Source organism: Columba livia, chromosome 22, assembly GCF_036013475.1.
Source record: "Columba livia isolate bColLiv1 breed racing homer chromosome 22, bColLiv1.pat.W.v2, whole genome shotgun sequence".
In the NCBI taxonomy this organism is placed as follows: Eukaryota; Metazoa; Chordata; class Aves; order Columbiformes; family Columbidae; genus Columba; species Columba livia.
The window spans coordinates 2,763,085-3,006,508 of record NC_088623.1 but is presented as its reverse complement, the minus strand read 5'-3'; the positions used below and the strand labels follow the sequence as shown (position 1 = coordinate 3,006,508).

The 243,424-nt window shown below is 51.8% G+C and overlaps 9 protein-coding genes and 1 non-coding gene across 46 annotated transcripts; 8 read left to right on the top strand and 2 right to left on the bottom strand.

The window, feature by feature from the left end:
• Positions 1 to 6,512: 6,512 nt before the first annotated feature.
• Positions 6,513 to 37,222, top strand: SLC45A3 (solute carrier family 45 member 3). Of its 9 annotated transcripts, XM_021291465.2 has the most exons (8): positions 6,513 to 6,766; positions 8,268 to 8,772; positions 9,850 to 9,958; positions 11,733 to 11,834; positions 28,902 to 29,328; positions 29,757 to 30,590; positions 32,048 to 32,313; positions 33,594 to 37,222. In XM_021291465.2, exons 5-8 carry the CDS (start codon positions 29,181 to 29,183, stop codon positions 34,047 to 34,049), a joined length of 1,704 nt encoding a protein of 567 aa, XP_021147140.1. In that variant the 5' UTR covers positions 6,513 to 6,766; positions 8,268 to 8,772; positions 9,850 to 9,958; positions 11,733 to 11,834; positions 28,902 to 29,180; the 3' UTR covers positions 34,050 to 37,222. The 9 variants fall into 9 exon arrangements, with proteins under 9 accessions (XP_021147140.1, XP_021147141.1, XP_005505350.1 ...); XM_021291466.2 differs by lacking the exons at positions 6,513 to 6,766; positions 8,268 to 8,772; positions 9,850 to 9,958 and adding exons at positions 11,288 to 11,416; positions 16,587 to 16,828; XM_005505293.3 differs by lacking the exons at positions 6,513 to 6,766; positions 8,268 to 8,772; positions 9,850 to 9,958 and adding an exon at positions 11,288 to 11,416.
• Positions 37,223 to 37,927: 705 nt separating this feature from the next.
• Positions 37,928 to 48,746, top strand: LOC102087641 (Krueppel-like factor 15). Of its 2 annotated transcripts, XR_010467579.1 has the most exons (4): positions 37,928 to 39,196; positions 41,651 to 42,643; positions 45,148 to 45,557; positions 47,184 to 48,746. XR_010467579.1 is itself a non-coding variant. In XM_065038632.1 (3 exons), the coding sequence occupies exons 2-3, from the start codon at positions 41,727 to 41,729 to the stop codon at positions 45,323 to 45,325; spliced, it is 1,095 nt and encodes a 364-aa protein (XP_064894704.1). In that variant the 5' UTR covers positions 37,928 to 39,196; positions 41,651 to 41,726; the 3' UTR covers positions 45,326 to 48,746. The 2 variants fall into 2 exon arrangements, 1 of the variants encoding a protein (XP_064894704.1); XM_065038632.1 differs by having other exon boundaries at positions 45,148 to 48,746.
• A 5,127-nt stretch (positions 48,747 to 53,873) lies between these two features.
• On the top strand, positions 53,874 to 76,413 carry ELK4 (ETS transcription factor ELK4). 5 transcript variants are annotated; one of them, XM_065038629.1, is made up of 5 exons: positions 53,874 to 54,136; positions 63,021 to 63,236; positions 64,269 to 65,186; positions 66,289 to 66,405; positions 67,703 to 76,413. In XM_065038629.1, the coding sequence occupies exons 2-5, from the start codon at positions 63,030 to 63,032 to the stop codon at positions 67,799 to 67,801; spliced, it is 1,341 nt and encodes a 446-aa protein (XP_064894701.1). In that variant the 5' UTR covers positions 53,874 to 54,136; positions 63,021 to 63,029; the 3' UTR covers positions 67,802 to 76,413. The 5 variants fall into 5 exon arrangements, 2 of the variants coding, with proteins under 2 accessions (XP_064894701.1, XP_064894702.1); XM_065038630.1 differs by lacking the exon at positions 53,874 to 54,136 and adding an exon at positions 62,083 to 62,356; XR_010467578.1 differs by lacking the exon at positions 53,874 to 54,136 and having other exon boundaries at positions 67,703 to 74,255; positions 74,388 to 76,413.
• Positions 76,414 to 77,672: 1,259 nt separating this feature from the next.
• MFSD4A (major facilitator superfamily domain containing 4A) lies at positions 77,673 to 96,292 on the bottom strand. 3 transcript variants are annotated; one of them, XR_010467575.1, is made up of 11 exons: positions 95,812 to 96,292; positions 90,217 to 90,415; positions 89,845 to 90,084; positions 85,832 to 86,000; positions 84,182 to 84,297; positions 83,005 to 83,178; positions 81,624 to 81,771; positions 80,182 to 80,252; positions 79,928 to 80,048; positions 78,564 to 78,752; positions 77,673 to 77,882 (listed from the first exon to the last, which is right to left on the bottom strand). XR_010467575.1 is itself a non-coding variant. In XM_021291421.2 (10 exons), exons 1-10 carry the CDS (start codon positions 96,039 to 96,041, stop codon positions 78,688 to 78,690), a joined length of 1,533 nt encoding a protein of 510 aa, XP_021147096.2. In that variant the 5' UTR covers positions 96,042 to 96,292; the 3' UTR covers positions 77,673 to 78,687. The 3 variants fall into 3 exon arrangements, 2 of the variants coding, with proteins under 2 accessions (XP_021147096.2, XP_064894700.1); XM_021291421.2 differs by having other exon boundaries at positions 77,673 to 78,752; XM_065038628.1 differs by lacking the exon at positions 95,812 to 96,292 and adding an exon at positions 95,482 to 95,774 and having other exon boundaries at positions 77,673 to 78,752.
• A 4,167-nt stretch (positions 96,293 to 100,459) lies between these two features.
• CDK18 (cyclin dependent kinase 18) lies at positions 100,460 to 139,089 on the bottom strand. 2 transcript variants are annotated; one of them, XM_065038624.1, is made up of 16 exons: positions 138,675 to 139,089; positions 118,411 to 118,565; positions 112,089 to 112,234; positions 111,618 to 111,743; positions 109,057 to 109,113; positions 108,719 to 108,833; positions 108,263 to 108,357; positions 108,109 to 108,171; positions 107,597 to 107,720; positions 107,398 to 107,518; positions 107,001 to 107,098; positions 106,364 to 106,469; positions 106,118 to 106,160; positions 105,553 to 105,643; positions 104,700 to 104,777; positions 100,460 to 104,379 (listed from the first exon to the last, which is right to left on the bottom strand). In XM_065038624.1, the coding sequence occupies exons 2-16, from the start codon at positions 118,532 to 118,534 to the stop codon at positions 104,345 to 104,347; spliced, it is 1,422 nt and encodes a 473-aa protein (XP_064894696.1). In that variant the 5' UTR covers positions 118,535 to 118,565; positions 138,675 to 139,089; the 3' UTR covers positions 100,460 to 104,344. The 2 variants fall into 2 exon arrangements, with proteins under 2 accessions (XP_064894696.1, XP_064894695.1); XM_065038623.1 differs by having other exon boundaries at positions 111,618 to 111,782; positions 138,675 to 138,902.
• A 14,206-nt stretch (positions 139,090 to 153,295) lies between these two features.
• Positions 153,296 to 188,099, top strand: BLACAT1 (BLACAT1 overlapping LEMD1 locus). 4 transcript variants are annotated; one of them, XR_010467520.1, is made up of 3 exons: positions 153,296 to 153,433; positions 181,315 to 181,497; positions 181,775 to 188,099. XR_010467520.1 is itself a non-coding variant. In XM_021291433.2 (3 exons), the coding sequence occupies exon 2, from the start codon at positions 181,345 to 181,347 to the stop codon at positions 181,444 to 181,446; it is 102 nt and encodes a 33-aa protein (XP_021147108.2). In that variant the 5' UTR covers positions 170,848 to 171,011; positions 181,315 to 181,344; the 3' UTR covers positions 181,447 to 181,497; positions 181,775 to 188,099. The 4 variants fall into 4 exon arrangements, 2 of the variants coding, with proteins under 2 accessions (XP_021147108.2, XP_021147107.2); XR_010467519.1 differs by lacking the exon at positions 153,296 to 153,433 and adding an exon at positions 163,925 to 164,324; XM_021291433.2 differs by lacking the exon at positions 153,296 to 153,433 and adding an exon at positions 170,848 to 171,011.
• A 909-nt stretch (positions 188,100 to 189,008) lies between these two features.
• Positions 189,009 to 206,255, top strand: LOC110360797 (uncharacterized). Of its 16 annotated transcripts, XM_065038365.1 has the most exons (11): positions 189,060 to 189,264; positions 189,952 to 190,066; positions 194,487 to 194,653; positions 195,508 to 195,581; positions 195,911 to 195,998; positions 196,666 to 196,778; positions 198,102 to 198,187; positions 199,681 to 202,399; positions 204,746 to 204,819; positions 205,481 to 205,566; positions 205,671 to 206,255. In XM_065038365.1, the coding sequence occupies exons 8-11, from the start codon at positions 202,285 to 202,287 to the stop codon at positions 206,089 to 206,091; spliced, it is 696 nt and encodes a 231-aa protein (XP_064894437.1). In that variant the 5' UTR covers positions 189,060 to 189,264; positions 189,952 to 190,066; positions 194,487 to 194,653; positions 195,508 to 195,581; positions 195,911 to 195,998; positions 196,666 to 196,778; positions 198,102 to 198,187; positions 199,681 to 202,284; the 3' UTR covers positions 206,092 to 206,255. The 16 variants fall into 16 exon arrangements, with proteins under 16 accessions (XP_064894432.1, XP_064894446.1, XP_064894439.1 ...); XM_065038360.1 differs by lacking the exons at positions 198,102 to 198,187; positions 199,681 to 202,399; positions 204,746 to 204,819 and having other exon boundaries at positions 189,009 to 189,081; positions 195,911 to 195,995; positions 196,663 to 196,778; XM_065038374.1 differs by lacking the exons at positions 204,746 to 204,819; positions 205,481 to 205,566; positions 205,671 to 206,255 and having other exon boundaries at positions 189,016 to 189,081; positions 199,681 to 201,805.
• TRNAW-CCA (transfer RNA tryptophan (anticodon CCA)) lies at positions 189,248 to 189,319 on the top strand. The gene has a single exon. It is a non-coding gene; the product is annotated as a tRNA-Trp (tRNA).
• A 4,108-nt stretch (positions 206,256 to 210,363) lies between the features above and the next one.
• On the top strand, positions 210,364 to 221,836 carry KLHDC8A (kelch domain containing 8A). Of its 3 annotated transcripts, XM_065038357.1 has the most exons (10): positions 210,397 to 210,745; positions 211,476 to 211,737; positions 212,832 to 212,984; positions 214,272 to 214,411; positions 215,580 to 215,646; positions 215,792 to 216,208; positions 217,911 to 218,075; positions 219,472 to 219,687; positions 220,061 to 220,162; positions 220,820 to 221,836. In XM_065038357.1, exons 6-10 carry the CDS (start codon positions 215,833 to 215,835, stop codon positions 221,011 to 221,013), a joined length of 1,053 nt encoding a protein of 350 aa, XP_064894429.1. In that variant the 5' UTR covers positions 210,397 to 210,745; positions 211,476 to 211,737; positions 212,832 to 212,984; positions 214,272 to 214,411; positions 215,580 to 215,646; positions 215,792 to 215,832; the 3' UTR covers positions 221,014 to 221,836. The 3 variants fall into 3 exon arrangements, with proteins under 3 accessions (XP_064894427.1, XP_064894429.1, XP_064894428.1); XM_065038355.1 differs by lacking the exon at positions 214,272 to 214,411 and having other exon boundaries at positions 210,364 to 210,745; XM_065038356.1 differs by lacking the exons at positions 210,397 to 210,745; positions 214,272 to 214,411 and adding an exon at positions 210,811 to 211,296.
• A 10,653-nt stretch (positions 221,837 to 232,489) lies between these two features.
• Positions 232,490 to 242,699, top strand: NUAK2 (NUAK family kinase 2). Its single transcript, XM_065038339.1, has 7 exons — positions 232,490 to 232,732; positions 236,585 to 236,705; positions 238,098 to 238,249; positions 239,026 to 239,091; positions 240,114 to 240,233; positions 240,534 to 240,666; positions 240,747 to 242,699. Exons 1-7 carry the CDS (start codon positions 232,538 to 232,540, stop codon positions 241,877 to 241,879), a joined length of 1,920 nt encoding a protein of 639 aa, XP_064894411.1. The 5' UTR covers positions 232,490 to 232,537; the 3' UTR covers positions 241,880 to 242,699.
• The last annotated feature ends 725 nt before the right edge of the window (positions 242,700 to 243,424 follow it).

Sequence of the window (243,424 nt, the reverse complement as noted above, 5' to 3'; positions counted from 1 at the left end):
TTCACTGGTATTTGGGCTCTGTGTACCACGCAATATGAGAAATCGAGTCTTGAAAGATCTCGCTAGTAACGGAAACCGAGCTCTGGAAGGTGCGTGTTCACCGTGTGTTGATGGAAAAGCACTAAACGTCTGTAACGTACGATGTGTTAGACCTGAATTCGATCTGGGAGCGCTTGCTTCTTGGTTCATAACCACATCCTGGGCTACCACAGGCTCCAGCTTCAGAGCTTTATGTCGACCAGGAAATGGTTTTGTGTGCTTGGGGCTTTTTTTTTTCCCCTCTTTCCATAGATACAGGTCAAGTTCAAGTGTTGTTATCCCACTGTGGTCAGGAATGCTTTTGAAAGTCAATGCTGAATTGGAGTCTCCAGGTCAAATTCAGCCCTTGGCCTTGAAGCGCGGTTGCAGTTTGGTCTCCTGCATGTTTTTTGATGGACAACAGATGAAAACAATCTTGCATAAAGACGTTTCCCGCTCTGTCTCCTCAATAATAATTCATTTACCCTTCAAAGTGATAAGTTTTGGTTTATATTCAAGCGCTACGGAGACATGGTGGGACAGCACACATAGCTGGAATGTGGTCATGGATGGCTATGTCTTTGTCAGGAAAGACAGGCCAGCCAGCTGTGCTGGTGGAGTTGCTCTTTATGTGAGAGAGCAACTACAATGTATTGAGTATTGTCCAGGCACGGATGAGGAGCGAGTTGAGAGTCTATGGGTGAAAGTTAAGGGGCAGGCTGGCAAGGGTCATACTATTGTGGGTGTCTATTCTAGGCCACCAGATCAGGGTGAGGAAGTTGATGAGGCCTCTGCAGACAGCTGAGAGCAGCCTCACAGTCACAGGCCCTGGTTGTGGTGGGGATTTGAACTTCCCTGATGTTTGCCGAAAGGACGACTTGGCCGGCAGCCACAGTCCAGGAGGTTCCTCCAGTGCCTCGACGAGAACTTTGTGATGCAAAGGGTGGAGGAGCCGACTAGGAGAGGTGCACTGCTGGACCTCATCCTCACTGACAAGGAGGGGCTGATTGAAGCGGTAAAGGTTGAGGGCTGCCTTGGACACCTTCCTGTGTAACCTCATCTGGGTGTTCCTGCTCCATGGGGGGATTGCACTGGATGAGCTTTCCAGGTCCCTTCTAGCCCCTGACATTCTGGGATTCTGTCATTCTGTTTGCTTTATATTCACTTGCAAATCCTGTAGCTTGAAAAGAGGCTGGTGTTTTATGTGAATAATCTCTTGTCTCTCATATTGAATAACGTTTGTGTTTCTAGTAGATAAGATAACAGCTCCAGCAGCAATAAATTTCCTGTTGTCACACAATCTCTTTTCCTTGAGCATTTCTAGCGAAGCAGGAGGTTTTGGTTGGCGTTATCAATTAGTGGCTTTCCTTAATGGTGGGGCCTGTTAGCTTTGTTCATCACAAGCATTTTCAGACATTTTTGATGAATTGGTTTATATCTGAGAGCTTCTGTCCTCTTGTGAGATGAAGTGAGTACTGACTTCTTTTTTTAAATAGCTCTTTTTTTCCAGCTAAATGATCTTCTGAATGTCTTGTCAAGAGGATATTCCTGTGGTCTCTCCTGAAGCATGTGCTGCGCTTCCACTTCATTTCCTGAGAAGTGAATGAAGAGAAGGAATAGTTGGAACGTAATCCTATTAATTATATACAGCCACCACTTTTTTTCCCCCTAAACTACCTTTTTTTGTTTTAAATTATACTTCACTCCTAACTATGACCCATTTGAAACAGTTCTTTCTGTTCCCCAAACCAGGTCAGTACATCAGTTTTAAACTAACAGGTGATGCTTCTCACACAGGTCTCACATTTGGAAGGGACTCAGGTTCTTTCAGTCTCATTCACATTAAACTGGTTTTGCACCATGATACCACTAAAGTGACTTTTAAACCTTTTCCCCGTTTCCTCCTTTTGTTGAGCAAGGGTAAAAGAAAATATACGTGGGTGTAAACCCTTGTTCTCACTCTTGCGTCTCCTCCTCGCGCCACTAAGGGCTCTGCATTTTCCCAAGGTGGTTGAATGCAAACATATATAATGTTAATAGAGTTTTTATATGAGTGCTAAATATTGCTATCTGGGCTCAGATCTAAGGTGAGCTTGTTGGATATTTGTTTCTTTTCAGGAATATGGCTTCAATCTGCTTTAAATCCCTGGACCCTCCTTCCCCTGGCCAGGTTTGTGCTGGGTGCAGGTGAGGACAGGAGCTGTGGCACCGCATTAATTAAACAGAAATTACCAAGGCTTTAAATGCTGGAAGGCATTGCTGACACCAAAACAAAGACTAGGTTTGTGTTTAAAGCTTGGTTATATCTGGCAGCATTGGCAGAATAGCTGTTGGTGTAACATACTTCAAAAAAGTAGTTCCTTTTCCTCACTGATATTGCAACATTTCTTAATTACTTGGATCTCCAGGCTTTTCTCTGACACAAGGATGTGTGGGAAATGCCATCTCGAGACACATGTTGTATCTGCTCTACGAGGATGCACAGCAGCTTAAATGTTAGTGGAGGCAGTTTGTCCTGGTGTGCAATGAGCCTCGATACTGAATTTGGGTTCAACCTGCTGCTAGTTACAGCACATTCCAACCCGCCTGGACACCTTCCTGTGTAACCTCATCTGGGTGTTCCTGCTCCATGGGGGGATTGCACTGCATGAGCTTTCCAGGGCCCTTCAACCCCTGACACTCTGGGATTCTGTGATATCTGAAGTTATTATGACCAATAATCAAAAAAAAAAAGGGGGGGGAGGAAGCCATTTGAATGGAATTCCTTATTTCCTCCTGCATGTAACGGAGGAGTCGATGTTGGACGCCTGCAGCTTTACCCTTTTCCTCCAGCTGGTGAGAAAGAAGCTGTGCTCTTCCTTTGTATCTGAGGGTCATGCGGTGGAAAAGTTGAGAAATGCTGTATAAAAGTCAGGAAAAGGAGAAGGAACCTCTTGTCCTCGCGGGGCTGACTCTGCCGTCCACATCATGTGTACCTCTCCGTGTACGTCTTGGCCCTGTGCACGGGGAGGTTCAAGATGTTCCTTCTGCATTTTACTGAGAGGTGACCAAGCAGCTGGTGACTTTGGAGCTGTCGGGAAGGTAGCGAGTAGTCCTGGGTTCATTTATTCTGGTGGCAAGGCTGGCTGATCTTTTCCATCTCTTATGTTTAGGCTTCTACAAGAGAAAAATTCCCCTATTAAAGATCACGGCCAAGTGGCAGCTCGCTTCATTCCAGAACAGCCTTCTTGGCTCCGTAATAAAAAAGGAATAAGGGGGTTGTAGTCGATAGTGCTCTGGAGTTGATCTCATTCTGACAGTGCTCATTACATCAAATCTGAGCGCTCACTCTACCATATGGAAAAAGGGGGGACTGTGTCTGGGACCCACCGCTGGGGAAGGTCTCCAGTGCTGTTTGTGTCTTGACCCCAGGCAATCCTCCCATTCTGCCTTCGTTAACCAAGTGATTTGCTGAATGCCAGCGACCCCTTAGCGAGTCTCCCGAGGCGCTGGGGCTGAGGGTGACACACAATTGTCAATAAGAATATCTGGGGGGGTTCATCATGGAACAATTTTTAACATGCAGGTCAACGTCATCCCTAGGATTTAAGACGGCGAGGCTGATTCGGAGGTGAATTAATCACAGAATTATCAATGCACATGCTGGTTTTTTTTCATTTTATTTGGGAATAGGAGCAAAGGAGCTTGGCTGGTTCTAGAATACCTTCTTCCTGACTCCTGGCACTGCAAATAGCAATAAAAATTCTAGAGAAGTGTGACACAAAAAGAAAAATAGCTTTTAGAGACACTAAAGGAGAGAAGGGCAAGACCTGTGAAGATGCAGACACCTGGGATGATGGTAAGCAAATGAGATAGCCCTGTTTGCCTGGCTCTGTCATTGCGAGATTTGGATGGAAAACACTCCTATTATTCTTCGACTGATCCTTTTTTTAATTAATGAAGTAGAATTAAGGTTCTCCCAGTCCTACAGGATGACTTTAATGTTTCTTTGTAGGTGTATGGCCTTGTTCTTCACCATCTCTAGTGTTTCAGTTCTCCTAAGGCAGGATTCAAGATGCAGCTTATCTAACAGCTGCTTCCAACCAGTGCTTTGGAAAGGAGCGTAACTTGGGTGTCTTTCTTCTGCAGTCACTTCCTTCCACACAGTACAAGTATTTCAGAATAAACACGCGGGGAAATATTTGCACCACATGCTATAAACAGGGCGCATGTTGTTTACCTGAAGCAAGTATCTGCCCGTCAGTTGTCAAACTATCCTCACTTACATAGAATCAGAAGACACGGACTGGAGGAGTTGGGATTCAGGGAACTGGAACTTTTTATATCCCTTGCCAAACAAGTACAGTACCATTAAAGAAACGCAATGGTCCCTAGCTGGACACAAGGCTTTTCATCTAGTTGTCCTTGTTCAAGAGGGGGCGTGGATTAGTAAGTGGCTCTTTGGTGAAGGTCCGCAGCCTCTCGCATACCAGGGTTTCATCTGTCGCCCCCTCCTGTCACAGGGTCGTTGGCCAGCGCTCATTGCTGCGGGAGTTGGACTGGAGGGCTCTGGGTGCATCATCTGCAAGTGGCTGAGCAAACGTGGCACAGGGAATGGTTTGGAAATAGTTTCCTTGGTGCCCAAACCAGAAAGAAATCCACTGCTTTGCCTCCAGCTTAGCGGGACTAAGCGGGGGCAAGGCAAAGAGTAGCTTAAGTTGCATGTACCAAATACGCGTGGTGAGAAGGAGCTCGATCCATAAGCAGCTTTCTCTAACTGGATTTGAATCAAAATAGGCTATTGCACAAGGAAGACACCTCAGATCTTCTCCTGTGAGCTGGAAACCATCAGCTGGCGCAGGAGTTACGTGCTTTGGCAGGAGTTGCCTGCTTTGCCCCATGGCAACGCAACTCTGGGCTGCAGCAGAACACAATTCACCCCCTTGGGGTAAGAGTGGGAAGGAAGTGGGCAGGATGCGAGTAATTACCTAATAGTCTGATGAGGAAAGCTTGAGCCACGTCAGAGGCCAGTGGGGCCCTTCCCTGCGGGGCAGCCGGAGGTTCTGGCCAGGACGTTTTTCCTGCCTCATTGGTAGGACTGAGCGGGGATGAATTTGGGGAGAGGTGGGTGGTACCAGAGATGCGCTGCAGGTTGGAGAAGAAGCTGGTGCAAAGCGATCCTTCTCTTTACTGGTTTTCCTGTGCGACGTGGAGGGTTGAAGAGCTGTGAACAGAAGCCAGGGCTGCGCAATGCTGAAGATTGAAGTTCACAGGAGCTGCAGGTTCAGAGAGCCTGTGGCTGCGACACCGAGCTGCGCTTCCTTTTTACACCGAGAAAACTCACGCTTACCTGCACAGCAAAGTAAAAATAAATGCAAAGCAAGAGGATTCAGCAGAGCCGTTGTTCAGCTCCTCTCGAACTTCCCTTTGGCAAAGCTGTTTGGATTTCATGCTGTTGCAGTTGGCTGTTTTCTCCTTGTGTGTTTGTAGCAAGGACGTCCCTTCCCTGCCAGGTCCCGCCGTGTCCCCCACGACCACAGCAGACGGTTCAGAAGGTGACGGAGCACGTGGAAGGGAGGTTGGCTGCAAGAGGCAGAGGTTAAGAATGCGGCCCAGGGAACAGCGGGGGGAACGCGAAAATGTTTGTCCTGCGCTCTGTAAATATAGCAGATATGCCCGGATTTCAAACCCGGTTTAGCAACACAGTGTCATGGACAGCTTCTTTCCTTCTGCGTCGCCTGCAGGGACGGGGACGTTGGCGCTAAGCGGTAAACGGTGGGAGCTGTTCCAGGATCAATACTGATTTGGAGGAGGGAGCGCGTTTGCTTGGCTGCAAATCCAGTAAGCGGTGCACAGTGACCCCATCTCCCTACCAAACAAGAAAACCCCTCTAACCAAATGCAGCCCTTCCAATATGAGACAGGTTTTGCAGAGTCTCAAAAACCATGAGATTGTAAGTCTTGAGACTCCAAATTAAAAATTGCCTTCTGGTTTTGGCAGTTCATGGCCAATCGTGTTTCCAGGCTTTTCTCTACAACCGCAAGACGTGGAAATGGATCTTTTTAAAAAGAGAAAAATACCAACAAATACAACACCTCACTGAATCCATGACTCCAAGTACTTTGAGATTTAATATTGTGAAGCTTAGGGCAAAACTGGGGGAGCTAAAAATTGTGCCAAGCCGATAGAGTGTTGATACCGTGTCCTGCCTGCAGCCCTACATAGAGAAAGTCCCCTGCTTGCACTGTTAGTTGGGGGGGACGGCAGTTTTTGCATGACCTGGTAGCCCCGCTACATCCCTGGATGTTTTCCAGCCCATGTGTTGGAGGAGCCGCCGCTCCTGGCTGCGCAAAGTTGCTCTCGTTGTGGTTCGAGATGATACCCACCCACCCACCCACGGTGTCTCGGGAGGGAGCTGAAATGCTCATTTTTGGCAGCCCGTGTTCTGAAAGTTTTAGCCTGGTGGCTTCTCCTGAAATGCTTGAGACAGAAGTACATTTCCTGTTTAGAAAGAGAACGAAGATAAGCCCTAAAGTGCAGCCGCCTGCTCTGGCTACCTCAAGTATAAACAGGCTGCACGGCCGGGCGCTGCTTTTGTTTGTTCTAGTGGCTTTTTCTCTTTAAAGGTGCATTAGACACAATTATACAGAGTCCATCTTGTGGCACGAGAGGTCTGGGGCTGTCGGCTTGTCAGGAAAGATCCTTCTAAAATCCCCGAGCGTCCAGCATGAATTCCCACCTTTGTTCTCAAGCCCTAAGCGCCACCAAGGTATGTTTCTACTTTGCATTTCTCTAACGCTTTTCCACCTCGAGATCTGAGCGTGGGTTGATTTTTCTGGGCTTACAGAGAGCGAAAGGTTTGCATCGTGAGTCAGCAGACAGTCTGCAGTCAAGTTCAGGACTCGCATTTTCTGTAATTAAGCACTAAATAGGCTTAAAGCTTCCACTGGCCAATCCGAGCATCCGCGGAATCCCTCTGTGCACCACGGTTAAGGTCTGGAGAGGCAACGGGGGTTGTGTCTGTGTAGCTGTGCTCGGAGTGAAGCTGAGATGCTTTCTTGCCCTCTGACTCCTTGGTTTATTTGCCACATGTGATGGTGCCGAACCCCTGTAAAGTTCTAGCAGATACCACTTGACTGGGTACGCGAGACTTAGATAAGACCAGGGCGCATCTGTGCTATGATCTAATCAGGCATGAGCAGCTGAGATGGCAGTTGACTCTGTATTTCCCTCTTTTGATAAATTAATCTAGTTTGCAGATTCCCATGACGGCTCAATCCTGCAATATTCTGAACCTTCTAGTCCTACTTCCACAAAATTATTAGTTCCATTTATAAGCCCAGGACTGGATCTGCTGAAACCAATAGTATAAACAATATGAGGCTCTTCTTGCCGTGTTTAGGCACCCAAGTCTAAATTTTCAGAGTTGCTGATCCCACAGAAGATCCCACTGGGTCATCGCCAAAGTGCTTCTGAGATCGAGATGTGGGATCCTCAGGAGCTGCGAGCGTGGAGCGGGAAAACGTGTAACATGCCCCGAAATCCTCGGCTGGACGGTGGTTGAGTCACAGGACCACGAAACTCAAATCTGTGCTCGCTCACAGCTTTGTGAGCGCTGTCCCTGATGTGCTGCCGCCTCACTCTCTCTTATGTGTGTCTCTGGCTGCTTATCCCTCTGAAAGAGAGAAAAATGCGTCCAGTTTTTGTTTTCTAAAGATTTCTAAATAAGGATCTAGAGGAACGCATTGCGAGTGAATTAAATCAGGACGGAGCGCCGATGTTCTTCAGAACTTGATGGTGCATCCTGATGAGAAATGAGATTGTGTTAAATAAATTAGGTGTGTGAACTTGCAAGTGGGACCCAGCAAGGGAAAAAAAGTTACAAAAATGGCTTGCAACAACTTTAAAAATAGGAAGTATAGTATCAAAATGAAGCACGAGTTTTAACCGTGAGGTTTTGTTGTCAAATACTGTAGCTTTGTTTAAGACAAGTTGTATACATGTCCCCTACTTGTGGGGGAATTACAAATTTCATTATCTGGGGAGGAAAAAAGGGAAGAAGGGATTATAGCCTTAATTCATATCGAAAGTACCGTTGCTTATCATAAAAATATGTCCATGAAGAATCAAACAGTAGCAGAAAAAGGTGGAATGTGACTTATTGTGACTTGTGTTTCATCGTTGTTGTTTGGGGGTGGTGGTGGTGGTGTTTTCCCTGCTCTGTTTCAGTCTTATCTCTTTCTTTTACTGTTTTCACTTTACTTTTCCAGATGTGAATCAGGAGTACGGCTGAAACCAGATGAGCCATTGCAGGACCCCCATGTCTTTCAAGGTATCAGAGCATCAGAATTCTATGATTCTTCTTGATCCGTGCAGGACCAGCACCTCGCTGTCAGCTCGGAAAAAAGCACCAACTTGTCCCAGAGAATTTAAGCGTCATGAGCAGGAAGCATTAAACAAAAGCAGCGGCGTTGTGGAGAGGAAGGAGCAAAAGTTGTGCAAAGAAGAACCACGTAGAAGAGCTCAGGCTTCCTCTGTTCTCATACACGATGGAGCGGTTGAGCACAGAGCGAGTCCCATCCAGCAGAAGTCAGGTGAGGTGAAGACCTGCTTTAAACTAAGCATGAAAACACCTTGGGAGGAACTAGAGCCGTGTTTACCTGCAGCCAGAACTCACAAATGCTTTCCGGAGCTGGAATTTGAGAAGGTTATCGCAATAAAGATACGTCGCGCCAACCGGAGGCTCTACCAACAAGTTGCCAAGTGTTTGTCAAAGTGCGTAAATACTGTTATCGCCGCTTTATTGAAGGGGAAATGAGTTGGGAGATGGGAAGGCTGAAATATTTGAGTAGCACCCAACTTTTACAGTGCCTCAATTGAAGGGAAATTTTTCAGGCCTGCTGGAATTTAACGAACGAGTATTTGGTGTGGCAGGGTATCGATTGTCTTAATCCGCTCTGTTGTGACTCAGAATCTCATCTTCATTAAGCCGCAGTTAAACCCATTTTCTGTCTGGCAAATCTAGAAGATGCGATATGTCTGTGATCTCAGCGATGCCCCAGAAGGATCCACCACCTGCAATTTAGGGCAACAAAGATGCTGAAGGGAGTGGAGCATCTCCTGTGTGAGGAAAGGCTGAGGGAGCTGGGGCTCTGGAGCTGGACAAGAGGAGACTGAGGGGGGACTCATTCATGGGGATCAATATGGAAAGGGGGAGTGTCAGGAGGATGGAGCCAGGCTCTTCTGGTGACAACCAGTGACAGGACAAGGGGCAATGGGTGCAAACTGGAACACAGGAGGTTCCACTTAAATCTGAGAAGAAACTTGTTCCTGGTGAGGGTGGCAGAGCCTGGCCCAGGCTGCCCAGGGGGGTTGTGGAGTCTCCTTCTGTGCAGACATTCCAACCCGCCTGGACACCTTCCTGTGTAACCTCATCTGGGTGTTCCTGCTCCATGGGGGGATTGCACTGCATGAGCTTTCCAGGGCCCTTCCAACCCCTGACATTCTGGGATCCTGTGATTCTGTGAATTTCTTTTTGAAAAGCGGCTGCTTATACCTGGACCCAGATCGCACGGTGGGTCAGGGAACAGACGATGGGAAGCTGGAGTTGACGCTGCTGGTCTGAGCCCACAATGCTGAGCATCTGGGAATCCACCTTCCGAGAGCCGTACGCTCCAGTGCAAAAAAACCATAAAAATTTTAAAGCAGCGCTAATAGTGATTTAATTGCTTGTGAACTTCCCCGACTAGAAAACAGAGGCCGTTCTCCCCACCCAAACTCGGACTCTGGCGCTTCGCCAGGTTAAGTCATAGCACTTCAATATCTTTTTTTTCTTGCTTTCTTTTTTTTCAGCTGCATCTGGAGTGCCAAAAAACCTTTTGCAGGAAACAGCAGTGTCGTTTCTCCTTGTCAGCCGCCTCAGCGAGTGAGTTCTCAGCGGTTCGAGTGACAACAAATGCAGGTGCTTCTCTGCTTTTTCCATGTGGGGCGAGTCCTCTCAGCCAACTTTGGGAGGGAACAGCTGCTGACAGTGAAAACAAGGCTGTCCTGCTGATCCCAGCTGAAACAGGACATGGGAATGGGATTTCTGACCTTGACAGGTACTAAATTGCTCAAAGGAGGGACCCTGTGGAGGTTAAAAGTAACTAAATCTTCATAACGCTTCCGCAACTAGTGAATGCGTTGCAAAACAGAGGCCAAATCGTTAAATAGTACAAAGTAGCCCAAATCTTTTGGCGACCTATCAGCTGACGAACTGGCCCAAGTATTTGCAAACATTAATTTAAGAACAGCTGCATTCCTCTCTCGTTCTTCCTGTCCTCTGCTCGTGAGTATTCACACACAAGGCAATGCTACTTGTTGATGGTGATGTTTAAGGCAGGCTCTTCTTGCCAAGGGTTCTGGTCTTGAGGTATATGAATAAGAGCATTTATTTTTCCTCAACTCATGGTTCTGTTTAGTTATTGTTAGACAAGCTAGATATCGATATAATGTCTGGATCTCTCTGTACAATAAGTGTATATATTCTGCCTCGCTCTCCCACACACGCCATGTGATTTTTAAGCAGTCATCTACCATGAATAATGTCCAGGGGCCAGGTCACAAGCTTCCCAGAGCGTGGAATGCTATTTGCATACAATCCGAGCAATTACGAGTCATGAATAGATTAGGAAAGCCAAACAAAAAATAATGATAATAATAATTAAAAAAAAATAAAAAAGAGAGGAAAAAAATAGAGAGAAAAAAAGAGAGAGAAGAGGGAAAAAAAGAGGGAGAGAAAGAAGAGGGAAAAAAGAGGGAGAGAGAGAAGAGGGAAAAAAGAGGGAGAGAAAGAAGAGGGAAAAAAGAGGGAGAGAAAGAAGAGGGAAAAAAGAGGGAGAGAAAGAAGAGGGAAAAAAGAGGGAGAGAGAAAGAGGAAAAAAGAGGGAGAGAGAAAGAGGAAAAAAGAGGGAGAGAGAAAGAGGAAAAAAGAGGGAGAGAGAAAGAGGGAGGAAAAAAGAGGGAGAGAGAAAGAGGAAAAAAGAGGGAGAGAGAAAGAGGGAGGAAAAAAGAGGGAGAGAGAAAGAGGGAGGAAAAAAGAGGGAGAGAGAAAAGAGAGAGAGAAAAAGAGAGGAGGGGGAAAAAGATGTGTGGGGGGGAAGAAAAAGGCTTTTTAAAAATACGATTGTGTTGAATGCGGGAGCGATGGCAGCGGCACCGGAGGGAGCGGGGGCTCCGGGCGCCCGGCGGGAGCGGGGCCGCTGTGCCCGGCGGGGGCGGCCCGGGCCGGGGACCCCCCGGCACAGCCCCCCCCCGGCACAGCCCCCCCGCTGGGCCGCGGCAGCGCATGCTCCCTGCCGGCCAACCTGCCCTTTTAAACGGCGGCGGAGGCGCGGGCGCTGCAGCGGGGCCGGGCTGAGCCCCGGCCGGGGCCGCCGAGGTACGGGACGGAGAACCGGGCGGGGTTGCGGTCCCGGGGAGCGGGAGCGGCCCCGGGGGGGTCAAAGGGTGGGAGCAGCGCTGCCCCGGCGCGTCCCGAGCGGGGCCGCTTCGCTGCGGCTTCATCTTCGGTCCCGCTGATGCTCGTCGGCATCAAAACACACACACAAAAACCTCCTTGCGCATCAGGAAGCCGCAGGTAGAGCTGCCGAGCAGCGCGATGCACCTTTTCAGGCCTCCCAGAGCCGTGTGGATGCGGGATAAATATTAACGCATGGATGTGGCATGAGCTTTTTCTATACTTCTCATTGTTACAGAAACATCTGCCGCGACCGAGGTAGTTTTAAAGATCACTGAAGAGTTTGGGAAGCGCGATGTGACCATGGACTTCCAGAAATCCTGCGGACTTGTGGGGACAGGTCAGTGAATCCGTGGAATCAAAGGAACCAGGCACTTGACAAAGGGAAGTTTTTGTTGCGCCTAATTGTAGGCTCTGCTTTAAATTTGCTGCCAGGTTAACTTGCCTCTCTCCTTCAGCTGTAGTGGGAGCTTGAGGAGGTTGTCTTCTTAAAAGTGGTACCTAAATGTTGTAATTCCAAAGATTACTGACTTCAGCGTGACTAGAGTCTTTGGTGGTAAAATGCCTTAGTTATTTATGGTAAACATAAACTGAAAGACTAATCTGTCTTCCCGCGGATGACAGCTTTAGGAGGAAGAGAAAAGCATTGGAATAAACGAATACTTTTAGGCTGGGGATGGCCAGACTTGGCAAGATGCCTGGTCTTCATGTTTATGTTTAAAATGAAAATAAGAATTGGACAAGAAACGTACCAGGAACAGCTTTCCTAGTCTTGATCTAGATCTGTCAGACTCCCGAGCAGTACAGAGAAAGCAGCCAGGCTCAAACCATATCCATTCCAGCACTATTCTACTGCTAGAAGTGGGTTCAAAAGCCTCGCATTTGTATGTGTAACGTGAGAATAACTAGGAAATTATAGAAATAGAACATGAGTAAGAACTTCAAAAGCATCCAAATGACCTGGGCACTGGAGTCATGCAGGCACTCCTGAAAAACATGTACCAGCCTTTAAACATTTTTCTATTATTCACCCTACATGCAATCTTTGTTTTTTGAACTTGTGATGCTACCTGGACTTTCTTGCATCATCTGTAGCTCCTGCCCTTGCGCTTGGTGGAGCCGGGAATGCCGGATTCCCAGCCCTGCGCTTGGATTCCAGGCAGCGCCTTGAACCTCTGGAACTGATTATGGCAAAACATTGTGGAAGCCAAGAGCGCTCGGCTTACGGGATTTGAAAGGAGGATTAGAAATTTGATAACAAGAATCTCCAGAATTAATAGCAAATTAAATGAGAGCTTTACAGGGGATATAAATCCCTGTATTTCAGGGCATAAACCAATCTTAGGATTTAGTAGGAAACTTCTCCTTGTAGGGAGATTTTTCTTGCGCTGGTGGGTCTGTTCCCCTACAACTTGTTACAAATGTGGCTTGTGCAGTGTCTTCTATGAGGGTGTCTTGTCTTCTCAAAGAGGTTCCAATTAAAGTACCTGAACACCGAGGTGTTTCCCAACGTGGAGCCATCGCTAGAAGGCTCAAACCACATGGCTGGAGGTAAAGGGAACATTCTTTGTGAACAAAACAGTAGTCTTACAGACTCTGAGATTATCATCACTGTAATGTGATAGAGTACTAGTAGATACTGCAATGTACTCTGGACAAACTGCCCTGGCGGCATCTTTTGAGTGCACACAGTCATTTTTTGTTGGCAGAAGTGCTGCAGCCGTAGGGTGAGAAGCTAGACTGGTTGCCGAGTTAGAAAACGTAGCCTTTGGTCTGCTTGATCTTTGCCAGAACCCCTAGAAAATAGGGATGTCTAGAGTAAACCCTTGCTAACCTTTTCCCCAAGGTGTTTATTTTGCTGGAGCACTCACGTGGCAGTTTTTGGGGGGGTGGAGGGGTGGTGTTTTTCTTCCCCCCGCCCCCCAAATGACATGTCTCTGCATGGCTGGACTCTGATGGCTCTGTGGGTGCACGCTCTTCAAAATAAACTAACCTTAGCCGCCCGGTTTTGTAATGAAACTGCTGGTAGAAGCTTTGTTCAGAGAGTGGACCGAAAAAGCTGGTCCTAAAAGCATCATATCCGTTGTATGATGAAGTGACATGGCAAAAAGTGCTCTTCAGATGTAACTGTGTGAGTTTCCTCGTGTGTCTTTTTCAAAGCCTCTTTGGAAATATTAACCTGTCTGCAGAGGGGCTGCATCGCTCTGAAAATGTTACCCCAGAGCCTTTAGTGTTTGATCCACAAGAAGCTCTGAGGGTTTGCAAATTACTTCTTGAGGAATGCACAAAATCAAAGGATAACTCTGTAAAAGCCGTCTTTCTACGTGGTATTTCTAATCTACTAGATGATGTGAGTCTCGATCTCTGGCTTCCATAGTTTTACACTGATAAAACCCAGCATAAATAGTTATTCCTGTGGCAGTTTCCCAACTGTTCCCTCCCCAAGGAGGTGATGTGGCAGGGAACTCAGGACGCTGCTGGGTCTGTGTGTTCTCCCCTGGCCATTACTGGTGGTTGGTTTGATTCCAGATGCCTATTAGTCTGTCATGGCTGGTTCCAGGCTGGACTAGTGCTAAGACCTTGCTTAAATGACGAGAAAAAACGCATAACAGACATTACAAAGTGATTTGCTGATGGTCTGTCTTTTTCTCAATGGCTACGTATTCTCAAGCAGTTTAAGCTTAATTCATATACAGCAATGGACATAATGCACTCCTCGGTCTCTTTAAAGGTTTATCCCACTTTTGTCTCTGTGCGATTGTAAAGCTTTTCAGACCAGCTCTAAACAGTGTGAGTAACATCTGTATGTGTTGATCCTGCGCCTTTCACTGTATTGGAGGGGTTCATCCAAGGAGTGTCTTGTTTTGGTAGCTGTCTGTTGGGGGTTTTCTTTAATGTGTGTGTTGCTATCTCCTTATCTTGGCTAAGGCAACATCAAAGCAAAACTCCTGACCCGTTGAGTGAAAGTTGTGCAGGTTTGTGATGGATTCAAGGCTACGAGAAGCAACAAGACCAGAGGGATGGGAGGAGAGGAGCTGCAGGCAGTGGTGGGGATGAGCAGCAGATGGTATGGAGAGGGATACACAGAAACTAAAAAGAGTTGTATCCGCCGAATCTTTTCCGTTCACTCCTGCTGTTGCAAATAATTCCATCATATGATCGTGCCCTGTGGCTTCTGCAGAGGGTGGGGGGCAGGCAGCGTAAGACAGCGACTTAAGTAAAACTAACCCTGGAGAGCCAACCTTGTGATCCCTGTGCAGTTAAACTCATGATTGTTGTGCTGTGAGGGGAACAAGGGTGTCATGAGGAGCTTGTGAGCAGCTGTCAACCGCTTTCAATGTTGATTTGACTTCTGAATGTGGAATATCAGATGTCAAAAGTGTCCTTGTAGAAACAAGAACCGTAGGGGATCCTTGCTTTTAAGAAATGTGGAAAACATTATTCTCTGCAAGGTAGTGAAGTAACATACGTGCTCATAGAAGACTCCCTGTGAGATGGATCTGCATAACGCAAAGGAAATCTTGCACTCGCCACAAACAAAAGGATAAGGAAGGCAGCAAACCAAAGAATTGTTTTTGCAGTTCTGTGCCCCGATGCTTGTATTGTTCGGTCAAACCACATTTACCTCTCACACTGACAATATGTTGAATCCAAGCATCCCTTGAAACCTGTTCTGTTTCTTGTGCTGCTGTTGCTCTTTGCTGCTTTAAGAACCTGAGTCCGATTTTGTATTACAGAGCTGCCGAAGTTGCTAATATGTCCACCAACTAAGCTATTGAGTTGTTTGCTCAAAAAACATATCTAAGTGGAACTATAAAGTCGCCATTTTATTATGATTATTTGTCTGCATGCTGTTCCTTGGAGGTCCTCAAATTTGTGCCTTTCCTCCTTGTTTTCATATCCTAAAATGTCAGTTCCTCTTGCAGTTCGAAAATATTTGTTTAACATTTTGCCAGCCTGCCTAAGAGGAGAAGCAGACCCCCATGAATATTGTCTGGCAAAATAACGAAGTGTAATGGAGGAATGTGATCCGAATGGCTTCTTTGTCTCCGTGCTGGAGGGTGGCTGGAACACACACAGCAATAAGCAGGTGCTTGATTTGCAGCTCTGAACAGTTTTTCTTTCTCCGTGTTACTGTGCATGTAATAAAAGCAACTGCTGCTAATCCAGATGTTGAGGCCTTGGCCCCATCTTAAATGCAGGGAAACCTTGTTTGAGTAACGCATGACTTGCAGGTGAATTCTCGTAACCGCCAGGTTTTGAATACTCAGGTGTAAGGATGGCCTCTGGCAAAATAGTGAGGTTTATTTGAAACGAGAAACTTAAACCAATGACGGGCATTGGCTTTGGTTTGCGAGGTCTAAGGTTTTTCTCTTCAATCAAGGGAGGAGATTTTTTCCCACCTTCACTTTGGTGGAAGCTGAAGTTCTCCACGGTGCTTTGCCTCCAGGAGCTGAGGCTTCCAGAAGAATGCAGATATAATGAGTGCAGTGACTCAAATCGTGCGAGTTGTCAGCACTCAAAAAACGTTAATGTTCTTGCAGAGCAGGCTAGGGCCAGCTTCAGGAACCATGTGTACATAGTTGTGGATAACATCTACATCTTGCTTTAGATTTATGGGTTCAGGGTTTCAGTGAAATGGTGCGTGCGATAAAATCCACGGATCACGCTTTCTTTACCAAACATTAGGAATGATTCATGCTGGGATCCGACCTGCTACATCAAAGAAACTGAGCTGGTGGTCAGACCTCAAATCCAACGCTGTTCTGCCGTCTCCTCCCAGTTGCCTACTTCTAATTGAGAAGCAATGGCTCTGCAGTTGGGTTTGGAGTGGATGTGAGTGCACTCGCTCGGTTCTCTGTCCTCTCTGCACAGAGACCACGAGTGTGTGAGTTCCCAGCCGGTGATTTGATGCTTTTCCATCAGCGATGCTCTGTTTGGAAGTGCTGGGCTGTGCTCTGCCTCTGCAGAAGCATCTGCCGCTGATCCAGGATGTTACGCTGCTCTTTTTTTCTCCTCTGCCCAGGCTTGTAAAGCCACTTCTGTTGTGATCTGTTCAGAGAGGGTTACACAAAGCGTTTCTGTTATCTAGAAGACCTGAGCTGTCGCTGAGCGTCCTCTGCCCATGCGATGTGTTGGCTGTCGCTGTGCCACCTCGCTCTGGATTCTGGAAAAGAAGTTCTCTGTGCGAACAGAATGAAGGATTGTTCTGGTCACGGAAAGAGCTTCCGTGTAGGTCTGTGACGAGAGGCAGTTCATAAATACAAAGAGACGGAGCACAAAGGATCCACGAGGTGACAGTGGCTTTCCGAGGCAGCGGTCTGTGCGTACCAGGTACGGGCTCTGTGTGACAAGGGAGGGCTTTGTGCGGGCGCTGTTGCTGTTGGACTCCAGAGGTGCGTTTGGGAATGTTTATGACAAACGACTCCTGTGTGCGAGGGGCGGTGGGAGCAGCTGGAGCGACGCGGGAACAAAAGGCTGCTGTGCAACGGCCAAGGCCGACCGAGCAATTAATGGGCCTGGAAGGGTGGCTTTTCATGAGAATTGACTAAAGCTAGGTTTAGGAGAGGGGCAGAATGTAGTCTGGAGGGGGGTCCGAGCATGCATATAAAAAGGAGAGCACAGGAATTACACTGCAGGGAGGGGAGGGAGGAAGGACGCTTCCCAGCTATTAAATCTCTTAGCCCACGGATATTGTTTCAGGGGAAATTCTTGCAACCTCAGTGCTTGAGATCCATCCATCCCGACTGGACACATCACTGGAGAATGCGCTGGCGGGAGCAGCCCCGGGGAAGATGATTCAACAGGGCCCCTTTCATCTCTGATTCCTGCCAACACAGCCGACGTTTGTGCTGCCCCCAGATACTCCCATTCATCACTGTCTGTAGCCAATGTTGATAGCAGCGCATCAGCCTTTTGGGCAGGAGTGGGGGACGCTGGCTCTCCCTTCTGCTAGCAGAAGGCTGTATGAGGCTGCTTAGCACACGCTGATGCTCAGAATGGCCGGGACGGTGCTGCTGATCAGCCCTTTGCTGTGCCTGCCCGAGGTGCCCGGGCCCTTTGCACATTGCGGCAATATCAGAGGTCTTTCTGCTTCATTTGTAGCTCACTGAACTTTACTCCGGTAAATATGTGCAGAGGGAACCCGGTGCAGGGAGAAAATCCTCCCTCTGCTCAGAGGCTGAGACACACTAACTGTCATTTATCCCCCGCAGATGTTTGCAGCAAGCGGTAAATAACTTAAGCACTCGAACCGCTTTCCTGCCCGTCCTCCTTAATGTATGTGGTGTGTTCTCTGTGTCAGAGCAAGAAACAAACCGTGTGCAACAAAAAGCCCGAGCTCAGAGCGCTCTGCAAAATCCAGGGAACTTTGAACTTGAACTCCATGCTTAATTACCAAAAAGCTAATAATTTAGAGCTAATGTCCTTTCCAGGGCTTGAAATAGAAATTAGGTTCCTGTTTGTAAGGAGAGAGGGGCTGGGGAGTGAGGGGGGTGGTGAAGTGCCTCGCTCCATTCACCTCTGATTGGAATGGCGATTTTGAACTTTGGCTTTTTGAAAGTGGAAAGCTCCCCTTGCAGGCACTCGGTGCTGCTGGGTCTTCTCTGTAAACGGCTACGGCTTCACAGTAAATCCCTGCGTGTTCAGAGGCCGTAACACATTCAGCCGATAATGAGAACGGGGAAAGGAAAAGGCTAAAGTTTCCCATAAATGTCTTCCAGTGAAACTTATCTGTCTTAGAAAATAAAATCTGATTGCTGCTTATCTTTGCAATTACCCAGGCAATTTCAGGCAGAAGTGAAATCATAGAATCTCATGTTTTTCAATCCCCAGCCTCATGACTGGTCTGTCATGATAAGGGAAAGACTCTCCCGCTGCAGCAGTGATCTGAGAGCCCTCGGTAGCGCCGAGAAGTCGATGTGCTGCAGGCAGAACTTGGGGCTTCTGCAGTTTCCACTGCCGCAGGCACATAAAACTACTGTTCTTAAAGATCTTAGGACTCTGATACATGGTCTTTGACCTTAAAGCACCCCAGAGAAATCCTGTTATTCCCTGCACACGTGCCCATCACCTGTCCCTTTGGCAGAGGGTGCTGGCCCGTGGCTCTTGTGACAGAAGGTGCTTCACTGACAGTCTGGTATATCAGCACAGACCCAGCCCCGTGGCCGCTGAAGCCAGACGGGTGGACTGGGAACACTGGGGGGCTGGAGGGCCAGCAAGGGGGTGGAAACGATCCCTGTGTTGGAGGGACGGGCAGCAGGGACAGCGGCATCTTCCCGCAGCTCCCAGTCTAAGGTATTTACAGAGTTTTGCTTTATTCCCTCGTGCGGGGCTGCCCATTCCACCTCCGTTCTTGCAGCGGCTCCAATACGAGCGGTCGTGCCATTGGAGCCGGGGGTAAAACCCAACCCTCGCCTCTCGTGTGCTCGGCTCTGCTGTGACTGATGGGGGTTCTGCGCTCACAGCTGTCTTGAGGCTATTCCTCGCGCTGCAAAGGCTCTTTGTCTCATTCAAAGCCATGACCTCATTTTAGAGACAGAAAACAGAGAGGGAGGAACCCACCAACCTGCCAGCGGAGGTCAAAGGGCTCGCTGAGAGATGTGTTAGCATCAAACTTCTCCGGCAGGGACACAAATAACTGGAATTGCAGACCAGAAAATTACCATGAAAAAATGGACTAACTACCATGTGATTACAAAAGAGCCCATTAGTTCTGTGTGTGTCTAGGATTCAAAGTATTGCCTTTGAGGAAGAGCACGAGGTCACGCTCCCAAAACTTGAAGCAGAAGGGTCTGTCTGAGTCTGTGCGGGTTGCTCCTCTAGGGCTGCCACACGGGGGGTTTTCACAGAACCCCAGAATGTCCGGGATTGGAAGGGCCCTGGAAAGCTCATCCAGTGCAATCCCCCCATGGAGCAGGAACACCCAGATGAGGTTACACAGGAAGGTGTCCAGGCGGGTTGGAATGTCTGCACAGAAGGAGACTCCACAACCCCCCTGGGCAGCCTGGGCCAGGCTCTGCCACCCTCACCAGGAACAAGTTTCTTCTCATATTCAAGTGGAACCTCCTGTGTTCCAGTTTGCACCCATTGCCCCTTGTCCTATCATTGGATTTCACCAAGAAGAGCCTGGCTCCATCCATCTCTGATTCTGTGTGATGCCTTGGAGCCACGGTGGCCAGAGGAGCTGAGTTACAGCATTGGCTTGCTTGGGACTCAGACATCCCGTTACGCAGCATTTGTTCTTTGCTTGGAAACAAGAAGTTCCAATTTCACTTCCCATTTTCCTGGTCCCGTGAACAGGCATTGCAAAGGGGACCCAATAAAGCAGCAAGGGTTTCTGCCTAACAGATGGGAAAATTATTCTCCTACTCAGCACTAGTGATTAAAACTCAGAAGTTGTGTATCTCTGTTGTCCGTACTAAGGTGACCTGTGTTTTCTGTACGTGAGAACAGCCTTCCACCAGAACTAATTTGCTCTTCTCTTTACCCGTTCCAGTTTGTTTGGGTAAGGGCTTTACTGTTCATTTTCTCTGTTTCACTCCCAGTGATAATTTCTTCCTAAGAAGGATTACAGTGACGCAAACCTGTGAAATCCCACATGGACAGAGGACTTTATGTCTTCATAATTGTGGTCTCTTCTCCCAAGTAACAAGCGACAAGATGAGAGGAAATGGCATCAAGTTGCGCCAGGGGAGGTTGAGGTTAGATCTTGGGAACAATTTCTTCCCCAAAGGGCTGTGGGGCATTGGAACAGGCTGCCCAGGGCAGTGCTGGAGTCACCATCCCTGAAGGGGTTTAAAAGGCATTTAAATGAGGTTCTCAGGGACATGTGTTAGTGTCAGAGTTGGGTTGTGGTTGGACTCAATGATCCTGAGTGTCTCTTCCAACTGAAATGATTCTATGATTCTATATCTCAAAATAAGGTGGTGATGACCAGCACAAAAGTTCACGCGCAATTGTTTTATTTAGGCAGCTGCAGTGGAAGAAGGTCCAGATCCAACATCCGGTGGTCATTTGCAGTTGTGGTGAGTGTGGTTGGGCTTTGCTGGTTCACCGGTGAAGGTGCCGTGAGCCTTAGAGGAGCCCATTGTCCACACTGGGTTTTCTGTAGGGATTTTGGACTGTTGGCTGTAGGGCTCTGGGCAGGTAGCGTGGGGTGACAGTGACAGCCTGGGGTCGGGGTCCCCGCAGGAGGGGTTGGGTTTTCCGCGGCTGGACACAGACTCTGCCTGTGCAAACCTCACCTCTCATGTGGACGTGTCCATGGGGACGTGTCCGTGGGTCCGTCCGGACACAGCAAACGCCTCACAGAGCCCCTGCAGCCCGGCGTGACGGGAACGGCTCCTCTGTCCCAGAGTGGGGGGGCAAGCCACCTGTTGGAGTGTCACCCGTGGGGCGGCCGCTGCCCTTTTTAACAGCATCCATCTCCTTTCTCCTCGCTTCCCGGTATTCCCTTTACAACCAGCCCATTGTGCTGTGAGCTGCGGCAGCTGGGTGGAGTGTTTCAGGCTCAAGTGTAATTTCAGTGCCTTTAAAAGCCTTTGGAGGGCTTTTTTTTTTCCCCTGAAGAGGACAGCAACGCCAACAAGGGATAATTTGATGGATTACTCTGCGGGGCCGAGGGGCTCTCCTTAATCCCCTTTGTGGGGCTGTTTGACGAGACGCGTAGCAGAAGCCCCCAGCCCCGGGCAGAGAAAAGGCAGCTCAGCAGGGTGGGTTTTACACACTGACATATAAAGACGGGCCCTGGTCATGTGGTGCCGGATATAATCTGTGCCCGTTACCACGCTGCAGAGCAGGGGGGCACCTGGAGGGGGCTTATTTTTTCACTATCCAGTTCAATTTACATTTTTATTCTTCTGCTAAATATAATAAGAAGAGAGGGTGGAGGAGGGGCTGACTCAGACCGAACGCCAGGGTGATGGGCACAGTGTTTGAACACCAAAAATGAGCTCTGAGCAAAAAGCAGAACCAGATCTTCTCTCGTTTCCCCTCCCACTCCAAAACGGGGGCTCCTCTCATGAAGAAAGGCGAGAGCTTTGGTCACGCCAGAGCAAAACAAAGCCGTAGCTCTGATGCAGAGCCAGCCAACCTTGTCTGGAGGTTTGGAGTTGTTTATAACAGACTTGACGCCAACTCAGGAAAGGGTGAGAGAAGCTCTTGAACGTGAAGGCTGAAAATGCTGCTGCTTTGGTTGCGTCGCGGGTGTTAAAGAGTATGTGAGGCTTCTCTGAAGTTTGCTGATCAGGTGCCAGTCCTGGGCAGGTAAAACGCTGTGAGATATTGTGTGGCAGGCGCAAGCGGAGCCGTTGCGGATCCCTCTGCAGCCGAGCTCCCCTACGGGACGTTTTTTGGGCCACTTGGTCCTTCATCGCATTGCAGCTGAACTTGGCCCTTGGGTGCAGTCGTCTCACGGTGTCCCTGATGGAAGCGGGGCTGAGCTGCAGACCAGCAAGGCAACATTTCAGCCCTTCAGCCTCGACCCTGCGTGTCTGCAGAGAGCGCAGCTCCCCTCCGCACCCTTCGCTCCCCCTGCCGCGGGCTGCAGCGGGTCCCCCTTGTTCCCATCCGAGATTTCCACCCGCTGCTGCTCTTTCCCTAAGCTGATATAATAGGAACCCCTGAGCTCAAAGGAAACGTAGAGTTAATTCAGAGAGACTAAATCAATCGCCCGTTCTCCCGTCCCTGCTCAATGACCGCTCCCCTCTCCCCACGCCATGAATGGGGTCAAGGAGATTTGGGAGGGGAGAGGGTCAGGAGAGGTCAGGTGAGTTTTCCATTTCATCCCGCGCAAGCCTGCCAGAGCTATTCTCCATGGGGTATTTCCCATTCAGCCGCGGTGAATGGACACTGATAGCTGTGAAAGGATCTGGCACCGTATGAACAGCCCTTCCCTAAGCGCTCGCTCTTGTGCTCTCTCCCACCCTTTCTTCCCAAGGGCTTCCAGGGAGCGGGGAATTAATAACGTTCATAAAGAGGTTGGAAGTGTAACGCTGCGGTTGTGAATGGAAACCCGATGGCTGGCGATACCCTTCTCGCTCCCGTCTCTCTGCTGCTCATCGGGGAGAGGTTTCTGCACCCAACCTGCTGCAGGAGGGGTGATGTGGCATCATCTCCTGCTTCTCCAAAATGCGAGGGCTTTTCCTTTGCTAAGGCTTTTGCGTGGTGATTTTTTCCCATATAAGACAGACTCAGGTTATTACAGAGCCCTGACAAGTCACAAGTAGCTGATGAATCTAATTCTCTGTTTGATTATTATTGTGGCTGTTTGTCAAACTGTGGGGTGGGCGCACGACCACCATAAATCAGAGAGGCTGCGACCGCTTTTAATAACATCTCTTGTCCCTTCTGCGCCCATGTGAGAGACTGGAAGGGTTATGGAGTGGCAGGATATGGCTTCTTCTGAGGTCTACATCAGTTTTTCTCAGCCACATAACTACACGCAAATGTTATTTTTAAAATGTCTGTCCCACTGTTTAGGTGCAATTACTTGTAAGATCTTAAGTTGGAAAGATTAGAGGGGTCTGGGAGGAGAAGAGGCTTCTCCCAGTCTTTGCTTGTACGTGTCCATCAGCACGTAGTCCACTTTCTTCAGGTGTCTCGGGGTTCGTTTGTTCCACAAGCGAAAGGTGCGGGTCAAAGTCCGTTAGCGAGGGCGCGCGGAGCAGCGTCCGCACCGGCCAAGAGGGGGGAAGCGGGAAGTGAACTTTTCTGCTGGCAACGGTGTAAATGAGTCCGTACATCTGGTGTTGCCGATAAATTCGGTCCTGTTTTGTGTCTGCGCTTTGCTCGAGTTCAGATGGTGGTTTCCTCCTTGCCGCGTCGAGCACAGGAAGACGTTTGTCAAAAGCTTTTCTGCGGCGTGTGAGCAGGGAACGAGCTCTGAGTAGGTGAAATGGGTGAATCCGACCTGCTGGCCCAGTGCCTTGGGAGGAGTGGACTCTCGGAAGCCACTTTCCCTGGCTCCAACCCTGCTCCTTCTCACTCCTGTCAGCGCTGCGGGGTGGGTTGGTGTCCCTGGGCTGCAATCGTTTCTGCTTTGCTTGCCGTTGCTGAAAAGGCTCCTGTGTGCAGCTGGGTGGCACAGAGCCCTCTCCTCTCCTCTCCTCTCCTCTCCTCTCCTCTCCTCTCCTCTCCTCTCCTCTCCTCTCCTCTCCTCTCCTCTCCTCTCCTCTCCTCTCCTCTCCTCTCCTCTCCTCTCCTCTCCCTCTCCTCTCCCTCTCCTCTCCCTCTCCTCTCCCTCTCCTCTCCCTCTCCTCTCCTCTCCCTCTCCTCTCCCTCTCCTCTCCCTCTCCTCTCCCTCTCCTCTCCCTCTCCTCTCCCTCTCCTCTCCCTCTCCCCTCCCTCTCCTCTCCCCTCCCTCTCCTCTCCTCTCCTCTCCTCTCCTCTCCTCTCCTCTCCTCTCCTCTCCTCTCCTCTCCTCTCCTCTCCTCTCCTCTCCTCTCCTCTCCTCTCCTCTCCTCTCCTCTCCTCTCCTCTCCTCTCCTCTCCTCTCCTCTCCTCTCCTCTCCTCTCCTCTCCTCTCCTCTCCCTCTCCTCTCCCTCTCCTCTCCCTCTCCTCTCCCTCTCCTCTCCCTCTCCCCTCCCCTCCCCTCCCCTCCCCTCCCCTCCCCTCCCCTCCCCTCCCCTCCCCTCCCCTCCCCTCCCCTCCCCTCCCCTCCCCTCCCCTCCCCTCCCCTCCCCTCCCCTCCCCTCCCCTCCCCTCCCTCTCCTCTCCCTCTCCTCTCCCTCTCCTCTCCTCTCCTCTCCTCTCCTCTCCTCTCCTCTCCTCTCCTCTCCTCTCCTCTCCTCTCCTCTCCTCTCCTCTCCTCTCCTCTCCTCTCCTCTCCTCTCCTCTCCTCTCCTCTCCTCTCCTCTCCTCTCCTCTCCTCTGTCCAGCATTGTGCCACTTTCCTCCTGCCCCCGGACCCTCTCCTCTCCCTCTCCTCTCCCTCTCCTCTCCTCTCCTCTCCTCTCCTCTCCTCTCCTCTCCTCTCCTCTCCTCTCCTCTCCTCTCCTCTCCTCTCCCTCTCCTCTCCCTCTCCTCTCCCTCTCCTCTCCCTCTCCTCTCCCTCTCCTCTCCCTCTCCTCTCCCTCTCCTCTCCCTCTCCTCTCCTCTCCTCTCCGTGTCCTTTGTCCGGCATTGTGCCACTTTCCTCCTGCCCCCGGACCCGCCCTCCTACCTGCCTGCCAGGTGAACCAGCCTCTCGGCATTGATCTGTTGTTTCTCTGCAGAGAAAGGGAAGGAAAAGTTTAGGTTGGAAGCTTAAAAGCGAAACCCAAACATGGAGTTTAAAGTTGTTTTATTTCTCCTTGGGGAGGGAGAGGGAGAGCAGAGGAAGAGCCTGAGCGCTCAGCAGCAGATGATGCCCCCATGGCACGACAGCTCGGGAAGCAACTGTGAAAAAGCCCCACATGTGGCTTCCTTCTGCTTCTGTGTGCAGGAAACCTTACACAGAAGGGCTGGTGAGCCCTTTTGGGGGCATGGCTGCTGTCCTTGTCAAGGTGCTTGGCATTGTGCCCCTCTTGTAGAAATTTGGGGAAACTGAGGCCAGAGGCGCCTGTTGTCACGCAGCTTTTCAGACCAACCACCCCTGTGTCTGGCTGTGACAGGTCTCCCCATCACAAGATATCAAATCCCCCTGGGCTGGACAGGCTGTTGCAGGTTCGCTTGGGTTGTGATGTGTAAGCGCTGCTGTTAGACCAGGATCTCCCAGCTCGGGTTTGCCTGACACCTTCCACATCACAGAGCTCCAGATCCACACCAGTCTGCCGGATCAATTGTCCTGGTAGACATTAGCAGTTTAAGTGAAGTGTTTGGTCTCACTGCTGGGACTGTTGTTTAGAGCCAGACTGTTACCTGCAAAACTGCAGGGAACATCTCATCATCTTTACAAGGAAAATAAGAATCCCATGTACTAAATCTCTCTGTGGCAGTTGTTTGTGAGGTGCCAGCACGCCATCAAGGGAAGGTGACAAATGTTAACACCAGGGCAGGGCTTTGAGCAAAGTCCAAAGCTGGAGTTTCCTTCTGGGCTGGTTTGGGGTGACACGGTGCTGTGTGATCAGCGGGTTCGCAGGGCTGGTGCCTGCAGCCGGTGTTTGCTCAGCGCCCCGCGTGAGGGGCCCAGGCGTGGTTCTGCCACTAATAACACACCGGTGTGACGGGTTATCGGGAGGCAGGGAGGGCCCTGAAACCAAACCCGCCCGTGTACCTGCTGCTGGTTCCACCTCTGCTCGCCTGCAAAGTACCGGAGTCGCTTTTCCTGGACGCTGGGGATCGTATTGGAGCCAGGCTGGCTTTGAGGAGCCAGGCTGGCTTTGTGAAGCCAGGCTGGCTCTGGGGAGCTAGGCTGGCTTCGAGGAGCTAGGCTTGCTCTGGGGAGCTAGGCTGGCTTCGGGGAGCTAGGCTGGCTTCAGGGAGCTAGGCTGGCTTCGAGGAGCTAGGCTGGCTTCGAGGAGCTAGGCTGGCTTCGGGGAGCTAGGCTGGCTTCAAGGAGCTAGGCTGGCTTCGGGGAGCTAGGCTGACTTCGAGGAGCTAGGCTGGCTTCGAGGAGCTAGGCTGGTTTTGAGGAGCTAGGCTGGCTTTGGGGAGCTAGGCTGGCTTCAGGGAGCTAGGCTGGTTTTGAGGAGCTAGGCTGGTTTTGATGAGCTAGGCTGGCTCTGGGGAGCTAGGCTGGCTTTGGGGAGCTAGGCTGGCTTCGAGGAGTTAGGCTGGCTTTGGGGAGCGCAGCTCAGAGCCGCCGGGATCACCTGTCACTGTTCAGCGTGGAAAGGTGAGTCCTGGCTTCTGGTTTCCTTTCCTGCAAACCTCCCGAATCCTCCTTCTCCATCCCTCTGTCCTTACAGATCCACGGTTCAGATGATTTTCCTAGTCTGCGCTGGCGTTTCTTTCCAGCTCAGCCAAACCATCTCTCTGTGTTCTGTGAACAAAATTTAAAAAGTAGTTGATGGGTGTTGGGACAAAGCGCAATTTAAACAGAAAAAGGTTCATAGTCTCTTGAAGCCGTAACTGCAGCTTGGTTGCTGTTGACAACTTGTCATCTCTGGCTGTACAGGAATACTGCTTCTGGGTACACTGGGATTTATTTGTTTTGTTCTGGGGGTGTGGATGGGGAAGAGCCAGTTCTTTTCCTACCCACTGGTCAGAAATTCAGCCTTTCTGCCTAAAAACTGAAATTCTTAAGTAGTCAGGGAGAGGGACAGATTCCTGCTTCCTCTCCAGTGCTGGAGATGTCGCTGCAAGAAAAAGGAAGAAAACCTTTATTTTTGTCTGTGTGTGACATCTTTTAATTAATGTTTGGGGTTTACCTTGGGATAAGTCCCCTTCTGTAACCCCCCCAGACCCTGGACCACAGCGGACATTACAGGTCTAGCTCGGAGTGATGGGGGCTCACTGAATTTGGCCTCGTGTGTCTGCTTCCTCCAGCTGCCAGCACCCCGGCTTGTGCTGCAGCTTCAATTCCTGTCCCGAGGCTGTGAGCCAGCTGGGCACCCCTAGAAACGAACACGGCCGAGACATCCTGTGTCTAGCCCACATCTGAGAAAGGTGGTGGCTGCCCCCAGTCGCATCCTCTGCAGGCGGAGTGGATCTGAAGTGACGCTGAGCGTATCTGGAGCCGCCGAGGGTTCCTTTGAAGCCGCATCTAGTGATTAAAGGAAAACTGTTGCCGTTCCCCCTCTGCCGTTAGCTTGCTGTTTGACCTTGGGCAAGTCATCTCAGTGTTGGTGGGTTTAAAAGGAGATGTCTTTTGTGACAGTGGAGGTCTAAGTGAGGGTGGAGGGGGAAGGTGAGGGATCCCGGAGGGAAAATAATCAGGACTTACGGTGTGTAATTGGCATTGTGTCAGCTCCTCAGCGCAGGAGCGGTGCCGCTCCTCTGCAGCACACAGGCGGAGAACGATGCTTTTGTCTGTGTAAAAACCTCATTGCCACACTTCCAGCTTCTCCCGGTCATCTCCATGTGGGTTACTTGGCTGATAGCAAGAGGAGAAGAAAGACAAAAGGGAGAATGCAGAAACTGCCCCAGCTATACCTGCCTGCCAACCCTTGTGTGGCGATGGATGTCAAACACCCGTGCTCCGTGGAGCCAGGGAGCGCGGATTTGCACTGTGCTTGGTGATAACGTGGAGTCTTCTCTCTGGATTTTTAGCTCAGTTCTTCTGCTGGCCTCACTCTTTGCATTGAGTAAGGGCAGCTCTGGCATGGAGGGGGTGTACAGGCAGGGACGTGGTTGTTGCTTCCCCGCAGCCAGGGAGGGAGCCAGTGGAGATAAACTCCCCCGCCTGCATGTCTCGCATTCTGTTCAGCCTCCTTCATCCCAAGGACCCAAAACCCCTGGGGGCTGCGGTGGGATGGGAGGCAGAAGTTTCTGTGAAATCGGGCCAGAAATGGGTCACGAGCTGAAGCATATTCAGGCCAGTGGGACCCGTTTTGCCTTGTCCACACAGAGAAACTCGACGGCGGCTCGTTTAGGTTGAGAAATCAGAGCGCGTGAATCCCGAGAATTAGGCAGCAATTTGTTTGGCTCCTGAATCGGTGTCTGTGAAGGTGTTTAATGTCCTGCTAACCCATTCTGCTGTTTCCAGCGTCACTACAGACCATCTTCCTGAGATGCTTTTAGCAAAACTGCAGTTTGACAGGCTGGATGCTGGTAACCGTGCAGGATTTCTTTCATTTGTAGACTGACGTAGTTGCAGGCTCATAACAGGTTACTAAGAGGCATCTGCTTACTCTTGCCTTAACTGCTTAGCCCCTGTCCTGATCTGCTGGCCTCTCCCCTCTGAAGAAGGCTGGAGAGAGGGAGCATGTTACAGGGCAAATAAATGACTCAGGCTAATGAGTAAGGTAATTGCCGTTCACTGTTAGATGAGGCTAAAGTGGGTCAGGTTTGTTTGTGAAACTCCATGGAGGCACCATCTGTTCTCTGTGTCCCATCTCAGGGGCTGGAGACAAGGTTTGGGTGAAACTGCTTCCCCGGGAGCCTGCAGGGTCGTTAGGCAGCTGTGTGGGTCTCTGGGGATGTCCCTGTGTGACCGCAGGCGAGTGCCCGCAGCCCTGATCCTCCACGGGAACGCTTAATTGATTTCACTGGGAGAGGAGACCCTAAACCCTTTGTCTCTCTGCTACAGCTGCCCATCTATAAGATGCGGCTGCACAGGATGCTGAGAGGTCTTTAGACCTCCCTTGGCCCGAAGGCAGGATGGGATTTTCCCAAACAATGTCTGACAGGTGCCTGTCTCACCGGTCACAAGCCCTCAGAGAGAAACCCAGCGCAAATGTAGTTCATACCTTTTAACCCTGCCTCTCTCTCCAATGTCCTCTCTTCATCCTCCCTGTCAGCAGTGACATGTCTGTGTGGTACCTGGTTTTAGCCCTTTTCCCTGCCCTGGATCCCACTGTGTCTAACAAACGTCTCTTCCCTCAGCCCACAGCATGTGAGCAGAAGGGGAAGCCTGTGGTGGGATCCCTGCCTACCCACGCTTGGACTCGACATCGCCAGGGACACATCTTGCAGTAAGAGGAAGAGGAAAATACAGCTCATTCGCCATTGCTAAAAATGGGAGGCAGCATCTGTCCGGCAGACCGGGAAGGGAAGCTCCAGCCCTCGCCTGCGGGGCGTCCCGGGGAGGGACATGGCCGGGGGGACGCAGCCCGTGGTCAGTGAGTGTGTCGGGGCAGCGTGGCCCACCCAGCCCGGCTCAACATGCTCTTCCACAACCGCAAGACCCAGCTCCTGCTGGTCAACTCGCTGACGTTCGGCCTGGAGGTTTGCCTGGCTGCTGGCATCACCTATGTGCCGCCGCTGCTGCTGGAAGTGGGGGTGGAGGAGAAGTTCATGACCATGGTTTTGGGTAGGTGTTTTTTTTTCCTGTCTTTGAGGTGCTTGTTTCCCCTTTGAGTCTGGAGGGCATGGAGGCTTGTTGCTGCGGGATGGTTGCAGGGCTACTGTTGTATGCGTTATATGTGTTTGGAGAAGGGGGCTGTGACCCAGCAAAGTGTCCTGAGTTTTTGAAATGTCCCAGGCTTTTTTCACAATTCATAGATTCATTTTGTTTGGAAGAGACACTCAGGATCATCAAATCCAACCATAACCTAACTCCAGCACTAACCCATGTCCCTGAGAAGCTCGTCTAAATGCCTTTTGAACTCCTCCAGGGATGGTGACTCCAGCACTGCCCTGGGCAGCCTGTTCCAAGGCCTGACAACCTGACAGCCCTGCTCATACACACCAGTGCCCTCCAGATCTGTCCCCCTAACACCACCTGCTTCTCTTTTGCAGGGATAGGACCTGTCCTTGGCTTGGTGTTTGTCCCGCTGATTGGATCCGCCAGCGACCACTGGCAAAGCAGCTACGGCCGAAGGCGACCTTTCATCTGGATGCTGTGCCTGGGCGTCCTGCTGAGCCTCTTCGTTATCCCCCACGCCAGCAGCCTGGCCAGCCTGTTTGCCCTCAACCCTCGCCCACTGGAGATCGCCTTCCTCATCCTGGGCATCGGCTTGCTGGATTTCTGCGGCCAGGTCTGCTTCACCCCACTGGAGGCCCTGCTCTCCGACCTCTTCCAGGAGCCAGACAACTGCCGCCAAGCCTTCTCCATGTACGCCTTCATGATCAGCTTGGGGGGCTGCATCGGCTACCTCCTTCCAGCCATCGACTGGGGCGGCAGCTTTCTGGCCCCGTACTTGGGAGGGCAGGAGACATGTCTCTTCAGCCTCCTTGCTGTCATCTTCCTCGGCTGTGTGCTGGCCACGCTCTTCGTGACGGAGGATGCGGCCACCCAGGCAGATGTCCTGGATGGTCCAGTGCTGAAGGATGCTCCCCCCAAGCCCTCACCTCCTGCCTGCTGCTCTTGCCAGCTCTCCAGGAGCTCGTGTCTCCTGCACGCCAGGCACGTCTTGCAGGCACTGAGAAACCTCTGCACGCTGGTGCCGCGGCTTCATGGCCTCTACTGCCGCATTCCCAAGGTCATCCGGCGCCTGTTCGTGGCCGAGCTCTGCAGCTGGATGGCACTCATGACTTTCATGCTGTTCTATACAGACTTTGTTGGGGAAGGGCTGTACCACGGCGTCCCCAGAGCCAAGCCGGGCACGGATGCCAGACGCCACTATGATGAAGGTGAGAAGTGAACCAGCTGCTCTGAGGCTGCAGCACCTGTTCCTTAGGACAGGAGCATTTAGTGGGAGCTGAGAATGAGCTCAGCTCTGCTAGTAACGCAAAAAAAAGTTACAGGAAACCGTAGACTTTGTTCAGATGGGTCAGGAAAAATTGTCCCACGGCCCCAGAGCATTGCCCAGTGGACCAAATAGCAAAACGCCTCTTTCTTCTCCGGCTCTCAGGCACTGAACCAGATCTGGCAGCGCAGCCCTGGGGCTGGATTGTTAAATGGCAGAACAGTCTGGCAGGTTGCAGGCTGGACAGGACGGATCCAGCTCTGTCTGCGAGCTGTGGCTGCCGCTGCCCATGTCCTTTCACTGCTCTTCCCTCCTTTTGAAGCGAGGGGTGACAGTGCTCCCCGTTGCTTGGAAAGCCAGGACGTGCTCAGTGGCAGCCAGGTGGTATTTACCGCATCTCCCTTTCGTGCTGCTGTGAGATTCCCATCTCACACCTGGATCTGGGGAGCCCTTGAGCAGCCTCCCCATCCTCACCCCTGTCTCCGGCGCTTTCTGACCGCGCTCTCTGCTGCGGCTGCCACATCCACATCATGCGATACTGCTCAATGCAGCACGGGACCTGCTTCCTCTTGTCCCCTGCTGTCCTGTTTGGGCTGCTGTGTTGTTCCAGAGTCTTGACTTTCTGCCCAGCCCTTCTTTTCCTCTCCCTGATCTAAGTCTTTTATTCCTGGCCCTCCTCCTCCAGCTGGTGCATCTTGCCTTCCGAATTTTCCACTCACTGCCTCCGTGAGCTCTGCAGCACACTGCCTCTTTGTGCTGAGTGTCTGTTTAACTTAGAGGCAGCTTAATTATTATTTAACATTTGCACTGTATAGCTTCCAGCAGGTCAGGACTTCATTGTGTTAGCTGTCATAGAAACATGTGTTGAGTAATGATCCTTGTTTCAAAGAGTGAGTGGTTTTAATTCCCTGAAATCTGATAGATCTTTGCAAAGGGTAAGGTCCGGATTGCTACCGGATACTGCAGTCATTTAGTGAGTGTTGTGTACTTTACCTTGGCTTAAGCGTAATTCCTTCTTCCGTTTGTTCCGTTGCTGGTTTGGACATCAGATAACCACAGATCCTGGTTCATAAGCAGGTGACAGATCCTGGGTTAAGAGTAGGAAAGTGCGAAAAACAACTTCCAAAGGCAAGAAAGGCGTTTGAATTCCCATCTCCCATTGCCCTGCTGTTTACACTGGGGTGCCCAGAAATACTTGCTGCAGGTGCAGGGTGGGAGCTGCAGTCTGGGTGCTGCAACCCTGGGATGTCTTAGGTGATGCAGACGTGCGGTTGTTTGCGGCTGCGTCACATTCTGCACGGACGGCACAGAGCTGGGCAGCAAAGGGGAGGGAGGGAGACAGACCTCGAGATGCCCAGCTGTGTGAAATCAGTGCCTGTCACCACCTCTGCTTACCCGCAGGTGTCCGCATGGGGAGCTTGGGCCTGTTCCTGCAATGCGTCACATCCATCTTCTTTTCGACAATCATGGACCGGCTGGTGAAGCAGTTTGGGACGCGGACGGTCTACCTGGCCAGCGTGGTGTTCTTCCCCGCGGCCGCCTTCGTCATGTGCCTTTCCCACAGCGTCATCGTTGTCACCGTCTCGGCCGCTCTGACGGGCTTCACCTTCTCCGCGCTCCAGATCCTGCCATACACGCTGGCGTCACTGTATCACCACGAGAAACAGGTAGGGCAACGTGCCTGGGAGCTGTGAGGACAGCTTGGCCACCCTCTTCTGCCACTTGTAGCTGGTACCATCAGTTCAGCCCGCGGGAGAGAAACACGTGTCTGTGCGCAAAGGTTTTCCACGTGTGCCTCTTGTCTCCAAGATGTGTCTTCTTATCTGAAATAGAGGCGATAAAAGGGTTTAGCGTCTCTTTCCTTCCACATCTGCTGCTCACAACAAGCATTACGCAAATTTTTAAAATGGGGAGTGGGTAAGATGGGGGAAATCGGCTGGCATCGGTGTGTCAGAGGGACGTGCTACATTCCTCTGTGTTCTGCATATTTGTAGGGAAACTGGTGCAGGTTAGTTACACCTGCGCACATTCGGCAACCAAGTCACATCTGCAGCACTGCCAACCTGAGGTGCTAAAAAACCTCTACAATTTTCAGCTCTTAGAGGTCCTGCTTTCCAATTTTAGCATGTAGATCAGTAAAATGAAAACTGAGGTTCTACGTATTCCCCCAGCTCCAAGAAAAATAAACATTGTGAAACTTCTGACACCAACACAAGAGCTAGTAATCCTGTCCCGCAGATGTTTTCCTTGTGGAGAAGTCCTAAGAGGTTCCTGAGTCGCACACTGGATTAATAGGAGTTTCTCTTGTGCTGCAAATGCAAAATTAATTTGTGGTTTGAGAGCAGCTCTTTCATCCCAATGGCAGGCGCTTCACTGTGCAGTGAAATAAGTAGGAGTTTCTACCACAGGCATCCAGATGTTCACATTGAACAAATACTTCTGACCGGCCCATCCCAATTTGCACCAGGCACCCTGTCAAAATCGGGGGACGAGGGAGTGTTCTGCTTTGCACATCTTCAGTTTGGCTGCGATTTCCCATGGACAGAATAGCAACAGAACGAAAACCAAACTCCCCAGGCTGGGAACGTGAAGGCCACATGCACAACTGTTTGCAAAAGGCTTGATGGGGAAACACTGCAATGAGGTGTGGGGTATAGCTGGGTTTGGTGTCTCCAACTCAAAAGTTCCTCTGTCTTTTACCAGTTACTTCACAGCAGGGAGGCCCCACCACAAGTAGTCCCTAAAATGCCTCTTGCAGAAAATTCTCCATCTTCCCCATTTCTGTTCTCTTTTCCTTCCTGTTGAAATCGCTCATCATTTTCATTTGCCTTCCCTCACTCCTGCTTCCTCTTCCCACTCTCTTTTTTCACTTCAACCACTCCTCCTGAAGCAAATCTTTCCCCCCTCTACTACCTCATTCCTCATGTGCCCTCCCTCTCTCCCCCAGGTATTTTTGCATAAATATAAGAGCAAAGAGGAGGAAGACACAGCCCGAATGGACAAGAAATCAGCCTTCTCTAAAGGCCTCCTCTCCAGCCAGAAGCTGCCTTACCAGAACGGCCACACTGGGAGCCTCTTCTCTTCCTCCTCATCCTCCTCCTCGCCTCCAGCCGCCGGCTCGGCTCTGTGCGTCAGCTCGTCCTGCGACGTCTCGTTGATGATGATGGTGGGAGAACCGGACTCGGTGGCTCCAGGCCGAGGGATCTGCCTGGACCTGGCAATTTTGGACAGTGCTTTCCTCCTCTCTCAGGTTGTCCCCTCCCTTTTCATGGGCTCCATCGTCCAGTTTACGCAGTCGGTGACTGCCTACATGGTGTCCGCTGCCGGCTTTGGCCTGGTCGCCATTTACTTTGCAACCAAAGTCGTCTTCGATAAGAGTGACATGGCCAAGTATTCAGTGTGATGGAGAAGGCACAAGGGCGGCGCGCGGGTGCCCGCACGTGGCAAAACGAGATGCGTGTGCATCTGCAGGGCCGCTTGTGGGGAGCCCCGTGTGGCTTCTGCTCCCCCTGTGCTGTTGCTGGAGCCCTGGGGGGTATTTCTGGGGCCGAGGGGGGCAAGAGAGGTGCGGCAGGGCTAATCTCAGGTGTAAATATGAGGCATCGGGGTGTCACACTTCGGGCCATCAGTGCTTTCCAAAGGTGCCTTTGTCGAAAGAAAGTGCTGCACAGCCAGCACCAAAGGGTTTATACAGGGGAGAGAAGGGAAATGGACTTTTCCTTGAATAACGGGTGATGTTTCTGTATAATTCTACCTAAACTGAGCAGGAGATGCAGTGGTTTGGGGGGGAGGAAAAAATCCTTGGCTCTCCTGTTTTCCAGTTATATCTGTACCCTCTTCCCCTGCTGCTTGTAGATTAACTCAGCTTCTTGAGCAATACTTCTGCAAATAGGACACGGGAGGAGATTTCCCTGGAAAAAAAAGGTGGGTGGGTAAAGTTTGGCCATGGAGCAAAGGGGACGCGTGTGTGTGTGGACAAACACGTCCGTCCGTCCTTCCATCCCACCTCTGTTCCGACTGGGAGAAGCCATTCAGGAGAAAAGTTACTACGTCTTGTTTTGGAAAAACAAGTAATGTTCCATTAGGACCAGTTCCAAAAGGTGACTTATCTTTTACCTATGTACTAAGTTGCATCAGATGGAAAGGACTTCTTAACTCTTTTTTTCTAATGATTGTTTCTAGCTTTCCTCATGCAGTTCTCAGTAACTCCGACCTCTCGCTCCTCAGAGCTGCCGCCTGCTCCCTCCCCTGACACATCCAGACCCTTCTGCCTCTTCCACACCTGGCCCTTAAAAGATGCTGCAATATCCCCAAATCTATTCTCAGAGGGTTTCCAGTCCTGTGATAATGACGTAGAACAGGGTTTGCTGATCCAGATGGCTTATTTACCATGTTATACTTACTTGGGATTTTTAAATATATATTTTATTTCCAGGCAGGAGTCAAGATTCTTACCGAGATGCAGAATAGACACGTTACCCGCTAGAGAAACGCAAAGCGCCCCTTGCAGCCGTAGCCCTGGGTTGTGCAGGTGTTTAGCTCCCAGATGTGGCTCATTTTGCAGCGGCAGGAGAGCGGCTGCAGCTGCGTGTCCTTCTGGCCAGTCCCAGCCGAGTGGAACCATTCCGCTGGTGGCAGATTTCCACCCCTCACACAACACACCGAGTAGGAGTCAAGGTCCTGGCCCACAGTCGGCACTTCAGACTTTGAAACAGTCCAAATTCTGCCTACGACAGGTAGGGGAAAGCGCGAGTTGGGGGTTTGGAGGCGAGGCTGTGAGCACGCAGAAGTTGTTCATCAGTCTTTAACTTTGGCTGGTCCAAACAAAGAGTAATTTTCTGCGGAGGTGTGTGGGCAGCGGGATGCGCTGCTGAGGTTCTGCTGAAGGGCAAAACGTTGCTATTTTTGCAAGGTCTTGTCACACTATTCCTTGGCACAGGAGCAAGGTTCCTCCCCACTGTCTGCAGACGGCTCCGCAGAGGCCTTCTCCTCAGCTTTTTCAACATTTCTTTCCCGTAAAGGGTGACTGTTTTTGTTTGCTTTCTTCTCAAATTATATGCCAGCCAGCCTCCCTTTCCCACAACAAGGTTTGTGTGCTGAAACGCAGCTGGTTTGGGGATGGATTTGGCAGCTGTTTAACCACCTACGGAAACAGTTTTTCATCTGTACTTCCTACCCTGGTCTGTCCACTCCAGGCTGCAGCAGGAAGATGTTATTGCCAAAGGTGAGGTGTTTTGTGGACAAAGGTTCCCAGTGATCAGTAACCTCTAATCAATCAGGTCCCTACTTGAGTGCTGATGTATCCTTTATATTTTTTCTGATGTAAAATGTTGGGAACCTTCACACCTGGAGGCTGCTACAATGCTAAATGCTTTTGATAACAGAGCAATTTATTTGAGTGCCTAAAAGGTAGTTCCACCCCGAGCTTCAGGTGCATGGGTTTGATGATAAGGGTCTCGGGTTTGATGATGAAAGTCTTGAACACTTCATTACGGACATCTGGCGGGCAGATGGGTACGGGAAGGAGGGTTTGCCAAGACCCATTTCTGCCTTCACTTCTTGTCCACCGTGGGAGCTGGAGCCCAAATGGATTTGGGCTGTTTGCACGAGGAGAGGAAGAAACTGCCACGTGCGCTCAGGTCCTTGTCGGGGGACACAGGGAACACTTTTCTGTGTGTGCGTTCAGCAGGGAGGGAAGACAAGGCAGCGATTGGGATGGATTGATGGAGGGTGAGGAGAGATCCGGGCGAGGGAGCAGGGGGGTCGGGGAAACGGAGTTTTGCAGCAACGTGAGGGTTCGGGCTGGCTCTGCCCTCGCTGTGGCCGTGCCCTGTCCTTAGAGCACTTCCCAGCCCTCCCGCTTCCAACCAGCCATGTCTCAAGGGCCGGCTGCCAAGGCTGAGCTCAGGGCCTGAGCTGGGCTGTCAGCAGCCGCCGTCCCCAAACCCGTTCGCTGTCACCGCGGTGGCCCGTGTCCTCCATTATTACCAAAAGCCTTTGTTCCCAGTTCAGGCTGTCGCTGGGGCTGGCGGGAGAGGCGTTTTCCAGAGCATCAGTTGAGAAAGTGCCATTGTGAGATTGTCCTTCCTGGCTGAGCCGGTGGGAGCAGCCTCTGGGTGTTGGGACCACACACAGACAGCAAGGGACACGGGCACATCCTGGTGAAGGTTTTGACACGTGTGTGATCACAGAAAGCTCTCTAGGACCTGATTATCCTGTACAACATACAAGCCCTTCAGAGGCGGTTTTACGATGAGTTTTTCTGTTCCAGGTAGAAAGTGCGCTGCTGCTTTCTGCAGGCGGGGGAATCGTGCTGTGCCTCGCCTTCCCTTTTGTGAGATGGGGGTGTTGAGAGCCAAGGTCGGGAGAAGGGAGAATGTCTTTAACGTGAGACTGTTGCGCATCTCCAGGCGAGGGAAGGATGGGTGGGTGCTGGTTTTTGGGATCGTGTGCTGTCTGCGAGATGTTCATGTTTTATTTATTCAGCAGAGCAATTATTTTGTATACAATGTAAGAGGAAGGCTATTATAAATTTTTATGAAAAAGGAGGAAATTAAAAGAGGTGTTTAAATGGGACGGCTCTGTGTGCGTGTGGCATGTGCGTGTGGCGTGTGCGTGTGTGCTTGTGTGCGTGCGTGTGTGTCGCTAAATGAACCGCCAGGGGGCGCCCCAAGCGCTGCGGTGAGGGGCGGGGGCGGGGCCTGGCCGTGAAGCCCCGCCCCCGTGTTTGAAGCTCCGCCCTCGTGAAGCTCCGCCCTCTCGTGGTGAAACTCCGCCCCCCGCAGTGGGACCCGCACATCCCCCGGGGCAGGGGCTGGGTCGGTTCTGGGTCGGTTCCTCGGCTCTTTCCGCAGCGGAGGGGCGGGCATGGGGGGCAACACCACCTGAGCCACCCGCTGTCACCTGTGACTCGCTGTCACCTGCTCCCTGCGGGTCTCTGGCGCGAACATCCCGCTGTGCAGACCCCGCGGAAGAATCGCTCCCTGTTGTCACTCTGTGACCTGCTGTGAATCAAAGCCGCTGGTGTTTGAACCCCGCAGTGTCACAGCAGCCATACGGGAGGATTTTGAAGCTCTACGACTTTCCCAGTCTCTGCAAGGGATTTAATTATTATCAGCACTTAACGATAAAGAGTCTGAAGTTGAGGCACAGGGTGACACCCAGAGGCACAGCAGCGAGTCGGGGGAATAGCTGTGGGTGCCCTTTCCAAAGGAACATGCATCTTTCTTATTGTTTGTTTGTTTGTTTGTTTAATTAAAGCAAAGCCTTTGCTGTGGGAGTTTTCATTCAGGCTCAGAATCTCATGCTGCTTACAAAGCAGAGAAGCTCTGCACTCACTCAGGCTGGAAAGCGGCTGTTTGCACTGGGAACAGCAGCGGTGCCACAGAACCCCAGAGTGTCAGGGGTTGGAGGGCCTGGAAAGCTCATCCAGTGCAATCCCCCCATGGAGCAGGAACACCCAGATGAGGTTACACAGGAAGGTGTCCAGGCGGGTTGGAATGTCTGCACAGAAGGAGACTCCACAACCCCCCTGGGCAGCCTGGGCCAGGCTCTGCCACCCTCACCAGGAACAAGTTTCTTCTCAGATTTAAGTGGAACCTCCTGTGTTCCAGTTTGCACCCATTGCCCCTTGTCCTGTCACTGGTTGTCACTGAGAAGAGCCTGGCTCCATCCTCCTGACACTCCCCCTTTAGATATCTGTAAACATGAATGAGTCCCCCCTCAGTGTCCTCTTGTCCAGCTCCAGAGCCCCAGCTCCCTCAGCCTTTCCTCACACGGGAGATGCTCCACTCCCTCCAGCATCTTGGTGGCTGCGCTGGACTCTCTCCAGCAGTTCCCTGTCCTGCTGGAACTGAGGGGCCACAACTGGACACAATATTCCAGGTGTGGTCTCCCCAGGGCAGAGCAGAGGGGCAGGAGAACCTCTCTGACCTACTGACCACCCCCTTCTAACCCACCCCAGGTACCATTGGCTTCCTGGCCACAAGGGCCCAGTGCTGGCTCATGGTCACCCTGCTGTCCCCAGGACCCCCAGGTCCCTTTCCCCTACACTGCTCTCCAACAGGTTGTTCCCGTGGACACGCTCAGGACGCCCCAAGCTCCCTGTGAGGACAGAAGAGACGGATGCAGCTCCTTAACACAGCACCAGAATCCAAACACAATGACCCTGCTGAAACTCTTCCTCCTGTGCCAAAAACCTGTGACGCCAGCACATCCCTCACTGCTGCTACCTGCTAGGACTTGACTTCATTTTTTTTCCTCCCCCTGGGATATTGGAGAAATCTGGACTATTTCCAGTGTAAATTAACAGGGAGAGGAAACACCGGCAAACCGCGGCAGGGTCCCACGCGTCTCCTCCAGGACTCGCTCCAGCAGCCGCGGGTCTACCCGAATCCAGGCCTGGGGAGGGGAGCTGGGGCCGCCCCGCCAGCCCAGCCCGGTGCTCCGTCCGCCAATGGGACCGGCGGCCGCAGCCGAGCCCCCGGGGGGCGGGCCGGGCCGGGAGCCGCCCCCGCGCTCGGAGCCACGGGCGGGATGGAGCGCGAACGGGTAAGGGGGTGCGGGACGGGGGACAAGGTCGGTCTGGGGTGGGGGGGTTGTTTTTCCACCCCACCCTCCAGGATGAAGCGAGTGACTGGGCCAGGATCGGGCCCCTCGGCCCCGGGGTGTCCAGCTCTGCTCTCCCCGGGGGGTGTGGGGCTGCGGTTGTGCCAGGTTTTGTTCACACTCGCTTGTCCTTGGCCGGGTGGAAGCGTGGGGCATCCTTATCACTGGGGGATCTGCTACACGTCGCTGCGTCCCACTTATTTAGCGTGTTGTATTTGTCCAACGACAAATACAAGTCCGTGTTTGGCGCGGACGCTGTGAATGTGATTGCCGGCTCTGAAGAGGTTACAGGTGTTTGTTTGTCGCGAGAGGAGAGTCATAGCCCTGGGCTGGCTTCCCGGCTCCTGCTCGTTGGCTGACCTTGGGCAAACTGCTTTTCCTCTGTGTGCCCAAAGTGCACATCTGCTGGTTTCATACGGCAGTGGAGCGCTCTTGGGGACATGAAAAACTTTAGGAATAGAAAGTGAAGCTTGAACACGACGTTGACCTTGTCCTGCGTTGTGCTTTGCTGAAGGCCAAAGTCAGGTCTCTGTTTCCTTGCAGTAGCTGATCTGGGATGACAGCACCGTTGACGTGCACTTTGCAAAAATGCCTTGGATTGACAAGGCACTGACGTCTGAATGGGTACCGACAAAGTCTGTTAGTAACGGAGCGTGCCGCCAGGTCACACGTTTCCCCTCAGCAGCGCTCTGTGAGGTAGGATGTCTCTATTGCCCCCAGCTGGATGGGAAGCTGAGAAGCAGAGTGTTCCAACAACTACCCCAAGGCTGCACGGGACACCCTGCTCAGAGCTCCTTAGTCCCAGCTTAACCACTGGACCTTCCTGCCCTCTGGTTGTGCTTTTCTGTGTGTTGTTCAACAGAACTGTTGGCAAGGTATGTGCTAAGTGATGCTCCTGAGCTAAGGAGTTTATAGTTTAATTCAGTTGTCCTGGGGGCAAACTGAAGGGCTGGAGACTTCCTGAGCTGCTTGCCAAGGAGACCTTGTTGGAAAATCAGGTTTTAAGACTTTCTGGAAGAGTGTTTGGTAGCCAGAGGGGAAAGGCTTTTGTAGCCTCTGAAGCTTGTAGGAAAAGGAGACAAGAGTCAGAGCAGCAGAGATCAGAGAGAGATCATGAAATCGGTGTGGAGAAAGGAGTGGAACTGGGTGCTGCCTTGAAGGTGATGGTTCAGAGCATTAACTTACGATGTGATGAAAACCTGAAGGTTGAGATTGGCCCAAACACCTTTCATACCTCCCGTGTGAGCAGCGATGGCCTCTGCTCATCGCGGTTTGTTGAAGTAGAGTTGCGCTGGGGACACACGATGGGCAGCACCACGAACGGCCCCAAGCAACGTGGTTACCAGGGTTTGAAGGACATGGGGAGTATTTCTTCTCAAGGAGCTGAGCCTTTCTTTTAAACCCAAACTGCTTCTCAAAAATTCCCTTTCCAGCTCTCGGCACCCTGAGGAGCACTGATAACAAGGACTGGCTTGACTGGTTTGCAGCTCTGCAGAAATCTCATGGACTCACTCACTCTGGAAGAGGTTCACGAAGGACTTTGGCAGAGGTTTTCTTTCTCTTGGAAACCCGCTTTTTGCGTTAAATGTGAAAAGCTCCTGCCTTCTGGGGCAGTTTAGGTGCTGCGGGAGCAGGACGCAGCCTCCACGCCGCTCTCCGCGGGGACAGGGACGACGTGACTCCAACCTGGAGACACCGTGACCCTTCTCACCCGCTTTGAAACGCGGCGTTCGTGTCCTCAAGGGCCCCGTGAGCTGACCCCAGTCTGTCTGCGATGCTTTCAGGAGGTCTGACTGAGCTCAGCCTGCCTGAACTCGCCTTAAACTTGCTGGTTGAGGCACCGAGAGCTGGTGTAACCGCAGCAGCGTGGTTGCTGGGTGAACACTCACGGCTGCGGTGCTTGCACAGAGCCCCAGGCGGTTTGGCAGCAGCGGTTGCCTTGTTATCTCTTCCAAAACAACTTGCTTTTAATCCAGCTGTGATGGGTCTGTGTCAGGTTGTGGCTGTACCAACATTTGCAGCGTGGAGAAACCAGTCCCCTCTCTTGGACCTGAATTAGCTCCTCGTTGTAAGCCACAAGGCATCCTCTGCATCGAGCAGGGCATCCCTGCCCCCTGGCTTGGGCAGAAGAGGGATGAAGTGTCTCATTGTGTATTTTAAACTCCCCAGAGATCTTTGCTTCTGGGGGTGTATCTCCTTGTTGGCACAGGAAAACGGTCAGCATGTGTTTTTTGAGCAACAGCCTCCTTAAAAACAAAGGCCGCTGACTAGTTTTGATGTTTTCTTTCTAAGGCACAGTCCATTTTATTCAAAGGTTGACGTTTTGTTGGTCAGTTGGGGTTTTTGTGGGGTTGTCGGTTTGTTTTTGGAAATAACCTTGCTGGCGTTCCCTTGCAGATGAACAGAGACTTCCCCAGCTCTTCCAGAGGCTTCTGATCCAGCTGAACCAAGAGCAGAAGACGCGAGCCAACAAATGGTCTCTGTGCATCGCCAGGAGCTGCTGCCCCCCTTGCCCAGCTCTTCCCTCCTGGAGAACTTTGCCAATGCTCTGCAGCACAACGTGCCACCGTCCCCTCTGGCGGGACACGGCAGCGAGAGGGTGTCCGGCCACCCCGAGGGCTCCGGCCACCTCCATGCGGGTGACACCAGCCGCTCTGATGGCCCCTCGCTCCCCGTGTCCCGCGCAAAGGGGGAAGATGCGAAACCCCAAGCGTGCGAGGCTCAGCTCAAGCTGCCCGACTTCTGCGGCCGCCTCTCGCAGGACTTCATCCCCACCCTGGAGGAGATCGAGGAGTTCCTCAGGGAGAAGGCCGAGTTCCTCAAAGACGAAGCGAGTGAGCTCTGCCCGGATGGAGGGAAGGTCGAGATCAAATCTGAGCTCAGCTTAGGTAGCTCTGAGGGATGGCTTATCTCCGGCGTGACTCAAGAAGATGAAGTCTCAAACGCTGCCCAGCTTGGAGGAACAGCTGATGGTGGTGACCAGGCAGTAGCTGCGGGGAGGGTTCCTGTTGTCCTCCAGATCCAGCCCCTCCAGATGGACTCTGCTCTAACACACAGAGCCGCGGGTGGTGTTCAGCTGCTCCTCAGCTTGCAGGGCCAAAACCTGTCCCTCCTCCCTCAGATCCAACCCTCTGCGACCACCAGGGACCAAAAATACGTCAAGATCGCCCCCTTGCCCATCGCCACGAGGCCGGGGCCGCCGGGGGATGTACAAGAGGAGGAGGTGACCCCCAGGTTTCAGAAAGCCCCCGCTTCCCTCGTGCGCTCCCATCGGTGCTCGCACCCGGGCTGCGGCAAGGTGTACACCAAGAGCTCCCACCTCAAGGCTCATTTTCGGCGGCACACGGGGGAGAAACCCTACACGTGCGCTTGGCCCGACTGCGGCTGGCGGTAAGTGGGGTGTCCCGGCGCTCGCCGGGGCGCAGGAGAGCCCTCAGCTGCTGAAAATCCAGGGAAAAACCAGAAGTTTTCTTTCCTGAGTCAATTCTATGTGAGAGCTGGAAGGAGATGGGAAGGAGGAAAGTTTGTTGAGCGCTTTGGGTAGTTTTCACTAAAAATGCTGGAAACCTCCAGCTGGGGACACGTACCTGACAATCTCCCAAACACCCCAAATCCCCCTTGTACTGGATGTCTAAATACCCTCCATCAGTGCAGCTTTTCCAGGCGATCTTGTAACTCTGCAAGCTTTCTCCACCTAGTTCCAGACAATTTCCGCCACTGGGCTACCAAAATAGCTTTTCCCATTAATATTTGTCCCAGAAATTAGGAGTCTCGCTGCTTCCTCAGCAGCCAACGCGCAGTTCTGTGCTTATTTAGCAGTGCTTTGCTTTCTCTTGCTATTTGCCTGCCCTGCATCCCTCCAACACCCGTAAGCCTGTCGCGTTATCTCCACATTGCATTTACTTCTGTTTGCTCTGTGCATGATGGTGGTTGGCATTGTCTTTCATCTACATTCCTTAAATTAACCCCGCTTCTTAATCTTGCTGCACGTCTCCGGCTATTTCCCTGGCGCTGTGTTTTCTCCCCGGTACCGCACACCTGTCCTGGGGGGCAGGATGCTCGGCGCAGCCTTTGTAAGGAGGGTTAATAGTCCTCAGGTGTTGCGTAGCACTTCTCATCAGCAGATCTCACCGCGTTATCACAAAGAAAACTGGTGCTGGCAGCACTGAGCTTTCCTGGTGCCTTACGCAACGCTTTGGCAGACACTCGCTGCCTTGTTTCCCTGGATGGTGTGTTACGGCTTCTGTGTCGGGGTGGGGAAGCTCTGGGAGGTATGAGACTAGATCTGCATTTTGGGACTCCCTCTTGCCAAGCTGCTCTCCCATTGCCATCCGCAATTGTCCCTCAATGCCACCTGTAACCGCAGTTCACAGGCATCGGCTCCTTTTCCAGTGCTGCTATAGCATCCTACGCCTGATGCTCAGAGCCTGGGGATTGAGGAAGGGGACAATGGGAACCACACAAGCATCACGTTTTCCGCTGGGAAAGGAGGATGGCGGTGATGCCACACTGAGTGACAGCGTCCTGTAGGATGTCCCCATGTTGCTCGGCTTCACTTGCCACCCTGCCCACTGGTTACACCATGGAGTGACGTACTCAGCTGGCGCTGAGGTTCTCCAGGCCATTCTCCTTTCTCTAGATGTGGCCCTAACTCGAAGTATATACGTCGTTTCTCTTGGCCCCGCTTTCTATGAGAAGCTGAGACCTTGGGACTCGCTTCTCACAATAAAGCCAGAAGAGAAGTCGGTGGTTTGCACAGGAGAGCTGAGGATGGCCTTGGGACACATTTTGTTTTCACAGAGCCTTTTGTGAGCAGCCACAGTATTTACTGCACCAGGTGTGAGCTTGGAATCCTGTGGCTGGGGTTACATCTGAAGCTCAAGTTTTCTGCTTGTTTGCGTAGGCTTGTTTCAGCCAGATGGAAAAACCCTTCTGTCCTAATACTCCTGCCGTCTGTGCTGGCTCCTTAGAGGAGTAAACCCTGTCCAGTCCTCCTCTCCAGCACTGCCCTGACACTCAAACATGCTGAGGTCACAACAGCTCCAAAACCTCATTGAGACCCTTGGGGTGGCACTTGTGAAACTGCTGCAGCCCTGAGCTCTGCAGGTGCCGCCAGGTCTGGATCTGCGGGTGCCAGGTGGAAGAAAGGGCGCAGGAGAATGGAGATGTGCGTGTGGTTAAAGGGGCTTTCCAGGCTGCTCAGCTGACCAGGTGTGGGAATTACACGGATGAGCAGTCTGAGCGCTGGGCACATCCCCAGAGCAGCAATCGACTTGCTTTGGCATGGGAACCTCTGCTTTTGCACTCTGGGCTGGGTACGTTTGCTTTGCCTCCCTTGCGCTTGGTGTTTAAACCAGCTCACGGGCAGCTTCTCTCTCCCCAGCTCCCCATCTGAGAGCAAAAACTCTACACCATTCTCAGAAACAAGGGGATGCTCAGAGTTTGCAGGGAGAACGCATGCTCTCCCACTCAAAACAAGGCTTCTCTCAAAGCGATGCTCTTCTTGGGGTTATAGTAAAGCCCTTACAGTGTCCTTTAGTGGCTGGGTTGATGCCCCAAAAAGCAATTCCTCTCAGCATCTGGCCTTAGGGTTGGCAGCTCCCAAGAGCTTTCAGCAAGTCTAAAACAAATGAGGGAAGCAGGTAGACACTGTCCTTTAAGAGCAGTGGAAAGAAATTAAGATCTCAGTAGGTGGATTCTTTTTCTCTAAATCACCCCATGGAGGGGTTTGTTTCCCTCCGTTCCTCCTGCATTTCACTGGGAGGTTGGATGGAGCAGAAGTGACCTGTCTGTGGTCACCCCAAGAGCCAGCCCTCCCATGCGCCGCGGTCCTCGCGTTCCCCGTCCTGTCCAGCGGCCAAGGCTGGATCCACCATCCTTCCCTTCTCCCGCAGGTTTTCCCGGTCGGACGAGCTCTCCCGTCACAAGCGTTCCCACTCGGGTGTCAAGCCGTACCAGTGTGCCGCCTGCCAGAAGAAGTTTGCCCGCAGCGACCACTTAGCCAAACACGTGAAGATCCACCAGGGCCAGCCCTACGGCCAGCGGGCGCCGCAGGGCGGCAGCAGAAGTTAAGTCTTGCTGCTCGTCCTTGCAAGGCTGAGTCCAGGAGGCCCCAAAGCCAAGCAAACAGGATGCAGAACCCACTGTAATAATGAAGCAGGATAAATGACTTTATTTAACAAATTATAGAAGATCCACCGTTACGCTGCTATTCAAGGATGACCTATATTCAGGGCCTGTTTCTGGTACTATTGTCCCTCTCTTAAATATATTAATATGTGACGGAAAGCTGAGTTAATTCAGGGTGAGTGTGTGTGTAGGGAAGTGGGGCTGGGACAGCTTGACAAGGTCACTTTGCAGGTGTCACCTGCCCGCTGCGGTGTGACAGGTGAGAACTGGCCCACAGCCCTTCATCCCGCATGGGACACCCCCAGGGCTGCTGCAGCATCCCAAGGCTCTTTCTGAGAAAGCCAGAGAGGATTTATTTCAGTTGGGCTTGCTCAGAAACCCACATCCATGAGCCTGTCTGCCAGGGTGGCATGTCCAGGCAGGCAGAACATGGTGCTCAGGGGGTGTCTGTGTTGTGCAGCAGCTGGGGGAGCTGAAGCCAGACGTTGGGTTTGGTTTATCTGGCAGGGTTGAGATGGTGGTTGTGTTGTCGTAGAATCATAGAATGTCCTGAGCTGGATGGACCCACCAGGATCTTGGAGTCCAACTGCTGTCCCTGCACAGGACACCCCACAGGTCACACTGTGTGTCTGAGGACGTTGTCCAGTCTCTTCTTGAACACTGTCAGGTTGGGGCCGTGACACCTCCCTGGGGAGCCTGTTCAGTGTCCAGCACCTCTGGGTGAAGAACCTTTTCCTCATGTCCCACTGACCCTCCCTGGCACATCTTCTGCCATTCCCTGGGGTCTGTCATTGGTCACCGGGCAACACATGGTGCGTATTGAAGTGGGATCAAGAGAACTGTCAGCAGCACCAGCGAAGTCCTATTTTAACGTGATGGGCTATGGAGCGACGCCGATGCGTACGGACCCAGGGAAGAGCCGCAGCTCCGGTCGGGGGCAGCAGCGCAGCTCCCAGGTTGCTGACGTCCTTGTTGTGTTTGACTTCTGGTTAATTAAAGGCCAACTCCTTGCTACTGTGCCAACTTCCCGAGCTTTTGCAAACATCTGGGAGGGAATTAGGTGCTTGTGCAAACAAAGAATAAGCGTCAGGAGTTTGAGCTAGGCAGTATGCCCTTTCTACGTGGCTTTGCCAGCATGTCTCGAGCCGATATTTAGTGCCTGCGAGCTCTTTGCAAGGCGGGTGTGCTCGTGCCGTCCTTCCAGAGAACTTCACACGCTTGTCTCAAGCTGCCCTTGAGCTGGCTTTAGTGGGCTGTGTTGGGCTGTACCCAAAAAGAGGACAGGGAAATGAGCTGATCTCCTTTCCCTGCCCTGGGGAGACCGTGTTTGCACGGCAAAGAGGTCGTTCTCTGGTCCCCACAGCCCTTTTCGAGGGTTGACGCTGGGGAAGGCAAAAGCCAGACTGGTGGGGATGGATATGGTGTCCTGAGCTGAGGGTTGGTACAGAAGCATCCCTGGATAAGACACCAAACTTCTGTGCGAGAACCACCAGCTTGTAAAGCGATCCGTCCTAGTGTTGTGCGGCTGAAGATGTTTGCTGGTGGCTCCTTCCTCAACGCGGTGCCCGGAGCTTTTACAGCTTTGTTGAGAAGCCACCGCAGTGGGACTTCAGGGAAAGAAGCAGCAAGGGAGCTGAAAATCCTTGATTTAATCTTAGTTTAGAATATTTGGGGATGCTTAACTGCCCCTGAAGGAGGTGCTGCTGTTGTGGAGATGGATGGAGTGGGGCACATTCCACCCCTGAGGTTCTCTGGTGCACTGAGATGATGAACTTGTTTCTCCTACTGTTTGTTTTTCCAGCACTGCCGGACCATGGCCCAGCCCAGGACCTGGTGCTGCGGGTCACTATCCAAGCAGCAAAGAGAAGGCTCCACTCCCCCAACGCCTTTGGCCCCTATAAACCACAGTAGTTTCTGTAAAGTGGAAACTTCAGCGTGCAAAACCGGTGTTTCCACTGAAGAGAAACGTTCCTAAAGCTGGCTTGGGGTTTGGATTCTTTAGTGCAGCCGAAGGAAGGCTCGCTGGCTGGACTCCAGCCCGGGGACTGACGTGGGTCCAGCAAGTGGCTCTGCCGTTTGCTCCCCAAACGCTGGCGTGCCGGGGGCGCGTGTTTCTCAGAGAACACCTGCATCGCTCACTTTTCCTAATCCCCAGGCAGGAGAGCAGGGTTTAGGACAGAAATAGCTGGAGCCACGTAGCTTGACGTGATCCAAGCTTTCCCCAAAGGTCTGTTTCTGGATCCCGGCTTAAACTCCTTCATCCTTAGCTCAGAAGTGGGGAGGTGGCGATGTGACCGAGGGACAGGAGCATCCTGCAGCCGTGTTTCTTTCCTGCGTGTGCAAGACCTGCGACTCTCACGTTGACTGTTTGGAGAGGGCTCTCCCATGGAGGAAGGACGACAGCTTTTGCTGTGATTAGCTGGAAACCCGGACCTGCCTCAGGGAGGGAATGCACCGCGAGCACTCCCACCTCTGCCCTGACCAGATGCCAGCAAGAATCATAGAATCATTTCAGCTGGAAGAGCCCCTCAGGATCATTGAGTCCAACCATAACCCAACCCAACTCCAGCACCAACCCATGTCCCTGAGAACCTCGTCTAAATGCCTTTTAAACCCCTCCAGGGATGGTGACTCCAGCACTGCCCTGGGCAGCCTGTTCCAATGCCCCACAGCCCTTTGGGGAAGAAATTGTTCCCCACATCCAACCTCAACCTCCCCTGGCGCAACTTGAGGCCGTTTCCTCTTGTCCTATCGCTTGCTACTTGGGAGAAGAGACCAACCCCTTCAATGCTCCAACCTCCTTCCAGGCACTTGTAGACAAAAACACAGCCTGAGTTTGTGTGATGCTGAGCCTTTAATGATGAGCCAGAAGAGACAGGTATGCAAGAGACTATTTTGCGTCGCCCTTTGTTTTAGCGGATTTTTGCCTGGCTAGGAATTCACTTCGTGCCCTGTTTGCTTGAGGGCTCTCTTTGGAGGCCGCACGCCAACGTGACTCATGCCCGTCTCATGCTTTTATCCATCCCCCTTTGCTCTTCTCCCTCGCTCCAGCCTCTTTCACAGCGCTCCCTGTTCGTTTCGGACCTGCCCCATCCTGCCTCTCTCCGCCGAAGGCGACTTGGGGAGGTTGCGTGTTTCCAAACTGCGGAGCGAGAAGAGCCTGCGCCTCATCGTTAGTCCCAGGACCTTCTCTGCTCCCCGGCAGCTCATCCCCGCCGGTCCTGGTGGATCCTCCGTGGCATTCGGGGCTGGGAGCGCTGGCAGCGGCGACTCGCAGCGCACCCGGTTTGTTTTGCTGTTCCTTTTAAACAAACTGCAAAGGGAGGGGAGAGGTTTGTATAAAATAAAATACCCTAGATAAGTATCTCTTGTGCAATCCTTATTACAGTCTCACCTGCTTCCCTCTGGGGACTTTGGTTGAATAGTCTAAAAGGTTTACTGAAGGCTTTGTAATTACTTATCCTTTGCTCCAGTGAGGATGTTACTCCACAGCAATGTTCATTGGGGAAGTACAGATGAGACCTATGGCATTGGGAGGGATGAGGAAGGACCCTCCTGTCTTCCCACAGACAAAAACAGCTGCCAAGAGGTGACACAAACAGCCTTCGTGTCACCGAAGCTGCTGGGTTGTGACCCCGGCTCTGTCTCAGGTGGTGTTAAGCGAACGGGGACGTGTGTCCGCCCAGCTCCCTGGTGCTGGAGCGATGGGAGGCACCGGTTGCGCAGTGAAAAGGCTGTCGGGTTGCTAAGCAGTGCTTTTTAAGAAATCAAGCGCAAGCAGACAGGAGTTGTAGCGGGACAGGACGTGGGAGAGCACCGAGAGAAATCCAGGCGGCGGTTCTAAATCTGCAGCCGTGGCTCTGCATGCACCATCTCCAGCAGCAAAGTGATGGCGCTGATGTCCCCAGGCTGCACGTCCCCTGCAGCTGGTGCTGGTGGCTCGTCCTCCGAGACAAGTGCAAATCCACAGCTGGAAATTTATCTCTAAGATGGATCATAGCATTAGTTGGTTGGGTTTTTTTTTGTCCCAATAATATCAGAACGGAGGTTTTATTAATGATTCTCCCTTTCAAGAGCCGAGTTTTATTTGAGGCAAACGCAATTCTTGGTGTAGTTTCTATTTCTCCCCGGGGGTTACACAGCAGAAGTTGGTTTGGGGCAGGGAGCAAACCAGAGCCTTGAGTTTTCTCAGAAGAGCAGGGAAGGACTTTGGTGGGCACGAGATGCACAGGCTGGAAAACAGGCAAACAAAGAGGGTCGGCTGAGTTTTCCTCCCCTGCCTGGCCAGTTCGCCACCAGATGGGCCAAATCCTCCCAAAAGGTGGGAGCTGGTGGTGGGAAACAGGCAGAGAGGGTTTGCAGCTCTATCAGCACAGCATTAACCCACCAGTGGCCCGGCAGCACTTTTTGGGCTTGAAGCTGGAAGGAATAGGGATGGGAGCCCCTTGTCAATTTGTATTTGTCCTGGGACGTTGTTCAAGCTCTTCCAGAGCCATGGCTGAGCACAAAATGCAATGTTTTCTTGCAAAGAAGTGAAGTTTATCATGGCCTAGTGCTGCAGCTGATGCAATAGCTCACACCTGATGCAGGCCCTGGGAACAGTTGGGTTAAGAGCACAGTGAAGCTTAATGAACAAAAGAGCTAAATTAAAACAGCTGGCCATGCCGGATGACTTGCTGCTTTATAATCAGCTTTCTACAGAGGCACAAGCCTGTTTGCAGGGAGGCTGGAGCAGGGGGGAACATCTCTGGGTAGGAATAAGGCTAATGAGCAACTGGATTTTGTTCATCGCTTGCTCTGTGGGGCTCAGTGGTCTAAAGTGGGTGCTTGTTTTTTAGCATGGACTTTGAACAGGTTGTTTGCAGGGATGCACCTTTCCTAGGAGCCGCTCTCCACAGCCCATGCAGGTAAAACACTTTGCTTTCTGCTGTTTTAACTGAGCTGGGGGAAGGTTTCCAGCTGATGTGGTCAGTTCCCTGGCTGGAGGGGACGGGGTGATGGTATCTGCTCAGCCGTGCCGTTCCTTGCTGTTTGATCCGGGAGTTGGGCAGTGGTACAGGAATGGCTTATCCTTCCCTGGAAAATCCACCCAGATAAAGCCTTTTTTGGCTTAGAAAGTACATGGTGGGAGGGGAAGAAATCAGATATGCGATTCGACATCCATGGCTCTGTGTTTGCTTTTGGAAACGTTGGCTTTTCTCTGCGAATTACACCGATTTTTCCCCAACTGCAGTTTCACAGCTCCTAGCTGAAAGAGCTGAGCGTGCTGCAGTCTGATTCTCACCTCTGCTATTTCAGACCTTGGCTTGTTTGCACAAACAGGCTTGGAAATTAAATTTTAGATGTCATTGAAATGGCCACGATGGGTCCTGAGTTTGTCCCATTGTCCCCAGCCGTGACAGTGCCATTGGGTCGGGCCAGGGGAGGTTTTTTGGAGTCGCATCCAGGAATTTTATGCAGGATGTGGCAACTTCACAAAGGGTAATTGTGCTTTTAGTAGGAGAAGAGCTGTGGAGATAACACAGTGGAAACTAGTTCGGCAGCGTTGTGCGATAACCAGAAATCCTCTGATGCGCAGCTTTAGGGCTTAACTTTCATAAGCACCTGAAACCATCTCCGAGCCTATGTGAGTCAATGGAGAAAAAAAACCCCAGCCTTTCTCCTGCTGGATCTGATTCCTTGCTGTGCCGTGAAGTTTTTGTGTAACTGGGTAATTCTGCTTCTTCCTGGAATGAAACATTGAGCATGTCTTTAACTGATGTGTAACTTGGGCATGGTAGATCCTGCTTAGCAGAGTATTGAACTCGGGAGCATTTTCTCCAGCTGATGAGCCTTGGACTGGTCCTGGTCAAATATCTCCTGGGGGAGAGGAGATGGAGGCTTGTGGGCTGGATCAGCCGCCCCATGTCAGCTGTAGGATGCTGGATGTCCTCTCCCCCTCTTCTCTGCCATCAGATTGCTGGGTCCTTGAGATGCGGCTGTTGTGTTTGTGGACTCAGAAATAACAAGGGTTTGAAGCCAACACAGATCTGGGGCTTTTGGAGAGAATCAACAGACACAGAAGCAGAGGCAGAGCTGCTTTCTGTGAAGGAAACACAGAGAACTGGGTTCAAAAAGGCTTTTTATTGGGTCTGAGATATATGAGATTGGTGGTGGCTTGGGTGTGAAGGGCACAGGAGGGTGAGAACTGAGTTCTCCATCTTCAAGGTGCTCCTTTCAGCTTTGTCTGGTATTTGTGGGCTTGGTAAATACCCCGTGCTCATCCTGCGGTGTCTCCGGGAGCCCTGTGGAGTGACAACTTCCCGCATTGGTGAGTGTCACCGCATCTTGGGACACCGGGGGTGGCGTCTCAGTGAGGGGCTCACCTGGGTCCCAAAGGCTGGGCTGTGAGCAGCGGGTGAAGATGCCCTGATGGCAGATTTTCTGCAATGAAACGTGTTGGGTTGATAACTATCACCATCTAGTTCTTGTAGGCGAACAGGCACTCATGCCCACTTACCCCCAAGGACCTTGAGAGTTGGGGTATGAGGTGCTAATGTTGGTAACTGAAGCCTTAGTGATCATTCAGCTTCCTTAGAGCACCTGTGGAGAGAGTTTGTCCTTTTTCCTCCCCTTTTTCTTGTTCTGCCCGCCTTGTCTCTCATGCCTTTTTGTCTTTTTAATTGAAAGTGGAGGTGGGGAAAAATGGAAACCATTTCTTAGTTTTATTGTGGAATGTGGTGGTTAACTTCTGTAAATAACTAAATAATGGTCAGCGTGGTTAAAAACTTCCCTCCTCCCCATGAGAGAAAGCACAATTTGGGGAAAAAACCTTCTACTTTTCCTCTGTAGTTAAAAGACCTCTTGATTCCCTAAACTCTTCACTTTCTCTGCTTTTATCTCCCTTCTAATCCCGTGACTGTGCAGTAAGTGCTGATAAAGGGTTATTTTTAAAGGTATTGTGAAATACAGTGTCATGTTCCCTTCTCTTGCTCCTGAGTTTACAAACCTCCTTTCACTTCATTTGGTCGTCATTTGACCCCAGGAAATGGGACCAGCTGAAGGAGATGACCTGGTCATGGGGTGGGATTTACCTTTGTAGAACCAGCATTAATTGCAGCTGGAGCAGCTCAGGCTTAACCAGGCTCTGAGCCACGACTTGTGTGTTTGGGGGATGATGGTACATCCCAAACAAAAATGAACTAATACCCGGCTGTGTGGCGCTTTGGCTTGTAGCTGTGTGGAGCAGGACTCGTGTTTGCAAGAAGGCAACTGGGGGAACGGGTGCAGAAGACTCCGTTCTAACGCCGCCAACCTTTTCCCGGCGTGTCTGGGAGGCAGAAAGCTGCGTGTTTTGGCATGTGTGGTGTCGGGCGCTGAAGTGCTGCTGAGTGTTTATTTCTGCCAATGGGTGGGAGCCTGACGGCGAGGCAGCCAGAGGGGTTTGCTCATGGGAGGGATGGGGGAGAGCGCTGCCTTCTCAGCACTTCACCTTCTGCTCCTGTGGAAAACAACTGCTCTCAAACTGGTGTGGAAAGTGCCTTTCTTAGTAGATACCTCCAGACTGCGGGTGCCTGTCTGTTGGCCAAGGCAGTGCACCTTGGGGATAACAAGTCTCTGGCCATAGAAGAGCAGTTTGCTGGGGTTTTAAGTGTAGCTTTAAGGAGCTTCAGGGTGATTGGGGCTCCTGCTGTGTGTGCAGTGAACTTGGGGTCATGATGGCATTGCCCCTTTCAGAGAATCCCAGAACATCAGGGGTTGAAGGGCCCTGGAAAGCTCATCCAGTGCAATCCCCCCATGGAGCAGGAACACCCAGATGAGGTTACACAGCAAGGTGTCCAGGCGGGTTGGAATGTCTGCACAGAAGGAGACTCCACAACCCCCTGGGCAGCCTGGGCCAGGCTCTGACACCCTCACCAGGAACAAGTTTCTTCTCAGATTTAAGTGGAACCTCCTGTGTTCCAGTTTGCACCCATTGCCCCTTGTCCTGTCACTGGTTGTCACCGGTGTGCAGGGATGGGGTGAACCCTAGGGAAGATCCAGGAGCCCAGAACAACCACATCCATGTGCCCGCTGCAGGTAACACAGCTGGGGGGGTTTGTGGGGCTGGTGCCCCCTGTTCCCCGGGGAGAACACAATTGCAGCGTCGTGTCTTTCTCCTGGCAAGTGACATTTTCATGTGCAGGTTTATCAGAATAGGAAAAAGCTGTGAGCTCTCCCTGGTGTGCTCTGCGGTGGCGGGGGGGGGGGGGGGGCCGTGCACACACCCCTGCAACCCCCGCTCCCCTTCCCCGGGGAGTCCCGTGTTACTCGTGACGCGCCGCGCAAACGGCTCCGGTGCCGCTGCCGGCCGGGCCGCGGGCACATGGCTGCGGGCGGGCGCTAGGGCCCCGCGGACTACACTCCCCAGCGGGCTTTGCGAGCCGTGGGCGGGCAGCGCCCTCCCATTGGTCGCTGCCGCCCCCGCTCCGGGCGGGGATTCGTCGCCGTGCGTGAGCGCCCCGCGCCCCTGCGTGGCCGTGGGCGGAAGTGTGGGGTACGGCGGCCGCGGAGGCTCCGCGGCGGAGGCGCTGGCGCTCCCCATCCCCCCGCCCGCCGCCGCCTCCGCGCCGCTGCCCTTCGCTGCTCGCCCGGCTCCTCCCGCCCGGGATGGGGGCCCGGCGCCCGGCCCGCCGGGGGGGCGCCCGGCCATGAAGGGCGGCGGGGGAGCCGCTCCCAGCACCTGCCCGCCGCGACGGGACCGCGACGCCTGGGGACCGGCGGGGCTCCTCCTCGGTGAGCGGGGGGGTTGGCTCCGGGAGCGAACGGGCTCCTTGCTGCGCGGGGGTGGGAGCGGACGGCCCCGTGCGGGGGCTGGGAGGCCCGCGGCGGGGGAGCCGGTGTCGGCGGGGCCGCGGCCGGGGGGCATCTCCGGAAAGCGGCCGCGCTTGGCGGAGGGGCCGGGATGGGGCGGCGGGGACCGGTGGGTCCGTGCGCTGTGGCAGGAGCCGGGAAACGAAGGCGACGGTTCTGAAGGGCGGCAGCGCGGCCGGGACGGGGGTCTGGGGGGTCCCGCTGCCCCCGCTGGAGCCGCTTGTCCCGGGGCGGGGGAGGGAGCGGCCCCGGGACCCCCCGGCCCGTGTCCGGACCCGTTTCCGTCGCGCTGTTCCCGTTCCGTCCCCGCTGACTTTCCTCCCTCTGCTGTTGTGAGATTAGAGCCGGAGACTGGGATCAAGTGCTTGTTTGTTTTTAGTGTTTTTTTTTGCTTTTTTCCTCTTTTTTTTTATTTTAATTCCCGACTACTGCTATTTTTTAATTATTTTTTTTTTTTAAATCCTTGTGTACTCTGTGTGAAATGGGTGGATTCCTACCCACATCAATAAGTGAGCCCATGGAGAAAGTATGCAAATACATGCTGTTACGCTTTTATTATTTTGCATGCATATATACACACACACACACGTATATACGTGTTCCTGCTTCCACACACCTTAATTTCACAGAAAGTAACTTCTAATAATCCCCGTTGTGCTGCTGGCTTAGGAGTCTGGCTTTGGTGGTGCTGGTTTTAAGCGGCAGCTCCTGGGAAACAGAGGAATCGCTTTGTAGGCGAGCGCTCTGCTCGCCGGGTGCGGGATTTAGTCACGAGCGTTTCTTTATCTTCATCATATCGGGAACAAACCCTATCCCTGCACCCGGCACCGCCTGCCTGACAAAGCTGCGTGTTCGTGAGTTATTTTGTCGGCCTGTTTATTTTTAGGGTCTTAGCGCCTGTTTGTGGAGAATAGTTGTTCCATCGTCATAGCAACCAGGCTGAGTGTATTATAAACATTATTAAAGGAAACCTTTTCCATCCGAAATGAGACTTCCTTTTCGTAACGAAGTCAGGATCAACGTAAAACGTTTAACCTCTTGATTGGGGTTCACGCCGTAGCGCGGTGCGGAGATCTGCCCCCTGGCTCTTGGACAAGGATGCTTTTGCTTTCAGCATTTTGCCTTTTGGAGCTAATTTAGTCTGTTGTCGGTAAACATTCCCCTCAACCCATTGTGGTGGCACATAGGGAGGAAGCAAGCGTGATATACTTAGAGAGGAGCTTCCATGGAAATCTGTATTTTCACTGGGAAACAATCACATCAGTGCCAGAAACCAACCAAGGAACTGATCGAAGGCATTTCATATTTAAAGTTTACCGTTCTATCTGTTTGTCCTAAACATTCCCGTGTTTTTTTGGTCTCTTATCCTACTGAAAGGAGAGGTAGAAAAGGGGAGACTCTTCATCCAAGTGCGGTAAAGCAGGGAAATGGTGTTTGCTGCCCCAAAAACGGGGATGTCGGTTGTCGTTGGCCGGGGATGGAGGATCAGAGTGATAACAGGAGCTGGAGGAGAACACGGACAGTGCTTTCAAGTGCCATTGTTGGCAGTGTTCAAACAAGTTAAAACATTTTTAAGTCTTGGGGTCGCTAGTCAAACCCATATTAGATAATGAAGCGGGCGCTGCTGTCACCATATCAAGATTTAAACCAAACAAAAAGCTTATCAGCTTTGGCCAACTCGAGTCTTCAGCCATAAGTGCGATGGGAATCCTGATGCCGCTGTTCTCCCTCGTGACTTGTTTTCTGTTGCCTCTTTGCTAGTGGAAAGGTTTTCTTGGGCATCTGAAAGGTGGAGAACACTAGAAAACACTTAGAAAAGGAAATACCCATTTCTCAGAGTTAAGCAGCTGAAGCAAATCATCCTGAACCCCCAAATATTTGCTAACGCCTTGATTTCATGGGAAGTATCTTAAGTTTTGAGGCGGGAACCCATCATTTATTGCAACGTTTGACGGTTGGTATTTAATTAAAGCAAACTTGGAGTGGGATTAGGCAACAAAAACTCCGGAGCGGCTCTTATCGTGAGGACATCCGCCGGTGTTTCCTTCCAGGAGCTTCCTGCCCCGAGAACCTCGGCTTCTCGTTCACAACAAACCCGTTTTCCGGGCTGGTTTGCGAACAACAGCGCAGGGAATGTCGGAGCCAAGGGGAAGAGAAGAATCTCAGAATCACAGAATCACAGAATAGACTGGGTTGGAAAAGCCCTCAGAGATCATCCAGTCCAACCCTTGGTCCAACTCCAGTCCGTTTACTAGATCATGGCACTAAGTGCCATGTCCAATCTCAGTTTAAAAACCTCCAGGGCCGGTGAGTCCAGCACCTCCCTGGGCAGCCATTCCAATGCCTGATCACTCTCTCTGCAGAGAATTGCTTTCTAATATCCAGCCTAAATTTCCCCTGGTAGAGTTTAAGCCCATGCCCCCTTGTCCTATTGCTGACTGCCTGGGAGAAGAGACCAATCCCCACCTGGCTAGAACTGCCCTTCAGGTAGTTCTAGAGAGTGCTGAGCTCAGCTCTAAGCCTCCTCTTCTCCAGACTAAACAAGCCCAGCTCCCTCAGCCTCTCCCCATAGGGCTTGTGTTCAAGTCCCTTCACCAGTCGTGTTGCTGTTGGAGTCTAGGGTGATTTGTCCTTATTCTTGCCCAATTTTAGTATTTATTAGAGAAGGTATAAGTGGATTACTACTTGGAATATTGCGGATGTGGAAGTCTGCATCTCTAGTTTAATTTCTTGTAAACAGTAACTTTATAAATCTAATAGGCTTTGAACTGGTAATTCACCTGTCTTTGGGAAGTAAGTGAACAAAGCAAGTGACAGGAGTAGCTAAAGTACTTTACAATGCTCTAAATACCCTTATACTCTTCCCACCACATCCGAGTGTGTCAATATTTGGATATTAACACCCTGAAGAGGCTGGTTTTGTTTGATTTTTGGATGTGTTGGGCGTCTGGCTCTTTCTAAAATGCATCAAAATTGGTAAAATCCTAAAAGTACCAGTTCAGGTGAATCATTGTCCCAGGGGCTTGAAAATATGTTATGAACGGTTTATTAGTAGTGGGGTGTTTGAAGTGCTGTGCTGAGGAAATTGTTGCTTGGTTGTGTGTTGATAACCACTTAATTAGATGCTCAATTAGTGGTGTTAAAGCTCCTATCTCTTTATTAAAATAAAAGGAATAAGGCAGCCATTTATTTATTTGAACAAAGACACTGAACAACCTGATTTAACTTGCAAGTGAACCCTGTTTTGAACGAGGAGTTGGGCCCGTGACCTCCAAAAATCTCCTTCAACCCAAGTTATTCTGTTGTTTATTTTCCTGGAATGACCGTCGGGGCCTTGTGTCTGCAGGGATATTGCACAACGTAGCCGGAGTTATTGTCTCCGAATTCCTGCTGTTCACACACCGTGGCCATCCTAAACCATGGCAATAGTTTTGCACAGTCAGGTCTGAACAGCCCCGCTCAGCTCGTGTGCACAGCGAGTCCGGCTTTCCTGGGATTGTCTAAAGCCTTCATTTACTCTTAAAGACTTAATTTCCTCGTTAAAGACTTGATGTGCTCGCCTGCTGGATGTCTGGCTTGCTCCATTGACTGTGAGATCCCCAAGACAGTCACCAAGTTATTGTTGCTGCCTTTTTTGTTTCTTTGTTTTCCTCTTTTTAACAGAAGTGTTTGTGATACGAGCAGCAGTTTGTGTGTCACCCTGTGTGTTCACCTCCCTTCTGTGCTGCTTCCGAAGTCGTCTTTTGAGGTGTTACTTCTGTGTAAATACCTGCACAGCTGTAACGGTGCCGGTGACTTTGTCCTCGCTGTGTATCATCTGTGTGACATCCTTCCTTTCCTCTGCCTCATCCTGTGTGGGTTCTGTAGACCTGCCGGCTTTATTCGGTCCATCTGGAGAAGTCATCAGGCTGCAGATGCTTCTAAGAGGCTGTTGGAACAAATGCAGGCGAAAGATGACTCGCGCTGTTTTCGGCATCGACTCCAAGCGCAGAAAATCTGCCGGAAGAGCTTGAAGTGTGCCCAGGTGGCCAAAGAGGCCACCAGCATCCTGGCTTGTGTCAGGAATAGTGTGGCCAGCAGGGCTAGAGAAGTGACTGTGCCACTGGTGAGGCCGCACCTCAAATCCTGTGTTCAGTTTTGGGCCCCTCATTGTAAGAAGGACATTGAGGTGCTGGAGCGAGTTGAGAGAAGGGAACGGAGCTGGTGAGGGGCTGGAGCACAAGTGTGATGGGAGCGGCTGAGGGACCTGGGGGGTTCAGCTGGAGAACAGGAGCTGAGGGGAGACCTTCTGATCTCTGAACTGCCTGAAAGGAGCTTGGAGCCAGGGGGGTCGGGCTCTGCTCCCCAGGAACAAGCGCCAGGAGCAGAGGAAACGGCCTCAAGTTGCGCCAGGGGAGGTTGAGGTTGGATGTGGGGAACAATTTCTTCCCCAAAGGGCTGTGGGTCATTGGAACAGGCTGCCCAGGGCAGTGCTGGAGTCACCAGCCCTGGAGGGGTTTAAAAGGCGTTTAGACGAGGTTTTCAGGGACATGGGTTAGTGATGGAGTTGGGTTATGGTTGGACTCGATCCTGAGGGTCTCTTCCAACCAAAAGGATTTTATGGCTCTTTGAAGACCGGGGATTAGGAACATCACAACGTATCCCTGCCCTCTGAGCACCAAGGGACGAACGCCTGAGGTTGTTTCGGCCACAGGGGAGGTTCCATGTGCCACTTCCCAAACAGTTCCTCCGCCTGCTGTGCCACCCGCCACCGCGCACCCGCATCGCGGGAGATGTGAAAGCTCGGCGCTCTGCCATCAGATGGATCGTGGAGCGCGTCAGGGTGCAGATGCGCAAGCAGAACTCACCGGAAGAGATGCATATCTCACGTCCTGGCTTTTTATTTTTTGTAAACTCGAGGCTTTGTCAAGGCCTCAAACGAAGCTCCAGAACCTCAAACAAGCAGAAAGCTCGACTTTGCAGCGCTTGTATTTAGAGAACTGCAGCCAAATGCAGTCAGCTCCTCAGTCGACTTCAAGGGTCATCCGTAGGCGTCAGAGAAGATCTCAAGACAATAATAGTGCTCTATTTTAGCGTACTCATTACAAAGTATAACTGCCCTCTGCCTCTAGCGACTATTTTTGCCTCGTGCTCAGATGGTGCAGAAGTGGGAAAGCCATCGTCACCAACAGCAGTGTTGCTTCTCTGCCTCGTTCCCTCGTTGTCTTTTCAAATCAGACCTTCTATCTCCGTGGACTCGTAGAAGGAAAACAACCTTTGGCAAAAAGAGGGTTTGCAGTGGTGTGCTTGTGATTATCGGTGTATTCATCTGGAAGAAAAAGCAATCAAACCGTGGGGCTTTTTATGCTGATGCTGGTAGATCGGTGCCTTTTCATGAAATGAGACGCAGTTTGGAAAGAAGTTGAAATGCTGTTTATGAATCATAAGAGAAGTAACATCTCACCGCTCTTAGCATAGAATGGGACAGGGGGTTCTTGTGCTTATCCTGATCCTTAGTTTAACTAATGAGCCCGGAATGTCTCTGGAGAGCGTGGGCTTTGGTGTGTCTGAATAAAAAGCACAAAAGGAAGATGTTCTGCGAAATGCAGATGGCACAAAGAGCTTGAACCGCTGGAAAGGCCCATGAAAGGCGTCAGGCGCCTTCTGCCCCAGGTGCTGCAGAAGGAAGAACCTTTTTAACATCTTAGTTGGTTCTTAAGGAGAAATACTCATCTCACCTCTACTGGTTTTAATTTTGCATCTTGTGTGATGCTTTTCTTCAGCTTTTTCCCGAAGAAGCAGCAGTTCTTTGATGTTCTTACGCTGTATCAAAGCAGCTTTAATAAACAAGTTAAATGAGATGTTTTGATTCATAATACAGCGTTGTGTCCTGTACACATATTATCCTTCCACAGTTCCAGCTTACCTCTAGATGTGGAAGGGCCAAGATCCACCTGTGATCTCATTGATTTGATCAGTTTGAGGGTTATTTTCTGGCCTTTGCTTTGTTTGTCTATAACCTTCAGAAAAACTCCCTGCTCCCAGTTCCATTGAGCTATCTCTGCGTTGTTTCCTGTAGATAGTGTGAAATAAATATTAAAGAGAGGCATTCATTCTCTCATATGCACTATAATCTATCCATTAACAATTCCAAGGTGTTCTGCGATAGCCAAGGAATAAATAAAACCTCTGCACACTCCTAAAGTGTATAACGTAAGACTTGTTAAAAGTGAAGGGCGCTGAAGATGCGCGATGGAATCATGACAACCCTCAAGCCTGTAAATGCGAGAACCATCAGTAGTAACTTGATCAATCAGATGCTCCAGCTTGATCTGTTCAGCCAGAAAGCTGCAATATTTGGGCACTCTCTTTTGGTCAATGCTCCTCAGAACGATGTAGCTCATCACTGGAAAAGGTGGTTTTTATATAAAAGAAAACCAAAATTGTATCTCCATCATTTGGCCACTCTATATTGCCAAACTTTGTGCTGATCCATCAGCGTCATACATCTCTGGCTCTATTCAAAACCAGCCCTGACCCTGGAGATAACGCTTGGCTGATAGCACTTGTGAGCTTTGAGAATCACAGCAAGGTGCATCTTAAAGGGAAGCAGCCCAATGAAATAACAGCATTTAAATTCAGGGATGAAATCTGCATGGATTGTTACGGGGAGGGGAAAAAATAGCCTGTACCGCTCTGAGGTTCTGCTGCTAAGCGCGTTTCTACGCCATTCCTCCCGTTGCATCAGGCGGTGCTGCTTGGTGCAGCGCTGCTTGTGGGTTTTGAAAGCGCCGGAGATAAATGTAGCGTGGGAATAATCGCTCGGCTTCATTTTCGTGCTCTTTCCCCGTTAACACGTATTGACAGCTCTGCAGCGGGGTGGGATCGAGTCCTCCTGTCTCGCAGCGCCCCGTGCATCATCGTGATGGGATAACGATGCTCTGCGATGCCTCAGATGGGAGATGCTGTGGGTAAAATGCAAATAAAAGTCAGAGGAGGTCTGGGAGTGTTTTAAGGTGGTTGTTGGGCCCCGAGTCCTGTACGGTTCGCGGCGTGGGGAGCGTCTCCAAGCGCAGCCGGTGTTTTCTTAGAGTGCCGAGCAATTAATTTGGGCAAGCATGGAGTTGCGTGCACGCGGTAATTAACGAGGAAAGCACCTTAGGCCAGCATAACAAGGCCGTGTGGGTGTCCTTCATTTTGAGATTGTTCCTTGTAATTGCGGCAATTTAACCGGCTTGATCAATGGAGCATCGCGGTGCAGTCGCGTCAGTGCGCCATTAGGCAGGGATTCTGAAAAATAGGTTAAATGCAATGAGCTCTGCCCAAAAAAAGTACCTGCCCTAGGGCACCTTATTTAAATAAGAATGCGTAGTCCTGTGTAAACTGTCAGCAGCGATTCTTTTACAGGGCTGAGTGAATTCTGAAGCTCTGACATGTAGACCGTTCTCTTCCTTATATAGGGCTGGATAAGCGCTGGGCAGTAATGAGATTGGAATAAAAGGCTTTGGGAACAAAGATGAACTGGCAATCCCGGCTGAATCTTAAACTTATCCCTGTGCGTACGTGGGCTTCAAACAACATGGGTGTGTGTTCTGCTCGCCCAAGTTGGACTTGATGCCTTTGTTTTGGAGCTTCTGCTTGCAAATTTGATTTGGTTGCTGGGGCGTCGGATTCACTCAGATGGAAACCCCTGTACTTTTTAGGTTTGTCTTTATTGTGGTTTAACTGTCTGGGGGCTAAAAAATACCGAGCAGTTACACAAACCAAACCATTTTTACTGTAATTCATTGTGATGGTTCTTATTTCAGAGCGGCTGGGTTTGGTTTTATTTCATTGGAAGAAGTTTTAGCTGCGTTAATAGAAGCCGTTCTGTTCTGGAATAAGAGAATCCATATGAGATACTGAATTGGTATAGTTTAATCTGGTTTAATTCACAGTGTATCTTATACTTCTTTTGTGCAGATGGGATTATTAGTGTCCGGCTTAGCAATATCTGGCAGTATTGTTTTGCGTAGTCAGATATGGTCAAGGAACAACGTCATCTCTGCCGCCTTGTCTGTCCTTGCTGAATGTGTATATTGATAGCGTCAGTGCAAGAAAACCACCCTGGAAGTGCTGCTAGATACTAGTCCTAGAAAGTCTCAGCCTAAATGACTGATGTAGGTAAGACAAGGTGGGAATCAATAGAAAAAGTAAAAGCAGCGTCTGAAATTGTTGTATTTACTTTCCTGTTTGTTCTCTTGGGGGAGACGGGGATGGGAAGGTGGAGAGATGGGGGCGGAAAAGAGATTGGAGAGGGAGGGGACGGGGTTGGCTGAGGGGACTGCGCACAGAGAGGGCTGGAAATGGGAAATGGAGAGGGCTGGCACCTTCACGTCGCGTCAGCGGTTCCTTGATGGGCTCCGTGTTCTTCACGGTCCCGAGGCTGCAGGTGGGTGCAGGTGAGGAGACGCGGCGAGGGGCGGTTGGATTTTTACCTGGGTGCACCTGAGCTGTCGCGCACAAAGCAGCACAAGTGGGTGAACGTGGAACAACTTAGAAACATCTTTTTTGGACAGTGACTCATTGCAACTTACCCAAAGTGACCTGATTTAGTTAAATGAGGCTAAATTTAACCCATGTGAAAAGTACTGACATGTGGGAGGAGACGCCAGCGCTTGGCTCTCAGCCCCTCCGTTCTGCAGGGAACATCTTTCACGACTGGTGACTAATAATTTTTACTCTCGCTGGCGTTGGAAAGAACATCTCTGCTGCGTTACCCCCTTGGAGGGAGGCAAAGAAAATGCGCTGTTGCTAATCTGGTGCCTCTCACCTTTCTGCATTTCAGCTCACTGCTATGGACAGTGCTATCACCCTGTGGCAGTTCCTCCTCCAGCTCCTCCAAGAGCCTCAGAACAAGAACATCATCTGCTGGACCTCCAACGACGGGGAGTTCAAGCTGCTGCAGGCAGAGGAGGTGGCCAGACTGTGGGGAATCCGCAAGAACAAGCCCAGTATGAACTATGATAAACTCAGCCGTGCTCTCCGCTACTATTACGTGAAGGTAACAAAGTCCGTAAATCCACCTCGAAGCCCGAGCCATCTTACCAGCTTCTGCCTAATGAGCTTTGTTTCCTTTTTCATTCTCTTCAAGGGGATAGGTGTCAATTCTGCGTCGCAGACTTAAGTAAGGTGTGCTAGTTCATGTTTATAGGTTGGTTTTTTGCTATTCATTTATCATTGTGCTGTGTTTCTTCCCACTGGTTATTTTATGAGATAGCTTTGTGCAAAACATTATCTCCTTTGCTTTATGTTTTGTTGATACAAATCTGCCTTTCAGTACTAATCCCTTCTCCAAAAATAGGTGCCCTCGCAAGGGTTAAAATCCTCTGGTTTAAGCAACAGAATGATTACGATGATTGAGATGGTGAATATTGCACCACCTTGAGATCTTTTCTGCGATTGTCCCTACAAAGGGGCTGTCAAAATAAGGATATTTCAGTAAAGCAGCAGTAAAGTAGAACTGGAGTGTGGGAGTCGCACCTTCCTTTCAATAAACCATTTATCCCACAACCGTTATTGTGGGCTTGTACGAGATAAAGAAATAAAACCCTGTTTCTGAGGAACCTGCCAGTTTGTAGCAGGTGTCTTGTTGCTTGGGGTTTATTACTGGGCAGCACAAATCTGATTTTGCACTGGGAGATCTCAGTAAGAATAATTGTATGACAAATAAGAATCTTCCTGGGTCCACATTGTGTGTGGCATTTCACCGAGGAGCAAAACAAGTTTGGCAGATGCTGTTTTGTGGTATTGAAATAGCTGATTACCCTACGTTCTGCTGACTGGTTCAGCTGCTAATTTTATTATCATCTTATTAAGAGTAAAGGTGGTTTGATTTGAAGCGTCAGGTCTCGGTTCTGCAAACCCATAAGGTTTAATTTTGCGGGATCTCCTGTTTGGCTGCATTTACTGTACCAGGTCAGTGACCTTTGGTGGCGATAATGGGTATTTTTAATTTCTTCTTCTTTTAAAATCTGTTAAGAAAATTAATCTGAAGAAGGTCTAAATATATATATATATTTCTTCTTACCCACAGAATATCATTAAAAAAGTGAACGGTAAGAAGTTTGTCTACAAGTTTGTTTCTTACCCGGAGATTTTAAATATGGATCCGCTTGTCGTGGGCCGTATAGAAGGAGACCCCGAAATGGCTGGTTTTGCAGAGGTTAGCAGCGCTGCGAAGGACGTGGAGAACTACGGGAAGGAGAAGTCGCAGTCGTGTGCTAAATCCTCCAGCCGCAACGACTACATCCACTCAGGCCTGTACTCCTCTTTTACCCTCAACTCCCTCAACTCTTCCAGCGTCAAACTCTTCAGGTCCATCAAGATCGAGAATCCAGCCGAGAAAATGACCGAGAAGAAACCCGCTCAGGACCCAATGCCCTCCGTCATCAAGTTTGTCACCATGCCCTCCAAAAAACCGTCCTCTGTCCCCCTGGTCTCTACCACGGCGGCGGTTTCTGCCGCCTCCACGGCTTCGGCCGCTTCCACCACGTCCTCGCTCCCGCTGGGGTCGGAAGAGACTCTCCAGACTTTGGAGACGCTCGTTCTACCCAAGTTAACTGTCCCTGAAGCTCCTTTGCCAAACTTAACCACCAGCTTCACCCCGACGCCCCCCGTATCCTCCGTTTCTCCCACTCTGCAAGTTCCCTCCACGCCCCCGTCGCCGCCCCTGAGCTCCAACCCCGACCTGGACATCGACACGGACATCGAGTCGGTGGCGTCTCAGCAGCTGGAGCAGGTTCAGAGCCTCTACCCTCAATCCCCGGAGCCCAAAGAGCAGGATTCCTCGGCGCTGGAGAAGGAATTTGCCAATCATCTCTCCAGATCTAAAAAACCCAAAGGGCTGGAGTTGGCTCCGACTCTTGTCATCACGGGCAGCGATCCAAGTCCGCTGGGGATCCTCAGCCCGTCTCTCCCAACCGCTTCTCTTACTCCAGCACTTTTCTCTCAGGTAACCTAACTCCCTTCCTGTGTTTATGGTTTTTTTAGCAACGATAGCGCTTATATTATATTTTAAAACTGGAAGGCGAGAGGAAAGTGAACACTCAGTAGATTGTCTTTGCAGTCCTGAAACTCAGGATGTCGCTCCCATTTTACTTATAAAACAGAAACTGTTCGCAATGGGTATTAATGTGCCCGGGTGGTACGTCAGGGCTCCGCGTCGGTGCAGCACGAGCGTGTGGAGGCAAAACCCAAACCAGCGCCCACAGGATCCTTTGTAAAATCTTGCCAGGGTGATATTGAATTATTTCAAAACCCCTGGACCCTGCCCTTATCCTTCAGGCTTTAAAAATAGAGAGCAGCGGGGGTGTCTTTTCAGCAGTTTGCTTTTATTTGATTCAGTAGCCGTTTAGTTAAGAGCAGAGTATTGTGATTTAAAAGCACTAAGAACAGCTGCTTAATTTGGTTGTTATCTTTGTGTGGGAAAGGAAAGCTTTGACACCTCATGGAAAATTTGGAAGAGAACTGAATCCAACTAGGCTCTTAAATTGTTCTGTGTATATTTAATCTCTTTCCTGTAATAAATTGGAATTAGCATGAAACTGTAGGAAAAGTACTAATTGAAAACTGAAATGGCTGAAGACAGGAAAAATAATCAAGTGCAGTTGCTCTTTTGGCACCATTCAAAGTGTTGGGCCGGTGAACCTGGAACGTTCAGGATATTTAGAAACTGGATATAAATGTCTTTTGTTGTGGTTTGAATGGTCGGTGTCGCCCGGACCGTTCGTCTGCTCTCTGTAAGTTCACGGACGGCGTTTCCGAAGCCGCTCGCAGGTGCTGTACGCTGCATTCATCGCGGGAGGAGCCGACGTGCCGGAGGTCCCAGCGGGATTTGGCAGCTGTGGGGGGAAAAAAGGGCCAATTCCTCAGCAGGAGAAGCCGGATGGCGGCTGGGGGGGGTTTGGAATCTGAGAGGAGGTGGAAAGAGAGGATGGGAGTTCTGAGATTCAGACCCCGCTGCAGGAGTTGAGGTTGTTTGGCTGGATATATGCACATGGTCTGTGTTCCTCGTGGCGGGTTCATCGGCTGACGTGTCTCGCTGTATTTTGCAGACCCCCATCCTGCTGACCCCCAGCCCCCTGCTCTCCAGTATCCACTTCTGGAGCACGCTCAGCCCGGTCGCTCCGCTCAGTCCTGCAAGGTTGCAAGGTGCTAATACGCTCTTTCAGGTAAGTTCCAGCGACACTTTAATTTATTTAATGCCAATGGTACCTGGGGTGGGTTAGAAGGGGGTGGTCAGTAGGTCAGAGAGGTTCTCCTGCCCCTCTGCTCTGCCCTGGGGAGACCACACCTGGAATATTGTGTCCAGTTGTGGCCCCTCAGTTCCAGCAGGACAGGGAACTGCTGGAGAGAGTCCAGCGCAGCCACCAAGATGCTGAAGGGAGTGGAGCATCTCCCGTGTGAGGAAAGGCTGAGGGAGCTGGGGCTCTGGAGCTGGACAAGAGGAGACTGAGGGGGGACTCATTCCTGGGGATCAATATGGAAAGGGGGAGTGTCAGGAGGATGGAGCCAGGCTCTTCTGGTGACAACCAGTGACAGGACAAGGGGCAATGGGTACAAACTGGAACGCAGGAGGTTCCACTTAAATATGAGAAGAAACTTGTTCCTGGTGAGGGTGGCAGAGCCTGGCCCAGGCTGCCCAGGGGGGTTGTGGAGTCTCCTTCTGTGCAGACATTCCAACCCGCCTGGACACCTTCCTGTGTAACCTCATCTGGGTGTTCCTGCTCCATGGGGGAATTGCACTGGGTGAGCTTTCCAGGTCCCTTCCAACCCCTGACATTCGGGGATTCTGCAGTTCATTTTACTGGTTGAGATTTTCATGGAAACTTGAGTTTTGTGGCTCTGTTGGTAGTTTTAATCACCTGTTAATAGTCTCTTCTGTTCAAAGTCATTAATTAAATCTCAGCACTGGTAAGAAAGAAGACTGTATGATCTCTGTGGCAATACATAGCACAGTTATTTATGATCTCTGTGTTCTGCTGCCTTCCATTGTTTGGAAATTCTCAGCTTTGCTGTTTTTTAATAAATATTTTTATTTATCTAATATAGAAGGTAAAAAGTCCCCTGTATTTAAAAATAATCCTTCAGTTATGATTGCTTATGCTCTTCCTTCACCATCCGCTTAGGAACTGGAATAAGCACATCTCTTGTCCGAGTCTGCTTAGGCTAAGGGTAAAATTTAACTAGTTGTCTTCTGGGTTTGTATCTGTCATCCCCATGGAGATGAAGGAAGTAGCTTAGATGTACCAGGAGGACAGGGAATAAACAAGGAGGTCTGAAAATGCACTGGACATTTTTCTCTATAAATAGCTGATAATTAACTGCAGAACGATTTAGACCATGGTTTCCCCACAGCCGGCGTTCAAGTCATTTATTAGTTCAGGACATAGGTGGTGCCACTGAGGTATGAGAGGAACAATAAATTAAAATGGCATCTTCCCTAATAATTTGTGTTTTGTCTTTTAGTTTCCGTCAGTGCTGAACAGTCATGGCCCGTTTACTCTGTCTGGACTGGATGGACCCTCCACCCCTGGCCCGTTTTCCCCTGATCTACAGAAGACATAGCACACGAACTCATGGACAGGGCATACTGGCAAGCAAGGGAAAGACAGGACACTTGTATTTAACCGTGTTTTTTAATGAGCAATTTATAATTCCACAGAGATTATCAACAATCATAGTTTTTGCCATTCCCAAATCAAATGCCTTTTTTTGCAAAATCCCCTTTTTTGAAGAGCCAGGTTGGGAATGTATATGCAAACGCCTTAATAGGAGCCGGAGCTCCAGTCTCTTCTCTTCCCTCCTCGGTTTGGAAGAACTTCGCTATGGTTCAAAAGGGAGTTTCAGCTGGTGTTGCAGTAACTGAGTCTGCACTGATTGAAGCGAATGGTGTCAGAGAAGTCTTTTCTCTGTGACTCTTGGAAAAAAAAACCCTCTGTTCTTCTGCTTGGCGAGAAGAAATCTAATCCCGACCAAAGCCGACGTTCCAGGAGATGCTTGGGAAAAGGGATGTGCACATCGGCTTGGAAACTTCCGCAGCGACAAAACAGCCCGCGTCTTTTTCTGCTGTAAAAACGCCTTTTTGCAGGGAGGAATTTTCCCGGTTGTGTTCCAGAGATACGGCCAATTTTTGCATGGCGTTGTATCGGAGGAGCGGCCTGGCCAGCGTTGGCTGCTCTCTGCCCTCCCGCGGGTGCGACGTGAGACGACCCAACGGTGGGCTCAGTTCCTTTGAGTTCTCAGTTTGAATGCTGAAGTCCAAACATTTCTTGTGGCAGAGACCTGTGGCAAAGCCTGTCGTCTCGCTGCTAGATGAGCGGGGTGGTGGATTTTCCACGAGGGTTTTTTGCGGGTGTGTTTCTTTGGTGAGGTTGCTGCCTGATGCTGGAGTTTCAGCCCCAAACCGTGGGTGAGAACACTTTAACATTACTGCTCTTTCCCCACCGGTGAAGTGGAGAAGCTCCTTTTCTACCAGCACTTATCTCAAGTTTTGCTTTAGATCTATTGCTTTCTTTTTTTCATTTGATGAAGCACTTAGATCCAAGATAAGTTAGGCTCGGTGTATACAGCTAAGCTGAGAGGTACCGTGGTGTATCAGCCTTGCTGTAAATTTGCGTTTGCTTTGCTTTCCTCGGTGGCCGTGTGTGTGCGTGTGGATTAATACAAGGTTAGTTTCCAGAGCCATTTGAAACGCTGATGAAATGAAATCTGTGCTGTCGGGTTTTTAAACCTCAGGAGGCCTTTTAAGAGAACCGAGGACGGCAAGAAGAGTCTCTCCTCGGAGACGGGACATCGTGGTCCGCTGGCACTGGGGGCTGTTCCTTCTGCTTTGGGCATCCGATGGCAGGCAGCAACTTCTGATTGCTACTGTGTAAGATAATCTTCATCAAATCCCCACTAGAAAACAGATGGAGACCATCTCTTTTTGCATCCTCACTGCCTGGCTTCAAAGCTTTCAGGAGCAGAGGAAGATGGTTGATTTACAGCAAGAGGAGCTGGCGGTGTCCGCTGTATATATTGCACCTGTCTAACGGATAACTGGGGAACTCGAGCTTTCCAGAGTTTTCCTTTTGCCACTTTTGCAGACTCTGAATTCACTTTAAAGCGTTACGACAATACCCGAGGCTTAACTTACCGTAGCGACGTTGTCTTTCTGTATTCTAGCATTGAAACGCGTAAACCACTCGGTGTGTTCCCGACGTGACGCCCTGGGCGGGGGGGTGCGCTGGAGCTGCTCTTTGAGCGTTATTCATCCAGAAAGTCCCCTACCCAGCGGGAGAAAAGGATTTGCCTTTATTTGGTGGATATAGCAGGGAGTGAGCTCCTGTGGGGAACTGTTTTATTAGGTCAGAGGCATCATCCTGCTTCGCTTTTTAGACATCAGCAGATGCGGGATCCAGTTCCTGTGCCAGTGGCTCTTAAAATGACAATGTGCAATATTGACTTTTATTTTTATTTTATTTTTTAAATGCAGAAAGCAAGCTGCAGGTCGTAATGAAGAGCAGGCACCTGGAATTTTCTGGTTTGCATGATGACCTAGGAGTCTGCTCTAGGAAATATATATAGCTATATATAAATAGCAGCACTTTTAATGGTGGTTTTAGCTTGGCCAATTTTATGCCCACCGAGTGTGTGGACTTGAGGGCAACGTTGCAGCCTAGGATTAGGATTTAAAAATAATTAATGAGCACTAAAGACTTGCAATTTAATTGCTTCCCTTCCCTTGTCCCCTATGGAAAAAAAGCCAAGTTTCTTTGTTGAAAAAGTTGTGTATGTGCACACATGCACTTGATTTTTTGTGAACTCTATCACTTTCAGCATAGGTATGCAAGAGAACCAAGCGCTGCCGTGACTTGTCGGTTGTACTTGGCGGAGTTTCGTGCTCTTCTCCAAGCAGCTTCATCACATTGCACTGCCAGAGCTGCTGGATGGGATCCGCGTTCACCTTCGGGAATACCTTCCGCAGGGAAAATTGATACGGAAACGCCGCCTGCGCGTGTTGGTTTCAGTGTGGTAACACCCAGCTGCCTCTCAGCACTGCGAAGATGGTTGGGAATCTCAGGAGGCGATTGGGACAACAAGTTGGGAGGGGAGGCGGGACAGGAGGCGCTCGCTCCCCTTTTCTCCATTACGGCTTTCAGGTCACTTAAGGTAATATTATCTTGTATATATCCTGCCTTGTTAAGCGTGCGTTTCCTGCCAGGTATGGAGCTGCCAGCGTTTGTGCATCACATTCCGGACAGAGCCCAGACTGCGACTTCTCGGAGCCGTCGGGACCTTTCCGGGAGCAGTTTGCAGCTCCTTGGTTTTAATTTAGCGTAGGGAAGGTGGGGGTTTAAAAGGCTCTCTTTTAATTATCGTGTTAGTGATAACGGTGATAGCGCTGTGTTGGTTAAAAAAAATAGCGCAGCATTACGGAAACATTTTAATACAATTCCCGTTGCCGAAGTAGCCGTGGTATCGCTGAATGCTTGATAATATTTGCATCGGTTCGTTCGTAGATGGTGGTAAATTAGACTGGATGAGCACGGAAGCCGAACATCTGTCTTGCTTCTGGAAATGCCTTTTACCGTCCCCGCTGTTGTACAATAGTCGTGTCAGCCGAAAAGCTCTCGCTGCGTGTGCTGCGTCTGGGTTCGTGAGATCCCGAACTGTGGGGATGGCGCTGGAGCCATGCAAAGCAGAACGTGTTAATAAAACCCTCCGGCTGGAGAACCGGACTCGTACCTATTTCCAGAGAATGGGATCCTGGTGGAGAGGGTGATAGAGGGAAGTTTGGGTTGGTTTTTGTTGTTTTTTTCCTTAAGAACTCAAGTCTAGATGCGTGTTTTTGAAGTCGGTTGAATGTAATTCCTATGCACTGCCTTTGGCACGAGTTGCGTTTTGCAATAGGTCAGGAAACGATAAAATTCCTTGAATTTAAGAACCCATTGTTTTAACTTAGAGCATCCTTAGGGCTTCAGTGTCCACGGCATCTTTGGTATAACAGATTTGAAAGGCTTTGGCTGTTCGGTGGCTCATTTGGAGTAATTCCTCCCTCTGAGATGTTCTCAAAGCTCAGCTCTCTAGCAAACAGATCCTCCTCGGTGTTTGATTTTCCGGAGCGTCCGTTATAAGCGCAGCGAAGGCCGTTTCTGTGCGGATCTTCCTCGACGCATTCAAAACGCATTAGTATCAGACTCCCTCATGACTTTGGCTTTCACGCATCAACTTCTGCAGGTTGGGACGGGAAGAGCCGAGCGCATAGATGCTGTTTCTCAGGTGAGCACAGAGTTCCCATCCATTTTTGTAGCATTTTTTCCAGCGCTGAGATCAGAACCTACAGTTCCGACAGCGTTGGCTCCCCGTGGTTTATTCATTTATTTCTTTCCTTTACCTTTTTTCTACCATTCTATAGCATTTTCGTATGTACTCGTGTAACCTCTTCCATTTTTAATGCATATTTGTTTACAAGACGCATCTCAGTGTTGTATCAAGAGGCTATCTTGGTATTGTCAGCTATGAAAAATTAAACTACATCCGTAGTTAAGGGACATTGTCAAAGTCGACAGGTATTTTTAAAACTCGATGTTTGAGTTTTGGGTGTCCATAACCATTTTGTTCTGTTTCGTTCCTTAGTAAGAAACCTTCTGGCTTCTGAGGTCGTGGATATGGACGGTTAATTTTGTCTTAATCATCGCAAAATTATTGCGACAAATAGCCCGAGCCCCACAGCATCTCACACCCAGCGGATCAGCTGAATATCCATTAGAATTGCAATTGCGTTGCTTAGAATCTAATCAAGATGTTTTAATGCTGTCTCACCGAAACACGGGTGTTTACGGTTTGATTGGAATTTAATTAAACAGCAATTGGCTGCTGAACAGCATTAGCAAATCTGCGTAACGTGGAAGCGTTTGGCTGTCGTGGTGAATACGTGACGTGCTAGAGCTGATGTGCTGAAATCAGAGCCTGTTGGATGGAGATTAAAAGATAAACCGCAGCGACAGTTGTTTTACGGGGCTGTGGGTGCTAAGGGCCCTGTCTTAAATGAACATCTGGATACGGGAGAATATGTGCTATGCAGTCGCCGCTTTTCAGTGTTTTGCACAATGTTTTGGGGGCTTCGTTGGTTTATTTCAGTACTCAGATAATCCAGCAGTGTGGACTAGTTGCCAAAGGTTAATTCTTAGCGCGCCTTTGACGTAGTTGGCAGCCGCATCTGCTGAAAAAAAGGTGTCTTAACCGGGTCTTTGAATAGTTTTATGTTAACGGAACAAAGGTTTGGGCTTCTTTTGAACTTGAAATGCTTGCTTCTCTGTTGAGATGGTGCAGAAAGTTTTCATCTCAAAGTTGGGGTTTTGGCGGGGGGGTGTAAAGGGGAATTTGGAGCCTTTGGTGATCAGGGGTGTGTTAATGGAGAGGCAGCGCTGTACCCAGAACTGGAAGCTATTTTTGATCAATTATTTTCATTTTTAATTGTTTTTGGAGCACAGAATCCCAGAGTGTTAGGGGTCGGAAGGGCCCTGGAAAGCTCATCCAGTGCAATCCCCCCATGGAGCAGGAACACCCAGATGAGGTTACACAGGAAGGTGTCCAGGCGGGTTGGAATGTCTGCAGAGAAGGAGACTCCACAACCCCCTGGGCAGCCTGGGCCAGGCTCTGCCACCCTCACCAGGAACAAGTTTCTTCTCGGATTTAAGCGGAACCTCCTGTGTTCCAGTTTGAACCCATTACCCCTTGTCCTATCACTGGTTGTCACCCAGAAGAGCCTGGCTCCATCCTCCTGACACTCCCCCTTTAGATATCTGTAAACATGAATGAGTCCCCCCCTCAGTGTCCTCTTGTCCAGCTCCAGAGCCCCAGCTCCCTCAGCCTTTCCTCACACGGGAGATGCTCCACTCCCTTCAGCATCTTGGTGGCTGCGCTGGACTCTCTCCAGCAGTTCCCTGTCCTGCTGGAACTGAGGGGCCACAGCTGGACACAATATTCCAGGTGTGGTCTCCCCAGGGCAGAGCAGAGGGGCAGGAGAACCTCTCTGACCTACTGACCACCCCCTTCTAACCCACCCCAGGTCCCATTGGCTTCCTGGCCACAAGGGCCCAGTGCTGGCTCATGGTCACCCTGCTGTCCCCAGGACCCCCAGGTCCCTTTCGCCTACACTGCCCTCTAATAGGTCATTCCCCAACCTACACTGGAACCTGGGGTTGTTCCTGCCCAGATACAAGACTCTACACTTGCCCTTGTTCTATTTCATTACATTTTTCCTGCCCAACTCTCCAGCCTGTCCAGGTCTCTGATGGCAGCACATCCTCCAGTATCACCCATTCCTCCCAGCTTGGTGTCACCAGCAAACTTGCCGATAGTACACACAGGAAGGCTTTGAGGACGGCTCTGATGGTCCCGCTGTGTGCCGGGGGTGCTCACAATACCTGCGTTTGCTCTGGGCTCCTTGACGTGTTGTGGGTTTTAGTTTTTATTTCATTTTATTTTTTGCTAGCATGTCTTAAATCTTCAGGCTTTGAAACCGCTTCATAGGATTGTGTTGACTTTTTGTTCTGCTGTTGTTCAGTTGCACCGAGTTTTCTATATATGATGTACTAGTTTTAACGTTAATTCTCTGTGAACAGGGTTGAGATTATTCATTGTAGTTTGGAAAAAAAAAAAAAAGAAAAAGGAAAAAAAAAAAGGTTGTATTTTAAACTCCCTTTTAAAAATCTTGTTTGTATTCTGTTGCAGTGTTACCAGATGGCCTTATGTACGTCACAGTGGTTTGTGATAAGTACAGTAGCACATTTAATGCTTATCTCCCCCCCTCCTTCTGTTTTTATAGCTGAGAAGTGTATTCTTAATAATAGAGATGAATAAACGGGGCAGTTTTAGCAACGTGTGTGGTGGGGATGGTGGTTGTCTCTGATGTAGATTGGGACGGCTGGAGTGAAACTGGGGCTGAAATGGCTCTGAAGAGGGATCGGTTACCAGTGAGCAGGGAATTCGGGGAATCTGGGAGCTGCTGGCAGATGCTTGTGGATCAGAATAGGTCTGCGTGTGGATCAGAATAGGTCTGCGTGTGGATCAGAATAGGTCTGCGTGTGGATCAGAATAGGTCTGCGTGTGGATCACGATAGGTCTGCGTGTGGATCACGATAGGTCTGCGTGTGGATCAGGATAGACCTGCTTGTGGATCAGGATAGACCTGCTTGTGGATCAGGATAGATCCACTTGTGGATCAGAATAGATCCGCTTGTGGATCAGGATAGGTCTGTGAATCAGAATAGATCTGCTTGTAGATCAGAATTGACCCGTTTGTAAATCGGAGCTGATCTGTTTGTAAATCAGAGTAGCTCTGCTTGTCAATCAGAACGGGTCCGTTTGCAAATCAGAGCAGATCCCTTTGTAAATCAGAGTGGATCCGTTTGTACATTAGAGCATATCCACTTGTTAATCAGAACAGATCCATTTGTACATCAGAGCGGATCCATTTGTTAATCAGAACAGATCCATTTGTACATCAGAGCGGATCCATTTGATAATCAGAACAGATCCATTTGTACATCAGAGCGGATCCACTTGTTAATCAGAACAGATCCATTTGTACATCAGAGCGGATCAATTTGTTAATCAGAACAGATCCATTTGTACATCAGAGCAGATTCACTTGATAATCAGAACAGATCCATTTGATAATCAGAGCGGATCCACTTGTTAATCAGAACAGATCCATTTGTACATCAGAGCAGATCCACTTGTTAATCAGAACAGATCCATTTGTACATCAGAGCGGATCCACTTGATAATCAGAACAGATCCGTTTCTACATCAGAGCGGGTCCACTTGTTAATCAGAACAGATCCATTTGTACATCAGAGAGGATCCATTTGATAATCAGAACAGATCCATTTGTACATCAGAGAGGATCCATTTGTTAATCAGAACAGATCCACTTGTTAATCAGAACAGATCCGTTTGTACATCAGAGCGGATCTTTAGCGAGCTGAGGCTGCGGGGACGCGTGGCGCCTGTTGGGTTCATTTCCAAGGTGCGTGTCTCTTGGAAAGCGACTTTCTGATGCCTTTAGTGTTTCGCTCCTCAGCTGGATTTTTCGCCTCCCCTGGGTTCTTTGCGAACTGGGAAGACGCCTCCGCAATGTGGATTTTTAGCGTTCCGGCAGCTCTGCCGTCTCTGCTTGGAGCAGACGTTGTCTTGAACTCACCCTTTAACTCGGGAATGGATTCCATTGGACTTCCCTGGAATTTTAGTACAACCATCCATGGTAAAAATTACATTGAAAGCAGCAGAGAGAACATTTTCAGTTAGTCTTTCCAGAACAGAATTGCATTTAAAATAAATATATATATATATATATCTACAAATATAATACCAAGTCAAGAGACAAAACAATGTTGTAGTGAGTGTCTTAACTTCCTACACTGGAGCCTTTTTCCAGACACGGTGTTTTAGAACCAGCTGTAACCTCAGCCCCTTTGGTGCTCTCGGTGCAGTTGGGGAAACTTGCCTGGGAGGGAATAACTTCTCAGTTTAACTTTTGATTGAAAATAATACCTTATAATAAGACTATCTTAATGCCATTGTGTTCTAAAAGCAAAATGCTGGTATGTAATGCAAGTACATAAATAGCCAAAGTTTTCAGTAATTGTTCAGTGTTACTAAATTTGCTTTTATTTTACCTTCCAAGATACCATATGAGGAAGACCTTCAGCGTGTTGATGTGTTGAGAAAAAGATATCAATCTGATCAATTTATAGTGGATATATGCGGTTATTGGAAGATATTTCAGGTTTGAATGCAATTGGGAGGCAAAGTTGGGAGATGCAAAACTTCCTTTGGAGGAATCGCACTTAAAGACACTTCAAAGGAGCGATGGCCGCGTTTTGCGGTTGTTATTCCAACATCACGAAGGTCTTTCCTGAGAAATCAGGTGACTTTTCTATGGCTTCGATTTTTGTGCAAAAAAACCCAATCAATGTATTGCAATCTTTTTTAAAAATAGGGTGGGAATAGTTAAAGAAAACTATTTTATGTAAGAACTGACAGAGGGATTTGCTTTGTATAATGCAAGCTGGCTTTAAAACAAAAAAGCATTGTAGCAGATTATTCAAGTCAATCATATGTTAATAGTTATGTGCAACCAGACATGCAAAACAATTGTATTTTTTTAAATAAATATTTTTAACAAAGTTTCTCATCTTTTGACTGTTCTTTGTTTCTCCAGTAGAGGAAACGCAAAGTCCCAGCAGATGCGGTTGTTATTCCACCTTTGTAGCGCTGCACCCTCGTTATGTCTTTTGCCAAATCAGGTATTTATTTCCTCTCTATCTGGTGCCACCAGATACAGAGGTTTGAATTGTCTAACAAAAGAAACGCTATTCTAGCAATAGCTTGAGCTACGTATCATCTGCAAGGATACGAGCGGCTGTTTTAAATAGCTGACAGTCCCTGGTGGGATATGTCTGTAATCTGAGTACACTTGTTCCCAAATAACCTCCCTCCGTGTATTGCTTGGTGCTGTTTCCTCTGCAGGGATGGAGGGAATGCTGTCGTGACTCTATTAATGACTTAATTGGGGTGTTTTTTGCTGCAAATGGCTTTTGCAGAACACACTTTTTCACTCTGGGTGTATAAGGAAACAGTGGCATCCTGTGGTGCTGGAGGAGAATTACAGCACAAAAATCACTGTGGGGAAGACCAGTATTCAGCTGCATTTCCCTCCTTCCTGCATTGGACTTGGGTTTAGGGACACAAAGTGACTTCAACAAGTCTTGAGTTTCATAGAATCCCAGAATGTCAGGGGTTGGAAGGGCCCTGGAAAGCTCATCCAGTGCAATCCCCCCATGGAGCAGGAACACCCAGATGAGGTTACACAGGAAGGTGTCCAGGCGGGTTGGAATGTCTGCAGAGAAGGAGACTCCACAACCCCCTGGGCAGCCTGGGCCAGGCTCTGCCACCCTCACCAGGAACAAGTTTCTTCTCAGATTTAAGTGGAACCTCCTGTGTTCCAGTTTGCACCCATTGCCCCTTGTCCTGTCACTGGTTGTCACCGAGAAGAGCCTGGCTCCATCCTCCTGACACTCCCCCTTTCCATATTGATTCCCATGAATGAGTCCCCCCTCAGTGTCCTCTTGTCCAGCTCCAGAGCCCCAGCTCCCTCAGCCTTTCCTCACACGGGAGATGCTCCACTCCCTTCAGCATCTTGGTGGCTGCGCTGGACTCTCTCCAGCAGTTCCCTGTCCTGCTGGAACTGAGGGGCCACAACTGGACACAATATTCCAGGTGTGGGGCTTTTTCTGCAGAACCACCCAGGGAAGCTCCTGAAGGGATTTTATGGGAGGAAAGATCTACCACTTGGAAAAATCCAAATGCTAAAAGCAGTCACACAACTGCTAAATTCAGCTCAGAGCTGATAGTCTTGGCCAGGAATGGCTTACGTCATGCTGAGAACGTAGCAATCAATCACCTTTAATTAAACACCGCTTTATATACACACGTACATATGTACATCCACATACAGCAGTTAAAGCAAGAAGGACATGTCCAATCACTCATTGGAGAAACAGGTGTGCAGCTTGACGCTCTTCTAAAGCCGGTCCTTTCTTCAGAGCTTGTAACAGGTCATGCGTGGGGTATGAAAGTACCTTACGGAAGGCACCTGTTGTTAATAATAATAACAAGTATTGCACAGATTAAGCAGCTGGAGGCTGGCTCCCAAATACCTCTGTTTGAGCTTCGACTGGAAGCTAGAAATAAAACCACCCTAAAAGACACTGCGAGTGGAGCAGCTGAACTAGTGACTTAAAGCAAAACAAACCATCACAACTCATTCTTGACTTGAAAAAGGAAAAAAAAAAATCAAGCTAATGATTTTAATAAGAGGCCATAGCATGCTGAATAAGACACTGTCTTAGTGATATACGATAATCAGCTGTGCAAATAGAGAGAGGTCCTGCTACCACTGTGCATTTGGTGTGGGTTTTACCCCTTTGGAATTGGACAATTGAGACATCTACTTGATGCACCCAAACTGATTCAAGTCCAGTATTGTGCCGTAAATCGTAGGGGCTTCTGTACTTTACGGGCCAAAAGAAAAATCTGTTGAGTTCAATGGCTGAGGGGGGAGATGTTCAGCATCACATAGAGCAGCTCTTCCTTCCCACCCTGCGTCCTGAATTGGTAAGAAAGTTCATTTGCAGGAATAACTGTTCACCCAGCACCCCTGCCATGGACCGGAGCCTTTCAGACACGCTCAGTCCAACTCTTACAGTCTCTTTTTGGTCAAAGTTTTGCTCAGCTTGAGGCAGAGTTTTAGGATGTCTTCTTGATTCTCACTTACCCAATCAACTGTGCTTTTGATTGCAGAAAAGTTGCGTGATTCAGTCATTAAATGTGAAATCATCCTTAACAGTAACGCTGAATTGTGTGTTGGTTTATTGCTTGTCCAGGGCTCGGCCACTTCTTTAACGCTGATACTGTCCAGTGACATCTGTTACTGCTGGTTTGTTGGGTGAAGCATCATCCAGATCTGCAAAATCCATGGTATGGTAGGAAATAAACTGCCCCAGCTTATGGAATTATCGTGCACATACAGAACTCGCTTGAAAACTGCTTATATAGAATTCACTTAGCATAACTCCTGCAGGCTTTGAACCTTGGAACTTTCTGCTTCATTAAATAAAACAAATACCTTAGGGCTGCATGATAAGGAACCTGGAGATAAGTAAAGGAACAGAGCAGGTTTTACAGCACAATGTTTCGGCTGTTGCCAAGAACTTATTTTCTCCAGGTGCAAAATGGCAACTGAAGGTCAGAACTTAAATTGACAGACCCAGTGAAGAACGGGGAGACCCCAGACTGGGATTGTGGGGGTAGAATTGGCCAAGGTTGGTTTTCTTCCCCGCTGAGGGTCCCTCTTGAGGAAGCAGCAGCTCAAGCTGCTCTACACTGTAACTAGCAAATAAATCATGGATTTTAGGACAATTTCTGGATTCCATGCCCAAGTCTCTGCTCCGGGAAACCTGAGGAAAAGGCACTTCCCTGCACAGGTAACTCAGCTGGAGGTTCTGAGCTTTAGGGGATGTGCACGAGCTCTCCCAAACACGAGTGTTATTCCATCCCCACCACACTTGTTTCTTCACTGCTCAGAGAGCATCGGCCTCTGTTTCCAGCAACCTGGACAAGTTTCTTGCCTCTTACACAGCGCTCCTTTTACGAAAGGTTCTCCATAAAAACAAAGAGCATGTGCAGACCAAGGGGATACAGAAAAGAAACCTTTCACCAGCGAGGCTACAGCTGCCTCTGGATGGCAAAGCCACTTATTCCCTGGATTTTCAGCCAGAAAACAGTGTAGGAAAGCTTGTCCAGGCTGTGCTGGGAGCACTTACTCCTGGTAGCACTTACTCCTGGTAGCACTTACTCGTGGTAGCACGGTCGTGCTTTCACCGCTACCCTGCCAAGTTCCTCTCTGATTCCACACACCATTCCCTCTATTTTCCCCTTGCTTCTCCAACAGGAAAGCAAGCAAACCCAAGCCGTGGCTGCCAAGGTTTCTGTGGGCAAGTCACAGCAGGAAAAAGGGGGCAGGAAGCAGCACTAGAATAAACATTTCCTTGCATTTTGCTGAAGTGCTGCTCCCTGGTTCTGTATTGATGCACATGCCCCTTTTCCTCTCATTATAAAGTGGGGCTGGTGCTTTCTTACCTGCCGAGGGCTTGGGGTACATCCTGTGGAAAAACAAGAGGAAAGCGTAGAAGGTAAAGGCCAAGCCTCCAAAGATCATCCCGCAGACCAGGAAACTGTAGCTGCCCTGATCATGGATAATCTGCAATTGGAGGAAAGAAAACAAATGAGAGAGATCAGACATGTCACCATAGCGCTCAAATAGCTCATCGGCATTCAGTAAGAGCTTTATTATTTGATAGCTTGAGGGTAATTAATGCCTTGTCCACACTTACCGATCCCACCAGTAACTGCAGGACCATCTCTCCGATCCCAGCGCCCGTCACCAACACGGTTGTGGCACAACCTGCAAATCAACGGTGCGAGTGAGGGCGGCGGGGACCAGCGGAACCAGCCTGTCGCTGCTTTAAACTGCTCTTTCACCCCTCTTTCCGTACAAGATTTAAACCAATAATTAATGCATGTTCCCATCTAGTGCTGTGAATGCCTCTTCTAACCTACAGCAGCGCGGGAAGGTAAAAGTTTAAGCCAAAACCATCCCCTGTTCTGTCACTTGTCTCTGTTGGCAGAGCTGCTGTTGCTTCTTGCTGGAAAGGTTTTCGTCCTGTGTTGCTGCCCCAGAGATGGGGATTGGCAGAGATGTCCTGGAAGAGCTGGCCCAACACTAGGATTTACACTTCACTGATAATCTGGATGATGTTTTCAAAACCAACTCCTCCTAAACCTCTAAATCAGACATTCCTGCCCATCCCTGAGAGCCCTAAAGCTGCAGGAAACCAAGAACCAGCCTGGATCCCTGCCTGGAGAGGTTACTAGTACAATTAAGCAGAGATTTACAGTCTGGGGTTTTTTGACCACAAGCTCAAATCAACATCGCCTTCAAAAGTGGATCTTCCTTCCTGGGCATCCCCAAGGAGGGAAGGAGTTGCTGGGTGCAACGGTTTTGATTTGAGCATCCTAGGTTTCAGTATAAGTTGGGGAATGACCTATTAGAGAGCAGTGTAGGGGAAAGGGAGCTGGGGGTCCTGGGCACAGCAGGGTGACCATGAGCCAGCACTGGGCCCTTGTGGCCAGGAAGCCAATGGTCCCTGGGGTGGGTTAGAAGGGGGTGGTCAGTAGGTCAGAGAGGTTCTCCTGCCCCTCTGCTCTGCCCTGGGGAGACCACACCTGGAATATTGTGTCCAGCTGTGGCCCCTCAGTTCCAGCAGGACAGGGAACTGCTGGAGAGAGTCCAGCGCAGCCACCAAGATGCTGAAGGGAGTGGAGCATCTCCCGTGTGAGGAAAGGCTGAGGGAGCTGGGGCTCTGGAGCTGGACAAGAGGAGACTGAGGGGGGACTCATTCATGGGGATCAATATGGAAAGGGGGAGTGTCAGGAGGATGGAGCCAGGCTCTTCTCGGTGGCAACCAGTGATAGGACAAGGGGCAATGGGTGCAAACTGGAACACAGGAGGTTCCACTTAAATCTGAGCAGAAACTTGTTCCTGGTGAGGGTGGCAGAGCCTGGCCCAGGCTGCCCAGGGGGGTTGTGGAGTCTCCTTCTGTGCAGACATTCCAACCCGCCTGGACACCTTCCTGTGTAACCTCATCTGGGTGTTCCTGCTCCATGGGGGGATTGCACTGGATGAGCTTTCCAGGTCCCTTCAACCCCTGACACTCTGGGATTCTGTGATCCCAATTGTGCCCATTGTGCCCATTGTGCCCGAATCCCCGCTCACCTCGGTACTGCAGGATGTCCTCAGTGTAGGCCAGCATGCTGGGGAACGTGCTGCTGAGGAACAGCCCCAGAGACGCTGTCCCCACAAACAAGAAGACGACGCTGTAGGAGAAAATCAAGAGCAGGAGGAAGGTTATCAGGACTCCAACCTGTGGACAATACACACAGAGTCAGCGGGAAGGGAAATGCTGTGTGGCAAGAGGCACTAGGTTTTATTTTTTCTTTTTTTAAAAAGAAAACAGGCTGGAAAGTAAAATAAACTATACTGAAGAAAAAAATCACAATCTCTGAAAACCTGAAATAACTAGCCAAATAAAATCCATCTGCATTTACAGTAAAGGATTTTGTATTTTTTAATAACAGGACTTTACAACCTGTCTTGATACTTAAATCTCAACTTCATTAGGTAGAGACTTAAGATTATATCTTGAAAAATAGTTTTTCTCTGCAGCTTTAAATACAATAATATTTATAAAAGCATTTAAATTCAACAGTACTTCCATGATACTTACATAATCACTAATAAGTCTTATTCCACACATTAAAGAATTAACTCACTCTCAATAACTGCTCAGAAACAGCCACAGAGGTAAAGCCAAAGAGCCAACTAAATGGAAATAAACTTGCCCTCACCTCTGGTTTCTTGTGTGCAAGAGTAACAGCAAAACCACCGAAGATGCTCTAGTGGGCGAGTCAGCAGAGGGAGCTCTGCCATACCCAGCGACTTGGCTTTTCCGAATTGTTCGCGCCCTGCTGGTGGGTATGTCCACCAGGGCAATGGGGATCCTAAAGAAATCAAACTGCACTGCTCTATAATGCTGAAACGACCCCAGGAGCTGCTGGATCTTCCTGTACGTTTCTTAACAGGAACAACTCCCCGCTTGCCACCTCATCACACATCTCTTTCCTACATACCCTAAAGGATTCCTTCCCCTTTCTTCAAGTGAATGTGTTTTATTCATTTAATCAACTTCACATCACGTTGGTTTCTTTGACATCTTCTACAGCCTAAATAGATAATTTACTGGCTTGTCTGCCTCCCCTTTCCCATGGCTAACATGGGCATTTATTTCCCTGTACAGACGTCAGAAAAGACAAAGGGAATAAAGTTGGCAAATGCTTTGCCAGGCGCTTTCACCAACCTAACGCTGGATTAATTGAGCTCAGAAAAGCGGCGCAATCGAGTTGTGAGTCTTAACAACCTCATGCACCAGAGGCAGCTGCAAACACAGACCCAGCCATAGAGGAGAAGGCAAATACAGCTCTGGACGCTGAGCTGTGAATCTGCCCTGGGTACCGCGCGAGAGCAGCTGTAGCTCCACACAGAAACCGAACCTTGGAGGCGAGCGGAGGAAAACCAGAGTACAGTAAAGCAGCCTCACCACGTTGATGAAGACCATGGTCGCTGGCTTCATGCGGTAGGACACGGGGATGGAGATGAGCCTGCCCAGCGTGATGAACCCCCAGAAGAGGCTGGGCAGGTAACCGGCCACCTTATGGACTACGGAGAGAGGCTCCTCCACCGCGTAGCTGTAAATGAAGCCTGAGTACTCTCCCTGCGGGGGAAACAAAACAGCCCGTCACATCCACAGGGTGACGCGCAGGCTTTGCGAATACAGCCTGTCCCTCGGTTATTCACAATGCTGTGGTGGTGCTGGAGAGCCCACCTATGCATTCGCTACCAAACCTCAGTGAGCCTCGTTGCCCAGGGTTTGCAGCTGGAGACAGGAGCGGAACACAGGATTTAAGCTCTCCTACAAGGGCAAGACTTAACAGCGTTACTGGGTAAAATGCAGGCTAAGCTCTGATCTGTAGAGACGCTCCCTTCCCTAGGGACTGTTTGCCCTTTTCAAATTGCATACTCCTAAAACATAACATCTTAAGGACCCGGAGTCGATCATCCTTGAAGGTGGAGGCCCTGGAACATTCCTGTACCTACAGCTGCTGTGTGTAACCCCGCTCGCCTCTCAGGATCCTATTTATCGCCTTACTAAGACCCAGAAGAATCTTACTATGAGGGGACTGAGGCAAAACTGTTGAAAGACAAAGAACAGCAACTCGCCAGCCAAGAGCGAGCCTTCCTCACCCGGACAGAAGTGCTACACATGGTCAACCCTGCGTGACAGTGCCAGCCAGGGTGACAAGGGACCGCGCCATCCGCGTGTGCCCTTGGCTTGGGTTTGGTGGGCTCAGGAGACCCATCAAACCAAGCCACCATTTCTCGTGAAATACAACAAAGCTGTTCTTGGCTCAAGTGAGAAGAGACCTGTGCTTTGTATGAGTAGACAACATCGCAGCTCCAGCTTGGAGCTGGTGGGGTTAGTAGCAATCTAACTGCAACAACATGGAGCCTGGGAGAAGCCACAAAACCCTCCCGCGAAGCGGGACACGTATCATCCTGATCGCGATTAGCTTTGAATGAGAAGCTTGGGAACCAGCCCGCTGCACTGGCAGACCCCGCAGAGGACATGTGCTGGGTTTGGGCTGTCACAAGTGATTTGGAAGAAAACAAACCACACAGCTTTGCCCAGACAAGATCCATCTAGCAGCTGGACTCACCACAATCCCATCAGTCATGAAGAGAACAAGAGCCCCAGTGATGTGGACTGCGAAGTAGGTGTAAGAAGCCCCTCTGAAGTTTTTGCTTTGGCAGCAGCTAAATAAGTCATCATGACCTGGTGAAAAACAATGCAAATCAAACTTAGCTGGAACGTCCCCATGGGGCCGGGTGGTTGCCAGCCCGCGACGGGGATTTGTTTTGTGCTCAGCTGCAAGACAGAGATTCATAGAGGACCGTGAGCAACGCGGAGCACTCTGCTGGCACCACCTCTTTCTTTACCAACCCACATGCTTCCAGAAGGAAGATGGATATTTGTATGGGCTGCTGTGCACACATGGGGATCCTGGCTCTCTGGGATACTCGCTGCTTCTCTTACTGGAGCTGCTTGTGCTGCTCTTCCCATTTAGGAGCCATACCTTGCTGGCCCACTCTCACAGTAAATAGAAACAAACCCATTAGAGCGGAGCATCGTGCTTGGAGCCCTTTGTACCGCCACACAGCGGAGTCCTGCCCAGGGAAGCTCACATCACATTGCACCAAACAAGCCGACTTTGGGAAAGAGGGTGATAAACACACAACTAGCGTTGCTGGGAACCACAACGTGCCAAAGCTGGGGGGCAGGACAGCAAGAATTCCTGTCCTTGTGTTTTTATCACCCCGTTCTGGGGGGGAAGTGACAGCACCTGCAGTCCTGTGCGGGTCAGACAGTCGCTCCCGCACGGCAAAGATGAAATTGTCTCAACTTCTCTGGGGAAGGAGGGATTTTGCCAGCACGGACGCAGCTGTCAGGGATTAATCTCAGCTGCATCTAAGAGGAAGACGGAGATCTGAAGAACATGAGGCTCCAGTGGGCTGGTAGGAAAATGGGCAGCTGGGTTGGGGAAAGAAACCATCAGCATCTCAGCTAAGGGAAATGCTGTTGGATGAGCACAACCTTATCAGGCACCGGAGAACCCGCTCCCTTAGGGACACCCGTGATCCTTCCCTGCAGCAACTCGCTACATCTCGAACTGCCTTCAAGTATTCCCTAAGATTTCCTTTTATTGTTCAGGTAAATCCACCTCTTCTGAAATAACACTAAGCACTCCTCTGATAACCTTAGATTATTACTTCCAAGATTCACTGTTTAGCTGAAGAATTTACTGCGATACATTTCTCTTGGGTAGCAAAGAACAATGCTATTATTGTCCCCAAAACAGGGTGTAGTCACGAGTTCAAGAGCAAACTATTGGAGTTTAACTTTTCCCCTCAAACAAGGGCGCTGTCCCGATTCCTTTCGGATTTATAAAAAGCAGCGTTCTGCGGCACTTTTAAACTGGAGCCAGCGCAAAACCTGACCCAAAACCAGGAGGAAACGCTGCGGCACAACTTTCATGTGGGCTTAGACGACTTGGGAGCCCAGGTTTAGTTTTAAGACAGCTCTGAGTAAAACAGCCTGGGGTGCCACCTAATTTGAGGGCAACAAATTGGCTTTTTGGGTTGTCTGGGTACTCCTGGATTACTCCCATGTGTACGTTTTGGAAGACAGGGCAACACTGATGGATCTAACTGGTTGGACTCAATGGACATGCTTAGAAATGCGGCTTTATTCTCCACCTGTTTGCTGCCCATCCCTCCAAACCCACCAGATAGAGGTGCCTCCCGCTCACCTCCTGCTGCCAGGGGTCTCTGGGTGCTGGTGGAGAGATCGTCCTTCTCCGGGGGCCGCGTCTCCATCGCCAGCTCGTCAGCCGACAGCAGTGGGTGGCTGCTGCTGCTGAAACACGGCACCATCCGCTCCTTGTAGAGCAAGAAAAACACCGCGATGGGCACCGGCAGCTGCAGGAGGAAGAGGGAGAAGGGGCAGGTGAAGGCGACACGAGCCTCGCACAAAGTACGTCCCGGTTTCCCAGATGCGGCGTCTGCGATGGATGCGGCTGATGCCGAGAGCAAGGAGGGGGGTGGTGATGGGGGAAGAAGGCACCGAGGTTTGTTAGGAGAGCTGGGAGGGAGGAAAAGTAGGATAGGATAGGGAAAGGGAAAGGGAAAGGGAAAGGGAAAGGGAAAGGGAAAGGGAAAGGGAAAGGGAAAGGGAAAGGGAAAGGGAAGAGATATCTGAGTTGAGAGCAAAGATTCCTCATGTAGAGCACAGCTCGGGTATCTCCTGCCAGTCCCTGTGGGCTGGGGACCATTCAGACCAGAGACACTGGAACAGAAAGCACCTGTTAATAAATACAAATCTAATGAAGCACCGTGCTAGCCCTCCAAACCCAAAATCTTCTGGTTTCAAGCATTTTGTCACTTCTACCTGAAGAATTATAATTATGAAAAGCAGCTTTTGCCCGTGGAGAGCAGAACAGTTTTCAGGTGAGATCTGCAGCTGAAATTCTTTATGAGGGAAGAACAAGCTGCTCCAAGACCTCTGTGCCCACCCCTGGTCATTAGCAGAGGTCTCTCAGCATCTCAGGAGAGAGGAGCTGGTGGTTCCCAACAACAACAGCACCACCACAGCCATGGCTTCAAACAGCCCCTCGGTGGCACCTGGAGCTGAGGAGCATCTCAGATACCCCCAAAACACCCAGGGATGCTCCCAGTGCAGAACAGACCCGCCAGCACCATCTCTCGGGGCTTTATCCCTGGTGCAAACACCCCCGGGGACCATGAGCTTGTACCAGCTCATTGGCTCCATCGCACAGCAGCCACAGCATCGTGTCCCCTGTGTCCTCCCTTTTTTTTAGAAAAACCCCAAAAAACACACAGAGAGAAGCAAATGAAACTGGGTCTGCCCCTCGCCAGCCCTCCCTTCTCCTCCCACCACAACCAAGCGCTGTTTATTCTGCAACAAACTGGGGGAGAAAGCCAGGAAATCCTAAGTGCCGACTCACTCTCCAGCCGCCAAGCGCTTGTTTTTGACATGTCTGTGAGCAAGCGGGAGCTCTAGCTCTAAATTTCCTGCCTTTTGTCGGCTCGTGGCATGATTTAAATGTATGGAGAGTTCCCCACCCTGCCTCTCTTGCCTGAATTCATTTATGAGGACTTCATTGTTCTGGGAACAATGGGAATAGGAACAGTTAGTTCGGTCCCATGGAAGAAAAATGCATTTGCTTGATAGTTCTAATCCTTCCGGAGGTCAGGACCAGATTTTATTCTTCTGAATTGCAGAGTTTGCAAAAAAACCACCCCAAAACAAATAAAAACATGCAGAGGGACTGCCCTTAAAGATAGAGCCTCTGGACACTTCTAACCTTAAGAAGAACTTGATGCCTGTGCAGAAAAGGGCCCCAGCTCTGCACTCCCCCAATTCCTGGTCGATATGCATGTGTTTGCATGCACATCCCTGTTCCCCAGATCCTCGTTGCTAAAACCAGCTCAAGAAAGTGGGAAAAAGCAAAGGATCGAGCTCAAAAGAAAGGAGGTTCCTTGTGTCCTGCACAGGTTGTCTTCCCAGGGCAATTCGGCTTTGCCTTTTTCAGCAGGTTATTCTTTATTTCAAGGAGGAGGGGGGACAAGCATCCCACCGGGAGCCTGTATGGGATGAAGGGTAAAGCTGGCAACAAGAGCCCAGATGTGATGCTCCAGCTCTGCTTGAATAGCCGGGGATATTCCCCTCCCCTTGGCAGCTTTTAACCGTTATTATAAACTCAACGAGTTGCTACATCACGCAGTTAAATGTGGGTATAATCCAGGCATCTTCAGTTTCTATTTCAGTCTCTCCCCCCAGGAGCACGGGACCATTCTCCACTATTGTGTCCAGGCCACTTTTAAGCAACCTAAGCACAACAGAGCGTCCCACGCTTCCCCCGGGAAACCACCTTCCGGACAAACACGTCCCTCGCCGAGGAGCATTTTCCTGATCTCCAGCCCCTTGGAACGGGCTGGATGATTAAATTTCCGTTTCGTGGGAAACTCAATTTTAAAACATAGGGGTTTTTTTGGATGAAAAGCCAAAATTTCGTCTTAGAATGAAAAATTTTGGCCGTGAGTCATCCCAGCACTTCGTTTTGATAAATGTCGAACCACTTGATTTTACTAAAGCAAAAACATTTTGCTTCGATAACATCCAAACAACTTATTCTGTCGACTTTACACATTGCGTTTATGCCAAAGTCAAACTGAGATATTTCTACTTTAGACAAAGCAAGAGATTGAAATGAATCATTTTGGCTTGTGCCTTGTCAGAAAACACACAGCCCTGTGAAAACTGGGATGGAGATGTGGTTTTGACCATTTTACAATGACATTGCCGGTCCTGGTTTCCATTTCTATAGCTTACTCATTTCACCCACTTCCTTGGGGTTTTAAATACCAATTACCATCATCTTCCGCTGACATTTACAACTTAAAGAAGGGGTCAGCAGTTTGGGAGCGGAGCTGCGCCCAGCATCTCCAACCAGTGGGTTGGGTTATTGAGTTTAAATAAGGAATTGTGTCGGTTCCCTCAGCGAGGCGTCAGGAAAGACAATAACAGCTCGGCTTTGGCAAGGGGATGCACTGAAGCGCTGTGTATATCCAACTCCCCACTCCTTGGATGTTCGTCACCCAACCCTCATCCCAAAAACCATCCATCTCCCAGCACCCTGGGACTCCCTGTTGTGAACCGACTCCACATGTGCACAACGTGCAAACCACCAGCACTTGAGTGTGGAGCGATGCACAAGCCCAGCTTATGTTCTGCTAAGCTGGACTCAACCTGGGGTCCCATCCAGCTCCCAAAATATCCACGGGACCCTCCCATCCACGCTCCAGATAGCGGACGCGTTGTCATGTTCAAAGAAGATATTAAACGCTGCCTTCAAAATTAAATCCGTTTGCTCAGGTTTGACTGGCAAAATAGATAACGTTGGGGTGTAATTAAAAGCACATTTCCCATGGCGTACACAGAGTCAGAGGTAATTAAAGCCAGCTTCTCCAATGCAGAGAGCATCTTTTTTTAGTACTACTGCAAAAAAACTCATTATAGCACCGGCCCAGCTGTTTCAGTTGCCTGTTCTCCTCCCCATGTCAGTGAGCTGGATGGATTTAACCATGCTGGGGTTTGGGTATTAACTCGGGGGTAAGGAACAGGGCTGGATTTCAAAGAGAGCCCATGCCTGCAGGCAAAGGCAGCTTGCTGGACATCAGCTTTGGGACTGGGCAGGGTGATGAGAGAGGACGGGCACAAAATCCCATCTCTCTCACAAAGGAAGGGTCATGGAGCTTTTACACCTGCTGCCAAGCACCAGGGAAAGAAAACAAATAGGCAGAGACCGCCCCCCTAATCAAGCTTTCAGTCCCAGTAACTCAGTTCATCAACGGGCGTTTTCCCATCAAAGATGCTGCAGATCACCCTCGCGCTGAGCTGTCCCTACGTCACCCAGCTCAGCCCTGCGGCTCTGAGCCCCTGCCAAGGGGATGCTGGAGGCACAACTCGCATCCAGGGAGATCAGACAAATCCCAGGGGACGGTACCTTGACCCCATCACATCTGATGGCGCGGTCACCATTGGTTCAGCTTTAGAGTCCTGCCCTCCTATCTCCTGTGCCTGCTGGAAACCGGGCACTTGGCAAAAAAGGAACCCTTGCTGATCCTCACGCCTCCTTCCATCACTGGAAACACCCCACACCATAAAACACAACAGTTTACAAATCCGAGAAGCAGAGACATCCCCAACAACAGCTGGGGCCACTCCAGCTGCAGCACTTACGTTGATGAGGGCCATGATCCAGAAGGCGTAGGAGACGCGTGTGACCACCATGCCTTTCATCGGCAGGTCGTAATGGGACAGGTTGCCCGGGTGGTGTGGGACCAGGGACTTGCGGATATGTGGAAGGTTGCTGGAGGCATTGGCCGTGGAGTTGGAGAGGATGCAGTTGGTGTCTGAGAGGAAGGGGTCAGCGATCAGTGGGCTGAGCAGTGCTCCAAAGCCCACGAAGAAATGAAGGGCCTGCAAGAGGTGAAACGCAAGTAGAGAAGGGGGGTTTGCTGCTCTTCTCTGTAGGGAGACTGGCCAAGCCCCTCACTCCTCTTCCTCGAGGGAGGAAGCACAGCCAGGGGGAGACACGGGCTCCACGCTCACCTGCAGGAATATAGCTGAGTCCTTCTGGTAGATCTTCACCAGCTGCATGTTGGAGATGGTGTCAATGCAACCCATGGCCAGTCCTGCCACAGCCATGACCACAGCCAGGACCACCACATTGTGGCACAGGGGGATGATGGCAAAGACTACGGAGATGGCCAGCGACGAGGCGAAGAGTGCAAACAAGGACTGAGCCAACCTGAGACAGGCAAAAAGGGAAGACAGGACAGAATTACCACCACGAGGAGCACCCACACCACAGCCCTGCCTCCTGTTTTCAGCCCCAGGGCAGTCGGCGGTGTGGGTGTTAGCAGGAGATGCACCCACACGCTGTAGGTCCAACTAATGCAACTCCAGCACATGCTCTTCTGACAAGGGACGTGCTGCACCCCCAGGTCTCCACGTCACAGCTGTAGCCAGACCTAGGCAGATCTTCCATCCAGCTTTCGTGTAGAAGAGTAACCATCCCATCAAACCCATGTTCTGCACATTTCAAAGCAGAATAAGGCCTGAAAACCTTCCCTTGTTAACTGGGTACATGTGGGGATGGAAAGGGATAGGGGTACATGCATCATGACTTTTGAGCAGCGCCAGGGCTTTTCTGAGGGAGGGCTGTATTGCACTGGCAGGCTGAGCAGGGACAAGAGCTGCTGTGCAATCCCAGCTCGTGGCAGGGAGAGAACTGCTGGCATCCACATCATCCCAGACCTGCCTCACAGGAAGCACCAGGGAGCCACTGCGGCTCCCTTTCCATGCCCTGTGCTGTCACTGTTCTGCTGGCATCACCCCTTTCCCCACCATGCTGAGATGGGATGTGGCAACGAAGATGCTGAAGGGAGTGGAGCATCTCCCGTGTGAGGAAAGGCTGAGGGAGCTGGGGCTCTGGAGCTGGACAAGAGGACACTGAGGGGTGACCTCATTAATGTTTACAGATATCTAAAGGGTGAGTGTCAGGAGGATGGAGCCAGGCTCTTCTCGGTGACAACCAGTGATAGGACAAGGGGTAATGGGTGCAAACTGGAACACAAAAGGTTCCACTTAAATGTGAGAAGAAACTTGTTCCTGGTGAGGGTGGCAGAGCCTGGCCCAGGCTGCCCAGGGGGGTTGTGGAGTCTCCTTCTGTGCAGACATTCCAACCCGCCTGGACACCTTCCTGTGTAACCTCATCTGGGTGTTCCTGCTCCATGGGGGGATTGCACTGGGTGAGCTTTCCAGGTCCCTTCCAATCCCTGACATTCTGGGATCCTGTGGTGCTGCTGCTGTTCCTAGTGCAAGCAGCCACTTTCCAGCCCACGTGGTCCATGGGAGAAGCCCGAGGGATGCGTGTGGTGGAGGTAAAGCTGATGCATCATATCTCGAGCCTGGCAGCGGCACAGGCGGCTCTCGCTGTGAGCCGGGCGGTAGCCAGCTCGCTGGAGAACGGCGCCCGGGCTGGCACCGCGCTGCTCCAGAGCTGCCAAGTGCAAAGGCAGGAAGGAAGGAAGGAAGGAAGGAAGGAAACAGGGACCAGACAGCGAAACGCTGAAACTCGCAGAAAGATGGGACTATAAAGTCACAGAGTAGAGCAAGCAGCACAGGCATGTCCCAAACCCTGGTAGGAAATCTTTGCAATGCCCAGCACCCTGCTATGAGTTGCTAATCAGGAATTGGGGGGCTGCTGCTGGGCGATGTGGGGTACAGCCGTCTGGCCACAGCAAAGGGCTGGCAATGCACAGGTGTGTCCCCAGTATGGACAGGCAAGCAAAAAACACCTACGGCTCACTTGGCATCAGCTTCACGCTTTTCCAGAGAGGGAGGAGAGGGCTACGAGAAGGCACCTACGCTGCCAGCCCTCCTGCCCTGCCCGCTCATCCAGAACAGGCATGTCACCACGGTTCTGCGTGGCCATCATTCATCTGCAAACCACATCCTGCTCCTTGCTTAAACCGCGCTCCAACAGCACCGGGCAGAAAAAGAGGCCAAGGGCACCTCTCCTCTTTATTTTGCTGCCCGGTGGCAAGAACCTGGCTGTGCCAGCACCTCGGTGTGCTCCCACCTCCCGGCACAGCCTCGCTCGCCCACCGGCCAAACCACAGCGGAGGAGCTGAGGTTTTGCAAAGCCGTAACTACTGATCTTCCTCTGACAGCACAACAGGGAGCCAGCATGGGATTTTCTGGGGGAGGGAGGGAGCTGAGCGAGATGTGCACAGTCACGGCAGGAAAAACAACCAGCAAATGAGAGAGGAGCAGCTTGGAGCCTGGAGAGACGAAGCTGCACTCTCCAGGGTACGGCTGGCAAACCCGAGGTGGGGAACGACGGGGAATCACGCACCGTGCCAGCCCAGAAACACCTCTGCTCTTCTGCAGCCTTCGCAAAACAACCACAGCACCGCGCTTGGCTGGGGAGCACCTTCATTACTAGAGTTAAACATTAATTGCAGATGATGTTATGTCCGTAAAAAGCCTTAAAAAGATCACCTTGTTTCTCCCCAGCGAGCAAAAACTCCTGCCTGCAGCCAGGTGTTAATAAAACAATTGCAAGGCCCCTGCAAACACCAGCAGCCCCCAGCCCCTGCTGCCCCCAGTATTAAGGGGGATGAAGAAATTGCTGGTTTCTCCTCTCTAGGATCAGGGTGGTTAATACAATCCTGTGGTCAGCCAGCAAAACTTCCCCTCTCCTTCCCACACAGCGTATACAAACCCCCACCTTGCTGTTCTGTTGGGCAAACACTCCTCAACTTCATCTATGATTTTCCCCACCCCAGGGAGCATTTTTTAAGGCCCTCACATGCAGAAGAATGATGATAATCAGGCTAATTCAGGCTTGAAAAACTGGTAATTAAAAAACCCCAAGCCCTAAAGGGACAGGGTGAGGACACGGAGGAAGAGCATGGTGTGGATTATCCCACATCTGCCCCAGGTACCCCTGTCTCCAGCAGGAACCACCAGCCAGGCTTGGGGAGCATCACTGCCTGGGTTGCTGGTGCAAAAAGCAAACTGGGTCAGTTAATCCGGTACTTCTGTCACAAACGTGTGTAGCGGAGCCACGCAAAGGGAGCGTGAATTTAACTTTACAATGTGAACTTAAAATCCAACCAAATGGGAAAGGAAAAGGGGAAGGTGAGGGAAGCAAGAGGTGGGGGTGCAGGTGCACAGCACTCGGCCTGGAGTTTGTGGGGCAGGAGCTCGGGGTCGATCCCACGTGGCGTTCTGGGCCTGGGCAGGGTCTAGGCCGGGTTTTGAGCCGTCTCAGCACTCCCACCCCATCACTGCTGGCCGGATTTCCACTCTCACAGCACATACTTCTGAGAACCTAGTCCAGGTGATATCAGGAAATGAGAGATTTCATTGTGCTTCTTGCAAAGGTCCCCAAGGGCAGCAGCTGCTGCCAGGTCTGTCACTGCTCCAGGAACCTCCACCAACACCCCGGCAGCACGAGGGTTTGAACCGGGGCACGCACACCTCCCAAACCCCAACCCCGCTCCTGCAAATACCCGGGAAAAACCCGCATTCTGCAGCAGAGCTCTACATTACAACCCAGCAAAGCCCAAGCGGAGCAGCAGCCTGTCGGGAATCTAACCAATGCACCTTCCAGCTTCGTGGCGATCTGCTCATCCCTTTGCGCCTCCCGACAAGCCGGGGAAGGGACCATACAGCCAACCCAGTTCTCCAGGGCAGAACCCCGCAGGCAATAATCGCATTTCTACATCACTCAGGGAAACTTGCAACAGCAAACTTTCTTCTTCCTTGAAATCTTGCCAGACAGGGAATTCTGGAGCTGGTTCCTGTGGTCCAGGCTTGCGCTGAGTTACAGAAGAGATGAATGCCACGTTACGCTCTGTTGTCTCCGCGCTCCAGGACTCCAGCTGGGCCCAGAGAGCCAAGCCTACAACCCAGCGCTCAGCAGCTTCTCTGGTGAGAGGAACCAAACCATTATTTAGGTCCTGCCACCCACTTCTGCCGCAGAATCCAGTAACAACACAGCTTTCCCTCGCGAGTCCATCATTCAGAGCACACATCTCAGAACAACACGTATTTTAACAGAAAGCAAGCAACAAATACTGTGTTCCTCAGGCATTATGAACTAAGCCCAGCTTGCAGCCAGACCTTGGCTCAGCTGGCTTACAGGCAGGCGATGCTTTGGGATCCTCTACCAGCAGCTTTCCATCTCTAACTGGAGCAGATGACCCATGTGGTGATCCTCCCTGCCCAGCACTAGGACCAGCATAATTTGATTTATGATCCCACAGCATGGCCCAGAAGTAGAAATCCTTTGCAGGACAGCTCGATCGTCTGTCCCTGAAAAGGGCATAGCACAGGAGCTCTCAGAGCCTGAACAGTTGATATTCTTATCCAAACCCACATGTTCGTACGTCACATTGCTCTGATTAACCTCCCCAAGACTCAGAAGCTACAACTACCCAGAATGTGCCCTCCCTCTTTGCCTGGCAGGGCTGCCGCTCCACACTGGGGCTCACAGGCACTTTGCAAGAGCCCTGTTGCTCCCAGAGGCTGCGATCACATCCTGGCTCATAACACAGTGAGCAACAAATGCTCTTTTGCCCCCAAGATGTGGCTGCAGAGCTGAAAGTTTGGGAGTCTCCTAGCACCAAACCCCAAATGGGTCTGTGTAATCCACCAGCCCCCAGACAGGGGCACCAGAACAGGTCAGTGTACCCTGATGGCAAGTTAGCAGGTGCTCTAATGCCATTCCATGAGCTAACCCAATGCACAAGAGTTTCAAGAAAACATTTTTAACTAGGCATTTTAAAGTAGTGAAAGACTAATGCAAAATGCTCGCATATGCATGTTAAACATATATATGACGTGTCTATCAGAGGCACGGAGCTGGCACATTACATCACTGCCTGAAGAATTAGTGACAATGTAAATAATCAGCTGATTCTCAGCAGAGCTGTCATCCAGCCTCAAATCAAATGCCTGTTTGGCAATCTTTGGGGTTGAGCCATCGTGTGTTATTTATTTTAAACACATCCTGGACACAAGGCTCAGTGCAAATCCCTCCTGCGTCCAGGTTTCACGCTGGCCCATGGGGCATGTCACTGTCCCTGGCCACCCCACACAACTCAGGCACTGCCTGTGTCCCCGTCCCCCGGCAGCAGGACCACGAGGACCGCTCACATCTCAGATTTGAACACGACACCACCTTGATTTCTGACACCGAGGTTATTAGAACAGGCTGCCAATAATATTTTTGCGAAAAGCAATCAGGTTAAGGAAAGTACCCTCCAGGAAGTTCAGGCTGTAACTTCACGCCCATGCTACCTCTGTCCTGAGCTCCAGGGGAACCGGCAGCTTTCCTCCAAGGGTTCGGAACCATGCAGAAGTGGGGAGCAGCAGCCCCCGGAGCATCTCCCGGGAAGCCCCCTCCCTCCCAGCCGCTCAGGCTGCAGACCCTCCGGGACACACATGAAACGCTTCACTCGGGTTTTCCCCCGTGGACCACAGCATCCCATCAAAAAAACCCAGCGGGAGAACGCGGGAGGGAGGCAAAGCCCCTGGTGCTGCCCACCCCCGGTCTGGGAGGAAAGCGGGGGGGCTGTGGGGAGCTCAGCCCCCCCACGGGAGGTGCGATGAGTTTTCCGGGTGCCTTACGTCCTCTTGAAGACCCCTCCGAGGCAGCTGCCGAGCAGGAGGCAGAACTGCTGCGAGAAGAACACCCAGGTGATCTGGGAGAGGGAGCTCTGGGTCTGGCAGCGCAGGTCCAGCAGCGTGGGCCCCAAGAACGCGATGCAGAGGCCGAAGCTGAAGAAAACGCTCCAATAAGTGAGGGTGGGCTGCAGGTTCCTCCGGAACCGCGCCGACACCCGCTCGTCCCACCACATCCTCGGGCGGCGGAGCGGGGGCGGCCCCGGCGATGCGGCTCCGGCGCCGCCCGGCCCCGCTCTCGCTGTTCTCTCGGTCCCGGTCCCGCCGCCGCCCTCGCTCCTGCCTTTGCAGGATGTGACTCCGGAGCCCGCGGCACCGCGCCGGCCACTGGCTCCGCCTCCGGGACCGGGAACCGCCGCCGCCTCCCGGGGCCGGGGCTGCGCCGAACGGGGCCGGGGCGGAGCCCCCTCGCCATCCCCGCGCGGACTCCGCTCCAGCGCAGCCCTCTGGGGGGCTGGAAGGAGCCCGAGAGCATCACCACCCCGGTGTCCCCGCAGCGTCTTCCCAAAAGTAGGGCAGCCCCCACCCACGACCCCGCTGCGTGGTCCACACCTCAGGGCACAAACGACACTCGGCTGCAGCCACTCTGATGCGACAGCCAAGCGAGGAAGCCCAGAAATCCCCTTTCTCGATAGTTTCCCGTACCCCTAAATATGTACAAGCATTCCAGACAAATGCAATTAAAGTTGCCCCTTCTCTGGCTGAGAAGCACAAGATGGTTTGGGCGGCGGGGGGGGTGAATGTTTTAAAGTCGGAGTGGTTGATGCTTACGCAAAAGGTCTCCTCTAGAGGATGGATTTATAAATATTTCACCTACTTTAGCTAGGGAAGACTAGCAATTTTTAGAACACTCTTTCCAGGCAAAGCAGAATCGATGGAGCTCAGACAGAGGGCTGGCTCCAGGGCTGCACACCACATCCTTTCCCATGCCAGCAGACCCCACACAGGTACTCACACATCCTGTGACCTTTAGGAATGCTGCTCCAGGGCTGCAGGTGCTAATTTCTACCTGGACATAGCTTAATGTTTAGCTAATTCAAATTGCATTGCAGTCCTTGTTCTTCCCTGTTTGTGGCATCTGCTGGAGTCTTCCCAGAGTAAGGAGAACAGAATCACATCTCCTTCCGCCACCAAAATGAATAAAGTGACTCTGGGCAATAGCGTAGAACAGGTGGGCAATAAAACCTCTGATTGCCCCAATGGAAAACTGCTGTGGCTGTCATGGCCCTGAAACCATTAAACAATTAAAGGCACAGCTCAGCTGCCTGCGGGGATGGAGCAATGTTGTTATTCTGTTCTACTGATGGGTAAACTGAGGGCCAGAAAGGAATGCTTTGCTTATATAGAGTGAGTCAACAGCACGACCGGAAATCAGGTTTTCTCATTATGTGATAAACCATCTTCCTTAATAGCCTGGATGGCAGGATGGAGGGGAAGGGGAGGCTGGTGCACAGGCCTGGGAGACACAGCCCCAGGCTCTCCCTGCTGGGCAGTGACCAGTCAAACCACCGCATGCTATCTCGGCTTCTCTTTCCCCATCCATTAATGGGGATAAAACAGCAAGAGGGATGAATGATTGTGACAGTAAAGGCCTTTCCATCAAAATGCCGCTGGGAAGGTAATTTCCTGACCTTCTTTGTCCATGTGCCTGGAGTTGGAGTTACTTGATGAAACAGCAGATCCTTCTCATACACACACCAGGTGCCGTAGCCCAAGAAAGGGCTCACAGGGCTTTACCCCTGGGCCACGTTCTGGATGTCAGTCCTGATATTGGTTCTCCCATTCCCAGGATAGGAGTCAGGAGACCTGCACTCTGCTCCTGGCTTCCATTACCACATCACCATCACTTGGTAGCATCACCTCTCTGGTCCTTGACTTCCCCAACTATAAAATGGCTGAGCAATGCTTTCCACACCTTTGCAGGCTCGGTCCATCCGCTCCTAGTTGAAAAGGCAGCATCCAGGCACCAGAGGTTACAAATGGTTGTACAACCCTTACCCCAGCTACAACAGCCGACCCCACTTTGCCAAGTGACGGCCTAAATGCCAGTACCCTTGCTTCCAGGAATATCAGGCCATTTTATCAGGGATAACACAAATCATGCTTGCAAATAAGAAACGAAGCGTAGGTGGGTTAGTCAGCAGAAGAACACACAGATCCTTTCTGGCTCCGCATACTGAAACTCAGATCTTCAGAGGCAGCTCATAAAAATGCAAGCCACGGGATTATGAGTATATGCAATGCCAGGATTAGCTTTGCAAGGAGGCACTTTAGGCTGTTTTCCAAGCTGAAATCAATGTTGTGCTTGCAATGAATTAAACACCCACATTTTTGCGCTTGCTGCAAACTGCAAAGGAAATAATGAATGAAGGAACGGCAGCGCGGCACGGTTACAGCCAGCAGCGTCAGGCTGCGCATCCCTCGCTGCCCAGAATACCTGATAAGTGCCTGAGAAACACCTTCCTTTTGCCTCCTGTGTCCTTGCACGTTCCTGGAGCAGCAAGAGGCACAGGGGAGTTTCTTCAGTCTATCAGTTCATCTTTTCCAGTGGAGCAATGACTTCTGTAACGTGGTTGCTCCTGCTTTGCAGTGACTGCTCTACAGAGCTCCAACCCAGAAGCCAGATTTTGTTCAGGTTTGCTGTTGTGATGCTGGCATCGCTTCTCTCAGCCCAACCTCAACACAGGGGGAAAATTCAGTCCTACTAATGGGTTTTCTGAAGGTTTCCTCGGGGTGGAACCAGCCGAGGCCCCATGGGTGGGCTTGGGCCAGCACTTGCCTGGGGACAAGGCTCCCTCAAGGCTTTAGTCAGTGGCCAGGTTGGCAGCTGTGGCCAGGGCTTGGGGCTGAGATAATGCCAATTTTTCCTCATCTCCCTTTTGCCAAGAGGCCACAAAGACCAATTGTGGGCTGACACCCTCAGAAACCCCAACACATTATCCCAGCAACATGGGCACCTGGAGAGAGGAGCACCAATGCTTTTCCACAGCTATAACTCAGCCCAAAGAACCCACCACCAAGAAAGCTTGAGCAGACAAGAAAATAACCACCATGAATCACTGAACCTGACCGAGAAAAGATGAGATGTTTCTTACAACACAGGGTAAACTCTCTGTATGATGGGTTGAGTTATTCTAGGCTGCATGTAAGGTGCTCAGCAACCCAGCACGAACGGGAACAGCAGCAAATGGGAGAGGCGTTCACCTCCTGCATTTTGGGGTCAAGAGTTTCAAAACACACGGTGTGATTTGGAAAGCTTGGCTCCACTTCTAGGTCAAACACCAGCCTGAGATCTTGGCTCAGTTATTACAGATCATGTAATGCTTGTCTAAAAGGAGGAAGCGCTCACCTACATGTTTTCCTACCACCCAGGCGAGATAATTCCCACACCCACTCCGATTCAGCTGGAATCCATGTGCTTCCACCTTTATCGCACCAAAACTGTGGCAGAGGAGAGCGGGCTGCAACAAAATGACCAGGATGAGCCCCCTGGAACTTAATGACACACAATCTTGTTGAGGGCAGCAGGTATTGTCCCTGCTTTGCAGATGATGCAGAGAGACCTGGCTTGAGCATCCTTGTGAGGAAAGGGAACCTGTAAGGGACATGGAGCAGGGATGTCATGGCTATTTGGGCTGTTGGGAACATCCAAATGCCAGTTGGAGGGTGTGGGTGGGACTGGGTGACATTCCCCTGGTCCCAGTTGCGGCAGCTGTCACCGCTGCTGTGCGACTGGAGCAACGAGAGCGGCGGATGGAGGAACTGGTTTGGCAAACAGCTCCGTACTGGGACCTGCCCAGCGCCTGGACGTGACTCAGGCGGGCTGGGCGCTGCCGGGAGGCGCAGCCCGGGGGGGCCGAAGGGCATCGCCCCCTTCCCTAAACCTCATTTCACACCACGAGTCTGGCCCCAAACGTCGCCCCAGTCCCCCCATACTCCACCTCTGGGTCTCCCAGCCCTGAGCGTCTGCAGCTTCTCTTCAGCAGCAATGAGCCAGCGAGCAGGAATACGTAAAGGGGATTCCTGTGCTGAACAGTGAAGGGGGTTTTTAGCTGCTGTGGGAAATGGGGCTCCCCTGTCCCTAAACCAGCTCTGCCCTTCAGCCGCTTTGCAACCACGGGCAGGGCACATCAGCCCCAAGCTTTATTTGCCCGATAGGCTTATTGCAATATTTGTTCAGGGATCCACGCAAGGGACTGTAGGAACATTTTCCTATTTGCGCACAAGTTTCTGAGGTCTTGTGTTTCAACCCCCTGCAAAGCTCAGGTAGGTGGAAACTCCTTTGGCACCAAGTCTGTGTCTGTTACTAGAGCCAGGTGAAAAATGCCCTATTAATAGGAGAGAAAAATGAAAGGTATTGTGGAACTGCATGGAAAACAGCAATGGGTATGACATGGCACGACACAGTCCCTGCCCCATGTACAAAACTATCCTGCATTCAATAAAGATTATTGTCCGATCTTGGCTTTGGAGCCTTCACAATACAACTGCACTATAAGCCTTAGCAACAAAATGAGCACATCCACAAAATAAGTCTATGTCAGCTCTGAAATACAAAAGTTGAAATATTCTTATAAAACATTCAGACACGGGATTGATAGATGGATACAGTCTTTTATTATATTTGTGGTTGGTTTGTTTTTTCTGTACCTTTCCATTTATTCCAGAAAAACTTTCTATAAAAAAATCATTACTCCTTTTGGAATAAATCTTTAAAATAATTTCTTTTAAAATGCATCTTCTGTTTGTACAACACTAGTTAAATATATATTACCGGTATTCTGCAACTGAATCACACCAGAGAACATTCACAGTATGTGGATCCTGGTTGCTTGGATCTCTTTTTCTTGCTGTAGGACAAGCATGAGGATGAAAGAAGGCAATGAAGAACCAGAAAAGGGGTTTCATAGTGTTTGCACCCAGATATCACCAGATAACCAGACAACCAAAAAAACTCTTCAAGAAGCTTGACAAAATGCCCTTCTATTTTTAGTGTCTCATTATGTGTAGGGGAGAGGAAAAAATCCACTTATTTTGTCCTTAGTCTCCAAGACACAATGTAGTTTTGTTATTTAAAGCCTTAACATAGATCTGGTACCGGGCTGGGCCAGGAAAGGCGTGTGTGTATGGAGAGGGTGAAATGGAATAAAGAGCTCTGTGAGCTTTATTGTTGCCCAATAACGTGGATCTTGCTTTACGCATTATTTACTTACATTTCTTTAATTAGCTATCAGCTGGATAGCCGAGAGAACACAGCCTTTCCTGAGGGGCCAGCCAAAACGCCTGTTTTCCACCAGAATTGGTAACAAATGAAGAAAAAATGGAAAGAAAAATGTCTGGAAGACAAAGCAACAGTTTCCTTTAGCCCAAAGTCCCCATGTGTGAGGAGCGCCAGCTGCTCCGGATGCGAGAACCCGCAAAATGAACGAAATGCCGGAGAACCACAGACATTCCCAGCATTATCCTGAGCGCTGCTGGAAATAATCCAACCTGGGAGCTGGCTGGTGCTCCAGAAACTGGGGAAAAGCTGCCTGAGGATGCAGTACCGCAGGGATGATGCCACTGCGCTGCGGATTTCCTCCCTTTGCACGCTCAGGGCTTCTATAAACCGGGGCATGTGAGGGGTTTTGGTTCATACAAACCCAGCCGGAACCTGCCGTCCTCATGGGGACGCTGGCCAGGAGATGGAGAAAAGGGCATTTTTTGGCTTTGGGATCCAACCTGCGGCTCCTTTTCTGTGCTGTGGGATATGGGACGTTGGGGGCTCTGGAGCCGACACGTGCGAGCGCAGCAGCGACGGGAGATTATAATCAAACCTTGCTCGGCGGGACACCTAATATTTACACACGCTATCACCCTCCTGAATAGGAATCCAATATCCGCTGAACAGCAGTAGAACAAAAGGGGTTATCTTGAATTTGGGCTGTTAGTAGAGCACGAGGCTAATAAATAATGGTGTCTCCTTCAGAGGGGATTTGTAGGAGGAAAGGCAAAGGTTATGAAAGAATAAACAGCAGCTAACAGGCCCTTTGTCTTCGCTATCTGATGCAGTCCTGTCTACACGGTCATTGCCAGGTCTTTTCCCCAGTGGTTTCTGTAGGTGACCGTGACCTTCAGCAGGAATCACCTCGCTCAAGGGGGGATATCGGAGACCACAATGACCCGGTCTGTCCCCGTCCTCCCCATGTGAAGGTGGGATCTGCTGCCCCACCGACCTTTACGGTAACACCAGCAAGAAAACTGCACCAAGACAGGTCAAATATCCTCAGTGGGCTCCCCAGGAGTGGGCGGGGGGGGTTCCTGCTCCTCCTGGTCCCATTTGGGCTCCAGCAACCAGGATTCTTCGCCACGGGTACCCAGAGGTGCTGCTGAGATGCTGAGCTTGTCTGTCCTTGAAACGCAAGCCTGCAGCACAGATCCCTGCCGTGCCAAGGAAATTCCTGTGTCAAATCCCCCGGTGAAAGCAAAGTTGACAGCGGGCTTGTTCATTACTTCAGCCAACACCTCACTTTGCGAACCTCCAGAGCGAAAAGCCCCACGCGGCAGCAACCGGCTGTAGGAAACCAGGCAAAACGCTGCCCTGCCGTCAGGGAGAAATGCGTCACTGGTGCCTGATGGCTATTCATGCTCTTCCCTATCAAATGGAAACAATTAATGAACTATTCAGCCTGCTGCATGCTGGCCGGAGAGAGAAGGGAACTGAGCAGGGATGGGCAAACCTCAAACAATGCAGACGTCTGGATGCTTGTCTAGGACAAACCCCAATTAACAGCTTTGGGCTGATGGGGGAAGCTCGGAGGGTGCATCGCATAGAGCACTGGCACAGGGAGGAGTCACCCCCGAAGCTTTGGGGAGCTCCAGGGTCTCCTCATTTATCCTCCCGCTTTGCATTTCCTGGGGATCATAGAAGAAATGCTGCGTGGCAAAGCAGAAAACAGAGCCCTGGCGCCCTGCTCGATGGGGAAACAGCGGCGTGGGAGTTACCGTCCCCTGAGCTGGCAGCGTGAGGGGTTAAGACATCAGCATGTCCTGCCAGTCCCGGTGCCAGTGCCAGTGTCTGCCAAATCCAGAGTCTCGCAGCCACATCCGCAGGCTGCAGGACCGGTGGGCGAGAGGACTAGTCATCTGCAACAGCCAAGAGAAGGATGGGAATATTATACAGGAGAGAGACTTCTTGCAACGCTCACACACTGAAGGCTGCAGGGGAGAGGTGCAGCAGGGCCTCTTTGCTCAGGATGGATTTGGCACGTTCCTGAAGCGTACAGAGGGGAAAATACACCAGAAGTCCTTGGCCAGCACAGCACGCTCAGACCTAAGCACATCCCTCATTCCCACGGCATCGATCCGAGTCAGGGCTGGTAGGATCTGGCGGTGGCTACAAACGCAGAGGCCACGCGATGAGGTTTGAGGGATGATTTTTCTCCTCTCCAGGTCTATTTCTGGTCCCCACAGCTGAGCTGTGGGAGGTTTGGCACCTCTTCCCCGTTCCTCCGGGTAGAAATGCACTGAGGTGGGCGTCTGCAACACTGTGGAATGGATTTGGGCTCTGCCACGGGATGCGGAGGGGGATGTGCTCCTGAGAGCTGGGAACCGTGTCCTCCCTGCGGGACGATGGCAGAGGGTCGTGGGGTGCGGGTCAGCTCCGTCGGTGCCTGGGAAAGGGTGGTCGAAGGGCTCAGAGCAGCAACGGGAGGGTGCATGGAGCCGATGCTCGTTTGGCCCAGTTTCTACACAGCTCTACCAGCTTCTGCACCCCAGGCAGGCTACACCAGCCCTTAATCTCAGCTCAGGACATCCCAGCCGAGCAAATTTGGAAACGCGGTGGTGGTGAGGAGGGGAAGCAATGGGAAGCCTCCTCTTCCCAGCTGCTCCATCCTTGTCAGGATTCAGGTGCCAAAGGTGGGGAGAGGACCAGGTTCTGTTGGCAGAGGAAGGGCAAGGAAGGGAGGGCTGGTGCAGCTTTTGTGCTTCAGGTGCCATCTCTCCAGTGCCAGGCAGGGCCACGCTCCCGACTCGTAACGTGGCTGCAAAGTGTCTCCCCAAGAAATCCGGGGTGTAGAGCGGGTTGTCCAAGCAAAGGTACATTTTCAGAAATGTCCACCTGGGCCAAACGCTACGATCCACAGCCCAGCTTTGGAGATACCACCCTCTGATCACAACACGGTGCCCAGCTCACAGGACACGATTCTGCATTCCAGGGCAGCTCCACACCGGAGCGCCGGTACAGAGGGTGGCAGCTCACATCTGATGAAACATGGAAACGTGAAAACAAGAGGGGAAAAAGGCCACAGGTCCATCAACAGCAGCTGCCAGGGGCCATGGCTGGGGGGACGGGCAGGGAAGAGCCTGCGGCCATGGGCGCTTGGGCATCGTCCTGCTCGAGTCAGTAATTCTGCGGTGGGTCAGGTGGGAGGATCTTGCCGTCTCCTTTCTCAGTGCTTTGATCTCCATGGCGACAAAGGGAATACAAGATCCAAGTTTAAAATATACTCTGCCTCCTGTTCTTCCCTCGGGCTGAGGAAAAGAGAGAGAGAGATGGATCAGAGAGGTCAGCAGGCGAGCGGAGCTTTGCAGAGATGCCAAACCCTGCGGTGCTCTGGGTCAGGAGGTTACAAGCCCAAGGCATTCACGGAAGAGGGAGCTGTGCCCCAGGGCACTAGATGTGACTTGGGTGCCATGGGAGGTGACAAGCAAGGATGCCTTTGGGGTAATTTGTAGACTAAAGCAGGGAAAAAGTAACCAGGTTTGGCTTTTTCCTGTGTGGGACCCACTGGGAGTAACCCCAGTCTGTGGCACCATCTGGGAGAGGTCAGTGTGACTTTCCCCAGTCCTACCTGACTGCTGAAAGGCTGAGCCTCGGTAGCCAGGGTCCTTCTGAAGCTGGATCTCCTTCAGGGAGAAGATGGAGACATCTAGGCAGAGAGGACAGAGAGGGTCAGTCCCGCTGGAGCGATCTGCAAACCAGGAGGGACGGCAGCGCCCGAGGGCAGCACTGCACCTCAGCAGAGCCTTTCTCTCACGCTCCTGCTCCACATTGTCCTACCCACAGAGTCACAGAATGTCAGGGGTTGGAAGGGACCTGGAAAGCTCATCCAGTGCAATCCCCCCATGGAGCAGGAACACCCAGATGAGGTTACACAGGAAGGTGTCCAGGCGGGTTGGAATGTCTGCACAGAAGGAGACTCCACAACTGCCCTGGGCAGCCTGGGCCAGGCTCTGCCACCCTCACCAGGAACAAGTTTCTTCTCATATTTAAGTGGAACCTCCTGTGTTCCAGTTTGTACCCATTGCCCCTTGTCCTATCACTGGTTGTCACCAAGAAGAGCCTGGCTCCATCCTCCTGACACCCTTTATATATCTGTAAACATTAATGAGTGCCCCCTCAGTGTCCTCTTGTCCAGCTCCAGAGCCCCAGCTCCCTCAGCCTTTCCTCACACGGGAGATGCTCCACTCCCTTCAGCATCTTGGTGGCTGCGCTGGACTCTCTTCAGCAGCTCCCTGTTCTTCTTGAACTGCTCCTTATCCTTTCAGCCACCAAGGTCCCATGCCACCCTGCTGCAGGATCTCCTCCCAGTGATCAAAGACAAGAGGCATCTCAAGAGACCTGGCTGCAAAACATTCCCCTGGAGCTGCGCAGCAGCTCTCTTTGCTCCACATCCCCCTGGCCAGAGGACAACGTGCACTTACTGTCGGGCAGGAGATGTACCCTCTCTCCCAGGCTCTTGAAGTACGCATGCCGCAGGGCTGCCTCCGCCGAAATCCGGCCTTTGGCTTCAAACTGCACAAAACCCCACAGAAAGGCAATTACACATGTGCGAGATGGCTCAGAGGCCCCGGAAAAGGTGCATGCACATCTGTGCACGTGTCGGGGTCCCAGCAAGTTCATGTGCCGCGTGTCCAAACCCCGTGCATGCCATGGGGCTGTGCAGGCAATTCCCAGCGCTGTCTGCATGTGCGCAAGGGACAGCACACGCTGGGTGACCACGAGAGTGCACCGGCCATATCACATCTTACATCTCACATCAGGGCTGTGACCCCTCCCTTGTGTCTGTGGGGACACAGGGTGAAGGATGGTTCGCCGTCCTTAAAGAGAGGTGGTTTGGGACAGCATCTACATGGCCACAGCTGTAGGGCCATGGTTTATTCTACAGTCACAGCTCCTGCCCTGCCCAGCTCCAAAATCAGCATGAAGGCAGCCAGAATACCTTAATTTCAGCAAACTCCTTTGCCATTCACCTGCTCTACCACTCACCAGAAGGAGGTTCATCAGCAAGTCAATGCCTTCTGAGTCCAGCCTGAGAGAAGGAGGAAAGAAAAAACGGAGCATTATTGCATGCAGGAGACACTGCAATAGTCAATGCAAGGGACAAGTGGTGGCTGAGACCTCCAGTGCATTCAGAAACTGCCAGCACCACAAGGAGGAAAGTAAACTGGTCCTTCCCAGGCTCCCTTTTAGGACCGGCACAAGCCCACCATGCGTCCCTGCTCAAGGAGGTACCTTGGGGCGTGATTTATTAACGGCTGGGCTCTGTACTGCGTGAAATTGTAAGCCTTAAACTCCTCATTGGATGTTATTCCAGGCCAGGTCTCTTCTGTTGGGGTTCCTGGGAGGGGAAGAGAGGGAAACACATCATGCTCACTTGGTGCAGAGAGAACAGATGCACGTGAGTGCCAGTGTCCAGGGCACGAATTTCCCCGCCTGCACATAGAATCACAGAATCATTTTGGTTGGAAAAGACCCTCGAGATCATTAAGTCCAACCATTCCCCCACCCCTGTCACTGCCCCATGTCCTGAGAACCTCATCTCCGTCTGTCCAACCCTCCAGGGATGGTGACTCCAGCACTGCCCTGGGCAGCCTGTTCCAATGCCCCACAGCCCTTTGGGGAAGAAATTGTTCCTAATATTTTATCTAAACCTCGTCTGGTGCCACAAGGCAAGCTTGGCAGTTGGCTGCAGGCAGTGCCTGCCCACGCCTGCCCACGCCAGGCTTTGCTCCCTGCCCACGCCAGGCTTTGCTCCCTGCCCACGCCAGGCTTTGCGCCCTGCGGGTCCCCAGCCTGGCTCTGTCCCTGCTCCTGCAGGCAGCCACTGCCCTCGCGTGGGGATTTGGGAGACAGCAGAAGACTCGCTCACCCAGCAGCCTGAAGATCAAATGCAGCTCTTCTTTCACCGTGGAGCCGGGGAACATGGGGCGTCCGGTGACCATCTCGTAGTGGATGCACCCGACACCCCTAAAGCAGCAGTAGAAGCTCTGGGATTAGTGGGGGAGAACACCCCACCACCCCTTGGCCAGGACTGAGGTTCCTGGAGAGGGAAAGATGCAGCAGGAGCCATGTCCCTTCTCTGCTACAGGTAACTAGTTGTCCCTGGTTGTGGACAGTGTGCTCCAAAGACCCTGAGGCTCTGGGAGAGCCCACCACCCTCTGGTGAAACCAACACTATGCGCACACATGGTGCTGCCCCAGCAGATGGATGGAAACGCCCGATCCAGCACCCCTGAGACCTTGGGAAGCTCAGAGCTGTGACTCACCACATGTCAATGGGTGTGGAATATTCGGTAGATCCCAGCAGGACGTCGGGGGGCCGGTACCACAGTGTGACCACCTCATTGGAATACGTTTTCGTAGGGACAGACTTGGCTCTGGCTAGTCCTGAGGATGAAAGGGATAGGCATCAAGGAGCTGCACCTCCTCACAAAGCTGCATCTTCCCCAGAGAGGGACCACATACCAAAATCAGCCAGCTTGAGCTCTCCTCTCTCATTGATGAGCAGGTTCTGGGGTTTGAGGTCTCGGTGCAGGATCTTTCTCCCGTGACAGTAAGCCAGCCCACGCAGCAGCTGGAACATGAAGATCTGTGGCAGAGAGAAAGGGGGTTGCATCTAGCACTGGGGCACGGGTACCAAAAATGAGTCTGCTCCAAGGGCTCTCAAACTCATGGCCAGGAAGACTCCTGGAAGCTGCTCTGCAGTGGGACACACTATAGACAAGTGTTCAGACCCACCACCAGCAATCCAGAAAAGGGGATGAACAAAGTCTGCCATGCACAGTAACTTTATTTAGGGTCGTAGCGACTTGAAAAAAGCTGCTGGAGCATCAGAACAGGCTGAAAAAGGTCAAAGAAGAGTGAAAAGGCTGAAGTGGAGAGAGAAGGAACATTCAGCCTCACCCACCCTGCAACACCCTGGACCGTGCTCAGGGGGACCTTCCAAATGTGGGGTCCCAGGCAGTGCGGCATCTCACCTTCACATTGTGCACGCTCATCAGGTTCCCACAGTTATCCAGATATTGCTTGAGGTCATTGTCCTGCAAGGGGAAGCAGCCATCAGCCTCTCCTTACCTCAGACCCCATCACTCACCGTCCCCCCGTTCCCACAGGGAGCCCCCCAAGACCCACCAGGTACTCGAAGACGAGGGTGAGGGAGCGCTCGGTGTGGATGATGTCGTGCAGGGTCACGATGTTGGCGTGTTTCAGGTTCTTCAGCAGTGACACTGCAAGGAGAGGACGTGGCAGGTTGGGGCAGCAGGAGCTGCGCGGCCTCGGAGAATCATTTTGGTTGGAAAAGCCCCCCAGGATCATTGAGCCCAACCGTTCCCCCAACCCTGGCAGTACCCCATGTCCTGAGACCGTCATCTCCGTCTGTTCAACCTTCCAGGGATGGTGACTCCACCACTGCCCTGGGCAGACTGTTCCAATGCCCAACAGCCCTTTCCATGACAAAAGAAATTCCTAATATTCAATGATGGTGGGAATGAAGGTAGAAATATCCACCTGCATCACCCGTCCCAAATGTGCTGTGACCTGGCATTGCCTGTGAGGGCTGTGATGGCGAAAAGCCCCTGCTGTCCTCACCTTCCCGTATGGCCGTACAAGGTGCCCCCTCCTCGTGCTCCAGGCGGATCTCCTTCAGGGCAACGAGGTTTTCGGTCAGTTTGCTGCGTCCCTTGAAGACAGTGGCATAAGTGCCCTGGGGGAGAGAGAAAACACAAGCTGCACAGCCCATTTATCAGAGTGGCACAACACTGATACACTCCGTAACTTTTGAAGGATGGATAATTTACAGCTAAAAGGCCAAGTCTGAAGTCTACAGAAAGACCTGGTCTAAGAATTGCTATATATTGAAATTTGGCCACAGTCTGCCCTTTGCACTTCTAACTTAAACCATTACAGGGGTTTCATAGTCTACTCACCTCTCCCAGTTTATCCAGTTTAACATAAGTTTCCAGCTTCCCGAACCCAATATCCGACTGTAAAAGAGAATGGAAAACATCACTGGGTAGATCAGGAATGGCTTCAGGTCCTGGGGGGAAGGTCAAGGACAGCGGACAGTCGCAACTTTGGGGGCAGATCAATCACAGCAGGTGTTTGCATGCAGCAACCCATTACTGACACCCAGCCCTTTTCTTGAGTGATTTTCTACGTCCTGGTCTTCACTGCGACTCCGTTCGTTTCTCTGAGTTCTGGTCAAATCAAGCATGAAAGGGACATTTTCCCATTTGGAACAGTTAACTCTTTAACGTGTTGCCAAGACCTGCTCTCGTGTACCCAGTCTAAGAAGGGCAATCACTGCAAGGCCAGGGATTTTGGTGTCCCTCCTAGCAGAGCCCTGACACTGCAGTGTTCTGTGGGGACAGAAACACCTCCTTGGTCAGTCCGGATTACCTGTGTGCCAGGGACAGGGATGGTTCCCAACACAACAGCACCCAGAGCCCAGGCCAAACTGGCGCTACTGAAGCTTAAATACTAAACAAGGGTCATTCGCCCACAAAATAATGTTTGCATTGGTGCAGTCCCAGAGCAGCAACTCTGACTCCAGCCCAGGTCAAGGATCCCCCAAACCTTGCAGTAGCAGATGGAGCTGGATGGACAGCTGTCAATCAGCAGGCACGTACAATCATAGGATCATTTCAGCTGGAAGAGACCCTCAGGATCATTGAGTCCAACCATAACCCAACTCTAGCACTAACCCATGTCCCTGAGAACCTTGTCTAAACACCTTTTAAACCCTTCCAGGGATGGTGACTCCAGCACTGCCCTGGGCAGCCTGTTCCAATGCCCAACACACCTTTCCAGGAAGAATTTTTTCCCAATATCCAATCTAAACCTCCCTTGGCACATGGGCTGTGTGGAGGGAAAGCTGGTTTTTTTGCTCACACAGGCTGGATTTGGACCGGCAAATCCCAGGAGAACATAGCACGTTTTTACTCCATCTTGGCTTCCCCAAACCCTCTGCATCCCCTGCGAACAGATGTGTCCTGAGCAGGGAAATGAAGTGGCTGCTGCAATCGGAGGTGCTGTACAACCCCCCGGAGCCATCCTGCCAGTTTTGCATGTCTTATTCATGGCGGAAACCATGAATATTAACAGTGCATTGCTCTGGCTGTGTCTATTTTACTGATTAGACAGAACAGGCAGGTAAATGCGCGCTCTCCCTTTCTCCTCCCTTCCCTGAATGCCAGATCTGAAGACGCCTGCTGAGACCCCACTGCCGTGTCTGTACAGCTCTGAGCGCTCCCGGGCAGCAGGACACACGCTTGCACATTTGTAATCAGGGCACCGGCTTCTTCCTCCCACATATGCTGATGCTCTGCAGGAAAGTAACTGAAATGCCAACACTGATGCAAAAGCTAATTCATTATTTATCAGCATTTGCATTTCAACTAGCAGAGGCCCCAGCACTTGCTAAACCACAGGAGGTTTTCCACCTCCTCCCCTTTGGGAGGAGCCAGGTGGAAAGGAAAGGCAGGCATGTGCAGAGGTGAGTGAAGGAACGTGCAGGGCTGGGGATTTGCAGGGCAGGATGTGGATCTGCATGTGTAGGAGTGACACGGGGACAATATGCACATGTGTGTGTGTGCAGAAAGGGATTTGCATTGGCAGGGATGTGTGTGCGTCTCTCAATGACACACAGGAGGTACAAGGGAGCTGGCACAGCAGGGCAGGACTGCATGGGTGGGTGACAATCACCAAATCACAGAATCCCAGAATGTCAGAGCCTGGAAGGGACCTGGAAAGCTCATCCAGTGCAATCCCCCCATGGAGCAGGAACACCCAGATGAGGTTACACAGGAAGGTGTCCAGGCGGGTTGGAATGTCTGCACAGAAGGAGACTCCACAACCCCCCTGGGCAGCCTGGGCCAGGCTCTGCCACCCTCACCGGGAACAAGTTTCTTCTCATATTTAAGTGGAACCTCCTGTGTTCCAGTTTGTACCCATTGCCCCTTGTCCTATCACTGGTTGTCACCAAGAAGAGCCTGGCTCCATCCTCCTGACACCCTTTATATATCTGTAAACATTAATGAGTCACCCCTCAGCGTCCTCTTGTCCAGCTCCAGAGCCCCAGCTCCCTCAGCCTTTCCTCACACGGGAGATGCTCCACTCCCTTCAGCATCTTGGTGGCTGCGCTGGACTCTCTGCAGCAGTTCCCTGTCCTGCTGGAACTGAGGGGCCACAGCTGGACACAATATTCCAGGTGTGGTCTCCCCAGGGCAGAGCAGAGGGGCAGGAGAACCTCTCTGACCTACTGACCACCCCCTTCTCACCCACCCCAGGTACCATTGGCTTCCTGGCCACAAGGGCCCAGTGCTGGCTCATGGTCACCCTGCTGTCCCCAGGACCCCCAGGTCCCTTTCCCCTACGCTGCTCTCCAACAGGTCTTTCCCAGCTTATACTGGAACCTGCTGACTTCGACCTGTGTGTGTGAAGCAAGACGCTGCAGCTGGCACCACTCGCTCTGCACGACCAGACTTACGAGGGAAGCCCGTCGGGACATCCTGCTGAGGGGCTTGGGGAACTCCGGGCTCTCCATCTGCAGCTTCTGCAAGAACTCGGGGGGCAGGCGGATGTCCATGGGCAGGGAGAGCCGCTTGCTGACATCCTGCGGAGAGGGTGACGAATGCATCTGATGAAAGGAGGTCTGTGCAGAGACATTTAAGGGGAAGTGCTCTCTAACCAGAGCCAGCGTTAACACCGAAGCAATGGGTGCAGCGACTATGGGATCCTTAGTCAAAGGAAAAAGGAAGGTGTGCGTGCATGCGTGTGCACGGGGATGTGCACCGGGCTTTGTCAGGTACCACGAATGCTCCCAAGAGGACAGGAGGGCTCATGGCCGAGACTGCCAGGCCCCCATAAATCAACCAGCGGCTCTTCCAGCCAGCAGGCAGGTGACAACGCCAACTCACCGTGTCCCCTCTGCCCGCCCCAGCCCGCCGCAGGTACTCGCCTCCATGGAGAAGCGGCGCTGGTTGTTGTTGCGGTAGCGCACAGCCATCGGGGACTGTCCCTCCGCCTCGGAGGGGGACACGGGGCTGCCGTCTGCTTGGAAGTCCCTGCCCAGGTGGCCCAGCTGCAGGTGCCCTTGAGCCAGGTCTGAGGACAAAGAGAAAGGAGAAGGAGCTGCTGGAGTGGGCAGCAGAAGTGTCAAGGCCCAAGGCTTTGGAGAAAGGAGAATGAGAGCAAGACAGGGAGGTCCAGAGGTGCTCTGGGGCCATAGGAAAGTCTTCTTCCTCCTCTTCATCCAGGAGGCAAAGAAAATACCTGCTTTTTGCTCCAGACTTTGCACGGGGTTTTGCACAGGTGAGTATTCATCTTAACTTCCCAGCCTTATCTTCAACTAACGTCACACTAAACAAAACACAATTTGTACTTTAGGAACACTGAGGTGCCTGAGCGTGGCTCTGGATCCCTCCATGTGAGGTGTGTGCAACAACAAAACAGAAAGAAAACCCTGCTTCTGGGGAACTTAGAAGCACACGTACCTAATCTGCTGCAGGAATCGCCAAAACCAACAGACACCAGGGTATTTTTCTCTAAGGATGTGACCGTTTCTCAGCAGATGTTTGGGATTAAAGGCTGTGGAGTCACGTATTGCAAAACAAAACACTCCAGGCTTTCCTGCCCCAGCCTGTTGCATTCAGCCAGACACACAGACCTGAGAAGCACAAAAGCTCTCTTGAAAACCAAAGCAGCTCAGAAAAATAATTCTTCTCTCGGGACCCTGGGTGTGAAGCCTCAGTGAGCCCAAGCAAACCTGAAAGGAGCAAGAAATCAGAACAAAATAAGCCATTGAGCTCCCTCTGGTCTCCAGTTTGAGGCTTGCACTTAGATCTCCTCACCCCGTAATTAACAGCTGGTTGCTGGGGATACTCTGGCACACAGACTCAGACACAGCAAAATGCTCCCGAGTGCAAGGCAGGTCACCCAGAGCCCAGCGAAGGGGACCCCCTAGGTTCACAAAGATGCTGCTCCCCAGGGGCTGTTCAGAAGGTGGCAGTGCTAACTGGGTGTGCTGGGATGGAGGAGGCAGCACTAACTGGCTGTGCTGGGATGCAGGAGGCAGTGCTAACTGGCTGTGCTGGGATGCAGGAGGCAGTGCTAACTGGGTGTGCTGGGATGCAGGAGGCAGTGCTAACTGGGTGTGCTGGGATGCAGGAGGCAGTGCTAACTGGGTGTACTGGGATGCAGGAGGCAGTGCTAACTGGGTGTGCTGGGATGCAGGAGGCGGCACTAACTGGCTGTACTGGGATGCAGGAGGCGGCACTAACTGGCTGTGCTGGGATGCAGGAGGCAGTGCTAACTGGGTGTGCTGGGATGCAGGAGGCAGCGCTAACTGGGTGTACTGGGATGCAGGAGGCAGCGCTAACTGGGTGTGCTGGGATGCAGGAGGCAGCGCTAACTGGGTGTACTGGGATGCAGGAGGCAGTGCTAACTGGGTGTGCTGGGATGCAGGAGGCGGCACTAACTGGCTGTACTGGGATGCAGGAGGCGGCACTAACTGGCTGTGCTGGGATGCAGGAGGCAGTGCTAACTGGGTGTGCTGGGATGCAGGAGGCAGTGCTAACTGGCTGTGCTGGGATGTAGCAGCACCACCTTCTCAAGGGAGGGATGCATCTCCCTCTGAAAAGGCACATGGCCAAGCAGGGGACAACCATTCTATCTCCTTCCCAGTGGCCGCACCGCTCTCTTTCCTCTCGTCTAAACTTTGCAGCCACCCCCCAAGTCAGGCAGACCTCCAGGTCCTGCCACAAAGCGCCGGTGTCCTCCGGTGCTGCAGTTATGTCCCCAGAGCCAGGAGAAACGTCGCGGCAGGGAAAACCCCCGGGGAGGACCTGAGATGCTCCAAACTGAGCCACCCAAGTCCTCAAGCTCTTTCCACAAGCTGCACAGAGACAATTCCCAGCACAGATTTCAGCACAGCCAGCGATGATCTCATTGCTGCCAGGGGGGAGCAGGGCTGGGACCTGGCTGCATGGTGCTCATCTGATGGATGAGAAGTGATGGGCAAGTGACCTGGGAAAAGATGCGTTTTTGTGCTGTGGTCGCAAGGGGAGTGGGGGACCCGCAGTCTTAGGGGTGTCCTCCATCCAAGGGAGGGGCTCAGCCCATGACACTGGGCGCGGGGGCACCTGAAACAGTGCCAGGAGTTTTTGGGCAGATAGGCGAGAAAAAGGCACAGCACAGTCACCTTTTTTCCCAGGACCGCTGCAGGACTCTGGTCCCTGTCCCTTTCTGTGCAGGAACAGTTAGGAAACTCACCCTGAATGAACCACAGGTATGAAATTCGTGTGGAGCAATTAAACTGCATCACATCTTTTTTAACTTGTTCACTTCCTAAGCAAATGATCTGGAGGGAACAAAAAAAATAAAGGCCATTTTAAATCTGACTGAATGGAGTTTAACTAATCCACTTTAAATGATTGTTTGGGTGAATTTGTACTGGTTCCCATAGGTAAATGAGCCCAAAGACTTGGGAAAAGATGCAAGGTGCAAACCTGCAGCGCTCTCTCTCTGAAGCACCAGCACACCAACCTCTCCTCATCTCCAGGGGCATCAGATGTAAAGCCAGAGGTAAGATGATAACCTGGACCCTCCAGCACACACAAAGGGGGTGGGATCGGCGAAAGGTGAACTGCCAAAGGATGGGAAAAGCATGTGAAAATAGAGAAGACTTGCAGAGATGAGGGGAAAGGGGTTTTAGCTGCCGTGGGGCCAGCACGGACCATCCTGCATCACCGCGAGGTGCCCACAGCACCCGGGGACACCCGGTCCTGCAGGTTGCCCCTGGGCTTGGGGAACCTTCTGGGTGCTCACAGGAGGAGATGTGAAGCTGTGGGTGTGCAAACCTGTTTGCTTCTGCTCAGCGTTTCATGTGGATTACGGTGAGCCCTGACACTCCGCAAATAATGAGGCTGCATGGGATATCAAAGCAAATTAAGGCGAGACCGCAGACGCGGCGGCTGCCTTTGACGAGCCTCCCGCCTTTTTTTGATAAATATATTTAAACGCTGCCTCTGCCAAAACAAGCTTTGATCTCCCAAGGAAAGGGGCCAGAACCTTTCCCTGCTTGCCCGACTTATAACTTTTAATTACTTCGCTAAGTGTGAACTCTCCTCTCCAAGCTCTGTTACACTCACGCGGAAGGGCTGCACTCAGACCTTGGATTATTCATCCTCCTTCCTCCTTCCTCCTCATCGCTTCTTCATGGCCTTGCACTCCAGATGTGTCTCTGCTTTACACCATTGCAAACTGGGAATTACGTGGCTTCACAACCCGAATATGGACAATATTTATCCTTGGAGGACAGACCGGGCAAGGTTTCTTGGGGCAAAGCCTTGGCATAGACAGGAGCTATTGCTGGATGCCACCAGCTCTTCTCAAAGCAAACAGGAGCCACCAAGACCTGACAGCTCTGAAAATCTGGAATATGGAGAGGAATGTGTGACTGGGGAAAGTCATGAAGAAAGGAGAGAGACCATGGAGAAGATTCTGCTTCATCAGCCCCAGGCACAGGCCTCTCTGCATTGTCACACTCCATCAAGGTGACATTGCTCACGACAGGATGTGTCTGGGCTGGAAAGCTGTTTGCTTTTCCACTTGCCAGCTCTGCTTCTCTCCAGCCTCATTTTATCAGCCTCTGCGAGTGAAGTCATGAGAATTACGGGATGGAGAGGACGGAGCTGGGGATTTCCCACCAAACCAGGTTTCCAACCCTGAGAAGGCCTCAACTCGTCCCACTGCCAGACTTGGAGCAGCTCTGCATGTGCTTTTGGAGCATCTCATGAACAGGTTGTCTGGGCTCCGCATCCCCCTCCTCCCCCAGGACAGGCAGGGGCACTCGCAGCCGCCAAAGCGCAGGATTTTCAGGCTGCCCCGACCTGTGAACGCTGATAACCTGTGATTTTTGATGCTGGAGGAAAAACAACAACTGCGAGCAGTTCCCTGAGGAGCTGTGCGAGGTGATGGCAGACAAAAGTGATGTGCTGATCTCTGCTGTGATTAGCACTCCTGTGCGGAGTGGGGGATCAGGTGCCTGAGCTGTCACGGGTCATCTGCTTACTGGGAGAGAAAAGATCCCTGGAGAGACCCTTGGAAAGATCCCTACAGGCACAGACAGCCCAGGGGCACGTTCAGAGATCCTGAGCAAGGAAGGTATGACCTGAAGCGAAGCTTTTCCCTGATTCGTGGCAAAGAGAAGCAGCACAAGAGCAGGTGCCACGGCTCCAGCCTCAGCTCTGCTACCAGTTTTCTGCACGATGGTAGCAAAGACGTTTTGCCTCTTTGCACCTCGATTTCTCCATCTGGAAAAGGGAGCAGTTCAGTGCTTCAGAGAGAACCGCTGCTTCCCCAAAGTCAGAGCCCTCTCAGACCAGCTCCAAACCTCGCCACCAAACCTTGCCAAAGAGCACTGTGCACTTAAAACCATCTTTGCATGCCCTCCAGCACCACTAAAACGATCCCGTCCCCCATCTGCAGTGTCCCACTCGCACACGGTGCCTGAATGAATCCTCACCCCGCAGTGCTGGGGCTCGGATCCCCCCGGTACCGACTCCTCCAGCTTCCCCTGCTGAGCCCCCGCAAAGAGGTCCCAAAGAGCCAGGAGGGGCTTAGGAAACAAGAGATGCCTCAGACAAATGTGGCTGTCAGGGCTCTTCATAAACAACCGCCGCAGCCTGCGGGAGATGGAGATTAAGGGCACCGTGGAGGTGACTTCTCAGAGTTGTTTACAATCCCCAAGGGAAACTTCACCAAGAGATCTCGGGCAGGAGGGTGCAGGCTCGGGGTGGTGTGTTTTTGCTCTTATTCTTTCCCGGCTCTCAGAAGTGAGATCAAAATCCGAGATGGGGGGATAGGCAGATTCTGCATGCATGGCTTTGCCATTCAAGGGCAAAGGAAGAACCGCGACCGAAGCTTCGTTAAAGCAGAAGAACAGGGAAATCGCCTCTCCGACAAAGCCTCGGTGTGCACGGCAGAGATAACGAGCTCGGGCTCAGCCACCCCAGAGCAGGGGTCCCCCAAGGAAAACAACAGCAGGAGCAGCTGGCAGCGCTCAGGACTTCCGTAGCCTCGCACCATTTTATCCCCACGGCTTCTGCCCATCTAATTAAGGGCTCAAGTCTAATTATAGCCCTCGCTGCTTGGTAGGGTGCAATGGGAGGTGTGTGTGGAGGGGAGCTGGGAAGGATGCTGTTCAGGGCAGCCTGGGTGTGTGGGGGGATAAAGAAGAGCATCAGGAGGTGCAGGAGTGAGGAAAGCCAGCTCTAAATTAGGTTACTGCATCTCTTCTTTCAAGCAGGTTCGCTGGCACAGAGATAGTCCATCGCTGCTGGGGCAGACGCGAGTGCCAGGCAATTACATCACAGCCTCAGCCCCCGCTTGCAGCAAAAGTTTCCAGCAATTGTGGCTGCAGGGTGAGGGGAAAAAAGAGCCTGAACGTGACCTGATGGGAGCCTAGTGCACCGACACATGAATGGGCCAGCCTGTGGCAAAGCCAGTTGTTTTGGCAGGAGGCATGATGTGATCGCCAGGAGCGGCTCAGCCTTGCAACCCACAGCAGCGAATTCACCTCTGGAAGAGTCAAGTCTGACTTTATCAGGTTTCCAAACGCCAGCGGCTCTGCCTGCTTGTCCGTGCACGGCCGCCTCGGCGGGATCCGCGCGGGTTGACGCCCCGAGCGTCGCCTCTCCCTCGATATACCCATAGCTGGAGACAGCAGAGCCTGCCCCAGCCTGCAGTGAGCTGCTCTGCTCACACAAGGGATGTGCCCTGTTCAGCTCATGAAACTGTTAACTCTGAGTCTCCCTGGGACCTCAAAAACTGCAGCCCAGGAGAAGGCTGTGGGTCTGGGAGCAAAGGATGGGTCAGCGAAGTCCAAATGCTGCTCTGGACAGAGCGAGAAGCCCCTTGGGCTTGAGGAAAACATCAGTCTAGAGCTCAAACAGGCTCGAACACCACTGTCACCTTTGGGCAGGCAGAAGACTCACACTTCCACACTCTACCTTAACCACAGATGTGTCATTCCTCTCCGTTTGGTGCAAATAGCTTTCCCTCCCTCCTCTAAGGCTTTCCCTGTGCAAATCTAAATCTCTCTTCAGATCAGATTTAATGACATGGTGTCATTAACCCTGCTGGAAAGATGGGGAAAGCAACACAGATGAAGACATTCCCTCAGCGAAAGGTTGGGGGGCTGCATGGAGATGTTTGCTGCCCCCAGATGCTCCTGAGCAGCCCCAGCACCACGGCAGGGACCCGGGTGGGGGGCTCCTTACCTTCATTCCTCCGGTTGTTGAGCTGGTTGAACTGCTCCGTGAACTCCGTCAGCGACTCCTCGATGGTCTCCGTCCGCGGAACCGAGAGCGAAAACCTCCGCTTGAAGTTTTTCATCTTGTTCATTGTCGCTTGTGCTGCGAGGGACGGCAGAGCCCTGCGGGCAAGGGGACAGAGGGGTTAAGAGGGCTGGACGGTGCATGGCACAGCCCCCAGGAACACAGACCCTGCTTTTTGGGGCTGGCAGCACCCCAACCCAAATTGTCCCTGCTGTGGATCTGCAGGGATCCCCAGGGACATCCCCTTGTCCAAGGCACCGCTGCTGTGTCACAGCAAAGAAGGAGACACGTGGTCACCAGGGGAATCAGGTTCCTCATGAATTTCAGAGCTGAGTGTGGTCAAGAGATGCAAGGGGGCTTTTGCTGAGCTAATTATCCAAGATGAGCCCAGAGAAGAGCTGTGCACACTAAATCACGAGTACTAACACCTCGCAGCATCCTTGGAAACCCCAGGAATGCCCGAAACAGAGAAATGCAGGGTAGAAATAAAAGGAAAGTAAGAAAGAGCAAATAGTGATGGAAAAGATTCAATGCCACGCTCATCCCTGTGCAAGGAGGTACCTCTCCCCTGGCAGTTTGGTCTCTGCTTTGCCCTTGTAAGAAAGACTTTCTGAGCCAGCAGCAAAATGCTGAGCGGAGCCAGGACCAGCCGGGGGGTCCTGGAGATATGCAGGGAGGTGCTTGGAGCTCCCAGTTTGCTCACAAGCTCTTGGATGACTCACTCTGTACAGGCATTAGAATCACCTTAGCCAGGGATCTGATTAAAGCAATAAACCCCTTAAACGAAGAAAACCCTCCCGGTGCACACGGGAAGCGTGCTGAGTGTCCTTGCTCCATACACCCACAGACATGGGCGTCTCAACCCCAACCAGCCTCAGCTCTGCCCCTTCCAGTCCCAGTCCCGGCAGGTTTGGGTCTGTCCTTCTCCTGTTCTCAACCCAATGAGCTGCTCCTCCTCCAGCCTTTATCATCTCAACCCTTCTAACCTGCCTGGTGGGGGATTTTCCATTAACAGCACTGGACTCCTCCTAGCCCAAGGAGGTATCTTAAAGGGAAAATCATCTGTTGGTACCAAACAGGTATCAAAAGCTACACACACGCACATCCCACCACTCCTCACAGACCCCTGGAGCAGGTTGACCCCCCTGCTCCTGGGTGTCCCCCCTGCACCCCTTTCCCTGGTTCTCCCCATTCTTCCCAGGCCCCGGGGTTTATCAGCACAACCCGGGGTGATCACATTCCAGCCCGATGCCATCAGTCCCAGCATCCGGGAGCTCATGCATTGTGCTGCCAGGGCAACAGGAACACTTGGGTTGACATGCCTGCATCTGAAAGCTTAAAAGATTATCCCTCAGCAACCTAAACACTCCGTTTGTGTGTCTGCCAAACTCTGCTGCCAGGTACGGCCCCTGCTGGGGGTGCAATCCCCTGAAAATCCCCAGCATTCACCGCAATCCTGGGGACTCACCCCCCACAACCATCCCCATTCCTCTCCCACCTTTAACACTGCAAAAATGTAAAGCTGAAGGTTCGCCAGTAATGCTCGTGTACCTGAAACCAAGGCTGGGGGTGGGAAAGGAGGCTGCTTTGAGTTGCAAAGTGAGGCAGGAGGATGCTAGACACATCCACTTCAGCCTGCAGACACTTCAATGTTTTCTCAGCACTACAGAATGATGCTTTGACAACAAGGATGCTGGCACTAGTGAGTGCTGCGTTCCCCAAGTCTCCATGCTGGTGCTTTCCTCCTGGCCAAGAATAAAGTCTCCGAGCAGTGCTGTTCCTTCCGAATGGAAGGCAAAGCTCAACACTTGCTTTGGAGACCATTTTCCCAGCCCAAAGCTCTGAGCTGCCTCCTTGCAAGCTAAGCAAGTTTTAACCCAGGCACTGCTGGTGCGTGGAAATACAGCTCGTGTTGCAGGCACCCAAGGAGCTAAACAGACCTGGAGGGCTTTGCTCCAGCTGTGCATGCTGACGCTGCTCAAATAGCACCAGCAAAAGCTCCTCTGCAAGGCTCTGTTCTATTCCCAAACAGAAAACAGGAGCTCAGGGGAATCCTGTGATGCTCCCAGCAGGTACATCACAGGCTCAAACAAAAGACAACCTTCCCACATTAATGTTCAGATAAGCCCCAGTGATTACTCTTCCAAATGAGAGCATAAGCAAGTTTCCAGCCATCTCTGGCGAAGGTCACACTAATGAACCGCGCTCCGGCAGCATCCTGAGCAACGCTTGCGTGTGTCCATACACCAGCAAGTGCAAGGACATGCAGCAGCAAGTGCTGCAATTCCCTGACCTCAAATCCACCTGAAGGTACCAGGGACTGGTAATAAAGAGCTGCGATCGCCCCTTGCCAGTCCCCCAAGATGCTGAAATCCCAGTTCGAAGAGAAAGGCTCTGCTCTTCAAGAAAGATTGAGCAATGCTGTGCATCCCTAACAGTGCAAAGAGAAGCGGATCCAAATTCTGGATAACACACTGGCAGGACTAAGGAGGGCAGAAGCTAACTCTGAGCATCATCCACTACCCTGCTCTTTTGGAAAGGGCACCCTGCCTGGGACTGGGAGGGACTGGGAAGGACTGGGAAGGACTGGGAGGGACTGGCGGTGCACCCGCCATGCCCAAAGGACAGTGTCACCCTGCTGCGCTGGGGACAAAGTCCCACCCTGGCAAGGAGTGGCAGGGGACGGTCAGGAGAGCAACCACACCAAAGGACCAGGAGGTCCCTGAGTGGCTGAGCAATTCCAGCTCTGACAACCCCCCCAACAATACATCACCTCCAGAACAGCCCTGGACTTCGGGACCAGGAAACATGCAGGGAATATAAAACATGCAGGGAATATAAAATATACTCCATCTGTGGATGAAGGAGGAAGCAAATGAGGGGAAAAGGGCCTTTCCACCTCCCTCCCTGTTCTCTTGCTCTCCTTGAAACGCTGCAAGTGATTTAGAAGGCAAACACCTTCGCACTGACCAAAATTTGTGCTCCACAAATCGCAGTTCGAATCTTTCCACCGCCTGCTAAATATAAACCTCCCCACAGAGGAAGCGAGATGGGGGTAAAAATAGCACCGACACCACCAGATACCTCTCCTACCACACACAATCCTGCCTCCTGCTCATTATCTTTACGGCTCCGTGCAATTGTGGCTGTTTTTTCCGGCTAGACCTGGACCTACTTGGCATCTGGTGACAGGGTTCACGTTAAAGCGTTTGTCAGCTGGAATTTATGGCGCTGTTCTTGTCCTCAGCCCCAGAGAGGAATTCATCCTGTCCCCTGAGTGGTCATTTGGATCCAGCTGCCCTAAAATTGGGATTTAATCCCCTCCTGCAAGCTCAGCATCCTGCACCCTGCATTGCGTGGGGCAGGTAACATGGGGTGTCCCTTGGGTCCCCATCCCCTGGGCAGCACCCTGGGGGGCAAGAGGCTTCGTGCATCCTCCCCTTGCATTTCTTTTGGGAGAAAACATCCTCTTTTTCCAGCTAAATGGAGCAGCCCTCTCCCACAGCATGCATTTCAAAGGCAGAATTGCTAGCGACTGCCTCTCGTTTCCCAGCCTGATTTCACAGGAGCGCACTAAGGCAAGCGGAGGAATTTATTGCCTTGCCGAGAGAAAGTGCCACTTGCTAAGCAAAGCAATGACATCACTTGTTTTACAGCTCCAAGGGAATTACAGCAACCCCTGAACTGCAGTTATCTCCGGGGTGGAAGAAGCTGGGTGACAAACAACAGGCAGAATAAAACGACGTCGCGTGGTGGGACAGGCCGGGAAGGAGCCGTCTGAGATGGCAATAAGGAATTTAAGCATCAACAGGCAAAAATGAAATCATTCAGGTTGGAATCCAGCCAAGGCGCGGGGATTAAAGCCAGCAGAGCGAATGATCTGCGTTTACTGTAATAGAGTGAGATAGTAAATACTTGGCTAAAACACTTCAAAGAGCCCAAAGCTGAAGCCCATCAGGAAAGCTCGTCACATGCTCCAGACAAGATGTTAACGATGCTTTAAACACCGCGTTCTAAGCCGTGTTGGCTGCACGGGCAACAACCGCGCTCGCTGTTTTCCCGCAGACTGTTCCCACAGGCGTTCAGGCTGCGACGATCCACACGAACCTCTCTTGGTTTGTACAGCAAAACCCGCTGGCTGGCTGCTGTGGAATTCGGGAGACAGGTATTTTAGGCACAGATAAGCCATCATCAGTGTATGAAACCACCTCTTTTCTCCTTCAGCATATTGCAGGGGCTTAGAAGTGGAGCTTTCAAGCAATAACCACTTTATTGCCTTTTCACTAAGTATCTACTTTTTCTTCTTACCATTTGAACAGACTCCTGCCCCCGTTCCCCAGCTGAAAGCATGGAAGGCTTGGAGGAAATAGCACATATTTTTTTTAATCCCCAGAGAGATTAAGAGTTGCGTTTACAAGGCAAAATGAACAGTCCTATTCAGCAGCTACACCTCACGTTTCTAGCTATTAGGTAGCATTGATTCTCTCCTGCAAGAAACGGTGAATTCTGCTCGCAGAGCCTTATTTGCTCTGCAAACACCGTTATCATGCAACGCTGCATGTGGCTACAGGGCTAAACAAACAAGGAACGGAGGCATGCATTGAATACGTGCCCCTCCTCACATCGCAAGGCACTGAGACGAAAACCAGCCCCAACAAAAGCTCACCAGCACAGCCCGTGTGCCCAGCGGCAGGTTCCCAGTGTGCCCAGTTGATGCGCTCCAAGCTCCAGCAGAGCAGGGGCAGAGGAAAGCGGCACGGGCGGGCGATGGGAGAGGTTTCAGCCCCTCTGTGGTGCACATTCCTGTGCAAACAGGAGCTCGGCACAACCCAAATTCCTCCTTCACTCCAAATTTCTTGGGTAGGGTCCTCAGGGGGTGTGTGGAGGGGGACGGGGAGAGATTTAGGGAAATCACAGCGTGCTGGGGATGACTCTGACACACACCAGGGGTGATGCCGAATGTTCTGCAGCAGCTGGGAATCCTACTGGGGCAAAGCTGGAGGGGCAGGGAAGGATTTTGGCCCCTGATATGAACATCTCCCCGGCTGCTCAGCTGTCGGTATGAAATCCTCCCTGGGGTAAGGAGCTCCCAGCCACTCCCTCCCCATGACAGATGCTGCAAAGCGCAGTCCAAGCACTGGGATAGATGAGATGGGATGGACAGAGGCCATTCGGAGCTGCAGCAAGGGCTGGGATGGCCCCGCAGAGCTGGGACCATGTTCTGCTCAGCCCCTGGGACGCAGACAGAGCAGTTTGCACCAATTACTGTCCCCCAAAGGTGAGCAATGATGGCACAGAGCAAAGGCATCTCTCCTCCCTCCCGCCGCTCAGCTCTGCTGTTCGTGGGGCTGACATTTCCCTCCTACACAGGGAGCAAAGCCCCTGCCAGGACGTCAAGATCCTGCCGGGAAGGGAGTACAATCAATTCCTACTAATGTACAAGAGCCCCGTAGCAAACAGCAAGACCATCATCCCAGGGCATGATTGGAAAGGGAACCTGGGGCCCCCAGGGAGTCAGTCGGTCCATCCTCGCATTGCAATTTGTTGTTTATTCTTCTGTATTACTGGCTTCCATGATGACAACAACCACAGCACAACAGAACACAACGAGGGCAACCAGGAGATCGCTGTCCTCCCTTCCCATGTCTGCAGCTTGGGAAGAAAAATGGTCCTGTAGCAAATGTGCAAGACTGGCTTCCACTCCAGCTCTGCCTCGGTTTCCCCTGCTATAAACCAAGAATGATGACACATCCTTTTTCCCTTCCAGTTTGTTTGCATTTTCCTCCTTTTGGAGACCCTTGCAGGCAGAAGGGGGTTTGTGGGGTGCACATCCCTCATTTGCAGCATCACAATTACGCTTTGTTAAGTTGTTTAGAGACAACGGCGCAGACAAAGCACAAGCCACATGGAGAATGTGAAGATCTCGGAGAGCCAAGCAGAGATGAAGACATGAAGACGGCCTGGGAAGGACAAAAAGTTCCTGCGAGCCCAGCTCTGGAGACTTTCTAACCTGTATTCGATGGATGGGCGAGGGTGGGAAGGTTTTGCTAGATGCACATTTCCACTCTTCATTTGTCCCGCTCCTGACAATGAGCCAGTAACAAGAGGACACAAAGGAGGTTTGTTCTGCCAGTGTATATTCTGCTTTTCTCTGTGTCGGCAGTCCTGTGCAGGGCAGTCAGCAGCTCTCACTTGGCTCTTCCCTTCCCAGCTCTTGGTGAGATCAGGAAGGCATTAAAATGACAGTCATTATTCCAGCAGCCTCAAAACACTAGGCACTTATTCTTCGGCCGATGCTAACCTGAGCAAAGTGTCCAGTGTTTGGCTGGGTCAACAATAGGCTGCTAAAGGCCAGTTTGTCCAGCACACACATCCCAGTCACAGCCGGGAGCTCAGTGCTCACATTGTCCAGGCTGAGCTGTCCTGAAGGTGGTGGTGACAGCGTTCCCGTGGTACGTGCATCATCTGCAGGGGATGAGCAGATTTCCCGCTCTGACCCACCCATCGCTGCTGGTTTGCACCAGAAGGGATGGCAGTGGGGAATTCATCTAAGCAAAAGTGCTCGACTTTTCCCCCTGGAGCCCAACACAACTGAGACAGAGACGCTCCCTTTGAGACTCAATTTTGCTACAGCAGCTTTAAGTTATTGAGATTTAATTCACGGTCACTGGGGAGTTCAGACAGCGTTCGCTGTCATGGCAGCGCTGTCTTGCTCGTACGGTGATGCTGGACCAGCACAAGTGTAATGGGAGCAGCTGAGGGACCTGGGGGGTTCAGCTGGAGAACAGGAGCTGAGGGGAGACCTTCTGATCTCTGAACTGCCCGAAAGGAGCTTCGAGCCAGGGGGGTCGGGCTCTGCTCCCCAGGAACAAGCGCCAGGAGCAGAGGAAACGGCCTCAAGTTGCGCCAGGGGAGGTTGAGGTTGGATCTGGGGAACAATTTCTTCCCCAAAGGGCTGTGGGGCATTGGAACAGGCTGCCCAGGGCAGTACTGGAGTCACTATCACTGTGTAAAAAGTGAGTGTCAGGAGGATGGAGCCTCATCCTCCTGACACTCCCCCTTTCCATATTGATCCCCATAAATGAGTCACAGTGTCCTCAGTGTCCTCTTGTCCAGCTCCAGAGCCCCAGCTCCCTCAGCCTTTCCTCACACGGGAGATGCTCCACTCCCTTCAGCATCTTGGTGGCTGCACTGGACTCTCTCCAGCAGTTCCCTGTCCTGCTGGAACTGAGGGGCCACAACTGGACACAATATTCCAGGTGTGGTCTCCCCAGGGCAGAGCAGAGGGGCAGGAGAACCTCTCTGACCTACTGACCACCCCCTTCTAACCCACCCCAGGTACCATTGGCTTCCTGGCCACAAGGGCCCAGTGCTGGCTCATGGTCACCCTGCTGTCCCCAGGACCCCCAGGTCCCTTTCCCCTTTCCCCCACGCTGCTCTCTAATAGGTCATTCCCCAACTTACAGTGGAACCTGGGGTTGTTCCTGCCCAGATACAAGACTCTACACTTGCCCTTGTTATATTTCATTAAATCTTTCCCCGCCCAACTCTCCAGCCTGTCCAGGTCAATACACCAGCACAACCAAGAAAGCGTTCACGGGTCTTGCAGAATGGAGACACTCCAGAAACACAACCCCAGCCCTGCTGTTCACAGGTGTCTGGGAGAGACAGCCAAGAGGGTGCCAGCTCCCAGCTGCCAACAAAAGTAATTCTCGGCAACGCAAAGCCTCTTATTTTCTCTCCCAGGAGTGTTTAACCTGTGGCTGAGGCTGTCAGCACCTGCCTTGCCTTTGTTGCTGGATTGGAAGGTGGATCCATGTTGCGGGAGAAGATCCCTGGTGCAGGAGAGACCGAGTCCCATCGAGCCGCTCCCCAGCTGGATGTCACCTACAGCTCCATCCCGCTGGAGGAAGCTCTGGCATCCACACGCTCACACAGCATGGGGTTTGTAGGCTCTGCTGGCTTCTTAATTGTTATTTTCTTTCCTCCTTTTCCTCTCTTTTTTTTAATTAGAGCTTTCGTTCTTTCTCCAGCCCACGCAGAGCTCCCAGAGCTACAAGCTCGTCTGCAATTGCCACACAAAGACAAGAGCTCACGGAAAAGCCGGGATTCGCTTTCCCTGCAGTCCAGAGGAGCCAGGATAAGCGGTCCCCTTCTCTCTTTAGTGGAAAATACAGGAATTTTCCTCCCGTGGCTCACGATTTGCATCGCTCTGCAGGGACAGCTGAGCAGAGGGACCGCAGGGCCCCGTGCCCGGCTCCCCTTTCTGAAAGCATTCCAGGGGAGGGTATTTAAAGAAGCAGAAATGACACCCTGTTCACCCGATAGCTGTGTGGAATTTGTGAAATGCGGCTACCTCTGGTGCAAGGAAAAGGAGGGGGCAGCAACCAGCGCGCAACGCAAAGGTGAAGGCAAGAAATGAAAGACAGATCCTCGTGAAACGTCTTACTGGACAGACCCCGCTGTCAAAGGATCTTGACAGGACCGAATTTCCCAGAAAAAAAGAGAAAATGGTTTTAATGCAAACAGAAGCACAACATTTATAAGAAGCAGCACCACCACAGTGCTCAAATTAAGAGCTCGGCTCTTTGCCACACATTTTCTAGGAGGCTAGAAACACATGGAGTTGCGCTATCCTGATACACCGCACTTGTAAAAGGGCTGAGACCTCGGCCAGCTCTGCTCTACAATCCCTAAATACCTGGGTTTCTACACCACCCAGCCCTGGCGATGGGAGGAGGAGCTGGAGAGACAAACAGCTTCATTCAGGATTAACGCTCCTTCCTCCCCCCAGCAAGCTCCCAGTGCAGATCCAGCAGCTCCTTGGAGCTGACACCGCTAATAAACCCCCATCGCCCTCAGATCTTTCTGTACCAACAGGAAAAGAAACTAATGAAAGGGGACGATGTCCCTGACCGACTGCTCCCCACTGCAGCCCAGTTTACAGCACCAGTTCCAGACTGGTTTGCTCCCCAGGGCTGTGCTCTGGAGCAGCGGTACCACTGTTTGAGCATTAGGTACATAAAACTCTTTAGAGCAGTTTCAAATCTGTTTTATTTAAAGCTCCGGAACAGTCACATGGTAGGAAGGCAGCGAGCAAACACTGCGAGTCCACCTCCCTGCCAAGGATCGCACTAATCTGGTATTTAATCTTCAACCTGTTGTGCACCCACCCTTGGAGGGCCATGAGCACGTGTGGGGACGTATTTCTCCCTCAGACACGAGGGAAATGCAGCCACACAGGAAGGGAGCACAACGAGCCAACGCTCGAGGAATCGGTGGATTTCAAAGCACAGCACAAACCGTAATTACTTTTGGCATCCCCGTCTCCCTTCATAACGAGAAGAACAACACTGCAATATCTTTTATCCAGACCCTTCCTTATCATGATTGTGGCAAGGCTCGGAGCCCCAGCCAGGGGGGAGATGTGTAGGTGGGCATCCCTGTGATCTTTCTGGTTGGGTTTGGCTTCCTAAACCCAGAGCCCACAGCTCCTCCTCACCACGCGAGGCAGGATCGCTCAAGTCTCTGATGGGGGACTTCTGCTCGATGAAGCTGCTGTCGAGGGGTAATGGGTTCAAACTGGAACACAGGAGGTTCCACTTAAATCTGAGAAGAAACTTGTTCCTGGTGAGGGTGGCAGAGCCTGGCCCAGGCTGCCGAGGGGGTTGTGGAGTCTCCTTCTGTGCAGACATTCCAACCCGCCTGGACACCTTCCTGTGTAACCTCATCTGGGTGTTCCTGCTCCATGGGGGGATTGCACTGGAGGAGCTTTCCAGGTCCCTTCCAACCCCTGACATTCTGGGATTCTGTGAGGCTGGAGGAACGCAGGACATTTTCAAAAGCTTGCTAAGCCAAGAGGTGGCTGCCAGGGATCCCTGGGTGATAAGGGATGTGTTTTGAGGAAGGAAACTTGACAAGAGCTCTGTGCTGCTGCATGTGCCAGGCTTGGAGACACCCTCACGTTAGCACGAGCAGCCTCCGGCGATGGGTCTCCCTCGCCCCTGGCCACTGCATCACCCCAAAAGTGCTTTGTCTGCTGTGGGGGGAATGCACAATGCTGCTGCAAACTCCTGTACAGGAAGATTTCACCTGTTCTTCTGTGCCTGTGCTCTCTCCCCTCTCTCCTTTTTCTCCTTTTCACTACTCAAATTTTTCCTCCATAATCGGAATGCAGCCAAGTGTCCCCTCTCTGGCTTCTCAGATCTCGGTGCTGATACCAGCACCAGTAACACGATGCTCCTTGTTTCTGCACATGAAGTGTTTCCGCTTTGCAAAGAGCCATGGGGTGGGCAACACGGTGAAAACCAGACATTGTCTGGGCTGCATGCAGGGAAGGAATAATGCAGGAGCAAACACCAAAAAGAGATTTTCACAGCGGCATACATCTAAGGGAATGACTAGTGAAAGCAAATGGAGCGGATCCTCAAATAGTTCTGCTCCACTTAGGGTCTGACTAGCACAATCGACATTAAACCAACCCAGTGAGATCATAGAATCATTTTAGTGTGAAGAGACTCTCAAGATCATGGAGTCCAAGTGTCTTCTAGGAAGCCCCTGTCCCCAAGAGAGCAGCCCATGCGTGCAGAGCATCTTCAACCACCCCTCTGCACCACCCACCTGCCCCAAATCCTTACCCTGCTGCAGCTAAGCGCACCGCAACGATGACATTTTCACGTTAAACCAAATGTGGACACGTCTGGATACCAAATAGAGATATCCCAGATGAAATATGTATAAAGAGATTAAGCACACCCCGGTGCCTGCAACCTCTGCTCACTTCCCTATGGAAGGCAACATTTCACGCCTATCTGGGAACTCGGCAAGCGCACACTGTTTAGATAAACCTTGTTCCTCGTTAAACTGTAAATAGCATCTGTTTTGCCAAGCCGAGCCCCAGCTCGCTGCTTGGTGTCCTGAAAATCACCGTGTCAGTCATGGGAATGGCAGACAAAGTGAGTATATTTGGTGTGTTTTAAAATAAGGAAGTTATATATCTTTTTTTAAGCTTATTTTTTATTCCCATCCTTCCCTCTTTTTACCCACCTGCCCCCCACACTTTAAAAGCCCTGCAGACTGGTTGGGCCCCCCACACCGCAGCTCTGCTGTCCTTGACGAGCGCGATGGGTTTTTCTGCATGAGCCTTGGAAACTGGGGAGATAACAGAGCCCAGCAGGAGATAAACAGAGCGCAAGGGCGAGCCAGAGAGATCTCTTGCAGGGAAACACATGGTTGGACTCATCAGCCCCTGGACGCTGGGAGGGAGCGATAGGGTCTGCGGTGCCCGGCCCTTTTGGGAGACATCAGAAGCACGTCTGGAAATAATTTCAAATACAGCTCCCTCCACCCTCCAAATCAAAACACAGACATATTTCCATGTGGTTTTCCGTAACGGGAGTCAAGGAGACTCCAAGCTCAAAAGCGAGATGAAAAGGGGCGACAACAAGCGGGGCTGTTCAAAGCTCACTGGGTTGTGTTCAGTTCTCCTCCCCTCCTGCCTCGCGAGCTGATAAGCTGTTCGCTTCATAGGAAACGCTCGAGATAAGAAAGGATTATAATCCTGAGACCCAAAGAGACCAGAGATTTGGCCTCTGTTCACACTGCAGAGCTGAGGTGCCCCATTCTCACCACCGAGCCAAACTGGTTTAATACTGGTGGGGCTGCTTGTACCCACTGCAACTAAGTGCATTGGCAATGCTGCTATCATAGTGCGATTAGTTGCACAATTAATCGTTAATAAGAAGGGATTGAAAGGGATTAAGTGCTTAAATAGAACACATGCTGCTAATGGTAATTTAGAAAAACACGCCTCCTCCCTCAGATACTGTGTCATGTTTTTGTGGAAGTAAAATGACTCAATCAGACCTTGTCTCTGCACCTCCTGCACAGGGGAAATTCCTGTTTCCATCGCTGCAGCCGGGGGCTGCGAGGAATTCAACACCTCGGCACATCCCAGCCGTGGTTCTTGGGGACGGAGCGGTGACAAGAGCCCCGCGAAAGCTTCAAAGCTCCTCACTCCTATTGCTCTTCGCAGGGGCTTTGGGAGTCGTTGCTAAAGCAGGATCCGGGTGGAAGGGTGGGATGTGAAGGTGGTATGGGGTGTCGCGGTGGTTTGTTAGATGGACAGAGCAGTTTGGGGACACAGAGGCACTCTTCACATTTCTAATTGCCTTCTGGACAAGACACAAAACAACACCTGGGTATGACCAAAAAGACCATTAAAACCACTAGTTCTGCCTCCTCCTCAGACTCCCAGGGAGTTCATGTTGCTTCTCTGTCCCACACACACACCCCCCCCAATTTACATTGCAAATAGCATTTGCAAATTCCTGCCTAAAACCCAGGTGCTAGGGAAGCTGCCCAGGTGCCTCCGGACCATCCGCAGCCTTTCTGGGAACCTCCCAAAGAGCTGAAATAGCTCCAAGGCGCCTGGTCAGCACAAGGACCGCGGGGCTCAAGCTCACAGATCCAGGTCCCCACGTCCCTCTGGCTCCAGGCACCGCAGCAGCTCGTGGTGCTGCTGATGACTTGTGACAGCCCGGACAGCACGTCCTCCCCCACCCTCAGGAGAGGTTCTCTTCCTTGAATCAGAAACCAGAGCGGCAGAAAAACAAACCCCTTGGCTTCTCGGAGCGGGGCAGTCTGAGACATCCCTCCGTGGTTTCTTGCCTCGACCACACAAGCCCACAGCAAGACTCGGCCCTGCAGAGGTTTCCTCTGCACTGGGTGGCATTTTGGACTTTAGCTCGTCCTCAGAAATGAAAATACGCTAGTTGATGGGCTAAGGGGCTGCGTGGGTTCTTCCCCTGCTCCGTCTGAGGCTGCTGGGAGGGGTGACACAGGTTCTGTGCCATCCTCAAAGCCCACAGACCAGGAGGTCCCCATGGCCCCAGAGCATCTCCCCATCTGTGCCCAACCTGGTCTGGGGATAACGAGAGCATTAACAGACGCTTTCACTCTCTGGGTTGCTAATTCACCTCCTCTGGCCAGTGCCACGCTCAGGAAACACACGATATCAATGAATTTATTGTAGGGGCAGACGGCAAGGGCTGCAGAGCCTTGCCCCGAGATGTGGTCGTCATCGGGCAGGACGGGGAACGTTGGCAGAGCTGCAGAAAGGGCCACCCTGGCATTCACAGCCCTGAGCCCTGCTCTGGACTAACACTGCCCTTCAGTCTCCTCATTGCAAACACGAAAAGCAAACAGCACCCAGAGGCTCCCAGCCACAGGCTGACACTTGATGTCCCTTCTGATGGGCTGGGCTGCATGTCAGATACCACGGGCAAAATACAAAGGACAGATAAGAAAAGGCTGGGATTTGTGAGATACTGTTCCTGACTGCCTATACTTCCTGTATCCCATGGCACAGTGATTATTGCGCAGGAATTAGTTACTAATTACACACTGACCAACCCACAGGAATATCTGTAGCAGAAGGAGCAATATACGCTTTGGGCTGAATGCAGATTTTCCTCACTGCTTCTCCCTCGCAGCTCCATCACTGCTCCAATGTGAGGCATGGGGAACAGATGCCAGAAAGGTTATTCTTGCCTACAAGAGCACACGAACGGTTCCACACCTCTCTGTGAACACTGGCCACCCAAGGATCGCCAAGCATTTCACCGCATCACTCCACCAGGCAATGCTGGTGGTGCAGAAAGGAGCCTCCAGTTCTCTGTGCCATCTGGGTGACAGCAGAGATGGCACAAGCACACGTTACAGGAGAGATCCTGCTACAAAACCGGAGAGGATTTGTGACACTCACAGCCTTGGCTGGCGACAAAATTGCTGGTTCTTGCGCTGCTGTGGGTCTACTGACTTCAGCAGGTCGAGGCTGATTTACACCACCTGAGCATCCGGTGAAGAATTTACCCTACCAACATGGGCTGATGCAATAGGAGGATACATTTTCTGGGTGAAAAGAGATCACTTCAGTGGCTATTACACTATTCGAATCAGATTTTTAAGAAAAACACCACCAAACCAAAATTGGGCTATTGAAGATCCCAGTAGGTCCCTGGCTGCATCTCTGGGTATCTACACATGGGCAGCATTCGCCTCAGCACAGCTCGGTGCAGAAGCTACCAGTCTAAGAGGCTTTCCACCAAATAATTCAAGCCATGCTAGAAGGCATAAACCCGAGCTCCAGGTGATGTTCCACACTGAAATACAGAAAAAAACCACCCAACAGCCATGAATTTGTATGCATGTGCATGTTCACAAGCGCAGAGTTAAGGCTCCTGTTCATAAACCTTGTCAGATTTACCTTCAAGAACAGGCAGTGCTGGGGGGAAGTGGGTGCGAGGGAGAAGTGACAGTGGGGGGGGCTGTAGCTAAATCTAACTGGGATCATGAATCATCACCCCTGAGTGACCAGTATATTAATACTTACCAAATAATTAAATAGACCGAGTCAAAATAAACTATTTAAATCAAAATAGAGAAACAGCAGAAACAAACGGAACGTTTGGAATGTTTCTGCTTCCCAAAAAAGGCACACTTTGATTTCTTCAGAGGTTTCAGTGTTTATGCTTCAACAGCCTCTCCTTTTTCATTTAGCAACTCAAAAGCCACCAAAACAACAGTAGCACCCCATGGAACTGGTCAAATCAACCCTCCCGCCCCACTCCAAAGCCCCTGGCTGGGGGAATTTGGGTTGTTTAAAGGAAAAAGCCGAGCATTTCAGAGGCTGGGGAAGAAGGAGAGGGAGGGGAGAAGGTTCATGTAGAAGTCTTCAGCAATAAAAACATTATAGCATGGCATGTCATGAGCAAACACTGAAAGGGTGCCCCAAAGACAAATAAAACTCGTGTCATTTCAGACCCCAGCGAGAAATGGGCTGTTGGCTACAGACCAAACCAGCACATGCTGGAGAGAGTATCAGACCCCAGTTTGACATCCAGTGCCATCAGTGACGGGTCCTTGTTAACGCCAGCAATACGCTCTGTGCCTCAGTTTCCCACCTGATAAATGAAGATGATGGCGCTCTGGGGTGGTGCGTGGGTGAGCTGTTTGGGTGTCATTAACAAAACTTAAAAGCAACAAAATAATTGGATTGAATGCACTATTAACTAGCAATGAAGTTAGCAGCACCCTTCCCCCTGCACTAATAAAGGGGCAGCAAACCCAACACCACCTCATGCCGTTTGCTTCCTCCTCTGTGCATCACAAGCAGTGGCAGCTCTGATGACACCGTGTGTCCCTGCGGTGCTGGCAGAGGTGACCGGTACCAGGCACCTGCAGCTCTGGATCACAAATTTGCCACTCAAATGATTTATTACTTTTGGTACGGTAGTGCCTGCTGGCCTCAGAGACTGAGGACTCGCTGTGCAAAAGGCAGTGATAAGAAACCATCCCTGCTTCAAAACACTGAATCCTAGAATGTCAGGGATTGGAAGGGCCCTGGAAAGCTCATCCAGTGCAATCCCCCCATGGAGCAGGAACACCCAGATGAGGTTACACAGGAAGGTGTCCAGGCGGGTTGGAATGTCTGCACAGAAGGAGACTCCACAACCCCCTGGGCAGCCTGGGCCAGGCTCTGCCACCCTCACCAGGAACAAGTTTCTTCTCACATTTAAGTGGAACCTCCTGTGTTCCAGTTTGCACCCATTGCCCCTTGTCCTGTCACTGGTTGTCACCAGAAGAGCCTGGCTCCATCCTCCTGACACTCCCCCTTTCCATATTGATCCCCATGAATGAGTCCCCCCTCAGTGTCCTCTTGTCCAGCTCCAGAGACCCAGCTCCCTCAGCCTTTCCTCACACGGGAGATGCTCCACTCCCTTCAGCATCTTGGTGGCTGCGCTGGACTCTCTGCAGCAGTTCCCTGTCCTGCTGGAACTGAGGGGCCACAGCTGGACACAATATTCCAGGTGTGGTCTCCCCAGGGCAGAGCAGAGGGGAAGGAGAACCTCTCTGACCTACTGACCACCCCCTTCTAACCCACCCCAGGTACCATCGGCTTCCTGGCCACAAGGGCCCAGTGCTGGCTCATGGTCACCCTGCTGTCCCCAGGACCCCCAGGTCCCTTTCCCCTACACTGCCCTCTAATAGGTCATTCAACCTATTCAACACCCGATTTAAATCCGCAAAGGGAAAGGGAAGCAGAATGGGAGGACAGTGTCAATGTTTCACTTTCACCTGAGCTGCCCTGGGAGACCCGGTGTGCCCAAAAAGCATCTCTGCAAACAGCGGGTCAAACACCCCTCAGTTGCACTTTTAGCATCATTTCTCCTCCCAGTCCCCTGGTGCGGCAGCGACGGTTCCTGAATTAAGAGCGCAGAAAAGCCACAAAAACCAGAAGAGCTGGTGCTGGCGTCTGAATCCGGGTCTGTGGAGCAAGTGCCCCCAAACCTGGAGCATCCTTCTGCTTCACCAACCGTATTCCTGCAGGATGGAGCTACACTTGAAACTGGGGTGCATTATGCATTCAGCACACGAGCGAGAGTTTTAACAAGGGCCCAGCTGCTGCTCAGGTGTGAAGAGAAACGGTCAGGTTTTCGGCAGAGATCAGCTCAGCAGGCTGGGCTGAAGATATGTGGACATTTCCCAGGGGGAATACAGCCCGCCTGCAAAAATCCAGCCTTAATTGTGGTGGCTTGGAGCTCATCCCTAAAACAGCGAGGAAAGCCAGAAGGCAAGAGAATACAGATCTCAAGCTGTGATCGGAGATGGAGCAAGAATAAGCTGCGCAAAAGGAGGGAGGTGAAAAAAGAACGAGAGAGATGAGAGATCGCAGCGGTGTCAGAAGCACAGATGAACCCCAGCCGTCCCCCAAGGCTTGCTGGCTCTGCTCAGTGGCTCGAAAACCATTTCACAGCAGCTTCTTTTCCAGCCAGGCTGGCTAGACAAAGGTAGGAGTGGAGATTGCGAGGGACTGAGCAAACAAGCAGCAGCTGAGGAACATTGGCTGCAGGCAAAATGCCACCTGAAAAGAAACCTTGATTAGAAATGTAAAGAGAGGGCAAAAGATGCTCCAAAGGTAATGGTTCACCAGATTGTAATCTGGGTTTTTGCATCTACATTCATCAACAGGTTGCTTTCTGCTATCAGATTTCCTTTCACAAACAGCAGAAGCAAGTTAATTCAGAGAAAAGCAAACCCAGCAGGTCAAACCTCTGCACTGACACAGTTTGCTGAAAGCAGCTGAAGAGCCTTTTTAAACAGAGACCTTGTATTGTTTTTCTACCTGTAAAGATGCAAACTGAGACCTTGTCATCAACCAGAGTTGACCTTTCGGGGTTTCAATGCACTAATTACCGAGAACAAAACTCACTCCAGGCTGGGTTGGATCTTTTCTGATTCTTTAGCTGGCCGCAGAGTCAAGAGCTCCTGTCCTGTTGCCTGGAGAAGCTGCTTTAACTTTGCCTCAGTTTCCCTGAGCACAGAAGGAGAATTTGGGAGGCTCTTATTGCTTATAAACCTTCCTGGAAACTCTTACTATTATTTGGACATGACTCCAAACATGTGTCCCAGGTTTTCTGGAGATTCTCAGACCTCCTGGCCCAAACCTCAGGTCTGTAAGGAAGCCAGAGGAATGTCTCAGGGTTTACAAGCATTGACCAAACATTCATTTCTCTCCAGAAGGCCAGACCAAGGGGATGGCCCCGGTGGAAACTGCAATGTGGATATTTTAGTGCATACATGACCCATGGGAAGTACATCCATGGGTTTCTGTCTCAGAGCACAGCAGAAAGGACAGAGGGAGCAGAGGGATCCTCATGGATTCAGGAGATCAAAACCCAATTCCCTGCACTACCGCAGCTCCTCGTAGCACCTTGAAAAGCCATTTTGTCTCTCCGCTCTCCCCGTATGGAAAATGAAGCTGCCTTCATCTCTTGTCTCGTTACAGTGCCAGCAACAGACGGCAGAATCCATCTCCTCCTGCACCCGTGCTCTTGGCACACCAAGGCTGTACCCAGCGCCCAACTGTGATAAACCAGACAGCGACCATGGCAATAAATGCACATGAGAGGCAGCAGCTAAAGATGTAAAGCACTGGCTAGGAAGACAGGAAAAAGCAGCTGGGCACATCGGCTGCATTTCAGTCACCTGTACCGTCCGAATATGTGACACCATCACTTCACGCTTTGTCACTCGCCTGCCAGCGCGGCCTGAAGGGTCCATTCACGGGACCACAAAGAGGGCTTGTTCGGTGAAAGGGGCCTTCATGGCATTGAGATGAGTATTTTAGTGCTTCCACGCCTGGCTCTGCCAGCATCCCAGAGCTCTAGAGAGCCCAGGGAGCAAACCTCGGAGAACAAAGCAAGGTCAAGTGTTAGCAGACGGGGGAACTCAGACATGGGGATGCAGTGATGTGTCCACAGTCAGACAGAACCCCTGGCAAGGCCAGGGACAGATCTCCAGAGTCCTGTTGTTTAGTTAGAAAATGTCCTCTCTTCTTGAAGCAGGATAAGAGAGAAGGAGCTCCCAACTATTGCTGGGGAAGTTGTTCCACTACTCATCTATTAATTACCCTCATTTAGATATGGTACCCATACTTTCCTGCATTGGGGAATGAGTCTGGGCTCTTGGAAACAAATCTATGAAACCTGCAGAACCTCCCATCAAAAGCAGCCCCACCTGCGGAATAGGCACCAAAACTTGCACAGAAGACTTGTAGCATGACAGTCTAAAAATCAGCGAACTGCTGGATGCCTCACACGTACAACACAGACAACATTTAATGGATTAGGTGCCAGCTGGTGAACCGGGTTCCCACCTTCTACTCCTTCTTTGCATCAGACTCTTGGACATGTCACATCCCATCAACACACTTGGATCTTCTCCAGGAAGGAATGGATGCTCTAGGCTGCAAAAGCACTTTGAGATGCCATCATGCCACCGCTGATCATAGAATCGTTTAGGTTGGAAAAGACCTTTAAGATCATCATGTCCAACCATTAACCCAGCACTGCCAGGTCCACCCATGTTCCTAAGAACCTCATCTACACATATTTTAAATGCCTCCAGGGATGGTGACTCCCTGGGCAGCCTGTTCCAATGTCTAACAGCCCTTTCCTGTGAAAAAATGTCTAATGGCCTGGCGTTTGCATCAAGGGAATCTTTTCAAGATCATGAGAACTGGTTTTCACGACCTTTCCACAGCCGGGGTAACCCAGAAGCTCTGTCAATGCCTTGCGAGGCTGGAAAACAAGACTCTGCTTGCATTTACCACATCTCAGCTCTGTGTGTTCGCACATGTTGCAGATCTACGTGCCGCTCCATTAACACTAAGGAGGAAATTAATCCCATTTCCTTGCAGGGAGAGGGTCCCATCTGAAGGCACTTTCACCAATCTCATCCCGAGGCACCAACTTTCTGCCTGATGCTTGCTCAAAGCGCTTTCTCTTCAGGTCCTTTCTACACCATTCCTTTGGTTGATGGAGAGCACAAAACCCCCAGTGCCAGCAGCCCCCAGCCTGACTCTCATGCTGTCTCCTCTTCAGAGCTAATTTCACCACTGTGCCCACCAGACAGCGTGCTCATTCCAGTTCGTTTTCAGGGAGAGAAGAGCCAGTTTATTAAAGCCTGACTTTACAGGAGCAAGTGTTGGCATTGCAGGAAGAGCAGCTCTCAATAGGGGGGGTTTTGTCTGGGGAGCTCCTTGCCAGCAAGGAGAGGGACAGGGATTCTGGGGGCAAGTTCTCCCCACCCCTGGGAACTTGTCGGAGCAACAGGAGCATTGGAGAGATGCAGCTGATACCGACAGCCACAAAAAATGCAGCGCAAGGAGAATTCCATGCTGCCGACACGCAGCGGGACGCCAGCCTGAGCCAGAGAACCCACCAGACAGAGCTGGGGTGTGAGCCCCCCCGAGAAATTCACACTGGAGACTGAAGGGTCCCCACCAGGTCCTGCACAGGGGGACTCATGCCAGGGGTGTCAACGAAACGGCACATGTTGATAGTGATTAAAGGGCCGACCAGGGCTCCCTAAACCACGTTTAGGACCAAAACACGCACAGGGATCTGCTCCACCAGGGAAGAGACAGGTATAAATCCTTGAATGTGCTCGGTGTAGAGCCGAACCCTCCCTCAGCAGCCCTCCAACTTCAGCTCTCAATCCCCGCCCCGACCCAGCTCTTTCTGCCCCAAACAGTCCCCGAAACAGCGACAGCCCCCGAGCCAGCGCTGCCCGGCCGGCGGGGCCGCGGGAGGGGAGGACCGGGGACCCCCAGCGCCCCGCGCCGCTCACCCCCCGACACTCACCGGCCGCCGAGCTGCTCCCTCTCCCTCCTTCCTCCTTCCTGCCGCCGCCACGCCGGGACCCGGGGAACAGCGGGGGCGGCGCTGCGGGGGCCGCAGCGGGGCCGGGGCTGGAGCAGAAACGGGGCCGGAGCAGATACGGTGCCGAATCAGATACGGGGCTGGGGCCGGAGCAGAAATGGGGCCGGTCCCGGAGCAGAAACAGGGCTGCAGAGAGTCAGGAACGGTGCCAGTGCTGGAGCAGGAGCGGGGCTGGAGTAGGTCTGGGGCGGTACCAGGCGCCGGAGCGGTGCCGGAGCCGGAGCGGTGCCGGAGCCGGAAAGAGTTGGAGCGGTGCCAGTACTGGTGCCGGAGCCGGAAGGGGTTGGCCCGGTGCCGGTACTGGTTGGAGCGGTGCGGGTGCCGGAGCGGTGCCGGTCCCGGTGCCACAAGGGGTTGGAGCGGTGCCGGAGCGGTCCCGGTGCCGGTCGCGTTTGGAGCGGTGCGGGTTTGGAGCGGTGCGGGTGCGGGACCCGGCGCTCCGCTCGGCGCTCCGCTGGCTCCTCCCCGCCGCAGCCCCGGGCTCGGTTGCCCGCTCGACCGCGCTGCCCTCGCAGCCGGCCCGGGAGCGCTGCGGGCGGGAGCCGGCGCTGCTCGGGCTGCGCAGCGGGGAGCGGGGCGGCTCTGCGGACACACACACACACACCCCCTCACACACGAGTCCGGGGAGTTCCCTCCTGTAGCTCTTCCTACTCGTCCTTGAGGCTCTTGGCAGACAGAGCCCGTGTAATGGGGACACGCTGGGGACCCATGGGCTGCCCGCATCCCTTGGCCGGCCTCAGAAATTTCAGTCTGTGTCACTTCAGTGGGGTTATGTATTTAGCAGCAGCTTCACTTTCCATCCCAGCTATTTATTGTCTTATATTTAGCCAAACGTTCTCAGTTTGCCAAAAATAGGCCAGCCACGGAAATAAATCAGGCTGACTGGAGGTGCCAACATTGTCTGTCTGAAACTAATTAATTTCTTATATCCCCTGCTATATTAATCCTCGTCTCCCCTCTACAGAGCATCCTGTCTGTCAGGATAGTTTTTGTAATTAGTGGGTATTATGCCTAAATCTGAGGGATGTGCGGAAGGTTTAACATGGCGGGGGAAGGCAGAGGGGACACCTGGGCAGGGAAGGAGCAAAATCCGTCTACACAGAGTGTGGGGAGCAAGAACCCAGAGGACACAGCAGAGCTGGTGAGGAGGAGGAAAGGAGGCACAAGCTCTTAGGGGGGAAACCCTACCATGGGGGATCATATAAGATCATCTCCTTTCTAGACATCTGAGATTCCACAAAGAGGACTGTCCAGAATACACAAATTTGGGCTTCCTTAGTGCTGCTGCTGACAGAACTCCCTTTTCCATTTTGAATGTGGGAGTCTTGGGGGACTTGTTGACTCTCATTTCTTATATTAGAACTATCAAGTTTGCTGGGAGACAGTTTGAGGAACAGGGAAGTGGTTCACAGATGGCATTGCAGAATTGTGAAAGCTGAGCCCCTGTGGAGGAAAAGGGATATTTTAACAGGATCCATTTTATTTGTTCACTTTAGCATGTCCCATGGCAACACCCAGCCAAGACCTGAAGCCCTTAGTAATGCTTGTCTGCTCTGAGAGTGGGGTAAAACTTAGGGCACCAATTGGAGTTCAGCCTCGAGGCACATTGCCCCGGTTGGCCGTGCTGACTTTGCAGCAGGGGTAAGAACCGCTCCTCCGCAACACAGGGCGAGCAGCTCGTTTCTCACTGCCCTGAGCAGCTTGTTCCTCACCTGCATCACGGGGATTTGCATCCTTTGCTCTGCAGGGCTCGGGGAGGAGCAGCACAGGGTAAGAGCCAGAGGCACGATGGCTCTTGGCTAGTGTGACCGCCTGCCCTCCCCTGACCCTGGTCAATGAGTACCTGGTCATGTGGCTGCAGGCGGCTCCGGGTGACGTTGGCCATCATGTTCCCTTTACGCCACTGGCTTCGGAGACTGGCACATTTTCCACAGCCCAGCGATCCAGCCGGGCTCTGACATGCCCCTGGCTTCCATCCTCAGCCATCCCCTCTATTTAAAGGGGGATGTCTCGAAAATTTGTGTTCCCAGCACAGCGCAGTCCTCGGCATAACAACTGCTGCCACACGCCGCGTACCACATCTGTGAGACCACCTGGCACGGTAAATCCTTTTAAAACAGAAAGCAGAGGAGATCCCCAGCAAAATCTATGGCTGCTTGGGGAAAAAGCCGCCAAACTGGAGGTGCATGGAGAAACTAGCTGTAAGAAAAAGAGCAAGGTGCAAGGGGCAAGAATGTTAGAAGCAATTAGCGGACAGAGACACGAGCTCAGTGATGTGTCACACAAGCTGCTTATTGGTGCGTAACATTCCTCACAAACACAAATTGCACTAATCAACATGCAAAGAAGGGATTGTGGAAAGCGTGACAGGGCTGGCTTTGGGAGGAGGATGCAGAGAGGGAAAGCACCCAGCTGCTGCAGCCGGCAGGGATTCCTCCACACGGGTGTGATGGGCGAGGAGCATCATGGTGCGATGGATGTTCACTGGCACACCTCCCCAGCAGAGCGACATGCTAGTAATGAGACTCTACACTGTGTAATGGGGCTGGGTCCGTTCCACCAACAACAGCCCAAAGCAAACTGTCCCTTAATGTGTGTTCTGTAAAGGGCAACATGGGCTGAGGTCGCTGCTGTTGAACTTGGCACCCAGCAGCGGATGCCTCTGCAATACGGAGCAGTGCATTTGCAAGGCAGTGCCTGCGGGGTGTTTTTCAAACATGCCAACTTAATGGCTGAGCAAAAGGCAGGCATGCTTGGGTTTTGTGAGGTTTTTTTCTGAAATTACTTTGAGTTCTGGGGTTGTTTCTTTTCCCTTCTGTATTGTCACAGTGAAATCACATTGCCTCGTGGGGTTCCAGGGGAAATCAGGTGTGAAAATGGGCTTACTGTGGTTAGGAGTATTTCACTAAAAAATGAGTCTGGCTGGGAAACTACAAGAATTTGTATGAGTCTGTGGCTGTGATTACCTCTACTCGTGCTGGAGGAGACTTTGCTCAGCAAATTCTTCTCCTCCTCCAGTTATGCAGTTCCTGGGGTGTCCCTTGCCTGGTCCAGCCAGGGGGGCTGTGACCTGCAGCTGCTCTCCCTTTTGCTATAAATTGCATCTTCTGAAGATACTCAGGCTTTGGTTCCTCACCCCAGGCCCATCTGCTGTCAGCTCCCTGCAAACAGCACCTCAGCCCAGCTACGCATTTGGCTGGATAGAGGGAAAAAGGGAGAGGCGTGAAGGACAGGAGGATGCAGCGAGCTGAGAGCCTGAGCTGATGGAGACTCGCACGCTCGTGTCTGCCTGCAGCCACAGGGCCACGGCTGGCTGGCTGCTGGAACCGAGCAGAGCTGTGATGTAGATAACCCGGGATGACGGCTCTGAGCTGTTCATGCTGCTGGCACAGTCCTAGGACTTCCTTCAGGTAGAGGCAACCCTGTTTTTCACTGTACACCAGGTCACCCACCCCCTTCACCCCTTCTGGAAAGCTGGGGTGATTTTCAGGAGCAGCAGGGAAGGCAGCAGCATTTTAACCCCAGCCCCAAGGGGTTTGCTAGGGCTGCTCCTCCCCAGAACCTTGTTAGCAAACCCCATTGGAGATGGGAGAGAGGGGGGACTGTGGGGTGCCGAGGGGCCAGCACAGGTTTGGGACACCAGGGAGAGCAATCCCAACGCACAGGGTGCAAGACTCCACTCTGCACCCCTTGTCCCTGTGCAAAGCTGCCCAAGAACGGGGCTGCGGGAGCACTGCATGGACTGACACAGAGCTAGAGCCTGTCTTTAAAACTGCGCCTTGCCCCAGGCGTGCTCCCTGCCTGGCTCCTGGCCAAACACATTAAATCCTCCTGTTTCTCCCTGGCTCAGTGAGGCCCCGGAGGGGACGCTCCATCACGTCCCAGGCACCAGCTTTGGGACAGTGCACAGGGTGGCTGTGGGGACATCTGGAGGGTTTAGGAGGGGACTTAAGCAGTTCAGGCTGTTTAGCCTTGAGGGAGAGAAGCTGAGCAGAGGGGACAAGTCTCCAAATGCATCAAAGTAGAAGCGAGCAGCCTGTCCTCTGTTTACAGCCATGGCAAACATCCTTTGCAGGGGGGTGTAAAAATGCATTAATTTTGGCTATAAGCTGCTAGTCCCCATTTAATACCCTCCCCAGAGCGTGTCCCACCTGTCCCACCATGTGTGTGCCCTGAGCAGCACCTGCAGAGGCAGCAGCTCGCCTGACGTGATCCCCAGGCTGGGGGATCTGGAGTCTAATCCAAAGTGGAAATCATTTGGATGTGCTTAGCAGGGTGCTGAATGGAGAAAAGATGTCAAAATGCACTAAGCAATCAATTCCAGGCCCAGTAAGAGCTGGTTTTAAGAAATATATGGCCACTGAACAGTGCTCTACCCGGTAGGCATCACTGCCTCCCTAGAGAGAGGTCCAGAGCTTCAATCTGCAAGCCAGTGCTCTCGCATAAGAGTCCTGGCAATCTCAGTAAATATAGGAAGTACATTAAACCTGACAGCTTAGGCCGGAGCATTAGAGAAATGGCAGCAACATGAATGTGCTTGACTTAACGAGGAAACACAGGTCGGCCCCTGGGGTGGTTTTGCCTCTTCCTGCAGCTCCTCCAGCTCCATTCCCCGCGGCACCGAGCAGCGTCGGAGCTGCAGATCCCTCTGGATCCGCAGCAGCCCAGAGGAATGTGTTCTCCACTACTAAACTCACATGGGCATGCATGTGTGCTGCTCCAAGGCAAGTGGCTGAGCGTAGGTCTGCAGGGAATATTTCACAGTCACTGCATCCAGGCAGCAGCTCCCTTCCCCGCTGCCCTGACGTTCAATAGCAACGTGGGCATCGAGTCATGGAAAGAGAATGTGTTCAATGCCTCCCCTGCCAGGGGACAGCTCTGCCTTGTGCACACGCAGGCATGTGGAAATCATTGCCCGGAGATCAGCGCTGCGTTTCAGCGACAATCAGGGTGTTGAGAGGCTGGCTGCGAAATCAAGGAACACTGGGAAATGGGCCCCATGCTGAACTGTCCAAGCTGGCATGGCAGGATCTGCTCATCCTGAGTGCTGGAGAGGCCAAATGCACCCGCTGTTGTCCCTGGGACTTGGCTGTTGTCCCTGGGACCTGGCTGTTGTCACTGGGATGTGGCTGCTGTCCCTGGGATGTGGCTGTTGTCACTGGGATGTGGCTGCTGTCCTTGGGACATGGCTGTTGTCCCTGGGATGTGGCTGTTGTCCCTGGGATGTGGCTGCTGTCCTTGGGACATGGCTGTTGTCCCTGGGACTTGGCTGTTGTCCCTGGGACGTGGCTGTTGTCCCTGGGATGTGGCTGCTGTCCTTGGGACATGGCTGTTGTCCCTGGGATGTGGCTGTTGTCACTGGGATGTGGCTGTTGTCCCTGGGATGTGGCTGCTGTCCCTGGCATGTGGCTGCTGTCCCTGGGATGTGGCTGCTGTCCCTGGGACGTGGCTGTTGTCCCTGGGATGTGGCTGCTGCTGCACCCCGAGCGCAGCGTGTGCCTGCGACTGTGCACGGTGCTACAAGGGCTGCGCTGGCTGGAGATCAGCCTTATTTCACAGCACCCCTGACAAATTACATCACTGGTGGACATCTGCAGCGTTATTCATGTTTTACAGGCAGGTAAACTGAGGAGCAGGAGAGATGGAGACAAGTTCGAATATCCTTGTGAATGCAGATCAGTGCGTATTCCCAGAGCTGAGTGAGTTCCTCGAGGTCCCACAGCAAATCTCCAACAACATTTATAACTGAGCCCAGATAACTCCAGTCTACTCTCATCCCACACAAGAACTGACTCCCTATGAACACCAATAGCCCTGAACCTAAACCTGGTGTAAATCACTGCGTGAGTCAAAGTGCTGCATGCAAAATAAAGTCACCATCCACAAAGTACAGCTGGCTAAATCAAATCTGACCATGGCAACCATCAGGCCGGTTGCAAAGTGGTGAATCCGGCAGCAAATCCTCTTAATTTTGCCCATGGAGCATCACCATAACAACAGAGCCACCAATCCATACCAGAGATTCATGCACTTAGCAACCAGAGGCTGCCAAATTATAGAAGAAATAAGAGAAAAAATTGTGCACAAAGTATTTCCTCCGTGATCCTACTATAAATTGCACAAAACTCCAGCAGCACGATGGGCAAAGCCAGAAAAATGCACAGAGTGCAACGGACACCAAAACTTCTCCCTCAGCACCATAAGACCTGGAGAAACCAAGCAGAATGGCTCGGCTTGAAGGTTTCCAGGTGGGTTTAGCAGTTGCTTCACAGGGGTTAAAGCATCTCGGCTCTGCAGAGAGGAGCCCAGGCGCCAGCACCGCGGTTCCAAAGTAACCGAGTTCGCTCCTGCGGGCGGACTTTGTCCCTCATCACCCTGTGTGAAGCAAATGCAGTTAAGTTATTTTTCTCAGAGAACAATCCGTCTCTATCCCACTGACTCACTGACAAGCTTCCCCTTTCCAAGGTGGCTCATGGGGTGAGTGAGTGCACCAAGGGCTGAAATCTCCGCTTCCTCCCGGGAGCAAGGAGCACCAGGGGTAAAGTTCCGGAGGGGAATGTGCGTGGGCAAACCCAACAGATTAAATGCTTCACCTTGCCAGCACAGGCCAGAAACAGCAGCAAAGTGTCTGGTGCTTTCCTGCTGATGGGAAGTGGGAGTCCTACCTGGACCAAGACCAGTGACTAAGAACGGAGGAATACCCAGTGACTAAGAACGGAACATCAGATGGGGTTTTCCAGCCCAAAACAGTAATACCCCTATTAGCAGGATACAATCCTTTTGCCGAGGCAGTGCAAGTGCTCTGGCCCTTTGGCCACAGGGATGGATGGATGGATGGATGGATGGATGGATGGATGGATGGATGGATGGATGGAAAGGGAGGAGCTGATGCAGCAGCTGGCACTAGCAAGAACAGCTTGGGTGACACCAGAAAGGGGCTCCCCCACCGCTGACTGTGACAGCCTCAGGATGCTGAGCCAGGACTTGCTGCTTGCCTCACAGCTATTTTCAGCCCAAATGAGGAATCCAACTTGGCTTTGGCTTCCCAAAACATTGATCTAGGCAGAAACTTCAGTGGGAAAGAGCGGGATGATAAAAGCAAGAATATTTTCAAAAAAGAGAGCCAAGAAAGGGTTGAAGCTGCAGTGCTGGACATATGCATGGTGGAGCACAGAGCAAAGCATCCCTGAGAGGGCAGGAATGGTGGGGATATGCCCAAGAAGGATGCTTGGATTAGCTGGGAGTGGAGCGGGCACAGTCCCACCTTTGTGCATACGCTGACGCTTGTGCCAGCCAAACCTGCAGCGTCTGGGAGCAGCTCCATCCCCCACGAGTCTATCGAGGCCTCTGGAGCTGATGTTCACCCCTCACTGCCTCCTACCCAGGCTGACATTCCCCACCTCTGCTGTTATAATTAGGGAGCTGGAGCAGATGGCAGCAGAGTTAGCTGAGAAGAGGAAAATCTCATTCACAGCTGCTACTTGCTGGGAGCAAGTCCTTCCCTCTTCGGCAAGACAGGAGGACGACAGATCCCGTGATCAGAGAGTGAGCTGCCACCACCACATCCCTGAAAGACTCTGGGCTGGGCACGGGGTGGGAACCACAGTGTGGTCGGTGACAAGGCACCGGTGGCACCGCAGCAGTGCCAGGCTCTGTGCCACTCAGCATCGTCAGGCTTCATCCCAGCAAACGTTACGGAAACCTGCACCTGAGTGCAACGCCACTCCAGTCGTCTGCCCCCTCCACAAACATTTACATGCTGTTCTGTGCTGCTTGGGCAAAACCAAAACTGGCTGGAGCTTGCAGGGCAGACAAGGACCTTGTCCCCTCCTTCCCAGCGAGCAAACACACGTGCAGCAGCAGCAAAGGTTGTGATGGGCAGAGAGAAATTCTGACAAGTGAGACTGGGTGGCAAAGCCTTGCAGGGCAGCCTGGGCAGCCCAGGGGTGACCCACAGCACTGTGCTACAGGCTGTGCAGCTAGGGGAGATGGGGGACGTGGGGGATGTGGGGTACATGGGGACATGGGCTGCCTTTCTCCCAAGGGAAGGGCTCTTGGTGCATCCCAGAACTTGCTTTAACTGGTACTGAGGCATCTGCCCAGGAGAAAACCAGCAGAGGGCTGGTGGCACACAGCTCCCTGCAAGGCTGTCTCTGGGGGGAATCTACAGCACAAGCCTCTTCCCAGCTGAATGCGCCCATTATTTCACTGGTGCGGTAATTCCCCAGCCGGTAAGTGCTCTGATGGCATGTTGAGTCTCCTCTTCTGCTCACATGCTGCAAACCTGCTGTAAACACAGCCTGAAATCATCTTCCCTGACAGGCTGCAGAGGAACTCTCCTGCTGGCTTCTTCTGGCTGGAAGACGCTCAAGATTCCTTTTGACAGATGCTGAGCACTCTGTGCACGGGGCAGCTGCATCGCACCGCACTCCATAGCTCTCAGCCTGATCCTACCCTTGGCTGGTCCAGTTTTGTGGGTGTTGAGCCCCCACAGTGCAGAGAAATCCCTGGTGACTGCCCAGCACCCATGGGAGCCAGAGCTCTTCACCTCAACATCCAAACCGCAGCATCCAAGGGCTCCCGGAGCTGCTTGTAGCTGGAGGGAAACACTGTCTTTGTGGTCATTTCTGTTATAACTCTGGGGTGAATCATGAGGCCATTCCATCACGTACCATCCCCGTGTATCAAATAGCTTGTCCAGAAGCCTTTCCAAATCCTGAAGCTCAGAAAAAGGGCTCTGGAGGCTCATCCAGTCATGGTGCTTCATAGAATCCAGGCGCTCTGAACCAGGGCAGGATGCCCTAAGGCTGGAGGCTGCACTTGCTCATCTCAAGCTCTGCAATACAGGCAAAGAAACCACCTCTCCCAAATCCAGCACTGAGCCACCATCTGCCAGCACAGGGCTTCCTTAGGCCAGTCCCTGATGCTGCTACTTTTGACTAATAAGGCACTTCTGAGGAAAAAAAAAGCACAAAATACAGATTTAACAAAGAACTGCTCTGGATAAAGCTGCTCTCCTGTTGTTGTGTCTCAGATTAAATCAGTTAGCACCACCAAAGAGGTCTGCATTTGCAGATGCTGAGGCTGATCCTCCTTGTTCTCACGCTGATTCGAGTCAGGAATAAATAAAGTCTATAAAGCTCCTTGGATGTACAACCAAGAGTGAAGGAAAATACCAGTTCTGTTAGCCAGCATCCAGCCCTCACTCTCTTGGTTTAGTGCTACTCAAAAGCCCCTTGGGTATAACCAACTTATTTTTAGCTGTTTACTTATTAAACAAGCACAAGGGAAGGGTAAATGACAAGGCATTTTTACATACCAAGCTGGACTCTGCACATTTATTCTGTCACATATAGGGGTGCCAGACCAAATTACCCCTCTGCTCTGGAGCTGGGGGTGGAGCAGGGCCAGCCAAGGAATGTGGATCCTGCCTAGAAGCCGGTAATCCACCCTGCAAACATCTGGAAGCTGAACACCTCCTGACCATGGGATCATCCGTCAAATGAGCACAGCACTCATTTAGCCGGCTGTATATATGATCTCCTCCTGGGTTTTGCCATGTTTAACCCCTTCACACCTGAAGCTAACAAGGAAATTCCCAACTCACAAGAGATGAAAGGACTTTCTTATGGTCAATAGCACCAAACAGAGCACAAGTGTGGTGGGAGTGATTGAGGGACCTGGGGGTTCAGCTGGAGAACAGGAGCTGAGGGGAGACCTTCTGATCTTTGAACTACCTGAAAGGAGCTTGGAGCCAGGGGGGGGTTGGTCTCTTCTCCCAAGTAGCAAGTGATGGGACAAGAGGAAACAGCCTCAAGTAGCACTAGGGGAGGTTTAGATTGGATATGAGGAGAAAATTCTTCCTGGAAAGGGCTGTGGGGCATTGGAACAGGCTGCCCAGGGCAGTGCTGCAGTCACCATCCCTGGAAGGGTTTAAAAGGTGTTTAGACGAGGTTCTTAGAGACATGGTTTAGTGCTAGAATTGGGTTACGGTTGGATTTGTTGATCCTGAGGGTCTCTGCCAGCTGAAATGATTCTATGGTTCTAAATGGGAGCCTCCACAACAGAGGCAAATCTCAGTGCTATTTCACTTCTGCTAAGTCCTTTATCCTCTCCATGCATTGCTTATAAATATGTCAGGCAAACGTGCTTTTGGCCCGTGCACTGCGGTTTTGCAGCAGTGTTTCTGCACAGGTTGATGGCCATAAGGAATGGCAATTAGGGGCGTTCTGTCCCCAGACCCTGGCCGACAGCAGCTGGGAAAGCACCAGCTGGCATCTCCCAAGGGCTGAGAAAACCTCCCAGCAGGTTCGTGCTGGTGATTTCAGGACCAGGAGAGATAAGGCACAGCTGATCAGCCGTGACTCAGCACCCCGGGCCCGTCTCAAGCATGAGGAACAAGAGCTGAGCGTGACACCGTGCCAGGTGCCAAACCCTGCTCCTGCCTGGGTTACCTGGCCCTCCCAAGCTGGCAGAGGCTGCTACAAACTCAGGTGTCCGGGGATTCTGTTTGGAGGAGGACAAAAGTGGAACCTTGTCACTTCTCTAGCATCTGGGGTCCAGAAGTTCTACAGGAGTGACTACCGGGCGTGGGGTGTCCAGAGTATGGTGCACAGCCCCGTGCAGTGTGTCCTCCTGCATTTCTGCCTCTGAAGAACAGAATACAAGGTATTTTCCCCCGGTTTGTGGGCAGCTACCATCATGACCAGTTGCAGGAGCCTTTTCCTGGAGAAGCAGCTTTCACCCTTGTGACCTGTGCCAGTGTTTTGATTCCTTCTCAGCTCTTTTCTCCACCCCTCGGCTCCTTGGCTGTCTTGTCCCTTCTGCTCCAGCCAGAGGAAGGTTCCCCCAGCAAAGCTCTCAAGGATTCGCAGGAGTTTGTGGAAAATGCTTCCACCTGCTGGCTCTGAGCAGAAACGACCGGCTGGGACACGCCAGGCTGCTCCCACACAGCCCAGCTGAGACCCGCTGAAATAAAACCATTCCACCCTCTCTGCTTCACCCAGACTGAACTGGGGCACGCAGGGACCAGAACTGGAGCATCCCACGGGATCCGCACGGACTTCTCCAGGGCTGCGGAGTTAAAACAGCCCACGTGCTGTTAACTCGCATCTGGAATATTGTGTCCAGTTGTGGCCCCTCAGTTCCAGCAGGACAGGGAACTGCTGGAGAGAGTCCAGCGCAGCCACCAAGATGCTGAAGGGAGTGGAGCATCTCCCGTGTGAGGAAAGGCTGAGGGAGCTGGGGCTCTGGAGCTGGACAAGAGGACACTGAGGGGGGACTCATTCATGGGGATCAATATGGAAAGGGGGAGTGTCAGGAGGATGGAGCCAGGCTCTTCTCAGTGACAACCAGTGACAAGACAAGGGGCAATGGGTTCAAACTGGAACACAGGAGGTTCCACTGAAATATGAGAAGCAACTTGTTCCTGGTGAGGGTGGCAGAGCCTGGCCCAGGCTGCCCAGGGGGGTTGTGGAGTCTCCTTCTCTGCAGACATTCCAACCCACCTGGACACCTTCCTGTGTAACCTCATCTGGGTGTTCCTGCTCCATGGGGGGATTGCACTGGATGAGCTTTCCAGGGCCCTTCCAGCCCCTGACATTCTATGATTCTACGAAAACACAGTGTCCACAAACACAGACACACTTGCAGAAGCTAAACCTGAGGCGTTGGAGCTGCCAAACCCGTTCTGCTGGGAGACAGCATCGCCGTTCCTGGTATCCCTTCAAAATCTGCCTGCGCAGGCAGGCGAGAGGTGGAAGGAGTGAAAAAGCCTGGAGCACATGGTGTTAAGTGTCAAGCACCTTGTGACATTCAGGTCTTCACCATGCAATTTCCCCTGGCCCGTGGGGAATGCTGCAGGGATTGGGGAATCACATCCCCGTCCTGCTTCTGCCACTAACACTGAATCGCTGGGCAAGTCACTTCTGCTCCACCGCAGGAGCTACCGGGGCTTTAATGCTCCAGGAAAAAACATCAGCTTGCACAAAGATTTCCCGCTAGGACACGGAGGTTTCGGGTGGTTGTTGCACAGGGTCAGGGTGGCACATCTGCAGTTTTCATCTGGGCCGCAGCTGTTACACTTCACATTAAATGTTTTTAAGACAAACAATCCCTCTCGCAATTCTCAGGCGACATCTCATTCTCCCTCTCGTCCTGCTGCCTGCTGGTGGGTGGATTTGGGAAAAATACTCCAAAATTTGTCTGTGCTTCCCCACACATGCTGCTGCAGGAACCAGGTGGCGCTTTATAAGAACCCTGGGGTTTAGGGCAGCTGTTTCTCACTGAAATATCCCCAAGGATGGCCAACCATCCCTCATTTCTGCCCTCTGTGTGGCTCAGCAAGCACCGTAGCAATCCAACTCAAGATGCGTATTTTAGAGGGTGTAACCACTCTTTTAGAAGCAGTTTTCACAACATGAACTACAGCTGAGCTGCAGCTCTCCTGGAGCTTGCTGGTCTGTAAAACTCCTGCTGGGGATGCATTGTTTGTCCGACTGCAAACATGGTCTGACTGTATTACTCATCGCTTGAGTATCAGATTTCTTGCCCAATGCTGTTAGTCCAAGCACTGTGCTAATATATATCACCCCTCACCAGCAGTATCAGAAGTGCCTGTTTGCCAGCAGCTTTACCTATTCTTTGAGGTTTGTCTCTAGCTGGGACATCAAGGTGTTCAGCTCCTGCCAGCAGTGTCCCAGGTCCAAAGGTGCTGCCAAAATCTTCCTCCTGTGCATCAAACAAATATCAAAGTCCTCATAAAAATTCTTCCTGGGAAGGGCTGTTGGGCATTGGAACAGGCTGCCCAGGGCAGTGCTGGAGTCACCATCCCTGGAGGGGTTTAAAATGCATTTAGACAAGGTTCTCAGGGACATGGTTTAGTGCTAGAGTTGGGTTATGGTTGGACTCGTTGATCCTGAGGGTCTCTTCCAACCAGAACGACTCTATGGTTTCCCACGCAGCTAATGGGGTGCTCTTGCAACCTTATGGTCTACTGAAGAACAAAACAAATAGAAGGGTTTCCCCAATGGCATGTGCTGCCCTAACGATTCCCTCTTTGCCCGATCAAAGGTGAACAACGCAGTGTTTGCTTGGCACGAGCGAGACTCAGCTTTGTCTTACAACAGCAGCAGCGTAAAGTGATTACATTTTCAGCAGTTTCGGCTTTTGTTAAAAAAACAATGTCCATGAAGATGGCAAATCCATTTGCCATGCTCCTTATGTGCAAAACACAACGCGATTGTTCCTTCCAGTGCCAAGGAGAGGACCGGAGTGCCGTGGCGATGCTGCAGCGAGACCACAGAGCTGGACGAGAGGTGGAATCACCTGCACATCCCCACCGAGGCAACAGCTGCTTCCCCACAATCCTCCATCCACCACAACCCACCGGCGAGGAGCTGGGCTGCCCCTGCGCCCAGGACCACATGCAGAAGCCTTGATATGAGATGGATTTAAAGCAGTGATATTCCTGCTGTCGCAGCCAACACTGCACATATTAGAAACCTTTCAGCAGAAGAGACAAGCAGGCTGCTCATTGCCCATTTATGCTCAAACACACAATCCCCGGCCCTGTCTCAGTCTGAACAGGCTGCCGAGTGAGAGCTGCTCCCAGGAGGAAACGGTAATTAATGCAGAAGAGTGAACAAACCTGCGGCTGATCTGCAAGCACAATATATGTTGTTGGAAATGGTGTCTGTTACCCAAGAGACACAGCACAGCTTCTGCTAACCATGCAGGGATTTGTCAAAGGAGTGGACTAATTTCTCATGTTATTAAGGACCTCAAATTTTGCAGGAAAAGTGGCTGGGCTTGCAGAGGAAGCTTTCCCAGCAGGACCCGAGTGAAACTCAGTGACTCCACCTGTGTTTGCTGAGAGAGCAGCCCTGCAGAAAAGCTGCGTTCTCACCTTGCCACTGATTTAAACGTTCAGCTATTTCACTTGGCAAGATCAATCCTGCACAGGGCTGACATGTTACAGGTAGGCACGGTTGGGAAAAGGATTATAGCCAGGCTTCTTTTCCCAGCAACACATCTCACCTGTCAATGTGGGGAGAGGCAGCTTGAAAGGCAGGACGCTGATCTTGCTGTCCTGGCTGGGGCTCAAACGAAGAGCTTCCCCGTTAATGAGAAGGACGCGGGGAGCGGTGGGGTCGGGAAGTGCTTTGTGCAGCCCATACGGACACTTGGCATGTCAGGATCTACCGGGGGTTAATCAAAGGCCTGTGAAAGCGCAGCAAGAAACCTGCCAGTCACCATACTAACTGCCGTCCCGAGGAAATTAAAAATCACGCGCCATATGCTGCCCGGCATGGGGTATCGCGGGCAGTGTCTGCATCTGCCCCACTGGCCCTGGTGTGGGGGGTTCAGCACCCCGCAATAACTCGCCTCCTTCCCATCACAGAGCGAGAAGGATAGTGATGGGGAAATAAGGGGAACCGAGGGGAAGGATGACACATGTTCAGCCCAACCCAGTGGCAGAGCAGCCGGAGAGACGGAGCCAATAGCTGCTTTTCATGCTCAGTGAGTCCGTCCACCTCCACCCCCCTCGAGTCCTTAAGTTGCAGCTTTTAACTACCTCGGTGTTCAAAGAGAACATGATGCTCAGCGTGAACAGAAGGAAGAGCCTGCTGACAGGTAGCCAGCATGGACACTGATCCCGGCAGGGCTGGCTGCTGAGAAAGGTACGTGCCTTCCAGGGCAGGGATCCCAGAGCAATCACATTTGGGATGCAAACTCCGAGCAGACTTTGAATTTTCCAGCAGGGGGAAGATGGAAATCTGGCTCCCTCAAAATGATTCATCCCCCCCCTTCCCACCATTGCTGCATCCTCTCCCCATCCCTCCCAGCACCGCACGCTTTGCTGCAGTCTCTCCATCTGGGTGTTTTAATGTTGGGCGTCTCAGTGTTCCCACGGGTGCTGGAGTTTGGAGCGGAGGCTGAGCAAGAACTGGGGACAGCGGGTGGGGTGATGGACCCGGGGCACTGGGTCCCAGAGGCTGAGCAGGGATTGTGGTGGGTAAGACCCATCCTTGGGGAGCTGGGCTCTGCCCTGCTCAGCACGTGGATGCTCGGGTGCAACCAGGGTGCTCACCCAAATGGGTGCCCTTCCCCCAACAGGCGCCTGGTACTCCCAGGAGGGTGGAAGGAAGGGGATGGAGGGGAGGCAGTGAAGTGGGGACATAGGCAGAGTTGGGGTGCCCCCTTCCAGGGCTTTATGCTCAAAGAGGACTCCAAGCCAGCACTGTGATCATGTCACCTAATGTCCCTGTCCTGACCAGGTAGCGGTTTGGGGAGAGAGGAGAAGAGAGGCCTGACTGAAGGATGCCTCTTGGATGTACTATTGCTGGTCCTGCGAGCCCGAGCTGCTGTTTGCTGTGTTGGGGAGACCTTCTCCTTTTGTCTGGGGGGGTACCTGACCTGCTGCTTGGCTACTGCAGCTGATGTGTCCCCAACAAACATTTGGTGGCACCTTTCTGGGGAGGCAGAGTGAGATGGAGGTGACACTGATGTGGCAAAATCCCTTGTCTGGCGATAGAAGAAAGTGACCCCTTTCTCATTGCTGTGTGGGAGGTGTTGAGGGCTTGCTGCCCCCAGGATTTCAGTGTAATTTCACCTCATATTTATAAACATGGAGCCATTTTCTCAGGCACATCAAGGAGAATTAAAAAGGGGGAGTTGCGGGGATCCCCCAACCAGGGCCAGCAGAACCTGGGTAGAGTGAAAGAACTTTTGTGGTCTTGAGAAGAAGAAAGCAGGTGGCCCGTGTGTCAGATGAACTCGGTTTTGGTCTGTCCCATCCTGGGGCCAGGTGCAGGGCCAGGTGCTGGGACCGGGGCTGCTCTCAGCCACCGCCTCTGTTTTCCTGTTCCACCCTCCCCGGTACTGGTTCCTGTGGCTGTACTGGGATAAACATCATCTAACAAACCTTTACTGGAGATGATGCCATCAGGTGGCGCTTGGGAATCGGCAGCGTCGCTGTGGGAGTCCAGACAGCAAATACTTGTTGCTGCGCAGGGAAGCGGGGCAAACGTGGCACCCAGAGCCACTGGCCACCAAGCCCACACTGCTTGCCCTGCCCAGGGCTGGGAGGTGACGCGGAAAGGGAGCAAAGACTTTGTGCTGGCGCTGGGAGGGATGTGCAGAGCAACCGTGGCTGCGGAGAAGGGAGGAGAAGTGTGAAAAGCTTTTTTTTCTCAGCTCAGGCACCAAAAAGCATGATTTTAATTATAGACTTTCTTCAGATTTCGGCTTGTCTTGCATGTAGCTTCTGCCCTGTGACCTCCTTGGCAGGTTCTGCTTGCACAAGCGGCCCCATGCACGTGGTGTGACTCTGGTCTCTGAAGGGAGAAGCTTCTGTGAAGTCTGGAGAACTTTTGTAGGCTTGGAGACACGTTTTCTGGTCAGCCAGATGCAGAACAGAATGTACAGAAACCTTTAGTCTTGATAAACATGCTGCTCCTGGAGAAGGGAAAGTGTATAGTCCTGCATCTGGGCAGGAACAACCCCAGGTTCCAGTATAGGTTGGGAAATTACATATTAGAGAGCAGCGTAGGGGAAAGGGACCTGGGGGTCCTGGTAGACAACAGGATGACCATGAGCCAGCACTGGGCCCTTGTGGCCAGGAAGGCCAATGGCATCCTGGGGTGCATTACAAGGGGAGTGGTTAGTAGACTGAGAGAGGTCCTCCTTCCCCTCTACTCCGCCCTGGTGAGACCACATCTGGAATATTGTGTCCAGTTCTGGGCCCCTCAGTTCCAGCAGGACAGGGAACTGCTGGAGACAGTCCAGCGTAGGGCAACGAAGATGATTAAGAGAGTGGAGCATCTCCCTTATGAAGAAAGGCTGAGGGAGCTGGGGCTCTTTAGTTTGGAGAAGAGGAGACTGAGGGGTGACCTCATTAATGTTTATAAATATATAAAGGGTGAGTGCCACGAGGATGGAGCCAGGCTCTTCTCGGTGGCAAACAATGATAGGACAAGGGGTAATGGGATCAAGCTGGAACACAAGAAGTTCCACTTAAATTTGAGAAGAAACTTCTTCTCAGTGAGGGTGGCAGAGCCTGGCCCAGGCTGCCCAGGGAGGTTGTGGAGTCTCCTTCTCTGCAGACATTCAAAACCCGCCTGGACATGTTCCTGTGCGACCTCACTTAGGCATTCCTGCTCCAGCAGAGGGATTGGACTAGATGATCTTTTGAGGTCACTTCCAATCCCAAACATACTGTGATACTGTGATACTGTGAAGGGGCTGCCCCAACCCTGTAACGCGCGGAACTAAACCTGCGGCTGGGCCGATCCAAACCATTCCAACAGCCAGAGCAGAGCTGGGCTTGGGCAACCACCCCTCCCAGGGCACCCATGATGGTCCCCATGAGGGGCTGTGTCCCTTGCAAAGCCCCCCAGGCCTGGCTGGGCTGTGGGAGCAGACAGCAAGGTGCAGATTTACACCCTGTCCCACGTGCCACCTCCCTGCACCACAGGGGAGAATCAGCCCCGGTGCTTGGGGACAGCGGCTGGGTGACAACCAGGCCACATTCCAGGCTGGCTTTCTCTGCAGGGTGCTGCTCACCCTGTTCTGGGTCACGCAGGGTTTGTCACCCTCCAGGGCAGACACAGCCCGGAGCACAGCACAGCCCTCCTACCCTCAAGAATAACTGTGACTTCAAAGTCAAGGCATGCTTGAGAGGACAAAGAGAAGCATTGTAGCTCATAATGCTTTGGGACATTATTAGGTACGTTTTCCTTCATCCACTACTTAGTTTTTCTTCTAGGTGTACTTTGTAATATTCGCACAGACAAAGTTTTGATTCAGATAAGTTAAATCCTAGTTGGATACTATCACTTTATGGGAAACTCAAAAGTTTCATTGCCTTGTTATTTGTTTAGTTACTGATGACTCAAATGAGCTTTCATTTGGTGTGTGTTCTGGTATGCTACCATGCAGCATAAAGAAACCTTGGATCTAATCTACTAATAATCAGGACCACCTAAATGTCAACCTATAGGCATGTGTTTATCAACTAAAAAAACCCAAGACATTAATTTCTGTGGCATGTGGCAGTAAAAGTATGGAGGGAGGCAAACAAAGAGGGATCAGAGGTGCTGAGTTAAGTGGTAAATGGGAACTTTATTTATATAACCTAAGATAAATATACTATATTTCAAAGCAATAATTCATGACTGAAGGTTCACTGATTATTTGGAAGTTAGACAGAACAAAGCAAGAAGCTTTATTTGAAGGTGTCTTAGAAGACCAAGCTTGGGATGTTTTCGGAGATCCCAAATGCAACAGCATTTGTACAGCCTAGCTTAAGTGCAGACAGACAGAAGCTGAGGAAGAAAAGAGCTGCTCAGACTGAAGTAAGCACATCCACATGGGGGTTTGTATCCACTAAACCAGATCCAACGCAACTTCCACTTGGAGGCGCGAAAAATCGCAGGCACAGTCCCAGCTCAGAGGCTGGATGAGACAGCAGGGACCTGAGAGACTTCCCAGCGCCTTTTGGTAATCTCGGTGTGGTGCTAAACACGGGGCAAAGCCGCCTGGCTCGGGCAGGGCTGGTTGTGTCACCAGGCAGCGCGTCCCACGGGTGCCAGGCGGCTGGTGGCATCGCCCGGGCTCTCCGTGGAGCGCGAGGTTCCCAGCAGCGGCCCCGGTTCCAGTGCGAGGGAGCACGTCCCCTGTTAATCAGCATTTAATTAAAGGACATGCTGACATTTGGAAATCAGAAACAACTCTCCTGTGTGGGCTGCCTTCTCTCTGCTGCTCGCCTCTTCTCTGATTCACTCCCTGACATTTTGCCAGATTAGGATGTGACTCTCTCTCTCACTCCTTCTTTAGAAAATTAAATTGAAAAGGAGATGCAAAGCCACTGCTGCTCCCGAAGGAGACGTTGTAAGGGATGGGATTTCACTGGGGAAAACTCCCACTATTACCGGTGCTACTTTGGTGTCCTACAAAGACGCTGCCTGCAGGACAGGTTTTTGTGGGGCAGACCCGCAGGGATGCTGAGGCATGGGGTGCTCACCCACCCCGTGTCACCCCCCGCAGCAGTGTCCCCTGTCCCGGGGTCCCTTTCCTGCCCTGGGGATGGGAATGGGGGGTATGATCCCTCTCCCCATCCCTCACCCTTCGCATTCCCCGAGCCGTAGCACAGCAACATCCCGCCCGCGCCGAGGTGCCCCCCGCCTCCCGCACCTTCTGCTGCTCTTGAAACGGGGCCAGCGATTCTGTTTATCTGTTAGCCCATGCCAGAGCTGGTAAAACGCAAACAGCACTGAGGGATGGGGGAGGAGGAGGGGTAGTGGGGGGGAACCCTCACCGTTCGCTTCCCCTTGGCTGCTCATTTCAACCTTCTTTCAAGCAGAAATTACTCACATTAATCAAGAGTGAGAATGTGTTTGCAGCCCTGCAGATTTGGCAGCGCGGAATCAAATTCCATCAGTAACAGCAGGAGGACGGGAGCCTGTATCTCTGCTGTGCGCTGCCTAATAGAGCCATTGCCAGAGGAAATTGGATCTGAGAGCTCCCCTAAATTAATCTACCCTTTAAGAAAAAAATGCCAGGAGATCTACATGACAAATGAGCGTTTGCAATGAAAACCGATGCAAACAGAGCATCGGATCAGGATGGATCTGCCCCTTGGCCAACATCTGCATGGGAAGAGGCACAACCCCAAAGAGTGTGGGGCCCATTCTGGCCAGGGCATGGGGTGGGCAGAGGAGCCCCGAGGGCTAATTTGGGCCACAAGAGCTGTTGGGACAAGGGGATAGGTGTGAAACAATCGCTGCCACTCGGCTGCTGCAACAACCTGCAGGCAGGAGAGGGGCAGAGGCACTGAGCTGCCTCCATCCCCTGCCTGCAAACACAACCGTGGCTGCAGAATCCCCACAAGACGGAGCTGGGGCAGGAGCTGCCGTGGGGCAGTACCGGGTGCTGCCGTGTCTCTCCTGCCATCATCACGCTGGGGCAGGTGGAGGCTCCCGGGCTTCTGGCTGGCGCCGCGGAGCCGGGGCGCAGGTGCCGCAGCTCGCTCTGCTCTAATAGAGCTGCTGCTGCTCCAAGGTGATTGCTACTTTATTGGCTTATTTTTAGCGACGCAGCCGGGCTGAGAGGAAGATGGATGAGGCTTGTCTTGGGTGAGACTTTTGTTTGCAGTATGAACCAGGGCATGGGGCGAATGCTTTGTAAACTGCCTTGAAAAGAGCCCGGGTGAAGCTCCCCAGTGCAGAGCAGTGAGTTCCTCAGGCTCCTGCCCCAGGAAGGGTCCGTAGGGTGGGCACGGACCGGGCTGTGCCAGGGATGAGTTGGTGCAGGATACCTGCTACAGGGCACTTACCTTCACCGAGTTTGCTTGCAGCATCCCCCAGGACAATCCAAACAGGCGCTCAGGGTCTTGTCTGCCCTGAGGGTCCCGCATCCCAGGGGCTGGTGTTTCTCGGAACAATCGGACAGCGGGAATGGGAAGGGCTGATCCCTGCAGCCAGTCCAGGCAGCGCTGGTCGGGTGAACCCCACTGCATTTCACACTGTGTGTCCCCTGCTCCTCTCCATCATTTTTCAACCGTGGACAATTGAAAAGCCTTGACGTGTTTACTCTCAGCAGCACCTGGTGATTGAATCTTGCCCTTTATTTCCTGGGTTTATTAGCTCCCTGCTCCTGTATGTGTGGACTGAGCAAGGCCAGGTGGTGATGAGACAAAGAGTGTTTCAAGTGCTGCCTCGGGATTACTGGGAGTTTGCAGCAGGGAAAAGCTGGGCTGGGTGCATTGGGCACAAGGGAGGCGCTGGGTGCTGAGCAGCTTGGCCAGGCTGGTCCAAAGTGCCTTGAGGAGCCAGGCAATGCCCATAGCACAACACTTTGGAGGAACATCCCTGCTCGGTGCACGGGCTCTAGGACACTGCGTGTGAGTCACGTTTGCAATCTAAGTGGGGTTGTGTGTTTGCAATTGGGCAAATAAGGCTTTCCATGGTGATTTTTCTCCCTGAATAGATGCACTTATGTAGGATTTTGTTGCAGGAGGTCTGTTCAGTTGTCTACAGAAAATAAGCAGCCAGGTCTGAGGATGTTACAACAAGGGGAAAGTAAAATACCTGGGCAGCCAGATAAGAAAGAGTGTGAACTTGTTTTAAGATTCATCCAGCATGTGTAGACAGTGTGTGGAAATAATTGTGTGCCTCTGTCTCTTCGCACCATGGGGACCTGTGCTGCCCGGGCAGCAGAGCCTGGTTGTGTGCCACACATGTGTGCCACACAACCCAGTGCGACACACAACCCCATGCAACACACAACCCGGTGTGACACACAACCCGGTGTGACACACAACCCCATGTGACACACTACCTGGTGTGACACACAACCCCATGCGACACACAACCTGGTGTGCCACACAACCCCATGCGACACACAACCCCATGCGACACACAACCCGGTGTGACACACAACCCCATGTGACACACTACCTGGTGTGACACACAACACCATGTGACACACTACCCGGTGTGACACACAACCCGGTGTGACACACAACCCCATGCGACACACTATCTGGTGTGCCACACAACCCAGTGCGACACACAACCCCATGTGACACACAACCCGGTGTGACACACAACCCGGTGTGCCACGCAACCCCATGCGACGCACAACCCCATGCGACACACAACCTGGTATGACACACAACCCCATGCGACACACAACCTGGTGTGACACACAACCCCATGTGACACACTACCCGGTGTGACACACAACCCCATGTGACACACAACCCAGTGTGCCCCACAACCCAGTGTGCCACACAACCCCATGCGACACACAACTCGGTGTGACACACTACCCGGTGTGACACACAACCCCATGCAACACACAACCCGGTGTGCCACACAACCTGGTGTGCCACACAACCCGGTGTGCCACACAACCTGGTGTGCCCGGCGCCTGCCCCGGCTGCTACCAGCACGGTGGGAGCTGCGGCCAGCGCAGCCGTGGGGAATATTGATTAGTTTTCTGGTGGAACCTGACAGAGCCTATTCTGGTGATGTAATGAAGACGGATGATCCCGTCCCCTCACCACAGTGCTTTGGGGAAGGGCAAAATGATTCTCTGCCTCCTGGAGGGATGCTCCGCGGTCCTCCATGCCTCGCTCCTGTACCTTGTCTAATTTCCACCTTGCCCGCTGTTTATTTTTCTGTGTTTTTTCTGCTTTCCTTCCTTCTGGCTCTCTGCCTCCCCTTGTCCATCCCAGCGGTCACAGGCAGGTGGATGTGATGCTTGTGCCTGGTCCAGACCATTTGCGGTGCGGAGCTCGCCGCTGGGACGAGCTGGGAGAGGACTGGCTGCAGATCTGGGCTGCCCGTGGTGGAAAGTTCTCCTGTTGGGGCTCACACAGCCACAGCCGTGATCCAGCATCACGCCACAGCTCATCTCTCCCTCCTCCTCTGCCGTCGGCCCCTGTTTCTTGTTCGGCACCTCTTGCCTTTGCTTCCCCCCTGAGTTCCCACCTCCATGTGCGTCTCCTCCTCGGGGCTGCTGCTTTTCCCTCCGTTGACCAGCAGTTGTGAATCCATCTTTACGGTAACACCCGGCTCAAGCATTCACATGCCAGAAGGCAGTTATGTACAGCCATAAAAATGATTTAAAATTTGCCAGGGCTTTAAAAGGAGATAAAAAAAAAAAAAAAGAAAGCTAATATATTATCGGGTCTTTATTTCTCTTGTAGCTTTAACTCTTTAGGATTCGTGTTTTCAGGCTTTTCTCAACAAGTAACACAGTTGGAAACACTAAAGCACTTTTATATAAGAGCTGAGAATCCTCCAGAATCTCAGGTCTGCAGGAAGGAAACAAAATACCAACCGCTGTAACGCAGGAGGAACAATCTCCAGAGCTGCCGCCCATCCACAAAGCAACCATCTCCTACTGCATCCTCAGAAACTTAACGAGCCTCATTGAACCTTCCATCAGCTCCAAACCCCATCGCTTCACAGACCTGAGGTTCAGTGGTATCTGTCCCCACAGGGGGATGATGCCCAGGGGCCCCCGCGCTTCCACCTGAGGCAAAACCCAGTCCTGGAGGGAGGATTTCCAGGGATGCAGAGCCCTGCGGATTAAGTGCAGCTTCTGGTTTAAAACTTTGAGCCTGTTTTGGGGTAGGATCCATGGCGTTGCCCTCAATGCCCCACGCACCGTCCAGCCAAGTTCTTTGAGGTGATAAATGAATTCCTGTAAAACCAAGGAGGAAATGGTCCTGTAGCAAACACGTGGTGCATTTCCAGCCTCGTGAGTCCCCTTGGATATTCACGGCAGAGTAATTACTCTTTTTCTCAGCTAAGGGAACTAATTTCACAAATGGTGCAACTCCACCGCGAGCAGAGAGCTGACCACAGCGCTGCGGGGGAGAGAAAATCACAGTCCTTCTGATTTTGAAGAAAATACATCCAAAAATAAGGCCCTGCAGGTACGTGCCTGGCTCTTCCCGGATGCAAACTTGCTATGAACACAACGATGAACCTTTTGGTGGTCTGCAGTCCTTGCACCAGCCCTCTGCCAGCTTTTGGGGTGACTTCTGGGGAAAAGCTTTGGAGGGCTGATGTGGGGCAAACCCCAAAGGTTTGCAGCTGCGTTTTCCTCCTGCTCCCAGCTCACGACTTCAGCCGAACATCTGGCAAAGTTGCGCACCGCGGGCAAAGCGACCATCGCTGCTTATGGCAGGCCGGGCTGACAGTTCCTGTGAGATCAACCCCGCGAGCATCATTTCTCGCTGATAGCTCGCTCACAAAGGCAAGAAATGGAAGCAAATCTTACATGACACATTTATTTTTGTCATCTATTTATTAGCTCAGAGCAAAAGTCCTGCTGCGCTGCATTGTGGGGATTATGCAAATGAGGGACATCAAGACAATTAAAAAGAAGCCCAAGTGAGCACAATGTCAGAGCCGAGCAGATGCTGAGGGATGGTGCAGCAGCCCCGTGCCCAGATCCAACGTGTCACCCTGTCCAGATGCTCCTGCTCCTCCTCCGGCTTGTGCAGGCAACCCAGCCGAGCAGGTCGTTAGGCCCATCAGTTAACGAGCTGCCTAACACATCTCCCAGAGTTCTGGCCTCCCATGGGGCTTCATCTGCTGCCCCGTCCATCTTCAGGGGGAGGATGCACAGACTGGACCCGCTGCATCTTCATCCCATTGGGGGCACTCACTGCTCACGCCAAAATTGATGGTTAGGCCAATCACAGGGAGAATTTGGATTTAGAGAGGTGCTGAGGAGCTACCCACAAGGCACAGAGCAGGGAAGGTCTTTTTCGCCCTGCCAGGGACCTTTGGGGTCCCCACGGACGGCAGCCCAGTGCCCGGTGTCCTGGCACAAGGGGACCCGGTGTGGGGCGAGGTGATGCCAAGCTCATGTTCGGAGGATCTGTCTCACGCCATGGGGCTGAAGCCTGGCTAAATCCCCACCAAATCCCCCTTTGTTGCAGCACCAGCTCAGGATTTACGAGAGCTAAAGTGGATGGATAGCAATGAGTAGAGAAAATTTTAAAAAGGTCCCGAATCTGACTTTTCTTTGCTTCTGCAAATCCCAGAGGACTCGGGATGTGTGTTTGGGGATCTGGTCCTGTCTGCAGCCCTCTATTTTGAGACAGAGGTGAAGGGAGAGCTTAAGGCAGCTGAAGTGCATGTCGATAGCTGCATCCAAGCGCAGCTCCTGCCTTGGTAGCTCCAAAAAGTGGAAAACCACTCTTTCCCAAAAGCCTGAGGAAGAGCACAGGCAGGCTGGAGCTCTGAGACATGAGAAGATGCAGGGAACAGTCGGGGAAACACGCTTCCATCCTCGCTCCCCTAATTGCGCTCATTAGGGAAGGAATGCTGCCTCTGATTTCGAGCTATACCAGCTATTTTTAATTTCCCTGCCTGCTGAAAGCACACACCGGAGCACTTGGGTTTGGTTTGTTGGTTTGGTTGGTTTTTTTCATGGAAACTGGTATTTCTCCTCCCAGGTCAGAAGCTCTTTTGTGTCTGCCTGGCTGGGAGACGGGGCTGGGGACAAAGCAGGAGGGACAAAACCAGAGAGAAAAGCGAGATGGGGAGAACCAGCAACCCCAGCCGGGGTGGGGGATACGCGGGGGCTGCACCCCGGGGGTACCGAGCATTGGTGGCGGGGAACGCGGGGTTAGCGGCGGGGATGCAGACGCGTGCGCGGCGCCGAGACCCAACGGCGAGAACGCGAGAGACGGGAGATAATTTATGCATTAACCTCAGATTGGGGTTGCGGGCGGCCGTCCCCAGCCGGCGTGGGAGGGACGGTGGCCTCTCCCCATCGCTCTTCCACCCGCCTCCTCCCACCCCGCCGCCACACACAGCCACACAATCCCCTTACAATTAGGAAGACACCTATTCAGCCCCGCTCCGGCATCGCTGGGCTTTTGTTCCTTCTCTTCTCTGCTGGCAAAGGCTCTTCTTCCCCTCCGCACGGCTGCGCGCGGCGCTCGGCGCTTCGTTAAGTTGCTTTTCATCATCTCCAGCGAAGAATCGCAGTCCCGCCGGAGTCCCGCAGAACATAACAAAAAAGGAGGGGGGAAAAAAAGAAGTAAGACAGCATTTTTCTCTTTCTTTCTTTGTCTGAAGTCTGGCCGGGAGGAGTTGTGTGTGTGTGCGTGCGAGGCGGCGAAGAGCAGCGGGTGTTCGGGCCGGGGGTGCGATGGGCATCGGGAGGGAGCCCACGCCAACCACACGCAGACACCTGCACCCGTCAGCCCATGGTACCTGCACCGCCGCCCCCGGGACCGCGACGCTGCGGGCGGCCAGAAGCAATTCAGCTCTTCATTGTGCGTGTAGAAAATGTGGTTGTGTGCGTGTGTGTGAATAGATGTATTTACAGCTGTTCACGCTGGGTCGTAGCTAATGCATGGCATTTGCTTGCAGTGGTTATATTCTTGGTGATAGATACGTGATTAGCTGAAAATAATTTGCTGGGGTTTGGGTGAGGGTAATCAGCAAAGAGTCAAAATTCATCAATATATGAATATTTGTGAAGATGTACATATATATATTTGCGTGTATTCACACGACTTATGTTGGCACACAATTACATGCAACACATTTTAACATACTTGTCAGCTAAATTACACATAAGCTCTTTAACTGTTGGATTGCAGTGCGAAGGGTGCACTTGTGTGAGTGTTCCTGCCTGTGAATATAAGTTTGTGTACATAGGTGATAAGTTTTCTGTCTTACTTGGGTACCACCCATGTGAAGAGAGGGGCTGCTGTAGGACTGGGTCTGCCTGTGTGCGTGCAAACACTTTCGCATTGTTTGCAATGTGTATAAAACCCGGGCATCAGCCCCCGATCGCAGGCAAAGACAAACTCCACCTGGTGCAAAAGTCCGTGTTTCTTTCAGATGAGTGTGATTGAAGGGCGAAGAGCAGGTTTGTTAGTGCTTGTGCCTTGCTGAATAGCTCTGAATTCTGTACGAAACCCGTGTGCTGGGCAGAGCTGGGTGTGCAATCCTTCCTCTGGCTGTAAACTTGCACCTCCAGCCCCAGCGCTGCGATTCGGGAGCCTCTCTGGGTTCTCTCTGATGAGCTAATCCCCAGCACGGCTCCGGGAAGCGGTGCGTGTATTAACCTGAACGGTGATGGCAGGGAGGGGAAAGGAAATTCATTACTCCAAGATAAGAACTGCCTTGATTTCGGTGTCATTATTTCAGACATGCTGGGCTACAGGAACCAAAGGGACTTTGGCGATGGGGTTCTGAGGGCTGACAGGGTCTGGGGGGGCCAAAGAGTTCCCAAGGGCTTGTGCAGTGATTTGGGGACCGGCATACAGAAATGTGTGTGTGTGCGAGTGCCTGGGTGCACTTGTCTGTCTGGACTGTGACAGCCCATTAAAGAGAATAATAATGGTTTTCTGCTGGAAGCTTCAGCGAGAGCGAGGGGAGGGCGGCAGAACCCCCCTTGGAGGAATGGGCTGGTGGCGGCCGGAGGGACCCAAGGAATGTCCCCTCCTGGTGTTTGCAGACACCCGCGTGTTCCCAGGGAGTGGTGACAGACTTTCAGCCAGGGGGCTGGGGGCACCAGGGCTGGGACGGCCCCAGGCAGGGAGAACAGGCTCAGGACACCTTCACACTGTGCTTTTGGGGCTCCCCGTGGGGTTCATCCCTCGGGTGGGAGCACTGGGACCCTGGTGCCCTGTCCAGCAGGGTGAGAAGTGGTGGAAAAATCTCCCAAGTGGAAAAAGAGACACTTTCCCCACCAGAATTTCTCCTCATGCTAATAGGTGTCACATTATGTCACGAGTCCCCGATGACTAGTCAGCAGAACGTGACAAATCGCTGGCAACAGTGAAGAACAGGGCCAGAAGCAGACGAAACACAAATATCTCACGTCTGCATCCCCTTGGACATGACACAGAGGGTGCATCCACGATGTTCCCCAAAACCCACCACCCAGCTGTGCAAAGCTGCCTCCACGGGGCCGCCGTCCCCTCCCCAGGGGCTGATCCGTGTGTTTCATTCCAGCCCCACGTTTCCCACTCGCAAGGTGCGTTGTCCTCAAGCTGCCGAGGACGGCAGGGGACAGGGGTCACCCCGCGCTTGGCTTTCATGAGATCTTCCTCCCAGGGCTGCCAGCTCAGTGTGACCAAGGGAGACACCCCACACAGCCCAAAGCAAGAGCAAACTTGACCTCTGGGTGCCCAGACGTGGCTCACCAAACCACAGGAAGATGTGAAGAGCTGTGGGAGGCTCATCCACCCTTCTGCCTTAGACACTCATGGGCACACAAGGGCAGCTCCCACCTGGGTAGAGCATCACCCCGTCCCCATTCCATCCCAGTCACCCCAGCTCTGGCTGATCCTCTCTAACCAGCAAAAGAGCACAGCATGGGACAATGGTGTGTGCAAAGGAGGTTGTGATTCCTCTTGTTTCTGCCGGTGCAAATCCCGGTACAAATCCCACTGTGCCAGCAAGGAAAAGGAGCCTCGGTGGGTTTGGGTGGTTAAACCCTCTTCAAACATGGCACGAAGCTGCGGTGTGAATTCCAGCTGGATGCTGGCGGCTGTCTCATCTTCTGTCCCGGGAGATGAGGATCCATGGCTTTATAGGAACTGTTTGAGCTTGTGGATGTGACGGTGAAGTTACATGCAAAGGGGATTTGGGGTCTGGTCCCAAAGGGGAGGGGAAGGGCACCTTAGTGGGTCTGCTCCCCCCAGCACCGCCTGTTGTCAGTGGGTTCAGCCCTGATTTATGATGGGGGGAGATGGGTTGACCTCTTTTCTTGCCAGGCTCATGACCAGGGTGATGTCCCTGAAGTCACTAGGGTCACCTGAGGCAGGTCTGAGCCCAGGGAAGTGGCTCCCCAGGGAGCTGAAGGGGCCACACTGATGTGGAGGTGATGGTTATCCTGCCTTCACTTTCTACCCCTGGACAAAGTGCTCCCACAGGACTCCTTCCTCTCCTTCCCCCTTTAATTCCCCCACTTCTTTGTTCCCTCTGCTCTAGTTGCTCCCCATCTCTGAACCGTCCTCTGCAGCCCGACCGTTTCCCTCTCTCTCCATTACCACGTTCAAGTTGCTGGAGGTTCCAGGGGAGCAGTGAGGGACCAGCAGCTTGGGCTGCATCCCCCCATATCCCCTGCATCCCCCCCCATATCCCTGCATTCCCCCATCACCTGCATCCCCCCATATCCCCTGCATCCCCCCATATCCTCTGCATCCTCCCCATATCCCTGCACTCCCCCATCACCTGCATCCCCCCATATCCTCTGCATCCCCCCATATCCTCTGCATCCCCCCCATATCCCCTGCATCGCCCCCATATCCCCACATCCCCCCATATCCCCTGCATCCCCCCATATCCCCTTCATCCCCCCCATATCCCCTTAATCTCTCCCCATCCCCTGCATCTCCCCCAACCCCTGCATCCCCCCCACCCCCTGCCTTGGCCAGACCATCGCTCATCAGCCCTCTCGCTCCTCCAGCAAATCCAGACTAATTCCCCCCCGGCTGCTGCAGCATCTCCTGCCTCGCAGCCCAGACTTAATTACAGCTGGGGCTGCAGGAGCTGAAATATCTGTGACCGGGAATGTGCTAAAAGGCCCGGGAGGATCTTGTTAGCAAGTGACTTACCTGGATTTCTGAGTTGTGTTTGTCCTCTCTTAATGGGCTGTGTGGCGAATTGATGGCTAGTGTGCAGGAACAGATCTGGGTCATTATCTCGTCCCTTCCCTCTCTGCCTCTCTCATCCCTCCACCTAGAAATAAAATAGACGGAGGAAACAGCAACACTTGATGGTGTGCAGGGGTTCGGGGTTCAGGATCATACGGGCTGTGACTGGGGACACACAAGTCCTGGGGTCCTGTGGCCAGACATGTCCCTCCTAGGGTCACTTAGTTCAGGTTCTCTGCTGAGGACTGATTTATTGGTTTGTAGAGCACAGAAGCGCTGAGAGGTCAAACCAAGATGAATTTATTCTGAGGTTTCATAGCAATCATCTAGGGCTGGAGAACATTTTGTTTTACTTGGAGGAAAACCTGTTACTACATTTCCAGTCTCCTAAAAGCCATAGTTTTGGTAAGGGGTGGAAGTGGTGCACTCTTCTGAATGGGAAAGCGAGAAGGAAAGGTTGCAACTTCACAGAGCTGGTTTTGTACCCAAAGCTGACTGCTACCAACTAACTGGATTTGCAAAGTGGGGGAAACACATCTCATGGGCTGCCAGGGTGTTGGGGAGAGGCCGCATGGGCAACCTCTGCTCTTCTGGAGAGACCCAGGCTGAGCAGCTTACGGGCACAAAGCAAAACGAAAAAGTAGCAAGATATCAAAAATATGTCTTTTCTCAGAACAAATCAGACCAGCTTTATTCTGCTATTTGAAAGGAGGGTGTGATCTGCAAAATAAGGACTATTTTGGCCCTTGCTGGTCCTGTGGATTTTCAGTGGCTGCCGGAGCATCCCGTGCTGGGCTCCTCTTCACGCAAAGCTGCGGCAGCTGCTGTGCCGAGCTGCGATGCTGTGATTGCCGGTGTTGCTGCAAGCGGGGATTTGGTGATCGCGTCTCTCCGGCGTGTTTTGCTAAGGGTGTTGTGGACACTGTGGTCTCATCGTCAGACCGTCCCCAGCCTTGGGGAGCGATGGGGAGGGGTCTGCGTGGCTTCCCCGAGCTCACCAGTAAGGATGCGCTGCCTGGGCTGGGATCTGCTCAGCCTGCCTGCCCCCCCTTTTTATTGCCTGTGAGAGCTGGGGGATTTATATGGCATTCTGGAAAGATTTGGCGTATATCTGTTTTGTTAAAGCAGTTATCAATACAAAATCAGGTGATGAGAAAGCTGATTAAAATCCATAAATAACCTCAGTATCCATAAATAACCTCAGTATTACCCCATGTACAAGTGATAGAGAGTGTGCACCTTTAGCTGTGGAGAGCGCCGATACAACAAATGCATTTGAGCCTCCTCTTCCCTAAATAGATGCTTCTATAAAGCCAAAAATTCCAATCATAATGACCTGGAGGACAAGGTAATGCACGCTGAAGGCTGGGAAATGACATTGTTACAATGACAAATATTCTCCAAATACCCAATTCATGATCCTGGGCGCCTTATAAATGTGATTAGTAGATCTAATCTTGCTGCGCTGGAGCCAGTTGTCAAGACAGCTTGAAAATGGATCGCTGCCCAACTCCAATTTCAACTGCTCCCCAAGTTCTAATAGTGTTTATAACTAAATAAGAGTTGGGTTCCACACACCCTGTCCTGAGGCACGAGCCAGCCTGTGGCTGGGGAGGGGGGAACTGCAGATGATCCCCTAAAAAATAAGGCTGATCGCACCTTTTTGGGTTGCAACTATTATGGACCTCCATGAAAAACAAAACCCTTTAGGTGTCCCCAGCTTGGTCGGCCTCTATTCTTCAGTATCTATCCATCCATCTGTCTTCTCTCCATCCATCCTTTCCGTGGCAGTTGTCAAGTGTGGATTATTTCTCAGGCTTTTGGGTAACTGGGATGGTTTCCCACCGGATTGTCACAGCATCCCAGTGCTCCCCCCGCGACTGGTAAAACCAGGTGAAGTCCCCGGTGCCCCTGGCTCCCTGGGGAGCATGTCAGGTAGCTTGCTGAAGGCAGCAAAGGACTTTTAAAGCATCACTCTGAGTGCTGTGAGTCTCTAGGGTGCGTTTGATGCCTTTACTCAGGATTTTCTGGGGGATCCCAGCAGAGATGTGGTTTCAGAGCAAGCTGGTGCTGCTCAAGCTTTGGCACTTTTGGGGCAGCCTGGCTGGGGCAGAGGCTGTGGGGACATTGTGAGAGTGTCCCCAGGCTCCTGCCCGCCTTCCCCATCGCCCCACCTGCCCAAAACAGCCCCCACCTTCTCCAAACCAGCACCTGGGACCAACAGCACGGGGGAGGCTTTGAGCGTATCCAAGATACGGCGGATTTGGGCACCCTGTCAAATGTTCTCATTGTCTGACCCTTGTCCAGACGCCAGTAAAACCCTTTGGGAAATTCCCCCTCCACCCAGCGCACCGGCTTTAATTACAGGAGAGGAATGCGAGGCGCAGAGCCCTGTTCCTCCCGCCTCTGCGCTCCAAAAGTTTGGGGTCTGGGAGGGTGATGAATTTGGGGGACACAGCGGGAAGGCAGAGGGGACACAGGGAAGGACGGCAGCGGTGTTGGGCACTGGGTGCCCCTGCTCAATGCTGGCAGGACGCTTCCCAAAGCCGGGGTGACGCGCGGGGGCTTGTCCCCCCCGTCCCGCTCTGGCAGCAGTACCCAAGCAGCAGGACATGAGTAATATCCATCCCACTGGGGGAGTTAGATCAAAGGCAGTGAAGTAGATACAAGAGGTTTCTGCTTCACAGACCAGAGAGGCTGCAGTTCAATAGCGCCTTTGTTACCGGCTCTGCGGAGCCGGGGATGGAGAAATACCTGACCCTCCGCTCCCCCCCTGCGCTCCCGGCCCCTCGGTGCACAGCCATTCCAAGTATGCGACCGTGCGGCGAGGCTCGGTGGGGACGTGGGGACGCTGGGGACAGCAGCAGGAGCAGCTGGCAAGGGAGGGGTTGAGGCTTCAAAAATCAGACCCCCCTGTAGCCTGTCGGGGCTCAGAGGTGGTTTGGGTGGCCGCCCCAGGCACCCGCTTCCCTGAGCATCCCTGCGGTACCCAGGTGCTGCTGGCACGGGGAGGAGATGATGGTGCGGGCGATGCCGTGGTGGTGCCGTCCCCCGGCCGGTGCCTGCTGGCGCGCTGCCCTTCCCGCCGAGAGGATGCGGTGCTGCCAAAGGTGAGCTCAGCCGCGCTCGGCCGGCAGCTCCGGGCTGGCCTGGGGTCCCTGTGGGGGGTGTGGGGCCGGTGGCTCGGGGACGGGCACGTGGCCTCGTGCTCCGATGCCGGGGAGAGCAGCCCTGAGTTGGGTGCAAGTGCCTTGGGAAGGGTTTGGGTACCAAAGCAGAGCCTTATTCTATGATTCTATATCCCAACCTGACCAATTCACCCCTCGTGTGATACACAGTGAAATTGGGGCTGTCTCCTTAGTGCGCTCGGGGCTGGGTTGGTGTGGAGCTGGGGGACAGGGACCCACATGGGGCTCTTGGTGTGCCCGCAGCACCCATGCGCACACACTGGGGTGTTCACCTGCACCCAGGGGGCAAATGATGCTCCTACAGCTGTTGCCCACAGAGCAAAAAGGGCCAGGAAAAGGGGGGCACATGGGGGCCCTTTATTCTTGCTGTTCTTATATGTGAGTTAAAAGAGGAAAGGCCTTGGGAAAACGCCAGTTCAGAGCTACCCGTGTGCTTCAGAAGTTTGGTTTGTAGGTGAAAGTCATGTTCACGGCTACTGCGAACTACAGGGTGCAAAATCCTTCCTACTTCCAAACCTGGCTGCTGTAGAGTTTTAAAAACATTGAATTTCCCAAGGATTCTTGCTAGGGCAACAAGAACGGGAGTTTCCTCGGCTCAAGAGCAGAACTGAGCTCATCAACTCCCAGCAATTAGCACTCGGCATCCCGGCGGGGAAGAGAATAAAAGCAGAAGCCAGCGCTTTTCCAGGGACAACCCGGCTAGTTCTGGTGCCACCGGAGGAGCTCTGTGGGTCTGGGAAGGTGCAGAGGCCTTTGCTAAAGCACAAGGTCTGTGTCCGGCTCTCAGAGGAGCTGCTGGAGCAGCTGCTCCCCATGAAACACATCACCTTATCCTGAGACGGAGTACGGAGATGGAAGCCCCCCCTGGAAAGGCAACGGGGGAATACAACAGTGGGGAATGGAGCGGGAGGTGGGTTTGCAGCCAGACCTTTCTTTAGCCCTTTGTCTCAGCCAACAAAGGCGGTTCTGTTGGATGCACCTCTTGCTGCCGAGCACCCAAGCATCAGCCAGGTGAGCTGCGGGGCCAGCGGGGCCCAGGGAAGGTTTTTGGTTCCCGGTTCTGCTGCTGAGCTACGCCGTGACCGTGTGAAGTCCCTCAGTGGCCTGAAGGGTCAGATTTTCAGCGTGGTACAGGACGGGGTCCAGCTGTACCCCAAGGCGAGCAGCTGCCCACCTTGCTTGCAAAAGGGATTTACCCTGCGAGCTCCTGGGCTGCTGAACAGCCAAGTGGTTCTGCATGGAAAGGGGATGCTTGATCTGCAGGTGTAAATTTGTGCTGCTCCATTTGCAACCAGAGCGACTATCTGGTTTATAACTCAAGATTTATCATGTTTAAAAGCAGCACAAAAAGAGATGACGGGGAATACCCGGCACTTACTGACTGAGATAAGGTGCAGCTGTGGCCAGGACACTGGCAGAGGGAAAATAAAGCATTTCATTGCCTGCTGCTCGGGCACACTGCCACTGATCCAGGCTCGGGCATGTCGTGTTCTAAGCATCACCTCTGCCGCAAGAAACTCTTGTTGAATGAGCGGTGGCTCATTCCAGCGTTTGGAGCAGAAAAGGCAGGGTGATGGGAGGGCTGCTTGGTTTTTTATTGTCCCCATCCTTTCCCTTTTTCCTTTTCTTTCCCCAAAGACTGCTGGCTTATCCTGGGTAAGCCCTCTGCTGTGGTTTATGGCTTTTTATTCCTATGTGATTGCTTTTCCTAACTCATGTAGGGCGAAAAGCCATGGGCTACACAGAGGAGGGACTCCACCTTCCAGGCACCTCTGCAAACCGCACGGACTCCTCATCCCTTTTTAATCGCTCATATTTATTTGGTAACAAATAACAAGTGAAAGGGGGCATTGAAGCTTTGCAGGCCCTCAGAGGTTTAGCAAGACGGATGGGGCAGGGGGTGGCGAGCAGAGGGGGAGACAAAGGGGGACGGGGATGGCGGGGGACATGGCTTTTCAAGCACCGTCGTCCCCATTCAGAGCTGAAAGGGCGCTCGGCAGCACCGGGTGCTGGCGAAAGGGGCGGCGAGGGCAGCGGGAGCGGCTTTTCTTTGGCGGGCAGCTTTTCTCACACGGTTCAAAGCATCCCCACCTGCAGCCCCGCTGAACAAAAGCACCAGGCGGAGACCAAGGACATTTCCAAGGGCCACGGCCACTGCCTTAACCGGGCACTGAAACGGCTGCCAGGTGATGGCTGGAGCCCTTTCTGTGGTTGTCGGGGTTGAGAAAAGCTCCGGCACCTCCAGCCCCATCTCCCCACCACGCTGGGCCCCTTCCAGGGATGCTGTAGGGCCGGTGGGTTGCACGGAGCCTGGAGCCACCTGGTTTGCACCAGGCAGGATCCGTCCCCGCGAGGCCACGGCCAGCGCAGTGCCATGAGGCTGTTGGAGGGGAGCACGTGGGAAGGACAGGTTTAATTAAACAGCGGGACTTGGCGAATTTGCACTTAGGAAATGTGCAAATGTGATGTCCGTGAGCACAGCAGCTTGGCAGAGCTGGGCTGGATGAGGTGGGAGAGGAGGAGGGTGCTGCAAACCCCATCACTGCAAACCCCAACGCTGCAAACCCCATCACTGCAAACCCCATTGCTGCAAACCCAATCACTGCAAACCCCAACGCTGCAAACCCCGTCTCTGAAAACCCCATCACTGCAAACCCCATCACTGCAAACCCCATCACTGCAAACCCCATCGCTGCAAACCCCATTGCTGCAAACCCCATCTCTGCAAACCCCATCACTGCAAACCCCATTGCTACAAACCCCATTGCTGCAAACCCCATCGCTACAAACCTCATCTCTGCAAACCCCATCTTTGCAAACTCCATCACTACAAAGCCCATCACTACAAACCCCTTCACTGAAAACCCCATCACTGAAAACCCTATCACTACAAACCCCATCACTGCAAACCCCATCACTACAAACCCTTTCACTGCAAACCCCATCTCTGCAAACCCCATCACTGAAAAACCCATCTCTGCAAACCCCAACGCTGTAAACCCCATCGCCACAAACCCCATCGCCACAAACCCCATCTCCGCAAACCCCATTGCCACAGATCCCACCACCGCAGACCCCACTGCCTCCATCATCACCCAAACAACGGTGCGGGGTTACAAACCACCCTCACCAAGCAGGAAACGAGCAATTTCTCTATTCTTTATTTTTTTTTTTCTCATTTCCTGAGCTTTGAGTCATTAGGTGTCAGGCTTTCAAGTTTATTTCACCAGCTTGGAATGCATCTTTAAAAATAATAGTCATTGAAAAAAATGAAAGCTGAGATTCAGCTGTAATCCCATGACTCAAGGAGGTGTGGAAGGAAGAAAATCATGAAATCCCATGAGTTCCAACAATGAAAGCTGGCAAGACTGTGGCACATAAATCATCAAAACTAAACACCATCAGTCAAAATGAAAGGAATTAAGCCAATCTCACCAGGCTGTTTTAATTATTTTTTAATGAGGATTTGCTCATTCAGAAAATTCACCCATGACAATGGCCGCCCCGAGCCATTCACACCGAGCAGGGCCCGTTCCTGCTGCGGACACGCATGGCTTGGCCCGGGAATGGGGAGCCCGGAGCGAGGGTGTCATTAACCGCCAAGAAGGGGAGAGCAGGGCAAATTAACCAAAAATACACCAGGAGTCCCATTTTTTGCCATTCACTTTGTTACAGCCCATGGTTGCTGCGGATGCTGATGCTGGGGATGCTGGTGCTGGGGATGCTGGGGATGCTGATGCTGGGGATGCTGGATGTTGGGGATGCTGGGGATGCTGATGCTGGGGATGTTGATGCTGGTGATGCTGGATGTTGGGGCTGCTGGGGATGCTGATGCTGGGGATGCTGATGCTGGGGATGCTGATGCTGGGGATGTTGATGCTGGTGATGCTGGATGTTGGGGCTACTGGGGATGCTGATGCTGGGGATGCTGGATGTTGGGGCTGCTGGGGATGCTGATGCTGGGGATGCTGGATGTTGGGGATGCTGGGGATGCTGGATGTTGGGGATGCTTGGGATGCTGATGCTGGGAATGCTGGATGTTGGGGCTGCTGGGGATGCTGTATACTGGGGATGCTGTATACTGGAGATGCTGGGGCTGCTGGATGCTGAGGATGCTGGATACTGGGGATGCTGGAGACGCTGATGCTGGGGATGCTCGTCCTGGGGATGCTGGTGCTAGGGATGCTGATGCTGGGGATGCTGGGGCACAAACCCCATCTCTGAGCAGCAATTGCTTCTCATCAAGAGCCTGTGGAGAGACGCTGGAGCGGCAGCCACCCCCATTAATATTTCGGTGGCTGTTGGGCAAAGCGGCTCAGAGAAGGATTATTGGCAGCCTGTCTGTGCTACACTGGCGAGATACTCCACCCCAGAGACTTGCTCTCACTACCCTTTACGCTATTGATTTTTCTTTTAGCAAAGCAGGCATTAAGCAGGAAAGAAATGGAGGGAGCAGAAGCCGCTGTGTTTCTGTGGTGCTTGTGTTGAAGAGCAGCCGGGACGGAAGGAGAGTGAGTGGGCACGTTGGTGGGAATGTCTGGTGGTCAGGAGCCAGGGCCGGTGACTTTCAGCCAAATCTCTTTCTTGTCCAGCTCCAGTGCCCCCTAGCAATGCACAAGCAGTGAGATTTGACTTGTGGTTTTCAGTCCGTTTGATCCTCAGACGGACACAAGTGGGGCTTGCAGGAGGTGAGGGGGAGACACGCACAGGACAAGTGTTTCCACGAAAGCCCCGCCGTGCAGAAGGCATTGGCAGAGACCCCTGGAAAAGGTCCATCGTGGAGAGAAGATGCTGCCAGTGCCAGGTGAGCTCTCGGCTTGTCTGGCATCCAGCTCCCAGCAGCAGCTCCCATCACCTTTCAATTAGCGCAGCCTCTGCCCACGGCCCCGTCCGGCTGCAATTACTGCCCAGTCCAGGGCCAGGCGAAGAAAAACCCCTCAGCTGCTGAGCTTATAAAACATTCACAGCATTAAATAAAACAGTAGATCAATGCAGCTGAGATAACTTAGGCATACACCTATTTTTAAGAAGGCAGCTATCAAAATCGCATCCCCAGTCCAGAGATGTGAGCTTGAGGAAGAGCTGCTGTGTGGGCAGCTCCATCTCCAAAAGTGCAAAGATGCTGGAGCAGTTGGATCACCCAGCAGTTCCCAGTCCTTCCTGAGCTCCTTGGAGTGAATGTGCAGAGCAGGTCAAGCCACTAATTACAGCTAATAATTGCCATATATGAGTGAGGCACCCACCACCCCCAGGTTCCTCTGGGAGATGATTGTGGAGCTCCAGCAGCACCAGCTTCTTGCTGGGTCACCCAGCCCCATGGATGCTGCTCCCAGGAGGTAACTCAGAGAGAGAGCCCCAATTAGAAATATTTTAATTACAGTCAGATGATAATGAACTGAAAAGCTGTGGTTTTTTAATCAAAGCCCAGACGGGACATGGCGGGATGCCCGGTGGTACCTGGGAGGGTTGGTGCACACATGGGGGTGCGGCACTGGGATACCCGATGGAGGGGACGATGCTCATTGGGAGCCTGGAGAGATTTTCAACCTCAGCCCTTGTGCAGGATGTCCAGAGCAGGACTGGGGCATTAAAAATCCTGCTGCATCCCACATGTGGGTCTGTGCTTTGCATGAGCGGCTTCTCCAGGGTTTGATCCTCGTCCGGCTATGGGATATTGCTGGTGGGTATTTACACCGGAGCATTCAGTTCCTCGAGTGCTGGTACCACACGAAATCCAGGTCACTTGGCTACACCAGTGCCTTGGAGAAAACCTGCCCCCAGTTAGCTGGAGGAGATTTGCACAGACAATTCACCAACGGGACAAAACAAGACAAATTCAGGACTTGCCGGGAATTATTTATTGAGCTCTGCTCTCGGCGGGGAATTACAGATGTGCCGGTTGTGGCACAGAGCGCCTTCCTCTTCCCGTCTGCTTGGAAATGGGTTATTTAGTAACTGGTGAGGCCACCGGTGCTGAGTCAGCCCACAGCTAATGAACACCCTGGCTGCCCATTTGAAATTTATTGCACCTATTAATTACAACCATTAGCTGCAGCCAGTGAAATTTTTATAATGAGGACCCTTGCGACTTTGCCTTCCTAGCAGCAAATTAACTGTGTGGGGGGAAGAATCAATGGGATCAGCATACTTTACAGAAGCGATGTTTTAATTAGCGATTCTCTGCAAACATGCCAAGCAACAGCTTCTCCGTTCATTATCTCTCCTTAAAGGGATGGCGCTTCTTTTCAGGTTAGTTTTATCCCCGTCTCGGCTCCTCTGTTGTTGGGTTTCTAATGCACTGCTGCTCATTATAGAAAGCGCTTTGAAGTCGGTTTTATCTTAGGCCTGGTTGTAAGCAGCGAGATGTCCAAGGTTTGTGGGGGGAAAAGAAAAAGAAAATAAAAAGCAACCCAAGGAAATAATGGTTTTGAAAGCTTGGCTGGAAAATAGCTAAATTGGATGGATCCTGTGGCTGCGGGGGGGGGATAAGGAGTGTGGGAAAGGGGTTGTGTCCCCTCTGTGTGACAGGCTGTCCTGATGGCGAGCGGCGGGGATGCGGGACCTGCATCTCTGACGCTTAAAAAAGGCAACAGCAAAAGTCCCAGGCGAGGATCCCTCTGTGCAGGGAGGAAAAGTCCCCACAAGTCTTGTGAGCACGGGGCTGTGGCCCCGAGTGCTTTTCCGACAGCGTCTGCTCAGCAGATTTTAGGGCCGGTGATGCCCAAATCATCAGTCACTCCTGAAAATCCCAGTTGGAGAGGTGGACAGACGAGCTGTCAGGAAAGGCAAATGAAATAATGAAATCTCTGAGAACTTTTCTACATTTTCTTACAAATGATTTAATTCCATTCGTCTTCCTGCAAAAATATGAGACCGATTTCCATTGCAAATGATCCCATTTTGCAGGAAAAAAAGAGCAGCGACGTGCTGGCGGCAAAAGGCAGCTTTGAAGTTCAGGGTTTTAAATGCAAAACTTCATGTTGGTTTTTTTCCAACCAAGTAGCTAAAAGTTAATTCACTGGTGTTTCTCAGAAATAGAAAAGCTGAGTTGGAGTAAGAAAATCAATTGAAATGAAAGCTCCCAGTGTCTGAGCACCCCTTCCCCGGGTCTGGTGGCCACTGGTGTCACCTGCCAGCCCTGAGCTGTCCCTGCAGCAACGCTGTGCTGAGCCCCACCTGCATCCCTGCCTCCATCCCCGCCTGCATCCCCACCTGCATGCCTGCCTGTATCCTTGTCTGCATCCCCACCTGCATCCCCACCTGCATCCCCGCCTGCATCCCCGCCTGCATCTCCGCCTGCATCCCCACCTGCATCCCCGCCTGCATCCCCGCCTGCATCCCCACCTGCATCCCTGTCTGCATCCCCGCCTGCATCCCTGCCTGCGTCCCTGCCTCCCTCCCCACCTGCATCCCTGCCTCTATCCACCTGCATCCCTGCCTCCATCTCCACCTGCATCCCCACTTGCATCCCCGCCTGCATCCATGCCTGCATCCTTATCTGCATCCCTGCCTGCATCCCTGCCTGCATCCCCACCTGCATTCCCCCCTGCATCCCCGCCTGCAACCCCGCCTGCATCCCTGCCTCCATCCCTGCCTCCATCCCCGCCTGTACCCCGGCTCTCCCTGCCCAGGACCTCCCATCCCAAAGCCGCCGGTTTCAGCTGCCGTGAACTTTCCCAGCCAAGCCCGGGAAATGGGTAATTGCTGGGCCAAGGAACAGACTCTGCCCAGCTGGTTCAGAAAGACGTTTTTTCGGGCTCAGGGTAAGTGACATTATTAAAGTGAGCATGCTGATTTCAGACAGCTCCCAATTCATCACTGTGACAGTGACAAACACGGCCCGGGGTTATGCAGTTGACTAAAGAGAATTCTCCGGCTTTACATTTTTAATGCTCCTTGCGTTTTTCTCTGCTGTGGCAGAGTTTTATCCAAAGGATCTTCTCCCTTGAATAGCAAGGGCAGCCTGGGTCTGTGAAGCATGCCCAGCCCTTGCAAATCAAGCGGGGCTTCTGTCATCACTGCCCAAGCCAGTTCATTTATTTTTTAATTATTCCTTGCTCCTTCAGGATCCTTTTTCTACCTTTTCAAGAAGAACAGGAGCGTCAGCCTCAGCTGGGCTGCCTCTTTTCTCCGGGACTCATTCATCATTGTCTGCTGCCTGAATGAGAGGCAGAGGGTCAGCCTGAAAAGCCTCTGTGGTACAAGCTCCTCTAAATATATCAATAGTTCCCTAAAGGACGCTGGGGTCCCAGCCGGACCGCCCAGGCTCTCGAGGTGGCTTTGTGTCTGCAAGGGGGGCCGGGCGGGCTGGGCATGGGGGGGATGTGGGGTGGCACAGGGCAGCGGGGATGGGCACCCATGGGGACAGAGAGCTGCTCGGCCCAGGCTGCCTGGGAGGTCCAGCGTGGATGTTTGCCTGGAAATTGTTGGCCCTGAGGGTGGTGAGAGCCTGGCCCAGGTTGGCCAGAGAGGTGGTAGATGAACCATCCCTGGAGACATCCCAGGCCAGGCTGGACGGGGCTCTGAGCAACCTGAGCTGGTGAAGATGTCCCTGCTCATGGCAGGGGGGCACTGGGGAGCTGGGAAGGTCCCTCCAACCCAAACTATTCTGTGATAACACAGTGTCAGACAGCGCGGATGGGTGGGAGGCTGGGATGAGGATGGTGTTTGCTGGTTCCAGATCAGACCCAGCATCCCAAACAGGGGCGCTGGTTCCCAGGGGCTTCTCCGTTCCCCTCATCCCTTCCCTGCGGGCGGTGGGTTTGCTCTGTTCTGGCCAAACCAGGAGGTGAGGGACCCCCCACCCTGTCCCTCTGGCCCCTCTGCACCAGCCGTTCCCTCCAAAATCCCATTCTCAGGCTGGTAACAAAAAGCAGCAGCACAAAGAGAGACGCGGAGACCTGCCGCTACGCTGAGGAGCCATTCAGAACGGGAGACTCATTAAAGCACCCGTTGTCATTATTTTCGAGCTCCAGAGGTAGCCTGATTTAATTTGGGAGCTACTAGACAGGTACCCAGATGGCTGGGGAGGGGGAGCAGCGGCAGGAGCGAATTAAATGGGATGCTTCTTGCTGCTGCTTTGTGCTGCAGCTGAGCCCCTTGGAAAGGGGGAAAGGGAAAGGCAGGGATGTGGCATCACCCCCCTGCATCATCACCGCTGCTGTGTGGAGATGGGGGGACCATGGGCCCCACCTGCTGTGGCTTTTTTCCCCTTGGTTAATTTTCTCCCAGCTGTCCCTGGTGTGGATTAGGGCTGCTCTGCCGGGGGTGGGGGCTCTCAGCGGTGTCCCGCTGTTGGGGGTTTCACTCTTTGCTTGCTGCTGTCGGTGGCCATGAGCTTCGGGAGGTGACAGTGAGGTGACACTGTCACTGAGATTTCCACTTGGTCCTCTGACCGCTCGAGCATCGTGCCCATTTCACAGATGGGTAAACTGAGGTCCAGAGATGTTCCCTGTCTGCGCTGGTGCTGGTGGGGAGAAAACGCGGCATCCAGGCTCTCAGAGCAGCCGCGCTGTGGGTGCCACGGTCCCTCTGCACGGCTGGGGGTGGCACAGCCATGGTGGCGAGGACACGTATTGCTGGGCAGGGTGACACTGCGTGCGCTGGGCACAGCTCCCCTTGAGCGCCAGCACAGCCTCTTGCGAGGCAGAATTAGAGCTGGTCATCGAGAAGCTATAGAAAAGCTAAAAATTAAAGTAGGGAGAAAACGCAAATTTCACTTCATATAGTATTTCTGTGAGTGTGTGTTATTTATTTTAAAAACCTCAGCCTTTCATTTGCATAATTACATTTTGCAGCTGTTGGGCCATCATGTGGGCTGTACTTCGGGGCGTTATTTTATGCGTTGCAGACGGACACAAAGAGAGCGAATTCTGCTCTCAGCTGTGCCTCATTGTGCCGTAACCGCTGCTGCTGCCGCTGCGCTAGGACGCTCCCAGGGCACCTCACCTCCCGGCCCTTGCTGCAAGCTGTCCCCACGTCTGCTCCGATTGTTCCCTGCTTTTCAGGAGAGAGGCTGGGGGGAGAGATTTAATCACCTCTTTTTTCACTGTGTGGGGAATTTGGGAGCGTGTGGCGGGGGCCCCGAACGCAGGGAAGGAGTTGGGAGGGAGATGTGCGCTGGTGCAGGGTGATGTGCTGCATTTGTCTTGTGCCCTCCATCCTGCCCATGCACCCCTGTGCGTCTGCAGGAGCTGCCCTGACTCCTGTCCCTGTCCCCATGCAGGGTGCCCCCACACCTCTCCGGCTCTAGGTGATGCCCCAGTTCACCTTCGCTTGCTTCTGCGGGCTCCATGGCTTCTGCAAGATGAAGAGGAAGAAAGAAGAGGCCAGCGCGGAGCAGGAGACGGCGGTGTGAGGAGCAGAGCTGTCTGTGTGCCCTGCTGTGCACTGGGACCCCGTCCCATCGGTACGCTGGAACTGCCGAGGGGACACTTTGCTGTCTCCTTTCTTCTCACCTCTCCAAGGTCCAGCTTCCCCCAGGCATCACCCTCTGCCCGCACGGTCTGGGGGTGTCTCATGGGGCTGCTTGGCCGAGCTCATGTGCTTGGGATGGTGTTTGGCCGGGGAAGGGGAGCCCGGGACTGAGCAATGGTTTGACTCATTGCTGGGAGCAGCGTGGAGGGAGCTGGTTAATCTGCTCTAACACACTTATCCTGCAGCTTCTCTCATTTTCCCTCCCCCAGAGACTCGCCTGGCCAAGGGAGAACCGAAGCACGGGAATGACCTCGTCGAGAGGCAGAAGCAGATGCTGCGGACATTATCCAGGTGCTGCAGCAGTTGTGCCCGGAACCGCAGCCTGGCTGGGTGCTGAGCACACCCGAGCAGCTGGTGTTGGAGGGACCGTGTCCCCACAGGGTAGACATTGCCCTCCTGAGCGAACAGACCTGCCCTTGCTCTAGCAAGTCTCAGCACACAGACCCCAGAGGGCTTTTCAAAAGCCGGGGCCAGACTTTGTCCTTCCTGGAGTCACAGGCCCCTGGCTGGTGAGTCGTCCCGCTGGGGCAGAATTGCCTGAATGTAAAAATGAACTTTATTTATTTTATTTTTTCTGTTTTTAAGTCCATTCCAAGCAAAGGTCTGTGACCCGAAGCAGCCATTCTCCATGCCCCTACCCTGCCTGGTCCCACGGGCGCAGCACACTGGAGCATTTTGGAAGCACCAGAAGCACTGACCCCGCTCAGACGCTGCTCCCTGTGTGACCGGTGTGTCCCGGGAGCTCCTGCACTGGGGTGGGGGACAGGGACCCCCTCAGCGTGTGCCACCCACCTCCTGCACACCTGAGCCATGAGGCTCAGTGGGAGGTTGCTCTTTCTTAAAACTATCCAAAATCCCTGAGCTTGGGGCACCTGAGATTCACTCCAGGGACGTTTCTAGAACAAACGTGTTCTCCAGAGCAGAAATCCTTTAATTCTTCTATACTGCGCTTCCCTTCTCTATATGGAGACCCCCTGAGCCTGGGGGGTCTAATCCCTAGGGTTAGTCTTGCTCCTGCCACCATCTCTTCCTGCGGTGGTCGAGCATCCCCCTTGCACCATGTGTCCATCCCCACGGTCCCCCTCTCCCCACCTTGTCTGTGTGTCCTTCCCACCCACTGCTGAAGCCATATGGGAGCTCCCCTCGTGCTGTGCCTTCCCGGGGGTGTCACAGAGAGACACCCCTGCTCAGATACCCCCCCAAACAGCCCTAGGCTGTGGGGAGTGTCATGAGCCAGGGCCCCCCAGGTTTGGGGACCACTGTCGGGGTCTCAGTGCCCGGTTCTCCATCCCTTAATGGACCTGGCATGTGAACAGATTCTCCCCTCGTGATTAACCGGCTCGACTGGCTTGGCAAACAGAGCTGTACGTGCTGCTGACAGCTCCCCTTTGGAGGAGATTTGTTGGCTCAGCCTACACCCAGAACCAACACGGCTATTATTTTATTTTCTTATCCAAAGGATTTAGCACAAAAACCTGAGCCTAGCCAGGAGCACCAATAACATGAGGTACAGCTGAGGAGCTTTAAATCCTCCAGGCTGCAGTGGGAAGCAGCTGGTTGGTGTGCGATGTGCTTCTTGGAGCCGAATCAGAGGTGACAGTGGGGACCAGGCACGGGGATACAGACTGTGAGTGGTCTCTGTGTGCCAGATCTCAGGGTCTGGGGGCTTGGGGCACTTTGCTTTTCCCCCTCTTTAAGCCCAAGTGATGTGAGCTGTGGGATGCAGCAGTGCAGCCCCCAAGCAGTGTTCCCAGCTGGATATTTCCCTGCTGGATATTTCCCGGCTGGGCTGCAGCTTTTGACACGGGAGGGGGCACAGGAGGGTCAGCCAGGATAGCAGTCTGTCTCCCCGTCATTTGTCACCATCGAGCTCAGCAGATTTCAGCCTGGCACGCATGGATCGGTGGAAAACACTATGGTTAGTGCCGGTTGTAATGTCCCCTCTGGGGCTGCATCAACCTGTTCCATAGGCAGCGCACGAGGAGCTGCTTTGCTGTTCGGGCAGCAGATGCACGCTCCAGTGAAACCATCAAAAGCAGAGATTTGGGGAAAATCATGAGCAGTTTCGCTCATTCAGGCTTTAGAGGAGCTAAACTATTACTATGGGGTTGAGGGGGCTTGGCCCAGTTCATTACTGTGTAACCTTCACTGCTAAACTTGGATTAGAAATCCATGGTGGTTTGTGCACGATGGGGTGCTGCTCCAGGGGCTGCTGGTTGTGGTGGGAGATCCCCAGGCTGCTCGGGGATGAACTGGGAGCTCTGCTGTAAATACACCATGCTCACGCTGTGCTCACACCCTGCTCGGGCTGTGCTTGCGTTGTGCATGCTGTGCGTAGGCTGGACATGATGCACACACAGTGCACACGCTGTATGTGCTATACACACAGTGCACACGCTGTACACGGTGCACACACAGTGCACACGCTGTACATGGTGCACACGCTGTACGTGGTGCGCATACAGCGCAAACACTGTGCACACACTATGCACACACTGCGTGGTGTACACACGGTGTACGCGCTATGCGCACGCAGTGCACCTGCTGTACACAGTGTGAACGCTGTGCACATGCTATGCACATGCTGTGCATGGTGCACAGACAGTGCACACACAGTGCACAATATATGCATACGCTATATACACGCTGTACATTGTGCAAATACTGTGCACGGGCTATGCACACACTGTGCATGGTGCACACACAGTGCACGCATTATGCGTGGTGCACACACTGCGCACATGCTATGCACATACTGTACACAGTGCAAATGCTGTGCACACACTATGCACACACTGTGCACGGTGCACATGCTATGCACATGCTATGCACACGCTGTAGATGGTGCAAATGCTGTGCACATGCTATGCACACATTGTGCACGTTGCGCACACTGTGCACGGTGCACACACAGTGAAAATGCTGTGCACACGCTGTGCGCACTGCACACACAGTGCACATCCTGTGCATGGTGCGAACACCGTGCACATGCTATGCACACACAGTGCACACGCTGTACACAGTGCACACACTATGCACACGCTATGCACATGCTGTACATGGTGCACATGCTGTACATGGTGCAAATGCTGTGCACACGCTGTGCACACACTCTGCGCATCACGCACATGCTATGCACAGTGCAAATGCTGTGCACACGCTATGCACACGCTGTACACGGTGCAAACGCTGTGCACACACCATGTGTGTGGAGCAGCTCGGTGCCTGTTCAGGTTTTCCCTGTGTCTGGAATATTCCCATCTCCAGCGAGGGGTTCCCAAGCCAGGTGTTTAATGAATGCAGCACGTACAACTGAGACAGGCAGACACTCACCCACACCCATTATATGTGCATTTGAAAACACAGTAAATGAACCAAGTGCAGTATGAATGTTAAAACGCTTGAGCTACAGTTATTTTTAAAGAGAACTTTCCACCTCCCTGGCTGGATGTAGCTCTCAAAGCAACAATATGTTTTCCACCATGGCTTCGAGCAAAATGGTTTGCTCCTGGATTGACCTCTATTGTGTTCATAAATGGCTTGTGGTGCTTTTTGATTCCCCCATCATAATGACTTGACCTCTAGATTTATGGCTGAAGGTCCTTTCATCTGCACATTGTTTCCCGCCAGACTCCAGCCTGGTGCTTTTCTGTAGCAAACCTGCCAAGAGCGGAGCCCCTTGAGCTGCCCAGCTGGCTTTCGCTGACAAATTTGCAGTGGGCAAAAGCAAAAGGGTTGGTTTTGGTTTTGTTATGTGGGGTTTTTTTTGCTCTCCGGTGGCAGCATTTTAATAGCGCAGCGTCTGCTTCTGAGCCTGCAAAGGCTTGGAAGTTGACAGCTCTTGTCACTGTGCAAACACTCTCTGTTTCCCTCTCCCCTGCGTTTGCACAACCCCTGGCATTTTTAGAAACGAGGAGCTTGCTTATTGTTCCGAACTTCCTCCTGCCCTCCCAGGTGACAGACACCCTGCCTTTGACTCATCCACCCGCCTTTCACATTCTCCGCTCCAGCGGCAACTGCACCGGAGTGATACCGCAGTCGATAAATCCTACTGATGTCGGTGGAATGAGCTATAAGCTGGAGTTGTCCATCCGGTGGTTTCCAAGTGCTTTTCCGAGGGTTTTCCATCCTCCAGAGAGAGGATGGAAGATGCAGGGACCCCCAGGGCCCGTGTCCCGGCTGCTTGTGGGCACCCCTGGGGAAAAGGGTGCGGGAAAATGGGCGAGATGTAACTTGTCCTCTCCGTTCTAGAGCTGGCTCAGTGTAGAGCTGGGCTTTCTGCAAATCCCCTGTTACAACACGAGCTGCATCCGCCCCGTGGGTTCCCAGGGTTTATGGAGCCTCCACCTCCATCCCTCCTCGGGAAAAGGAGAGCTGCTCTCCAAAAATACACATTAGTTCCCACCAGCAATAATCCTTCTTTAATCCTGTTACACTAAGGAAAGCATCCAGCTTCCCTCGGAGTGGATGGTGGGATGCGAGGAAGATGCGGCCCCTTTCCCACCCTGCTCAGGTCCCCGACGGGGCTTTGGGGACCCTCTCCGTGCACCCCAAGCTTTTTGTCCGGTGCCAAAGGGCTGGAGTGAAACCAGCAGCAGCCCTGGGGATGGAGAAGTAACATCCTGTACCAAGGGGCTTTTCATGATCAAAATAACCAGAGCATCGCATCAGGCTCATCTCCAAAGACAAGCAGCGTAGCCCCTTTGTAAATATTGGTTTACTTGGGTTTTCTTCCAGCTGCCCCAAAACACCATGTTTTTCAGGTGACACTGAGGACGCTGCACAGCTCCAGGTGGGCACGGGGAAGCTCACGTTGGTTTGGGAAAACGCTGACCTTATTTTGTTCCCATTTTTGCACATCATTACACCCTCCGAATTCAGGGTTTGCAGCTCCAGTGACGTCCTTGGCGAGGACCTTCAGGTTTATCTTTGGGCCAAAAAGAAAGGAAGTTGGTGAAACACAAAGTGTATTTTTTGAATGTAACTTTACTTTTGTACAACGCGTGGTTACCACACTTGTGGACTTAAACCCCTAGGGGTTAATCACTGCCCTGGAGCTTATGACACGTGTGAAGATATGGGTGAAATTCAACCTTCATTTTATACCGGTATAAATCCAGAGAGACGGTCTGTATGTTGTGTCTACAGAAATATTAATTGCATGGAGATGAGCTTGGACCAGACTCCAACCCCCCCAGATTCCTCCTAAATGTGTCTCAGCCCCATTCCTATGCAAAAACACATAAGCAACAACCACAAGGAGGCACAGACAGGCTTAGAGCTAAGCCCTGACTCAACAAAGCCCTGCTTAAATGTCAGTGTTTGCTTTGGGATTTGCCTCGATCCTGCAAATTGGTCTAATTCCCCCCTAACGAACCTGCATCGATCCCCACAGAAAAGCGCAGCGATCGAGGCAAAGGCACAGAACCCTGCCCGCAGCATCGCCCCAGTGCTGCCCAATGAGGATCAAAGCGTTAAACCCTCTTTTTATTGTCCTTTTCTTTTATCCCACTGTCTGGATTTCATCACGAAGGGACCTTACCCAGACGTGTTCCTCAGGAGTCTCCCAGCCCCAGTAGCCATAGAAACCGGCTATTTTTAGCCTGTTTTCATGATGCCAGTAAATGACTTTTTCTCTACTTTGGAGACAGAAGAGCAGGTCAGCCTTGCGTGCTGGTGGATGGTAAATGAGCATCTCCAGCAGGACGGGCGTCCTCTCCTCTACAGGACTATGAGAAAATAAACATGGCATTTGTAAATAGCCGCATGTACCTACGCACAGAGCAGGTTACTTCCTATTGTCTTTGCTATGCTGGAGAAAATATTTATAAGAATTTTTAGAGTATGGATTTTATAGATGTTTGGAAAACGGGGGTTTTGGTATATGACAAGTTTTTGCCTTTTCTGAGCTGGTTCTTCAAAAGACCCCGCAATACAAATTACCAGCATTTGGAAATGTGACGGGTAAGAGCCCAGTGGTACTTAGAGCAGAAATCAGCCCCACAACAACGCTTTTCATTCTTGGGTTATCAGTAAGACCCGCAGCCAAAGGCTTTTGAAGTCAGATGGAAAAAGACATTTATCTGAGTAATTATTAGGCTACATGCTAATGAGCAACACTGGCCAGGTAATCCAGGGATCACTTTCCTGGAGGGATTTTCTTAAAACACCCACCATCTCCTGGATGTTCCCCCTCCAGCAGGATCCAGCGCACTGTTCCCTTTTAATGCCGGTCAGGTATCCTGGAGCTGTAAATACACCGAGCCCGATGGCTTCTTCCGTAATGTCTCTAGTTTACAAGATTGTACTATAAATTATAGATGCATATCATGACTGCGGTTTGCACTGAGAGACTCACCTATTGATCTGTCTCCTGTTGGTTATGTTCGGGACGGCTATGGCCCTGCTTTGGGCTGTCGTGGGTCGTTTGTACGTCCCTCCGTCTGCACTTGGAACAAGCACTTTCGCAGCCCGGCTGTACGAGCACATAGGAAGCAGCTATGCCAGCTGCTGTAATAAACCGGTTTTACGATACCCCTCTGAGAGATGGGTTTTATTCTGTGCGTGCTGCCGGTGGCCCTGAGCCAGGGTGGGAGCAGAAGGGGAGGTGGGTTTGGTGGGAGGGTGGTGGGAGATGGATGTCCCTGACCCCGCTCTTTCCACCCAGCCCTGTGCAAAGTTGCTCATTTGCAGACACACAGTGCAGGTGCAAAGCAGAAGCTGCAGTAAAATCCAACGCTGGTAGCGCTGGAATATTTAAAAAAGCGGCTGTTGGGATGGGGGTGACCGTGGATATAAACACAGCAGGTTGAAAGGAGGTTGTGGCATGGAGGGGGTTGGGCTCTTCTCCCAAATAACAAGCGCCAGGAGCAGAGGAAACGGCCTCAAGTTGCGCCAGGGGAGGTTGAGGTTGGATGTGGGGAACAATTTCTTCCGCAAAGGGCTGTGGGGCATTGGAACAGGCTGCCCAGGGCAGTGCTGGAGTCACCATCCCTGGAGGGGTTTAAAATACACATAGATGAAGTTCTTAGGGACATGGGGCAGTGCCAGCGTTGGGGTAACAGTTGGACTCAATGATCTTCAGGGGCTTTTCCAACCAAAATGATTCTGTGGTTCTATAAACAAAGGTGATGCTCATAAGCGCTATCAAAATTGTTCTAACAGATGCACGTTGAAACACGGATGGTCATGGGACTGAGGCAGCAGAGCCACCCTGCATTGTAACAGCAGCACTCCCCACCTTCCCGCCGCGGTCACAGCTCCGGCTGAGAACGGTCACCCCGCCCAACTCAGCGCACGTAACGGGGCGCTGGGCCCTTTAAATCTGGGCGTGGCGGGGCTGGGACAGACCACAGCTGCTGGGATGGGGTGGTTCGCCCCGGGCCGGGGGTGTAGCGCGGGTGCGGGCTCTGCCGGGTGGCGCGGGGCGGCCCCTCCCCATGCGGTGGTACAGCCCACGGAGGGGCGTGGCCGACGCAGGCGGGCGCGCGGTTTGAAAGGCGTTCGGGGGCCTGTGGTGAGGGGTAGCGGGTCGTTCCTCCGCTACTGGGCCCGGGCGAGATCGGGCGGTTGTAGGGGACCGGGAGCCCCGGAGAACCGGGGGCCTCGGGGAGTCCGTCGGGACGCGCATGCGCAGCGCGGCGCGCAGGCTCTTGCAGGCGGTCCGTGAGCGCTGTTACCGAGACCTCGTGGCGCAACGGTAGCGCGTCTGACTCCAGATCAGAAGGCTGCGTGTTCGAATCACGTCGGGGTCACGGCGCCCTTCGGGGTTCCCTTTTACGGGGCTGCTCTCGGGGAACCCTGGGGACACCGGGCCGGGAAGCCGCGGGGGGTCGGGGGTGAAGCTCCCAGTGCAGATAGAGCTCCGGTGGCTGCTCCTGGGCTCTAATTCTTGCTCTGGGGTGAGGTAGCTGGGTACCTTTGACCTTTCTGGGGGGGGCTGCAGCTGTCACTCTGAATTAAACAAACTCAAGCCCAGTTGTGCTTTTAATTCTTCTTTAAACTAAGTGGGTGCTCCAGCTGTGCAGTATTAAAAAATTGTCCTTTTATAGGTAGCAAAGAATTTAGTAACACAAAATAACTCTGGTTACTGGCGGGAAACAGTAGAAGTGACTCAAGTGCTGCTGTTGTGGACATAAGTTAAGGAACTTGGGTTGATGGAACTATTTCACTATATATATTTATTTTCCAACCGCAGGCACTGCTCTCAATGCCAGTGTAAGAAAACCATGTTACACAGAATAATTGTTTAAAGGTGATGGAGGAAAGAGGTGGGAAATACCCGATCTTTTCAGTTTTCCAGGCCTGCACAGATAGGACCTCAAAGTGCTGGAAAAATGTGAGCATCATTTGATAAGTAATATTTTAGGGGTGTTTTTGTCTTCAGGTGCTTGTGCCGTGCAGACTGGGAGGGAACTCTGGCAACAGGCTTTGAGAAATGACATTGAACCACCAGCAATGAGCACAGTGTTGAACAAACCTGGGTGATGATGCTACAAGAAGTAAGTGATGCTTTTCTTTTTGCAAAGAAACCCCAGGAGCAGCCAAATTAGATGCATTTTAGAATTCAATACAACCCATAGTGCACCATACATAACTTTTCTCCTGCCTTACCCACGGTAGAAATAGCTCAAGCTTTGAAGCAGTTGTGTGTTTTATGCATTTGGAAGGAACAATAAAGGCAAAGTCTCATCTGCAGGGTGGATAAAGCTTCTAGGTGGTCATTAACTGCTTTAACCTCATCAGCAGATGATGGGTTGAGTACACCTGAGTTCCCATAGCTTGATCCCTCACTGTTAAATGGCTTTTGTCTTGACTGCCTTTTCTTTTGAACTTCATTGCTTCATAACATCATGCAGGAATGATGCTTCAAGTGCCTCTTGCCACAAAGGTTACCTTTGTGTTGAAAAATAGCACCAGTCTTAAAGAAACAGCAATTGAGTCTTTATTGCCCTGCGCTGCCTTTGCTGAGACAATTTTAATTAAGGGAAAAACATCCGGGCAAAAAAATAACCTCGTATCTATGAGTATATATCCACCGCAATGTGCTCCCTGAAATGTGTAATATTAAAGCCATTTGTAAGGTGACAGCAGGAGATGTTTAAACCTTATTCTGGAAGTTTGAATAAATCTGTTGCATGCATTTGCACTGCTTTTTTCAACAGAAGCGATCATTTAGTAAGAATTTCCTGAGGAAGGCATCGTTTGTGGCTTCACAATTAACATTTGTCTTGATCTAAATACCAAATGTGGTATGACCCAAATGCCTGGGTCTGGTTGGCGTATTTCACACACGTGTTGGTGAAACAAGGAACGATTTGGAGCCGTTGTGCATTTGGCCAAGGTCCTCACCGGAGCGTTCAATGCTGACTTAATGCAATGGAAAAGGAAAGTCATTTTCTGCTCAGTCTTTAAAAATGCAATTGCAATGAAAAGGCTTCTCTGCGCATGTAGTTTTTAATACTTTTCAATGCCAGGTGCTTAGTAAATGCTTTTTTTTTCTCCCTGTTGTGAAATTACATTTGTTTCAGGGTAAAAACCCCTCTAATGTGTTCTGCAGAAAGTCTCTCTTCCTGGGATATCCTCACTTGAAACTGTTATAAATTGAGCCAGCTCCTGCGAGCTTGGCTACGACGCACCGAGGGAACATCCGTGCTTCAAAACGCCTCTCCATGCTCTGCTTCCCCTCTTTTACCATTTAAAACTAAATAGGTGTACAGCATCGCTGTGGTTTTTACCCCATCACTTAACGGTGTCTGAGTACGATGGTGCAAATGTCTCTCTCATGTTTGCAGGAATTGCTCTTAAGTTTCAAGCGCAGGGTTTCTTGCTCTTTACAGTATCACAGTATGTTTGGGATTGGAAGGGACCTTAAAAGATCATCTAGTCCAATCCCCCTGCTGGAGCAGGAACACCTAGGTGAGGTTACACAGGAACATGTCCAAGCGGGTTTTGAATGTCTCCAGAGAAGGAGACTCCACAACCCCCTCTGCCACCCTCACTGAGAAGAAGTTTCTTCTCAAATTTAAGCGGAACCTCTTGTGTTCCAGCTTGATCCCATTACCCCTTGTCCTATCATTGTTTGCCACCGAGAAGAGCCTGGCTCCATCCTCATGGCACTCACCCTTTATATATTTATAAACATTAATGAGGTCCCCCCTTAGTCTCCTCTTCTACAAACTAAAGAGCCCCAGCTCCCTCAGCCTTTCCTCACACGGGAGATGCTCCACTCCCTTAATCATCTTCGTTGCCCTACGCTGGACCCTCTCCAGCAGTTCCCTGTCCTGCTGGAACTGAGGGGCCACAACTGGACACAATATTCCAGGTGTGGTCTCCCCAGGGCAGAGCAGAGGGGCAGGAGAACCTCTCTGACCTGCTGACCACCCCCCTTCTAACCCACCCCAGGTACCATTGGCTTCCTGGCCACAAGGGCCCAGTGCTGGCTCATGGTCACCCTGCTGTCCCCAGGACCCCCAGGTCCCTTTCCCCTACACTGCTCTCTACTATGTAATTTCCCAGCCTATACTGGAACCTGGGGTTGTTCCTGCCCAGATGCAGGACTCTACACTTGCCCTTGTTAAATTTCATTAGGTTATCCCCTGCCCAACTTTAGGAAGATGGTTTTTATAGTGGAGTTTTATTTACAGTCATCCCGTTGCTACTGTCCGTTCTCACCTCGCCACCTTCATAGATCCCTCTGATTTTGGATGTTCTCTTTTTTCCCGTGTGGTCCAGGTTCCCGGTGCTGTCACACAGGCCGAGGTATTTCCTTCTGTCCTTCAAAGAAACCAAACCCCAAACCAATAGATATTAGTACTCATGTCACTATCGCCTATTGATACGTCACCTTGGGCTTTTTCCAGCAGGTGTTGCTTGTGTCTTCCCAGTTTGAAAGATGAAGTTAGCTTTTTCTGGGATGAACTTATTTAAATTGTATGAGGCATCACTTTTATATTTAAGCTCATGTGATACTGATGACACATCCAACTTTTGCTCTTCCAGGAGAAGGGTTTTCTCCATCTAAGCGACTTTTCTTTCTGATTGACATCATTCCTGGTTGCCATGGGATGTTCTGACATCATAGTCACTAACACCAAACTGGGGGTGACGGAAAGGTCACCTCTCTGCCCATGCCCCCAGCACTTTAATTAACCATCAGGACTCCAGCTGATCATGTGAGGAGGTAATTGGTTCCCCCTGAAATACTGAACCTTTGATTTTTCAATAAACGTCCCCACCTGTGGGCTGTGGAGCTGCAGGATGGGGATGGATTTTTCCCTACTGGTCGTGAGTGCTTGGACCTGAAATGTGTTCGCTATAGAGTAATTCCATGATTAAGCTTGGTCAGGTCTAAATACTTTGTGAAAGAGTGACACCAGTGGGACAGAACTGCTGAAGTCGAATGCACTCGCTATGTCACTTTTCTTTAGTCTCGCAAGAGGAAAACATTAAATGTGAAGGTAAAGGCAGTAAATTGGGATTGTGACACCGCCTCCTGGGATCTGTTCCTGCGGTGATCTGTGGGGGGCAGTGCCCTTCTTTCTTCTTGCCTCCCAGTTTTTGTCCCTAATTCTGGAGGTCCCTGAGTTGCTCCCAAGGCTTCCTATTGATTTTTCCTTAGGAGGCGCTGAGAAATTAAAATTGGGGAAATTGCCAATGGCTCTAATGAAGGGAATGGTGCTGGGGCTCCGATATCAAACCTCATGAGAAGTTCTCCTGCCCCTCTGCTCTGCCCTGGGGAGACCACACCTGGAATATTGTGTCCAGCTGTGGCCCCTCAGTTCCAGCAGGACAGGGAACTGCTGGAGAGAGTCCAGCGCAGCCACCAAGATGCTGAAGGGAGTGGAGCATCTCCCGTGTGAGGAAAGGCTGAGGGAGCTTGGGCTCTGGAGCTGGACAAGAGGACACTGAGGGGTGACTCATTCATGTCTACAGATATATAAAGGGTGAGTGTCAGGAGGATGGAGCCAGGCTCTTCTCAGTGACAACCAATGATAGGACAAGGGGTAATGGGTACAAACTGGAACACAGGAGGTTCCACTGAAATATGAGAAGCAACTTGTTCCTGGTGAGGGTGGCAGAGCCTGGCCCAGGCTGCCCAGGGGGGTTGTGGAGTCTCCTTCTGTGCAGACATTCCAACCCGCCTGGACACCTTCCTGTGTAACCTCATCTGGGTGTTCCTGCTCCATGGGGGGATTGCACTGGATGAGCTTTCCAGGTCCCTTCCAACCCCTGACATTCTGGGGTTCTGTGATTCATCTTTCTAAACCACCTTTCATCTGAGTTGTTGCTGGTGATATTGGTCTATTCCCATGGCTTGGATTTTGTGTTCTGGGATACGGGTCTCACAGAAACAGAAACAAAGACTCTGAGTGTCACTGAGGTAATTTCAGTTTTATCTTGCTCCGATTGCTTCACTTACTAGTGTAGAGTGAGGAAAGAGTATTGTTCCAGAAAACAATCTAGAAAGGCATTAAAGAGCGGATCTGAAGCCTCTGTCCTTTTAAGAGGGAGTAAATGAGGTGTAGCTTGAGGCAGTTTTGCTCCTTAAAACAGTCTCTGATCTCTGGAGTTGTGGGGTTTTTTTATATCGCCCCCCCTAATCGGGATGGCAAATGTTATAATCAAAATCAGGTCACAAGAGACCGATGCACGAAGGAGCAGCTGTTGCATGCAGTCATGCACAATATTTCTGTGCTAGAAAATGATTCATTTAGTCGGTGTAATATATATGGAAATGTGCTGCAGGAGCACTGCTGAAAATAACCTATTGTGACCATACAGCCCCAACAAAGCTGCGTTTTGATTTGTGGGTTCTACGTACCTTTTCCCTTTTATGATATGTCAAATAAACATAGGCAATCTACCTTTTAGTTATTTAGCTTTACTTGACTGTACTTAATCTGTTTATGCTTCTTTTAGGCTGACATATCTGAACCCAACACCTTCAGCACAGAAAGCATAAGCTGAATGAACGTGACGACTGGGAGTTGTATGGCAAGAAGATTAAATCCTGCTGTAGAAGTATTCTGGATGAACAGATAAAGGAGGTGGAATAAAGAGAATGAACGGCAGGAACCATTTCAGAGGTCTCATAATATTCTGAAAAATCGGAGTTGAAAGGGATTTTTACTTTTCTTTTTGATTCAAGTAGAACATTCTGTGTTTTCATCTCAAAGCCTTTTGGGGAGTTCCTTAGTGCTAAAGCTGCTTTGCCCCCACCTTTTCTTTATTGTAACGGCCTTTGAAGTCCTCTTCAAAGATGAAGCCAAACTTCCCGTTTATTCTACAGACTGTAATGAATATCCAGTTTTGTTGAAGCAATTAGCTCGGTGGGGTGATTTCTGTTGCTGTTTTACAAGAAGTTCCGAAATCCTGAGCGGTTTAGACATGTTTGGAAAAAAACCCACCAAGCCAACAGCTGTGCATTGGGCTAATCTGACAGAATAGCAGCTGTCATAACAAAAGCAGAGCTGGTTCAAACACGGCTTCTTTGTGTAGTGATTGTAAATGATTTAAAGGGAAAAGGTTATTTACTGGTTGTGTCATGTTGAGCTGTGGGGCTGGATAAGTGGCTGTTCGCTTGGTTTGTTTGGTATATGATCCCGAAGAGGTGAATGGGCTCTTCACCAGGTCTTTATTCTCGCTCAGAGACTCTAATGGGGTTGGTTTGCTCCTGGTTTTGTTGGCCGTCCCTCTGGGTTTCCGGGCCCGTGTTCTGTAGGTTCCCGTCTGGGTTGACGGTGACTCCATTCACCCTGCACACAAACCACATTGGGAACCAAGAAATGCTCCAGTCCATGCACAAGAGGGTAATTAAGTAATTGTAAAGATGGCCTGAAATGGAGCTTTTTAAAGTACTGAATTATGCAAGCTGGTGGAGATATTTCAGGTTAAATCACTCGTGTTTTAAGGCCCTTTTTTCCCCTTTCTCCTCTTTCAGATGGAAGCAGGGGAGTAACCTTTGAAACAGAAGACGTCGAAGTGACAGCGGCCTGTGCCTCTGGCTATGCTGGAGTAAGTCATCTACTAATGCATGAATATTTTATGTATCTACAGCTAAATGAAGGAAATTGCAAGTTGATATAAACTGATGTGCCTTGTATTAGCTCACGACAAATGCAGCAATTACCTCCAATCAGTTCATTATAGCATCCTACAGCCTGCCCTCCACTTCCTTGAGCTTTCTTTTAGAAGAGGAGGATTTGTTAAACTCGCAGTTCTCCGGAGCTGCTTTTTGAAAAAGTCCTTTGTTGTTATGCTATTGGAAAATATATTGACCTTTAATACCATAGCGAAAGCCCTTGGTGTTCCCTCAGCCCATCTGCTTTCTCTTTTATTTATAGTCCTCACACCTGGAAATGTATGAATATCGGATGAAGCTTCTCTTGCCCGATGAAGATTACAGCCTTGTTGAGATAACAGCAGAGGAAAGTATCTGTACTTGTTACACGTTCATTTTGTTATGTCTTTGCATCGAGCAATCCCGAAATCCACAAGTGAACTTCAGTTGGGTTTCCCTCCCTGTTTGCTGTCTCCCAATTATTTCTAGCAATGGCTATTAAAGGAGGCCAGGTTATTTTGTAATAACAGAACATTAAATGCATTACTTGTACTCCATCTATTTGGATGATGTAGTCGCTTTCAGTGCGTATTAAATATGTTCATTAGAATAATTGTGGCTAACAGCAATACAAATTGGTGCCGCTTTATGAGCCGTCTCTCTCACACATAGATTTGTAAATATGAAAGAATTAGGTAGAGGATTGCTAGTTAAGAATAGAGCACAGAGGTTGTACTTTATCATTAATTAGTCTAATATCTTAATCTAATATCTTCAGGCTTGCTTTACTCTTCACTTATGGAATTGAAATTATTTCCGGCTTTTAGTTACACACGCTTTGATCAACTTTTCATTGTAACTGCATGTGTAGGCTTATGAGAAAATGGTAAGAAGTTTCCCATTTAGATCAGTATAAATAACCAGAACATGGTCTGTGTTGCACAGTGTTCACGACTTGGTGGTAACTCACGATATGTGGCTTTAAATCCGTGCCCGCAGCCCACATTAATGAGCCTGTCTGGACATATTAACAGGTAGAAGAAATACTGCCGGAGGATGAGTTGCTGGTAACAGCCCAGCTGCAGGGGCAGGAGAGGTCGGCTCGAATCGCTCCCCATGGTGGTGGTTTCAAAGCTATTTGCAGAACAAAGGTATTAAGGCTCTGTTAACCCCCCCATAGTCACCTCTGGGCGCAAAACCCTTCCCAGGTACAACCCTCAACCTGGTGCCCCATCCAAACGAGTCACGGAGTCTCATTTCACATTCTAGCACAGCAACTCATCCTGTGGTCTCTTAGTCAGCCCTTAAGCTTAGAAATCTTCCACCTTATCACAATTTCTCTAATGTGCACTTCATGGTGTCAAGATCCAGAGTCAACTCAGAGCAAATGAGCTTGTTCATACCTGAGGAATTTAGGCGGAGGAGCCAAACGTTCCCCTCGGGCTGTTCCGCTTCCTCCCAGCAGAGTGTGTAAACTAGAAGATATAACCTAGAAGATGCTTATCTTGGATTCGCTTCCTTTTGAAGCAAATATTTAGTATATTTATTGTAGGCTAAATTCCACTTTGCATTTCAAGTTCAGCCATGGATCATCTTGAAACGGGTGATGCTGAATAGATCTTTTTGCCCCAGCACTTACATGTGTCATGTTAAATGTAAATACTCCGAGAAGTACAGTATTTAGGCTTCAGCCCTAGAAATGGACCCTGTTGCATAATGTTCTACACGGTGGCTAAATCTTTGGCTCAAGATTTGTCTTTTTGTGGCACCAGCGCAATGAGTGAGACCTTGGAGCATTAATGCACCAGGGATGCTGTTTATAGCACCCTTCTCCTTGCACGCAGATGAGTTTGAGCTGCTGTGATTAGACGGCGTGGCCAGAGGCAAAATGCCATTTATTGTGCATTACTCACCGACTTGTGCAATAAATTAGTTCGAAGTAGTATTTCTTTTTCTATCAGGATGAGAAAAATGGTAGACAAGAGTCCAATGACCTACTGAACACCAGTTAATATACCAGAGGTATCAGTGTTACAGCAAGCTGCAGGCAACCAGCTTTTATTTTAACTCAATTTCTTGATTTTTAAATACTTTATGAAGGTGGGGTTTGGTTTTGTGGTGGTTATTTTTCTTTGAGTTTTTTTTTCTGTTATTTGCAGAACAATCCACTTTAAATGAGATTATTTCAAGGCAGCTTCCATTTGCTGACTCACTGCCCAGCAAGTACCACGGTGTTTGTTATGTGTGGGCACCATCCCCATCACAGCCCTGTGATCATCAACGGGCATTTCTCCTCTTTATTGGTCTTGTTCTGGTAACGCCAGGACCTCAAAAGATGAAGCCCCTTCCCTCTCAAAATGAAGGTGGCTTTGTTCTAGTCATCTGCAGCTTGTTGGGTAGCTTTGCTTGCTAGAAATGAAAAGCTTATGCATGAAGCTCATTGAACCTCTCGCCATCATTTCTTATTCCAGCAGATGAGTGAAACATCTGGTGATGAAACTGAGGAAGATGATGATGGAGATGAAACGCGGTTTGGTGTTTCTTCGCGCCCCAGAGTCAGGTACCATGCATTTAACCTGTCTTTTCCTCTTCTCATCAACCACCTTTCCTTTGGTTTGTTTGCCCATTTCAGAGAAATTCCCTCGTGGTTACCTATAGATTAACATCTGGGAAAGCACAGGGTTTGTGGGAATTCTTGCTTAGAAAATAAAGCTTTAGCTGAGAAATTTCTGGAGCTGGATACAAAAAGCCTTTGTGAAGTTGAAGAGTGCCTGAAGTGCAACATTTGGCTTTCAGCTGGGATTCCTATGAGCCCACTGGGGTTATAAACAGCAAAGAAGTTGTTGCTGCATGGCCTGGAGGATTCAGAAATGCAGCTTCTGCCCTTCCCTGAGCAAAACCAACACTTATCAAAGTTATAACAGCACTTGTGATGCTGAGAAAACCTGCTTTCCTATAAAGGCATTGCCTGGCTCAGGCGACACCATTTCAATAAGCCTGTTTTAACAGTGCATTAAAGGTATTAGCAATTGGTGGTGGGGACCACTTACTTTAATGGATGAACTCGAGATGCACTGTAAATGTGGGTAGCCTTCTTACAATTCACTGTGTAGGTACTGAAAGCAGGGCAGATCCACAGAGTCCTTAGAGTCTCTTGCAGGTATGAGCTCCTATTTACAACTTGGTAAAAATACACTCCCATTCTTGAGTTTTGCATGGACAGAAGGAAGCCTGGGAAACTGCCTTGTGCTGCTGGTAGAAAATCATTAAAGGTTGATATTTTTCTTTGCATGGGAATATATGAATCAAAAGGGGTCCTTGACCTGTAGATCTTGCTCCAGTTAGAGGCAAAGCAGAGAAATGTGGTTCTAGTGCTGCCTTCCTATCAGTTCTACAGCAGTGGATATCAAGCAGGTCCCAGGACGCCAATGCCATTCCTGTTCATTCCTTCCATGCCATATCATAGAATCATTTCAGTTGGAAGAGACCCTCAGGATCATCAAGTCCAACCATAACGTGACTCCAGCACTAACCCATGTGCTGAGAACCTCGTCTAAATGTCTTTTAAACCCCTCCAGGGATGGTGACTCCAGCACTGCCCTGGGCAGCCTGTTCCAATGCCCCACAGCCCTTTGGGGAAGAAATTGTTCCCCACATCCAACCTCAACCTCCCCTGGCGCAACTTGAGGCTGTTTCCTCTTGTCCCATCACTTGCTACTTGGGAGAAGAGCCCAACCCCCTCCTGGACACCTTTCCCCAGGGAACCCCAGGTGTCCAGTATAAGAACTGGGCAGCACTGGATGACTCTGGATTATCCCTCTGTGCCAGCTGCATGAAGTTGGTACTTGGGTTGACTTCACAAGATTGTTGGTTTATAACCAGAAGATTTGCTGTGTAGTCTCTCTTTATTTTTTTTTTAATTCTGCCCTAATTGCAAGATTAATTTCTCACTTAACACTAGTTTTCTGAGTTTAGAAGACAATAGACATTGGCTCTGTAAGGTCAGCAATGAGAATTCAGGGTGCCTGAAACAGCTTTATTTTCCCCTCCTAGATCCAGCAGGAAAAGGCTGAAGAGGCAGCCACCAGATCAGAAGAACATGAAGGCGGATGAAGCGAAAGAAGAAAGGTTGATGCTGGAAAAGGTGCCGAACCGAGCAGAAGTAGCACAGGACGAGACCACAGAACCTTCGATATCCATACTTGTGAGGTTCCTGATAATTATCATCTTTCTATTTGTGGTCCTCCTGTATAGAGTTAAGGAACGCTAATCCAGTCTGCTCAGAAACCTCATCCTGGCACGAAAATAAAAGCACTGTCCTGATGACACAAACAGTGTTTAGCAGTGGTTACAGATGCACTTTTTTCTCCCTGCTACTTGTGGACAAGCTCTTCGGGCGGTGAGTTAAAGGCTAATAGGAGGGCGGAAAAAGCCTGTGACTTGTCTTTGCTGGGTGTTCACTGCACACGGTGGCTCTGAACTCTGAGCAATGTGACTTACTGCACCGCTGCTCCTTTGCTGGAGTGAAGTTCATGGCTTTTGTGCCCCAGCTGGAGAGTTTATTCACTCGGAGGCATTGAGAGTTGTGCGTGGTTTTTCCTAAGCTGCCTGTGGCTGGGATTACTGCATCATTGAGAACTTAACAGCTTCTCTGGGCTCTGGTTCTCTTATATTTGAGAAACACCAGATATAAGTTGGTTTCCTCCCAGCCTCAGGTGATGATACCGACTCCCTGTCACTGCCTGGCCTCCTTCAATGAAGTTGTACTGACCTGTAAGCCTCATTAATGTTGCGTTTGGATTAAAGATGCATTTCTCTTAACTCAAAATGAGAAGACACAAACAGCTTCCTCCACCCCCAGAGAAGTTCAGCTTGTGCCAAGGCTCCTGAAGCTCTGTGGAAATGAATAAAGCAGCGTAGCGATCGTGCCAGAACGGAGTAGGAATGGATTCCCCTTCCCTGGGGAGCGAGTTTAGAACATATCGTGCTTGTTCATTTTATTGAACTGATCATCAATGCTAATAATCAGCACGTAGGTGTTGTCTGTGCTGGGAGAAGGTGAATTGTGCCCATTTCCCCCTGACCTCACAACCCCAGCCACTGAAAATTATAGGTAAAGGGGGTACCTGCTTTAGGGGGGGACTGTTTTGAACACAGAGAATAACTAAATGTTTTCTAGGCTCACAAGCAGTAGCAAAGATGCAAATGAAGAAAATAAGGATGGAGCAGGGCTCTGTTCTTGCCTGCCGTGTACAAATATTGAGGACTGTGCTGGGACTGCTCATCATAAGGTCACCGTGTGGTACAGCAGCACAATGAGTGAGACCTTGGAGCATTAATGCACCAGGGATGTTGATTATAGCACCGCTGTGTGCACAAGCACAGGCACGTCGCAACAAGAGCCAGAGCCCACAAATGCATTGCAAAGAGCAAGTTTTATTTTAGTTACCTCTCTATTGGGGGATCTCCATAGCTGCACCTGAGCTCCCCGACAGAGGCAGCCTAAGCAGGGACACAAGTGCTGATAAGTTTAGCTTTGCTGGAAGATCATTAGGCTGGCTACGCTCACCTATATTTAAAGGCTTAGAGCAGATGCAGCTTCTTGCTGTGCTCTGCTCTTAAAACACAGCAAGAATCTCGGACATAAGGTACTGTAGGGTTTCTCTCAGGTTATCTCACCCAGAGGTTCTACTTGTCGAGCACACAAGGTCAGTGAAACAATGAGTGTGATGTATGTGCTGTCTTTACAGCCCAGCTGTGGGTCACATGAGCGTGTTTACCTTTCTCCTCCTCGCCCAATCTTCCGCAGTTCCCCTACATTCCACCCCCTCGCCCAAGGGACTGGCTTTGCTGGGGCTGGAATAGCCATAGGTGTTCACATGGGCGTGTAAAGTTCAGAACAGAGCCATTTACAGAGATACTCAACAAACACATATACATCTATAAAGAGAGAAAAGGAACAAATACATGTGTGCAAGAATAGGTTGCATCTGGTGTCCTGTCTATCTTCTCAAGGAATGAGATGAGTCTTTCAGCCAGGCACTGTCAGTGTATCGCTTCATTTGACGTGTCAGTCCCAACAGATGTTATCTTCTATTCTGGCTAGTTCATTAGCTGTCTTGAAGCCGCGCTTGCCTTAAAAAAGTCAGGGCAGCATCTTCAGCCACTACTTACCCAAGGGAAAAAGAACAATGAGAAACATTAATGTTTTAAAAAAGAAACCAACCAAAAACCCTTGGCATAATCCACATCTGCGACAGGACTATTGCGATAATAAATGACAGTGAGAGATCTGCAGCTATTAGTCTTGTGGAGGTGTGTCCTGCATATTATACTTGTAACGGAGGGTTACAAGGCATGATGAGCAAACCTGTGATAAGGGAAGGAAACAGGGGTGTCTTCTCCTTCCAATAGCACATACGCTGTTGCTCCAGCTCCTTCAGCTGGTATTACTCCGAGTTGGACAACCTGGTGTGGGGTAATTACCCCCACAGACTGGAAAGCCGTGGCCTGTGCTTTCTCAGATTGAACTTCAACACAATGTTGGGTCCGTGACACCAATAAGACCGTTCCAATGCTGTCTCATCTAGACAAAGCACAAGTAGTCATTGAAGATACCTGAAATACAAGAACTCGAGAGTCCGATATTAGCAAAGGATGCAACATAAGAGGAGAAGTCGGAGTACACAACCACACAGCATCCTCAGGAGTTACTATGTGGACTTTCACATCCAGATTAATAGGTTGCGGTCCCACTTCGCAATCCATTGGGGTGAGTAATTCCATTTCCCCTGTAGTTAGTATTTTGGGAGAAATACCATCTGGAAGGATTTCAATCCGCACTGGGGATGTTGTGATGCTATCAGAAGGTGTTTGATTATGGATAATCCAACTGTTAAGCAAAAAACCTGCTTTAGTCAGATGTGGGCTCCAATGTTGCACAGTTTTAGTACTGGTTAGTTTTTTCAATTGTTCCTTCAACATCCCATTCATCCTTTCAATTAAACCATTGGCCTGGGGATGATATGCAATGTGAAACAACCAGTCTATCCCTAACCCTCGAGCCCAGTCTTGTACATTATGTCTACTAAATTGTGTCCCTTGGTCACTCTGTATTTGATGGGAAGGTCCATAGTGATGGATGAGTTGTTCTAGCGCCTCAATTGTATTATGCTGATTAGCATGTTTAGTGGGCTTGGAAAATAATAGCCCTGACACTATATCCACAGCAGTGAATACATATCGCCACCCCCTAGATGGGGGTAAGGGGCCCACATAATCAACTTGCCAGGTATTCAAAGCCCACTGACCACGCTTTATCTGTCCCCACGGCCTACATAGTGCTCTCAGGTGTAACCCTGTACAAGTAGCGCAATTATGTGCACATGACATATAAGCATGTAGTGGCAAAGGGGTTTGGTTATGAGTAATGTCCCATGCACGTGCAGTAGAAGCCGAGCAATGACCACAAGCAATATGTGCATGTAAAGCCTGAGCATGTATGTCGGCAGAGGTCATCTCATCTACCTCTCTGCTGTTCTGTGACTCGAGTGAGTCGTCTTTTTGATGAGCTGAAACATGTCTCGCTTTCAAAGGAGATGTCTGTACGTGCTGCCAAATTTGTCACCATATATCTGCCCCCCATTTAGGACATCTTTGTACATGCCAATCGTCCTGGGCCCAGCAGGGCAACCACACTGTGAAACTTTTATATACTACCCAACTATCAGTATATAAATAATGTGCCTTCCCTTCCAGGATAGCAAGGGATGCTGCAATCAGTTCAGCCCACTGACTAGAGGCCTGCACACCCGTTTGCCATAATATTACGCCTGGTAAAGGAGCATACGCAACCGCCCTCCATTGCCTTTGTCCAGCTGCAGTAGATGTTGCACTGCCATCAGTACACCAGGCATCCTCCTTGTGCTCTTCTGTTAACTCGTCGTAAGGGGGAGCCTCCTCCACAGGAGAGGTCGGGATGTCTCCTAGGGGAAGAGTTTCCCCAAGTGCAGGCACATGATTGAATGATATTGTACCAAGAAGGGTGGCATGTGGGGCAGTCACATGTGAGTTTCCTGCTAAGAGCTACTCCTGCATGGGCGCTAACACAGTCATCTGCAACCCAGCCATGAATAGCTATGGGGGTGTGTATGGTTACACTATCTTGACCCGTGATACATGCAGTTTCCTGCAGTGCCCGAACAGCCAGAATCTGTTTTTCCATTGGGGTATCATGAGTAGCAGACCCTTGCAGTGCTTTAGACCAAACCCTATGGGTTCCTTCTGATTTTTTGGTCCAGTTGTCTGCCACAATCCCCAAGAGACTACATCAGCCCAAATTGTTACTTCTAGTTCAAAAGGATATCCTTGCCTGGGAGTATATAATCGTGCATGTTCCATCAAGGCACTTTTACAGGCATCAAAAGCTTCTTGTTGTTGTTCGGTCCACTGCCAGATAGCTTTCTTTCCAGTTAGTTTCTGCAGAGGCCTCATTAAAATTGCCAAATGCGGGATAAAGTCCTCCAATACCCCAGAAGTCCCCAAAAGGTCTGTAGCTGCTTTACCATGGTTGGTACAGGAAACTGCTGAACTGTCTGCTGCACTTTATTTGGCGTTTCCTTAATCTGCCCATGCCAAACGACCCCCAAGAACTGTACAGTGGTACTAGGGCCCTGTATTGCCTTTGGATTGATTGTCCAGCCCCGGTTCTGCAGATGTGACTGCAACGACGCAGCAGTGCTTCCATTTCTTGTTGTGACTCTGCCATGAGCAAGAGATCATCAATATAATGGTATACAGTAAGAGTTCCTGATGCTACATCAGCTGCTACCATTGATGGCATATAGAGGGGCTGTGCTTGTATCCTTGGGGCAGGACCTGAAAGGTATATTGCTTCTGCTGCCAGGTAAAAGCAAACTGGTCTTGACTTTCTGGGGCAATGGAAATTGAAAAGAAAGCATTAGCAAGATCTAGTACCATTCTCCATGGCAATAAGTTCTTGCCAATTTTTTCTAGGAGTGTAACCATATCTGACACCGTAACTGCAACGTGGGGACGACCTTATTCAATTCTCTATAGTCTACAGTCATTCTCCAAATGTTGTCTGTTTTTCGAACAGGCCAGACAGGATTATTGAAACCCGTCATGGTTTCTGTAATGATCCCCAGTTGCTGGAGTGCCCCAATAGTCTTGGTAAGTTCTTCCTCCCCCCCGTGATGCGATGTTGTTTCATAGTCGCCACCTTGGCAGGTGTAGGCAGCACAACAGGATCCCATTTTGGGAATCCACGCCAGACAGTTACAGACTGGATAGCAAATCCAGTGCGTGGAGAGCCGAAAGAAAAACAACCATTTAAGGTTTCGACTGTCCACCCTGCTAGGACATCAGTTCCCAGGATATAGTCTTTAACTGGGGCAATCAACACTGTTGCAGTAAATGGCTTTGCATTTGCGATTGGGAGGGTAATAGTAGCTTGGAGAGCAGGGGTCGGATGTCCCCCCAAACCACAAATCTGTGACTTGTGAACAATCCACTTTGAATGCACAATCTACTTTAAATGAGATTATTTCAAGGCAGCTTCCATTCGCTGACTCACTGCTCAGCAAGTACCACGGTGTTTGTTATGTGTGGGCACCATCCCCATCACAGCCCTGTGATCATCAACGGGCATTTCTCCTCTTTATTGGTCTTGTTCTGATAACGCCAGGACCTCAAAAGATGAAGCCCCTTCCCTCTCAAAATGAAGGTGGCTTTGTTCTAGTCATCTGCAGCTTGTTGGGTAGCTTAGCTTGCTAGAAATGAAAAGCTTATGCATGAAGCTCATTAGACCTCTCGCCATCATTTCTTATTCCAGCAGATGAGTGAAACACCTGGTGATGAAACTGAGGAAGATGATGGAGATGAAACGCGGTTTTGTGATTCTTTGTACCCTGGAGTCAGGTACCATGCGTTTAATCTGTCTTTTCCTCTTCTCATCAACCACCTTTCCTTTGGTTTGTTTGAGAATTCAGGGTGCCTGAAACAACTTTATTTTCCTCTCCTAGATCCAGCAGGAATATAAGATATAAGTTTAGAAGATATAAGTTTAGAAGATATAAGTTTAGAAGACGATATAAGTTTAGAAGACGATATAAGTTTAGAAGACGATATAAGTTTAGAAAATTATATAAGTTTAGAAGATTTGCTGAAGTGAATGAAGAAAGGCTGGAAAAGGTGCCGAACCGAGCAGAAGTAGCACAGGAAGAGACCACAGAAACTTCGATATCCATACTTGTGGGGATCCTGATAATTATCCATTTGTGGTCCTCCTGTATAGAGTTAAGGAATGCTAATACAGTCGGCTCAGAAACCTTGTCTGGGGAAGAAAATGAAAACACCGTCCTGCTGACACAAACAGTGTTTAGCAGTGGTTACAGATGCACTTTTTTCTCCCTGCTACTTGTGGATAAGCTCTTCAGGTGGTGAGTTAAAGGCTAATAGAGGGGTGGAAAAAGCCTGTGACTTGTCTTTGCTGGGTGTTCACTGCACACGGTGGCTCTGAACTCTGAGCAATGTGACTTACTGCACCGCTGCTCCTTTGCTGGAGTGAAGTTCATGGCTTTTGTGCCCCAGCTGGAGAGTTTATTCACTCAGAGTCATTGAGAGTTGTGCGTGGTTTTTCCTAAGCTGCCTGTGGCTGGGATTACTGCATCATTGAGAACTTAACAGCTTCTCTGTGCTCTGGTTCTCTTATATTTGAGACACACCAGATATAAGTTGGTTTATGAGTTCAAGTTTAGAATTTTAGAAGGTATAAGTTCAGAAGATGTCAGTTCAGAAGATGCAAGTTCAGAAGATTCGCTGAAGCTTAAGAAGAAAGGCTGGAAAACATGCTGAACCGAGCAGAAGTAGCAGAGGAAAAGACCACAGAACCTTCGATATCCATCCTTGTGGGGATCCTGATAATTATCTTTCTAGTTGTGGGGATCCTGATAATTATCTATTTGTGGTCCTCCTGTATAGAGTTAACAGACACTAACATATTCGGCTCAGAAACCTTGTCCTTGGAAGAAAATAAAGCACTGTCCTGCTGACACAAACAGTGTTCAGCATCCACCTTGTCCTTCCTGGGGTGGTTTTTTGGGCTGTTGCAGCGATCTGAGCAGCTCAGGTTCTGCCCCTTTTTCCCTTTGGCTGCGTGCAACCAGGCTTAAGATCCCGCAGGTGCAGAAGCAATGTTTCTGCCAACCTCTAAGGAGCAGAGGGATGTGTAAGGGAGACCCTGGTCAGAGCTTCTTGCTGGAAATGAATCCCTGTGGATGGACACGTAGAGTTTTGGTGACTTGTGGCAAAAGCCTCATAGGACAGAGCCAGGAATAGAACTTAATTCAGGGAGTACTGGGCGAAAATACATTGTTATAGATTAATACGCTTGCCCATGAATTTAGCTTTGGGGATCAGCCAAAGAGAGAGATTGTGAGAATGGAAGTGTTTCATTACGCCAGCCTTTGAAACAAAGCCGCTTGAGTTCTGAGAGCTTTTCCTTTTCAAACTACTCTTTTTTACTTTCTTTTTAAAGCACAGAATGTTTCAACATTTAACTGCCAAAGGAAAGAGAAACAGTGTTCTCTGCAGTTTAAATGAACTTTTTTTGGGGGGGAAAATTAGGAGTTAATTCACCAAAATTTATTAAAAAAAATCTTATTTCTTTTATAGAAAACCAGAATTATGCAGTGATTTTTTTTTTTAATCCACATCCCCTTTAAATCCATTCTTTACATAGTCTGCTCTTGTCTTTTATTGCTGCCTGGTCCACGAATGATTAACTTTCGCTTCCTTTGAAGACTAAAGAACAAAAGGCCGCTGTTCAGAGTCCCTTGTCTTGCTCAGGCATTCAGCTCCAAGAGACAAAACCCAAAGTACTTTGTACCCTGTGCTGGAATACATTTGCTCCAGTGAACACAGGAGAGATGCAGCTTGTGATAACCGCAAACCAGTGTGTTATCTCAGTGCTTTATTATTCTGCTGTGTGAAGATCGGCCGTCGCCAGTGCTATACCTTGCATAAATCCTCTTTAATAGTCGTATATAAACACATCCTTATGTTTTGTCCTTATAAAAAGCGCGCATGGAAAGTTACACGTGCTGATGTGGAAGCACGGGAGGAAAATACACCCGCGATTGTGCGAGGGCTAATTTTACACGTGCTCATATTAAGCACGGAAAGTACGCGTGTGTATATGCATGTATAAATACACGTGCAAATGTGCACGGAAACAGGTACACTCGCAATGCTGCGGGGGTTAACTTACTCACACCCGTGGCGACAAAGCAAGCGGAGTCTCCATACTGCGTGGGGGGGGGGGTTCTCGGCGGCAGCATCTGGCCCGTCCCCCAAGAGACCCGCGACAATGGGCGGAGTCTCGACGAGAGTCCCGTTTTTATTGGCTGATCAGGTCTGACTGTGGGCATTCCAGAAGCTTCTCTGCACCCCCACATTGGCTATGGGGGTGCCCCTGAAGCCTCCAAACATCCCCCACACTGGCCACGGGTGCCCAGCGCCTCGGCGCTCCCTTCTCCTAACGGCCCTGGGCAGGGGCTCTGGGGCCAAACAAAAGAAGCTGTTGGCCTCAAACAGCACAGAGAGAGGGAGATGTGTCTACTCCTTCCATAGCGAAGGAGAGAGGGGGGGTTTGCATCCTGCCACACAAAGCCACACACATCCATAACCTAACTAGTTAGCTTAAAGCTCATTCATGCTGCTGCAGAAATTACTGGAGTTAATTTTGAACGTTACCGTGCATTTATTTCTTAGTTTTTGCCCAGCAACTGTCTTTTCCAAGTGCCTGTCTGGCCCGAAATGATGTCTCTGTGTGTTTGTCAGACGGGCAGACACAGCTGGTGGACTTCTCCCACTGGGTTATATATTCTGATGGAGAGATGCTGAAGCTCTCGGCTCCTGTCTCCGCGCATTAAGGTGACTCTCTGTGCTGTAACAGGCTCAGGGCCCTGCAGGAGGGCGAATTAATTAATTAACTAGTTAATTAACTGTCGTGTTGCTAAATGTCTGGGAGAAATGACAGGGGAGGAGTGAATGGTGGTGCCGAAGCATGGCTGCTGTGGTCAGCAGTGCCGGGGGGTGCATTGGTCCTCTTGGATGTGTTTACCCTTTATATACAAGATCCTGATCGTTCCTAAAAGAAAAGTCTTGTACTTGGGATGAAAACACAGCACGGGGAGCCCAACGCAGCCACCAAACAACAGGTGAAACGGGCAGGTGGAAAGCAGGAAGGAAAATGAAATGCAGATGAAAGGCTTGAGATCAAACAGCAATGTGAAAAAAACCAACCCAACCAACCAAAAAAAAACCCACCCGAAACCTATAATAAATAATCTAAACCAACCAACCAAAAATCCATCCGGGACCAAAACTCGTGGTTTAACATGGGGATGGAGAGGAGCTGCCAGCCCTGTGACTTGAGCTCCAGCTTATCTCGTCAGCCTGGGTTTAAGCAGGGAGCTCATGGGCTTGCTGGAGACCTTCCTTCTCATCTCTAAACAGTCTGGTAAATAGTAATAACTTCCTGAGTGTCCAATAATGCCAGACTGCTAATAGCCCCCATGTTAAAATCCGGTTTGATGGGGTCTTTTAAAGTTTCTTAAGAGGTAAATGCCTTTGTAATGAACATCTTAATGTTAGATTGGCCCTGTGCTTGATGTTTTTATTTAAATGCAAATTGAATCCTCCCACTGGAAAGCTAAGAGGAGATTAAAATAGCTGGTAGGGGATGAGAATTTGCTTTATGGAGAGTCATTTGCCTCAACTTCTTGTTGGTTTCCTCATTTTTCTTATTTTATGGCTAGAGCTGCTATAAAATAGCTCCATGTCTCAACCAGCACAAGCTATCGGCAACAACAACCCTTTTCTGGATCGTGATGGGTCTGAATTGGGGTCAACAGCAAGCGGTTTTTGCAAGCCAGGGCTGAACTTGAAACCTCCTTCAGCCACCCCTGGGGACTGTCACTGGTCCAGGGAAGTGGCCACCAGAGAAGTGAGTCCCCTTTGAAACGGGAACATGAGATTTTCCAGCTCGAGAAGCTGCGGGTTCAAAGGCTGTTGAGTGTTTGAGCACCTGATGCTCAGGTATGCTCAGTCACGCTCTGGATCTGTGGGGAAAGCTCTATGAACACAAGGCTGGAAAGAGCAGAAATCCCGGGGGGGTGTCAAGAACTTTGGGAGCTCAGGGGGTTCCTGAAGGATTTAGAAACATCTCCTGGGTTGAACTGCAAATGCATCTCTGGGGAAGAGCTTTGAAGCTCAATGTAAGATGCATTGGAGGGATCTTTCTCTTTTGGCTTTTGCTTATAAACGATATTTTGTTCTGCAAAGTTATTCTGCAGCAATTTTAGGAGAAGAATAGAGAAGCAGGTCAGGGATGTGAAAGCCTGGGGTGGTCAGTAGGCTGGGAAATGGGGACCCAAAGCATCCCATGCCCTACTGCTGCCTCTGCAACCGTGGGGCAAAGCGTCCCCCAGCTCCCAGTCCCAACTGGGACCAGCCTGGGGCAGCCCCTCCCGAAGTGGGGAACCCCACATTTGGGGCTCTCCCTCCTCTCAGAGGCAGCTCCTGCTTTCTAGCTCCTACTCCCCTATTTTTGTCCGTCTGTCTCCCTTTTCGAGGAGTTTCGCTTTGGCAGGCGGGGAGGGCGGCGGGGGGAGAGCCTGAGCTCCAGAACATCCTGTGCGAGCGTGGGGAGCCATAAAAGGCTTAAATACGGCTCTGTGTTACAGTGTGTACACACACACGCACGCACACCCCCGGCTGCCGCCGCCGGGGGAAAGACCAGATGGGGAAACACTCTCCCTCTAATTGTCCTACATCTCCGGGAGGGTGAAGATTAGGGCTGCTGGATTTATGCTGAATTTTGTTTTAATTTTGTATTCATTTTGTGCCTTTCCTCGCATCCCTCCCACGCAGCTTTCCCAGCCCCGGCGGCTCCCGGCGCCGCTCGCGTCCCCCTCGCCGGTGCGGGGAGGGAGCTGGGGGATGCTCTGCGGGAACCGAGGATTCGGGTGTCGCGGTTGAAGAGCGTTTCTCGCAGCCGCGCTCCCCCCGCCCTGGACCCGGCTCCCCGGGGGCTGTGAGTACACCCGAGCAATGCGGGTGGGCGGGAGGGAAGGAGGGGGTTTCTCGCTGGAGGTCAGCGGGTTGTTTGGGGGGGATGCTTTGCAGGAGGACGGCTTTATCCCCGTGTCAGGCCAGGCTTTTCATAAGCAACCAGAAACAAAGCTTTGAGTTTGTGTTTCCCCCCCTGCAAAAGTGGGTTAAGGAGGATGCATTTTATATGTTTTCCTTTTGTTTTCTTGATTTTTTTGTCCCTTCCCCCCCGTAGTCCCCAATCCCACCTTTTCAGCCCCTCTCCCCAGCCAGGCCCTGCCTGCGATGGGTGCGGGCGCTGAGCTCCGCCACTTGAGATCCTGCCCAAGCTCTTTACATTCGCCGCCGGAGAGATGCAGCCTAAATACAGAGTCGCAGGAGCTTTATAAACGTACCCAGTGAGACTGCAGGGCTTGAGAAAGACCTTCTGTGTATAACCCGTGTGAAAGAGAAGCAGTTTGTGCAGAGCAGAGGGCGAGGGGGGGATGCAGGATGCTGCTGGGTGCTGGACCGGGGCACCCATCGGTCTCTCAGGTGGGTTGTCTTTTCTCTTGATGAAATTACAACTCTCTTGAGACAAACTGCAAGGTGAATAAATCTTACCTCGTTCTGCTGACTCTTTAGCCCACCTAGGAAACAAACAAATAGGATGGGCTATTTAGCTGTGCTAATGAGTGTCATAAAATGAAACCGCTGTTCTCTCTGTCCTGTAGCCTGCTAAAGCTCTCGGCATCTGGCTCCGTGGAATATTCCCTTCCACAGCCTCTCTGCCTTCCTTCTGTTCGCAACCTTGAGAAATTGCATTCGGCATGAGGAGGCTGGAAACCATCTCAAGGGACCAGTAATGGGGGGAAAGGGGTGACGCCGGGGAGGAGGTCGGAGCGGCCCCAGTTTGCTGTCTGCACCTTCAAACTGCACCTACGTACGTCTGCAAAGCGAGATGCACAGGAACAGAAGGGATTAAACGAGCTGCTTGTGAGTGCCTCTGCTTTTTCTTCGCTCGCTACAATTAATTCTCTCATAATTGCAATGCTTTTTCACTTTCCTTGTAACTAAACAGTCTCTTTTGCCAGCTGGGTGATTTGGAGACAAAGGCAGGGAACTAGTGGATTATTTTTTTCCTGGGTAGCTGTTACTATGGCGAGGAAACTTGATTCAGTGTGAAGAGAGGTCAGAAATACCAGACTGAAAATTTCATGCATGTTCTGTTTAAAGCTTCAGCTGCCGGGGTTTGAGCAATGGAGAAGGCACCAGAGTCTCCAGTTTTCAAAGGCTCTTTTTAAAGCCTTTTCTGCTTAAAAGTTGGAGTAATTGAAAAGCTAGACTTGGTGTTACATGACCTTGCGACTGGGACTGTGTAATATTCAAAGCTTATAGACTGTATCTTGTTCTGAGTGTCACCAAGAAATGAGAATGAGCGTTTGGGACAGGAGCTCAGGCTTCTGCTGTGCTGGGGATGTTATAAAGGTGCCAGACTTTGGAAAAGCCCCTGGTCTTTGGCGAAATAAGGATTTATATGTTTTGGGTTTGTATTTTTGTTTGTTACAGCAGAGGTTGGTACATGAGCCCACAGGGCCGGGGCCTCTTGGCTATATTATGTTTATCTCCCAGTGCAAAGGGTGGATACTCCGTTACATTTATGTGCTTCTAGGAGGAAAAGCAGCTCTCTTCTATCACACTGATTAACGGGGAGGGTTAAGTGCTGCTCCCACATCCCAAACTTTTCGGTGCTTTATTTGAGATGCCCTGTATCCTGCTGACTTCCAGCATAGGTGAAAACAGCACAAAGGCAAACAGGGGAAATTCCCAGGGATCTCCCCAGTGTCCCCCCTCCTGGCCCTGTACGATGACTGTTCCTTGGGACGGAACCGTGTTCCCTGCACTGAATCATCTCCTTTTAGCCGCCTTCATTGAGTCTGTGCTGTGTCATCTCTCCCTGCTCATTATTTAATAGAGGCAGCCCAGGCAGAGCTGAAATGAAGCTGCTCGCTCCCGCCTGGTGCTGAGCAGCAGGAGCTGGGGTTTATTTCTTTCTTTTATTCCTCTTGGTGTTTTTGTGCTATTTCCAGCATATTGTTGCCCCTGTTCCTGCCTTTCCCGTGACGCCCATCCCTGGAGCGGTGGGAATCGTTTGCGCTCCGACTGGACGTCAGCCTGTTGGCAGCTCCACAGCCCTTTTGCTCGTATCAAACTGCCCCTGCTTTATCTGGGGTGACATTTTGGTGAGTACAAGAGCGGCTTTTGTTTCGGAAAGGAGCGGTTGCTTTAATAGGCTTCTCTGTCAGGCCACTGGCTGTCTGCATCTGTGTTCTAACCTGCTCCTGGTAACAAGGGACATGTGGGCGTTTGGCAGGTGGGAGACAATACGGGGAGCGGGGATGTTCTGGGATGCGTGTCCTGGCTCTGACCCATTCCTGATGGAAATCTAGGGTCACGCTACTGAAGTCAGCAAAGCCGAGGGTATTTCTGAGGTCAGCTGGTGATGAAGAAGCGTTGTTGTCCCCTGGGTCTTTATGGTGTCCCTGGAACGATCGCTGTTCCCAAAGTAAGGGTGTGAGCGGGTGATGCTCTGCGGGGCACAGCAGAAGTGCTGGAGGCTTTTCTGAGCAAGTGGGACAAACGTGGTACAGGATGGGTTTGCAGTGAGTTGTACCTGCCCTGGGCTGGCTGGGGATTCAGGATCTTTATGTTTATAGCCCAGAGCTCCTCCCTGGGCGGGTCTGTGTGTTATGTGTGTGGCTGGTACACAGTGATGCCTTGGAGGTGGATATGCTCAGCAATAAAAATAGAAGATTTGGGAGTATTTTAGTGGCTTTTCACCTTCTGGGGCTTTTTTGTATTCCCTTGCATTTGGAGACATGTAAATAAGGTCTGTTTTCCTTCCGTGCTGATGCAGCGATGCAATAGTTTGGGTAGTGCTGGAAGAACACCCTGATGGGTGTCAAATCCTGGAGGAAGGCAAGATAGGAAGGAAAGCAACAGCAGCTGCACCGGGCAGCACCCACCTCTCTGCCTTGCTCACTTTAATACTTCTCAGTGTTATCTCTTTTATAAGCCACAAATCATTGCAGGGAATAAATGCTACTAACCCAGGAGCTCTCTGAAATGAGCCCCATGTATTAATAACCTGTGGGGTGGGGGTGGCCTCTCCTTGCGGGGATCATTTGGGTGTTAGAGTATGTACCCATGTACCCATGTTAGAGTATGTACCCATGTACCGAGATGTCCCCCTGTCCTCATAGCAAAGACCATGGGGAGTGTGGGTGAGCACTTAAACCTGGGGTTTCCATCCTGGGCTCAGCACTGTGCTGCCGTCTCCTCCAACAGAAAAGCAATTACCATTCATTTTGATTTTTATGTAGCTGTTTAAGAAAAAAAAAAAAGTTAATGCTTCCAATTTGTCTGGTATAATTAAGCGATAATTCCCTCTGCCTGGGAGGATAACATGGCTGCAGCGCCCGGGCTGGGGGTTTGATCGGCGTATTTTGATGGCTCGCATGGCTTTCTAGGGAGATTCAGGTGATGCTGGAGCGATGGAGACAAAGGAGGCGAGCACGGTGTTTCAGACTGACCTTGATTTTATTTAATGAGCACCAAAGCGAAGGAGAGCCAGTGAGTCATATGCCAAGGCGACTGAATTCAGGCAGAGGTTTGTGTTACTGCTGAGGGTGGTGGCTCCGGATCCGCTGGTTCCTGCTGGCTGGGATCGCAGCTGGGTGGGATTGGATTTGCAGGTCTCTGCTCTGCCTGAGCTCACGAAGGACCTACAGAAATACTCAACCATCTCCAAGAGCTTTAAGTCACGCTCTGGTGTGTCAAAAAAGACATTTTTTTAGACAATTCTGCCGGCGATTTGAATAGCCTTAATAACAGCGGAGTAACCGGCCCCAGCCGTGAGGTTGTGCCTCTGTCAGCGGTCTGAGTGATGCTGATTGTGTCTCATCCCAGGACTGCGCTTAATAGTTGAAGAAATTGAGGCAAAGGGTAGGAAAATGACTTCTCGGGGGTCAGGATGCAAATGTGTCATGCTCCTGGAAATAGGAGCTGGCTCTGCTTTTTTAATTTGCTGGCCCATACTGAATCTGTCCATGGTAATGCATGAAAAATCACCTGGAAAAAAGATAAATAATTCATGAAAGCAATAGCCCAGAGCTGCTTAAACTGCCAAGGCAAAAATCCCCGAGCTGCTCCAGTTGCGGGGAATGATGCACATTGGAGGAGAAGGGGTTGAGAACAGCAGCTGGTGATTTACTCGGTTGTTTGCCCCTTTCTCCCCAGCTGCTGGGAAGATGCAAAGCGTGGTTTGACTTGCTGCTGCTTTCTGTTGTTGCTTTGTGTCCCTTTATCCTGCGGCCCCCACGGTGCCGGGGTCCTGCTGCTCAAGGTTACAGCCCAAGGAGTGTTTATGGCTTTATTAACCATATTCTTTATGCAATAAATAATGTTTAGCCGACTAGTGAAATCTGTTTGGGAGAATAAGTTAAAATAAGAAGCTCTGCTTGGATTGATTGGTGTCAGGCCAGCTCAGACTCGTAGGCTGAGTGGTTTTGATGGATCGCAGTCTAATTCTCTGAGATGATGCTTTTCCATCACTTTCCCCTAATTCACACTTGCAGAGGAGACGTAGGAACCAGAGAAAACTGCGTTCCCCTCCAGCCAGGCCCTGCAGACAGGCAGACAGCCGGGAAGTGAGCAGACAGCCTGCAGCCTCCTGGGTTTGAACGTCGCTTGGGGGCGGAGATGCTCGGGAAACAGGATAACAAACCGACTCCAACCTCTCTTGCCTTTCTATTTTTTCTCTTTTGTTTTATTTTTAGGATCGCTCTCTGCACCGGCTTCTGAGGCAGATCTGGAACTGCAGGATTAATGGAGACGCAATGACAGGTACCGGTGGGTGCTGCTGCGCGTTGGGGGTGGCGCAGGGGCCGGTGGCTGCGGGAGGCTGGTGCTCCCATCCCTGCCAGCAGCTCCGGGTGCTGTTTGTACTTTGTTTGCTCTTTTATTTTAATCTTTTCCCTCTATTTCGCAGCGCAGGGCAGGGACTGATGCTTCCTCACCTCACCGGCCACCATGGAGCTGGCGAATACCAAAGACTTCCAGTGGAAAACCCTCGCCCCGCTCCCCAGCCGCAGGGTCTACTCCACCTTGGTGGAAGCTGGCGGGCAGGTCTTTGCCATCGGGGGCTGCGATGACAACGGGGTCCCCATGGATTGTTTTGAGGTCTATTCCCCCGAGGCCGACCAGTGGACCTCGCTGCCCCCCATGCCCACGGCCCGCGCCGGGGTGGCCGTGGCCACTTTGGGCAAGAGGATCATGGTGATCGGAGGGGTCGGAGTGAATCAGATGCCGCTGAAGATAGTGGAGATGTACAATATAGATGAGGGCAAGTGGAAGAAGAGGAACTCGCTGAGAGAGGCGGCCATGGGCATCTCGGTGACGGCAAAAGGCAAGGAGGGTTCGGTCCTCCCAGGGCAGGGAGGGATGGGGAGGGTCAGCATCGGTTGGTGCATCAGGCACAGAAGCTTTCCTGGCAATGGCATAGGGTTTGTTATTCTCCAAAACCGTTTCTGTTCTTCTAGAAGTTGAACCCCGTGTATTTGTCATATCCCGCTTGCTAAAGGTGGCAGCTGAGAGCATAGAGTCATAGAATTGCTTTGGTTGGAAGAGACCCTCAGGATCATCGAGTCCAGCCATAACCCAACTCTAGCACTAAACCATGTCCCTAAGAACCTCGTCTAAACACCTTTTAAACCCCTCCAGGGATGGTGACTCCAGCACTGCCCTGGGCAGCCTGTTCCAATGCCCCACAGCCCTTTGGGGAAGAAATTGTTCCCCACATCCAACCTCAACCTCCCCTGGCGCAACTTGAGGCCGTTTCCTCTGCTCCTGGCGCTTGTTCCTGGGGAGCAGAGCCCGACCCCCCTGGCTCCAAGCTCCTTTCAGGCAGTTCAGAGATCAGAAGGTCTCCCCTCAGCTCCTGTTCTCCAGCTGAACCCCCCAGGTCCCTCAGCTGCTCCTCATAAATAAAACCAGATAAACCCTGAGGCTGCTCAGTATCATCAGCCCTGGACTATAAAAGGTTGTGGCTGTGCTGGTACCTGGGTTATTTTGGACAGGTCCAAGCTCCAGGGTCTCGAATCAAACTTCTCCAGGGTTTTGTAGCAAATTCTGGTCCTCACATGCAGGTGATGGGCAAATAGGAACGGTGGTGCTGGCTGCGCGAAGCAGGCTGGGAGCACCCCGGCTGAGCTGCAGAGCCAGAAGGGATGGTCTTGGAGCCTCAGAACAGCATTGGTTTGAAGAGCCATCCCTGGAAGTTTGAAGTTTGAAGAGCCATCCCTGGTCCAAACCCAGAAGCAGCCAGGAGAGAGTCAGCTTCACAGTCATGGGCTCAAATCATTGTACAAGCTCCCACGTCGCTCCCCTCTGCAATCCTCACCGCCGCCTTAAATGGGGCTTGTTAAAAGCCTGTGAGGCTCTGCCTTATCAGCCCATCTCGTTGTTTAATTTCCAAGCAGAGATGTGGAACATTGATTTCCTTTAGCAGGCTCTGCTATGCTTTTGAAGAGCCTGGGGCTGGGAGCCGTGTTCCCGAGCAGCGCGCCTGGGGTCAACCAGCTTCCCGCCGGGCCCGGGATTACAAATCTAATCTCCAGGCAGCTTCTTTGAAAGCTGCTTGAGTTGTTTGCTTAAGTGGGTTTAAAAGCTACCGTCAAGGAATGTTTAAAAATAATGTTTACCATCTCGGAGGTGTTTTTCTCTGAGTATAAGCTTTCCTGACTGATATGGCAGGGTCAATTTGGTGTGAGAACAGAAATAGCGGCTCAAATCCTTGCAGCGGGTGGGCTGGTCTTTGCTTTTTCAGCTGCTTCGTAGGGCTGCCCACAAGGGCAAGGCGGCTGTCGCTGTTCTCCTGAATCGAGCCTGTGGGGCTGTAGTGCTTGTTGAAGGAGATAACGTGGGTGTTGTGCAGGTAGGACTTTGTTTTGGAGAGCTGGGTTTGCCATCAGCCAGACATGGATGTAGCTGATATGGATTTGATGCCAGACCTCAGTGGGGCAGAACAGGAGCTGTGTTTCTGATGCATTCCTATAATAATTTTGTGGGGTTTTCTTTATTGTTTTCCCTTGCTTCTTGGCCCTGTCCAGACTACAGAGTCTATGCGGCTGGTGGGATGGGATCCGACCTGCGGCCGCACAACTACCTGCAGCACTACGACATGCTCAAGGACATCTGGGTGTCGCTGGCGGCCATGCCCACACCCCGCTACGCTGCCACCTCCTTCCTGCGAGGCTCCAAGATCTACGTGCTGGGTAAGGAGCATTCCTGCCTCCTCCTCCTCCTCAGGCACTGCCGGGCAGCAGCTCTTTTGATCTGAGTGCTGAGAAACCTCCCTGGAGGTTTGAGGAACACTCCTTCCCATCCCTGCCTGTTTTCTTATACATTTATAGAATCATTTAGGTTGGAAGAGACCTTCAAGGTCATCAAGTCCAACTATTACCCCACCGCTGGCACTGCCCCATATCCCTGAGAACCTCGTCTCTGTCTGTCCAACCCTCCAGGGATGGTGACTCCAGCACTGCCCTGGGCAGCCTGTTCCAATGCCCCACAGCCCTTTGGGGAAGAAATTGAGAAATTCAGAACTGCTAAGCTTGCAGCTGTGGGTTTGGAGCGGGGCTGTTGCTGGGTTTGCATTCACAGCTCCATTGCAAACCCCTGCACCCTCAAACACCCCGGGAGCTCCCAGGTCCCACAGCAGCTCTTGTCTCCCTGTCCCAGGCCCATCAGTGGCTGGCTGAGGGTACAGCTGGTCTTTTCCTGCTCAAATTGCAGTCCCGTGACTGTAGTTGAAAGCCCTTGGACTCAACTAGTGAGTAAAAATACTTTCTATGCTTTTTAGACCAGCAAAGTACCGTGCAGCTTCACAAAGGGTCTGCCTTTGGCGGAGGAAAGACGCGCTGTAGCTGGGAAATGCTGGACTGAGCCTTTTGCAGGGGATGATTTTCAGTATATTTGCCTTACACAAAAGAAAACTAAGGCAGAGAAATGTTGCTGTTAGCTCAGTGGCCAAACAGAATATCAGGATCAAAATGCAGGAGTTCTGATTGCTCAAGCCATCAGACAACCCTGGCTCTCTTTAGGGGTTACCAAAAAAGACTCTTTGATCTATTTTGCAGTTTGCTTTGCTGCTGGCAAACAATTTGTGGGCCCAGTAGTGAGCACAGGCTCTGCCTTCAAAGGCAACACTGAATATGTGAGCCGAGAATAGCTGTATTCATCTGCATCCGAGGGCTGGAAGAATGAAACGCGTCTTTGGCGGTGGGAGCAGCAGCTGCTCTGGCTCTCCTGCTCCATCAGGAGCTCGGGTTCGCTGGATTGCACCGGCCCCAAGCTCATCTGAATTGCAAAGGGCTCCCTAAGCACCCATCCCTGCTCTGCTGTGAATTTGTCTTGATTAAACGGGTGCATATTAACACCTTCCTGCGCTAGCAACCCACTGCTGCCAGCGTGGAGGGAGGCAGAGGGTGCAATGGAGTGAAAAATGCGGTTAAGGAGAAGCGAGCGCAAGGGTGCGAAGGTGCGGGTGACTTGAGAGCTGGGGAAATCAGGCGCTCAGCCTGCCCTGGGAGGCTCCTCTGCTTCCTGCTGCCCATGGATTGGTGCTGTGAGGCAGGTTTGACCCTTTTCCTTCCATCTCCTCCACCCCAGGTGGAAGGCAGTCCAAGTATGCTATCAACGCCTTTGAGGTCTTCGACACTGAGACCAGATCGTGGACCAAGTTTCCCAACATCCCCAACAAAAGAGCCTTCTCCAGCTTCGTGCCTACAGAAGACAAACTCTTCAGTCTCGGGGGCCTGCGGCAGGGCCGGCTCTACCGGCAGCCCAAGTTCATGAGGACCGTGGACATGTTTGACATGGAACAAGGTGGGTGGATGTCCCAGCTCTGTCCTTTCTGGAGGAGCAGGGTGGGTGGCACACAGGGCTTTGCTGTCTTTGCAGAGCTCTCATCTGCTGAGTCCTGGGACCGCTGGCACCTTAAGCCCAGCCTAGAGGAGGGCCTGTGGTCAAGATTAACAAGTCGGGGCAGCAGGGGGGGAAAACCATGGTCCCAAGGCACTGGGTTCACAGCTCCCTACTGATGTGGCACAAACCCCATGACCCTTATGTCATGGGGTTTTACTACCCCAAGGGGAAGCAGCAAAATGATGCTCCTACAAGCAAGTAGGAGGTCAGAGAGGCTGATGGTTTTCTGGGAGTGGATGCTCCTGCAATGCCGGCTCTGTCCTGTCCCTCCCAGGTGGCTGGATGAAGATGGAACGCTCCTCCTACCTGAAGAAAAGGCGAGCGGACTTTGTGGCTGGCTACCTGAAAGGCAGAGTCGTTGTGGCTGGGGGACTAGGTGAGGCACTGCGGATGGTGGGAGCACTTTAAAAGCATCTGTGAGTCATTTGTTATCATCACAGAGGGGAGAGATCCTGGCCCTGGCTGCTCCGGGGAAGCAGGGAAAACGCATCCCATAAGTGAATGGGGTCCAGAGCACAGATGCTGTTCCAGAGGAGATAAGAGATGCTTGCTCCTGCTTCCCAGGTGACCCAGTGCCTCATTCTTTTTTTCATGAAGATGGTGAAGGGAGTGGAGCGTCTCCCGTGTGAGGAAAGGCTGAGGGAGCTGGGGCTCTGGAGCTGGACAAGAGGACACTGAGGGGTGACTCATTCATGGGGATCAATATGGAAAGGGGGAGTGTCAGGAGGATGGAGCCAGGCTCTTCTCGGTGACAACCAGTGACAGGACAAGGGGCAATGGGTGCAAACTGGAACACAGGAGGTTCCACTTAAATTTGAGAAGAAACTTGTTCCCGGTGAGGGTGGCAGAGCCTGGCCCAGGCTGCCCAGGGGGTTGTGGAGTCTCCTTCTGTGCAGACATTCCAACCCGCCTGGACACCTTCCTGTGTAACCTCATCTGGGTGTTCCTGCTCCATGGGGGGATTGCACTGCATGAGCTTTCCAGGTCCCTTCCAACCCCTGACATTCTGGGATTCTGTGTTTTGTCCTTCCAGGAAACCAGCCGACTGTCCTGGAGTCCGCAGAGGCCTTCCACCCCGAGAAGAACAAGTGGGAGAGCCTCCCCCCCATGCCCACCCCGCGCTGCGCCTGCTCCAGCATCGTGGTGCAGAACTGTCTGCTGGCGGTCGGTGGGGTGAGCCAGGGCCTGAGCAGCGCCGTGGAAGCCCTGTGCCTCTCCGATTCCTGACCCTGCTGGTGCTGAGCAGCTGCTGGTGGGGCTGAGTCTGGGGGAGCATCACCCGAGCTGCCCCAGGAGCCTGGTAGCTAAACCCAGCCTTGCTCTGGAGCCAGGGCTGCTGTTCCTCTCCCTCGTGGGCACTGACGTTCCAGCCCCATGGAGGGAAGGAGCATTTTGGCCAGGGGTCCCCTCCAGTCGTCTTCAGAACTCTGCGGGGAAGCCCAAGTGAAGGACCAGTTCATAGTGTCTCCTACCAGCAGAGGGACTCTGGAGATCAGGGCATGGGCAAGTCCCTCCCTGTGGCCATCATCACCCGCTACCAGAGGCGATGGGTTCAGAGGTGTTAGGAGCATCCAGACAGGTCAGTTGTGGCTCAGGGAGAACTGAGGTGACGTTGCCATCTCTGAGCACCCTGGAATCGACGTGTGTGTTTCCCTGCACAGATCCCCTTGGCTTGCAGCAAGGGAAGCTGCTAACCTGCAGCCAGATTCGGGGGATCATTCTCTTGCCTTCATAGCAAGGCTTTTCCTGCAAGCCCATAGCATTTGATTGTCGTTTTGCCAGGAGCCAGAGCACTGCTCCTGGGAGGGATGAATACCCAAGGGACCGTTTAGGCTAGAGGGAGGACCTTCTTGGCACAGGGCTAGCACAGATACTGCCTTTGTCATGTTTCACACAGAGATGGCTTTGCTGCCAGTGAAGCCAGAAGCCCCTGGCTATCACCTGCTCTTTGGTTTTCTTCTGCCCATGCAGTTTGCAGGAGGGCTGTCCACACCGTGGGGTTACAATTGTAGCTGTAGCAGTTGCACCATTAAAAGCTTGTCTTTGGAGAGGCCCAGCCTATGCTTTGGGCTTTAGCATGGAATCGTTTTGGTTGGAAGAGACCCTAAGGATCGAGTCCAACTGTTACCCCAACCCTGATGCTAACACATGTCCCTGGTAACCTCAGCAGGGCCTGGTCATGGGGACCCTCACCCAAACCCTCTTCCTTGGCACATCCTGATGCATCTGCTTTCATGCAGCCTCTAAAAAAAAGGTTTGACCACATGGTGCAGAGGTGCAAGATGTGCTCCTGCAATCCCCTCTGAGCCCCCAAGGACAGAGGGATGGGCTTCTCCCTCCCTTCCCAGAGTCACAGAATCATTTAGACTGGAAAAGACACTGAAGATCATGGAGTCCAACCATAACCCACCCCTGGCACTGCCCCATGTCCTGAGAACCTTATCTCTGTCTGCCCAACCCTCCAGGGATGGTGACTCCAGCACTGCCCTGGGCAGCCTGTTCCAATGCCCCACAGCCCTTTGAGGAAGAAATTGTTCCCCAGATCCAACCTCAACCTCCCCTGACACAACAAAAATGATTTTACAAAAGAGTGGGACCCAGGCTGAAAAGGGGGACCCGGGGGAATGAGCGCAGCAGCCGTGTGTCGCTGCTGTGCCCCATGCCTCGGGCGCTGCCCCCTCCTTTGTCCCTTTCCGAGGTGTCCATCCCGCTTTTAAGGAGGTTCTTAGGGCGGTGGGGGTTCCCGGTGGTGCTGCGGGCAGCTGCGGCCCCGCCGGTCGCGGATCTCCGAGGACACCGTGCGGCGGCCGCGGCAACGGCAGCACCGGCCCGTGGGGGCGGCCGGGGGCCGGGACTCGCTCCGGGAATGCCGTGAGCTGTGACACCCGGGACCCCCGGGCCGGCTCCCGCCCCTCCGGGGGTGGCGGGGCCGTTCGCGGCGGTCGGTGCTCGTTAGGAAATGGTGAAACGAGTTGGCTCCTTCTGAAGTGCAGCCCTGGCAGCTCCGAGTCCCCTCTCTCTCATCGCAAAGCTCGGATGAAAGGGGAAAAGCCCCGACTTCCCAGCTAATGACATGCTCGCTAATTATTTCCATCCCACCTGCTCGTCTCTGGCTGCATACAGAGATGTCTGTCCCCATCCCCTGTCATGTTCCCATCCTCATGCTTTGTTCATTTAGACACTGTGTTTTGGAAAGTTGTATAAATGCAAATATCTAATTGCAGAAAGGAGCTCTCCCCCAATGCAGAAATGCAGCTCTGGCCCCTGGTGAGGAACACAGAGCACAACATAGACCGTTTTGACCCAGTGCAGTCGGGGTGGGGGTCTGGGGTGAGATCTGCTGGGGGGGTGAGGCTGCAGGGAAGGGTGAGGGGGGCACCAGGGCCAGGGATTTCTGTCTAACAGCATCCTGGGATGGTGAAAGGTCTCCTGGGTCTAGCAGAGCTGCAGAAAGGTGCTAAGAGCACCCATCTGTGTGTGTGCAGCCCTGGGTGGCTGCCTTGTGACCCCCTAGAAGGCTCAAAAAACATCCCTTTGAACTGCAAAAATTGGAGGGAGAGAGGGGGCCTCCTTTTCTAGAACAAACCTGGCATGGCAGATCTCCGTTTCAGCCGCCTCTGCATAGCTGAGAGTCTCTAGCTCTTATTGAAGTGTTTTCCTTTGTCCTCAAGGAACCTTTCCCACACATGGCACAGCCTGATGCTCGTCCGCTCTTGCTTTCTCATTAGCCCTGAGCCCTGTTGATTGCAGTGAGGCCGCACTGGTCGCGGCTCAGCGTTTGGAGCTGCTGCGCTTGGCTTTGTTAAGCTGGAGCAAGGGGAGGAGGAATCCGCTCCCTTTGTCTGCCTGCAGAACAGCTGGGGGCTGATCCTTTGCTTTCTCCCTCTAGCAGAAAGGCTGGAGAGAGTGACAGACAAAGCAGCGTCATGGGAATAAACCCGCTCTAGGACTTAATGAAGAGATGTCAGGGGCTTGGGGACACGGCTGGGGGGAGACGGTTGGTAATCAAAGCTGGGGATGTGCCGAGCGCTTAGAGAAGGAGAGAAAGAGGAGCTCTCTGAGGGGCAGCTTAGCGAGAAGCAGGTCAGCTGCCTTTGTAGTGAAACCCAAGCTCTCCTCACCAAACAGGGTCCCTGGCGTGTCCCCAGAGCCCGTGTCCCCGAGCAGGTCCCTCTGTGGCGCTGGGTGCTGCTGCCTGGGGCTGCTTTTGCCCATGGTGGTGCTATGCAAAGCCAGGTTTGTAAAAAAGCTCCAAGCTTACATGTTGTTTGGACTTTTCCATGTGTAGTTCCCACCCTAAGCAGCTCTCCCAGGAGTTTCTTTCCACATCTATCCCGATTTCAGGGGCTGGGGAGCTTCCCAAGCAGCTGTTGAAATGGAGAAATAAACTTAACAGCAGAGTCAATTATACTGTTAAGCATCATTCTTTATTTTATCAGTGCTGGGGAATGCTGGGGATCATCGTCCATAAGTGCTCCAATGACTGGATGCTCTCGCATTGCTTATATTCACATAATACTAAGAAATAATTTATGATGTAATTATTAGTTAAATACTAAGCACTCTGCTTCTAAACAACGTATCACTTCATCTTCTGTCTCCCTCTTGTCGTGCAGAAGGATCTAAAGCTTCAAAAATACCCCCTGGTTTTGCAGGTGGTCAGAAAGCATTGATCATGTCAATTGGTTAATGATGGGTACGTTTTTTATAACTTAATCACGATAGACATTAATTTGGCAGCTTCTCTTCACCGTGAGCTCTTGCTGTGACCCCCAGAGTGCTCCACAGCCACATCCTGTTCCATCTACTGCTTTTCCCCTAAAATCTGCTGGGAAAGGGGGCTGCTGAGACTTCAGACACATCCAGCACGTATCTGCTGCTTCCAGACAACACCCACTCGGAGACCTCTGTACCTGAAGAACTGAAGCACTTTCCCTGGTCATAAGCTTGTTTGCTTTTTACGAGCAGAGATCATAAATGGCTTTGCAAACACAGAGAGGTAACCAGGCAGCAGGAATGTGAGAAGAGTCATCGTGGGGACGATGGGTGCCCAGCAGTGAGCTGTTAGGCAGCACCAGGTTACTTAAAGTCCCTTCTGGGCTCATCAAAGGCTGGAAGGAGATGCTGTGGGACTCCAGCAACAGTCGCCTTCTTGCCAGCCACCCTTGGGAACCAGCGGCCCTTCCCTGGCTCCTCTCAGCTCGTGGGAAATCCCTTCTAGCAGGTGAGATTCCCTCTAGGAGCAGGGGAAATGCTCCGAGGTTTCCCATCGCCTCTACGGGCTCGATGGTGGCATCCACCAGTCCCAGCACGCTGGCAAACGCCAGCCGGAGGATTAAGTCTTTCCACTGCTGGTTCTCACAACTCCACCTCGAATCCTGCCATTTCTCTGCCTTGTTCCTGTGGGAAATAAGAGGCTGCGGGAGATAATCTGCTTTTGTTTGGAGCAAAAGGGCTGTGCCCGCCCTCCAGGTGATGGAGATGTGACCGATGCCAAGGCTGGGGAGCAGGGAGGTAAATCAGACGCGCCCCGACTGTAAGTAGGGGGTTGTTTTTAAGCAAGCGCTGTGCTTGTTTGGGCTGAGCGGTGCTGGACGGGCTCCCGTTCTCCTCCTGGTGCTCCGAACAGCAGGTGGCATCCCTGTGCTGAGCTGGACCAGCACCTCCTGGCACGCATCCTGCTGCAACAGGGTCTGCGGTGCTGGGCTGTGCTGCTGGGATGGACGGCAGCCTGGCTCCAAAATCCCACATTGGGTTGTGCGGGGATCCTGGTTAATAGCACAAGGATCCAGCAAATTGTAAAAAAATTATGTTCTGCATCTCCTCCAGCATTTTGTTCTCATGAACAGGCGTCGCCTCTGAGTCCAAACACCTTGCAGTAGCTATGACAGTGCTCTCTACAACTGCCTGAAAGGAGGTTGGAGCATGGAGGAGGTTGGTCTCTTCTCCCAAGTGATGGGACAAGAGGAAATGGCCTCAAATTGTGCCAGGGGAGGTTTAGATTGGATATTAGGAAAAAAATATTCGCAGAAAGAGCTGTTGGGCTTTGGAACAGGCTGCCCAGGGCAGTGGTGGAGTCACCATCACTGGAGGGTTGGACAGACGGACATGAGGTTCTCAGGGACATGGGGCAGTGCTAGAGTTAGGTTATGGTTGGGCTCGATGATCCTGAGGGTCTCTTCCAATCAAAATGATTATGTGGTTCTATGAATTTTGCTTTCAGGTTCTTCAAGCAGGTGGTCTTTAATGCTGCTGCACAGCATCTGTCAAGGAAACCTCTGTGCCGTTTGATCCTGCCCTTGCTTGCACTGCTGCAGCTCCTCGAGCTCTGCAACCGATGTCCAGGCATTAGGTAGCTGCGGAGTTTCCTTCCCAGCTGCAGGTGGCACATGCTCTGCAGCAGGTGATGCTCAGCGCTTCCATCTTCAAAACTAATACTTGATGGATCTTGTGCCTGGGACAAGGTAAAGCCTCAGTGGGAGGTTGAACCCAATGATCAAACCAGCTCTGCAAACAGGGTCTGTGATTGGAATTGTGGCGGGTGAGCTTTGGTGGCCGCATGGGGCGAGGGCTGGTGACAATCCCCTCTCTGCTCCAGAGTGGTTTGGGTATGGCACAGAGATCCCTGTGCTGCGAGGAGCAGGGGGTATGTCTATGTGCGTACAGATGCACAGAGGGGACAGTCCTGGGCGTTCGTGCAGGCAGATGTACAACTCAGTGCGTGCAAACCCCTGCGCTGCCAGCGCGTGTGTGAGCAGACACATTTGTCACCGCGGTGAGCAGATCGGGGAGCCGGCAGCTCGCACCATCACCCCACGCCTGGGTTAGTCCTGTGTGACGAGACCACATACCTGTCAGCCCTGTCACCTCCAGCCGGTCCTGCTGTCTGATTCCCAGCTGTGATGACACACCGAGCAGCTGCGAGAGATCTCAGGGAGGTTCTTGCATGAATTCACACGTTGCCGCAGTTCAGTGGGTGGCAGGCACGGACCAGGTCCTGTTGCACCACCTCGGGTGGTGATTTCCCTCCCTGCTCTGTTCCAGAGCAGCTGCTGCTGTGGTCGGGATGGTTCCTGCTCACAAAGAGGGGTTGTGGTCTCGACTGGCTGCTGCAGCCCTGCTATGTCTGGCTTCTGTGGGGTTTGTTCTTCAGAGGCAGGGAATTCAATGAACTATCCACCTCATCTCGCATCATGAGGATTACTGGTGTCTGAACATCACAAACCAAGTTCAATGCCACTTCTGTAGTATATTCAAGGGACATGTTTAAACCTCAGCGTAGAAGACCTGTTGACGTCAAAGCACATTTGCTGAACTTGGCATTTAAATTGCTGTAATCACTGCGGATGGTGATGCAAAGGGAATCTTTTAGAAATCAAGCAAACTAGAAAATAAATAGGTTTCAACCCAGCTCTCTTTCAAAAATACATTGCAAATTTGCCCTGCCTTGGGGAACTGCTGTCAGCAGCCTTGAGAATGGACTGGCAATTGTCTGCAGTACTTTTTCTTTGCTTTAAATATGTGTATTAGATCCCACAGAGACTTGCATTGAAACAGGATCGCATCTCAGTACACCGAGTGCTTTGCAGGGTGCATTGTGCCATTCTTTCTTACCAATCTTCAGGAGATCTGTCCATCTGTTTGGCAGTTCCTCCTGTCTCTGGGGAGCTGCAAGAAGCTGGTCCTTCTGCCCCAGGTGTCCCAGGAGCCCTGTGCCCACCAACCTTCTCTGCAGCCACAGCCTCTTCTCGTTTTCCAGCTCCCTAATGGGGCTCAACAAACCCCAGAGCTGGTGTGGCCGTGTCCTCACCTGAACCCCCAGCACTCGGAGCCGTGTTTGCTCAAGTCCAGGCTCTGCAGAACCATCACCGGGCGGTCCCGTTGCCGACGGCTGCGCTGGCCTTCCTGCCAAAAAGCGCCGCTTCTCATTGTCCGCGAGCAGACTTTGTCTGCATAAACAGGAAACTTCCTTAGAATGATGTCAAACAGATCTGGTTGTGGAGCAGAAATGACTCCTGCTCAGCACCACTGGTTCTGCCCGCTGGAGGAAGGTGCTCTTTGGGGTCAGTGCTGCCCTGGGACATCAGTTGATCAACCTTTTCCCGAAGAGGGGAAAACCATAGTGTTGTGTGAACGCTGCTGTACAGCATCAGTGATGAATTTCTCTTGGTCTTTATGGCTGGGAATAGAGCTCCTCCATGCTGCCAGAGCTGCAGCAGCACTGGGGAGCACTGGGAGCCCTCTGTCCCCACTGTCCCCACACGCCGTGGCCGCTGCCCTGGCCCCATTATGTCCCCAACCCTGTGGGGACAGCAGCTGCTGAGCCACTCTCGCTGCCAGCAGACAAACCCGCTCCATCGGCATCCGCCGGAGCCAGAACGGATACCGAGTCACTGTCCCGAAACACAGACGCTTCCTGCTCCGAAAATAAAAGCTCCAGCTTCTTTTAGGGGGAGTTTGCTTGCTTTTGTTTGGTTGGCTTTTAGAAATGCCTCAGCATTTCTGCAGCCCCGTGTGCTGTAATCTGCCTCGCCGTGACCTCCTAGTGCCTGGGAGCACACTGCAGGGCATCCTGGATCGTTTGATTTGTACAGTGTGCTTGATCTGTGGCAGCAGAACCCTGGATGAGATGATACCATAGAAGAATAATATAGCTAAAAATGTATTTTATTAATTATATAGATAATATTTTCTCTCCTTGGTGTGGGTAACTTGTGATCGCTGGTGCATGCACCAAACTCCCGTTAACTGTGTGTTAGACCCATTGGTGTGTGTGTGAGAGGAGAGGAAAATCCAAGCTGGAAAAAATGAGCTGGGCTTTACCCAGAGCAGCTGTGTGTCCTGAGCGGATGGATGGATGGACGGACGGATGGATGGATGGACAGATGGATGGTGGCTGCAGGCTGGTGTAACCCACAGCCCCGGTGGATTGGGGTGGAGGGGTGGCCTCTGCTGCAATCATTAGATGTGATCAGCCATAAATTACTTTTCAAAAGGCTCCTATTGGTGCTAATGTGTTTCCCTTCTTCTGCTGATGGATGGGGCCCCCAGTCGGGAGGATCAGAGCAAACCCAGTTTCCTCGGTGTTTTCGGAGGAGAAATGGGTTTCACACCTGCCAGAGCACAGCCCAGCAGCAGGTGAGGAATGCTGCCAGCTGGGAAGACACTAACGAGGCCATCGTTAAACCTTTTGTTGTCTTGGGCATTTTAACACCCAGCAGAGCTCTTCCTTTCCCTCTTGGAGGGTTCACTGTAACTATGACTTCTGGGGAAAGTTTATTCATTTACCAGTCCACAAGCAGAGGTGAATAGAGCCTCTTGTCACCAAATCTGATACCCTGTTTTCCCAAAAATAAGACCTACCCCGAAAATAAGCCCTACCCTGAAAATAAGCCCTAGCATTATTTTTGAGGATGCTCGAAAAATACTAAAAAAATAAGCCCTAGTTATATTTAATTTAAAGTCAATTTAAATAGTGGCCAGGCAGCTATACACGTAAAAAAAATGAGCATCTTTTGGAGCAAATATTGTATAAGACCCTGTCTTATTTTTGGGGAAACAGGGTAGCAGAGCTGTAGGTTTTGACCACAACATGGATGTTGTTAGCACGGAGATAATGCCACAGAATTGACTTGACAAGAATAACTGAATATAAAGTTAGGAACCTGCAAGCAAATAGAGCTCCCGTTATGGCAAAGCATCGGGTTGATTAGAGCAGCTTTGAGCAGGTTAACCTGACACGGAGCCAAATTCCTTGTCGACTTTCGTGCAGTTTTAGTGGACATGTGCCGAGCCCCGTGGTACAAAGGGCTGGAGAAACCCTGTTTAGGATTTCTAAGGCTGCAGCTGGGGGAATTTTAGTGGATTTCCCCACTGCTGAGAAAGCAGTAGCGATACTGTTACAATAGAGGATCCTTATCAGTGGATTCCAGTGGACTTAGATCTCTGTCCCTTGACATTTCCATTAAAATAGGCTTCCTGAGCCAGTCTGGAACAAAAGCATACCGAAGCATGCCTACAACACAGAAAATTGCAGAAAATCATTTATCTGCTGGAAACAGAAAGAGAAGCGACCCTTTCATCACAGGGAAAGCATCCTTATAAATCAGGGGGAGTATTAAATATGTGCTTGAAGTTAAATGCGTGCTTAAGAGCTTTCTTGGAGCGATGGGCTAAACCACGAGCGATCCCACAGCTGTCGATAGCATTAATCTGCGGGTTTGCAGCGTTCGGGAGACACAGACACTTTCATCTTGGTTAGTCAAGTGAAATCGCTTTGTTTATTGCAATAAGGCAGGTTTGTACCTTCCCCCTTCAGCTCTTCTGCAATCTCTGGGCTGTGCCTGAACAGGATCCTATCTGTTTACTTTGACATTGAAATTACAGCAGTTTAGTTAATCTCATCTCTACCTTGTTTATCTTCCCTATGGGCCCTGCTGGCCACTTGCAGATTGAAAAGCGGCTCTTGTTACTGTACAGTCAATAATTTATTGGCGCGACTCCACTTCAGCACAGTATCATCTCCAGACATACTAGTTGGAGGTGGCTCGTTTTAAAGAGAGATTTGCCCATGGGTTGCAGTGTTCTCAGCTTAAGGGGAGGTCTGAGGGTGCAAAGGATGTAGGACCAGTCTGAAGCTGCAAGTGGTTCATCCCTGACACCCTGTTGAGAAACACAGTTGCCACACGGCCACTGGTGATAAAGATCAAGGGCAGTGGCAGTACCAGATACCTCTGTGTCCTGACTCTATTGGAATTATATTATGCGTATCTTGGTGAAAAGCTGGTGATTCTGATCTATTTTAGGATTTTTGTTTCTTCCGGAGAATTTCCAGTTTTACAAAAGGCCTCAAAGAATGACATTTTCATAGAAAATAGCTTAGATACAATGAAATTAAAAGTCTTCTCATTGACAACTGGCCACTTTTCCAGCTCTATTGGCACCTATTCACAAAGTAAAGTACGAAACAGCAAGTTTGGTTTGGGGCACATAAATGGTAACAACTCTGCGTAGATTAATCCTTCCACCCAATAGCTTGAGTTCCTTGCAAGGTCTGGAGCATCATGGATCATCTTTAGAGTTTTGTTTAAACTAATGAATGATTTTACAGGAATTATCATCCATAAAAAGCCACTAATTTGAAATTATTATGCAACAAAATAGGTATAAATTTGCTGTTTGTATACCTCAGAAAAATACTTTTAGTATACTAAAAAGGGGCATGGCCATCTCCCAAAATTATCAGTGGTTTTGGCTGATTGTAGTGATCTAGGTGTTCCTGCTCCGCCAGGGGGACTGAACTGGATGAGCTTTCTAGGTTCCTTCCAACCCCTGATACTCTGGGATTCTGTGATTAGAAAATGGCAATAGCAACCCAGCTCCTAAAACTCCAAGGACCCTAATAAGACAGCCATGGATGAGCAGGAGTTTGGTGCCTATTGTTATACCCACACTGCAAGGCAAACGCCAACAGGTCATTTCTAATCTCCATTTTCTGCTACTCAAATCGCAAACCCAGCCAGGGGACTGTGACACCTGCCTGGGTCTCATCCTGACACGCTCTGGCGTGGCCATGGTACCCCGGGCCATTGCACAGCTCCATCCTATGTCACCTCTATGCTTGGGGACACAAAGCGCACAGAGAGGGGCCGGTGCAGGATTAGCTCATCCCTCGTGAGCCCCCGCTCTGCCTCACCCTGCCCTGAGCTGCTGGAAGTGCTGGGAAAATCCAGGTCTGAGTGCGGGGATGAGTAATGCCGCAGTTATCTCTTTCTTCAATCAATACGGTGTGTCCTCACACATGCCAGAGCTGGGCAAGAGCTTTTGTTTTGGCTGCTTTGGGAAAGAATCGCATTCTTTTAATATCTCAAAACAAAGATTTACCACAGGGTGCAAAAAAGACCACACGGGAAGGTGCTGTGGAGTTAACCAGAATTGTCCGTAAAAAGCGGTTGCGTGGGAGCGCCTGAGCAGCCAGCAGACGTTTCCCCCCGGCTCTGCTCATGTAACACACTGCTCCCCCAGGCCCTGCATCCAGGAGGGCAAAGCATCGTCCTGTGGTGATGGTTGTGCTGCTCAAGCCTCTCTGATTTTGTCCTCAATATGGATTTGTTTTTATTCAGAGAGCCCTGGGTGCATTGTGGCTCCCTGCAGCAAACCACATCTCTGTGTGTGTCTTAGCTGGCTGTATGTCTGTGTCCCTCTGTCCCTGCATCTTTCCTGCTGTCAGACCCCCGGGTGCTTTGCTCAGCATCCTCCCACCGCTCTGGTCCTGTGGCGGGTGCACTCGATCACCTCCCAGCCCCTTGGGTGTGAGTCTCTCCCTGTATCATCTTCTGGCAAGAGTCCTCAACCCCCCCAGTTCACCGGACACCCTTTTACACTCCCTGTGTCCCCCCCACTTTGCTCCCCGCTTCTCTGGGAAAGGAGGGGGGGTGGGCGAGTCCTCCTTTGCACCCAGATTGTGGGTCCCCCCCCTGCACCCACCTCCGCGTGTCCCCTTGTTCCCCGCTCTCCCGTTCTCATCTCCCAGGCCCGTGGGTTCCCCAATTTGCACCCCCCCGCCCGTAGGGTCTCCCCGCAGCCCGGCTCCCCCCGCCCCGTTCTCTACCGGCTCCCGGGCGGGGCGGTCGCCGCCGGGCGGCCAATGGGCGCGGGGGGGCGCGGCCGGCGGGGCCGCCGCATTTAGCGGCCGGGCCGGGTCGGGCTGTACTGAGAGGTGGCGGAGCCGGGAGCGGGGCCGGAGCGGGCCATGGAGCGGGCGGCGGGGCCGGGGGGAGCGCTGGCCGAGGGGCTTATCAAGTCTCCGCGGCCGCTGATGAAAAAACAGGCGGTGAAGCGGCACCACCACAAGCACAACCTCAAGCACCGCTACGAGTTCCTGGAGACGCTGGGGAAAGGCACCTACGGGAAGGTGAAGAAAGCCCGGGAGCGCTCCGGGAAACTGGTAAGGGTTCCTCCATCCCCGGTGCATCCTCACCGGCAGCCGGTGCGGGGTTCCTGAGCATCCTCTTGCTCTGAGCAGCTCGGCTGCGGTGCGTCCCCAGCCGGTAACCGGGGAGGTGCAGCCCCCGCCCGGCCCCGCTCCCGGCTGCGGCGCTGCCGTCCCCAGGCCGATGTCGCCGGCGGGGACACCCCGGAGGGACCTCGCACCCCCTCCCCGGGGGCTGTTTGCAGCTCCTCTCGCCCACTTGACCGTGTCAGGCTTCCTGGTGAAAGGAGCCCACAGATATCCGGCAGTCAAGAGCAAATATTGCACTTGAGTCTCAAGGATTTTTCCCTTCCTCTTGCCCTGGTTAGTGGCTGGTTTTGCCTCTTGGCAGCGGTGTGAGGCAACGCCAGCAAAGCCGAACCCCTCTGAGCCCTGTCTGATTGGAATCGTGACTTAATCAATGCCTCTGGTGCAGAACGGGACCCCCAAAAAGCACTTGCACACCCACCCCCATGAGTGATGCGGGTCCACCTGCGTGGCCCAGCAAGGCTCTGAGAGCTGCTCAGAAGATCGGGGTGGGAGGTTGGATCACTAAGGTCAAGGAAAACAGCCGTAAATCTGAGAGGTTTTCTTGTGTAGTGCAACAGCTCTTAATGAAGTCAAATCTGCCATTTCCATTAGCCCATCGGATTCTGAAGGAGCTGCTGTTTTGCTGCATAATCAGAGCCTTGAAATGCGGCTCACACCCACAGACCTAGAAGGATCCCTCCCCTCGGGATGGGCGAGAAGACTTGGCTTTCCCTGCCTGCACCTAACAAAGCTTGTGCAGGGAATCTCTGAACTGCCAGAAAACTCACCCATCTGTGGAAGCCCCTTAGGACAGCAACTCATTTGTCTAGCAGCATTACCCCATTATAATGCAAATTAAATACACAGGACAATGACTCTTCAATAAATGCTGGAGATAGTCAAAGGCTTGACTACCTAGTACCTCAACTAGCTGGCTGTGTAGGAACTGGAGGCTTAACCACAAATCTCTCCTTCCCACAAATTCTTTCTTGTAGCACTCAGCATTTCCGGACCTGTTTAATCTTCAAGCTTATCCTGAGCTGGGTTGTTATTTGCTCCTTCTCTAAGTGGCTTTCACTTCCTAAACACAGAGGTGTGAGCAGGTGCTGCTGCCTCCGCTGGTCACCCCTCGTGGGCTCCGATCCCACGTTACCGGCTGAGGCTGTAACACTGGAGCTGCTCCATGCGTGGTTTTTGCCTCGGGCTAATCAGAAACCATCTCTATCAGATGCACTGAATATTGAACCATCTTGTTTTACTGCCTAGCTTTCCTTTAGCCTCAGAATTTTAACCAGCCTACCTGGAATTGGCTCAGAGCAAGGTGTGTCTAATGAGTTGGTAGACTGCAGGAAAGAGCAGGCTCCCACACCTAAAGGGTTTTTGGGGGCTTCCATGAAGATTCTTTGTCTTTAAAACTTGTTTTCTGGTTAGAAATCCTTTAGGTGATATAATGCTCACATCTTCTGGTGGATACTTCCCTTCCCACCCCTTGGAAAATAGTTGTCTGTGAAATATCAAGCAGGTGGGAAGGGATTTGCTGGCTCTTTTTTGTTTCCTTTTCTTTTCCCCTGTATCTTTTGGTTTGAAGATGCAGTAACGTGTGCAATGGTGGTGCAAACTGGCTCCTGCACCTGTTTGCATGGCAGCATTTGGCCTTTTTTCCTTGCAGCCTGGTGTTTCTCCCAGCCTGGTTCCCCATCCCTGGCCTGCAGCCAAGTGAAGTAGAAAGAGGAGCCTCCCGTGGGACTCAATTGCAGTGTCAGAGACGCATTTGTGGGTTTGTGTGGTGTCAAGGGGAAGGCAGCACCTGGAATATTCCAAAACAGCAAAGCCTCTTTTGATCTCTAGTAAGGGGCAAACCCCAGTCTCTTCCCTAGTGGGTTGTGATCCATATTTCATGGAGCATGAAATGCTGCACTTGCAACCTGGAACAACTTCTGAAGTGCTGCCTGAGGTTGTAGCTTAATGCATTTTTCAGCAGCTGCTGAAAATACCTGTTCTGCCCCCAAAAAGCTTTTAATTAAAAGCCTTTTTGACTTGGAAAGTACTCTCGAGTTCTCTACGCTCCTGCAGCAGGACTTCTCAGGGCTGTTTCCTGCAGGAGATTCTTCTCCGAGCACCAGTGGTGGAGGCTGTGACAGTGTCTGTCCCCAAAGCTGCTGGTCCCTGTCTCCGGGGTGGTCAGGCACAGCCTTTTCTGTCTCGATGGGAGCTCCTCTGCTGCCAGCCCTGTTAGGGAGGGGACGTTTTGGAACAAAGCTGCACCCCTGGGGAAGGATGGGCTGGCCAAGGGATTAACCTCCCTGGCAGATGGATAACTAATCCCACCGCGATGGTTTGGGCTCTGTGGGTTGAGATGTGGACCCTCCAGTGCCAGATCCTTGCTGTGCGTTTCCCAACCGTTACACAGACGCTGCCTGCGGGCAGCACTCAGCAAGGAGAGCCTGGGGTTGTCCCAGCACCCTAAACCTGCTGCAGCCCTGATTGCATCTGCCCTGGAGGTCACTAACTGCCGGGCTCATTAAATACAGTCGGTGGCATCTCCTACAGCTTCCTGTGCTGGCAGCCTGGAGACACTCGGTGTTTTTATGAACAGCGGATCTTGCACTGAGCCCCTGCTCAGCACTGGGTGTGCACAAGCATCTTGGTGAGCAAGTGAGTGTGCTGCGTGCCCCCCAAAATGCTGAGGCTGTTGGGTTGAATGTTGAGCTTTAGCAGGGAGATGAATAGAGCGAGAGGGCAGGAGCAGGCTGGCTGGCTGCATAAAGGCTTTGCCTGCATTCTAATGGGGTCAGGTAATCAGGGGCCAGAGCAAAAAGATATTGTTAAACTTTAAGCTGTGAACCTAGCGCAAAGGTCAGGGAGAAGAATACCTGACTTTCGAGAAGCTATTAGGTGCCTTCAGTATTGCTTGGTACAGGAACTTGGGCCTGGGTTATTGAACTTCTCTTGACCAGAGTCCATTCTGCTTGGTTGCCCCAAGCCCTGGTGTGGGCGCGATGCTTCTGCTGGGAGGGGGTGTCTGTGGCCCCTCTTCCCGTTGCTGGGAGACGGGTGTGGAGTGTGGGGGTCCCTCGATGGGATTAATGCTGTTCCGCATTCTTGTCCGATACAAAAAAAGAAAAAAAGAGGTTCTGCTGGATTCAGTTGTAAATTCAACCCTAGGAGCACATTGTCTCTCCCCAGCCCCTTTGAAAGAGGATTAGAAGGCGTCTATTCTCCAGCCCTTACTCTTCTTTCTCCTCCCCTTTCAATTTCCTTGTAGAAGGGGAACATGAAAACTCAAGTGAAAGCTGGGAAAGCAGCTCACTGTGTCTCCCGGTCCCATGTCTAGGTGGGATCTGCTCCGTAATACCAAACTTTCCCTTACCTCTATGTAATCAGCTCCTTGAAATAAGTATTTGCGAAGGAAAATGAAACCCGTTGGTTTTATTGTATTTTTTTGTTTCCATGACCCCAAGAAGATGTTGTTGTTGTTATCTTCCAAGTCATGTGTGCAGGTCACATTCCTCTGGCTGGCTGTGGTCCAGCGGTGACTGTAGCCTGGGACACGATTCCCGTAATGCACGGCACATCAATGAGGAGCTGGGCTGCGCTACCTGTGGGAGGAGGCTTGGGGGGCTCCTCTGGTAGGAGCTGGCAGCGAGTTTCCCTTGTGGGGGGCGACAGCTTGTATACAGCAACAAGGCTTGGAAATGATGAAAACCTCACTGATGAAGCTCACTTCTGTAAAAGGCTTTGGGAAGCTGCGATGCCCCCAACAACCAGGTGACCCAATGCATGTGTGCTCATCCACAGGTGGCGATTAAGTCAATCCGGAAAGACAAAATCAAGGATGAGCAGGACCTTGTCCACATTCGGAGAGAGATTGAGATCATGTCCTCCCTCAACCACCCTCACATCATTGCTGTCCATGAAGGTGAGCCCTCCTCTCCCCTCTCCAGCATCATCCCTGAGCGGAGCATCCCCCGTGGTGCTGGGGACCGGGGCTGGCTCTGCAGCAGCACAGTTGGCTCTCGTTGCTCTTCTCTCTGTTCATTCGGAGCAGAAGCCGTTTGCTGGTGACTCAGCAGCGCAGGCAGAGCAGATGCTGCCGGGCTGTGGTTTCCCCACCCGCATGCAGAGCAGCGGTGAGGGGAAATACTGCTCCAGAAATAGCTGCTTCCCATCCCCTCTCGCCCAGAGAGGAAAGCTGGCTCCAAAAGTTTCCTGGCCTTTAGAGGCTGGAAGCCTTGGTGCTGCTGTTGGTGAGAGGCTGTGCTGTGGGGGCAGCTGGCAACTGGGGTTCCCCGTGATGCTCCACGTGGCTCCGGTTGTGCTAGATGCTCATCCCAGACATGGGAAATGCATGCTCAGGGAACCGGAGCGGTGGGAATCTCTGCGGCTCTGCTCTCAGCCTGAGGCAGGAGCTCATTTGGGTACCAGAGTCCTTTGCCTTCCCTCCCCTGGGGCGTAGGAAAACCAAACCATGAAGAGCTGGGAGAGCTGGTGCTGCTGGGCTCGGCTTTATGGCTGGGGTGTCAGGGCAACACCAGCAGTGGGTGAGGGGGGTCTCTCGGGTTCTAGCTGCGATCAGACTTGGAGCACATCTCCAGCTGGATCAGGCTTTGCTTAAACACTGAGTCCCTTTGCTTCAAGCCCAGCATGGCCCGTGCTCCTCAGGGCTGGCTTCTCGCGCTGTGGCTGGTGCCGGGGTTATGGCCACCTCGCCGGCGTACGTGAGGTACCCAGAGTCCTTTTGTCCTCTAAACAAAAGCAAATGGGTTGGCAGTTCGTACGCAGTGTTTGAAGGGGCTGAGTCACGCTGGCTGTTGGAATTCAAAAATATTGAGGTAGCTTTCTGCAAACAGGAAGAAAATGCTCTGCCTCTTGGCTTGAGCCTGAGCCTTGTTGGGAGCAATGGGGACACGCAGAAAGGCTGCCCGGCCATGCCAGCCGGTAGCTCCATCGCCTTCCCCCTTGGCAGGGCTCTATTTAGCAAAGAACCACGTGTCTTAGACACTGTCTGGTGGAGCAAAGCCCTTTCTCCTGTGCTCTGTGGCTGCGGAGGCTGCTTGGCCAGCAGCCCTGGTGGCACTGAGAGACACGGGTGGCAGCTCTGGTTGTCCCCTGTCTGACCAGAGAGCAGGTACCTGCAGAAACCCCAGCACCTTCTGGTTTGCAAACCAGACTGAGGGCACAGGCGATGGGTTGGGCAGTGTGTTAGAGTCTGTTTGAGCTCCACCTGCTCATTAATAGGCACGTGCTAACTAGAAATACCTTACCTCTGAGCATCCCTCCTAACACCCTGTGGCTTCCCATCTCCGCGCAGTGTTTGAGAACAGCAGCAAGATCGTCATCGTAATGGAGTACGCCAGCAAGGGGGACCTGTACGACTACATCAGCGAGCGGCAGCGGCTGACGGAGCAGGAGGCACGGCACTTCTTCCGGCAGGTCGTGTCTGCCGTCTACTACTGCCACAAGGTGGGTCGGCACCGCGCTTCCCACCACCTTCCGTGCCCCATGGGGATGCTCAGCCTGGGCTGGGAGGTGAGGGGAGCTGGGGGCTGTTGGGTTAATCTTGCCTCTTATCAAAGGGTGTGGCAGCTTTGGGAAAGTCCTTGCCTTGGTTTTTCACTGCCATAGTGTGGGGCTGACTAACCCTGCCAGGGAGTTACTGACTCCTGTTCCACCCACCCATAGGGAGATGCCCAGGGCTGAAAGCCAAGCCCTGTGTCGCCCATCTTGTCCTCTGGAAGGGGTGTAAAGCTATAGGGCTCTATCTGGGGCTATATGACAAGCTGGAAAGACCCTTGAGCCTGTGGGTCTCCCCAGAGGATGCTCTAAGGCCACGTCTGGTCATACCTTGGTCCTGGGTTGCAGGGCAACCCCTGAACCCAAAGCAAAGCCAAGTCTTGTTAGGCGGGCAGCTTTAGGTCCCAGCAGAGCATGGAGCTGTGCCTGCTGTGCCCTGGTGGGTGCTGGCACCAGCTGCACTGCTGTGTGCAGGGTGCCGGTGCAGGGTGCTGCCCTGCTCATGCTCCCGAGCAGCACAGGGAGCTGGTAGCGCCCATGTCAGGACGTGGTTTACAGCCCATCCTCACCCATATATCCAGGGTTATTTACTGCTCGCCTGATTGCCGTCACCATGCCCTGTTTGCGTGCTGTGGTGCTGGTGAACGGCAGTGACCTCCCCGTGCTGCCTTTCTCTTCCTCAAACATGCTGTGGACTGAATTCAGCTTTCCCTTCCCTCCTGCAGAACGGGATCGTTCACAGGGACCTGAAGCTGGAGAACATCCTTCTTGATGCAAATGGGAACATCAAGGTGAGGGGCTGGCAGAGCTTGATTGTGCTTTGGGTGTCACCCAAAGGGGTCTCAGGGATGCTGCACAGCGTGGAGGGACCAGGGGTGGCCATGACACCCTGGTGTCCCCAGGCCACATGGTCCCCTGCAGCTCTGGGAAGCATTTGCTGGCATCACCTGTGCCACTGTTTGCCCGGGACATGAGGAGCCAGGAGGGCGCCTGTGCCTGCCCCACTATCTGTGCCCGGCAGCTGAGCCTCAGCGCTGCCTATTCCAGCCATAATTGTGTATCAGACTGCTGATAAGAGGGCAAAGTCTGAACACTGAGGTCAAAGCACAACCAGCTGCGTAAGAAATGGCTCTTCCAGTGAAAGTCCCGCTCCCCATATGTGCCAGCCAAGGTGTGGGGCAGCTCCCTCTCCACTGGCCCCCAGCGATGCTTTTTGCCCCGGCCGGGAGCGCTGCAGCCTGGGGAGAAAGGGTGCAACCGCAGCTGGGGATCGGTGCGGTTGGTGATAAACAGGCTCTGGGGCTTTTATCTCTGTAAGGGGTAATTTTGCAATTGGGAGCTCGTGAGCAGGGACTGTACCTTCTGCTCATTGAGAGGTGACGGGCATAATGAGCGTAATGAATGGCTGTGTGCAAGGTGGAGCAGACAGGGACTGAAGCAGCCTTGTGTGGCAGTGAAGGAGCTGGAGGAGAGCCCAGTGGCTCTCCCTCTAACCACATCTTTGCAGCCGACTCTTAATTCTGGCATGCTGGTGATGGGGCTGGAGGGGCAGAGCCGTGGGGCAGCTGCTGTGGTGGCTGGGATGAGCTTTTTGGCAGGGGGAGAAGGGCAGGAGCAGCCTCAGGGGTGGAAAGCTGGGGTGATGCCTCTCCCTGAACAGACCGAAGGCACCCAGGGCCAGGGTGGGCACCAGGGTGCTGAGGGTGCCACTGGTTTCAGCCAAACCTGCAGCTCGAGAGTTTCAGGTGACAGCACTGCTCGACAGGGAAAGGGGAACTTTGCTGCTTGATAACAGCCATAAATGTCTCCCTAGATTGCAGACTTTGGCCTGTCCAATGTTTACCAGCAAGACAAACTTTTGCAGACGTACTGCGGCAGCCCTCTCTATGCATCTCCCGAAATCATCAATGGAAGGCCATACAAGGGCCCGGAGGTGGGTTGTCCTTCACTCCCGGTGTGGTGGGGTGTCCTGCTGCCTCTTCACTTGGGCCTGGGGAAGTGCTGGGTGTTTTCCCAGAGGAACATTGTGGACAGAGCTCTCCACATGTGGTTTGGGGTCAGAATAGGTCCCCTAAGACCAAGCACCACATGGTCAGCGGGCTGGATGAGGTGGGATGCAACTGGCTGGGCTGCCAGTTGGGAGGTTCTAGTGGGGGGTCCTGCCCAACTGGGGGGTTTGGGGCAGTCTGGACCCTCTGTCCCCCCACTCCAGGCTCATCTGTCCCTCTGGCAGGTGGACAGCTGGTCCCTGGGCGTTCTCCTCTATGTCCTGGTCCACGGCACAATGCCATTCGATGGCCACGACTACAAGACTCTGGTCAAGCAGATCACAAGCGGGGACTACCGGGAGCCCACCAAGCTGTCGGGTGAGCAGACCCCCACCATCCCACACATCCCCTCTCCCCATCCCACACTCCCTTCCCTGCCTGACCTTCCTTCTCCTCAGATGCCTGTGGGCTGATCCGCTGGATGCTGATGGTGAACCCTGAGCGCCGTGCCACCATCGAGGACATCGCCACGCACTGGTGGGTGAACTGGGGCTACAAAATGCCTATCGGAGAGCAAGAGCTACTGCGGGAGAGCGAGTCCCCCCTGGCCACGGTGGCAGAGTGGCTTCGCCGTTCCTCCCGGCCCCTCCTGGAGAACAGCTCCAAGGTGCGATGCTTCTTGAAGCAGCACATCCCCGGTGTGACTGTGGAGCGGCAGCGCTCTCTCAAGAAGTCCAAAAAGGAGAACGATGTCTCCCATGCGCTGCAGGAGGTGGCCCTGGCCCCAGAGAACCCTTCCAAGTCCATCCTCAAGCGGCCCAAGGGCATCCTGAAGAAGAGAAACTCCTGCGAGCAGAAGGTGCCAGGTCCCGGCCCCCCGCTGGCAGCAGCCGTGGGAGAGGCGACGGGTGAGGATGATGAGGTGGCTGCTGTGGGTCTCACCCACATCCTGCCCTCAGGGATGCTGCCTGGTGGCACAGGTGACAGAGCGGTGCCCATGGCCGTGCCCAAGAAGGGAATACTTAAAAAGCCTCCGACGAGGGAGTCGGGGTATTACTCATCCCTGGAGTGCTGCGAGTCTGGGGATGTCCTGGATGCGGGGAGCTTGGACCTCGATGGGAGTGTGTTTGCTGACACCCCCTCCCCAGAGCAAGGTCCCCAGGGCCTCCCTGCCCGCAGGAAAGGCATCCTTAAGCACAACGGCAAGTTCTCCTCCAGAGGCGCGCGGCCAGACAGCCCCCCTGGGCCAGGCTTTGGGGGTTTCAGTGAGGTGCCCCTGCCCCAGGTACCCCGTGCCCGCCCGGCCAGCGCCGTCAGCGAGGACAGCATCCTCTCCACAGAGTCCTTCGACCAGCTCGACCTGCCCACCCGCGTCCCCCCTGGCAGCGGGGGCATGCGGGGCTGTGTCTCTGCCGACAGCCTCTTGCGGTTGGAAGAGGAGGAGGAGGCAGAGGAAGGGCGCAGGTTGCGCCGCTGGACTGTGACCCATTGCCGGAGCCCCCTGGGAGAGAGCAGCTTGTCCCTTGCGGGCTGTGACAATGTCACTGAGGTCTACCGGCGTGCCCTGGCCATCGGCATGAAGCTGAGCTGAGGGCACCTCTTGTCAGGGCTCCCCGGGGGGGTGTGTGTTGGGGAGGGGGCTGAGCCCCCCTGCCCCAGGGCTGCTGGAGCGGCTGAGCCACATCCCAGCTATTTATTTTGCAGCCTTGGGGAGGGAGCCGTGGTGGCTGTGGGGTGTTGGTGAGGGGACACCCCAAAACCAGGACATTAAATGGACCAAAGTAATCCAGCCACCACCCCCGTGGAGGGGCTGGGGGGTCCCAGGGGCTCCTCGCTGCTGTCCCCCCTCACAAACAGGCTCATCTCATTGGGGGGAGGGGGAAACTAAGGTCTTGGGGGGGGGATTTTTTTTCTTTGCACTGATTTTGGCTGCACAAGGTAACAGATGGGGCGGGTGATATACCTCAACCCAGCTGGAGATGGAGCAGGGGCTGGGAGGTGCTGGTAATGGGGTCCAACCAGCCAGACCCCAGCCCTTCCCTCTCCTGTACTGACAAACCCAACTGGATCTGACCGAAACCCCACTCTGAGAAGATGCTCTGATGCCAACTTTTTAATGTTGAAAGGAGTGAAAAAAAGTGCCTTTGGTGAGGCGCTGCTTCTTTATTTATTGCCTTTGTCCAACTTGATGTAAAAGTTCAGCAGCACGGGCTGTGTCTGGCTCCGTACTGGCCCCCGGCTTGCGGGGGGTGAAGTGTTTGTGCCCTTATGTCTCCTGTGCCGCACATCGAAGCTCCGTTGCACTATTGCCGTGTGTTTGCTGGCCCTTGCCCTTCTCCAGGGTGTGTGTGTTTTCTCCTGCTTCCTCCAAAGTGGTCTTGAGAAAACCATTAAATGAAAAGCAAACGGTAGATGTGAGTTGTTCTCTTGATTCCTGTTCTCATGCAGCTTGAGGGGGGGAACAGGGGGTTTTGGTGGGGGGCTGCTGGCTCCAGCTCCCCATTCTGTGCCGGTGGCTGTTGGTTCCCATGGGGACAGGGCTTTGCATGGTGCTGGCTCTTGCCCTGGTGCAGGTAAGCATGAGTTGGCTCCAGACGCAGCTTCTGTGGCTTCTAACATCTGCTGTGGCACTGAAACCAGCTTTATTGCTCTACGAAGCGCTGTAACCATTTCCCATTTCCAGTTGGGTTAATAGGAGCCATTTTGGGTGTCCTCTACCCTACAGGAATGCTGCCCCTCATCACACCGGGCTGAAGCCATGTGGGGGGGACACGCACGCTCGGCCCCCCGCCGCGCATTCCCCGCATGCTTCCCGCGCCATTAAGAAACACTGGAGCACTTAAAGCCGCTCCAAGGGCATCCAGCTTAGCCAGGGCAAAGTCCTGGTGCCCCGTGGGCTGCCAAGGCGGGATGGGGTGAGCTGGGGGCTGCAGCACCCATGGGTGCAGGGCATAGAGCATCCCAAGGTGGGGGTCAGATTGGGCTGGGTTTTCAATGGCCACTGAGGGACAGTCTCCTTTTTGGAAAGCACCTGAGGGTTTGGTTTCTGGAGCATCCTGGGGTGCTGTGGTCCTGTTTTGTTAATGATTTGCAGGAAAACATTATTGCAGGCTGGCTTCAGAGTCGGGCTGAGCTG

What these genes read in the sequence shown, in the direction of transcription:
- SLC45A3 (XM_021291465.2), top strand. Translation starts at nt 29,181, where the DNA reads ATGCTCTTCCACAACCGCAAGACCCAGCTCCTGCTGGTCAACTCGCTG. An exon ending in GTTCATGACCATGGTTTTGG is followed by an intron (nt 29,329 to 29,756) that starts GTAGGTGTTTTT and finishes TCTCTTTTGCAG; the next exon opens with GGATAGGACCTGTCCTTGGC. An exon ending in CAGACGCCACTATGATGAAG is followed by an intron (nt 30,591 to 32,047) that starts GTGAGAAGTGAA and finishes GCTTACCCGCAG; the next exon opens with GTGTCCGCATGGGGAGCTTG.
- LOC102087641 (XM_065038632.1), top strand. Translation starts at nt 41,727, where the DNA reads ATGGTCTCTGTGCATCGCCAGGAGCTGCTGCCCCCCTTGCCCAGCTCT. An exon ending in TGGCCCGACTGCGGCTGGCG is followed by an intron (nt 42,644 to 45,147) that starts GTAAGTGGGGTG and finishes CTTCTCCCGCAG; the next exon opens with GTTTTCCCGGTCGGACGAGC.
- ELK4 (XM_065038629.1), top strand. Translation starts at nt 63,030, where the DNA reads ATGGACAGTGCTATCACCCTGTGGCAGTTCCTCCTCCAGCTCCTCCAA. An exon ending in TCCGCTACTATTACGTGAAG is followed by an intron (nt 63,237 to 64,268) that starts GTAACAAAGTCC and finishes TCTTACCCACAG; the next exon opens with AATATCATTAAAAAAGTGAA. An exon ending in CTCCAGCACTTTTCTCTCAG is followed by an intron (nt 65,187 to 66,288) that starts GTAACCTAACTC and finishes TGTATTTTGCAG; the next exon opens with ACCCCCATCCTGCTGACCCC.
- MFSD4A (XM_021291421.2), bottom strand. Translation starts at nt 96,041, where the DNA reads ATGTGGTGGGACGAGCGGGTGTCGGCGCGGTTCCGGAGGAACCTGCAG. An exon ending in GGAGGGGTCTTCAAGAGGAC is followed by an intron (nt 90,416 to 95,811) that starts GTAAGGCACCCG and finishes TGCCTGTCTCAG; the next exon opens with GTTGGCTCAGTCCTTGTTTG. An exon ending in TGCAGTTACTGGTGGGATCG is followed by an intron (nt 80,049 to 80,181) that starts GTAAGTGTGGAC and finishes CTCCAATTGCAG; the next exon opens with ATTATCCATGATCAGGGCAG.
- CDK18 (XM_065038623.1), bottom strand. Translation starts at nt 118,534, where the DNA reads ATGAACAAGATGAAAAACTTCAAGCGGAGGTTTTCGCTCTCGGTTCCG. An exon ending in TTAATAAATCACGCCCCAAG is followed by an intron (nt 106,161 to 106,363) that starts GTACCTCCTTGA and finishes TCCTTCTCTCAG; the next exon opens with GCTGGACTCAGAAGGCATTG. An exon ending in TGCTGATGAACCTCCTTCTG is followed by an intron (nt 105,644 to 106,117) that starts GTGAGTGGTAGA and finishes GGTTTTGTGCAG; the next exon opens with TTTGAAGCCAAAGGCCGGAT.
- BLACAT1 (XM_021291433.2), top strand. Translation starts at nt 181,345, where the DNA reads ATGCCCCAGTTCACCTTCGCTTGCTTCTGCGGGCTCCATGGCTTCTGC.
- LOC110360797 (XM_065038360.1), top strand. Translation starts at nt 194,629, where the DNA reads ATGAACGGCAGGAACCATTTCAGAG. An exon ending in TGTTGAGATAACAGCAGAGG is followed by an intron (nt 195,996 to 196,662) that starts AAAGTATCTGTA and finishes CATATTAACAGG; the next exon opens with TAGAAGAAATACTGCCGGAG. An exon ending in AAGCTATTTGCAGAACAAAG is followed by an intron (nt 196,779 to 205,480) that starts GTATTAAGGCTC and finishes TTCTTATTCCAG; the next exon opens with CAGATGAGTGAAACACCTGG.
- KLHDC8A (XM_065038355.1), top strand. Translation starts at nt 215,833, where the DNA reads ATGGAGCTGGCGAATACCAAAGACTTCCAGTGGAAAACCCTCGCCCCG. An exon ending in CTCCAAGATCTACGTGCTGG is followed by an intron (nt 218,076 to 219,471) that starts GTAAGGAGCATT and finishes CCTCCACCCCAG; the next exon opens with GTGGAAGGCAGTCCAAGTAT. An exon ending in CATGTTTGACATGGAACAAG is followed by an intron (nt 219,688 to 220,060) that starts GTGGGTGGATGT and finishes TGTCCCTCCCAG; the next exon opens with GTGGCTGGATGAAGATGGAA.
- NUAK2 (XM_065038339.1), top strand. Translation starts at nt 232,538, where the DNA reads ATGGAGCGGGCGGCGGGGCCGGGGGGAGCGCTGGCCGAGGGGCTTATC. An exon ending in GGGAGCGCTCCGGGAAACTG is followed by an intron (nt 232,733 to 236,584) that starts GTAAGGGTTCCT and finishes GCTCATCCACAG; the next exon opens with GTGGCGATTAAGTCAATCCG. An exon ending in CATCATTGCTGTCCATGAAG is followed by an intron (nt 236,706 to 238,097) that starts GTGAGCCCTCCT and finishes ATCTCCGCGCAG; the next exon opens with TGTTTGAGAACAGCAGCAAG.